Consider the following 258,948-nt stretch of genomic DNA (forward strand, 5'->3'; position numbering starts at 1 on the left):
TCACCCGCTCCAGGGGTTGGGCCAGAGAAGGGCGAGGGCAGAAACAAAAGCGCTCTACGGGTCTATCGGCGGGCTGGACGCAGACATGGAGAGCACGGCTGTTCCGCTCTGTCTCTTGCGCTGCATTGCGATGCGGCCGAAGGGGAAGAGAGAATGGAGATGATGCGCGAAAACAAGGTTGAACAAGAGGCGGGCGAACTGGCCGGGTCCGTAGGCCGGAGACCGAGCTCGCCGCATCAGGCCACTGGAGCTGGAGCCTTGCGGGAATGGAAGCCTGAAACGTGCTGAGGCACCCAGAGATATAGGGCGGAGTCAGGGCGCTGTGGGTGCTGTAGACAGGGCGCTGGTCCCCTGAAGGCACTGCACAGGGCAATTGGGCTTGGTGCTCGGACACTGCAGGTGCCCTGAGGATGTCGATCCCGGGGCTGGTTGATGTAATCGTGCGTCGGCTCTTTGTCAGCACATGCCCGCCATGATCGGATGCGCCTGACCGGAGCAGCGTGGGAGTGGCGCCAAGATCGGACGGAATCTGTTTAGATAATCAACGATTCATCGAGAACTTGATCACATCAAATGGCTACTGAATTATTTCTCCAGCCTCATTCAAGAATTGTGTCAGCAACTGCCTACAGTACCATATAATATCAACACGGAAGCCTCGCCTGTCCAACTGAGCCACGCTGACGCTGATGCCGGCTGTGGCATCTCTCCTCTTCCAATGCGCAAACCGCTGATGCGAATCCCCTACACTGACATCCTCCCGTCGCCCAGAATCATCCCGGCCTCGGCCCATTCCCTCCAAGGCGCCCTCGCCGCCCTGCACAACTTCTTCGCCGCCCCGCCGCCCAACTCGCTGCCCTCCTCGACCGTCGTCCTCACAGGCGCCGGGCTGTCCGTGGCTTCTGGCCTGGCCGACTACCGCGGGCCCAATGGCACGTACCGCGTCAACAAGACGTACCGCCCCATCTACTACAACGAGTTTGTACAGAATCACGAGGCCCGCAAGAGGTACTGGGCCAGGAGCTTTCTCGGCTGGACAAGCCTCCTCAAGGCAAAGCCGAATGCTGGCCATTATGCTATTAGAGACTTGGGAGACTTGGGCTTGATCAGCGCCGTCATCACGCAGAATGTCGATTCCTTCCACCCGAGAGCCCATCCCCATATCCCTTCCCTCGAACTCCATGGCTATCTGAGATCAACCTCCTGCACTACCTGCCGCACCGAGTATCCCCGCGACGAGTTTCAGCATCAATTGGCGCGGCTGAACCCTCGCTGGGCGGAGCTTCTCCAGGAGGCGCTGGCATCGGGAGCTCTCGATACTGAAGATCCGGACGAGAAGAAGTTCAGAGGCTTAAAGGTCAACCCGGATGGTGATGTTGACTTTCCTGATGCACCGTATACCACTTTTAGATACCCTCCCTGCCCTCGATGTCTGGCCGATCCGCCGATCAAGGCAGAGGGCTTCAGACACACAGTAAGGGTCGACAGCGACGGGGCATGGATTTTGCCGAGCTCCGCGGGGGTGTTGAAGCCGAATGTTGTCATGTTTGGGGAAAACATTCCCAACCAGGTTCGAACTGCGGCCGAGAATGCCATCGACAGCGCCGGGAGACTTCTCGTCCTGGGCACTTCGCTTGCCACCTATTCGGCGTGGAGGTTGGCCAAGAGAGCCAAGGATAGGGGCATGCCCATTGCCATCGTCAATATGGGTGGCGTCAGAGGAGAAGACCAGTTCTTCGCCGACGTTGATCCTAACCAAGCCGGCGAATTGGCTGTCCGCGTTGAGGTGTCGACTGACGATGTCCTCCCAGCTCTTGTATCTCAGCTTCGCCAGAGGCTAGCATCATCAGGCTCGCTGCCCATCGATGCCCCGCTTGGGAATCACGAGCGGGAAAACTCATCGCTCTTCAAAGATATGCTCTCATAGACATTGTAGATAAAATCAGCGCTGCACCATAAAAACCATTCAGAAGAAATTTCCGAAAGTGGCCGTCTTCGTCTTTACCGGAGCGGGGGATTCCGACTGCGGCTGCTGAGCGCTGAGAGATTGGCTTGTAGCCTTGGGCCGGGGTTCCGTCGGCTTCTGCTTGGGCTGCTTCTCGGAGCTCCGGGATGCTTCGTCGCGCTCAATCGCTTGCAGCACTGGCATCAATGTCAGTCACGGAACTGTCTTGCATCGATATCACCGTTGCCGTGAATCACTCACTTTCTTCCCACTCCGTCTCCTTCTGGGGATCGCCCGTGCCGAGAACCTTTTCGACATCCACGTCCTCTCCATTCTGTATGCGCTGCACCACTTCTCGAAGTTGGGCGAGTCTCAGCGACGACTGCCGCATGTATCGCTCCGTCTGGTTGCGCAGCGCAATCATCTGAATCGACATGGAGCCGATGAAGAGGAACATGACGATGAAGTACGTCGCCGGGTTCCAGTCCTTCTTCGCCTTCGCCTTGACCTTGTTGCGATTCTCCTTGCGCATCGGCTTAGGAATGAGAGACTTCCAGAACGATCCTTCGACGATGGTGTACGGTGCCGTGCTCGAAAATCGCAGCCCGAGTTTCGCATGCGCAAAGCTTTTGGCGGCAAAGCTGCTGGCAGCGATGCTGTTGGTGCCAATGGCAGCCATGGTCTGCCTTCCGGCGTGCAGCAGAAGCCGTTGAGCCGCCATTTCTCGCGCTCTTGTCTGGTGTCTCGTGGGTGTTGGAGTTGATGCTGAAGCTCTCTGAAACATGCACGCTCGCATGTGGTGGGAGGTTTTCTGAAATCCGGCGGATGTATGTACAAAGTACTCCGTGCCTGGTTCGGCTCGCAGCTCCGGAGCGGCGCTTGTCCGATGCCGGTCTGTTGCCCTTGACAACTTCCGATTTTTAGCCGCTCGAGCTTCAACTCGCATCCTTGCTCACCAACACAATCAGGCCCATTGATTGATTACATGCAACAGCACAGCACGAAATAGCCTTCACACTCATTTGTATAAGCAGCTTCGCGCCGGATGGCTCCGCCTCTTTTGGGTTTGGATTTTGGCACATTGGCACGGTATGATTAACACGATCCGGGCGGAGGAGAATAGTGCACATGGCTTCATCACAGGCAAAAGTCGACGCCGTCAAGGCGGCTGTTGCGTCGATATCGAGCTGCACGCCGGCAACAGTCGTAACGCTCAAAGAACTCCTGCTGCCAGAATCCGAATCGCAACCGCCGAGACCAAAGCCCGCCGCCTCACGATCCACAAAGGCTGGAGCCACGACGAAAACTAAGAGCGGTGCCGGAAGAGAAACCTCGAGCTCCCAGAGCGAGACGCTGAGTGCGCGTGAGAGGGCTGCTTTGGCCACCCACATCATCAATGTCACCCTCAAGACGCTGTCCGAGGCCGCGAAGCCTCAGCCTTTGCCTACGCCGTCGAAACAACCATCCGGCGACCTTCGAGAAGCAGCGGGCATGCAGTCGATTCGGAGATCCTCCTCGGCACCGCTGTCCCCCGTGCAGCCTCGAGCGCTCAATCGCCTTGCTGCGTCCTCCAACATCGAAGCGATCAACACGAAGTCACAAGCGCCAGCCCAATCGACGGGATGCCTTGCCACAGTAGAGTGCGCGCGACTTGCATTTTCTGCGCTCCGAAGCATCAAGGGCCCAACGAAGCCCGATGAGGCCGACTTTCAGCTGGAGACGGGCATGTCGGCGTTGGCAGGGAAGCTGCTGGCTTTGGGGATGCACGACCAAGCTCTCAAGGAGCTGAGAGTGCTGAAGCGAAGATTGGATACTACCATCACTGGGAAGCAGTCAAGCAATGCCAGGTCAGGGTCCGAGAGCGCGACGACGACATCGGCAATCGCCGATTTACTCAACCTCCAGGGCTCCATCACAAGACAGAGCCTGGCCACCATCACGGGCTACCAGATGCAGGTTCTGAAGCTGGTCGCCGCGACCAAAAAGCCCTCTCACATCGAAGCCATTCTCCCCTACCTCGCCGATTCGTACGCCTCGTCTCCGTTCAACCTCCTGTCCGCCCTCGCCAAAGACGGAGCCAAGGAAGCCGCAAAGGCGGCGCGCCAGATGGCCTCCTTGTCCCAAATTCTCCTGTCGCTTGCGCCCAGCATTTCTAGCCAGGAAGATGCTGTAGCTACCGAGCCCCGGCTGAGTCCATCTCCCAGAGCTGCTTTCGAACTGCAATCTCTAGCTTTCCGGATCCAGCTCAAATGGTGGAAACTGGCCGGTCATCAGGGCAAGATTGACAACGACGTGCTTTCGCCCTTCTCGCGCTGCATAAGAGCTTACACACGTCGCCAGAGATCAGACGACGGCTCCATCTACGAAAGAGTGTCCGAAGCATACGACGCCATCATGCAGCTTATTCATGCCCACCAATATCGTCCAGCAACATCATTTAACTCGCCTCTGGCATCAATACACCAAACTCTAGGGTCCATAGCCCAGGCTGAGCGCCGATATACCGAAGCCCACCGCTGGTTCCTGGAAGTGAAGAGCTCGCTCACTGCCGGACAGGAGTCATCTGTTCTCAGATGCTCCGTGTCTGCGCGCCTCCTTGCCGTGGCACTGAAGAAGTCCGATCTGGATCAAACGGTCGAGCCTCTGCTCTGCGAAGTCGTTGAAGGCTTAGACGGTAGCCTCAGCGGAACAATTGCAGAGCTGGATGAGCTTCTCGAGAGCCTGTCTCTCGCAAGGCGTTCAGTCGTCGGCCTCCTCATGACGTGCTTGGGGCCGAAAGCAGCCGAAAGCACCGTTCCGAAAGTCCTGATAAGCCACCTCAAGACGTACGTCCTGAAATATCCGCGGTTTGTGCGCCGATGGATAGGACTGCCGCCTGGCAAAGACGCACCGTCGAAGCAGGTCCTTCAGTTTGATCAGCGACGACAACAGGTTGCACAATCCATAGGCCAGACTCTGGATGCTACGCTGATGGTCCTCAAATGCGACATCCAGTCCGATTCCATGGAATGGCAAGCAGTCGATGATGTCCTCCAGCACTGCGTCTCGCTTCTCGAGTGCATGACTGCCTCTACCCTGTCCACCAATAGATTGGACAGTCTCGGCGGCTACTCCGTCAAGCTCTCCAGCCTTTACTTCCTCTATTTTTCTCAGCTTCGAAAGAAATCGGATCGATCCAAAGGCGAGAATAAGCACCTCCTGCAAGCCTTGCATCGCTCGATCGACGTGGTTAAGAACTGCACCGAAGCCGAGAAGGAGAAGGCGCAGCTTTCAACAAAGCTGGAGGTATTTGCTGATATGTGTAAGTCCTCCGGCAGGACCGATGATGCCATACAGGCGTTGCGTGCCATCTGTTCCAACATAGCCGAGAAGGGCGCATTGAGCGATGTTGCTGAAGCGCTCTCTGCTCAGCCTCCAAGCACAGCGTGGGCCATCAACGAGAGGGTATCGCTCATGTCACGCACTCTACGCTCCTTGTCCAGGTTTGACAGCTCATGGAACGAGTGGACGTTTCCCCTGCCAGAGGCTGAGCGTGCCGCAGTCTTGGAGCATCTGATATATCTCAATCTCTCTGGTTCCTCGACGCCTCTCGGGCTTCACGATGCGGGAGTCGCTGCGCTGCTTCGCCTTTACACCCTAGACAAGCATCCACTACGCCGCCTCCGTGTGTTGCTGCATCTCTGCTATCAGAACCTCGGCGAGGAGGAGCAGCTGGCCCAAATCCTTCCTCTGGCTGAGGAGACGTTGGAGTGTGTCGAGACCGGAGACAAGGCGGGAGACGCCGCACTGGTCCGATTTGTGCCCCATCTGAAGGCCTATTGCTTTTCCATATCTGCTCTGATACGTGTAGATGAAACCATGCCTACGCTGCTCAGTCAGGCGATTGACTCCTGGAAGTCCATGGTTGGAGCTTGCCAGACGCAAGACGAGCTGTTGACAATAATCGACGACCCTCAGGGCCTCCTGGACCACCTGCAGTCATTACACCAGCTTGCAGGTCTCAGGGGAGAGGCACGTCTCCAGCTTGCCATTTCGGAGCTTACCATCGCCGTATCCAGGGTCTTTGTTGGATCCACTGACGCCAACGGCGACAGATTGGTTCTCAGCCATAGTCATTTGGCAGCGCAATACGTACATATTGGGCTCTTCCCTCAGGCCCTCAAGACCCTGGAGGAAACTCAAGAGCTTATCAGCCGCTACGATGGCCTGTCGCGACAAGTCCAAGCCGAGTTCTACCTCTCGCAAGCAGAGTATCACACCGGTATTGGCGAGATGGAGACTGCGTAAGTTTTGCCGGATGCCACCTCGAAATACAAAGAACAAGGAGAAGCTAACACATCGCAGGCTCAACTACTTGTCCAAGGCCAGCGAGATCTGCAACGCCCCCTATTCTTCGTGGGCTCAGAGCAAGTCTCAGGCTTCAATGGTCATGTCCATCACCGCATTGCTGCAATCTATTGCTACTCTCCAAGCTGGGCAGCTGCAAGACGCACTATTATACGTCAAAACAAGCGTTCGACTACTCACTCACGATTGGACCAAACTCGAAGCAGCGATGGGGAGCGGCCCAAAGAATGCAGCAGATACGAGCCTGTCAGACTTGAACACTAGCATCACAGACTTGACTACTTCAAGGGGTAAAGCATCCGGCCCTCGGTTCTGGGCTCTGGCCAGCCCACTAATTCGAAGCCTCTTGCACATCTCGTCAGTGTACGCTCATATTGGCATGTTCCAAGAGACGATATACTATGCCGAGTCTGCTTGGAAGATTGCAGAGAGCACTCAATCCTCCCTCTACAAGTCACAAGTGGCCATCTGGACCGGCTCGGTCTACCTCAGGGCCGGGAAGCTGCCCAAAGCGCTGGCCACTTTCAAGGATGCAGAGGAGCAGCTACCACGCGATATCTGTTCCGCCCGCGTGCGGTTTGCTCGTCAACTCGGAGAATTCTATTGGGAGATTGGAGAAGACGAGAAAGCTGCCGGGTACCTGAAGATCGCTGAGGAGACTGCCCGTCTCCTGAGCACGGCCGTGAACGAGTCTGGCTGCAATGGCGATGAGGAACCCCCTGTTGCCTCAACCAGGACGACAAGGTCCACGAGAGCGACAAGGGCAAAAGCAGCTGCTGCCTTTGAGGGCCCAAAGCGCTCGGTCAAGGCGAAAGCTTCTCCTTTAGAAAATACTGTGCAGCTATCCAAGGACATATATTACGCCTCCCTCCACGCCGCCATCATCATGTCACGCACTCTAGGCCTGATTCATCAGAAAGACTGGAAATCGGCTCTGCAAGCGCTGGAACAACTGAAAGATCTTCCCAAACTTGTCAGTGTGCTGTCTCAAGAGCAGGTCCTGACAGCGGTGTCATTGATTGGCCACAGCATGGAGCAGATGACTTCCGATCCCGTCTTTTCTGTCATGCAGGATTCAACCATTTCCTTCCCGGCTGTCTCTGCGATGGTTCTGTCATCTCCCGTAAAGCAGTCGCTACTCAAGCCTGAAAGAGACCTCAGCTCTCCTGCCTTTGCCGATGCGTTGAGACAAGCACAGGAGGTTCTCATCGAAGCTCACGCCTCTGCCCTTTCGAGTGCCGACAGCAGCATGGTTCGTCGCATCTCTACGCTGCTCCAGAGCACCGTCATCTTCCTGTCAGCCACACTGGCTTCGTGCAAGTCTCTTTCTGAGCCAAGCTTGGGCACGATCGCTGTTGACATGGCTCGAAATGTCACCTGGCAGCGAGAGCAGCAGACGCTGGCTGGGCTCAATCACGATGCGGCCCCTATCCGGATTGCGACCTCAGTCCACAGGCCGCCCACGGCTGAGGCAATGGCCGACATGGCCAACTTTCAGGAGAACTACGTCGACTTGATCCCGGAGAAGTGGAGCGTCATCTCTGTTTCCCTGAGCGATAACCGCCATGATCTCTGTATCACTAAATTCCAAGCAGGCCAGGGTCCATTCATCTTACGCTTACCCTTGGAGCGAGCCAACTCTCGAGATGCCGATTCCGAGGTTTTCAACTTTGAACACGGCCGCGAGGAGCTGCTGGAGCTGATCAAGCTGGCCAACGAAAGCAGCCACTCTGCGCGAGATTTTACTGCGAAGGGAGAGCGAGGTGCTTGGTGGGCGGAGCGACAGGCTCTCGACTCTCGACTGAAGAAGCTCTTGGTCACCATCGAGACAACTTGGCTGGGAGGGTTCAAGGGCATATTCTCGCAGCATCGCAAACAGGCAGACCTGCTGGCACGCTTCCAGCGAGATTTCCACCAAATGCTGGACAGGACTCTGCCTTCTCGGAACAAGAGCCGGGGCAAGAAGACGACGATCAAGGCAGAGACGGTCACCTTGGATCCCCGAATCCTCGACCTGTTCATTGGCCTCGGCAACCCGACTGATCCCGACACAGACTTTGACGAGGCGATGAACGACCTGCTTTACTTTGTCGTGGATATCCTACAGTTTCACGGCGAGCGAAATGCTTACGACGAGATTGATTTCGACAGCATGGTTCTGGGGACGTACGATGCTCTGCGCGGATATCACAATGCCGCGGCCGGCTCTTCAGAGAGGGAGGAGGGCACGCACACGGTGCTTGTTCTCGACAAGCTGCTGCATGCGTTCCCTTGGGAGTCGCTGCCCTGCATGGATGGCCTCTCGGTGTCTCGAGTGCCGTCGCTCGCCTGTCTTCGTCAGCTCATTGAGGAGGCTGGTGGAGGAGGTCCGGCCAATGCATCGCAAGGCCACTTCGTGTCGGCAAAGGCTGGCACGTACATCCTCAATCCGTCGTCTGACCTGACCAACACCCAAACCTTCTTCCAGCCGGCTTTCTCAAGCCTTGCCTCGTGGACCGGCATCACCAACAAGGCGCCCAAGGAATCCGAATTCGAGCAAGCGCTGTCCACGGCTGAGATCATGGTGTACTTTGGCCACGGCAGCGGCGCTCAGTATATCCGCGGCAAGACGATCCGCCGCCTGGACAAGTGCAGGCCGGCGACGTTCCTCATGGGCTGCAGCTCCGCGGCCCTCACCGACGCGGGCGAGTTTGAGTGCTATGGTCCCGTGTGGAACTACATGATGGCCGGGTGTCCGGCCGTCGTCGGCACGCTGTGGGACGTGACGGATCGCGACATTGATCGGTTCGCCGGCAGGGCGTTTGAGGAATGGGGGCTCTTTGCCAGGGGCACCTTTGATATCTCATCGTCGTCATTGTCGTCTAGCAAGGGGAAGGACAGGGCTAAGAGCTCTGCCGAGGAGGTGGAACAAGTGATGGGGCTTGATAATGCTCCTGCTTCTTCTTCGTCTTCTGATCATGCTTCGCTCGCCGAGGCGGTAGCGAGGGCTAGAAGTGCGTGTCGCTTCAAGTATCTTAATGGCGCGGCGGTGGTTTTGTACGGAATTCCTGTTTATATTAGAAAGGAGTGAAATGGGCGACTTCTTGGACAATTGTGATGAGGTAACTGGGAGAAATGGCATTGGACAAAGTGTGGGTTTGGGTAAAGGAATGGAATAAGGATACCACATCACCCAAGGGGGGGGGGAATGGGAAAATGGCACATGACTTTCAATGAGAAAGGGAATGAGAATCACGACATGAATGACGACAAGACAGAAATCAACAACGAAGACGTTATAGCGTTTTTTGGAATAGATATATTTGAACATGGAAAGGCGAGAGAGAGAATGACACTGTCGATTGGCTTCTTTGTTCTTAGCACAGCGGTGAGGGAGTCTTGTTTGTTGTCTTTGAGCAGATAGATACACACAAGGAAAGGGGCACGCCGGCTCAATCATCTCTTCCGTCTGCGCAAGGTGGCGCTTCAGCATACCAACACTCGCTCCCTTTTCTTCGTAGATGAACAAAATAATAGGGTTACATCAAATAAAAACATAACAAATGTCCCAAGGCAGGTTTCGCCCGTCGAGTGCCTTTTGCCGTAACGAACCATGTCTTTTCCCCTGGGTATATATGGATAGATGTCCGTTTGATCCAATATCCGTCGTCCTGAAGCGCCATTTTCCATCCAAATGCTCCTTGTTTCCATCCATAGTCCAACATTTCGTGGTCAGTGATACAGACAGCAGTAGCTCCCAGCCGCCTAAAGAAAGGAAAAGCAAACAAAGCATAGCACAAATAGCAAACGCAGGACCACGCCGCAAATGGCGCCTGGGTGTAGTTCCTCTCCCGTAAAGAGGTGACGCGTCCCAGAGGTCTGTTTGAGCTCTTCATGTCTCCAGCCAAAACCTCAGATCGTGAAGCGTCATCGAAAGCGTACATCTGGCTGCTCCAGGCACATAGCTGCTATGCCACAGTGGGAGCATCATCAGTTATACGCCACCTTGGTGGTCGGCCATGAGCATTCCTCCGTCGCTGCCGAATAGGTTTGCAAAAGGATCTACGCTGCCGAATCCCATATCCTGGCCTGCCTCCAGCGAGAGAAACCATCCGGGAGACGCATCTGGGCCAAGGTATGGGTTCAGGCCATTGCTGTCCATCTGATCCTGGGCGTGTGCATGGTCGCTGCTCATGCTGCCAGCCTTCATGCTTTGCTGATTGTGGACTTGAGAAGTAGCCTGCGGGTTGCTCCCAGACATGTTTCCCCAGCCGCCAGATCCGTTCATCACAACGCCTCCAGCACCCATGGAGAATTCGTTGTAGGAGAGCTGCTTTCCCAGCGAATCCATCATGCCGTTGGGCTGCTCCAGGTTCATGGTAAGCAGATCTGTAGAAAAGAAGTTCTGCAAGGGCATGCTTTGGGCATATTGTGCGCCGGTGGCGGGGCTGATGGATGGCATGTTAGGGTATGTTGAGCTTTGAGGCTGCGATACGGTGAGAGGGTTGAAGGCGGATGGATTGGTAGCATGTATTCCCAGCGCGTCCGAAAACCTGGGTGGTTGTCGAGCATGCTGTTGCTGCTGTTGCTGTTGATGTTGCTGCTGCTGCTGTTGCTGGCGTTGCATGGCAAGCCTCATCTGCTCGTGAAGACGCTGCCCGCTCAACGCCGCCGATTGTTGCTCACTAGTCTTCTGCTGCTCCGCGTCGCCCGTGGTCGACACGGCTGGCTTCTTCAAGGGGGCTTTCCGCTTAGACGGCCCGGGTCGTGATCCGTCCTTTTCACTCATAACCGGTCCAACAGCCATGAAGAACTCTTCGATTGACTGCAGCTCTGGCTTCTGTTCCAGAACGCCATCCTCTCCCCGCTCCTTCTTCCTATACATGGCGGGATCCATATAATCCGTGTCCGAGACTCCGTGGGGATAGCGGTTGAACCAGTCGGAATATTGCAATATCGGTGACGACGCGGTGCTGCCATCACTCGGGCCGCCAGCGCGGGCGGCGTCGAGGGCATTGCGAAACTGGATGCGGATATTCTCTACCATCCAGTGGAACATGCCCCAGTACTTCATCATGCTACGCAGAAACTTCACGTTGACGCTAGAATTGGCCTCTGATGTAGCCTTCACCGCCGGGTTTCCGGAGAAGATGCCACTGATGTGAATGGTTGCTGAAGAGAAGGCGCAGTACCCGGCAAAAGGCGTCGCTATACTGCACTGAACCTCTTCCGCATCCCTGATGAGGTCTGATATCTTGTTAGCGGCCGCAAAGGTCTTGGCGTTGGCCTGCGAGACGAAGTCATCGGGCGCCTCCTCATCGACTCGCTCCTTGGAAAAGGAAACTGCAGCTTGGTACAGGAAGATGAAGTTTTGCTGGATGGCCATGTGCAGGTAAAGGAGATACTTCGCGGTGCTCTCTGCTCGGTGGATCTCGAGAGCCTCGCGGGTACACTGCAAGTTTTCGGGAAGACTGCGCAACAGCTCCTCGGTGGCTCTCACCAGCTTCGCATACTCAGAGCTTTCATTCCACATCGGATAAGGATCCTGCTCTCTGCCGCCCTGGTTCAGGTATGTGACGATTCGGCCCCAGATGGAGACGCATCGGATGATGTAGGCAGAGGCCCCCATGTTGTCGCGCGGCGTGTCCAGATGGCCTTGCTTGGTTGGCTCACAAGCCGGGGGGAGGCTGCCGTCGAGATATTCGGTACGCACCGGTATATCGAACTGGAAGTATTTCTCGGCGACGGGTAAGGGTATCTTGATGGACTCTTCTTTGATGAACACGGGCCGGTCTGTCCCAGACGAGTTGAAGCGATCCATGATGAAGCAGGCCCACATGACACGGCGACGGATTTCGCGGTCAATGAAACTTAGCTTGATCTTCTTGTTGCGCGACTGAGGATCATACTCCAGGTCTCTATGCAGATGGAGAGCAAATGCCATTCGAATAGCCTGCCCGCCCAGTGCCCACGCGCGGCCGCCGTGACACGTCCCGAATTCGTGCATTCCCAATATGAGAAGACAAGTCAGTATCGTGATATTCGGCCAGTCGTATCGTTTGGTGCAGATTTCCCTGGCATGAGAAGCCCATTCCTCTCCACGCATGAACTGCTTGGTGGCCGAGTTGAACTTTGGGCTGGAGGTGAAGCGCGCTGCAATGGCACACACAGAGAGGACGAGCACCGGCGGAAGGGTATCGTTCCTAATGGAGCCAATGTTAGCCGTTGTCATAATCGCGTAGTTGAGCGCGAGGGCGGAGGCTCAAGGGGGAGATGCGGCGTGAGCCATTGCCCCCCACAACAACGTGTCGTACTTTAGTTTGCGCATATAGCTTGGTTTATGAAGGAGATGGTAACATTGGCCGTAGACGTTGTCGAAGTAGACCTCGGCAAGATGCTCCTGGACGTCTTTAGGGGGGAGTGCCTCCCTGCCCTCGCGCAGCAGCTCGTTTTCCGCAGCTTCGCGAGATTCTGGCGTGTCGGCCAAATTGTCCTCCGGTAGCTTGGGTCTGGGTGCTTTGGCCCAGGCCTCGAGATCTCGGCCAAAGGCTTCGTCGACGTTGCGCTTCTTGGCGACAGCCTTACCAGACGCCATTGTGCTGGTACCAGGGATGGCGGGCTTGACAACGGCGCGAGGGATGGATGATATTGTATCTTGATCGGCTTTCGGCAATATCTTGATGATGCGCTCCTCCATGCGCTTAAGTCGCTTGTCGAGCATGGCCATGTAGTCGGTACGCGGAGCGGCTTTTCGGGTGGTAACCTTGTAGACGCACGGGATGCGTGATCTCATGCAGTGTTTGCAGGCGGGCTTTTCGCCAGAGCAACGTATCTTCTTGCGCCGACAGGCGATGCAGGCAAGCGGCAAGCGTTTCCGGTCCTTGCCAGCCTTGGTTTTCAGCTCACTCCAGGCCGGAGGTGCCAAGGACGGATCGCTCTTCGTTTTGCCCCCCAGGTCTGTACCGTCACCGCGATTCTGGTTCGAGGTGCCGAAGTCGTCATTTCCGTCATCGGTTATCGAGTTGGAGGCCGGAGTCGTTTTCTCCGCCAGGGAGCCGTTGGCCAGCTCTACGCTCGGCATCTGCTGATCGTGCATCGGTACGAACGACTGCCTCGTGATCCCGCTCATGGCATTCACGGTATGCGGCGACGGGACTGGGCCGATGGCGGCGGGCTGGTGCTGTGAGAATGGGTCCGCCTGGTTGTTATTGATGGCGGGCTGGTCGGGCATGTGGAGGTCGGGGATGGCGGAGAAGGGGAAGTTGAAATCACTGAAGTGAGGGTTAGCACCCATAATGTCGTCGGAGGGCATCTGGCGTTGCCCGCTTTCAGGAGGCTCTTGTCGGGCAAACAGCTGGGGCGCTTGGTCGAAGCTCTGGCGATGCGAGTTGCGGAACTGGCGCTGCATGCCGGCCCGGCCGTCCGACATGCTCGGGAGGTGGCCTACAGACCAAAGAGAACAAGCGATTCTCTCTGATTAGAAATGGAGGCAAGCAGCAGATCGAAGGGCCAATTGCTGGTCATTTCACGGGCCTAATGCTCTGATACAACAACAGTGCCGTATCTGCACACAGGGGGTCAAGAAAGCGCTGTTGCAGCTGTGCGCACACGGCTGGAATGCTGGGCTGCCGGAAGCTTCAAGGCGGATTGACTCTCCAGCAGCCAGAGTCCGAGATGATGGTGTGAGAGTCTGGACCAGGTCGATGCGAGGCGAGGTTTCAACAGGATATCGTGGACAGGAGCGAGTGAGGCGAGGAGAGCAATAGAGGGAGGAGAGGTGAAGATGACGGCGAAAATGGAGATGGTGTGGTATACAAGGTGGGATAAAAAGCTGTGCCCTGTAAGAGAGCAGATGAAAAGGCCAAACAGGAAAAAAAAGACAACCGCTTTCTTACGGCTACCTACTTGTACTAAGTAGGCACTATTTGCTGGGGAAACTCAACAGAGAGAAGGAACTGCTGGCAGATGAAGCCAAGCCGAGCAACGCAAGGTTGGGAAGGTGGGACAAGCAAAGACGGGCAAGAACACGACAGGGCAGGCGGATCTAGGAAGCCACAAGGCGTGGGTCAGCAGGCTCTCCGTACTTGCCGCGTATCGGTAAGGTCGCCTTGTGGTACCGGTACAGACGGGGGTACTCCAAGGTTGGCACCGGTGCTGACGCGACGCCTGGTCCGGCCGGGGGCTGCGTCTGCGTCCGCCAGAACGTGAATGCACGAAGCTGGGCGTGCGCGGTGCCGTTTTCGGACGAACGTTGAAGTTCCATCCTACCAGAAACCCTACCCAGGCCGGCGGTGGTTGCGTACGAGTACAGGTACAGGTACGGCGAGAGGTACGCGACGAGGTACGGCGGGCTCGGTTGTCGGTACTGCGGCGCTCCCTCTTCCGTTTCTGCAGCCATGAGCCTGGCAGGCCTTGGATCAATGGCAGGCCTCGTGGGCGGCCGCAAAGTTCAGTGGCCCCCTCTCATATGTGATGGGCGTGTGTAGGGCGGGAGTATCTCTGCTGTACTGGAGAGGCGGGCTAATGCAGACGGATGGATTCAATTCCCCTTCCCTAGTCCTCAGGCCTCGTTACGCATATGATGTCTTTTACTTGGGCAATCGTGTAATGAAATCCGTCACTTCCACTGCTGCAGTGCTCCTTTCCTGTTATAAGTACTCATTGCTGGGTAGGTAGTGAAGAATCTACAGTGTAAGTCTTCCTACTACTGCCTAGGTAGGTAGGAAGGCAGTGCATGTCCGTACGTTTAATACCGACATTGAAAACGAAGCCTTGTCTCTGGATGACTGAAATATCGATAGCAGCAACGGCCGACCCGTCCTTGGAGAGTTCGGGCTTGGGACCAGATCGGACAGTTAGGACAGAGGGTCTTCGACTCTGGTGGCACACAACCTGAAGCTGTGCGTCTGCAACGGGCTGCTGCTGCAAGGCCCCTGTGAGCACGTACGAACATTTCCTACATGCACATATAGCCAGCATTGCTCCAGGCTGAGACTCGACAAATTACACGTCGGTCTCTATCGACTTCGCAATTGAAAAACGGACAAGTACGATCATTCCAAATTATATATCTCCTGGGTGCTCAACGGCTCCATCAACCAGTTGCTCAGTTCCATGTTCCCTGCCTTTGCCAGCTACCTGGTCTGTACCTCTGCAGTGCAGCGGTTGCAGTGGGCGAAACTGGAGCCTGCAGACGCCACTAACCGCCTAGCGTGCGCCGCTGCAAATACCCCAGGCTGGCGCCTAATTGTGGGGTTTGAAACCGTCGAAACGGAGCTGGGGCCGCTGTCGAAAACGGTTGTCCCGAGCGCATGGACCTCTGTCCGTTGGTGCGCCTTTTTGTCTCAAGAAGCTGGTGGGTGGTGAAGGTGAAGCCATCGCCGTGCATGTGTGTGTGTGGGCGTGTGTTGCTCTGTGTCGGTGTCTGTGTCTTCATGGATGGCTATCTTATATATATAACATCTGCGCACGTACGACTGTCAGGCCGATATGTAGAGACCCGTGCATGCCTCCACGAAGATTAGGACAGTGCGAAGTCTACGATTTGAATCCGGACATATATTCACTCCAGACATTACCTTCCCCCAAGAACAGACAGACATACGTACATGTGGATAGATGGCCAAAGGGAAGATGGGACGGCGTGGGTATCAGAAAGCCGCCTCAAATGGATGCGGGAAAGGCGAGAGGCCCTCACCAAGCCAAAGCCTGTTGTCTCCAAGATTTCACGTTCTCTCCTCCACACCCTCCACTTATGGTCGGTAAACTAACCAGAATTCGCCTCGAAGACTCAATGCAGTGGCCAAGAGTCTCCATGATCGTCTACTTACTCCATGTCTATTGATCTGAGACACCAGGTGCTGAAATTGCGACCATATTGAGAACCTCAGGCCCAACAGCATGCAACATGGCAGACTATATATGCATGTTGCTTTAGATTCCTAACCTCCCAACACAGGGCCGGAGCAGAGACGGCGCGGAAGGGCTGAGCACGCAGTGGCATTGCCTAGATGGCCACGGGCTGCCACTAAAGCATCAAAATAGATAGGTTACTAAGGAAAGGCATCTTTATCTTTTGGTACCTCAGGACAGCACCTAGGTAGTTAGTAACACGTATGAAACTCCAGAAATGGCAAAGGGCGGCCTGCGATAGAGTCGAGGATCGCTCCGGGCACTCCGTCACAAGCAGGATCAAACCCAGTTCCCAACCTCAGGTGCAGGTGTTGAATAGGTACGTCACGTATGTACCTGATACGCGCACATACCTTAAAAAGGCACCATAGATGTCAGGCTCCGTCCTCTGTATCAGGGCAGGACGAGAGTCCGAGTGACAACGTAACGTTGAAGCTGAATATTAGCCATCCATCTCAAGGCCACCTCTATTCGTCCATTCGGCCGTTGAAGATGGTCATCAGGGAGGCCAGCGGTGGCTTCGAAATGTCCTCTAATAGTGGCTTTCTCACTTGGTGCTAATGGGGGGTTCAAATGCCTTACACATGACAGCGCTCCTGCTGCGCACTTCAACGCACGTCTGCCCCCTACAGCAACATATGGCATTTGGCCACTAGCAATGGGCGCCGGATGCTCAGCAACTAATATAGTGGCATCGCCTCATAGCCAATCCCTCCTCACCCATAGCCCAACGCCTGTCAACCGGGGGTGTGGCGGCTGAGTGGCCAGCTCTAGGGAGAACCGAGCCGATGATGACCTCGCTAGACCGGGCACGACCCGGAAGCTACTTGAAGCATACCTACCCAAGGGCACGACGTTCCTGTATAAAAGATCTTGAAGCTGTGACGAGTCCAGCCTGCGATTCTACACTGGACGTCGGTAAATTGTAACCCATGGAAGCAATAAGCCGACAAGGAGTCAAAGCCTTGTCAGCATTGAAAGGTGCGATTCATGTTGATAATGAGGACATGATACCCTGAGGTTTATGCTCAATAATTCCATGTAAGCGCGCCTTGCCTTTTCACTCCTTACAAGGCAGTGGTATCTTGTGCAACTGGTGTACGTTCAGTTACGCCGAGAAAGACGGTCCAAAAACAGTATACGGTAAGCTGGCTTGCATGGAAACACTTGGCTGCCGTTTTCATACAGTGCGGGAGTCTGGGCTTGCCTGATGGATGGACTCCAACAGTATCAAAGCTCCAGGGTTAGCAGATAAGGCTGCCGTTGACTGCCCAGTGCTTCCTTCCCCGGACTCACACCTGAAAGCATACCCACTTGCCGCCTCACACCCTAATACTATACCTGTCTCCAGCATGTGTCATGTAGGTACTTCACTCATAGCCATTCGACGATTCCTCCAGGCAAGGTACTTTCTCTGTACGAAGAAGTACTTTACACGAGTAAGGCACAGAGCGCCTTCCATGTTTCCCAACTGCCATGACGCTCCGAAAGCACCTGCAGTTTACGAGGTGAACCAAAAGGCTAAGTTAGTGAGGAAGGACCTAGCAGGTGCCTACCTACCTCCTCTAAACTTTGTCCTGAGCCTGTCATGTCATAAGTTCTTGGCATCGAGGACGTCTTGCTGACTGCGCACAAACTTCAACCTCCAAGCACAACCCATCGCAGGCGCCCCGGAGCTGCAAGGCGCGACAAGCGACCTCAGAGGTTTCAGTGCCTGCATGCACAGCGCTGCTTGGCACCACAACTAGCATCTGCACCGGCAACGCTTTTCCGCGATGTAGCGGCAGGGCCCCTGTTGGCGAGAGAGCACTAAGGCAAGCCACCTGGCAGGCCGTCCCGTGCTGCTGGACAGGTCTCCCACGCCTTCTGAGGTTAATTTTAAACGCAAGGCCCTCGTCTAGCAAAGAGTCCCTGCACCAAGTTGCAGGGGCGGCAGCACGTATGTACTGCCTGGGTCGAATCCTCGTTGCTGCAATGGATGTCAAGCCAGAGCGGCCAACTGACGACGCAGATCAAGGCATCCACCACGAGCGATCCCCCAGTCGATAAAGAGCGAGATGACCATCAAAATGGGTGCAAAGTATACGATACAAAGTGCTAACAGGCACGGTACTTTATGGAACAGGCTGTGAACAAGACAAGGAACCCCCACCTCCGAAGATCCAAGGACGCGATTCCGACTTACCAGCGGCTGCAACCTGACCCTGCTTGTACCTACATACATATGTACAGACCTTACTCGTACGCAGCAGACATGCCCCAGGTTCAGCCCCTGAGATCGTGACCTGACCTCTGGATTCAAGCACTTTCTCACGCGGCTGGGCAGAGACGGAGCACGAGAACGCCCTCTTTCGCTGCCCTTGCGATTGATATCTGGCGGTTGGGCACGCTCTTCTTGCCCAAATCAGCACAAAGCCAAACAACCAGAGACGACTGGAGGATCCGGGATTCAATTTCCCACGGCCTTGCAATACAAGTACCGGCAACGTTCCGAAAGCCAACACAGACATGTAAGACTGAATGGCCAGCAAACCAACATCACGGTCCAGGGGTGTTGGGTTCAACACAGAACCAGTGTCGAGGCGGGGATAAGGCATCCCCTGTCATACATAACTTACTGGCACCCGACTCTGGGTAGAGCCGAAGCTACTGGCTGCAGCGGTCGAGACTCGGGTCAGATCGCAATGGCGTCCTCCTCCTTGGCTCATACTTTTGTTGATCTACAGTGTTGCATACCTGGTGTTCTTGACCGGGGATTTTGCCAACTTCTCCACTGACAGACGTTCAGAATCACTAACAGAATGAGTGGTGGTAAAGGAGCCAAGCTCCCAGCTCCGCTGACCCTGCGGACATCTGAACAGCGTTCCTCGACATGTGGAGGCTCCCAAGAAGAAAAACAGCGTCTTTAATACTATCCGGTTTGGTAGGGCTTCGTCTGTGGCAGCCAGAGTCTGCAAAGAGGCTGGCTTGCATGGCTGGATCTGCCGCACTCATTCGACTGTCAAAGCACATATCCTTCAAATATTCCTACCCCCGATGAACGGCCACACCTGGCTGATCCCCCCTTTGAACCGCAAGGATGTCTCTTGCGGCAGGCCGTTATCACCGTTACATGTGGAATCCTGCGGGATACGGAACACGGAACATGGGACATCCTGCAGTCGATATCTGGCCTTGCGTCCGACAGCTATGGCTGTCCATGTCATTTTTGCAGTGTTTCATTTCAGCAGCCACCTGGACCATTCTCCGGGAGAATAGCCCAGCTTCTTTTTAGAACCCTACCCGCAAGTAACCGAGCCACGCCGGATCCCGGAGCTTCTGACGCCGACTTACGAAGCCCTTCGTTCGAATTTCAAATCTGGGATGCTGATACCAACGATCAACGGGGCAGCGGTTGAGGTCAGTCAACACCGCTACCAGCCTACCCCGCAGCTTCACTCGCAATCATCTGCAAGGCATCGGCTTTCCGTGTTCCCAAATTGCAATCGAGCATGAGTTGTGGCCATATTCTTTGCTCCTTCCTGTGTATGTGGGAGCCTATGCCCACACAAGGCCACAGCTCTTTACGAACGGACCATACCTAGAGAACAGGCGATAGCCAACGATATCCTCTATGTAGTTGGTTGTCAAAGGATGCGGACAGATATCGTGACCTACTTGGGCATCTTACAGAACAGATCCAGTCTCTTTGGCGTTATCCCACGTGAACGTCCGGCGCTGTTGCTCCCGCAAGTGAGTCCAGCGAACCACAGGACGGGCAAACGCAATCGAACAAAGCCTAGCCCCTCATCCAGGCTGTTCCCCCGCATATGCGTCATCTCTGGTTTGCCCTGGCATGGATATCTCGAGCACGCATCTTGCTCTTGAAGACTGGATTGGCGGACTCTGTTTGACCAAGTCGATGACTGCAGTTCTATCACAGGGGGCAATTCGTATTACGCCGTCAACGATTCCAGCCTGCCTCGCTCCATATCTGCTACCACTATGGGATATAGCTACATTCGCGGACGCCATCATGCAAAAGCCAATGCTACATGCTTCACGGAAGGTTAGTCTTTTGTCCGATTATTCATGGATCGTTCATCATATCTCTGGCTGATACACTGCCTCTCGGGTCCCCGCCTCGATGCTCACATATCACTCTTGTGGCACAAAGCTGCAGTAGGGTTTGACGCTATCCCACTGCTACGCCGACTCGAGCAGACAACTTCCCGCAAGAACCCAAGCAAGTGTCAATGAAAGAATTATGTCTTTGTTCTCCTGCCTAGTCAACTTGTTAGACGTCTATGTTACTGCCAACAAGGGGCTTTGCTATTGAGAGACTACACAGCTCCGCAGCACGTGTATTCAGCGTCCTACGAAATCTCCGAGCTTGTCAACTATTTAGTACATGCTAACCCACTTCCGCTCACCATACCAAGCCAGGCCTATTCCAAGGTCATCATCATCTCACCTACGGTTAGCATGTCTCATCCTGTGCAAATAAAAAAGAGAGATTACAGGCAACCTTGCCTTTTGTCCTTTTAGCCTCGCCTGTGCATTCCGCAGCAGCAAGGGAACGAATTCCGCCATCTATTCGATGCATGCAACCCTTGCCTATGAAGTACAACACCAGGATGTCATAGCTGCTTCTCTTCGGTCATGTCTAACCTGATTTGTGACCATTCGTAGGCAGTATCTGAGTTGACCAGTGCTTCTTCCACCGGTGTATTGACGACATCTCAAACGTGGTCGAACAAAGGATAACGCCCGCCATCCTCGGCTCTGGTGAGCACCGAGACCCTTCTTTTGCTCTCTAGAGCAGTTCCAAAGACCCCATTAGTAGGTGGAACAACTCAACTGAAACGGAGCACCAGAACGGTTACGCTTCTGGATCCAGCTCCGTTATCCACCTTTGCCCGACCGCCCCCGCGAATAACCCTAGCCTATGCAGTCAAGGCAGGGCAAAATGCAGCAGACAGCAAGGCTAACGGCAGCAACTTCACCGACTTGCAAGCGTGGATGGGAATGGAATCCTTACCCTCGCTCAATGTTCGTCCCCTTTGCTTGCGTCCCCCACGGTCTAAAGCGCAAAGGGCTCGTATCACGAGGCACTGCATAGACTTTTAGGCTCTACCACACACAGACTACCTGGCTTTTTGCCGGCCCGGGGTCCAAACGAGGTTGCGTTCCGGGAATCGAGATACAGCTCTTATACGAGGCTCATCTAGTTAGCACAGGGCTAACGTGTTCGTCGTTTTCAACACTTTGTATACCACGCTGGCTATTGACATAGGAAGCACCTATGCCAGGACTGCTACCTATGACCGTTTTCAAGGAATTCCGGTGGCACGCACGCTCTCTGATATCTAGGAGTCAGTATCAGTCGCTTTGGCGCGCATCAACGAATGGAATAAAGAAGAGAAGCAGTCGGGCTGGAGGCTTGGGGTCCAACCTCGGAGAAGTTCCGATATCCCGCAGCTAAGATTGCCAGGTATGCATTGCATGCTTCCTACAAGTACGGGTTTGTAACCAGCTTCGACTTGCACGCCGAATTCTTGTTCAGGCCGTTTTGCATGTGCCGAATGTTGACGCCTTTTCCATGGATTGTCCGGGCACAATGATAAAGAAACGAACTACAAAGGACGGCGTTGGCCACAGACGAAACGGTAGGGCAAACAGGGATTTTCTTTTACCCTTGGCTGTTGATTGTACCCGCTGCTGTATCTTCCCTAGAGAGTGATCTAGTAATGCTGCATCAGCCCTGTCACTCAGGAAGGATTCGCATACATGCAGTATGTAAGCGCAAGATGCTACCTGTCATTGCTGCGTGTACCCGGTGTGAGGAGCAGTCAGTACGAAATCGTACATGCCTGCATTACATTACAAGCCAGGCTCTCCAACCGCACGGATTACGGAAAGGAAAAGGGAAGAAGCAAAAGGAATAATACCATTCCGGACCCCAAACGTCCAGGCGAATGATGGCTCATCCCAAACCACGCCCTCCCTCTACCTCGCTCTCTATCGCCCTCCCCCTTTCTGCTGTTTGTCTATCAGGAGAGTTTCTCCGCGCCAATGAGGACATGGCGAGAACTTTTTGGTTCCTATGTTGTCCATATTGGGTGGTAGATGTAGGTAATTCAGAGCAGGTCATATTACTAGTATTACGAAGTGCCTTATGAGGAAGTGGAAAGAGTGTAAAGGAGGGAAATGGCAAACACAGGAATAGAGACGGAAGCAAAACAGGCAATTCACTTCTATACTTATCTGCCAAAATGGAGATGGTCGCCAGAATGACCCATCATTGTATCGACATCCTCCTGAGTCCTTGAACTGATAATACCGTTCGGAGAAACATGAACCCAACCAAAGAAGACAAGATGAAAAAAGCAGTACCTAAGCATCCAGGGCTCAGGAGAATTGCAACCGAAATACCGGACAATTAACATACCTTGCCTTGCCTCTTCCTTCAAGCAAGGGTCCCCCCCAATGTCAATTCCAAGGACAAGGACAAGGACAAAAGAGAAGCCTTGAAGGCAAAAAGCAACGCGGATTCGTGCCTATTGTGGCAAAACCCCAGTAAGCAGCTAAAGCATAAAACCCAAGGTGAAAAAAAAGTTCCCTCAGCAGAGCTTTGCCCCCCCTCTGGTCAGACTGCCAGCATCCCAGCCCCAGAGTTATCACCTACTCTACTGGGTACGCAGAGCATAGAAGCATTACTATTACGCCGAAAGGATCAGTTACCTACATACAACCTACAACGTACAAACCCAGCCAAAAACCAGCCTCACCCGAAAGCGGAAACACACACATACGCAAAGGGGAATAAGCACTCCGTACAGTAACTACCTTACGAGATAGGCAGATCGACGAAGAGGACCACCTGGGAAGCAAAAAAAGGAACACCATCGCCCATTGGCTTCCTATACGAGCGTCAACTGGCGCTGGCGATGGGACGGGCCGTTCGATTAACAGATGAGTACTCGTAGTTTCCACTACCTAGGTACATGTAGGTCAGGGCAAGGTTTATAGGCATGTGAAAAGAAGAAGAGAGAACCCTTGCGCAACTGATAGAGCAGTTGTCCAATCGGCGTTCCCTGCTGGTCGCTCCGCCAAGTTGCTGCGAATTGCTTCTCCAGGATCAGCGCTAGGATGAAGTTGAGGTAAATGATAGGTAGACTTCTGACAAGGCCCCTCTCGTATTTCTGTCTCCCCCACGGACGACAACTCGGCGAAAAGACGACAATGCGCAAGGCAAAGCAGTCGGTCAACATCGTCCATTGGGCAGTCCCTGCATGAGATCGCCGTTCCCAAGAGCCCAGCATGTTGCCTGGCTTGCATGAGTTAAAACTATCAACCAAGATGCTTAACCAAGCGTCAGGGGTATAACAAGTTGAAGAGTCTCGCTCCAGGCCTGCTCAACTATGTCTCCATAGAATCATGACCTCGGCCCACAGGAATATGTACATCAGCCAAAGAAACAAGTGCCGCCCATATCTATGATTTCGCTATACCGAATGAACGCTAACAATGTTTGCTCAAAAGCTCCACGACAAAACGTGGAGTTGCCTCCAGGTACGAAGTGTGTGGGGGGCCACCATGCTGTTCAGACTTGGCCGAAAACTGTAATGCCATCCTTGACGGACTGTGTTCTCTGGACTTCAACCTCCTCGAGCTCGTATCGGGCATCCTTCGCAAGAATGCGGTCTCTGTGCCAAGGGCCCAGGAACATACCTTGTGGATCGGCAGCGTCTCTGATTTGTCTGAACTTGTCGAGGTCATCGCCGTACATGTGTTCAATTTCCGGACGAAAGGTTTCAAAGTTCTTGGCCCAATGCGGCTTGCCGCCCATATCCTTCATCAGCCATTCAAAGGCTTGATAGTAACGTTCCCGGCAGGGTGGATCGCGCAAGTAAGGGCGATACAGAGTCGCATTGAGGTACAATGTCGGGCCATCCTTGACAGTTGGGTCAAGGAGAGGTCGGGCGTTTGAAGTCAGAGTTGTGTCGCTGACACGCACCTCAACTGGCGCGTGGACATAGAGCCCCTCGGCGGAAAAGGGGATGCTGTGCGGTACATAGTCCGGGTCGCTAGGAGAGAGTTGGTTGAGCCATGAGCTCAGTCTGCGGAGTGCCTCGGGCCCCTTGTGCAGGGGAATAGCCCACTCGTTGACAAACTGGGAGTAGAGGCAATTCATCAACAGCGCTTTGCGGCTTGGCTGGACAGCACTCGTGGTGGAGCCGTTGGCAAACCCATACTGCATGCCGAAGACAAACCACTCGACCCAGGGCAGGATGCGAGGGAAAGACTGCGCAAGGTAGAGAAGGTTGTGATAGACGTAGTAGCCGAGGGCCCCATCATAGTAGCTCACGGGAGGCTCGCGGTGCTCCTCGGTTGTCTGATCAGCCTGCCAGACCACCGCTCGCCGTGTATAAGGGAACCACCAGACCCGGACAAACTCGCTCTGGGTCCACAAGTCCTTGGACCATGAGTCGAAGACTTTCAGGTCTGTATCGATGGTCTGCTTCCACCGAAGATCAAAGGCTGGGACAGCCTGGAAGGTGATCTCTGAGATGATGCCCAGTGAGCCAAGCGAGAGCAGCGCGGCTTGGAAAAGGTCAGAGTTTTGGTCTCTGGAGCAGTCCTGGGTGGTGCCATTGGCGAGGGTGATTTTGAGAGACAGAACATCCTCAGACATGAGGCCGTGGCGGACGCTGCTGCCATGCGTTCCTGTAGAGATGGCGCCGGCAATGGATTGCTGGTTGATGCTGCCCAGGTTTGGCATGGCCCAGCCGTGGCGCTCAAGTTCCTCACACAGCGTGTACAGGCGGATGCCGCTCTGCATCACCACGACGCCGGTCTTGGGGTCGAGGGAGAGGATCTTGTTGTACTTGTCCAGGTTGACCAGCCAGCTCGAGGTGAGGGCGATGTTGGAAGGCGAGTGGCCACATCCCACCGTCACGACTCGCTTGCGATATCTGTGTGCAAGATTGACCACATGTTCGATTTCGGGCAGCGACTGGGGCTGCACGTAGACATCTGCGATGCAAGAAAAGGTGCGCGCCCAGGTGCGGTGCGTATGCTTGGAGACGGAGCGGAAGGGAATGTCCTGGGTCGCCTGGTTGCCATCGCTTTCTGGTGCGAGAGGCGCGAGAGGCTGCATGTTTGCGAGCTTCGCAGGATATTGATGGCTTCTCGTTTTCGTTCCCTGTTGTTTCTCCCTTATTCCCTCAGCTCATCCATTGACTTCGGGTAAGGTACGAAGGACGGGAGGAGATTGAGAGACGGCGACTCCGATAACCGCTGTCAGGATTCCAAAGACAGATTGATAATAATAGAGCAGTAGCTTGATAGGGTTGATCACGCAATTTGTTTGCTCCTATGGAAAATGCTGGTTCAACGACAGCACTTGTTTGGTGCGACCAAAATTTCGGTTTGTCAAGAGGAGGGGGATGTAAATGAGGAGATAATTGCGTGAGAGAAAATGAGGAGAGCCATGATTCATTTCACAGTTGGCCAGAGAAAGAGCCGTTTCGCAGTCGTGGTTTCCATGATTGCAACGATAATCAATGATTTTTACAGCTTTTGAGTTAGACCGAGTTTGGATTTGTCACAGTAATCAATCGCCAGCCCTGGGAAGGAAGGACTGAGAGCTGTTTGGCCACCCACCGGATAAGGGTCTAGACTTTAGATCTGCGAAAAATCTCTCTGGACCCTGCATCGGAGCTACTCAAACCTCCGAGCTCAGCCATTCCTGCGCTAATAATCTGACGTGTCTCGATGAACAACACCGAGAGAAAGCGCGGTGGCCATCTATTTGCCAGCAACCATGTGAGGCTTCAGAGAGAGGTTGATGAGGTTTTGTATCACTTGAGCTCCTCATTTGCCTGTGATGCATCACAGACGTTTGTCGTCGCTTCGCCAGCCTTCGGTGAAACAGCATCCCCAAGCCACATGGAGACAACGACACGTGAAAAAGGGTCCAAAGCCGTTCCTGGCCGCAATTGGCAAAGCTGTCTGAGTCGTTCGATTCTCAACCCAAGCTAGAAGCGCTTCTCTAACCCTCTCTCTTCTCTCCAATGATTTGCGTAATATCTAGAAACCCGGTGGTCCTGGATGCTATCTTGTTCTCAGAAGACAACGATAATTGCCTTCAACCCTGACCCAAGAAGCTGGTATCATCGCTCCATCCTTCTCAGATCAAACGGCTGCAACCGCTTCAAGCCTGCACTCCCTCGACACCATCCATCATTGGTGCCCGCAGGAAAGACGTCTGATGCACAAAAGCAACTGCCATCAGTAATTTCTCCAAACTCCTGCAGCAAGAACTCTCGAACCACCACAAGTGTGGGAACACGTGGGTTCACCAAAATGCCATTGGCGTGGCGCCGGATTTTTTTTCCACCTCTGGAGCGCCATGGCATGTCCTCGGACCGCTCCCGAATTCCCACCATGATGTGCTATTGATTTGCGCTCGCTTATGTACCATGTTGCTTTTTGTCGCTTGATACGCCCCGCTTCTAGAGGGCGTTTGTAGATCAGTTCGTGTGACAGCAAGGTTTGAGGGTCATGTACGGAGTAACCCACTTCAAGTCTTGGGGGATCCGACGAGAGGTTGGGACTTTGCTCTTAGTGATGACTTTATAGACGTGTATTGACTCGTGCATCTCCAACAGCTCTTACGAGCCTCATCCCCAATGCCCGCTTGGCTAAGCGGTATAGCGTGTCACTAGTAACTACTTGACATGACAAGGTGATCAGTTCGACTCTGATAGTGGGCATCTTTTTTTGCTCTCGTTGCGTATCATTTTGCCAGTCGTTTGAAATGGTTGTGAATGATAGAAGAGGTGTTGGAGCGTGCAGATAGATTGAATTCGCGGGCCCAGGTTTGCTATACTGAAAGTGCTGTATTTCTATGTACCCCAAACGCTAAATCTAATAAGGCAAAAGGAGAAGAGAAAGCTCTATCGTTGCTGTTGCCAGGTTGTTGTTCTGCCCATCTTGTGTCACATCTTCACATTCGCCATAAACTCCTGATTATTCGCAAACACGTGGTAAGCAAGATCCCCCCTACACCATCTTAATACCTTCATTTTCAACTTCCTGCTCCTAGAGCTCCACGACAAGAGGATCCTCTCCTCGCAGAACCCTCCAGTTATTGGCAGCAGCCACCACATCTGGACACCCTTGAAGCAGGAAGCCCCATTTTGTGATGAACTTCTCCGTAAACTCCCAGCCGGTGATCTCCCATGGATCCGACCATGAGAGGATGCCGGTTTCGGCAGCGCACGGGGGTGTGTAAGTCCTTAGGGTATACTCTTGCTCTGGAGTCAGTCCCAGTGGTCTTTCACCGACTTCCTTGCCATCTTCCGACCCGCTGCTCGACGATGACGTTGATTCGTCGTCGTACACACAACCGATGGCTTCGAAGATGTCCCCAATCAGATCTGCCAGCAGGTCTTCTTCATCAACGTTAAACTCCTCTATTGCCAAAATGAGGTTGTCCCGCAGCTGAGGTGACGGAAGGAGGTCGATCCAGCCGGGGTGGGGAACTACCTGCTGCAGCTCCGTGGGAGTAAACGACGGAGGGATAGCAGGAGTGCCATCGAGGTTCTGAGGCGCCAGGGCCAGGTCGCTAAGCGCAAAGACGCGGCGGCTGTCACACATGCTAGCCGCTATAGGCGTGATGCTACATAGGATGAAGTAGTTTGTGATGACAGCCCGGGAGACGTTGAGGACGATGACGTAGAGCAGCTTGTGGTCGGGGGTGAGAGGGAAGTAGACTTGATCGGAAGGGTACACGTGCTTCTGCCGCTGGCATCCAGTAGTAGGAGCAGACGCCGGTGCGCCTGGATGTGGTAGTACGGCCGTTGACTTTGATTCGTGCTCCTGAACGAGGTTCAACCTCTGCCGACGGCCTAGATTGAGAGCGACCGGTTAGTGAGTTCGGTTATATCGTGTACAAGAATAACCAAGAAGAAGAACAATCATATAAAAGAGGGACCGGGGACGGGGTATTTCCTACGAGCAGCCCTCTGGTTGATCCTGTTTTGTCTCTTCCTTCTCTCCTTGGCATCCTTCAGCCCTGACCAGTCGTCTTTTTCATCAAGCTTCTGTTGGATCACTCCTGATTCAGCTCTTCTGCCAACCTTGTCGAGAGCCAAGATGATCCACCGAGGTTCATGTTGACAAACAAACTCACCTCGTCCCGCAAGGGCACTAGACGGAATCTCTGAAAAGTTGCCATCGTTTCACAGCTGCAATTTGTAACAATATGTACAAGAGTACGAGAAGTATCCAATGTAATTCCTCTGTTCACAAGGAAAACCCAGCGCCAAGGAGGATTTCGATAGATAGGAGGAGGGATGAATCTGGAGGTGGACGGTCATCAGTTTGTCTTTGAATGTCTCCTGCTGACTGGGCGTGACCGAATTGGGAAAGCCGGTGGGGCGGCGAGAGACCGGCGCTAATGCAGCCTGATGACTGCGCTTTCGCCTCTTTGGGCTTAGACTGGGGGATATTCTTGGGTGTGTCTTGCTTCAGACGAGGGTGAAACGGGCTGTGGGTGGACCAGAGCTGCTGACGAAGATTCCCCTTTCTGGGGAATGGAGACTGACAGGGAAAGACATTTATATATCATGATGAACTCTGTCATTATGTCCTGCCAGCTTGAGATGCAGATGTTTGACAGCACAGTTTGGTCGGTTGGAGTGTACATAAAGATACTAGGTCTCGACAGAGGATGAAGACTGGCGATGGAGACTGACACATATCTTTGAGGTCCATTTCGAGCAGACAGAGAGAGCAAGCACACAGGTCAATAGTTGTTCGAGAGCATCATTGAAACGAAGCCTTGCAGATCGAACAACAAGCGAGCTTTCATCAATCGACATCGTCTTGCTCCAGACTGGAAACCACGATTAAGTATTGTTGCTTCCGGGGGACATGAAGGGTTCCGGTAGCGCCCTGGCAGGATGCTCCAAACTGCCTGGAAGCACTGAACAATGAGGAGAGCTTTGGAGAATTGGCCGACACATACTGCATTTTCCAAACTTATTGTCATTTACGCAGTTTGAGAGCTTGCAATGCTTGCCGTCTCGCCTAACGGCGAACCAGACATCGTGGTGAATTGCTCGTGCCCGTGAGCGTGTAAGTCGGATCGGGCACGGGGATCGACTCGGCAGCCCAGCGCAGCGGGCTTGCTCTTATCCAGGCGACGATTTGCATGACGGCGGAAGGAGGCTCTCGGACGCTCGCTGTTGCAAGCGGACTAGGTCCAGAAAGCCATGGGTTTTGGTACCACAAGAACAAAATTGCAGAGTAAGAAAGAGCCCCAATATATGTGAACGTAACTTTTCCCTACGCGGGAATGCTGTTGAGAATTCTTGGCTAATATGGGACTATATTCACAGGCCAAGGGAGAGAAGCTTCAGGCAAAGATCTGGAACGAGATGATGGAAAGTTGGGCGCCACAGGGCGTTGAGGTGAACTCAAATTACTGAGGGTTCCAGTCAGACACGTGGTGAGACTCGGAATACGCACTCAATCTCCGCTCTAATAATCATGGACTTGTAATACGCAGGATGAAAGCAAACGTCATTGCTATATTTACGATCAACTCTCCAAACGTCTCATCGGTTGGTTCATTGTCTCCCTAAGCTAATCGTGTAGCGAATGTAACCCATCTGCGTGCAGATAAAGTATCGGTAGACACTTTCTCCTCCTCCAAATACTCCGCCTGAAGAACGCCCGGTAGGGACCATCACGGGATACCAGACCCGGTTGTTTTCATTTGCTGTTGGCGTACTGTCATGTGTAGCCCTTTGCCTGTGGTCATGGGGGAAGTAGCTGCGTTCGACCGTCAGTATACCGAAACCCATCTTCTCCAGCAATTCCAGCAGAAAGTCGGGGTGCGTATCCTCAAGACGCTCCGACACAATGGTTGCATAGCCTCTCCGGAAAGTCTCCATATCGATGCCCTCGCGAATCAGTAGCTTCTTGAACAGCGGGATGTACGGACTCATGTCGGCGGCCCCGGCCATTTTCAGTAGGCACACCATCAGCGGCGTGTGTCCCTTGAAGCCCCGTTGATCGGTTTCAATGCCATCCCATGTGAGCATCAGCTCTGCGATATCCGGCCTTCCTTTTGAGATGATCTTGTGGAGGGCAGTCTCTCCCCAGTGATTTTGTTGGTTGAGGTTGAGGCGCGGCGACTGGAGGAAGAGCTTGACCGTGTCCACGTCCCTGTGGATAGTCGCCTCCATGAGCGGAGTGTCACCTCCTGCTCCTCTGTAGTTTGGATCAGCACTATATTGAAGAATGAGTATTTTGATGACCTCCTTGTTGTTTCTCTTCGCGGCAAGATGCAGAGGAGTGTCGCCGTTCTCATAAAATTCTGGATCTGCACCATTCTCGAGCAAAAGCGCCGCCATGTCCGCGCCCCGACATCTCTCGATCGCCAACAGCAGCAACTTGTCTAGGTACCTGTCTTCTTCATTGATGTAGCTTGTCATACCGCCCACGAGCAGCATCGGTCTGGCAATTCCGAGATAGTTCTTACCTACGGCCCAGGAGAACCATTTCGTCCATAGAGGGCGCGTTGCGTACTTGATCACGGTGTCCTTGATGGGAGACTTCTTGGCGTTTTCTGCGGCTTCTTCAAGGACAAGCTTTACGATCTCTGTGTCGTTGGACATGATGGCGAGGTTCAGGATGGACATGCTGTCGAATCTGACGTTGTGTTCGATGAGAATGTCTCGGAGTCGCCGTCGTTGCTCTGTGTATGCTTCATTAGTGCTCCTCCTGGGTTCCACGACGAAACGAAAGTAGACGAGATCTGTAGGGAGATAATCTATGATGGACATGATGATCTCAGCCGGATACGGGGCGAGGATGTCGATGGGAAGCATTGGAGCTGAAGTGAGAGGGAAGGACATGTGCTTCAGAGTTTTGCCGGCTGGAATATGTTTGAGTGATTGAGATTGAGCTGCTTCGAGATACATGAGCTACACCACGGAGGTAGTTTGGGTCTACCTTATATGAAGTATGAAGTATGTACGGCTTGTCTCTGACCCATTGCTGGTTGAACCTCTTTGAACATGAAGACATGCTCGAACAGCTTCATACAGCAATTTCACCGAATGTTTTAGTCACAACTAAGTAATGAACATTTGATGGGTTCATGCGGATTGAATGGGAGTTGAAAGCAGCCAAGTTTTGAGGGTAGTCGAGATGTTCATTTTCAAGTCGGACCATCTTGTGTGCAACTCTCCTCTATGAAGGTTGAAGTCAGTACCTTAAATGTATATGTTTGTGCGGACTTGAACAATGGATAGGTACAGGCACCCAAGGCACTTTTCAACATGAGAGCAACGGCCTGGATTTGCCCTTTACGAAGGCATAAGAAAATCGATGTTATACTATGCTCTGGGTACATTACGTTGACTGCGCTGAATCAAAGGCTTCCCGTAGGGTAGGAGTGTCGAGTTAGACTTCAACTGGACACACAAAACTTGTCCATATTGAGGCAATGGTGTATTCGGACTATCGCCGTTGATGCCCCCTCCCCCCGGGACGAATGTATTCGTCATCGTTCCGTGGCAACTCTCGAGCCTTCCATCACCAGGGTGTAATCAATCAAACGCTGGAATTGGAGAGCCAACAGCCTGATCACAGACACATGCATGAGTCGATGCATGAAGCCGTGAAAGGAAGCTGATATCGCGCATCCCAACCCTCGCGAACCACGGCACATGACTAAGCACACCCACTGCCGCAGTCCCGCTAGTTCGTTTAGAGTGGAAAACGTCATTTCGAGTCTTCTGTGTCACGACCTTATGTGAACTTGGCTCCAGCCCAGCCAGCCTTTAGCGCTCCAGGCTCTCTCCTAGTGGTGTTAGCGACAGCCTGCAGCACCTGAAGCGCTGGAGTCGACGGGAGCTTGCGAACTCAGCCACCCCTGCAGCATCATCTCTCAAATGCCACTTGCTCTCCCCACTCCAATCTCCACGCTGCCTTGCTCCTAGACTTTGCTCCTTCAATTCGCGTGCAGTCCTTTGCTGGAGACGCACTCTTTGCAGTTACACGATTCGATACCGAGCCCCTTTTCTCGCCGCTGTTCTTAGGTGCTGGAATAGTGCTTCTGCGCTGGCGGCTGGGGGCTGCCTTCAGCCTGCAACTCGCAACTCGAACCGAACCACGAACACGAACCCACGAAGCGAAACACGAGCGGGACAATTGCATGTAGCCCAGCATGTCGGACGTGGGCGAGAGGTACGTCGGCCATCCTCGGATTTCGAGGCGTTGCCTCGTCTGGTTGTCTGCAACAACTTTGATGTTTCCACCGTCCTCACCCCCGCGCCGTCTTTCTTTGTTCAGTCTGGTCTGGGGGCTGCGCTGCGCTGTCCACAACTGATTGATAAGATTTGATGCGGGTGAGCTGGCTAACTCGCGATGTGGCTACAGCAACCACCACAAGCGGTCCAAGTCCGCCGCCGCGCTGTCGCTGCTGCGCCGAAAAGACACTCGCGAAGACGAATCAGGATCGGAAGACGGCCGACTCTCGGCCACGGGCAGCCATGCATCTCCCCCGAAAGCCGCGACATCAGCTGCCCGCAGCCACAGCTCGCGACTGTCGACGCCGTCGGCCGTCCTGAGCAGGACACCCTCCAATAACCAGGCCGCCGCAAGCGCAAAATCCTCCTCCCCTACGTCGGACGTCAAGACCGGCAGCCTCGAGCAGTCGGTTCGTAAATTCAGGGTTGTCGAGGCCCTGAGAAGCGGGGACACGGCGTCCATCTCAAAGGCCATCCGAGAGACAGCCGACGGCGTCCCACGTGCGAGCATCTCGTCGCTTGGCGGGGCCAGCACCGGCGCGCTGGAAGACACCACCATACTTCACCTGGCCATGCAATGTGCCGAGTTCCCCGTCATTGAGTATGTTCTTTCCGACGGCCTCGGCAGCCTCGACGTCAACTCTCGGGACAAGGATGGCAACACCCCGCTGCACATTGCCGCCATGCACGGCCGGACGCAGGCAGTCAAGCTGCTGCTGGAGCAAAAGGACATCAACGATGCCATCGCAAACAACCAAGGGAAGCTACCCATCGACCTGGCGCGAACTCCCGAAATCTTCCAGCTGCTTCAGCTCTCGCGCTCCCTCTTCACCGACGCCAAAGTGCAGCAGATCCAGGACCTCATTGCCAAAAACGACTATGATACCCTTGCCCAGGTGCTGGAGGAGCAGCGGCTCAAGACAATGCTGGACATTAACAGCACCGAGTTCGTATGCGACCCGGCTATTGCCCAGGCCGGAGGCACGCTTCTCCACGAGGCGGCGAAGAAGAAGAACATCCAGCTCATCCAGGTACTGTTGCTCCACGGCGCCGATCCCTTCCGTCGCGATCGCAAAGGCAAACTGCCCCAGTCCATAACCAACGACGACAACGTCAAGGCCATCCTGAAGAAATCGCCGGCCGCTGTGGCAGCACAGAGAGGCATCCAAGAGAAGGCAGTCCTAGGACACGCGGCCTCGCAAAGCGTTGTGGGAGGGCCTATTGATCCATTGGCCGGCCGTGAGGCTCGCGAGATGAAGGGCTACTTGAAGAAGTGGACCAACTATCGCAAGGGCTACCAATTGCGCTGGTTCGTACTCGAGGATGGCGTGCTCAGCTATTATAAGCACCAGGATGACGCCGGTTCAGCATGTCGCGGCGCCATCAACATGAAGATCGCCCAGCTGCACATGAGCCCGGATGAGAAGACCAAGTTCGAGATCATCGGCAAGTCGTCCGTCAAGTATACGCTCAAGGCAAACCACGAGGTCGAAGCCAAGCGATGGTTCTGGGCTCTCAACAACTCTATCCAGTGGACCAAAGATCAAGCCAGGGAGGAAGAGCGCCAAGCGGCTCGCAACGCGGAACTTCTTCGAATCGCCAAAGCCGATCAGAGCGGAGCGCTCTCTGTTCAGGAATCCCACAGCGAGAACACGAGCATGACGGATCTGAGGCGGGTCAGTACGCAGTTACAGGCGCGCCCCATGCTATCCGTCAAAAAGTCAGACATGACCGCAACGAGTATAGGCAGCATAGAAGAGGACGATTTTGTGGATACTTATACAGAGGCCGAGGCTATACACAACCACGAACACGCCGCTGGCCCTGGGACAATAGCTGGTGACGGAGACGACGAAGACGACTATGGCGAGGAGACGAGTGGCCGTGAGGAGCCCCAGGCGACAAAGGACGCACTCAACATTACGGCGCAATCGGCGAAACTGCAACTCGAAACCATGGCAAGCGTTCATTCGGCTCTCATGGCAGAGCTCTCCCGTAGTCCTGCTACAACGTTGTCGGATACAAAGGTGGCACAGGCACTCTCCACATACGACGCTGCCATCCGAAGCCTGACGGGGCTTGTTGGCGACCTGCTCCGGATCTCCAAAGACCGTGATGCATTTTGGCAGTACCGGCTTGATCGAGAGTCGAACATGCGACGGATGTGGGAGGAAAGCATGGCACAGGTGGCTCGTGAGCAGGAAATCCTCGAGGCCCGCGTTGGTGAATCAGAGATGAAGCGCAAGCTGGCAAAGAAGGCGCTGCGCGAGGTCATGGAAGGTGGCGGGTTACCGTCTGCCAGCGTCACTCCGACGATGGAGAGGGTTCAGGAAGAGGTCGAGGAGGCCGCTGCCATTGTCAAGGCAACGAGCCGTTCGCTGGCTCGGAAGCAGACGGCCCTCGCGCAGATCGAGTTGTCTGACAGCGAGTCTGGCGTGGAAGACGAGTTCTTTGATGCCATAGACTCCGGCGACGTCGAGGTGACAGAGCTCCCCCCCAGCGACACCAAGCAGGAGAAGAAGGACGTGGTCATCTCGGGCATCGACATCAGCAGCTCCTTCAAGGGATATGAGAACGGAATTCGCCACAAGCTGAAGATGGAGAACGATGATCGGCCAAAGATTTCTCTCTGGGTAGGTTGCAAAACCTTCTCTCGTCTGACAAGCGTGCGGGTGAGCTAACAACGAGCAACAGGGCATTCTCAAGTCGATGATTGGCAAAGACATGACGAGGATGACGCTGCCTGTGTCATTCAACGAGCCGACGTCTCTGCTGTACCGTTGCGGCGAGGACATGGAATACGCGGACCTTCTTGACCTCGCAGCCGAACGGTCAGACTCGATCGAAAGACTCATGTACGTGGCGGCATTCGCTGCCAGCGAGTACGCGTCCACCATTGGCCGCGTGGCCAAGCCGTTCAACCCGCTGCTCGGCGAAACGTTCGAGTACGTTCGCCCGGACAAGAACTACCGCTTCTTCATTGAGCAAGTCAGCCACCACCCGCCCATTGGCGCCGCGTGGGCCGAGTCGCCAAACTGGACGTACTGGGGCGAATCGCATGTCAAGTCCAAGTTCTACGGCAAGTCGTTTGATATCAATCCCCTTGGCACGTGGTTCCTCAGGCTCCGACCCACCGCTGGTGGCAAGGAGGACCTGTACACATGGAAGAAGGTGACATCCTCGGTCATTGGCATCATCACTGGTAACCCCACGGTGGACAACTACGGCCCCATGGAGATCAAGAACTGGACCACGGGAGAAGTGGCCCACGTTGAGTTCAAGGCCCGGGGCTGGAAGGCTTCGAGTGCGTATCAGATCGTCGGCAAGATTGTGGATGCCTCGGGCCAGGTGCGGGTCAGCCTCGGCGGACGGTGGAACTCGAGACTCTATGCCCGTCTGACGCCCGGCTACGAGGCTGCCGTTGACGAGCCCTCGACGAAGAACAAGGACGTTGTTCACCGAGGCAGCATCGCGGACCCCAACCGAGCGTATCTCATCTGGCAAGCCAACGAGAGACCAGCGGGCATCCCCTTTAACCTGACGCCGTTTGTGCTGACGTTCAACCACATCGACGACAACTTGAGGGCGTGGATTGCACCCACTGATTCACGTCTGCGGCCGGACCAGCGGGCCATGGAGGAGGGCGAATACGACTTTGCGGCCACAGAGAAGAACCGGCTGGAGGAGGCCCAGCGAGCCCGTCGGCGAGCTCGCGAGAGTGCCGGGGAAGAGTTTGTCCCCGCGTGGTTTACCAAGGCGAGGTGCGAAATCACGGGCGAGGAGTACTGGAAGTTCAACGGCAAGTACTGGCAGCAGCGAGAAAAGGCCGGACCCGATGGCGATTACGCGGCGGCATGGGAAGGGCTGGAGCCTATATTCGATGACGTTCCCCAATAGATGATGTGGTTGGCAAATGAGTCCTTGGCCAAAGATGGAGGGGCCAGAAAAGGAAGAGGACAAAATGTAATTGTATGTGTTTTGCACTAGATCTGAGTTGATTGAGCTGGGTGTATTGCTGGTGTGTTGTTTGATACTCACGGAGAGATGAAGACGAAGAGGAAGATGAATGATGCGGATATTTAGCTCGTATGTGATTTTAGTACTACATTAAAACAGATTCTCTTTCGTTCATTCTTTTCATTCCGCCTTAAATGTCCTTTTTCTGTGAATGCCTGTCATGTAATTGCCGGGAGTTTTCAAGATGGACGAACAGGCAGTAGAGCGGGCCAGTTGCTGACTGTGACGTCGCTTTCACATGCGTGTACTGCAATTTGAGGGTTCAACAAACATGTCGGGCCTTTCTTCGCCAAATCAATTCTGAATCGAATACTTCTTCATCTTGGCATAAACAGTAGAGGCTTTTAGGTATCAACCGTAATCTACGTGTTTGGGCCCCTTTTATTGGCGTGGAGCAACATGCGGGCCGCCGAAGCAAATAATGGAGGCAAGCCTCGGCAATTCAGAGTGCTGATTGTGGACGATACAGTGGTGCCCTATCGCGATCAGGCCAGGAACAGAACAAACTACCAAAGTTGGTACACGGTTCAGCATAAGCGGTAAGCTTTCAGTGAAGATGGCCATCTTAGTGGCTTGGATCAGCCGTATTACCTATGACATGGAGTAGTTTCGAATCTCAATTCTTCCCGTGCAATTACATTGAAATGGATCGTGTTCTTTTCTGTCTTTGCTGTGGTCTGTATGTGAGCTGAAATGGGGACGGACGATTTAGCTTCGGCAGGGCTGAGCCGAGGCATTTCTGAGCCTTTTCCCTTTTGCCTTACGTCAAGTGAGACCCCTGATTCGGTGTGCTTGACTCGATGATCGTACTGGGACGCTGGATTTCCTTTTCCATTGCTTTTTCGATTGATTCTTTGGTTTCTTTGATTTTGCAAAGCTGTTTCTGAAAGTCGGCAAAAGTGATTGTGGGATGAATCTCAATCGGCTCTGAGAGTATCAACAGCGTCCAGTCAGAAGAACAAAAGAGTGGAGGCCAGGGAAAATGAGCGGCAGTGACAAAGACTCCAAGCTGGAGGGCACTGAAAAGGTGCTGGACAAGCGGACAACGCTGCTCAGGCCCCCGGCGCCTGATCCGAACAAGGCGCCCATTGAGCACACGGTCGAGGTGACGCCGCTGGCGGTGCTGGGCGAGGTAAGCAAACAAACCCAAATGATGTTCTACGTTTGAAGCCCGTCACAGCTTGTGAAGAATCCCGGCTAAGATGGGGCATCTACCCGCAGGACATCTTCACCAACACGCGCCCGCTATGGCTCCCCCAGGGCGCGCGCGGCGTCTACGGAGGCGCCGTCATCGCGCAGAGCCTGGCGGCGGCGCAGATGACGGTGCGCGACGACTTCCTGGTGCACTCGTGCCACTGCTACTTCCTGCTGGCGGGCTCGGCGACGATCCCCATCATGTACCACGTCGAGCGGGTGCGCGACGGCCGGTCCTTTGCGACGCGGACGGTGCAGGCGCGGCAGAGGGGCAAGTGCATCTTCACGACGACGGTCAGCTTCGTGCGCGAGGGCAGCGGCGGGGCGAGGCAGATCCGGCACGCGGCGGCGCTGCCCGAGGGCGTGGAGATGCCGGACGCGGCAGGGAGTGATGGTGGCCAAGGAGGGGATCCGTTCCTGAGCCGGCGGATCGAGATGCTGCGGGTGCGGGATCCGGACGCGAGGCCGGACCAGATGAGGGTGCGGCAGTGGCACCGCTGCAAGGGCAAGATCTCGGCGTCGGGGGGCCACCAGGCGCACCTCAACGCGCTGGCGTACATCTCGGACAAGTACTTTGTCGGGACGGTGGCGCGGATTCACCGGCTGTGGCGGCTGGGCATGACGCCGGAGCAGGTGGCGGCGCTGCCCGAGGCGGAGCTGAAGCGGGTGCGCGCGTTCCTCGAGTTCGAGGGCATGGGCGGCCGGCTGGAGGACTGGGTCGACCGGCCGCGGATGGGCATGATGGTCAGCCTCGACCACAGCATCTACTTCCACGAGCCGAAGCGGGTGCGGGCGGACGAGTGGATGTTTTCGGAGATGGAGAGCCCCTGGAGCGGCGACGGGAGGGGGGTGGTGATGCAGAGGATCTATGCGCAGGACGGGACGCTGCTGGCGAGTTGTATGCAGGAGGTGAGTTTTTGTTTTCATCCCCTTTTTATGCTCGTTTGATGAGCGTGCATGATTGACTGACGAGGTGAATCTAGGGCGTGGTGAGACTGCAGCAGGACGAGACGGAAAGGGGGGCCAAGCTGTGAACGGAGGAGATACACAAGGTACTATGTTGCTTACCTTGGACATGGCGTTTAGTATTGCTACATGGAGACGGACACGCGAGTTTGACTGCTATGGATTTATCTTTGAATGACGGATGCAACACCTAGTCGCTGTTTAGATTCACAAGTTACTGTTCGTTGTCACAGTTCCCCTTTGAGTTCTAGAGCAAAGACTACGATTTGAATACGATGCTTGAACTCGTTGTCTTGCGCAAGTTAAACACTTTTGATCCTATCTAAGGTACTCTCTCTACTCGCCTGCTTCATTCAATGGCCTATTATCTTTATACTATGCATGTTAACCAAGATGTAACAGCTGCTGTGATTATCGTGAACAAGACGTACTACATACTACAAACTACTGCCCATCTCAGCCTCAACTTGCCGAAAGCCGGCATATGACAAGTCTCCATCTCCTCCTTCCTACTGGACGCCAACAAGGCAGAATCTCAGCCGCAGCCACGGTTCCTTCTGCACAACGAACGCTAGCGGAGCCAAGCAGCTCTTCCACCTGTTCAAAAATAGCAACTGAAGAAGAGGGAGGGGATGCTTGTGCCTCCATCGTCATCATGTGAAAGAACCAGCCTCAATCATGCTCAAGAGGGAGTGACATGAAGAGGTATTAAAGTCCCATCTTGAAGGATGTCTAAGGCAAGGCCTGTTGAAAGTACCTTCCTGTAGGTAGCTACTAGAACTGCATGTAAGACGCAGCAGATTCCACAGCTTCGTGCTGCTGGAAGCTGGGAAGGTACGGAATGCCGCATTCCGGACACCGACACGTTAGGTCAGGGCAAGAGCAGTCGCAACACCACATTCAACTGTTCCTTCATTCCTTCATTTCATTTTCTCTCGTTTCTTCATCACCAACACCAACAAGCTCGAATCACTACGCACTGACTCACTCACCGTCGACGGCATGGAAATGGCAGAAAGGGAAAACTGTTCCTGGCTTGGCTTGCTTGGCCCGGGGCCGTGGCGCAGCGAAGCATGCCCCTAAGCCAAGAACCGCCAGGCGCCATCGCGTCCATTGGCTCTTTTGCAAATTGCCCCTACAAAAGTCGGCCGCCTCTAGATCGACGGGTGGCGCTTCAGCTCCAGGAGGATTCGAAAGCGCCCCCCAGGATTGGGAGCCATGCGACGCTGCTCCATCGGTCGAGCCATGAGCCAAGCCGCGGCCAACATGCTCCATCACCCCGACAGCAGCAGTCCAGCAGCCGAATTCCATCGAACGCTCTGTCAGGCTGCCCAACGTGCATCCTACAGATCTACGGCAGACATTAGTTGCGCCTGGCGGCCCGCCAACCCTCAAGGGCGAAGCATGGACGCAAAGCTACCGCGCTTCTGATGCCTCTGATGCCTGGCCCGATCCCACAACAAGGGGCCTGTGTCCATGTCTCGCCCATTGACGCTCTATTGTTCCTCTCGCAGCATATTGGATCAAATAGACTCTTGGGGCCGCCTTTCGTGTGTCACCCCGAGTGGACGGACACGCAGGACAGGGTTGCTGGCTGCTGGGTCGCCAAGCATGGCTTCCCAACCCCGAGTCGTCTTAGCCGCATGCAGTGGCAGGGATGAGGCGACGAACAGCGAGATGATGGTCGTTCAGCTCTTTCAGGCAGTCGCCGCAGCGTTCTAAATCTATGCTTAAATGCTTGAGCAGCCCCGATCCATTTCCGTGTCGGCTCGTGTCTGACCGCGACTTGAGCCTCCTTCACCAAGGCAGCTGATGACGGCGTGTTAGTCTGCTCTTTGCCTGCTCAGAGATACCCCCCTCGGTCATCACCACAACGTTGGGGCTCGTCTTTTCCTGTCTTACTTCAGTTGCATGCACAATGCGCTCCGTTCAGTACATCTCCCTGGCGGGCGCCTTTGCCGCCGCCACGGTTTCTGCAGGCGTTGTCACTGTCCCCTTTGAGAAGCGAAATCTCAGCCCTGATGTTACTCCATCACTGCTGCGTCGCGATGGCAGCGTGAGCCTTGACGCCATCAACAACCTCACTGGAGGCGGCTACTATGCCCAGTTCAGCGTTGGCACGCCGCCCCAGAAGCTGAGTTTCCTTCTCGACACCGGCAGCAGTGATACCTGGGTCAACTCAGTCACTGCGGACCTCTGCACAGACGAAATCACCCAGCAGGAGGTTGGAGAATACTGTTTCAAACAGTGTAGGTCGCATCTCCTCATCGTTTGCGTTGCTTGCAGTCCCACAGCTAACCCATTGTGCCATTGTAGTCAACCCAAGGAGGAGTAGTACTTATAAGTCGAGCACTGAAGTCTTCGACATCACCTACCTTGATGGCCGCAGGATACGGGGCAACTACTTCAAAGATACTGTTACTATCAACAACGCGAACATCACGGGCCAGCAGCTTGGCCTAGCCTTGCAGTCGGTCCGCGGCACAGGCATCCTCGGCTTGGGATTCCGGGACAACGAAGCCTCCGACACCAAGTATCCCACCGTCGTTGAGAACTTGGTATCCCAGAAGGTCATTCCATTCCCGGCATTCAGCCTCTACCTCAACGACCTGCAGACCAGCCAGGGCGTCCTTCTCTTTGGTGGTGTCGATACCGACAAGTTCCACGGCGGCATCGCTACTCTGCCCCTTCAGTCGCTGCCGCCATCCATTGCCACGACCCAGGATATTGTCATGTACGCCATCAATCTGGATGGCTTCTCGGCGTCCGATGTCGATACCCCCGACGTCAGCGCCAAAGCCGTTCTCGACTCGGGCTCAACAATCACTCTTCTCCCAGATGCTGTCGTACAGGAAATCTTTGACAAGTACGACGTCCTCAGCATCCAGGGACTTGCCGTTCCCTTTGTTGATTGCGCCAAAGCAAACACCAAAGATGCTTCCTTTAACTTTGAGTTCCGGGGCAAGACGATCAAGGTGCCCATTGACGAAATGGTTCTGAACAACCTCGCCGCGGCTTCAGACCAACTCATGTCGGATCCCACTTTGAGCAAGTACTTCGGCGATTGGAGCGGAGTGTGCACTTTCGGCATCAGCTCGACCAAGACCTTCGGCATCAATTCCGACGAGTTCGTCTTGCTGGGAGACACCTTCTTGCGGTCCGCTTATGTCGTCTACGACCTGCAGAACAAGCAGATTGGCATCGCCCAGGCGACCCTCAACTCGACCAGCAGCTCCATTGTCGAGTTCAAGGCGGGCGCCAAGACAATTCCCGGCCCTGCTTCCACGGGCGACGACTCCGACGACTCTGATGATTCGGATGATTCAAGTGATTCAGGTAATTCAGCCCACCCCGGCGACTCTGGAGATTCTGGCAATTCTGACACTCATCTAGATTCCGCCGGTGTTGCTATCCATCCCACTGTTTCTATTGCTCTGGCAGGCACCTTGTTTATGGCTGTTTCCATGATGATGAGTGCGCTATAGAGGGACATTTCTTCATGATGATGTTGGTTCAATTTATGAGGTGGCTAGCTGTATTTGACGAACTGGCGAGGCAATGTTTGCGTTGACAATTGACGGCGACTAATGAATATGAGACATAATGTTGAGTGACAAATTTACCTTAAGAAAACATGCTGCAGCGACGATGCGGCTTCTTTGTACTTTTGGGTTTACATGCATGGGAACACACACGAGGTCTATAAGTTTTCACATAGACGAACAAATCTTACTGGCACAAGCAAAAAGGAATAAACGAAGCATAACAAACTGCACTTTCATCCATTGACGTTGATTCTCGAGGTATCCTCAGATGTTAGACAGAGCCTTGATGTAAATGTGTTCTTTGTGTGTTGTATTAAGATCCCTCTCAAACGCCGCGATGCATACCGCAGAAAAAGACAATCCATCCAAACTCCAGAATCCCCCCCGTAACCGCAATGATATTCACACCTCCTTCGGCTCCTCGCCCCCATCCCCGTCATTGTCCTTGTCCTCCCCGTTCTGCTGACCGTCCTTCTTCTCGCCGCCAAATTCGCTAAAGAAGCGCTCCCTCGCCCGCTCGTTGACGGCATCGACATAGTCCTTGCGGTTGTTGACCGTCCTGCTCTCGCCTATCGCCTGCGCGTTGCCCATGTTGGCGCCCTCAGCGCCCAGCCCCACGCCCTGCCGATACACGTGCGTGACGATGCTCTCGGTGCGCCCCTCGGCATTCGCGCCCAGGCCGCTGCCAGACGTCCAGCCCATCTTGGCGAGCATGCCCGCGCCCTTTGACCGCGCCGGGGCTTTCTCTGGCGCTGATGAGGCTTTGCCCTGATCCTTCGGAGGTCCTGGGGCGGATTTATCTGCGACAACGGGGAGTGGCTTCTTTGGCTGGTTCCACTGCTCGCGGCGTTCCTTGGCCCTGTCGCGATATTGGGGTGCCGTGGCATGGGAGGCATCGTCGCCTGCTTCGGTTTGTGTCGGTAGGGGGATGCCTCTTTTGCTTAGCCTCTCGAGCGCGCTCTTGACCGACTGCTCATCTTGCAGCTTCTCCGCATGAAGCTGCGAGCTTCCATGACGACTTAGCTCATCAAGAGACTTGAACTTGCGCATGCAGAGAAGACATTGGAGCTTTTCTCGGTCCGCGTATGGAGTGATTGGCTTTTCGTCTTTGGCCTGCACGTCAGGCTTGGCTGCAGGCATCTTGTCGCCGTTTTGCTTCTCTGGAGGAGGAAGAGGCGGCGGTGCGGAAGAAGGTGCGGGAGGTGCTGGCTGTGCTGGTTGAGCTGGGGGTGATGCTGAGTTTGCTTGAGCGCCTGGGGCATACGCGGATGCCCCTTTAAAGGCAAATTTGATCGGGGCTTCTTTCGGGTCCTTGACTGGCAGCTGCTTAGCAGCCGTCGTGCCAGACTCATTCGTATGAATCTCTTCGTGCTTCTTCTGCCACAATGCCATGTGGCCAGCCATTGCAGGGACCGCCTTTTTGGCAGTAGCACCCAAGGGATCATCTGCCTTTCTCTTCTTGGGTTTCTTGTTGTTACCGCCCTGGTCGCCTCCCTTTTGCTCTCCGGCTGCGCTGGCACTTCCTGGAGGCTCAGATGCCAAAATCTTCTGGCTTGGATAGGCTCGCAAATCGCGGTATCGGACGCGGAGAGTCGGATTAAATAGTGGGCTGAAGGAGAACCTCTCCATCTCGGGCGTGATCTCGCGCTCCTCCGGTACAAAGACCCCCAGGTGGATGTGAGACACGATAACGGGAGCGGCGGCAACGCTGAAAGATGGCAGCAGCTTGATTTTGGCCATGGCATCCACGGCATCCTGCAGAGTCCAAAACTCAGCAAAGCCGTATTTGACCGACTCATCCGTGACGGAATCGCGCATCAGAAATACGCGATGGAGAGACCCCGGACGTGCGCCAGTCCGGGCAGCTCGATCGGCTGGGGCGGTCGACTGAAGCTTCGAGCCTGGCGCCAGCTTCTGGCTGGCTGGATCCGGCTTCGCAAGCTCCAAGCGCTTCATATCCGCAGCAAACATTTCCTCGGTGACGTAGGCCATGAGAGGATACACTACCAAGATCTGGGTAGGCGCATCGGCGGCGTCAGCAGCGGGATTCAAGCTGACTCGCATCGCAGAGGCTACAAGTAAGAGTTAGTTTATCAGCCGTGGAGAGGTAGGGTAAAGGAATGCCTTGAGCGTACATAAAGGCGACGAGCCACAGCGTTTGCACTTTGTGCGAGAAGAGTAATTTTCAAAGCCGCACTGCGCGTTCGTCAGTTGTCATCCCTCCTCCCTCAGGTGGTATCAAGGAGGACTTACAGGCAGGCATACCCATTGGCCGCCGGCGCGCGTATCTCCATCCGCTCTGCGATGGGCAAAGTGAATGTAGGCACTGCACTTGCCATCTGGGACCTCGTCAGTCGTGTGAGGCAGTGTGAAGAGGACCTTTGGGAAATGTTCGTTGACGAAAGCAGTTGCATGATCAACGTCCTCGAACTGAATGAACGCTCGGCGTTTGCCTTTGCCAAGTGTCAGTAGGAAGCTGATGCGTACAGGGCAATGCCATCTCAGAGAACACAGACCTTTGGCGTACGTCAACCGGACATCGACGACAGAGTAGTCGTCGGATATGCAATCGCGGATAATGCTCTCCCGCAGCTGAATGTATAGCTCACGTCAGAAACACAGTCCTCCCCTATACGTTCTTTTCTCTCAATCCACCACTTCCGGCAATACGGACCTCGACTCCGTCTACCCTGACGGGCAGTCCTTCGAATATCACAGTATCACTAGGCAGCCCAGCGTCTCCTAATCGGCCGCCGCCCTCTCGCGGGGGGCTTCGGGAACGACTCCTGCTGTAATAATCCGGGGGCGGTGATCGCGACGGGTATCTCCTATCGCGATACGAGGAGGAGGACGCATAGTCGTTGTCTCTGGCCTGGTGTTCATGGCGTCCACGGTGATAGTCATCGTTATACATTCTGCCTTGGTTGTCACGACTCCAGTCCCGAGGGCTCAGATTCGGCCGCGGGCGCGCGTCATGAGCATCTCGGTAGTCCGGCGCTCGATCGGCGCCAAAGGGGGGAGACGGGCGAGGCGGCCGGGGGCGATGGTGACTGTCGCGCCGGTCCCACGCGTTGGCGTACATGCCGTCGTCCCTGGAAGGAGACTGTGAATAGCCTCGTTGTCCCGTGGGCAAGTTAGCCGTCAAGCTCACTTCAGCAGCTCAAAAAGGTCCTGGAGCTGGAGCGGAGAGAACTGGGCCTCTCTCAGTCTCCCATGCATGCGCGGGCCGTGTCTTTACCCTGCCGCGATTGTTGGTAGTCGTCGTGGTGGAAGTCTCTCGGTCGGTGGCGGATGGAGTCACGACCTCGGCCCCGGTCTGGGGATCGTGCGTGATGGTCGTCGCGCATAACGACAGACGCCAGTCAGGCGCGATCTGTAGAGTCTATTGAGAGAGAGGAAAGACGAGGAAAAGAGGGTTGGCGATGGCTTCGTCAACATGCAAGGCGAGGACAAAGAAATTGGTGGGATGCTGCAACATTTAAAGAGAAGCTCCACCACCAATGAATGAATTCCTGGCAGAGAATAAAGTTAGCAGCTGGAAGAAGCTGGTGGCTGACTCAGCCAGCTGTGATGAGGGGGCTTATACGGATACGGATGTACACAGAACCCGGCGCAAAAGGCTGCCGCGGAACAAGTACCTCTTTGACGCCGCTCCAGATCATTGTAGACAACGAGATGATTGATCCTCCTCCTCTTCTTCATGTCATATACTTTCGATAAAGCCCAGTATTGTTCAGTTTTCCTTCTTCTTGACTGATAGTTTCTTCATATATTCAGTCAATATTTATTATCATCCATCTGATCTTGTAACAGCCAATCTTCGTCTGAATAATTGCATCATCTCTTCATTGGGCATCTCACTCCCCATCTACAGCTCTCCAAAGCAAACAGCCATGACAGACACACAAGATGACGATACAAACGCCATCTGGCACCTCTCCGAACAAGGCTGCTACGCCGCCCTCACACACGACCATCTCGACATCCAACAAGCCATAGACCGAGTCCGCAGCCCCGCAGCCGGCGCCATTGTCTTGTTTGCAGGTCTGAGTTCCCCCCTCCCCCAACTTGCAACTCCTCAGATGATATCCCATCATCATCTTCTCTAAATCGAAACTGAGCTAACAAAATGGCACAGGAACAACAAGAGACAACTTCGCCGGAAAGCCCGTCAAGGAACTCCAATATACGTCCTACAACAAGCTCGCCCTCCGCACCATGCTCTCCATCTGCAAGGACGTCCAAGCCAAGCACGGCCTCAAGGGCATCTCCATGATCCACCGCCTCGGCACGGTGCCCATCGGCGAGGAGAGCATCCTCATCGCCGTCTCGGCGCCGCACAGGCAGGCCGCGTGGAGGGCCGGCGAGGAGGCCCTCGAGGCGTGCAAGTCGCGCGTCGAGGTGTGGAAGAGGGAGGAGTTTGAGGGCGAGGAGGGCGTCTGGAGGGCGAATCGGGATGGGGCCGTCGGGCAAAAGGTGCATTCATGAGAGTTTTGATGATGATTTTGCTGTCAATGCTGCTGCTGTCATCTAAATCAAAAACAGGCCAAGTTATGATTCCATTCCGCCATCTTTGTTAAAACAACCCCCAGAAACACCCCCCCTTTCCCGCAAACCAAGTAAAACCGCGCACGAAAAGTTGGTATCTCGATTCTGTCTCTCTCACTGCTCGTATAACGGCAAGGGTTCTGTGAGAAACTCAAACGGACACCGAGGCGGACAGTCGGAATCGCGCTCCCACAGCATGACTATAGTTCTCCAAATCAGTATGCCGAATATGGTACAAGGTGAAGATGAAGAGAAAAGACTGACCAATATGTGAGCTGTAAATCTCCGCAAACGTCTGACTCGTCCCCAGCCCCGACGGCGCCATGCACTCCGTCAGCGCCGAAGGATAAACAACGATGCCATACTCAAAGTGCAAGATCTTCCAGAACTCGACCGGCAATCTAAGTACTCCCAAGTCAGCAAATCTCTCTCTTTCTCATCATCTCCAAAAGCGGTTGACACATACTTGAACTGCCCCGACTTGATGCATCCATGCACAAACACGCACACCGTCTCCAGCAGCACCAGGCCCCTCCGGACCGCATCCCCGAGCTGCTCCTCGTCCCAGCCGTGGACCCTGCGCAGCCGCTCCTCCGAGCACCGCGTCGCAATCGCCCATCCCTTTTCCATCTTCTTGATCGTCATGTCGTCTGCGTCGCACATGATAATGATGATGGTGGTGCTTTCTAGTTTTTTCCTTTTTTTTTTCTCTCTCGCTTTTCCGTTTCGCAGAGAGCGAATGTGTGTACAGAACTGGTGTGCCGATGTTAGGTAGGTAGGATATATGAAGATGAGGGATCTGTGTTCTGCTGCTGCAACGGCCTTTCTAGATTATGTTTCTAAAGGGAGAAAAGATGTTGAGGCGCACAAAGAGTCAACTCAAGGAATTGAAGAAGGACAAAAGGGTTCTGTAAAGGAAAATTTGATGTTTGTCTGTAGGTTACCTGGTAGGTTCTGTTCTGCGTTTTATACAGGATCGTCAGTTTAGAGGTGCACCAGCGAACCATCAAGGTGCGTGGAAGGGTACAGTCAAGTCCGTTTGGCACCGCGCCGAAACTCTTTCCGCATGCCATCAAGGTTCTGGAGGCAGCTTAGAAATAGAGCACATCATCTTTTCAGAAGGGATAGTTTTGCCTTGGTTTGTTCAGGAACTGGGGGGGAATTCTGTGGCTTTGTTTTGGCTTCATGGGTTTCTTTGATGCCCGTATAAGTGAACGTGTACATTGGGGAGCATTGTCCATTCTCTGTCAAGACAGGTACCAAACTTATCTTGCCTTGCACACAATCAAGCCATAGGTAGGTACGCAAACACATCAGCCGTCAAACTACCCAAATCAACATCACCTTATCGAATGAAAATAGCCTCATCATCTACATAGCCACTCGAACCGCAGATCCCCAGATTACTAGTCATCAACCAAATCTGTTTGCCCGCCAACAGCCTAGAGCGGCTTCGTGCACCTACGTACTTAGTACCTGCTTACCTCTGTCTCCGCCCCAGATATGATCTGACTGGTCCATGCTCTGATTCACTTGTTTATCGTGGAGGACCAGGTGATATGCATGAAAATTGTTGCTTGACGCTGCTAAAGTCAGGATATAACGAAAATATGTGCATGCTGCTATATACGTGGTATCTCGGGGCCCTTACAGCCATTTCGTAAACTTGAACAAATATACATCAAATCGTGATCCTCCTCCACCCTCACCGTCATCATCATTACAGTCTCTACAAGTACACGCACTCACTCACTCACACGCATAACATGCCCCTCTCTAGAGGGCATAGTTTTCTGCGTGCAAAAAGATCTCCTCCAGCTCGTCGTCGCCCCAAATCTCCGCCTGCAGCTTCGCCACCGTGTTGGCCACGCCCACTCTCATGCTCGGGGGGCCGCAGACGAACACGGCTGTCCTTCGGCCCAGGATGCCTCTGCCCTCGGGCCCGCCCGTGGCCCATTCCTTGAGCATGTGTCCAAGATGGGGCCGGCCGTACGTGACCGTCCAACCGTCTTCGATCTGGTGCGGCACGGGGAACGCAGATCGCATCAGGTTCTTCTGGAACTCGGTGGGAGTCTGGGGGAATCCAAAGTCGAATCCTGCCTGCTGCTGCTGGCCAAAGCCGCTAGTTGCCGTTGCTCCAGCAGGAACGCCAGAGTTGTACAGATGGGCAAGTTCGGGAACCATGATGGGGACAGGCTCTTGCTCCTGTGGTGACACATCTGCCTCCTTCTTATCCTCGGGATAGCCATTCTCGTTGAGATTGCCCAAGCCATCGTCCGACGTGGTTGCCGTCATCGTCGACTCGCGAGATGGGAAACGAGGCGGAGGTGGTGGGTATTGGTGAGGTTGCAAGTACTTTTGTTGTGGAAGGGCTGTGATGCGGTCCTCGTTCTCGGCGCGAAGCTCGCGCTCTCGGTCCGGGTCACCCTGCGCCTCGGCATGGATGAGGGCCGAGTTGCGCTTCGAGGCAATGCCTGCCACGAAGCCATCCAGTTTATCGTGAAACTTGTGACTCAGGGCTCGCGCGCTGTTCCCGTTGATGGGGGCCGTCATCTGCTGCCCTGGCCGGTTCCGCACCGCTGAAGTCACAAAGAACCTGCAGCGGACGCTCTCTGGAGGTGCTGATTCGCGACAGATGCGCAGCTCTTCTTTGAACCAATCCATGTCCTCAATCTTCTTCATTGCCCAAACGACGACGACCTTTCTGGTGATGGCCTTTCCATCACGCATTCGCTTGACCAGGTTGAGGAGCTGAGATATCAGTGACGTGATGCCACTTCCGCCGGCAATGAGGATGCACGTGTCGAAGGCGGCCAGATCGCGCCTCATGCCGCCGTATGGCCCATCCAGAAAGGCGCGGTATGTGTGGAACGGGCCCTTCTCAATGGCAGTGTCCAGGACCTTGCGCGTAAAGCCGCCGTAGGCCTTGAAAAGGAGAATGCAATCCCGATAGTTCTCTCCGTATTCGGATGGAAAGTCTTCGCTGCATAGAGATGAAATGGTGAACGGGTGGTTATCGAATAATGAGATGCCAGGAATTCGGAGATAGACGTATTGGCCAGGCTTCCATCGCATCTGCGTGGGAATGGTGACTTTGATGGCATTCTCAGCCATTAAGGTGATGGCCGCCTCGTCGCCAACCATAAAAGATAGTCGCCCAGGCCATGCCCAGTTCAGCTTAAAAACTCGCAGAATATTGCAGACTACCCAGATGGCCACGGTGACGTAGAGGTAGTCCCAGGTAAGGAGTTTGTTGTTCGTGTGCCAGAACAGCATGCCAACGTAGATGATACCGACCGGGACGTGGAAGATGACGAACAGCTCGTAGGCAACCCTTCGGATCCACGGCAGCGAGGCCACACAAAGCCAGATCAACGGAACAATGCAAGCGATTCCCGTGCCGTAGATTATGCCCCTTGAGGAGGGAAAAGTCGAGGCCCATACCGACATGCCATTATCATCCCAGACGGGTTGTACGTAAAAGGGGATCATGTGAACCAGCGATAGGAATAGACAAAGGTAGCTGAGCCATCGGTGGAAGACATTCAGTCGCTCCGGCCCAATGCCGAGCAGCATGGTCAGGATATTCGTCTTCATGCTCGTCGCGACAATCCAGGGCGTCAACGCCACAGAGAGCATGCCGGCCCGGATCGCGACGGGAGGCGCTCCAAAGCGAATGCTCTCCCAGTAGAGCGGTTGTTGGAGGAAGGTATATATGGTGACAAAGGCAAGGGCCACAAAAGTCGTGGCCAGAACCGCAAGTGAGGAGAAGGTAAATCGATGCTTGCCAATGACAATATCGGGAACAGATCGATAGAAGAGCCATCGAAACAGGGCTAATGTGTCGTTGACGAAGCCGATGGACGAGAAGTGTGCTTTCGGACGGAACTTTTCGCCCATGGGATCGCCGTCGGGGAAGAACTCCTGGGCCGTCCCGGTGCGAATGGCCGCCTGGACGAAGTTGGCGTCGACATTGTACGTGTCCCGATAGTGCGTCTCGACTTGTTGTTTGTAGATGGCTTGCCGAATCTTGTCCTGCCAGAAATGCCAGATGCGAACCAAGATGACACAGCCCGAGAGTGCTGCTGCGAAATAGGTCCAACCGAGAGCGTATTTGCCGGCCTTGGACCACGGGTCAACTGTATTCGCCTGGACAAGGCCCGGCGGGCTTGTAGGAGTCAAGGGAATCAGCAACCGCTTGACGACGTCGGAAACGCTTCGCGTGGCTTGGGTGGTGAGCTCCTCCTGCATACTGGGCGCCATGATGACCAGTCGAAATCGAGTGCAGCTGCTTCAGCCGCGCCTGAGCAAACGGTGTGGACGAGGCACGAAGCACAACGAGCGAGAGTACGGGGTACGGGCGTGGTACTGCGTAGCACCCCCAAAACTTGCGTACTGTAGGACGTAGGTAATGGAATAAGCCTGCGGTTTCAACCTGGGCCAAGGATAGCGAATGGATGCTTCTATCGCATTGCAGCCAAAGCGCTTACAGCCCGCCGATCAGGAGGACCTGCTGCTATGAAGTGAGTGCCAATGAAGCAGCAGCGCGCTCCGGGATCATAACGAGCAGTACCAGACTTCTCGATAGAATCACGGCCACTGATAATAAACGAAGGAGCCGGGCAGTGGGATGGCGAAGCTTGATCAACGACTGATGAGCGGTGGGGGGGCGAAATGCGGCGGCCCGTGAGGATATAAAGCACAGACAGACATGACCCTGTGCAAGCATGTACAGCTTCGTTTGACTCCCTGCAGTCGGTACGGAGCGAGTGACACAGGGATGTTTAAGCCGGTGGATCACACCCACGATGGACCAGGGACGGCTGCGAGAGCCTGGGTGACAAGCGCGGGATACCCGTACACTGTCGATACGAACGACCATCGGGCGTTGGCGACATGCCAAAGTGCCATGCGGGCGGGGCGTTGGAATCGTGGTCGCGACGATTCTTTGACCTGATCCAGAACAGCCGTCCGGCCAACGTCGACAAAGACGGGATCGGGTTCGTGTGAATCCAACGGTTGATGGGGAGCACCAGGAACCCCAGCGGCTGGCCAGGTCGCGAGATTGGCCGCTTGAGAGCCGGGGGTTGCACATCCGGGGAATTGCGCACGCCGAGGGACGAATTGGCGCGGCGCTGTGTGACAGGCGACGTGATGAACCGGCGGCATGCAGGTCAACTTGCCGCAATCCAGCCTTGGCGTGCCTCCAACCAGGGAATGGCGATAGTATCTCGAGATTGCTAGCGGGCGGGGCGGGCTGCTTTCTCGCTCGGCAGACGGTTGATGGACGAGAGAGCAAGGGTTTTTTCCCTCTTTTGCCTGCATGAGCTTGAGCAGCGGCGGAAGCTAGCGAGAGACTCGATTCATGTCCCTCGTCCATCGGCATGCAGAACAATTCAAGGCAAGCAGCCGGTGATCCGGTCAGTGGCCGGTACTCGTAGCCAGAAGCCGGTTGGTGGTCTCCAGCGGTCTCCAGCTTTTGCTGACATGGGCTCCATAGGTGGCAGCAACGGCGTCGTCCAGGTGAAGTAGTAATAGATCCCGAGAAACCAGAAGCGACATCTCCGCTGCTGGTCAGAACGCCAGAGCGATCCCCGCCGCATGGACGACGTTCCACGGCTGCAAACACCTTGAGGGTCGGTCGTGAGCTCTAGTGCAGACTCTGCAGATGGTGGCAAGCTCTGGTTTCTGCATTGGGCCACTCAAGAGCTGCAGCAGCTCCCGATCGAGGGCCGTCCGGGCAAGTGAGAATCGGCGGTTGGGGGCTGTTGGTGACGAATCTAGTCCATCTAGTGCACCTTATGCGCTCTGCACTGTGATTCGACGGGCGGCACTGGGGGCTTTGAGTGCCTTGGACGTGGGCGGCAAAAGAAGGCGTGTGATTCGCGGGTTGGCTCGACGGTTGGAGCAAATGAGGGACGGGGGAAGAGCTCGCCAAGGTGCTGATACTAATCTCACGACGAGGAGCACTGAATAAGGCAATCATTGAGGGATCAGCTCTGATGGTTGTCGATGGTGGCGTCTGGTCGCTTCTGCTGCTGCTTCCCCTTGCTTGCGGCTTGTGGCCCGGAATTCGGGCCAGCTTTTGGCGAATGCTTCCCCTGGCAGCCTTGTCCACACGGCTATGCTCCGTACATGGCAAAATCATCAGAATCATCAGATCCGGTCTCCTTGCATCTGCAATCCGTAGAGACTCCGCCAACTAGCCATGGCGGCGTTGCAGGCATGACGCTTGTGGTGATAATCGGTCGCCAGACTATGAGTCCGAATGGCCTTTACCAGGACTGCTCTGCCGATTGAAGATGATTCGTATCTGGAGAGACGCGTCAATCTGATAATCATCAGACCACTAACTCCATACAGCATGAAGTAATCGGCAACGACGGCATCGATTCCTGTCCCTGTCTTTTTCATCTCTCACGTTTTCGAGGCCTCCCCTTGGTAACAGATGGAATCTCGTCACTCAGCCTTGCGACCCGCCCACGCTCCATTGGCCGTACATTAGTACAACTTCTCCACCCGCAAGGCTGAGGAGTCAAGTTTTCTTTCCCAACTCTTGTTTGAGCACGGCGGCACAAAGAAGCACCCCCGATAACGTTCGATGAATCTGATGCACTTGGCTCAACCTGCACCCCATTGTTCTACTTTTGCAGTCTCTCTTTAATAATACTCACCATTCGACGCCGAATACTCCCGACAAATCGCCATAATGGCAGCTGAAGCGGGCCTGTCTCGCTCTACCTTTGCCAAGCTCTCTCCTCATCCGTATCTCCTCGCAAACCTCGAACCCTCCAGCGACTCTGCCGCACCGACGCGAAGCAATGGCCGAGCCCCATTCGAAGTTCGGAAGCCGACGGTGAACCTGTCGAGTCTATCACATGCCCACGGAAGCGCTCTGGTGCGAACAGGAGACACCACCGTCATCTGCGGCATCCGGGGCGAAACAATCCTGACAGAGCACATCCCCAACTACCGCGCATCCAACACACAGACAGAGCTATCCGACTATGACCTCTTGGTTCCGAACATTGAACTGGCCACCGGATCTGCGCCACAATTCTTGCCCGGCGGTCCGCCCACAACGCTCGCCCAAACACTGAGCACCAGGATCTACTCTCTTCTACACAGCTCCAAGCTGCTGCGCGCCGAGGACCTGCGGATATGGCATAAACGACCGGCCGAAGCTCCGATCCCAGGTGACGAAGAGGAGGGTAATACGGAGGGGACCGAAGGGGAGGAGTACGTGGCAGCCTACTGGGTGCTCTACATCGACATCTTCTTCATCTCCTTTGACGGCAACCCGTTTGATGCGGCTTGGGCTGCTACCGTGGCCGCTCTGCGCGACACCAAGCTGCCTCGGGCTCGCTACGACCCCGACCGAGAGATGATCTTGTGCTCTAGGAAAGACCCCAGGCCTCTCACGGTGGGAAGCATACCGATCGCCTGCACGGCGGTCATCTTCACAGGCAAGGAGACGAAGGACCAGGCTCCGGATGGCAAGTTCTGGCTGCTGGCTGACCCAGATACCCTCGAGGAGTCATTATGCAACGAGACGGTCACGATTGTGGTGGACTGCGCAAGCGGTTCAAGGAGAATACTGTCCATCTCGAAGCACGGAGGCACGGCCATGACGGCGAAGCTACTCGGGTCCAAGGACTTTCTCGACTGGGCGAGTAAGCGGTGGGAGGATTTTGCATCAGCAATTACTGGCAATCGGCTTTGAATCTAGTTGTATCATAATACCACGATTGTTTCAAGTTTAGGAGACATGATCATGGCATCAAGTCCAAAAAACCTCATGGATCAAAGCAGGCATGTGTCAACCATTCGAACCACCCTTTCAGACTTTATTCTAGGGCAGTAGATACCGGCAGACGACTCTCTCTACCGCTCAAGTCGAAGAAACCCGCGATGCCACATACATAAAGTACACAAGACATAACGTGAGAAATTCGACAAGCGGTTACTATGTTAAAGAGAGAAGGGGAAAAAAGAGAGGAGAAAAAAAAGCTCGGAAAATTGAGAAGCTCACACAATTTAGAGCACGCACAGGCCACCCGACTTAGCTAATCCACCTCCCCACCTCGCTTGAGCCTTGCCAACAGCCTTCAAGCCCTCTAAAAAAACAAACCTGCTATTTTTTCTTCATCTCGTCTCGTCTCTCTCTCTCTCTCCTCTTCTCTTCTCCCTCCCATCATCTCCCCTCAAGCAGAACCAATGGAATCCCTCTCAGACACAAAGTGGGATGTAGTGATCAGCGGCACGGGGCTCCAGCAATCCCTTCTCGCCCTGTAAGCTTCGGATTCCATTCGGCCTGGCCTGGCCCGCCCTTCTGCCTGTGCCTTCTTGTTTCTTCAATCTGCCTGCAAAAAAAAAAAAGACTGACTGACCAGCCCTCGGTGTGTCGTGAAAAAAGTGCCCTGTCGCGATCTGGCAAGAACATCCTCCACGTCGATTCCAACGAGTACTATGGCGAGGCTGAGGCTGTCCTGAGCCTGCAAGAGGTTGACGAGTGGGCGGCGAGGCGGCAATCCGGCGACGGGGATGGCGTTTTTGCAGCCGCAAAGGTGACTCGCTCCGACGACGCCGAAAGCTTGTCGTCGTCGAGAGGATACAGCCTCGCCCTGGCTCCTCAGCTGATCCACACGCGCTCGGAGCTGCTCTCCAAGCTGGTGTCGTCCAAAGCCTTCCGGCAGCTCGAGTTCCTCGCCGTCGGCTCGTTCTACATCTTCCAGCCCTCCTCATCCACAGACCCGGGTTCAGCCCCCAGCCTCCACCGCATACCGTCCACCCGGGAAGACGTCTTTGCCAACACGACGATTTCCGTCAAGGCGAAGCGGGGGCTCATGAAGTTCCTCAAGTTCGTGCTGGACTACACTTCGGAGCCGCAGACGGACGTGTGGAAGCCGCACGCAGGCGACTCGCTGGCGAGTTTCCTTGCGGCCGAGTTCAAGCTCGACGCCGACTTGCAGGCATACATCATCACCCTGACCCTCAGTCTCGACGGCAAGATCACAACGGAAGCTGGCCTGGCCGCCATCCACCGCCATGTCACGTCCATGGGCGTCTTTGGCCCCGGGTTCGCGGCGGTGTACCCCAAATGGGGCGGCCTCTCTGAGATTGCCCAAGTGGGCTGCCGCGCCGGTGCCGTCGGCGGCGCTGTCTACATGCTCGGCGTTGGCGTCAAGGACGTCCAGAAAGCCTCCTCCGCGGCCGAAATGCCCGAGGCCCTGGACATTGTCCTGTCCAACGACATGCCCATCAAGTCAAAGACCCTGGTCAAAGGGCTGGGCCAGCCGGCGCGCGAAAGCCGCCGTCTGAGCAGGCTCACGGCCATTGTCAACTCAGACCTGCCCTCGCTCTTTGAGGCCGTGTCCGAGGGTCCGACACCAGCCGTTGCCGTGGTCGCGATTCCCGCTGGGACGCGCTTTGGCGAGGATGGCGCATTGACAGAGTATCCCATCTACGCCATGGCTCATTCGAGTGACACAGGCGAATGCCCCCGTGGACAATGTAAGTTTCATCTGATTTCTATTTTTTCCCCCACTCCTTCCTGTCATTATTCTGTGTTATGATGATAAAACGAAAAACGAATACTTATCTACATTGGCTGAATCCCATTGACGATAACTTCCTCTGACAACCTGATAACACACACACATTTTCATTGGCACTTGTTATTCTCTTGCACACTTTTTACAGGCGATAGTTTGCTAACGCTTGTTTCCTGGTCACAGGCGTACTATACCTAAGCACTCTCGCAAGCCCAAATGCTCAAGCCCATCTTGAACAGGCGCTCTCGTCTCTGCTGGCATCGCTGGCAGTGCAAGGCCAGGCTTCTTCTCCCAAGCCGCTCTACCAACTGTATTATGAACAATCCGGCTATGATACCCCATCTGTAGACATTGATGAGCAGTCTGCCGTGTTTTCTCTGCTACCTCTGGACCTTGCCTTCAACGACTCTGTACTAGATCCCGTGCGGAAAGCTTGGGAACTGGTCATGCCCGATGTGACGGATGAGGAGGCTGCAGAGTACATGGTATTCACAGACCGGGAAGGCGCCGATGCAGAAGATGAGTTTGATAATTGAATAGATAAAGAACGCATCAACTGAACGATTATATGTCCCTGAACGGCCCTATGCTCTGTGATGGCTATCTGAGTGACTGGCTGCTTCTAGATCCTCCTTGAAACCCTGCTTGAGACCATACCAATCCACCGTGAAAATGTTCGCGTCTCGAACCGTGAAAGTAAATTGCAGTAGACGTCCGCATCTTTATCCGTATCCCCTTTTCGTCCACAAATCTTTGGTGAAAATCCTTCCGACCACCAAAGCCGCATCATTAGAAAGATGAAAACAAAGAAATAACTGAGATATCAGGAAAATCAAGTCCAGCCTCGGCTGTTTGGAATAAGCTGCCGGTTTTTCAATGATCCATTCCCATGCCAAGATAGATGCCAGTTGTCCCAAACGCCGTGTGCCAAATGAAAGGCATCCCCTGAAAAATCAAAACGTATCAAATCCCCTATTCGCGTGGTCGCGTGCCCTCTAAGGCGTTCAAACCCCAAACTCCTGAACCGTTGCTGCCTCAAAGGCCCCCAAATCAAGCAAGCTCATCATCAGACTCCGCGTACACGCCCTCACTGACGGGCTTGATTCCAATTCGAAGTGTTCCAAATGGTTGCATGGCTGCCGCTCCATCTTGGCGAACCGAAATGATATTCTTTGTCGCCAAGGACAGGACATGAAGAAACGCCTGAGCGGCAATGGCCTTGGTATGGGTGCTGGGATCGGCCAGCTCCTCAAAGTCGATCCAGCGGCGGTTTCGCGGATCTCGACTGTGAGTGACTCCAGTCTTTTCAGCCTGCTCTGTCACGTAACCCAGAAAGTTCTGACTGGTTACGTCGAGGCCCTGCGCTGACACCTGAGTGTTGTTGACTTGATCAAAATCAAGAGGACCAACGGGTCCACCCATCTGGAAAGACGAGTCTTGAGAACCAAAGTCGTCCATTCCAAGAAGCGGCTCGGCAGGGTCGCTATGGCGGTCAATTCCACCCAGCGCGCTTCCACGATTGAAGAGAGGGCTTGGAGCAACCTTTGACTTCTGTGCGCTTCCTCGGACAGATGAACCAGGGACAGCAGAGCCAGGTCGACTCCATGGCATCACCGAAGAAGAGTGACGATCTTCCATTGGCGGTGCCGCCTCCATTCCAATCTCAGGAACTGAGTTATCATCAAACATGATGTGTGCATCATCGTCAGTATTGTGATTTTCGCCTCGTCCAAGCTCCACATCCTCAGTCGTTCGTGGCCTTGTGTTTCGATCGCCGCCTTCTTGTTCGCCCTCGAATGCTTCGTCTGATTTGCGGCGTCGACCTCGCTTTGTGGGCTCAGTCTGCTCAAACTCGTCTGGTTCCTGTCCTTGAAGACGAGCCTTCAACGAGATGCCAGCAAACTCGGTGGCCAGAGGGTGAGCCAAGCCGGCTTTCTGGTGGTATGCTCCGACATGAGCAACGCCATACTCATAGAGGAGTGCCATTGCATTCTTTTTTGCCTGGGCGGGAGTAGTCGTTGTTCTCTGTTGCTTGAGATTCAAGGCGGAATGATTTCCACTGTTCCTGCTCCAATTCCTCATCTCCGAATTTGAAATGGCGATTTGCGTGTCCAGCATAGTATGAAGGCCAGGCCGACGGGATCGTGCCATCCTGGCGGATGCTTGGGCAGCTTCTCCTTCTGCTGTCTCGGCTACCTGCTGCTGGGCCTCGATAGGTTGATTTCCTTCAACGGACTGGATCGCTTCCACCATTTGCTGTGCGTCGTCACCAAAGTCCAACAGGTTCTCTTCTTCCCCCACGATGATTCCTCGGTTCTCTTTCGGTACTCGTTGAAGTCCAAGGCCAACCACAGGGCTTGCTGCGACGGGAAGAGGAGGTAGCTCCTGCTCCGCGTCCAAAAGGCCAATGAGATTGCCTTCTCCGTCGAAGTCGAGACCGAATCCTGCGATGCACGGGAATTCATCCTCGCCAAAGGGCTGGAATTCACCCATGTCGTCAGGGAGGTGAATTGACTTGCCAAACAGAGGGCTGAGGTTGCCAAAGTCTGAGGGAATGCGGCCACTTGCAGCAGACTGCGATGAAGGCGGCAACTGGAGGTTGATCAGTGCAGGAGGGTAGCGCGGCGAGGAGCTGCCTTGGCTCGCAGTGCCGAGCGGTGTCATCTGGGAAAATTTGCTCGCCGAGCCCTGGCTTGGATACAGCACCAGGTCCTTGTCCCATCGCAGCAAGTCAAAGTTTGGCAGTGCAGCCAAGGGGTCGAAGCCAGGATCGTCCTCCAGCATGATGTTCTGGCGCCTTGATCAAATACGTTAGCCTTGGACTCTTGTCATGAGCATGCCTTTTCCGTCTTACTTTGTCTTTCCAGCTCGTGGATCGGTCTCGCTGGTCTGGATGATGCGAAAGAAAGTCACCATATCAGACTGAGTCTTTTCCGCGTCGGTGAGGACATAGGCGCACTGGTGAGCGAACACGCGGGAGACTCCGTAGAGCAGGTTCCCCTGGAGGCGGAGGGCGAGGGGGGCTCCCGGGTCCAAGATCTTTTCGCACGCCTTGGGAACATTGACCTCTTGGATCGCCTTCTTGGTCAGCCTCTTTTGGTTCCCTTTACCAACAGTGGCAACCAGCCTGGATAGTGATGGTGGTCAGTGGAACGCCAGTTCTGCAGTTGAGCGGTTGAGTGCTTACCATATGGTAGCGACTCCATATTGGGTGTTGTTGAGGACTATATGGATTGTTAGAGACGTTCCATGACCGTATTAAATTTTGAAGCTATCAAAGCTTACTCTCATGACTGTAGAACATGGTGAAATAGGGGGGGCCGAGCCGCCACGAAACTCAAAGAGAAGCAACTCGGAAGAGGAGCCGGAAGGAGGCACTCCCTGAGAGTAACTGTAACCACACGCAATGAAACGATGACGGTGATGAAGATGATGATAGTAATGATGAAGACAACGATGCATGTGCTTGAAGCCTCTCTGGGCTCGATCGCCGACCTCCTGGTGGAACGAATGTGTGGTAATGAGGGGACCCTTGAAGCTGTAGAAAACAAATTGAAACGAGGGAATGTAGAAAGAAGTAGAAAGAACGACGCGAGACACTTGAAACGCGTCAAGCGCATGACGTGACGAGATTCAGCTCGCGGAAGAAGGAACAACTGCGTCCGCTTTCCTGTCAACTGCCAGCTGCCCGGCAGTTGTCATCACCGCCTTTGGGAGAAAAGCGTCTGATGCCAGAGGGCAGTTCATGTTTGAAATAATGCATGAAGAGAACTCCAATGAACCTGATTCTAGTTTGTCTATGAGTGGAAAACGTAACTCATCCCCTTTCAGTATAGAGAAGAGGCCAGTGATTACCATGTATATACATTCTTCATTAGTAGGTATAGACGACCAGGATTATTCCTTGACCCAGGCAACAGGAGAAAAGAGCACGGAAGAAATCAAATAGCATAACAAAAGGGAATCATGCAAGAATCAAAAGAAGAAGAAGAAAGACCGATATAAAAACGGGGGAGGAAGAAGAGAAAAAGGAAAAAAACTCCAAGAATGTGACAAGTCAGCACCAAAACGCCCGCGAAATCACCCCTGATTCAACCTCAACACCCCCCTGATCCACCGCAAAAACACCCTCAGCCTCGCCTCGCTCTTCACGCCAGGCAGCATCCCCGGCTCCAGCGCGCTCCGCCACCCAACCATATACGAGTCCCAGTGGCACATAATCTTCCCCCACGGGTCCGGGAACATGTTGTCCCTCATCGACCGCCGGATCTCGTACCACCGCGCCGGATCCCACAGCGAGGCGGACCAAATGTCCAGCATGCCCTGCGTGATGCCCATGATGTCGTACGCAACGGGCATCGTCGGGTCGATGCTCGCGTGCAGCCACCGCGGGCTCTCGAACTGGCGCCATATTCGATAGCCCCCTCTGTCTCTGGATCCCCAAAAGGGCCTGTACCTCTCAAACTCTCGCGGCTTCCGCGCCCAGCTGCTCCTCTCCCCCCGCGAGAGGATCATGCCAAAGCCGTGGGCTTTGTGCTTGCTGGCCTCCTTCTTCATCGCGAGCACAGAAGTACGCAGCACCTTGTCGTCTCCCGCGCTCCCACATATGCACCGGTGCAGGCGATCCAGCCCCTGAACAAGGACATACGGCATCACCCGCTCGCTTACATAGCAGTCATCTTCTGTGGGAAAAGGGAAGATATGAGTCGACATATGGACTGGGACAGGTATAGAGTGCAACAACTCACCTAAATCATGCAGCGCCCTTCGAACCCACGCCTGCAGGGAAATAAGCTGATACAGCTCCCACGGCGCCATGAACCGGAGCACGAGCATCAGCTGCAGGACCTTGAGCTTCTCCAAGCTATCAGTAAGCCTGACGGTGTCAATCTCGCCCTGCGGCGTCCGCTCCACGTCCAGATACAGCTTCTTGCAGAAGATGCTCAGGATGTGGAAGAGGTACAGCGCGTGTCCTACCCTCCTCCTCTCGGCCACCGTCGCCGGCCGGCGCCGAAGCGAGTCCTGCATGGGGTAGAAGTGGAGGCTCTCTCCCACGAGGCAGTCCTCCAGAAAGACGTCGGTCAGCTCCGAGATCTTGCTCCACAGATGAGACATCCTGTCCGCATCCCGCAGCGTGATCCGGGTGGCCGTGTCTCTGGGGTGAAAGGACGACGGCTCGGGAAGCGTCTCCTGCAGCGCCGCGGCGTCGTCCCGGACCTGGCGCAGCCGGTTCACATGGCCGCGGATGCTGTCCACGGTGAGCTCGGGAAAGGCTGGCAGCATGACGGGCACCTTCTCGACGTGGCATGTGACGAGGGCGTGGACGAAGAGGTCCTCGCCCAGTTCGTTTTCCAGGACGGTGTGAAGCACGACTCCTCTTCTGTGAGTGGTGAAGATGCTGTGTATCCTCTTGTTCACACGGACGAGGGACTTTAACGATTCTACATCGGGCAGCTTTTCCATGATGCTCAGGACAATCTCTGGAAAGAGATCGTTGAAAGTCGTCGTTGCCATGGTTTGGGCCGCTCGAGTAAACGCAGGGATGTTGATTGGGCACGCGTGTAAGCGAATCTCTATTTTGGCGGGATGCAACGCAGAATGGGATTCTTGATGGTATCCTTTGATAATAAATGAAGAAGTAAACGCTGTCTATACTGACATGTAACGTAGTAAAGAAAAATACAGTGAATGAAAGGACAAGAATAAGAAACCGAGGGAGCAGTTAGACGTGAGTACATATATGTATGCATGTTGGGAGCACATCCCGTCCAAGAGATAAAAAGATGCCACCCCCGACCAACAACGCCCGCGAAGTTCCGCCAAAGGGGGCTGCCCAGCTGAGTTTGTTTGGCGCAAGGGACGAGAGGAGGAGGAGGAGGAGGGGTGCAGACGTCATCCCTTGGGTTGTGACAGGCCCCCCGCATTCAACAAACAGATAGGCTATCGCGATGATGATGCATGATATAAAACAGCTACTACTGAATGGAGGAAGCTGTACGGACATTGGATGGATAAGTATCTCCAGGGCGTGATGGCTTCATCGGCTCGTCGCGGGCGTTTTTTACATGCTTACACGCATGTACCAGGTAGGGATGAACGAAAAACCAACAAGGGAGGTAGCTGACAGATAACAAACCTGGGGAGCAACTAAATTAAAGTCATCCGGAGAGCATACAGATACAGATGGACAGGCATGGGGCAAATGATGGAGACGGAGACGGAAGTGCGCAAGACGTCTGGTTCCAATCAAACATGGATGATGCCCTGCATACACCGCACAGCAACCCCGAGCTGTGTCACTTGACACCAGACCATATTATGTACATACAAAACCAAAACGACGGAAACTGATAAGAAACCCTCGAATGATAAAACCTCTCGCCTGAAAGGCCCGAGAGTGCAAACCAGTATCCCGGAAGGGAACTGCAGTGCCTTCTTTGTACCTAAGTGGTCAGATAAGGTATCTGCTCTTCCAGTTGGGAATAGCTCCCCCTCCAAGCCATGTCCGACCACGGCAACGCCAGGCCCTGGATTCCTCCGAAAAGTCAATCCGCTGCTGACCAACAAACGCCTCCTAACAATCTCCCAAGAATGAAACATGCATTCGGGATATCCTAGAGTTGTCTTGTCGAACCAACAACTTCCTGGCTTGTAATGCAACGATATGGTAGAAAGCAGTTACTACCTTATACCAAGTTATATATACAGGGTAGCATTAGGCATTTCAAGGCGGCACCTACAAGGCAGGTCGCGTTGTTCGGGCATATAGATTAACCCCTCACTCACATCCTCTCTCTCTCTCGCTCTCAGCTTGTTTGCAGGGCTCGACCGGCTGTACATACATACAATACTCTTCCTGTCGGCGTATTTCTTTATCTGCTGCGAATCACAGACCTCGAAAGACGAACGGCTTCATAAAAGTCACAGTTTCATGTAAACAAGCACTAACCGAGTTCCTGCGGAGCCTTGTAGGCATGCCAGCATAGGTAGCTGGGTCGTGTGTCCCGCTGGTAACCGACTTCAAGGTGTCGTAGATGGCAACGACACACAACTCGCTCAACAGTCCAGCCGAGAAGCCACACAAGCAATGAGACCAATCAACCTCCATGACCTGTTATAAAGGGGGGATCAACCAACTTCCATTTGCACTTTGTGACGCTACTATCTAACGATGGCCTGAACGCTCAGCACCACCGTACATGGAACCCAGATCACTTGATCTTCTAGTTCTAAACTTCCGTCATGCCCCGGCTTTGAGAGACCTTCTTCTTCTCTTTCTCTTCTTCCCCCATCCCTGCTCTTCCCGCCAAAACCAAGGCGAGTCAAGCTGCTAAAAAGCAAATAGTCCTCCACAAGGCTCCAAAGAGGTTCCTTGTTATTCCTCCCGCCAACTACCGAGCCGGTCATTGCCCCTTGCAAGAACCAAATCACAAAAGAGCCATTCCTAAATGCAAAGCCCATTCACTCGAAGGGGCATCCAAACAAAGAACGCACGAGGACTTGTTAACACCAACACAGAAACTGAACCGACTAGGGCTTAACCTTCTGCTATTGCTGCTTGGGGGATGAACAAAACCTAGAAAGAAAAAGACATAACGGGAAAACAAAAACCGATGAATAGCCGGCCTCCTTAGTACTCCCTATTCCTTTCTACATGACTTTTTGGTTAGCCGCCGCCGTTCATTCCGATACGTGCGGGGCATACATGACTTCTCTATTCCATCGTGATGACTTGCGGGGGGGCAAACAAAAACAAAAGACGATTAAAATGGGATGGAAGGGGCACGAGGGGGATTTCAAGTATGAAAACTGTAACCACTCGAAGAAAGAAAAGGGGGATATTGTGTAGTGTGAGAAAATGTCTTCGTGGAATGGGGTATTGGATTACTGCAGTGTCATAGGGTCTATATACACATGAAGTGGTCATGGAGATCGTGTTGTTCTGCTGTGTCGTGATGAACTTGGGGGGGAGGGGTAAGGGGTTATGCGCGTGCCTTAACATGCGGTGGGGGATAACGGTGACCTCGACTCGATGGACGGCTGCTGCGATGCCGTAACTCTCTTATTCTCGGGCGAGGCTGATGGTCTGAGACGGACCTTCACAGTCAAAAACAAGTCTGCCTCTTCATGACTGAGAAATGACGCCCTGTGAGCCGCCCAGCTGGCGCTTGACCTGCTCGCGAGCCCAGCGAGCCGTCTCGATGGTGCGTGGTTGGAAGTCCCGGTTGGTCTTTGTCTCCTTGATCATGGCCGTCAACCAGCTCTGTCGGAAGGCATCGACAAGCTCGCCGTTGGGGTAAGCATCGGCCAGGTCACTAGGAAAGAAAAAATTAGCATGCTTGTTCACGTATATCAAGCGTGAAGGTAATCCTTACCCGATGACTCCCATAGCTGCCCGCATGAGCGACTCGCTGCGGTTGGCATCGCTGGCAATGAGGTTGAGCAGCTGGAAAATAGCGGGAACATATTGCTGGAGGACTTGGGCTGTAGAGAATCGGTCAGCGCTACAAGCAAGGCAAGGCGAGGCGGAAGTCAAAAGTCAAATAACATACTCTTTCCGCTGGACTTCATGGCACCGATAATGCCACCCCACGCGTCCATAATCCCTTCTCGCAGAGAGATGACATAATAAAACATCTCGTCGGGGCCGTCAGGGGTTGCAGTGACAGTGGATGCTTGCTCCAGAACCTGGGCAACGACGGACAGGTAGGTCTCAAAGTGACCCCCAATGGCGCCGGCAATGTCTCCAAAGCACTGCAGGATAGCAGGCTTGAACTGGTTGGCAAGGGTCGTACTCTGTGCGCGATTCAAAGTCAGCCACGTTAGTATCAAGATGCGTTGTAAGCAAGGAAGGGACTCACCCTGAGGTTGTTGAGGAGATAGTTCATAAAGTTGTCGCAGTAGGGCTGGCTGCGCTCGCCCATGGATCGCGTGATGTCGCTGACGAGGCCAATGGCCATCGAGCAGAGACTGGGCTCTTCCTGGTTGCCAAGCGCGTTATACAGGAATGGAACGAAAGCCTCCATGTACTTGATGAAGTCTTCTTCCATGGTAGTTGAAAGAGCGCTGATGGTGGCGAAGACGGCCTCGGGGACGCTCGACTTTCCTCCGATGGTGCTGAGGATCTGGAGGAGGACCTGCATGATGCGGTCGCCCTGAGGGGCAATCTCCTTGTCGAGGCGCGAGATGATGGCCTGGAGAACGGCGCAGAGGCTATTTTGCATTTCTTCCAGCGTCAGCTTGTCCTCGACGCTGACGACCTGGGTCTGCAGAGGGATGGTCTCCTCCAGACGCTTGATGATGACATCAGACAGCGATGCGACCGCCGGGAGGCTCTCGGAAGCAGAGTTCTGAACAAATACGTTGAGAACCTCGTAGGCAGCGGTGCGCACAGACGTTTCTGTATCCTGGCGTCCGGTGGCGGTCACATCCAGCAGGGAGCTGACGGCCTGGTTGAAGTGGGGGGTGATGGGGTTGGTCGGGGCACCGAAGTCGCCGGCGAAGCGCTCGGCGAGGTTCATCAGGGCCCAGCAGCAGGAAGGCGCCATCTTGGCGTTGCTGATGAGGCCCTTGAAGAGCGACGCAATCAGCGTGGGAAGATGCTGCTGGGGATCAATGGCCTCTGAGCACGCCTCGGTGACGCGGCCCAGCGCATAGGCGGTGGAATCCCGGACCTGGAGGGACGAGTCGTCCATCATGGTGATGAGGACGGGGAGGGCCTGCTTGACGATGGGCTCCAGAACCTTCTCGTCCGGGCCCTCCATAATGGCGCCGAAGGCGGAGACGGCGGCGTCTCGGTTGTGCCAGTCATCCGACCTCAGGTTGGCCTCGACAAAGGACAGAACGGGCGCAATGATGGTGGAGTTGACGGCCTGGGAGTAGAGCTGCAGGCACTGGTAGGCGGCCCGGGACAGGTTGTACTCGTCGTCGGTGGCATCCTCGTCCTGCTTGGTCAGGAGCGTCAGCAGGACGGGGACGACCTCGTTGGCGGCAACGCGGGCAAAGTTGTAGAAGGAGCGCATCTGGTCTGAGCTCTCGACCTGCGAGTTGTCGTCCTCGATGGAAATCTCCTCTTCGCAGACGGTGCTCCAGAACTCGACGGCCAGCTTGGCCACGTCCTCGTCCTCGGATTTCATCCCGAGAATGGTCAGGCCGAAGAGGGCCTTCTCCATGTAGAAGCGCATGTTCTCGTAGTAGAGGGCCATGATGCGGTTCAGGCAGCCAAAGGCGCCCTGCTGGATGCGCGAGTCGTCGGCCTGGGTGGCCTCGCAGACGACCTGCATGATGTAGTTGCGCTCGCCCTCATGCTTGAAGTTGTTGGCAACAAACTCGAGGGAGTCGCCCAGCGCGGTGATGGCGGCGAGCCGGACCTCGGCGTTGGTCTCCTCCTTTCGGGCGCCCTGCACGACGGCCGTCAGGATGGCGTTGGAGTGGGACACGAGAGCCAGCCGCAGCTCCGAGTCCTGGCTTTCGCAGATGTAGCCAATGGTGGTGAGCGAGGCCTGCTTCTGGTGATCGGCGCCCTCGCTGACGTTCTTGACGAGGAAGGACAGCAGATCCGGCCACTGGTTGCGGGGCAGCTCGATGGCGGCGATGGAGGAGATGACTTGGGCGGCAGCAGTGCCGGCCTGGGTGTTGCTCGATGACAAGGTCTGCAGCGTCAGCTGCTTGACCCGGTTCTTTGTCTCGTCGTCCGTCCCCTGGAGCCATTTTGTCTGGAGCTCCTGTTGCCGAGCGAAGTCCCTGGCTGTGAAGGCGTTCTTGAGGGCAATACCGGCGGCAGCTCGGATGGAGCCATCCGCTTGCTCATTTGCGAGCTCTTGAACGAGTGTAGCGAGATACAGCGGCTATGCGAGAAGAAGATGGAAACTATTGTTAGTGTCTGCGATGGGAATCTTTCCTTCGGCGGTGACTTCAAGGGAGGTTGTGGCTGAGGACGTACGAAGTTACTCTCCGCTGCCTGAGTGAGTTGCTGTTCGGCGGCGTTTCGCAGGTTCGCATCTGTGTGTTTTCGCCCTTTGGTTAGCTAACGATGCTCCAGAGGTGAAGCTCTCTCTCGGTCGCCCTCCTCATGCCGCCTCATGGGTTGTCTTTGTTGTGGGCTGGGAGGTGAATTCCCGAGCAAACAACGTGCCCCTCTGAGGGGCGTCGGAAGAGGGCTTCTGCGGCATCGACTTTTTTTCCTTCCTTTCCGTCTCCCGTACTAACCTGGCGAAAGCGAGTTGGCGAGCACCGTATTAATCTCTGAGCTCGACATGATGGCGGTCTTTAAAGCGTCCTGTCATGCGTCGTCCGCAGGTCGTCGCTGATGCTGGTGGGAGAAACGCCCTGTTGTGCTGAGCGGCCACACGTGTTGGACCAAAGGGGGGAAAGAAGGGCGTTGACGCGGGGGAGGTTCCCAAGGCGGAGTCGGAGAGAGAGAAGAAAAAAAGAGAAAAAATAATAGAAAGAAAAAAGAAAAGCGGTAGCCTCGTGGGATACACGTAGCTGAGTTTTGCGCGACAAGGCAGAAACAAGGGAAAAAAAGGGCGGTCTATTGTTTTGGGCTTTTTCTGGTGATGTAGTTTTTTTTCCACAATCTTGGCCGAACCGTGAGGATCCCAACAGCTGCCTGGCTGTATTGTATTACGGTCAGAAGCAGACGCAGAAATGGGAAGAAGAGAGCGAATAGGGTCGAGGGATCGCACAGAGGGTCTGCCTCCAAATAGAAAAAGTGTCGGCAAGGGGGGGTCGGTTTCTGTGGGATGACGGGGGGCCCGAGTTGCTACCGCCACTTGCTTGCAGCTGCAGCGCCTGCGTGCCTTGTTTGGGCGCTACTCTAGAGGGGTTAGGTGCTAAAGAGCGTGCCGGGCTGTGGGAATGGCGGCGAGTGACGCAAGCTCAGGGCAGAGAAAGATGGAGAGCGAAACAAGATGGGAAATGGTTGAGATGCCAGTCACGATGGTCGAGAGGCTGTGGGCGTGCCGACGAGTATTGTTTGTTTGGTCTGAAACAGAGGCAAATACAGAAGAGAGTTTAGTAGGTTGACAGAGAGAAGACGGAGAGAGAGAGAGAGAGAGGTATGCTGTGATGGTGAAAATGTCAAGAATGCAACAAAGAATAGAGTTTCGTGCTGTCAATCGCCAGTTTCGTCCCTCCGCAGCCGAGCTGGGCGGCGTGCAGCGCACGTCAGTGAGCAGCACCGCTAGCGAGGGACACTACAGTGAGCAGGTGGCGGCGCTTGGGCGGTGCTTCCGGGGGGCCGCTCAGGGCAGTCCCAGGCGAGCTTCCAGGGAGCGATCAACGATGACCCGGGCGCTGATCGACTGGGCTCGAGAGCGCTGTAACCAACAGCAGCACTGGACGTCTGGCCAGCAGCAGCAAGCGCCAAAAGCTGAGGCGAAGGGCAGGGCGCGAGCCGGGAGGGATGCTTTCCCCCGGCAGACGACCCCCGACGGACGAATCAGCGCCAGCCGTGGCGGGCTTGCAGCGGGGGCCAAGGAGGGGATTCGCTGGAGCCTCATTGGGCCAGCCGGCAAAACCTCGTTTAACGCAGAGCTGAGTTGCGGCAGAAAAAAAGAGCGACCAGTGGAGCACGTTGAAGGGACAGAATTTGGTAGAAGCAAAAAATACCAAGGTGAAGCGGGGCAATGTCTGCCAAGGAAAAAAAGGCCGTGAGCACATGCATTTGATCTGATGTTTATCTGACTTGATCTTGCGCTGTTGATTGACGCGGATCTTCTGGTATCAGGTACGAGATCTAGTAATGGTATTTTTAGAGAGACAGGATGGGTGAAGATAAGGAAGTAGTAGTTTTCCACGTCATTTGCATGTTGCAGTGGGCTTGCCGTGGACATTTGCCCGGGCTGTGGTAATACAGCGTCTGGCGGTCCTGTACTCCCGCTGTCATGTGATGACGATGACGCCTCATCAGTGCTGCGTCTTGAGCCTCACTGACAGCAGGGCAGCACTATAGAAGACTCGTCTAGTGAATCATTTCATATTATCTACAGGTATGCCACTCGAGTAGATTCAGGTCTGCATCGATACCGTGCCTCCTCTTCGCCTTGATTATATCAAACGAACCCGTGCCTCGTCTCAAAGACAGCAGCGCTACTCCGTAAAACCACCATAGAAAGAACGTACATTCTTCACACGCCACATCCACCAACTCACACAGTGTCCGCAGGGCTGCCTATTCACCCAAACCGCGACATTCTTTCCAACAGCTTCTATTATTCCCCGCCCAAACAGTCTCTGTCGCAGTGCTCCGTAAATCGAAAACAAACTCCACAGCTTCCGTAGCAACACCGAAGCTGCGAGACATGCATCACATTACATGTAAGCATGCGTGTGCGACTTTCTGCACGGTGGAACGAAAATGATAAGAGAGGAAGTGCTTAGAACGCAGTGATGCGCAAAGAGAAATGAACCCATCAGGGCTGTAATGACGGGCTAACATTTATCGAGGTTTTCTTCGACTAATATGCTCACGAGAGAGGCACAAGACAAGCTTTGATTGCGGCACGATGAAAAATAAAGATGGCAGATATGAAAGCGCTCAAAATGTGGTGATGTGAGAATATAAACCTATCAGGGCTTCAATAATTCGTTGGAAACCTTTTGAATTTGCATCATTTGACATGATAATATAGAGCCGATGAGATTGAGGATGTATTTCTTTCTTCCTCGCAGTCAAAAGCTCGTCCTTGTCTCTCTCGCGTGCGCCCTACGTACCTTTTGTATCGAGACCGTGAAGCCAGCAGGTCTATGGGCGAGATCTATCAAAAGTGCACACCTGCAAATACTTGCTTCTGCTTATAAGAGAATAAGAATAAGCAATTTCAAGTGAATTCCTTCTAATCTTCCATAGTACGAGTTGTTGGAAGCGGGTATAGTCAAATGCAAAAGGTACCTTAAATGAGCAACTTCAAGGCACCCTGCCAAAGTTCCCTCAATCAAGCACAAGGCGAGGTTATGAAATAAGCTCATCGCCTTCAACCCACAACACAGCCGATAAAGAGTATGTAAGATTGTTTATTTGCCTTTTTCGTTATTCATTACATATATGAAAAATAAAAAAAACAGAAAAAAACAAAAGTTAAGGGTAGAGAAGAAGTGAAGAAAAAATCGATCAAAACTCCCAATCATCATCAAGCAGTCATGGATCATAAGACATGAGAAAAGCAGATACAGATCATAAGCCATCCAACTTCTCACTCACGCTCAATCTCCCCCCGAGAAAAGAACAAGGAAAACAAAAAAGTATCCAACCAAATCAGTTTATATCATATCCATGCACATCTTCTCCCGCCTCCTTTTGAGCCAGTTACTCATCCAACGGGCACTGGACGTCAGGCTTCAACGATAGCGAGTGGGAGGGGCGCGGTCGCGCTCACGGTCGTAGATAATCTCCGTCTCTCGGATACGCTCGCCGCGGTCGTCCCGCCGAGGAGCCGCGCGCCTGTCGTAGCTCCGTCGGTCATCTTCGTAGTAGTCACGCTCGCGGTCGAATTCGAAGCGGATGCTCTCGCGCGCTCGCTGTCGCTTAGATCGTCGAATGTCATCAGAGAGCTCAGTCAACTGAAGAACATCATCCTGTAACTCTTGTGTCAGCAGGCTGCATTCAGGAGAGAGAGACGCAGCTAAAAGGGAAACTTACATATTTCAAATAGTCCATAATGTAGAAGAACATGTCCGTCTCCTCGTACTCATAGCCAAGCTCCTCAATGGCCTCGCGGATAACCAGGTCCTTGGTAATCTCGGTCCACATCTCCTTGGGCTGGGCGGGACCGGGAGAACGGCCGATCCTGCGGTCGATTTCAATCTCGCGGTCACGGTCGAGGACGGAGACGCTGACACGCTCGCCCCTGACGGGAGGCGGCGAGGGCGCGCGGTTGGACATGTCGTCTCGGTCCCTCTCCCTCTCCGGAATGAACTTGGTCCTCCGCACGCCGCTGTACTTGGAGAAGCTGGTTTCGGTGGTTGCGCCGCCAATGCCGTCCATGCGTATCCGCTCAGTGCCCGGAGGCACGTCGACAATGGTCCAGGCCTTGGTGGCGCCGCCCCAGGCCTCGCCCATGCGGCCGCGGGAGTCGACCTTGGACGTGATGTACTCAGCCTCGTCGTCCTCGACGGGGCGGGGAGCGGCAGAGTGAGCCCTCCGGCGGTTCTTGGTCTCAATCTTGAGGTCACGGCGGATGACAATGTCATCGTCGTAGAATCGGCTGGAGCGCCTCTCGCGGCTCTTGGAGCGAGTGCGGCTGGCGGATCGGTGGAAGTCGACCTCGACCTCGGTGCGGCCCTTGGACAGCTGAATGTCAATGTCCGTCTCCCGGATATCGCGCTCCCGCTCCCGCTGGCGGGGCCGTGGCGCGGGAGGCGGGGATGGCGGCCTGGCCTGGATCATTCCTAAGAGGCGTTTTGTTAGTATCAAATTCTATTGGACGACAACAACAACATTATCTTTATCTTCAACCAAGCACTCACCATGGTCAATGTCTGTGTAGTGAGTAATGACCTCGCGCTCAATCACGGGCCCGCGGATGACGGGCGGCGCAGGAGGGGGTGAGGGCGACGGCGACGGCACCCGCTCACGCTCACGCTCGCGCTCGACGATGCGGATGTGCTCCGAGGTGTCCGAGGGCTCGACATAGCGCACGGCGCGGGGCGAGGGCGACCTGCGGCGGGCGACGGACGGGCTGCGGATCTTCTCGACGATGCGGGTGCGCTCGCGCTCGTGCTCGGGCTCTGAGGGCGAGACGCTCTGGGCCCGGCGGACGATGCGCTCCTCGCGGAAGCGGATCGGGCTGGGCTCGCGCGGAGGGCGGTCGTAGGGGTCGGCATCACGCTGACGCAGCACCATGGGCCCGGCCTCGGGCCTCCGCGACGACCTCAGGAAGTCGGGCAGATCGCCATCTCGCTCGCGGATGCGCACGTCAAACTCCTCGAAGTCGCCGCGGCGGGAGCGCGGGGTGGGAGGCGCGGGGCTGCGGGTGACGGTGCGTGTGCGGATGGTGTCGTCAAACTCGACGGCGGACCGGCGATAGTCTTGGTCCCGGTAGGCCATGCTGCGTTGCGTCTGGTGTCTGTGACGATTCCGGGCTCGCAGCTGCACACAAACAAAAGTCGCTCAGGCTGAGGCTATTCCCGTGTACGAGTACCTCTACTACTTGTGTGTACAAAGTGTGGTGTCTGGGCAGCAAACAAAAGAGGCGGCTTGCTCTGCTCGGAGTCAGTACTTGTATCAGCGGGAGGAGTCGACGAGCGGGGTCCAAGCAAAGGTGGGAACGTCATGCGGCTGAGACAAAATGGCCTGCCTTGTGACGTTTTCCCTCGTCTCTCTCGTGTGCTTTTTCTGCTTTGGCGAGAGATCCCGGCAAGGTCGACAGGGAAGGGCAGGCAGAGAGCCAAACTCACAGTTTCAACAAAGGAAGCGCCGTACAGGGCAGAAAAGCAACCGGTCAGAGGGCGCACAAAGGGGCTACTACAGATGCAAGCAGAAAAAGCTCTGGGGAGGACAAAGCGAGATGTTGGAGGTTGAAAGAAGAGAAGTCGATCGAAGTGCCTGGTTTTGAGCAGTTCCGAGCCCAGCAAAAAGGCGGGCGCCAACGGCTGCGAGGGGGGCAGTGATGACTTTTTTAGAGGCAGCAAGGCAGTATCAGCTGGCGACAGGGGGCTGGCCAACGTCATCCCCGGGCAGCAGACAGGACGGGCCAAGGGCCAGAAACTGGCTCAGGCGATCAAAAAGTTGCTGCTGCTGGAACCTGACCTGGCCGGATGTCTTGTGTGTCATGTATTGGAGGCCCGAAAACGAGCCAGGGGGGGCGCTCCGAGAGGCGCCACTAGAAGGGATCAATCATGCATCGCATCTGCCGACTCGAGGGGAAAGAGAAGGCTCTCGTGCTGCGTCTCTCGTTTTCTCTTGATTTCCGTCTCTTCTTGTTGAACATGTCGAAACACTGCTAGATACTTCTTCCCGTCTATATTCATCCTTCTTCCTCCTCCCCCCTCCTTCTGTCTCCCGGCGTTGACGCTTCTTGGTGTTTCGGAGCCTGAGCGGGGGTCCTGCATGGGAGTTGCTTGCCTGCCTGCCTGCTTGCTTGCTTGCTTGCTGGGAAGTTGGCGACCTGTCTGATGTGCTTTGTTACAAAGCCCGGCCTGGGGGAGCAGCTGCATGCATTTGCGATGCATCCGGATGGAGCACACGGGAGGCAGTCATTGTGAGGTTTGACGCGAGGGCAGTCAAAGAAGGGAGGTGGTGGTGCTGGAGGCTTGCTGCAGTACTGGACATTACATTACAGCGCTGATAGCGATGATGACGCTGTTTGGGCCTGTGCGCTCTGCTACATGTATTGCCCACGAACACCGGGCTGGTTGGAAATGTCTGACTCTACCTTGCCTGACCTTGCCTTGACAGTTGGGCACCTACAATGTGAAACAACCGAAAATACCATGAAAAAGAAAGTCCCATCAACTCAAGTAAACGGTCGAGTCCCAAGTCCACGGCATCACGACAATCAGGAACACCAAGCCAGTGGCTGCTACGCCTCCATCTTAGCAGCGGCTCGGTCCATGGGCCCCTCCCTGTGCTAGCAAAGAACCACCCAACCAACCACCCCGCCAGCCCAAAAGGCGCAGCAGCATCAACCATCCATGACTCTTCTTCTCTCTCTCTCTCCGTCTCTTTTCTGCTTATGCTTGAGCAAGCTTCCCCTCCATCAAACCCACATCAACCCATCACTCACTCAAAACAAACAAAAGCCCCCGGCTGCTTCTCCCTGCCCTACTACTAGTTCTAGTCCCTGCTTCCCCATCTATAGAGGGGCTGTGAAAGGACCACCACCAACCTCTCCAATTCCAGCCCAATCTCAACCTGCTGCTGCTACTACCTACTACTACCACTTACGATACGATACCTTGGTAAATACCTAGTACTACTACTAGTCGGAAAAGTCGTATTTCGCGCCTGACGCAATGATGCATGCGAGCTTAGGGCCAAGCCAGCCATTCAACTGCACCGCTCCATCATGCGCGGTTTTCCCCTGCCCGCTTGGTTCGCTTTCCTTCTCTCTCCCTCTCTCCCTCTATCCTGTCTCTGTCTCTGTCTCTGTCTCTCTCTCTCTCTATCTGTCTGACTCTTTAACGATAAAACAATGATGGCATACCAACTTTTTTTCCCCCATCAACTGGAAGGGTCCCCTGCAGTGGTTAGGCATACTTCCGCCCCCCCACAGGTTCAGTTGGTACAGTAACCTTTAGGCTCGGCTCTTCCATGGCCTTCTCGAAGAACATCCTTCAAAGGGAAATCAAAGCAAGCAATTTAACTCAAAAGAAAAGCCAAGATTTGTAACAAGAGAGACACACATACATAGACCGAAACTCTATACTCGATGCGGTAAACCACAAAAAATGTATGTAATTTCTCGTACTTCCGTACATACATACATACCTAAAGACTAGCATGTGGTCCCCTCAAAAAGCGTTCGCAGACAAGTGTGACCCATCCGGTGACTTGCGCCGCAAACGACATCTCGGGAGTGCACCTTGATGAGAGCCTGACTGATCCATTCTGTAATTACTACTCAAATCATTCAAACCATGGCGAAACAGAGCAATAATACATCAACACAAAAGCAGTACGCAATACCGAAAGAGAAGAAAGTGGAAGCCCAAAAAGCATGGCGTCACTGATACACCGGCCCCCCAAGTAGTGCTGTGAACTACTGCATGTACTTTGCACTCCGACTGAATACACTTACCGTCACATGCCGTCACCAAGCCCTGGCCATCGTGACCCCCCTCCTACTAACCGAACAAGCTGTGTACTACTACATACTACTTGTACTCGTAGTACTACTACTATCATGGGTCTGATGGAAGTGGTGTGTCCCGTATTGTCTGTGTGTGTGTGTGAGTCTGCATGTGTGGTGTGGTGTTGTCGTCAAACAACCATGAGATCCTGTGGTGTGTGTCTCGAGACTCGATTCACGGTTTCCTTGCACACACGCGAGATATATTAAGGAATAACCATAAAATTCCTTGGAATCGTATCTATTATATAGAACCCCAGGGGATCTATAAGAACAACCTCCTACTAGAAGCATCCATCATCATTCCATCCCCCTAGGCAGATGACATCTCTCTCTCTCTCTCTCTCTCTATGCAGCTCGTTTAGTTGGCTCCCTCGATCATATGTAAAAGAGACATCGACACTAAAAACTGCAGCTTACATGCACAACAGCTTCGCCTCCTTTGCTAGCATCACCCATGGGATGAAAAAGATGCAAGGAACCAGACCTTCTCATGCCTCGACTGCAGGCCACAGCGGCAGTTGCCAGGCCCCGGTATCTCCCATTTGCTCACATATCTCCTAGTCGTCTTCACAGAGTCCACATCGCCGGCAGCACCAAGGTAGTTGGGCATCCAGACGGGGAGGCAGTTCCCCTTCTGTTCTGCCCCCATAGGGCCGAAGCTTCTTGTAACCATGCTTTATTCTTTGGGTTCTCCCAATTATTGCTTGTTTTCTGTAACACTACTGTACCCTGTTGAACAGCTCTCCCATGTGATTTTTGATACTCTTTTGTGTTCATCCAGCCCAAATAAGAAAATACAGGTTATTCATAAAGCAGCCACCTAGTCCGCCCCCCAGTAGAGCCCGCGCTTGGTATCCTTGGCAATGAGTCCCGTCAGGCTCTTCTCCGGCTTGGGATACGCTGGTCTCCCGCCCAGAATGTTCACCACCTCTTGCATGTCCAGCCAGTGCGCCACCTTGGGTCTTCGGTTGGGCCAGTCTGTGTGCTTCTCCTCCAGCTCCTCGACCGGCGAGAAGACGACCTCGGAGCCCTGGATTCCGATGACGCTCGTGCTGTAGGGGTCCTTCTTCACCCGGTTGTGCGCGTTGCGGCCAAAGCCCTCCAGGTGCTGCATACACTTAATGGCCAGCCGAACAGCACGGCAGCGGTCCATGGGTGAGGGGACGCCTCCTTGCTGCACGTGTCCGGGAATGCTCTCGCGGCTCTCGAACCGGTCGTGCGCCTCCTCGCGGATGATGCTGGCAATGAGCTTCGCGTCGTAGACCTTGCTGGCCTTTTCGTTGACGAGAATCAGGCGGCCCGCGCGGGACTGGCCCTTGTCGTGGTGGAAGACTTCCTTGAGGTGCTTGACGTCGGCATTGAGCATCTCGAGGCTGATGCCCTCCTCGGGGATGTAGACGGCAGAGGCTCCGACGCTGAGGCCGGCGAGCGTCGCCACGTAGCCCGAGCGTCCACCCTGCGTCTCGATGACAAAGACGCGGCGTCGGGTGGCCGAGGCGGACTGCTTGATCTTGTCGCAGTAGTTGACCAGCTCGTTGAGGCAAGTGTCCGATCCCAGAGAGTACTCGGTGCCCGGCACGTTGTTGGAAATCGTGGCCGGCAAGAGGCAGAGGGGGATGCAGAGTGACGGATACTCATCCCTGGCCTTGCGCAGCTGACAGACGGCGTGGAAGGCCTCGAAGCCGCCAACGATGAAGAGGGCGTCAAACTCGTACTGCTCCACGAGGTTGGCAATAAGCTCCATGCCGGACTCTGAGGGGAGCTCGCGGTTGGTGCCGATTTCCGAGCCGCCTTTGCTGGCCCAGCCGTCGACCTCGAGCCAGTCAAACGGCCGCACGGCTCCGAGGGGCGAGTCGCCATGGTGGCGGGCGAATCCGGCGAAGCCGTTGTGGATGGCAATGGGCTCGTGCCCACGGGAGAGGCAGTATGCAACAGCTGCGCGCACAGCGGCGTTCATACCTCCAGCAGGGGCGCCGACGTTGATGAAGCCAATCTTCATTCGCTACGCAAGAGTCAGTCAATGACGGTCGCCGCACAAGGACGTAAATGCAATACTCACGCTCTTCTCCGGCAACTTGTTATCATCTACGAGCACATTCGTGGTTGTCAGATAGGACTTGTACTGGTCCGAGAATTCGGTGTCTCGCAGGCTCATGGCCCTGTCAAAATCTTTGGCCTCGACAGCGACGGCCACCTCCTTGGTCTCCTTGACGGCCTGCATCAGCGGCTTTCGCACAATCTTGTTCTCGTTGATGGCGATGACGCAGGTCTCGGTCTCGGGGGTGGCTTCCAGCACGGCCTTGACGGCTTCGACGCCCTGCAGCGTGCCGAGCATGCGGTCGTAGGCCACTGCTGTGCCTCCTCGCTGAACGTGGCCCAAAGTGGTGATTCGGGTGTCGAGGTTGAGCCCGCCTTCGCTCTTGTCGGCCAGGAGGTCTTTGATCTCCTCGGGTGTGATCTTGGTGCCGTCTTTATCGCGGGCACCCTCTGCGACGATGACAATGGTCTTTCTCTTTCCCATTTTGCGGTGCTATACAAAGCGAACACGGTCAGCTCTGCGGGCCCCCATCCTATGGTATATATGTGTAGATAGTGTAATTGAGTTGAGGATATGCCGTCACTCACCCGTTGAACCACAAGCTTCATATCCTCTCTCCAGTCTTGATCTCTGGGCCGTTCAGGAATAAAGACAAAGTCGGCTCCGGTGGCAACGCCCGCCAGAAGCGCCAGCCAGCCACAGTGTCGTCCCATGACCTCGATGACAAAGGCACGGGAGTGTGAAGAGGCCGTGGCCTCAATGTAGTCGACCATTTCGCAGATACGCGAGAGGGCAGAATAGCAGCCGATGGTGGCATCGGTACCGGACAAGTCGTTGTCAATGGACCCGACCAGGCCGACAATGTTCAGATGCCTGTACGGCGCGACTTGCTCCGGCGTCAGCTCCTTGTTGTCCACAAGCTCCTCGATCAAGGACGGCCATTCGGCCCGGAACTTGTCGGCGCCCGTCAGAGAACCGTCTCCTCCGCAGATGATGAGGGCGTCGATGCCGTTGAGCACCATGTTCTTGGCCGCCGTCAGCCGGCCCGGTCGTTCGTAAAAGGCCATGCATCGCGCCGTTCCGATGAGCGTGCCGCCCTCGGACAGGAAGCTTCGGACGTCGTCCCAGGCCATCTGCCGGATGAAGTCGCCGCCCTGCACAAGCCCCTCGTATCCCTCGTAGATGCAGTAGGCATCGCAGCCCATGTGGATGGACATGCGCACGACAGCGCGCACGACGGCGTTCATGCCGGGGGAGTCGCCTCCCGACGTCATGACGGCAATCTTCTTCTTGGTCGCTGCCATCGTGGGCGACAAGTCCGAGGCGAAGGCTGTGGTGGTGTATCCGAGTCCGCGGAAGAGCGCGCGCCAGATGCGTCGAAAGAAGCGGCGGAAGGTGAGGAGGATGTCAATGGGCCCTGGAAAGAATTCTAGGTAATGCTGAAGAGGCATCTAAAGGGGCCCGTCGCCCGTGAGCTCTGGGATGAGCAGGATGAGGAAATGGCAAGCAAATTGATGATGGTTGTAGTTCGAGTTCGAGCAAGGTTTAGTTAGAGTGGCATGAGGGGAATTGACGAGACGAAGAAGCTCTTATCGGCCCTTAGTTGCAACGTTATCAGATGGCGGGGCTTGCGGTTTTCTTTTTTTTTCTTCAGCGCTCTACTCTGCTACTCGCTTTCTCCTCTCAGCCACCGTCTCGTCTCTACTGTATGTAGTAGCAGCAGGGCTTGTTGGTGGTTCAAGAGACTGAAAGAGGGCAAAAGTCCTGGTGATCGGGAGAGCAGGGGGGATTGGTGCTGCAGGATCCGAAGCTGAGCGTCGCTTGTTCTTGGGATTTATTAACCAGCACCCCAAATCCGTTATCCAGCACCCCAGAAAATTGGTGAGAGGTACCTTTAAGTACAACCGCCCAAATCAAGTTCTAACACTTCCTCAGAGGAAAACCAGAGCTATAAGTTATTGTTTTTTATTCTTAGCTCTCTCAGTCTTAAACAAATCCATATGCCTCCCTTTTTCAATCTGGTTTAGTCTGCTTTCCGAGGTTTTGGAGTTTTTCTCTTTAAACTTGAAGTACCGGTACTTGTTGTGAAAGCGCTGAGTCAGCACACTTCTCGGTACTTTGCAGTTGTGTAGCTTCGCCACCATGTGCGAAGTACCTTGGTGTGCTGGATAACGGATTTGGGGTGCTGGTTAATAAATCCCTTGTTCTTCGATTGGGTACGAGTTACACGCATCTCAATCGTCATTCGTCATTGCACATATGACCCCTCCTACGTAATGCCCTACTACCTACTACCTACTATAACTGCTGTGTCACAGCGATTCAGCACAGCTCTGATCACCTCACGCCACGCCTGCAGGGGCGCAATATAGACGACACCCCGGCGGTCTATCATTGACTACAAACACGACGTAATGGCAATGAGGGAATTTGCAAATCCATGGCCATCGAGATGCGCTTCAATTCCAATGACAGGCCGCTTATTACATCGTTCCCACGGCACGGAGCTCCGGCGCTCGGCGGCTACTGCGCTACTGTAGGGGCCCCCCTGTAAGGCGTCGGGGCAGAGGCGAAGAGGGTCTCAGCTTTTCGGAGGTTTGCGAGCACGACCTTGACGACGGAGTTACCGTGCAGCCAACGCCCACGCTGATCATTGTTTATATCAGCGTGATTGGTGCTACCACTGGTACTCGCAACGGTGCTGTGGGCTTTGACAGGCTCCAGTATGCATCCAGTGGCAAGCATTACTGTCTGACCGCCAACGTCACGGTGTAAGCCGCAAGGCTACGATCGGTTGTACCTGCCCACCCACAGACCAGGCCAAGGTACATGGCTGGGCTCTCACAGTTGATAAAGTGCATGGCCAATCAGCAATAGCCTGCAGCATTCAACAACGGCTTGAACGCCCCCACCTGCATCTTTCTCCCAACCACACTCTCAGCCTCGTCAAGCTACAGCTCCAGACCTTCACAAAAGACGTCACAGCTTTCGAGAGCTGCCGTCGTTGGTTTCGCAGGGTATCTGATGAGGCCGCTGTCGAGATTGTGACTTAATCATCGGAAAGGCCCCGTCATGTCTTCAGCAGACGGCCCCCCACCGCTCTCGCTGCGGCCGTTCCCCGTCGCCGACCAGAAGCCCAAGAACCTCGCCGAGTTCATCGCCCGAGTCAACGCCCAGCCCGGCGGCTTCCGCGCCGTGACAGAAGCCAAGCTACGCGAGGACCTGAAGGGCAGCGAGTCTTCCGATGGCGCGGCCGATCAAGATGAGGACATGTCCGACGCCGGGCCGGAGAACGAGGTCGCGGAGAAGGACCCCAACGTTGCGCGCATGGAAGTCTTGAAGAACATTGAGTAAGAAAGGGCGATGCCTCAGAGATGGTCCCAAGAGATGGGGTGCTGACGCGTGATTCTTGCAGCATAGCCGGTAACACCGCCTTGTTGACGCTCGACTCCATGTCCCTTCTCCTCTCGAAGCAGAATCCGACGCAGGCGGGCATGACCTTGTCCCAGCAGCTACGCGACATGGTCGGTATCGGCACTCTCGGCGCCGACCGGCTGCACGACTCCAACGTCACGCCAGCCAAGACGAAAGATCAAGAGGCCGTGGCCATGGGATGGACCATTATGGAGATCAACAAGACGAGGGACTCCGCGGAAGAGGCCGCTGCATTCTTGGACAAGGAAATCGCGGCAGAGAGCAAATACTGGGAAGACATCGTCTCGGTCAAGAAAGCCGGCTGGTCCGTATGCAAGGTCCCGCAGGAGAGGCACACTTTGGGTGTGAGGTTTGGCTTCTCAGAGGGTATGTTCCGGGTTTCTACTTTTTCACTGGCACGAATTTTGCTGCAGCAAGCTAATCATGTCGATAGCCGCTCCCGAATTCAAGAACAATGGCTTGGCGCCGATGAGACGCGGCGACAATGGCTCGACAGATCTCGACTTTGGTCGATTGGGCGGCGTGTCAGAAGCCCTGGTCGTCACATACGAAAGAGACGGCAAAGTGATTGGGCGATCTACCACGCGATCGGCCTCTGAAGACAGCTCACTAGAGTCTCGCATTCTCGAAGCGCGCAACACCATCTTCTCACAAGAGCTCTGGCACGAGCTCACCAAAGAATCGCGGTCACTGGCCGCCTACGACGTCAAGCCCGAAGGCAGAAAGCTGACATGCCAAGCCGACGACAAGACGAAAATCACACTCGAGCTCCTCCCCTTGGAATCATGTCCCTCCCACGACCAAGATCTGCCCGAGAATGGCCTCGCGGAAAAGACATCCATGGTCTTGCACATCCTCCTCAGTTACGCCCATCGATACAACGAGCTCATGAGGATACGGCCCGTGCCCCCGCACATCTCCCGCGCCGCTCGCCAGCAGTCCTACGCTCTCCTGCGCCCCGTCCTGGCACGCACAATGTACCTAAAGAACGTGGAGGAGTCCACGCTGTACGTCGGCCTGCTGGTCAAGACGCTTCAAAAAGCCGGCATCCCTTCTTCCGTCGTCCTCCGCACCGCGCAAGCAACAGCGTCCGACCCCGGATCGCGCGGACCGAACCAGCTCTCCGCATCGCAGACTCTCGTCCGCAATCTCTTGCAAACGCAAGACTTCACCCTCGAGGTCACAATCGTGCCCGACGTATCGTTCGTCATCCGCGCGCGCGCGTATAGCTTCCCCATCACGGCAACGTACTACTACATCCTCCTCCCTCCCTCGTCGCCTCTCCTCGCCTTGTGCCCCCCCTGGACAGAAGGCTACCCCAGCGTCCGGGCACTGGGCGACTACCTGCGGACCGCCATTGTCCGTGTCCTCACAAGCCACTTCTACTCTACCCTCGCTTCAGCCGCCGCCTCCTCCTCCAACAACAAAGCCCCAGCAGCCGTTCAGGACAACAGCAGAAACACAGACAGCACAGCCACGCAAGACTTTGACAAGAGCAACAACGTCAAGTTCACACTCTCCCTCGACCACGAGGGAGACGACGACACCGAGAACAACAACAACAGCAACAACAACAACAACCTAGTCCTCTCCTTGGTCATGACCGAAGAACAAACCGGCGACCCCATCACCTGGACGTGGTCCCTCGCCGAAGGAGGAAAGAACAGCGAAACGCGTTCGGCGGCGGACGTCGTGCGGTCTCTTCCCGGGATGCAAGCGGCGCTCAATTAGGACAACGAGCACCTTTTTCCCGCCATGCAAGAGCTAGAAAATGACCTCGCGCGATGGGAGAGGGGGAATGGTGGGTTTGTCGATGGCGGCCGCGGGCTGAGGAGGTGGCTCGATGACCTGAGGGAGATGGTGGAGGAGGCAGAGGAGAGAAGGGATGAGGATGACGCGGAGAGGCGGAGGGGGAGTCAGAGTCAGACGCTGTCTCCGGGGTTGTGAGGGCTATTCGGGCGGAAAATCACGGAGGCTGAAACTGAGAGTTCTTTTGAGTTTGTGCTGCAATTTTTTGGGAGTACGGTGTATAAGGCCACTCGGAGTTTTCCCTTGAACGATTTGGGACGGTAACAGATCACTCAAAAATACTATATCAAGATGATGATTTCGTCAAGTCATTGCTCTTTACGAGAAATCTTCTCCCACGAGTCGAGGGTTACTATTCGCCTTCCCAAGTCCAAAATCATAAAGCTCGATTTGACTCGCTTCTCTACCTATGAGGTACGCTGTATTTCATCAATAAGATGAGAAGATTTATATCCCGATCCGCTTCCATAATATGTCCCCTGTGTCTATCAGTGAAAGCAAGGTATGAAAATCACTCGAATGATCTCGCTGTACATACAGCATGTCCATCCCGGTAGAGCGGAAAGCTCCCAAAAACTCCAAAAATCAAGACAGGCAGACATAGAGGAGGACACGAGGAAAGGGAAAGCAGAGATAATCCTACGAAAAAAACAGAACGTAACGGAAGAGACAAAGGAAAGGCATAGAAATAAGCAAACAAGCCTCGACAGACATCCTCTTTCTCGGTACTCAGCGACCAGTAAAGAGGAACTTGAGGTCGTTTACACCCAACCTGCCAATCTTCATGCTCTCGGTCTCGTCCAGCGCCGACTCCACCATAGCCTTCTTCCGATCCTGAAGCTCGACAATTCGGTCCTCAACCGTCTCCTTGGTCAGGATCCGATACACCATAACCTCCTTCATCTGGCCAATGCGGTACGCACGATCAACGGCCTGCATCTCAATGTATGGGTTCCAGAACGGATCCATGATGACGACGCGAGATGCCGCAGTGAGGTTGAGTCCCGCATTGCCCGCTCGCAAAGACACCAGCATGACCTTGACATCCTTCTTATCGCGAAAGTCCGCGGCTGCTTGGAACCTGTGCTCAGCAGACATGCTTCCGTCGTACCGCCTCATCTTTCCCGGATACTGGTCATGCCACATGGCCACTTCGAGCAGATCCAGCAGGAGAGTCCACTGAGAGAACACTATCGTCTTTTCTCCAGTCTTGTATATCTCCTGGAGGAGCTTCATGCACTCCGAAACCTTGGCAGCAGGTAGCCACGTCTTTCGCAAGTAGCCCATGTATTTTTTATATGCGGCTTGACTCTTGGATGCATCGTGTCGAAGGGCCCTGAGCATGGAGGGCTTGATTTCAGTCATCTTCTTCTTGCCCTTCTTCTTCTTCCTTCTCTCTCTCTTTTCCATCCTCTCGCTTTTCACTCCTTCTTGCTGTGGGTCAGATTCGACATCGTCCCGAACGATAAAGTCTCTTAAATCGCCATAGCTGTCTACTTCGTCATCGTCAACATCCTCGGAGGAGTCATCATCGTCGTCGTCACCAGAGCTCTCGCTTTCGTCTTCTTCGTCCTTCACAGGTCCCTTGACACGCTCCGGCATGTGCACCTGCTGAAACGTCTCATAACTGAAGCATTTCTTGGGATCGAACGAGCCACGGCACACGGGGCACTTAGCCGTTGCGGCGCCCTCGACACCTTGCTGAAGATTTGCCGCCGCTGCACTGTCCACCAGTCGCGTCAAGCATTGCTGGCAGGTGTCGTGGCCACAGGGAATGAAGAACGTGGGTGATTGGACGGCATCATAGCATATAGGGCATTCGAAAGCGTCGGCCGCCCTGATTCTGACAACTATGGCCGCATCCAGCTTCTTGACCAGGTCGAGCAGCTCTTCGCTGGTAACGTTGGGCGGGGTATCTTCGACGTCGAGATTGAGATGAGGGTGGCAGCATGCCTGACGGAGGCGTAGCAAAAGAACCAGAATGCTGGAGTAGTTTTTGCCGACACTGCCCTCGCGTAGATACTTGTTGAACGTGACCCTGGAGGCTTTCTCAAGTTGATCGTAGTAGTCACGTTCGTCTTGGGAGAGGTCGGCGTAGATGACGTGTTCTGTCTTGGCAGGCAGCACCAGAATAGGCTTCCCATCCAGTTGAGAGTCCTTTTTCCGACGAAGCATGATTGCTTTGAGGAGAGCGCGGAACCTGTGCATGGCGACACCGTCCGTCGCACTATTTTTGTTAAAGAGTGGACTAAAATCCCTCCTAAAGTTATCCCAGATGCAGTACGGCTTTATGCGAAGGAAATGAACCAAGGAAAAGATTTCCAGGACACCATTCATCATGGGGGTTCCGGAGAGGCACCACCTATGCACGGCGTTCAGTCGATGACACGCTTTGGCAGTCTTGGTGTTGCGGTTTTTGATGCACTGCGCCTCGTCGAGAATGACGCGGTAGAACTTGGACTTTCTCGGGTTCAGGAGCGGAAACTTTGTTGCGATGCCTTTGTCGTTGAAGTCGATGTTACGACCTGCATTGCTCTCCAAGAAAGCGTCCAGGCGTTTCATCTCTTGGGCGAGGGTGCCATAAGTGGTCAGCACAACGTCGTGCTGGAGCATGTGATCGATCGTGGCTTTCGTGTTGTGGTATACAAAGACGGACAATTTGTGAGAGAGTTTGGTCTTCTTATGAATTTCCTCTTCCCACTGTCGAATCAAGGCCACCGGGCCGACAATCAGGTTTGTCTACGGCAGGATAATTAGCACAAGAAGCAGCAAGGGCAGCGATACGTGCGAGGTACGCTGGTCACAACTCACCTTGGGGCGCGATTTGGCCGGTCTTGACAGTATCAGAGCCAATGTTGATATAGTCTTGCCAAGACCCATATCATCGGCCAATATGCCACCCTTGTTGGTCCCCTCTTCCATCTGTTTCATCCACGACAGCGCGAGGGCCTGATGGGGATAGAGGGCATTCTTGAGGCCTTCAGGGGTACCGTCTCGTTTGTCCTCTGGAATATCCATGTCTGGGCGGATATTCTTCAGCAGGTCATCCAGCTCCTGTTCCGTCACTCTGGGGTCGTGGAAGGAGTTGTTGATGAAGTCCATGAGGTGGCTAGGAAGCGAATTGCCGTCCCCGTCAACACCGTTGACGTAATCAAAGGAGCTGGTCCTGTTGATGATGTCGGACAATGGCGTCAAGGTCTCCCAGCGTGGATCGCTCGCCGCTATGGGCATACCCAACCTCCAGGGCTCTCCAGGGAAAGCTCCAGGCATTGGCAGATTTCCACTCGGCAGCTGATAAAAATTTGAGTTGGGGTATGATTGGTCCACCCCGCGCTGTGAAGGCCCGGCAGATGCGCCATACGCCGGCCCTCGAGCCACCAGGTTAGGCAGAGGCGCCTCAAGCTCGTCATCCGAGATGTCGACAACGTCTTGAGGTGGGTTGAGCCGTTGCGTGGCCATCATCCTAGAAAAGGCCGACGGTTGCTCTAGACCCGAGCCCCTGGAGGGACCGGAAGCGTTCTGGGTCGAAGGCTGCGAGACTGCGGCAGTAGCCTTTTCTCGCTCTGCCTTTTTCTTCCTCTCCCGTTCTAACCTCAGCTGTTCCACAATCTTGGACGAGTCGTAATCAACATCCGCTCTGTCTCCCATGTTAGCTTCCATACCCAGATCACAGGGGCAATCCGGCATCAATGCAGTTGCACCTCTCATGGCGAGCATCTAACATACCCAGTGAGGTCAATGATTTCAACCTGCTCGTCTGACGAAGGAGACCAAGCAGGATCTTGGGAGCCACTGAAGGGCTGTGGAGCCGTCCGTCGATATTGAGTCGAGCCCGCGCCAGCATGCAAATCAGTGGCCTCAAAGTCTCGCTTTCGACTTCTGACCGTCAGCGAGGGGCTCTCTCCAGTTTCGGAGGCCAGGGGCCTTCTCGGCGTCTCCATGACGGCTGACGGAAGACGCGATCTCGAGGGTCCTGCAGAAACCGGCGTTTTCGCTCGGCTTTGGTCTGGTTGTTCTGACAAAAGGGATCGTTAGCCAGAGAATGGTCCGATCATGCTTGAAAGGAAACTGATGCCGAGTATGAAGGAGGAGGATTTGGCAACTCGAGAAGCGTCCGAGGCAAGGTGAATAAGTAGCAGAAGAAAGGGGTGCCTTATACGTTGCACAAGAGAGCTGGCAACAGAGCCAAGGGGCGTTCCTGATGGACCAACCAAGTCCGAGTGACGGCGGCTTTGCTGGCACAGGGATACAGGAGGCTCTGCGGCAAGAGGAGGGGGGGAATCGAGTATTACTCGTCAATAGAATCAGGCTATTCACGGGGCGTGAATGCAGCGTGAGACGAGAAACGAACGCAGTGCAAGGGAGGGGAGTGTGAAATAGGAGAAGAGGTGCATCAGGCCCAAAGGTCGGATGAAAAGGGAGACGCTGGCACCGTGAATCTGGCGGTTCTCCGGGCCTGTTTTCTTCGTGAACCGTGCTGTGAGCTGTAATGCAAGGAGAACAAAGGAAAATTGGGCGAGGCCGAAGTGAAGTAGTAGAGAGGAAAGAACCAAGGTGAAACGGATACCTGAGGGTTCAGGTTGAAAGAAGGCTCAGATAACGATAACCGCCTTCCGGCGATATACTGCCAAGTACTGTGTAGTAACTGGTGAGGAACCGCACGCACTCACTTTGGGGTGACGCTGAAGCCTGCGAGGCCGCGCGTTGGGCTTGCGCTCTGCTATTACTTGGGCCGCCTAATGAGAATCGCATCGAATCAGAATCAGCACGGCCTTTCCAATCAGAAAAAAAAAAGGACTCAGTTATACGAAAGGCGGCTGAGTCGAGGCATCGTGACATCAAAGTGAGGCTGACACATGCGTGGAAGTGTGCCTCTACTCCATACAATGTACTGACTGACTGGGCATAGATAGGTACTTAAGGGGGGGGATTAGAGGCTGGTTCGTACCCTCATCGCCGGATGAACTCCTAGGCAAGGCTTTCAAGGCCCTCTTAAGCCTCGAAATCTCCTTCCTTGCATCCTCACGCTGCTCCTCCGCATCGTCAAAGGTTTCGCCCTGCAGCGACGCGAGGATGACCTCCTGGATCATCAGCTCCTCTCGCAGCGCCTCGCGATTCATGGCCATGGTAAGATGTGCGCTGTGTCTTTGTCCAATTTGCCGCTTTTCTCCTTTTCGGTGAGAAATGAACTGAGGAATTTAGGCAGACAGCGGCCTCGTCGACTCCATAAGTTTTGGAAGGGTTTGGCCAATGATGATATACACGCCCTTCACACGTTGTTTATGTGTTTGTGTTACCGAAGATGGAGGACCGTTGCTTTCCGTGATATAAGCGTGGGGAGGGAAGGTGAGAAGGAAAGGATATGGTCAGTCGTCCGCGGTAGAAGTAAGAATGAAGTGGCCTTGGAGAAAATTACATCAGACGACAGTTGAGATAATAGACCGCAATGCGATTTGATAGAAGGAAATTCTGAAGTTGAATGGAAGAGGCGAACATTCACTGCAAACTTCGCGTCGCGTTACTAATGCCTGGTTTCGCCCGGTATAGTGGGGCCAGTGAAGTGTAAGGTACGGTTGACTATAGCGACTTCTGTCTCAATTCGCTTATTTTCAACCTTTACCGATACAGATACACTGCCGTGCTCCCAGTTGAATATCGACAACCTCTATTCCTTGACTTAGTCTTTGTACGACCAGATACTTATCACTCTACTCGAGGATTGAATAAACTCAAGGGTACAATCGGAGCCTCGTATTCAGAAAGCAAAGTGGCTAACAATTATTTGAGGGATATGATGTAACCCAAGGCTGATAAAACACACATCCATACGCCGATCTCGGTGTGAGCTCGGTCGTCATTTAATATCACAAGCCGTACAAGCGAGCAGATAAACAGAAGCAGCCACAAGCCGCAATGAAAAGTCTATTTGTCCAAGGCAAGAAAGGCCATTGCTGTGATATTAATCAAGCCGAATTAAAAAAAAGAATGATGCCCAGAGATTTGCCCCCAAACGCCTCTGCCAATGTGTGTGTATGTGTGTGTATCAACAGCGAAAGTGATAACAGCAAAGGGGAAGGGGAAAAAAAAAAAGAAAATGCTACGATGACGCTCAAGACGAACCATTCGTAATTTTATGCCAGACTTTGTCGAGCTCGTTCGTCGCCCAGTCCCATATACCAGTCACCGTGTCCTTCAACGAGCCAGAGGAGTCGTCGCCCTCGGCGCTGTCATGTGTCGGTGTCGCTGCTACCGCACTTGAAGTAGTGTGCGGCTTTGATGGAGATGACGATGTAGTCGATGTAGTAGATGGCGTTTTTGATAAGGAAGTGGAAGTGGAAGTGGAAGTGGTGGTTGGCTTTGGGGGAACCGACGGACGGGGAATGGTCTGCGTCTTCACAGACTGCGAAGGAGTCAGAGTGACTGAATAAGACGTCACCGGATCTTCAGGTATTTTAGGCTCTTCTTCATCGTCATGCGTCCCAACGGTCTTCAACGGCAGCCGCAGCGTTCCGTTGTTCGGCTTGGGCCTCACACCCAGAGAGTCACACAACAAGTTGTAGACCTCGATGTTTTCTGCCAACAATATTAGCCATGCTCGAAAGTACTTATTCAAGGAGAGATCACTTACGGAAGACATCGACCTGGCTATTCGCAGGATGCGGAAACGCAGGTCCCCTCGCGATGAAGATGGCCCTCATCAGCGGATGCTCATGGTCATACCCATGCAGCCCGCGGGGATGATACACAAGGCCATTCGCCTTTCCATCCTCAGCATCGAACTGGTCCTTGGTGACAATCGCCCACCCCGTCTTGGGCACGATCCACAGCGGCGCAATGCGGTCGTTGTTTGTAAAGTGATAGCGCTCCGGCATGTTGACGTCGCGGAGGTAGACGTCAAAGTTGGGGTTGGACTTGGCCTTTTCCACCAGCCCTTCGTACATGCCCTGTAGGTCGTCGGGGGTCTTTGGTCGAAGCCCGTATAGCGGCCAGCCGTCAATGTGCTCAATCTTGGACGTGTCGACGAGGTCTTCTAGCTGCAGCAGGCGAGTCGTGTCCGTGGTGGCCATGCCATGGTCCGACACGACAATGACGTTGACAATGTGCGTCAGGTTCCGCGCGTCGAGCCCCTTGAAGATCTTGTCCATCATAGCATCCACCTCTTGGATAGTAGATCGGATCTCCGTGCTGTTGGGCCCGTACTTGTGGCCGTCGCTGTCCACGTTGGGCACGTAGGCAGCAATGAGCTGGGGTCGCATGCCCTTGGTTCCTGCTGCAGACCCGCTCTCCCGGCCGGGCAGGTCCAGCCATCCAAGGATCCTCGAGACCTTGTTGTCGAGCGCCTCATTGCCATTGAACTTGTCCACGTATTCGGGCTCCAGGTGCAGGATATGTGCTTCGCTGCCCGGCCACATGTGAATCGCACTCGGCACGCCCTGCTTCTCGGCCGTCACCCAGAACGGCTCCCCACCCCACCACTTGGGGTCCAAGCTCCGCGCGGGATCCGTGTAGTGGAACTCGGCCTCGAGCTCCGGATCCCAAAACGTGTTGCCCACGATGCCGTGAGCCTCGGGGTACAGGCCGGTGGCCAGCGTGTAGTGGTTCGGAAAGGTGACCGAGGGAAACGACGGATGCATCCACTTGGGCGAGACGCCCTCCCTGACAAAGGCATTGAGGCGTGGGGTAAGTCCGCGCTGCAGGAAATCGGCCCGGAAGCCGTCGAGGCTGATGATGATGGTCGTCGGCGCAAACAGGGCGGTGCCGTTGCTCGTCAGATGCACCTTGGAGCCCGACGACGACGACGACGACCTGCGGGCCTTGGACAGCTTCCAGGCGGCCAGCACGAGGATGGCGAAGCCAATGAAGATGAGCGAGTGGATGAACAGCCACCGCCGCCAGCTCCGCCCGCGCTGGCTCTTTGCGTGCGCAAGCGCGTTGAGCGCCCGGCGGTCGTACTCGTCGCTCTCGCTACTCTCGCCCGTCGAGCTGCCCTCCTTCATGCCGCCCTCCTCCATCTCGTACATCAGCCCGCCGTCCTCGCCGTGCTGCGCCTCCTCCAGCAGCCTCTCGCGCTTCGTGTCTCGCCTCGCCCGCCTCTTCTGCCGCTGCTGCTGCCGCCGCCCGTCCGCCGACGCCGACGACCCCTTCTCGGACCCCCCCGCCACGTTCTCGTTGGAGCTGCCGGCCGTCGACATGCTGCCCAGGCTCGGCTTGCGCGCCAGACCCCGGAAGGGATTCGGCAGCGGCAGGGCCAGCGCAGAGCCGCGCCGCACCAGCTCCTGCTTGCGGCGCGAGTTCGTCACCAGCTGGTCCAGCTCCTCTTCCTCCATCAGCACGATGCGGTCGTGCGCCCGCAGCTCGCGGCTGTTCCTCGCCCGCTGCTGCAGCGCATCGTCCTCGCTGTCGGTGTCCTGGTCTCGGCTGTTGATCGAGGAGGCGTCGTCGTCGTATGCGGTCGGGAGCAGCAGCGACGAGTTGTCGCGGTCTGCCTTTGCAGCGCTGCCGTCCGGCGGATTGGGCGCCATGTTGCTGCGGCCTCGGAGAAGCCCCTGAGGGTGCGATGGAGTGACGCTCTGCGGGAGGTTGCACTTTCGGGTTGTAATTCGATGTTGGAGAATGGAGACCTTACGAGGGTCTGGAATATCCACTGACCCACTAGCCAATTTATGTAGGGTCGACGGGGTCAGTGCAGTGCCAGTGAGGCTAATGCGTTTAAGGCCGATCGACCTCGAAGTCTGTCATCCAGTAAGGATTACGACTGCGAATGTCTCCTTTAAACTCCCTATAAAGCACGCAGTCTCTTGATGTGTCTGTAGGTATGCTTTATTCTGACCCTTTGCAGCCTAAGGTACTGTAACATAATTTCAAGATACAGTGTATGAGAGGCACAGCTTACGCAGAATCTCATTCCATTAATGCGTCATCACGCACAAACTCTTTCTCGACAGCGTCACGCATTAGTACCGTAGCGGGATGATATTGATATACTACTCTTCATGTTCATAGCACTAATTTCTTACGAGGCTCCTCTCATCATGAAACTGTTCGTATATTCTAAACCCTCTTTTCCTCCCCGTCCTATATGTACGTCACATCGTAGAGTTCAGATACCGTATGTCTGCCGTTGCACACGGATTCGTAATACATCCATCTGACATGTTGAAACCAAGCCCATTTGTGCCTTTTTTGCAAAATGATATCCCTCGTAAACCCAACTCCCAAGTTCGCCGCCCAAACAGAAAATTAGAAGGAGGGGCAGAAAGCAGAGTCACCAAACGGTGCCCAGAAAGAAGAAGAGGAAGAAAACGCCGTCCTGCTGCTGCCAACGTGTGTAAAGCTCGATCTCGGAGTCTCCTATCGCTGCTGCTGGTCTTCAGCAGACGCCCCCGCAGATGACGACTCTGCCACGACAAGACTGTTCCTCACAGACGGGTTATGTGGCCAACCGATGGGCATGTTGGACTGCCGTCGTTGACTCGCTGTACTATGCCGAAGCGAGTCGGCGGCCACCGGTGCCCCTTCATTGGCTGCGTGATTCAAGGTGCTGTCTCGGGGACTGTCATTGCTTCCCGAGTCTCCGCTGTTGGCGACAGCTTTTTCATTGATGCTGACCCCCTTCTCCTTGTCGGCCCTTCTTCGACCAGCCGCGGCGGCCGCCGCTATGCCTCCCCCAGCAACAAGCGTTCCAAGGGCCGCTGAAGCAGTAGAGTGGAATCCCTTGAACTGAGCTACTGGCCCCTTGGGCGAGGTCTCGTCCATGAAGATGAAAAACATGGCGCCAACCACGCTGGCAATAACGAGCATCGTGAGGACGGCGGCCCCAAACCTGTCGCCTCCGTTAATGGGTCCGTAGCTGGGTCCTTTCGGCTGGTTCCGGCCAATGTCATCACCGCCGCCGCCAGGATCTCCTACGCTGGTGCCTCCGTTGTCTGCAGTCACGGGCGCGCTGCTATTCTGGATAAGGTTGGACATTGTGATTTCCAGGGCTGCCATCTGCTGGCCGACTCCTGTCGATCCATCATATTTGCCATCGTACCAGATGAGGCCACACATGCGTTTGTTATCGCCGCCCTGACACTGCTTCGCTGCGGCAATCGACGAGGCCCGGAGGTATGGACTTATGGTGTCATAAGTGTGAGGGGCCCATTTGATCATCATGGTAAGCCAGCGGGTCAGGTAAGCCTTGAACGAGTGCTCATCAACGTTGCACGTGTTGACCGATTCGCAGGCAACTTCCGACATGATGTTGTTCTTTGGCCCAGTGAAGAAGACTTTGCTGCCTTCGAGGAGGTTGTCCAAGCGGTCCTTCCAGGTCTGCGACTCGGTCAAGTTGTACATGGCGGCGGCTCCGAGAATCATGCCTCCGGCGTTGTAAGTGAATTGGTAGGGGGTGAGAACGGTACAGTTGGTCTCGATTCCGGCGCCGTCGTAGACATACCAGTTCGTCGTGTTGATGAGTTTCGTGGCAACCATCCAGTCCCACGTCTTCTCGGCCCAGTCAGAGTAACTCGTGTTGCCGGTATACAGGGCCAACCTTGCGCCCAGAGCAAAGAAGCACGCTTGAGAAATTGAGTTCTATCAACAGTTAGCCAGACGGCATGGTTCGGTCATCACCTTGCACCTTGAAGCGCAACCCGACCTACCTTGTAGTCATAGCCATTGTTCCACGTAAAGATCTGCCAGCGAAGGCCGCCTCCGCAGTGCTCCGTGTCCCAGCGAGCGGCTTGGGTGTTGAAGACAGCTTGGGCGAGGCCCAGCCACTGTGGCTGATCAGGGGGCGGATCGGGGAACTTGTATTCGGCGGCTGACATGACGGAGAGGCCCCAGAAGCCTTGGTCGTCGTTTCCCTCGGTTCGGGTTTGGTTCCTTGGCATGTAGTCGTTGGTCTCGCCGACCTGGAAGAGGAGGGCCTGCTTGGTCAGGTTGTTGTAGGTGTCATCCCCGGTGTAATACCAGTAGTCGATAAGCGTCCCCATCATGGCACCAGCCTCCCACCCTGGAGATGCACATGTCAGTGATGAGAAGAGGAGCAGCGATTGCTGCAGCATATGAGAAAGATATACCCACAGTAGTATGGATCGGGAAGAAGGCCAGGCGTCTGGCCCGGTTCGTTGCCGTGATAAAACGACACCAGGTCCTCCGCCATTTGTTTTGATATCGACTTGACAGAATCTATAGGTCCCCAATTAGCGGCCGCACCAATGCTGGATGGGAACATGAAGCAGCAGTCTATTCGTACCAGGCGAGTCTGGATCCAAGTTATAAGCCGCCGTGAGCTGGCTGGTCGCTAGCAACAGCCCAATGGCCAGACGACCAAGCGGCGATTGGCGTAATAACCGTTCCATGTTGGCAAACGAAGTCTCCAGCGACAACGGCCCCAGAGAGTCAATTCAATCAGCGAGGGGGGATCCCATGAGACGGCGGTTGCGCGCAAGTTGTTTCGGCAATCGAGGCTCTATCGTGACCAGGATGGAATGCAGCCCGCTACAGCTTCAGAGCCATCTATACCGTCGGTTGTCGACTTGGCAGGTTGGACAACCGGCAACGGCGACAGAAATGGGCGGCAGCACCACGAGGGACGGCAAGCGAGTGAATGAATGGGAGCGAGAGACAGAGGGAGGGGATATTGAAAGGGAAGAAAGAGAGGAAAACAAGAGACAGGCGGCCCAGCTGTGGAGAAGGGAAGGACGAGGTGAGCGGTGGATATACTTGCACACCTTTCGTATGTACATACTGCCTGCCCGCCCGGATATCCCTCCTTGTCCTACCTTACCTTAACCTTACCCAGCAGTAGAAAATACGGGCCAGCAGATCGCTTCTGGGGAGCTGGAATCGGCTCCGGAAGCGCTTGCATCTGTACATGCTCACTCGTCACAGCCGGCCTGCGACCGAGAAGGCGGAATTGACGCTCGCCTGACGTACGTGTGCTCGTCTGTTGTGCGAGCATCGGGCAAACAACAAGCTCTACTACTGAACGTGGGCAAGGAGCACGCACTCGCAGTAGCTCCGGAGTACCCGGCCATGGAGGACTGCTTGCGTCGATACCTGGGAGCTACCTTCAGCTGGGAGGAGGCCATGAGCGACTCTGCCAAAAACCTGGAGCTGGAAGTCTGGAGAGCTGGAACTGGAGCTGGACTGGAGCCGGGAATGGAGCTGCTGGAGCGCCACGCAAAACCTTGCCTTGGTAGCACCACTTTTGCTGCATCGAACTATCACAGAGCGTCCTGGTCTGGTCCTAGCTCGCAGTAGCCGCTCGGGTGCTGGGCCAGAACGGGAACCTGGCAGGGTCCAAATACGAGGAGCGAGGCTGCAAGCGGGCCACCGAATCTTTGAAAGCAGCAATGACATCGCGCCCCGCCAGCGATCAGGATCGACTTTTTGTTGTCTATTTGTCTACCTTGCTCCAATCGCCGGGAAAAGGGAGCAAGCAGACGTGAAGGGGTGAGGTTGCGTTCGCAGGGAAACGACAGGCGGCTGAAGCAGCAGACTCTCGTATCGTCCCTCGCTAACGGCATGCTGAAGCAGAGTCGCTGCGGAAGATGCCGCTCGCTACCTTACGGGAGCATCCCAAAGGGCCGCTGCGGCCGCTGGAAGCTTTTGCCGCATCGTCAAGGTGCTGACGTCTGACTGGAGTAGAGCGACTATCGAGAGCTAGCCGACTGACTCGGGCAGAACCAAAACCTTCTATTCCTTCCTCCCTTCTGTCTAATACTGACGGAATCGTGGCTGGCCCCTGGGCGGTGGTTGGGCCGTTGTGGTGCTCCCCTTCAGCCCGACAGGGCAGCCACACCACTGAGCACACAAACATACGAGAGCAAGTAAGCCTGTGTTGGTGAGGGGGACAAGACCACGCAAAGATCCTAGTCAGGCGGGAAAGAGGCGGGGAGAGCTGGGGATACCGCGGATGAGTGGACAAAGCAACAAAGCCATCAGCGCTCGTTCCATGTCTCTCTTGTTGCATCACGAGACATCAAAGACAGAGTCAGTCTGGACAGAGCTGAAGGATTGGCGCATACGATGGATGCATCATCAGGGTTAGGTAAGGCAGTTGAGCGAGTGCTCGTCATACATTCAAATGATGGGCAGCGCAGTAGGCGATCGCTTATCGGCATCTGATGTTCGATAGGGCGGGTCAGACGTCATTCTGTCAATCAGTGTCCAGCTCGACATGAGTCTTGTGCATGATCTGCATGCGAGCGCGACGACCGTCTTGACGCACGAATTTGCATCGTCACAGTGAAGCTCGACAAGACAGATCGTGAATATCCGTTGACTTTCCCTCCTTTCGCGGTCACGCTGGCGGCGGGCCGCTTCCAACCATTTTCGACCAAGAAAAGAGGTCAGCAGTTGCGCTGTTGTCTTGGCATGCAAAAGAGCAATACCGGTAGTTAGTTGGACCAGGGCCGAGGAGGCTGAGCACGTCTGCTAAATGGAATACGATGTCGTCTTCGTACAGGACTGCTGCTTGCCGATGGACCTACAATAATAGTAGGTGTTCAACTCTTTCGAGTCAGCACAAGTGTGGCTTGCCCTGGGCCTATGTATGAGTACAGGTAGTAAAATGCAATGCACCAAGGTGAACCCATTCAGAGTCCACTAACAGCAGAGTCTCCAGCAATTATGCTTAAAAAATGCTTTGGACGGAGAATGACTGGCTGCTGCTGCTCCGTACACCATGACAATCCAAGCCCTCGGTCAACATTCAAGGCACTTGAACAATGAATGACCACCATGGATACTCACCGAGCATAATGGCTTCTCGCATCGCCTATGAAAGCTGCAGTCTCGCATCCCAACATCAATTCGAGGCGGCTTCGTAATGCACTGTACGGAGCTGAGCGCACACCGTCCGTCTTGATTGGGCGCGGCCGGCTGCTACAATCAGCCCGTTGTTCCCGAACAGGTATTGAAGAGAGAGCTGGCAAGAATCCAGGCACAGAAGCTATTGCGAGACCAGCCGCTTGCCCTGCCGCCGGAATGAGTCAATCCACGCTTTCGTCAAGTTGGGATGAAACCAGCCTGCGACAGTGGTCGCGGGGCCAAACTGTGCAACCGAGCATGTCCAAGGCTGGGCAAGTCAGGGACGAAGCACGTCCTGAGGCCTTGACAGACTCTGGTTTGTACCACCGGAATCGACAACAACTGGAAGTCACCATATCTGCGGGTGATTTTTCTCGATATTTCTTCTGTGTTCTGTGCATCTTCCGCCTCTCTTTGGCCCAGCACCATCACTCGACTTATGCCGCTAGCCGCCGAGCCAGTTTCTGACCGTGATAGCAATCACGTGTGCCAGTGAGCAGAGCGCCAGAGCCACATTCTCGGACGAGGCAGTGTGGCGGGGCAAAGTAGCGAGACTGAGGGCGAAAAGTACTTTTGCGTACCTCGTTCCCTGTCTGCCAGGTCTGCATGAATAGAACCTGATTAGAAGAGACCTGTGAAGAACTTCATGCATACCCGCCATGTACACCCGCCGGCACCTGTTTACGCGAGGCTGGGGGTCCCTCCAAGGTTCCGTCGACTCCGCGCTGTCGTCAGCCGGGGGGCCAACGCCTGCAACAGGCTCTGCCGCTGCTCCCTTTAGCTGCCAGTGGTTGGCACTTGTACAGTGCTTTTGTAGGCGAAGGGGCTTATTCTGTCTGCGGACCAAACGTAAACTTGTCTTCCTCACATTTCCCTGCCGCCATTACGCATCACCGTCCTCTTCACTCCAACGCCCCTCCAGAACCAGCAACACCAGCGCTGCCGCTGTCGCTCGCCTACGCTCTACCCTTCCGATCGCTTTATCGCCCACATTTTCCACTGCCCGACGGCCATCTACTCTCTCGACTGAACGTTGTATTCTTCTCAAAATGGCCGACGCTCCGTATGATCCCTACGTTCCCAAGGCCGGCGCCGACCAGTCCGGCGGCGTGTCGCGCACCCAGGCGCTTCAAGGCGTAAGTTTTCCGCCAAGATTCCAGGACTTGTTTCGATTTGGATGGGATTCCTCTCGAGTTTGCGAGCGGTGATGATGCGGAATGGGACATGCTTCCGCAGGGAGCAGCATTGCGCTCGTCGCTCAGCCTCACCGCTGAGTTGAGCGATAATCGATGCGTGGACTGCGTTTTGGGTTGATGGGGCTCTTCACCGAGAAAGAAAGGAGAGAACGAGAAAGAAACGAGTAGAACAAGATCCAAAGCTAACCTCGTCTTCTCCCATCAGGAAATCGACGCAACGGTTCAAGTGATGCGAAACAACATTCAAAACGTGGCTCAGCGTGGTGACCGCCTGGACGTCCTGCAAGATAAGACCGATAACCTGGCGGAATCCGCACAGGGTTTCCGCCGCGGTGCCAACAGAGTGCGAAAGCAGATGTGGTGGAAGGACATGAAGATGCGAGTCTGCATCGTCGTCGGAATCATCCTGCTCCTGGTTGTCATTATCGTTCCATCAGGTGAGTGAACCGCTGCGATTTGAGAATTTACCCGGCGGAAGCTGACGAAGAAATGACAGTCGTTGCCACCCGCTAATACTCACTTTCCTTGTTTGTTTGCCCATGATTTACGAGGTCCTTTGACGAGTACCAAACCGGCTGCTCTAGACGGCCAGCCGCGAGCCGGGTCTCGTTTCCAGCCGAAAGATTACGAATTGCTATTGGATGAGGGTTCTGTGCCATGAGGAGTTTGCTCAGACTTCGGACTATTTTAACGGGAGATGTAGCCTTGGGATGCTCACGGGCTGGTTTATGTATATGATTTGCAGGCTAGGCGTTTCCTCCGACCAATTGAGATAATGTGCGCTCTCTACCGGTCCTAAAAGAACGAATTATTTTTACAAGGCTACGGTTCCGGTTCCCTGCAGCTCAGGGTCAGGAACCTGCAGAACGCGTTGTGATGAGCTTTGCCTGAACGCAGTGACATGCACCGGCGCTGGAGATGCCTTTGATGTTGCTGAATGCCGACCAGCATCAACCAGACATGCATGATATCTGCAACAGGCTTGACAGATTCACAATCTTCTCTTATTATCAGATCTCTCAGCCGAACCAAGACATGCATCAGCTCCGAGTATTATTGCTCACGCTCTGCTATAATCCAGCCAACATGCTCATCTTATCTGATGGGGCGACATTCACCGCCTGCCCGCCAATTGGTGAGCGGTTTCGGGGCGACATTTTTTTCTGCCCCTCCCCCACAACGGCCCAGCGCAATACGAAAGCCGGTGACTCTTTTTTTCCTTATCTGATCTACCTAATATAAGGTCCCCTGCCCGTCCTCGTCTTCGCCGGTCTCCTCCCCTCGGCCATTGTTTCCTTCTTTTTCTTGCTCTCTCTCCCAAGCCTCGCCGGGCCAATTGGACCAGACAATCTCGCGAACCATGCTTTCTGCCACCTCTGCAGCCTTGCGGGCCGGAGCTCGACGAGGTGCGCCCAGGACCGCTGCGGCCGCGGCTGGCGCATCTGCTCCGAACGTCGTCCGAGGCCCGAGCCCGAGCCTGGGTCTGGGCCTGGGCCTGGGTGCGGCCGGCCGCCGGGGCCTGGCGTCCCTGCCGACGAGGGATCGGACGCGCGAGATTGTCGCCCAGACGGTCAGCAGCATCGGCAGCAAGCGCGAGGGCCAGCAGTACCTCAAGCTCTTCACCTCGGTCGAGTCCCAGAAGTTCGCCGTCATCAAGGTCGGCGGCGCCATCCTGACCGAGTACATTGACGAGCTGTGCCGCAGCCTGCTGTTCCTCTACGAGCTGGGGCTGTACCCCGTCATCGTCCACGGCGCCGGCCCGCAGCTGAACCGCCTGCTGGAGGAGGCCGGCGTCGAGCCCCAGTTCGAGGAGGGCATCCGCGTCACCGACGCCAAGACGCTCGGCGTGGCCCGCAAGCTCTTCCTCGAGGAGAACCTGAGGCTGGTGGACAGGCTGGACTCGCTGGGCGTTGCCACCAGGTCCATCAGCGGCGTCTTCATGGCCGACTACCTGGACAAGGAGAAGTGGCAGTACGTCGGCAAGATTACAAAGGTCAACAAGGAGGCGATTGAAAAGTCGATTGAGGCGGGCTACATTCCCGTCCTGACCTCCATGGCCGAGTCCGAGGATGGCCGACTGCTCAACGTCAACGCCGACGTTGCTGCCGCCGAGCTCGCCCGCGCGCTGGAGCCCCTCAAGGTTGTGTATCTGTCCGAAAAGGGCGGCTTGTTCGACGGCGAGGGAGAGAAGATTTCGCACATCAACCTGGACGAGGAGTTTGACCACCTCATGTCGCAGCCCTGGTGCCGATACGGCACGCGACTCAAGATCAAGGAGATCAAGGAGCTTCTCGACACCCTGCCGAGGACTTCCAGCGTGGCCATCATCCACCCCAGCGATCTGCAAAAGGAACTGTTCACAGACTCTGGCGCCGGCACATTGATCCGACGCGGTGACAAGATCCAAAAGGTCTCCTCCGTGGCCGACTTTGAGGACTTGGATAAGATCAAGGAAGCCCTGATTCGCGACCGCGAGGGACTGGATGCCGAAGCAACTGTTGACCGGTTCATCGACTTTTTGCGAGAGAACCCCTTCACTGCCTACTACGACGACGCGCTCCAGTGCGTCGCCATTGTGATCCCCGCTGGCAAGGACCGGCCGATGGCCACCCTTGCGACCCTGGCCATCACCAAGTCCGGCTGGCTGACCAACGTGGCGGAGAACGTCTTCGCGGCCATCAAGAAGGACCACCCGAGCCTTGTCTGGACCGTGAGCGAGAACGACGAGAACCTGACGTGGTTCTTTGAAAAGGCCGACGGCAGCTTCAACCGCAACGGAAGCGTGCTGTTCTACTACGGCTGTGATTTGCGATCTGACGCCCTGGCTCCGGTCTACGACGACTTTGTCTCTCACGGACGCGCCATGCTGGGCGATTCCAACCTCGAGGCCCGGCTTCGCCGCGCGGCCCAGGCTGCCAGCCAGGCGCTGAGGGACTCTCAGGGCCGAGTTTGAATGTAATGGGAAAAAAGAGAGTTGCAATGTTCCTTATTGGAGTTTAACGGAATCTTTGGGGTATGTGTTGTATTATATTAAAGTTCAGGGGGGTGGTTGGGCCGGAAAGATGGCGGGCAGGATTACTTCCAGTGTCTGAATATGGGCGACTTTTTCTTCTGATCCTTGGAAGGGGCCAAAGACCATCTTGGAGATACATACAAGTGATATGTCTGCTTTTGATGTCTTGTCGCTACCCAACCCCAGAGGAGGCATATCATTAAAGGGTGTGTGCTGCTTGGCTCAAGCATGACTTGTCATAATGAGGGGAAAACAGAGACAAGTCATCGTGTGAAGCTTATGCTGGTGGTTGTTCGTCTGTCAATACATGGCGAGTCGGAATACAGTCTGAGCAGAGTTCATCAGAGTGATTATGTCTTGGGCTTTCAGATATTGTGTGTGTCGGGAACCGTCTTCCGGAGCCGATCAATGCCCTCAGCATTCTCCAAAGAGAATGCATGTTAAATGGACGTCAAGCTTCTTTACGCAGATCCATGTATGTATATCCTGAAATGGCGGGAGATGCGCAAAGCAATATGATGCCCTTTTGCGATTTCAAACAACTCATGCGAGAGATTTCCACCTCGCTCGTTTGTTTCAATCCTCTCTTTTAAAAGATAGCTTCACACTTACTCCAAGACGAAATACGAAAGTTTTCCCATCCAGAAAGGAACGGGCATGCATGATGGAGGTTTCGAGACAAGTTTTCGGTCATAAAAGGCGGGGCAGCCGAGGCTTGTCGAGCTTCCCATGCTTTTTTTCAATGCCGAGATGTGATTTGCCTGTATTGTTGGGAGGCATCTAATCAAGTTTGTTGTTGTTGGTTGAGTTATCAAACATGTGAAAGCTTGGGAGTGGCAGCTGCATGCATGCATCAATGCCTTGGGGGCTGATGGCGTTCAGTATCTTATGTGTACTTTGCAGCTTCTTGAGGAGGAGGGTGATTATAGTGAGTTGAGCAACAGAGGATGCTGGCCATTATGGGCGTCGAAATTGATTGATTGATGCTTCACTTGTTGTTCCTTCGTGACGGCGTTGAAAGCGGGCCTTTGCCTCTTTGCTGCGAACAAACTTACAACTACAGAACAAAACCAAAGATCGTATCTCACTGCCTTACTGACTGTTCCGCCCAACTCCACAACTTCATGTTACATCCTCGTTCCCCATGCTACTGCAACGTAAGAGATGGCAAGTATTTAGTATGAGTGAACCATGGGAAAGAATCCCTTGAAACGGCCGAGTGAACCATTGCGCCAACTTTCAAATGTGCTCTGTCTGCCCCCCTTTCGAAGGGAGACAAAAACTCTGAAGTGGTTACAGGTTGGGACAGAAGAACCGTGGTGATGCGGCCGCGAACTTGGGCTGCTTGTAAGCTTTCAAACAAGAAACCTGACCTGCTCAGACAATGATACTCGATGGCTTTGTCCAATTGCGGCTTGGTTGGGGAGGGTTGCAGCCATGCGAACAAAGTGACGAAAGGAGAAGTTGGTTCACGCATTAGCGGAGAGACAATGTACTACATACCTACACACCAACTTATATGTAGATCCTGGCAACAAACCTCCTCTTCATCTCCCTTGCTATGCGCGTTCTACCCTCATTCATGTCATGACCACGGTCGTGCTAGTTGGTGATTCTAATCGCATATGAACCAGTAGATAGAAGCATCATCCGAACCATGTCCGTCCTCGTCGGCGAGCTCGCAGCGCTGCTCGGCTGCGCCCTCACGGCCACTTACACGCTCTGGTCCGCCCTCGAGCGCATCGCCCTCGTCGCCACGAACCAGCACCTCCTCCCGCCCGCGTATTCTCGCCACGCCTCCCTCGGCCTCGCCCTCCTACTGCTGCCCGTCCTCCTCGTCCTCCGCAAGAGGCACCACTACCTCCACGGCACGCGCGTCCACAGCGGCTGCCAGCCCGCCGCCGTCTATCCTCACCTCGACCCCGTCCTCGGCCTCGACTTCTTGCGCATCTCCGTCAAGGCCCTCAAGGAGTACCGCCTGCTCGCCCTCTGGGACGACGTCCTCACCGCCCGCAACGGCACCTTCTGGTACAACGCCCTCGGCAGTTGGATGCTCATCACCTCGGAGCCGGACAACGTCAAGGCCCTGCTGTCGACGCGCTTCGACGACTGGCCGATGAAGTCGCTGCGCCAGCGGGTCAGCGTCCTGGCGCTCGGCCCGCACAGCATCTTCGCCGTCAACGGCGCCGAGTGGCATCGCGCGCGGGCGCTGATCCGCCCCAGCTTCGTGCGCAACCAGATCGCCGACCTCGAGTGTACCGACAGGCACGTCGACAACTTCCTGGCGAGGCTGCCGCGGGACGGAGCCCGGTTTGACGTCGACAGGCTGCTGTATCACTTTACCATGGACGTGTCCACCGATTTCATGTGAGCTTGAACCCTACCATCCTGTATACATATAATATATATGTCTCTCTGTGTGTGTGTGTGTAAATATATATATATATATATATGTCAGTTTACTGATGATGAGCTCAAAAAAGGTTCGGATACTCAACCTCCCTCCTCACCTCCCCCACAAAGGAAGCCCTCGACTTCATGACGGCCTTCGACTACCTCCTCACGACGTCCACCAACCGCGCCCGCCTCGGCTGGCTCGCCCTCCTGCGCCCGGACCGGCGCTTCGACGAGTACGTCCAGACGACGCAGCGCTTCGTCGACCGCCACGTCGCCCAGGCGCTCGCCCAGGAAAAGGAAAAGGAGAGGCCGTACGTCTTTTTTAACGAAATCATCAAGTCGGGCGCCTCGCACCGCCAGGTCAGGGACCAGCTGTTCTCGCTCATCCTGGGCGGGCGCGACACCAGCGCCAGCACCATGGCGTCGCTGTTCTGGGTCCTGGCGAGGAGGCCCGACGTGTGGAGCAGGCTGAGGCGGGAGGTTGCCCTGCTGGAGGGCCGCAAGCCGACGTGGGAGGAGCTGAAGAATCTCAAGTATCTCAACATGGTCCTGAAAGAGAGTGAGCATTACCCCCTCCCCCCCCCCCCTTATTTCAACCTGAACAAAAACGGCTCACGAAACGTTTTCCAGCCCTCCGCCTGTACGCCCCCGTGGCGAGCAACATGCGCACCGCCGAACGAGACACCATCCTCCCCAAGGGCGGCGGCCCCGACGGCCAGAGCCCGCTCTTCGTCCCCAGGGGCACCGACTGCCGCTACTCGACCTACAGCCTGCACCGCCGCAAGGACGTCTGGGGCCCGGACGCCGACGAGTTTCGGCCCGAGCGGTGGGAGACGCATAGACCGGGGTGAGTTCCTCTACTTTCCATTAATCTGAAGTTGCAGTATTGTGATTTGTCTGTGGTAGAGAGAGTTTCATGTTGTTGACTGAGGTTGGTGTGATTTATAGGTGGGAGTACATCCCCTTCAGCGGCGGTCCACGGATCTGCATCGGCCAGCAGTTTGCCCTGACGCAGATGCTCTACCTCGTCGCGAGGGTGCTGCAGACGTTTCGCCATGTGCGGCCCGGCGACGACGAGCCGCTGAGGCATCAGGTTGGGTCGACCATCTCCATGGTGGGCGGGTGCTGGATCCATCTGACTCCCGTAGCAGCGGAGTAAGAAGTGAAAAGAAAAGAAAGGGCAAAACGCCATCGTCAGACTTTGGGAACTAACTCAAGGAATGTGAGTAACATGTCCGGTCCTGCGGGATGACATGATAACTATTACCCTATGCTCACATAAGGTAGACCTGATTCCATTCCATGCCGCTCATGATTCGCCATTTACATAATATGTGATATTCATGTTCCATATGATACCTACTAGTTCTATATCTCTATATAGATGGTACCCCTGCATTAAAGAAGCAAACTGGCATCACACGATAGAATGGAAAGAAAACATATGCCGTCAATCATCGCCGAATCAGTTCCAGACACCTCATATGTGCCTTGCACATTGCTTCAAACTCGTACAAACATAGTACATCCAATAACGGATGCAAACAATCACTCCTCCGCCAGCCCCCTGAAACGAAGCACAGCAGTCATCTCAGGGGTTCGTTCCATCACCAAATGGCGGCCTGGTCCGCATCAAATCGGGAAAGCTCCTTGCCCGCATCCTCCAGATCCTTCTTCGCCTTCATCCGCATGTAAAAGATGGGGCAGTCCTTGCTGCTGCAAATCACCTCGCAGTGCATGCTGCCCTGGCATCGCTGGCACTGCGTCCACAGCCGCCCGAACCGCACCTCCAGGTCCGACACCCGGTCCAGCGTCTTGTTGTACAGCTCGCCCACGCGAGGCGCGCAGTCGCTGCACACCGCGCCCGCGCTCTCGTGCGAGCCCGTCAGCGGCTTCTTGCATCCCATGCACGTCTGCGTCTTCTTGGCAAACTTCATCAGCCCTCCCACCGTCGGCGCCGCCACCGAGATTGTCCGCGTGTGGTCTCCCGTCAGCAGCGACTTTGCCTTTGTCTCGCCCAGGATCGGCTCAAAGATTCGCCCCAGCGGCTTCGCCAGCTGGTTGTCCAGGTAGTACTTGGTGTCGATCGGCACATTGTTCTCCAGCACGTAGATTGGGTCCTCTGACTTTTCAAAGTTCTTGGCTCCCGCCGCTCCTCTCACCATGACATATGCCACTCGGTCACCGAGGCCAGGTGCCGAGCCGGCGTCGCGCTTCTTCATCCTCTGCGCAAGCTCAACGTGGGCTTGCTTGGCGGCGTAGTCCTCCTTGGTGAGGGCCTTTGTGATGACCAGTTTTGACATGTCAATCTTGTTCTGTAACAGGTCTGCAATGGTACTCTTGACATAGCTGTTGTCGATGACGGGCATCTGTTAGCTACATGCCCTATTTGCAGGTCGAGTCTATCTCGAGAACCGTAAGGGGGTATCACTTACTCTTGCGCCCCTTGGACGTCCCTGTCGATGAGAATCATTCGCAGGACCTTTTCAATCACAGTCTGTGCCAGCAGGCAGTTGTCACGTCGCACTGTCTCTAGACCCTTGGTGTCCATCTTGTCGTACTTGTCCGTCTTGGTCCAGTATAGCCCAGCATACCGCTTCTTGTTGATGAGGAGATACGGAAAGTAGACCTTTTCGAACTCAAGCTTGATGGGTTTCAAGAACTTGGCCGACACAAACTTGGAGGCTTCCTCGCCCAGCTTCATCGCCTCGGCGAGATCCTTGGTTCCAAACTTGACCATGACGGAATCTGTATCGCCGTAGATGACCTGGGCATCGTGCGTGTAGCCGTTTGCAATGTTGTACCTCTCCTCCACCTCCCGCTTCGTCTTCTCAATCATCTGACGGCCGAAACTGGTCGTGCTACTGGCGATGGCGAGACACGGCAGTTTTCCAGTCGTTGCACCCGTCAGGCCGTAGACACTGTTGGCGCTGACTTTCAGCGCCAGCTGCCTACCGTTCAGCACGGCCTTCTTGAAGGGGTCCGTCTCTTGCGCCAGCTCTCGCTTCGCCTGTTTTCTGGCTGACAGCAGTTCTTCTAAAATCTGAGCGAGCAGCCCCTTGCGCTTCGTGGCCGTGACAAACATATCTCCATTGGGGGTGACAATGTAGTCCTCGTCCTTCTTGAGCTTGAATCTCTCCACATCTCCAGGTCTTAGCAACGTCGTGTAGCAAAGATTGTGTGCTTGAATGATACTCGGATACAGGGAGGCAAAATCGAGGGTTGCAATGGGCACGTCGTAGTATCCTCGCGTCGGCTCAATGACCGTGGCACCCTCATACTGGTCCTCTGTACCCTGGGGGGCAATGTTGGGGATGACCAGCTTCTGTTCCAGCGCTTTTCGGAAAAGCTGGCTCACAAACTTGATCTGTTGTCCACGGGAAAGCAAAAAGTTGAAGGGTACGCCCGTGACTCTGGCCATTTCCGTGTAGTTTTCCAGACACGACAGCTTGTCCATTAGTCGCTGGGGGAGGTAGGCATCCTTCAAGCAGTAGAGCGCCAGACGTCGCCGCGATTCGGGGGTTCCGTTGAACAGCTCTGTGATCATGGTATGGTGCACGTCTTCCTTCTGCTCCCCCAAGAACTGGGAGCATACAGAGTTGAGCGTGTAACTTCGCAGGTGATGATCGCGCTGGACCAGCTGCAGCATGTCGAGCTGCAATCTGCCGTTGGTATTCGTGGCTTTGGTGTCTCGGTTACCAATCTGTTTACTTGAAAAGTTGGTTTCCTTGACTCTGGAGGGCTTGCTGGGGATGCGAGACCAGTACTCGAAGCCTTGCACCTTGAGGTGCTTTGCGCGATCCAGGAGGTAGGGGAAATCGAAATTGGCAATGTTGTATCCGATGATGATGTCTGGATCGACTCGGATAAGGAACTGCTGCCACTCGTGGAGCATCTGCTCCTCCTTTTCAAAGTCCAGAATCTGCGTAGCGACAATGGGGCTGGTGGTGTCGAGGCAAAATACGTTTCGGATAAAGGGCTTCTTCTCTCCGTACTTGGTAACCACGTTTGCGATCTGGATGACAGGGTCCACGTTGGCCTCGGGAAAGATTCCCTTGCGTCCGGCGCACTCGATATCGAAAGAGAGGATACGCAGAGGCGCCATCTTGGCCCATTCCCCCTCTGGCTTGTGGGCGATGAGATCCATGTAATTGACTTCGGCTTCGATCTGGCAGTTGGACTGCTTGCTATGTTCGGGGATCATCTGGTAGGTACCGGCAGGGGCTTCGACCCACGACATGCCTTGGATCTAGAGCAGCACATCTTTTAGCATATAGCAACACCACTTCATATGCAAGCCTATCAAGCCCTTACCTTGCAATCCACCATAAACCGCAGCACGTACTGAATGTTGTCGTACGTCCTCAGCCCGCCATCCAAAGCTCCCCACATGCCCTTCCAGTTCGCAAGGCCCTTTTCTATCGTCGATCGCACCGTGTTGATAAATTTGGGGTCGGTAACGGTTATTTTGAGGTACGGGCTTTGTACATTGCCCTGGTAGTGGTAGATGTCCTCCCTCATGGTCAAGCTGACCGAGTGAATCGCGGGCTGGTACTGGGCGACCTGTGTCTCGAGATACGCCTTGTAGAGGTCGCAGTCCTTTGGCTGGAAGGCCAGAGGCGCAGCCACGTAGAGGTAGTGCTTGAAGTCGGTGACATGCAGCATGACCGAGTACCCCTCGTCCGTGACGCCAAACAGCTTGACGGCCACCTTGCCGCCATTGAGCGTGCCCTCCTCGGCCTCGATGGACTGGAAGCAGATGCTGTCCCGTCCCGGCACAAACTGCGTCACCGGCGGCCGATCCCAGGCCTGGTCCTTTTCTGTGTTGTTCTGCTTGCGCTCCGAGATGTCCTGGCTGAGCTTCTCGAGAATCTCGGACTCGAAGACGCTCTTGGTCTGGCTGGCGCCCAGCTTGGCGCCGGGACCCTTCTGCGAGCTGATGAAGCGCGGGATCGGCACGGGCTCGGCCATGTCCGTCTTGCGCTTCTTGCTGGACTGCGGCGACGAGGGGATGTTCTGGCGGGTGCGGGACTCGCCCAGCACCCGCTTCTGGGGGACGACGGTGGCTGCCATGCTTCTCCTTGCGCTGCGTTTCTTCTAAGACGAGCGAAACGAACAAGACCGGGGCCAGCTGCTGCTTGTCATGGGACAGATCCAGCGCAGGTTTTGGGTAAAATCGTGGGTCGCAGAGAGAAGAGAAAGACGAGGCGCGCGGGAGGTTGTTCGATCACAGCCGCTGGACACGATTATTTCCAGCAATACGATACGCGCCTCTCAAGCGTGACGTGACAGGGACCCGCCGGTGGTTTAATGGGCTCGCACGTGAGTTGGCGTTTAATGTTCAAATAAGTACGGAGGTACTTTGGGCGGGGAGTGGGGGGGGGCTTCAATGTTCCTCCTCCGGGATGAACCGTCACTACGGGCTCAGCAACAAGCGCTTCAGCAGCAAGACGCCACCACCAGAAGCTCCGACTTACAGTTCATTTACTGGGTAGTGAAGAATCTCAATACTATTACCGCCGGCTAGTCAGGGGCAAGTCAACAGACAGCAGCGAACTTTGGACTATTCAGATACAGAACCATGAGGGGCAGACAACGTATGTCACTACAACTGTCAACCATCATGCTCAAGTAAATCAATTGCTTCCCCAATAATGGCTATTTCTTCCAAATTGCCTCACGGTAGGATATCCTAAACCAATCATCAGTCAAATCTCTTCTCGTATCATGGACGATTGTCATAAGGTAAAGAGCCCAGGGGTCTTCTATCAGAGATGTATTCTTGTTGCTCAACACATGTCCTCATGGGATCATTCAGCTAAGCCATGCATTGAAGAACATTCATCATGGAAACGGGCTGACCTAGGGTTTCATGCCTCTTGTGGTCTTACCTTTTTTACTGTCGAGCTTGTCCATGTCCCGCCCCTGGATCCAGTGAAGCTGTCGTTAGATCATGCTTCGCTCTGCTCCTGGGCAGGCCCATAGTTCTGTCATCGACAGCCACTCAGAGAGGAAGAAGGGCAGAAAGGAAAGGGGAGATGGAAGAAAAACAAATGGCAAAAGACATTTAGCCGTGAACGAAGTACGAGTACTTATAGAACAGGCAACGCCAATGCAACACATCCTCGTTCTTCTTAGGTAACTGGTCGCGTGACTTGCCGTCTGGGCAAAACAACTTGAGCTTGTTCTCACGGCTATTACTCTACGCAAAGGGCAAGGAAAAGGAAAAGCACGCCAAGAGGAGACGAAATCAAGTCACCATGCAGTCACATTGAACTCTTCCAAAGAAACTTGCAAGTCAAACAAGAACCCAACAAAACCTCCTCCCTTGTTCCATGCCCATGCAGTAGGTCTCGCCGAGATGCAGACAATCGAATCCCAGAAGAAAGAGCAGCCTTCTATATACAAACTGTAAGATAGTCATGCTTTAAGCCGGTATGCCATCCTCTGCCGTCACCTCTGCCTTGTGTTTAACCGTAACCTCCCCTCAACCTTGAACGCCAGCGCTGTATAATGTAGAAAATCTCTCTCAGCCACTTGTGGCTTGTGTCTTGCGTCTTTTGCAGGCTTCGCGAGATTCAGACGCCTTTTTTGTTATTCTTTCGCTTCTTTTCTATGACTCTACTGCTCCTTGATGGTTCCAAGATCGCACCATCCATTGACAGGCTGATTCCTGTCAGTCTCTCCTCAGGAAAAGGCATGCGAGGAGATGGGGAAGGACAACTTACCAGACAACTGAGATACTTGCACCAGCTGCAAGTGTTGCCAACCTTGTAAAAGTTGTTGATCAAAACAACAAAGACGACGATGATGAGCACGAGAGCAGCTGCTCGAACAAGCCACCAGGCCCACCATAGAGGTTTCCGTCCCTTGAAGAAGCCAACCGGGCTTTTATAAAAGGGAACCCCAGCCTCCGGGGCACCAGGCACCGCCGAGTATAACGGATCCTCGCCGATTCTCCTTCGCAGCGAGTTGGGAGAGTGGAGCACGCAGATGCCCAGGATGAGGCCCATCAAGAACCCGCCAATGTGTGAGAAGTTGTCGAGTCCAGGCAGCAGCCCGAGAACAAAGGAAATGACCATGTCGATGACGATGAAGAGCAGATCCTTGACGGGGCTTCGTCGGTCTTTCCACGAGTATAGCAAATCAAGCAGGGTCAGAGCAATGATGCCAAACAGAGAGCCTGACGCTCCTGTGGACGCAATACCGGGGGCGGCATAGTTTCCTCCCATGACGAAGCCGAATATGCCAGCACTCATATAGACCAAGAAGAATCGAATCGACCCAATCGCAATTTCCATCTCTTTGCCAATGGTGAGCTGCATGAGCAGGTTGAAGCCAATGTGGATCAGCCCGGCGTGCATGAAAATGGGGATGATGAAGCGGAACCATTGATTCGGAATGGGCGACTGGTTGGCGTTGCCGTCAAACTTGGGATTGGGAACGTCGCCGCCGAAGCCACACAGCTCCGAAAGAGGGCAAAATTGCGTGTTCTTGGTCGCATTTGGGCACAGGAACAGCACGGGGATCGTGGAGCCTTGGATTTCCTTGATGTTGTGCATGCAAGGCACGTAGCGGGCGCCCATGTTGATGAGGACCTGTGTTGACGGACCAATCATGGGGTTGAACTGCGGCTTGATCATGATGGGAGAGCCCGTCAATACACCTGTTGAACGTCACGGTTAGAACCATCAGTCGAAGCTGCAAAAGCGAAGCGATTGGCCGTGCGCGCTCTTACCGTTCCGCACAATCTCGGCGATGAAGACGGCGACTTGCGCCACCGAAAAGATGTAGACCAGCCATGGAATGCGCTTCTTGTTGGCGCCGAGCATGCCCAGCTCGCCTATGCGCACCTTGCCTCTCTTGTCCCGCCTGCGGCTCGACTGCCCGGCCGGCGCGTCGTAGATGTGATCAGTGACCTCGGGAGACTTGCTCGTGTGGTCCTGCAGCGGGATATTCTCCGTCCTCGACCCGTAGTAGCCCGTATCTTGGTGGTAGAAGCCCTGCTGGGAGATGTCGCTGCTGCTCGCGCCGCCCGGCCCTGGATTCGCGTTCGTTGGGTATGCGGGATCGTCGAACACGGTATCAAACGGCGACGCACCTGTTGTGGGCTGCTGCTGCTGGTGGTGGTTCGCGGGAGCGCCATACGGGTTCCCGTACTGAGCTTCTGCATAGGCCGGGTTGTAGGCCTGCGCGAGTTCTGATTCTGACGAGGGCGCGTGCGTGGTGTCATAGTAGGGGGCCGTCTGGTGGCTCGGAGGTTGCTGGTTGCCGCCGTAGTAGTAGCCGTTGGCAGCCATGGCGAGAGGAGCTGTCCAGCGGGCTCTGGGGCCACGCGGAGAAGCAAAAGGGACGGGTTGGAGGGAAAGCGAAAGAAGAGGAGGACAGAATCAGGTGAGTGTATCGTATGTGTGTCCCAGAGTCCGATGTCGATCTGTAATCTGTTGTTTGTTGCAAGGTAATGTCGTCTTCAAGCTACCCGTGCTGAGGTGTAGCAGTTGGAAGAAGCGAGCGAGATTCAGTACATGTAGGTGGTATGTGTAGGAGTCTGAGGCTGTAGGAGCAGGAGAAAAGCGGCTGCGGATAGTGGCCTGCTTTGTTTGATGTTTGCCAGCCCCGGACGATTACGTAGTGGGTACGAAGCACCAAGTATCTGCACAGCTGAGGGCGATGGACTGGCATCCAGCCGGCAGCGTGATTCGTATCGAATTACTGGAGAGAGACCGAGTCTGCGGAGCTCAGACGCAGCACATCTGATCCCCTGTCGGGCCTGTGCGCCTCAACCGCGGGCAGTCGGTTGGCGGATCAGGCTCTAAAATTGCCACTGAACGGCGCACTGGTCCAGGCCTGCCGGTGTTTCAGGCTTCGAGGCGCTGCGGAGGGCGTTTCAACTGGATCGTGGGCTGGCTGGAGAAGAGCTGCCAAGTCAAAGAGTACGAAACGAATAGTCAATGAGGCACCAAGAACCGGACAACTGGACAAGGTATACACAAGCCAGCGGATGATGCACCTCTTCTTGCTGCAATAAATGAACCAACAGCTGTCAATGTTGGCATGCACAGCACCGCTGACGTTGGTGGGCCAGGGGTGCCGGGCTGTGCTGGGCCTGGCCGTCGATCAGCCAGGCAAAGAGACTGGTCGACTGGATTGCGGTGGCGCTTTGCTATTTTGGAGCCCGTCCGTTGGCCCTGACTTTTGGCTGACTAGATTCTGTCCGTCTACTACTGTAATAATGAACGGCCGAAGCGCATGTAAGTAAGCCTTGAGGTTGAGCCTCAGTTTCTCTCTCCGTGTCTTGAAGCGTACCTACCTACTGTACAGACGCTCTGGCGCCATGCTGCTCATTCCGTCATGTCTCACCAAGCGCGTACATACAAAACAAACCATCGGTGACACCAGCTCCGTCGTGCTAGAAATGCAGGTTGGCAAAAGCCTTGAATCGTGCGAGGCCGATCAGGACACTTTCCGTGCCTCCAGCGTGACGAATCGGTGGCTCAGACGACGTGAGATACGAGCTCTCGCAGCTAATGATTTGGCGGGGACGCCACAGTGCAAAGGCGCGGCGGCTGTTAAATTTAGCAATTTGATCAGCGAACGAACAGCGCATCCAGGATGTGTCGATTAAGCTTCAATGGCCTGCTTGTCTGTCGACACCATCTCCTGCCGCAGCTTTTATACCGAGTTGGAACGTCAATGTAGTTGTACTTCAAGGAGTTGAGGCAGCCTAGCAGCCTCTCGTACTCTGCGTAGATTGCACTTGTATGACGAAAAGAGCCGCCATTAGCATCAGATGTTCATACATTTCCCATCCATATATCGTACATACAGACATGCCACCACTATTGGTACAAAGAAGTCGTAGTTGACCAGATGGGGCCTCGATCAACATCATCAATCAGACATCATGAATGTACTCTCATCTCACTATTTCTTCTTCTCCCCCTGCGGCGAATCATCCAAAGATGAGTCGTCCTTCTTCCCCCTCCAGCTACCACTCATGACTTCGGCAACCTGCTCGAAAATGATATCGCTCATGCCCTTGCCCTCCTCAAACGCCTTCTTGTGCTCTTGAGCCCTCCTCTCCTTCCAGTCCTCCCCCTCGCCGCCCATCCAGACGTCCTTGAGCACGCCGCCTTTGCCCTGTTCCTTCTGGCTCTGGCTCTGGCTCTGTCTCTGCGCGGCCTCCCTCTCCCTCTGCTCCCTCAGCAGCTGCTGCGTCCTCTTTGCGCCCTCCGGCAGCCCCGTGTCGAATATTGAGCCCACGCGGCTGCCGAAGCGTGCGTAGATGGACTGCCCCGTGTACTCGTAGGCGAGCTGGTTGGTGCAGAGGGAAAAGGTCCCCATCAGCACGAGCAGCCGGATGTCGGCCTTTCTGGGAGGGAGCAGCATGGCTAGGGGGGAGATGATTGCTCCGGCGAGCGCTGACTTGTGTATGAACTCATTGCGAGGCGGCAGCGGCGGCTTCTCGGGCTGTTGCTGTTGCGACATGATGTTGCAGTTGTGCTGCGGTCTGTTTGTGACGGCGAGATGGCGATCGATGCCGAGTAGTATATCGATCGAGCGGTTGCGTCGTAAAGCACCACCAATGCGTCCTATAGCAAGATTTTGCCGGTTCCAAAGGCGCAGCACAGGCTCGTCGCTATTGTAGTCGTCGTTGGGTTCAGTTTGGTTGTCTTTCAGAGAGCAAACCCGAAGTCGCATGCTGAAATCATGGCAACTTTTTTGCGGGTCCAGTGGCTGGATGGAGCCAATCAGACAACTTCCCTTGGCCGCCATCTCGACCTTCTGAGATCATCCTTTCATACCTGTTGGAAAGGTAGAAACATTGACATGTGATGAATGGAGGAACTTGCAACTGAATGGATATATCCTTCTGATATTGAGGAATCAGTTTATAACTTGCATTGCGATCTAGGCAGTATCATCCAAGATGTGCTGCCTTTGGCCTCTGTAGACCAAGCCAGCCGCAGTCGCCCGCCATCCTCACATGTGCTACCCTACATCGCGGAAACGGCGGTTAACGAACTGCCAATCCTTCCATCCACGACACATCGTCCCTCCTGAGACTCCCATTCCTCGCTTCTATCCGTGACTACAGCACTGGCTACTCTTGGCGGTACCTCATCATGGCTGACTTGGTTGGAAAATGCTGGCAAAGGGAAACAGCCAAGTGGCATGCTTATATTCCTCTTATTCAGGTACATGTGCCTTTCCCGGCTTCACAGGTATCTTCAAGCAGCAGCACACACACGCAACTCGGAAGCATGCATTGCTGCGGTCATGCGACAGCGACACGTGGGTCCCATCAGTATCTTGTGGGATCATGGCTGTGTTGAGAAAGATCGGATTGACCAAACAAGAGGGTGCAAGGAAAGGCCGCCAAGCTTGACAAGTCCATCATGGAGGGCAGCGTGCGTCTGAATAGGGCGGACTTTTTGGAACTAGATTGCTTTTACGTGTGAGTCGACTTTGCAATGCGGTTAGACTGTCAACTAGGTGGTGGTCGAATTGGTTGGTAGCTATATGAACCATGTCCGTTTGAGCATCGTATGCCATCGTGTGATGGAACGGACATGTACGACTAGGACCTCAAAGGTCTCGTTCACGCATTCAAATACTCCCGAGTAAAGCTACAAGATGTACTCGTGCCCCATGAGCACCGCAACGTGTGATGCCCCAGAACGGATAACTACTATCGAGATGCCGGTTCGAACAGCATCCTATTACGTGTAGTTGAGTCTCTTTGTCTCATCCTCTGACAAACCGCCTCCAGCCCGCAGCGGCGGGACGCTGCCAAACGGCCATTTAGCCGCCTGTCGGGCAGGTATCCGGCTGGTTGCTGCGACATGAGAACGCAACAGGATGGAGCCGGGGTGAGCTGTCAAAGAAACCGGATCAAGACCTGGCTATGTGGATTGCCGTCCTCTGCCCACTTGCAGCTGCAGTCAACATGAATGAAGCGTCGTGCGTCGCCTCTCCACCGCCCCGGCGGGATCCTGGTTCTCCGACTTACGAGTATGTACTGACACTCTCGGGCCTAAAGACAGAGGAGCAACATGAAGACGGAGGCATATGTACGAGGAACCTGATGGCTGCACTACAAAAGCCCCGGCTGCTCAGGAGAGCTTAGTTGATCTTCAACAGCCTGAGCCACCTTGTTAGTAGTAGTAACCCTCCTGGAAGCAGTGGTTAGCTATCTACATGTAGTATCTCCTCAGGAACCTTTTGTCTGCAGCATCACGCCGCCGATTCGATGCCCACCCTGTATTACCTGGTACTACCACCTAGTAGACACTGCATGTCCAAGGAACCTGCATGCGGTGTGTTACCGGTATCCCTACCTTGCCTCAGTATTTCCACCAATATTCCCACACACCCAACCGCAGCAGCCCTGTCCGGCTTGCCTGGAGGGCTGTAGGGGGACCTGCATGACGGCGGCGGCATGTGCGTGCATTTACCAGGCAGTACACGATTCCATTCATCGCTGCCCATGCCGTCAGCGACTCGAGCCGTCTGTCTGCATCTCTTTCTGTCTGGATCAACTCGGTGAGGAGGGATTGAAGCTCAGGTACAAGTACAATTGACCTGCCACTGACATGTACTCCCGCCGACTTGCACGATGTCCAATCGAAACCAAGGGACCTCGTGATATTCAATGGCAGCCCTGCCTCTTTTTTGAACTCTTATATGTCGTCTTTCCCACTCTCGTCTCCTCTGATCCCCCCTCCGGTCTCCCGCAGCAATTGAGGGCCAACCATCCGTCTCACTCTGCGTCGTACCAGCCAGCCCCGGTACATGTAAGCACCAGACATACCAGACATCACCCTCACCTGCCGGCGTGCAAAGCAGCAACTCCCGCCTCCATCATCAACCTCGTGTGCCGAGCGGCAGCATCCAATCGATCAAGGTACCTGTACCCTGAATCGCCCTGAATCGCTGCTGCATGCCCTCGCATCTTGTGTCACAATAGCGGCAAGCCGTTGTCTCGCTTCGACTCCACTCGAGCTTCGCTCCAAGGGAATCCTGGAACTGCTCCCCAGTCAGTAGCTCGCCGTCAATTGACCTATCCAGGTACTAGTAGCAGGAGGTCGATAAGAGCAGATCGTACCCCCGCCATATCACTCAACTGACTCGGTCTCGGTCTCGGTCTGGATACTCGCGAGCTTCCGGTCGATACTTACCTTGGTTTCTGTTCTCTGCCGTGTACTCCTTGCTTCCCGTGTCTTCTGTGCCTCCGGTTTCACAGGGCTCAGCACCGGCTTCTACCGCCTTTATGACGCTTCCCCAGCCATAGATAGAAATCATCAAGCGGCTTCACTCCCTCCCCAAAGGTCCTCTCGATCCTTGCCCCATGGCTGCTCCCGGTCCCAGGCCGGCGATTATGGCCTCCGTCGAGGACTCGTATCAAACCCCAGCCGCAACTCCCACCGGATCGCCCGATCCTGACGGCATGGAGCCGCTGCCGCCTCCGACTTCGACGGCTCCGGCGATTGGCGGCGATGATGGCGGCCAGGCGGCCAGGCCGGCTAAGCGCGGGCGACGAAGCAACCCCAAGGTCAAGACGGGATGCTTGAACTGCAAGTGAGGACAAACTTGGAATGCCTTGAACAGCATCATCATGACGGCCCTTGTTCCTCATTCCCCTTTGCTCTTCTTCTCTCCCCTCCTGTTCTCCCTCCCATATTACGTATACTGTACACAAAACACACCCACCTCGGACAATCTGCTAACAGCTCCGTGTCATTAGACAACGGCGCATCAAGTGCGATGAAAAGCGTCCCTCTTGTTCGCAGTGCATCCGCAGCAAGAAAGAGTGCAGCGGCTATCCGGCGCCCAATCGCGGACTCAGGACTGCCGTCGATGTCCGCATTGCCCCAAAGCCCCTGGCTCCCTCATCGACTGGGCTCGCGCAACTGCAGCCTTCGCCAAGCAGCATTGCGAGCGCTTCCACGTCCACCACCGCCAGCCTCTTGCTCACGGGCCATACGATCCTGCTGCCGCCTCGGCGTGCCAACCGTCGCAAGCGGCAGCCCAAGCTTGCCGCCTCCAATGCCGCCGTGCCCCTGCCGTTTGTGTACGAGCCGTCTCACAACTTGGCCTTGATGCACACCGAGAGTCTGTACTTCGACCTGTTCCGGGTCCAGACGGCTTCCGAGCTGTCCGGGTACTTTGACTCGACCTTTTGGACGCAGCGGGTGTTGCAGGAGTGCCACTTCGAACCGGCCATTCGTCACGCCGTCGTCGCTCTCGGCGCTCTGTACAAGACTCTCGAGCAGTCTTGCGAACCCGACTTGCCGCCGCTCGCCGGTGCCATGAGCCGCCTGGACTCGGTCATGTGCCACTGGCAGGTGGCCATCAGAAAGTACTCGGAAGCCTGCAAGGCCATGATGGATCTCAGCGGCGACAAGCTGGCGACCAACAAGACCCGCCTGATGGCCAGCGTCCTGCTGGCCTGCTTTGACTCCTTCATCGGCGATCATCGCCAGGCCATTGTCCAGATCCAGACGGGATTGCGGCTCCTGGCTCGGATCCAATATGATCGGACGCAAGCCCCGTCTTCCAACGAACGAGTGGAGGAGGATCTGCTCGTCATATTCACGCGGTTAGCAATCCAGGCCAAATCCTACGACATGGCCTTCCATTTCCCCCATCCATACGTGATCCATCTGGGCCCCCAGAGCCTACATGACCCATCTTCTCCCCTCTCAGACTCCGGCTCGCCCCAGCCGTCCAGCCCCATCCCCTATCAGTTCTCATCCCTACGGGAAGCTCGCCTGGCGTCAGATCAGCTATGCGAAATGCTGCTGCGCTTCATCGAACACCTGCAGCGCGCCAAGAAAGAGCCTTCGTACACCTTACCCCCATCCTGGAGACAGCTCGGCGCCACGTTCCAGAGCCAAATCGACTCGTGGTCGCAGGCCTTTGAGCCCATCTTCCAGTCAAGGCTCACACAGCCCAACATGAGCCTCCTCGAAAAGTCGGGCATCGCCGCGCTCAAGATGTTCATGGTGAACACCAACGTCATCTTCCTGACCATCTTCTGCGACGCCGAGGTCCAGTTCGACGCCTTCCTCTCCCACTTCAAGGCCATTGTCAGCCTAGGCTGGGAAGTCGTCGGCGACGACGAGAAGCGAGCGGCCACCGAGCGATGCCCCGATCCGCAGAGGTGCAGACAGCAGCACGGGCTGCTCCCCGGGGCCGGGCCGAGGGCGGCGGCGGCGGCAGGCTCGTCGTCGTTGTTCCCAACCCACAACATCAAGCCCAGCTTCTCCGCAGACCTCGGCATCGTGCCGCCGCTCTTCGTCGTGGCCACCAAGTGTCGCGAGCCGACGGTCCGGCGAGAGGCCATCCAGCTGCTGAGGAGCAGCGCCCGGCGCGAGGGCATGTGGGACAGCGAGTTGGCGGCCAACATTGCCCAATGGGTCATGGAGATTGAAGAGTCGGACAGCCCCTTTCCGGAGATGCAGCAGCAACAGCAGCAGGCGCACGGTGGTGGTGCTGGCGCCTCAGCACAGGCCGTTGTTTTGCCCAGCCGGGCCATCCCGGAGGAGAAGAGAGTCATGGTGCAGTCGGTGGACTTTGACCTGCGAGCGAGATTCGCCAAGCTCACGGTGGGATCGCGAGATTTGCGCCAGGGGATGCTGGACCGACGACACAAGGCGACGCGAATCACTTGGTGAAAAGGGCAAACTTATACATCTTTTCTCTTCTTTTTTTTTTTTTTTTTTTTCTTGAGGGATGGTCATGGGTATCGTCAATTGAGAGCTGATATGCAGGACAGTACAATATGAATATATAATGACTCGTACTCCGTATAACAGAAATGGAACGAAACTAAAAGGAAGAAACAATTTTTTTTTGTTTCAACAAACTGTTTTACACCATGCCTTTTTTTTTTTATCTCAGCGAACTTTCTCGTTACGCTTTTTTTTCCATGGTTTCTTTCGTCTTGTCCTTGTGCTTTGGATCTTTGTTCGGTTTAGATCATGGGAGCATTTCTGGTTCGAGTTATCTACATGTATCTTTGGGATTTGCATGCATACGAAGCGTAGTGTGGTTCAGGGGAGTGGTGATTATCTACGAATTATGAGGACCACGAGACCACCCTTTTCACTGTCCGTCATGTTTACTCATTCTTCTCTAGACTTCTGCAGGGGATCCCCAGAAAACAATAAAGATGTGAGCCTCACGCGCGAAGTGGTCAAAAAGCATGCTTTACCACAGAACACAAAACTAAATCAAGCAATATGAATCCCCCCTTTTATGGAAGATTGCTAGGTTCATCCATCTATCGAAGATGACACCATGTATACTTCCCGTTCCCGTTTACTCCTTGATATACAATGCCGTTTCAATATCCCGCCTTTGAATAAATCTTCATTATTTCGCTTCCTTCGTCAAATGGGCCATATCCCAAGCCTCTTGCTGTATGGTGTATACATAGACAATAACTGGCAGGAATCCGTTAGATGGGAGGCAATTCCTCCCTGCATATCGGGCACTGCAGCCGAAACTTCATCCAGCTCTCCAAACAAGGCGTGTGGAAAATGTGCCTGCACGGCGTCACCATGTACGTCCTCCTGGCAAACACCCCCGTCACGCTCGTGTCTTCCTCCCCGGCCTTCACAAAGGGCACCTCGAGCACCTCGCGGCAGATGGCGCAGTCAATGGCCCGCGTGCTGCTGCCGCCTCCGGTAGGAGGCCGAACTTTGTCCTTGTCCTCGCTGCTGCTGCTGCGTCTGCGATCCCGAGCCGGACTGTCTTCGACCCCCAGCCCGATGGGCAGTCCTCCAGCCTCGATATTGTCTTCCCGCAGGACGGGATGATAGTCCCACGCGTCAGGCATCCAGCCTTTGGGAATCCCAAACCTCGGCCCGACGGCATCCTGCGCAGCAAGCACGAAGATCTGCAGCCAGACCCAGAGACCGAGCATGGCAAAGGCCCGCGGCTCGGTCCGCGTCAGGAGGAAGTTGTCCGGCTTGAGCCAAAAGTAGGCCAGCGGGAGCAGGCGGAGGGCGGATTGGCCGATGACAAACTGCCACTTGAGAGCCCGGCGGCAGTTGCGCATGATGTTGCGGTGTATCTGCGGGATCCACATGGACAGGTAGACAAAGGCGCAGATGTTGAGGAACCAGGAGCGCACCGTCATGTACCACGCTATGGACGAGCCGCCGATGAACATGACGAGGGCGCCGAGGAGCAGAAATCGGCCCATAAGCGATTGGAACGTCGGCGTCGACGGCGGAGCCAGTCTCGCAGCGGCTGGTGCTGTGATGGCTACACCAGGCACGGCTGAAGCGCCATCCATGATGTTGGCGGTGGCATCCAGATTGGCAACGGCCGGGTCGCCAAAGCCACGCCCTGCTGTGACCGGTCCGGGCAGTATCGGTCCCGTGGTTGTTACGGCTGCCGGTGCTGTGCCAGTGCCGTCAGGAGTGAGCGGTGCTGTAGAGGCCGTACTGGTGGCGGAGCCGCTGTTTGCACCGTCTGCGCCCTGGGCCCCGTCTCGGCGAGCGCGAGGAGCTGGTGTTTGGACTTCGTAAATCTTGGCCAGTAGACTGCCCCCTATGGTCATTGACATAAAGGACGCGAAAGTGAGGGTTAGGGTTGGCAAAAAGGTATAATGAGCCGTGGCAACCCAGGACGCGGCCGCGGTGAACGTCATGCCATCGGCAATAAGCATCATGCTGATGGTCCAGAAGCTGGCTCTGGCCAAGGTCGACGGGGTGTACGTCTCCCTGATCTGGCCCTTAAGCAAGACGACCTGGCCAAACACCAGCACCGCATATGCCAGCAGCCAATGGTTGATGCTGCTGATTTGGACCTCGGTCTTCACACCGACAAGGTGATCTGCTTCGCTCGCAGGAAAGTCTGGCGGCCCCTCTGTCTCCATGAAGATGTTGCAGTCTGGCGAGTAAAGCACCGCTGACATTTGGAGTTTGGGGATATGCTTGATGGGCGCTCCGAGGGGTGATTCCAGCTCCGACTCGATAGCTTGCAGCATATCTGCCACGTCCTCGCCCTCGGAAGCGGCGGGCCCGAGACCCAGGCTCTGTCTGCTGGGAGGATGGATCTGGACATACATGATGTACTCGCAAGACGGAGAGGGGCTCCGGGTGTGGAGAGGGTTGTCAAAGTTGGACTTCCAAGGTATGCTCTGGTCGGAGTAGATGCTCTTCTCCTTTGCAGCTACCGTCTGCTCGAGAGACTGGTTCAGAAGCCGCTGGCTGGACTGGAAATAGTCCGGCCCGGGGGTCAGGTGCGGGAGCCCAAATATGCCGTCAAACTTCTCGCTCGTCGTTGTCATGAGGACGACTCCCTGTCGTGGCCAGTGAGCCCCGAAAAGAACCATTTCCCAGCTCAGCCCCGTCCCCTCCGTGTCTTCCACCGTCACCACAGCCTTGACATTGCGGACCAAGCCCCCAGAAAGAGGGGCATCCGTCTTGGGGAGCTGATCATATGCAGCCACCGTCTCGTTCCCCGTCAGCCGCACTTGGATCCTGCCTGTGCCGCCGGTCACGTTACGACCCCATTCGGTCTTGTCCCCAAACCAGTGCATAGACGGCACGCTCTGGCTGAGATTGTAGCTGTCGTATGTCCTCGGCTGCGACTCCTGGCGGCGCACCCACTGCCCAAGCAGAACCCCGGAGGCGTTGGCCCAGACCGGCGCCCCTTCGCCCACATCCCAGAGCTGCTCGCCGCCAACCGCCGGCATGGCATGGTGACTGAGCCGCAGACCACGTTCGCGGAACCGGCCCAGATCCTGCCAGGAAAACTTGTCCTCCTCCCGAAATCCCGTCAAGTTGAGATATCTCGGGCTCGCATGGTCGCCGTTATCGGCGTCGTTGCCAACCGTTCCCGAAGGCGCAAAGTCCCCCCAGCGAGTCGTGTTCAGCACATCGAGACATGCGCGGTAGTGCGAGAGCCGCGAGACGACGAGGTCCGATAGCGCAACCGACTGTGTCTGGTAGTCGTTGCTCGGCAGCAGCCACCAGAGGACGAAGATGATGAATAGGACCTTGTAGGCGGGGAGCTCCGGCAGTGGCATGCTGGGGCCGCGGGATCGGGCTATGCCGCTATCATGATACTCGTCGCGGAGGCGCGGTCGGTTGACGGAGGACAAGGGAGGGTACTCGAGGCGGCAGTGATGCTGGGGAAAATCGAGGTTCCGCGAGGATATAGTCTGGAGGGGTTGAAAAGATCAAAATGCTGGATATATCGGCCACTCGGTACCAAGTAGATGCGATCGATGTCGTCAACGCTCAGGAGTGCAGGTGACGAAGGTCCATGTCTGGCCCAGTTGAGATGAAACACCCTACCCGTTAGAGCGCTAGCTTGGGGGCGGGGCAGCGAACATTCAATTGAGCTTACAGGGGACACCTGCACTGCCCTGCAGCGCCGCGATGCCGCTACGGGGTCGCTGAAAGCCGCCTGGCGCTGTCACAGCGCCCCCCGTTCTCCCGGTTCCAGAGCCAGCAGGACTGCTGGCCAGTAAAACCCAGCAATAGCGTCTGTCCCCCCCCCCCACCCCGCTCAATTCCCGCCATTTGGATGTCCCTGGACGGCTTTTCCTTGCAAGCAAACAGACGGGAGCTCGAGCCTCTCATTCCTTGCCGTGGCTTCGTCTCGGGGACAAAACCTTGAACTTGTCTCTCCCCCCCTTTTTACCTGTACTCTGAGCAAGACTCCAGCTGAAACAAGCCGACACAAGACGCATCACATATACGAGTATATAACCGGCATCAACTGTCCGCAGCATCCCAAGGGAGCGGAGTACGCAGCTCACACCTCGAGTGACTGACTGACTCACTTCACTGCGCAATCAAAGGACCAACACCAAATCCCTTTGCAATCGTCGTCTCGCCTCTCTTTCAGCATGGCATCAAACCGCGACTCCATCGCCTCAAACCCAGCTCCTGTACGTCTACCTTTTCTGTTGCCCATTTTCATTTTACACGGCACCATGGCTTGGACGACAGTTTCCCTCGCTGCATCAAACCTCCGGTACCGCCTGGGTGTCAGCGACTATACCAGAGCCACAACCATTCTCCATCACATCGACTGACCACCCGTGGACTGGTCATGTCAACTACCACGGATATCTTTCGTGATCCAAGAATCCCGTAATAACTTGGCTAATCGAGTCCTGTCAGGCCAACGAGGACAGCAGCGCCGATGTCACCGCGGCCGTCGAAGAGCTCTTGAACTCCCTCTCCAACAAATTTGCCGGCGTCTCATCTGAGATATTCGCCAAGAGTAAGTAGCCACGCGAGCCACCTCACAGCAAAGGATACCACATGCTGACAGAATGGGCGCAAGTGGACGAAATGTCTCGTAGGCTCGACAATCTCGAGGCCGCACTGGTAGAAAGTAAAAACAAGGAAGCAGGCTCCGCGCCCAAATCTTCATGATAGAGAGACAACATGTCTTAGATTGAGGCTCGAGCCGGTCGTCTAGGGAGTTGGAACTTGTTGAATCGTCACGGAGTTTTTGTTCTGTTTTTTCCTTTTCTGGAGGATATCTTTTGGGCTTTCTCGTCGTATAGTTGTTCTGATAACTCTAAACCCAGGGTTCATACAGTTCATGATGCTTTTTATCGCTTGATAGGAGACAAGTTCTTCCCTTTCCTCCTCTCTCACACTTTGTTTCTTTCTTTGTCCAGTCTCTTATACGTCTCTTTCATGCCAAACAGTTTCAAGCGGCTCGCATTTTCACAGCTCACGGCTCACATCTCACAGCTCGTCCTTCTCGTCCTTGTCCTCCTTGGGGGTAAACTTGCGCAGGACATTGACTTTAATCTGGATCTCATCCCGCTTAGCAGGGGCAAGGCCACCCTTGGCCAAGATGCCCTGCAGTCTCGCAAGCTCCTTGTTGACGAACTTCTCATTCTTGCTCAGCTTGTCGAAGACGCGGACGTAGTACTCGGCGAACTTGGTCTCCGCAGCATCCGTAAGCAGATCAACAGCCTCCTTGATCTCAGCAGCAGCCTCGGTCAAGCCGGTGCCAGTGAGGAACTTGGCCACAATAGTGTCCAGGGGTGCCACGGTGCCAGCGATGTCGTTCAGCTCGCCGCCCTCGGTGCGGAAGGTGCCGGCCTTCTCGTTGATGAACTTGACAAAGTCGCTCTCCTGGCGGCCGCCCTGGTAGTCAACCTGCTTCTTGGTGCCAGCGGGGAAGAAGTAGATGGTGGGATAGCTGGTGACTCCATACTCTTGGGCTACAGCTTTGCTGTCAGCGCCCTCGGCATCGACCTTGGCAATCACAACGTTCTCATCACCCGCGAAATCATTGGCAACCTTTTCCCATGTGGGAGCGAGGTTCTTGCAGTCTAGTAGAGGAGTAAATATGCAAGAGTCATCACTTGGTCGGGGGGTCAGGGCTTCACTTACGGCCACACCAAGGAGCAGTGAACGCTACCAGCACGTTCTTGTCGCCTCCAACAGTGTCGTGGAAGCTCTTGTTGTTCAGCATCACAACGCTGCTGGGCAGCTCGCCCTTCTTCTTGGGCTTGACACCGGTCTTCTCAGTGATGAACTTGGTCAGGCTGTCCAGATCACGGCCCGACTTGTACTCCTGCGGCTCCTTGCTCTTGCCATCGAAGAACTTGAGCGTGGGGAAGCCCTGGATGCCGAATCGCTTTCCGAGATCACGCTCCGAGTCGGCGTCGACCTTTGCGATCTGAACCTTGTCCTTGGCGTGCTCAAACACCTGGGCCAGCTCCTCGTAGACGGGAGCAAGGTTCTTGCAGTGGCCGCACCACGGAGCGAAGAACTCGACGAGCGTGGGCTTTCCATCGAAGACGAGCTTGTCAAAGTTGGACGGAATCAGGTCGATAACGGCCGACTTGGCAGCCACCGAGCTGGCCAGGACGGCGAGCACGAGGCTCTTGATCAAAACCATGACGTATTGGGATAAGGGCAAGATTTCAATATGGAGTTGGTGATGTCGCTCGATTGCGGTTAGGTATCAACTGGAAGTGGGAACAAAACCAGACAGAGCTCGACAGCTACTGATAACGAGCAGCTCAGTCAGATATACCAAGAAAAGTCACCACTTCTGAAAACAATGACGGCAAAAGTCCCCTGAAATGGTGCTTTGAAATCAAGGGCAGAAAGAGGACAGCTTGCGCCAAAGTTGATTTAAAGGAAGGGCGGTTGGCTCAGGCACAGGCGGGGGAGCTCGGCACGTTAGTGGCGTTCCTCACCGAGGGAAGTCGCCCCCCCCACCAGAGCTTTCCCTCACTGTTCTTTATCTACGCGCCATTCCTCTTCTAGGCAAGTGCTTCACGTGAAGATAAGCGCATCACAGCATCTTTCACGTGATGCGCCTAAGTCGCCCAGACCCCGATTTGGAGTCTTTTTTGGTGGCCCGCTTCGCCGGGGCTGACAACCCTCCAATCGGTTGTTCGATAGGCCATAGCAAAATTCACACAAAATTTCCGCCCACTTGTGCCCTCGCGAAATCAACCTTCCTGCAACACCACAACCGCAATCATGTCCCACGAAAGCGTCTGGAACTCGCGCCCGCGAAACTACGGCAAGGGCTCTCGCCAATGGTATGGACGCCTGATGCTGCCCTGATTTTTCCACTTTTCACCAGGATCTGGGGGAGGTCTCCAGGAGGAATGACCTTCAAGCGAATGTCGATCTGAAAGAGAGGGAGGAGGGAAAGGAGGAGGACATTGGGAACGAGCCGCGATACGTTGCATCGAGTACGAACGCTAACTGGATTTTTCTTCAATATAGCCGCGTCTGCAAGCACAAGGCTGGTCTGATCCGCAAGTACGACCTCGACCTGTGCCGTCAATGCTTCCGTGAGAAGGCCAAGGACATTGGTTTCCACAAGGTGAGCATCCCGAAACAAATCCCGATGCGATCTGAGAGAAGGCAAAAGAGGAGGGAAACCCCAAGATCAGAGTCAAGGGACACAGGAGGACGGAACGCAGGGGACGATGCCGAGAAACACCAGCTAACATGTCTCGTTCTTCTAGTACCGATAAAGGAGTCGTATCGGGGGGAGCTTCCGCGGAGGGACAAAGGGATTTTTGACGGATGCGAGCTGCGTTTTTCCGATGGCCACACACAAAAAAGCACTCGGAGGGCGGCCGCCTGGAACCGGAGTTTTAATGGATGGCTTGGTTTTGAGGAAAGATCGTGCGTCTGACGAACATCCTCCGAGGAATAGACGAATACCATTGCATTCGAAAAATAATATCTGCGTCCTGCTGTGTGTTCAGGTGTCGTCGGTGTGCTGGTGTCTCGTTTTTGCATTGTCTTTCAATGCTAGCAGATGATGAGATGATATCTATGAATTTCATGGACCAAAAAGTTTATTTTCCTGCCTTTATTGCTGTTGCACCTTTCGCAGTCTGTGGCTGAAAGTGACAGTACGTTTTGAGCTTTCATCAAGCATGACGGCATCAGGCGGTCTCTGGAGTGATTTGCCCACGGCATTGGATCCTTTGCAGCCCTTTTCAACCTCTCCCCAAAGCGTTGCCCGAAAGAGAGCATTGTCTTGCTGTAGCTGTCACAGGTCAAACCGAGCGGACTATAAGGAGATTTTTCTTGTTTTTTGCAGTTCTATTCCTGCTTCCTGCTCTCGTCTAACGTACAATATATATCAAGACATTAAGGAAGAAGCAAAGCGGAGATTTCATGCACCCACTCACTTCGTCCTACAACTTATACACGAGCTCAAATGTGGCTCAAACGCCAGAACCTGCAGCCCAGACTCTTTAAATGTACATTTCGTTGATGATTCTGGCCCAGTTAACCGTCCGATACTTTTTTAATCTTTTCCATTCCAACAACTCCGCGCTGTTCCAGGGTTGTTTTGGTCGTAAAATTTACTGAATGATGCGGGTGACCAGACCAGTGGCCACGGTCCTGCCGCCCTCACGGATGTTGAATCGCTGACCAGTCTCGATGGCGTTGGGGTTGGTCAGGGTGACGACCATCTCAACGTTGTCACCGGGCATGACCATCTTGCCAGAGGCGTCGGGAGTGCCCTCGGGGAAGGTCAGGTCGACAGACTCGTCAGAGGTTCGCAGGTAGAGCTGAGGTCGGTAGTGCTCGTGGAATCCAGTGTGGCGACCACCCTCCTCCTTGGTGAGGACGTAGAGGGAGGCGAGGAACTGCTTGTGTGACTTGACGGTGCCAGGCTTGCAGACGACCATACCACGGCGGACGTCCTCACGGCGGATACCACGGATGAGGAGACCAGAGTTGTCACCGGCCTGGGACTGCTCGCAGGACTTCTTGAAGGTCTCGATGTCGGTGACCTTGGTCTTGATGGGCTCGACACCCTTGCCGACAAGCTCGACTTCCTCATCACGCTTGAGGACACCGCGCTCGACACGTCCGGAAACAACGGTACCACGGCCAGAGATGGAGAAGACGTCCTCAACGGACATGAGGAAGGGCTTGTCGAGGTCACGCTCGGGGGTGGGGATCCACTCGTCGACGGCCTTGAGCAGCTCGTCGATCTTCTGCTCGCCAATCTCGGGCTTCTGGTTCTGGAGAGCCATCAGGGCGGAACCCATGATGACAGGGGTCTCGTCTCCCTCGAAGCCGTAGGTGTTGAGAAGCTCTCGCATCTCCATCTCGACGAGCTCAAGCATCTCGGGGTCGTCAATGGCATCGACCTTGTTGACAAAGACGACAATCTTCTGGACACCGACCTGACGGGCGAGCAGCAAGTGCTCACGGGTCTGGGGCATCTGACCATCGGAGGCAGCGACGACGATGATGGCACCGTCCATGTTGGCAGCACCAGTAATCATGTTCTTGATGTAATCGGCGTGGCCAGGGCAGTCGACGTGGGAGTAGTGGCGGTTCTCGGTTGAGTACTCGATGTGGGCGGTAGAAATGGTGATACCTCGCTTTCGCTCCTCGGGGGCCTTGTCAATGGCGCCATACTCAAGGAAGTTGGCCAGGCCCTTCTCGGCCTGCCTCTTGGTGATGGCAGCAGAGAGAGTGGTCTAGAAAAAGGTCAATATCATCTCGTCTGGGAGGGACTATCCGGCTTCGTTAAAAGGCTGCGAGGATGCGATTTACCTTTCCGTGATCGACGTGACCAATGGTACCTATAGCAGAGCCTGTGTCAGCACCAAGCCTCTCGCTGTAGTCCCGAGCCAAAGGGCGCCTTACCGATGTTGACGTGCGGCTTGGTTCGCTCGAAGACGGCGTATGTGCGAGCGATGTTGAGAGCACCAGCAGCGCTTCGGTTGTTCTTGAACGCAGCCTGCAGCGGGTTGATGCTGCCGCCCTTGAGCCCATGGCGGGCCGTCCGCAGGAACGGAGCAATGGATCTGAATGCCGTCGACATGATGTACCGCTGCTCTGAAATGCACAATGCCAGATCAAAAGGCGACACGAAGGAAGAAAAAAATATTGACGGTGGGGGAGGGGAAAAATGCACAGCGCCACATCAGGCGTTTCTGGGGTGCCAAATGCAGGACGAAATTTTTGTAGTAGCTCAACCAGCATCGAGATCTTTTGCGCGATGCTGATTGGACAGCAGCCTGTCGATAAAGTACGGGAAGCATCACGTGACAGGGGACTCTTCCTGGGGAGGATGCCTTTGAACGAATGATCCAAGTAGGCGCTATCTAGGTACGTATGTGCGAGAATTGATAAAGAATACAATACAATGGTATTCAAATTCATCTTATGCGTCACCTGTTGAAGCCCAGATTTCATCCACGATTCGGTATATGAACAGCTTCACAAGTTGCGTCTCTCCTCTGAAGCCCATCCTCCCAAAATGGCGCTCAACCGGCCAATCGGGCCCGCCAGGCGCCAACCGGCAGCCTCGGAGAATTAGTCCGGGCACGCCGTCCTCAACCAGGAAATGCCGTCTTCCGTGTCCAACAAAAACTTCCGCCTTTTGGGGGATATTTAACCTTTTGACCTCTCAACAACTCCCACCGCCAAAAGCTCATTCTCTCTCTTCATTCTGCAATCCTTCTAGCATCTTAAGTTCTTGTACATCCCCTAAGGGATTTCCTCATCCGCCAATTCATACCAATACATCCAGCTGCTCGACAGGCGGGGAAAGACAAATCTCAGCTCAGCTGCCGCAGCACAGGCTCAACCACACCTCCTTTGCACTCCTTTGTGAGAGTCACGCGCGGTTGATACAATGGACTCCCCATCACAACCCCAATACCAGGAGGACGGCAGTGGCCAGATCTCACTCAACTCATTCGGCTCCATCGTGGCCCAATTGTCTCAGTACGGGCAGAATGCGTCCAACAACCTCCAAAAGAGCTTCACCGACATGTCAATACACTCATGGCTGCGGCTCGTCATGATCGTCTGCACATACTTGCTGATACGGCCACACGTCATCAAGTACTCCACCAAATTCGCCGTCAAGAAGCTGGAAGAGCAGGAGGCAAAGGAAAAGGCGGACGCCCAGGAGGCGGTTGCCAAGATGTCGCCCAACGACCTTCGTGGCCTGAACAACTCAGCAGAATTCGACATTGATGCTGATGAAGGTGCTGATGGAACCAGCGCGGACTGGGGCTCCAAGGCGCGAGTCAGGCAGAGGAAGGTGATCAGAAAGCTCCTGGAAGCCGAGGAGAAGCGACGACTCGAGGAGGAAGAGTCTGACGAGGACATCCGGGATCTCTTGCAGTAAGCATTGCGCACGATCAGACTCGATGGGGCAGCAAAACGAGGTCGACGGTTGCTGGCCTGGCTTGTGCGTTTCCCGGCTGGTGGGCGGTTTTCTTCACGCACGTCGTGCTGCCCGGGCGTCTTGATGGAATAGTGTTAAAAGGGGCGAGCTGGTTGAATGTGGCCAAGGTGGCCTTATCTGCAAGACTTACAAAACATCTCTACCTAATTCACGCGCTACGATCTCATGAGGTGGTGCAATAATAAAGACGTATCTGATAGACTGAATCAGTATGCATACTTTGTACCCATTTTCGAAAGGAATCGTAGCTGTCATGAATTCTTGACCAAAGTGTTGATAGTAGTGTCTTGTTCCTATAGGCAATACCGAGGTTCGCCGAGTTCGGTAGGCCTGATTCGCCGCTACAGCGACAAGGTATGTAAGACGCAGTTGCAACGCTACATGTACAATATGGAGACTCCAGCCTCGACTGGCAGAAGTGCGCCTCCAAAAGAGCCTCACGAAAATGCCCCACCGCAGCACGTAGAGGAGAGCATGTGAGATGCACGCCAGCTGTATGCAGGCATGTAACTGGCGCGGCCTCGCCGTGATAGAGCAACTTGCTCTGCGATGACATGTCCTTCGACAAACAGGCTCAATCAACAGAACGGCCACAAGACTCGAATGCAGGTATCGAACGAGAGAAGCAGACGGTGCCGGTCATACATACACTTGATGTCGTAGCCTAAATCTACCCTGAACGTCACTTTACAAGGGCACAGGCGACTCGAACCTCAAGCGGGGAAGCACGACAGATGGGATAGGCCACCTGAACGTCGCGAGAATGCATCACCACTCGAGCTCTTCTAATGTACGAAGGGGCTAAAGAAGGGTGATCCAGTGGCGTGTTGTGTACCTGTAGCTGGCTTGGCACATGAGGATGTGGATGGGCGGCCCGCGGGCTTGAGGACGAGGAAACTTGGGCGATGCTGGCCCAGGTCTCAGTCTCACTGCTGTTAGCTGTAATACATACACACTCACAGCTGGTGAGGGGACCGACTACATGTACTACTAAACCTATCATCACCACTCATTCGGCTACATCTTGAGTTGTGTTTGACAATGCGTCGGATAAGGGAAATGCCCAGCCCTCCTCATCCAGAGACACTCAGTCACTCTCACGAGGCCCCATTACACAGCCTTGCAAGATCCACGCACTCATAGAAGCAGAAGCATCGACGTCAACGGCCATTTAGGCACCTCATCGCCGTTGCATAGGGCAAGGGTTGGGCATGAGTGGCAACAAGGGGCCAATCAGTCCTGGTCGGGCAGTCGAGTCCAACCATATTACAGCCACCACAGGCACAACTCCAGGGAAACAGGCGGCTGGTTATAGCACTCGGGGCCCCTCACAGCGGGCCGCCCAACTGCTAGAACGAAGACCCACCACGATGTCATTTGATGCCTCGGATCGTCTTAAAGCAGAGCATGGAACCTGGACCGCTGACGTCTGGGGGCTTTTCTGCCAAAAAAAAACATCCTGACCTTGTCCTTCACCATAAGCATCACTGTTTACTCTCCAGAGGCCGTTCCAGTGGCTTGTTGCGAGATCAACCGGCGGGCCTCTGCTATACCATTGAATCCTATACAGCCTACCAGGTATCGTCAAGCTCGACCACGGGTCCCTGCAGTTTGGCCTCTGGCCGTCCCATTAGCGGCGCGTCGCATTGACGCCCTGCTCCGGCATCCAAACAGAACCTGCGACAGTCCTCTTCGCGGGACAAGATCCAGAATTGATCGTCGAGCGACGGGGCAACATGAGCAATTCTCTCGATATACAGAACATGCTCCAGACGGGGTACTTCACCACGTCAAGGGCGAAGCATGGCTACTCGTGAGTACTGGGCTGACTCTGACTGCTGCCTGCGACCTCGTTTGGAACAAGATAATGACCGCGTTCATCCACACAGAGCATCGACCGGTTCTGCAATGAGCTCCATGCGCTCCTCCGAGTCCCCTGAGCCGCCGGTGTCTCGTCTCGCTCCTCGATACTACGACGACATCCCTTATCGACGCCGCTCATTCCTGCCCTCACCAACTGTCGAAGATGAAGTTGACTCGCTCGCAAAGGAGTTCCGTGGCCGCGTCGAGCTTGTTGCGGAGGAGGAGCCTCAGTCAAGGGGGGAAGTCGACCAGCAGCCGCTCATGCTAGAGGTCCACGAGTACAACCTCGAGCGGCGCTTCGTCATTGTACCGGGATCCTCCAAGTCGAGCACCTCAGAGAGCGGGGCTGAAGATGGCGCATCCAGAGAGAAGCTTCGCCAAGAGAAGGAAAAGAAGAAAGAGAAGAGGAAGGCGTCTGCGTCCACGTCGCCAGAAGCATATACCCGGACGAGCAACGAACCCGAAACGGTGGATCCCAATCGCCTGAATGGCACGGCACCAAAGCTGGAGAAACGAGGAAGCAGGCAAGAGTTGCCCAAGTTGGAGACGGACGTCAACGAGAAGAGGGTGCCGAGCCACCATCGGAGCAAATCTGCTGCTAGTGCGCCGCGCCCCGAGGAGTTTACTCAGGCGTATCGCAAATATGGCGAAGAATATCTTTCGCCGCAGGTCACCAAGCATGGGCCGAATGGCCGGGACAAGACTTACTATCATCCTCCCACCCAGAGCAGCGTCAGCCTGGGAGGGGCGGATGAGCAGAGGCGGGATGACGACAAGTATCATAGACGAAGCGCGACGGTCTCAATGGAAGGGCGACCAAACTCAAGCTTCGAACCGTTTCGGAAGTCTACGTCAAACGACCGCGTCAACGGGCCGCGGCCTCTGGACGGCACTCGACCTGCGCGAGATGACTTTAGAGAGGGGTCCTATTCGGCATATAGACCATCCCCCGTCGAGGGGTTGAGAGCTCCCTCTCCGTCCAAGTTCAAAGACCAGAATTCCCCGCGAGATGAAACTTTCGGTGCGTCTTACCGACGAGAACCTGTCATCGTCGACGACGACCCGGCGTCTGTTGCCTCGTCACGCAGAGGTGATGGCAAGAGTCAGCATTCCCGCTCTCCCTCCAGAGTCCCTACCATGCCGACCATGCCCGTCGAGCCGCCAGAGGACTGGGTTCCGAACCGCCGGCTTTCCACGACCTTTCCGATCAGCCGCGACAAAGCCTCACAGGGCAACCGAAGCCCCCCGGCGCTTAACCTTCCCTATCCAGACGACGATGATGCAATTGTTGCTTGGCCAGAGACTGAAGGGGACGCTGTGAGACAATCCCAAGCGACTAGCGCGTCATCCATCTTGATGCCCGCTATACCTCAAGTCGACGATGAGCTGATGGCGCCAGATGTCAGGTCTGTTAGATCACCAACTCCCAAGGATTCATCGGCGACGACGAAACCCTGGCAGCCGCCCCCGTTCGACCCAAGCAAATCTGGAGTGCGTCCAGACCTGACGGTTGGATCATACCGACGCTACTCTGAGACCAAAGGTCATGACAGGCAATCAGATCTACCAGATATTCCAGAATGCAAGCGCACGGAGCCGGTAGCTGGGAAGATGGACTGGCTCACGCTCCCCAGGACGGACTTCAATATCTGCCCGGACTGCTACGGTGCTGTCTTTGCAGATACACAGTTCCGAACTCACTTCCACCCAGTGTTACGGCCAACAGGCAGCCCGATCGCATGCGACTTCGGCTCATCCCCATGGTATAGGATTGCCTGGCTTCTCACGCTGAAGCACAGAGTGCCTGATCTGCAGTTGTTTCACTCTCTTGCAAACGTCATGCACGAGTCTCGCAACTATCCATGCCCCGTTGACCGAAAGGTAACGCGAGTCTGGTATACGGTTAAAGACCCCTACACCAGGCGGCCAATACCTGAGTTTGCGGTGTGCTACCAGTGCGCGAAGACGGTGGAAACGCTGTTTCCGAACCTGACCGGCGTTTTCATTCCCCTCGATCCTCGAGGTGAGCCCACCCGTAACGTTTGCTCTCTGCATTTCACACCCCAGAGAAAGCAATTTGTACTCTTCTTCGACGCTTTTGAAACTACGTCGGACAAGGGCTACGTGACCAACCGAAAGCCAGACATCGGCGATCTCTCCATGATGCTTACGCGATTGAGCACCCTTGATGAGTGCCGCGAAGACCGCCGCGTTAGCGATGGATACTGGTATGTCATGGAGTATCTGCCGGAGTTCACCGTTTGTGGGGAGTGCTACGAAGATGTGGTTCGACCTCTGCGCATGGAAGACAATGTCATAGCGCAAAACTTCTACCCGAAGCCCACAAAGCTTCCCATTGCGACATGCCAGCTCTACTCTCCTAGAATGAGAGAAGTCTTCAGGAGAGCCTGCAGGAACAAGGATCCCGAGTATTTGGAGGCAAAGGTTCGAGAGAGATTGAAGGTCGAAAAGGACATACACGCCAAGTTTGTCGACCTGGTAAGGGATAAACGAAGTGCACGGACGGATGAACAGATTGACAAGCTGAGCAGAGAATGGAAGAGATGGGAATGAAAGTGGACGGACAAAGATATCCCCCCTTGGTGCTCTTTCTATTCCAAGTTGCTTTTTTGGATATAAAATGCGCCCACCATGCATAGCGAGATTCATTATCTTACGCCGTGTATAGAGTGGCAACCAAGCATGCCATAGTAACGACGTGATATGATGACGATAGGTTATGATAATAATTGGAATCATGACGCTTTCGACTTACACGCATTCTCTCTTCGGACGAACAAATTGAAGGTTGTGACGACATCGCCGCTCGACAGGGCTTCCCTAGACTAAGTCCTAATAAGGAATAGTTCTAAATCACCCTTGGTTTTGCAATTCGAGACGGTCACGTGAAGCACAAATCAACTCGCTAAGGTACGTACCCCACCGCTTAGGGTCTCCGCCCACCAAATCCGTGGGAAGGAAAATTCAGTGAAATTTATCGCGGGTCCAGAAACTTTCCACCTCCCCATCGCCAATTTCGACGCCCTGCCCGACGACCACGGTACGTTGCGCCCTGGATAAAGAATCACGGCCTCTTCATCCTCTCGAGAGCAGTTGCTAACTCTTCATCCTTTCCACCATCAGGTCCCAGTCCTCCTTTCACAATGGCTTCGCGACCTACCGTCTCCATCATCGGCAAAGATGGTGCTCCCTCTGGAGCTACCCACACGATTCCCGCCGTCTTCGCCAGCCCTATCCGACCGGATATCGTGAAGCAGGTGCACACTGGCATGGCCAAGAACAAGCGCCAGCCTTATGCCGTCAGCGAGAAGGCTGGTCACCAGACCTCTGCCGAGTCTTGGGGAACTGGTGAGTTTCATGCATGATGGTCGTGGGAGGATTGGGAGTTGGCAATTTGCTATGGGAAGGTCGGGTGAAGCCGTGAAGATTTTTTTCCTCTTCTGGCACATCTCTCGCCGGACCGTGTTGAACTGCTCCTCTCAACACCACAGGGACACGATTCGCATTGAATCATTGCTGACTCGATTGTCCGTCTAGGTCGTGCTGTTGCCCGTATCCCCCGTGTCTCTGGTTCCGGTACCCACCGTGCTGGTCAGGCCGCCTTTGGTAACATGTGCCGATCTGGTCGCATGTTCGCCCCTACCAAGATCTGGCGCAAGTGGCACGTCAAGGTCAACCAGGGCCAGAAGTCAGTCACTTTCCTCTTCACACGAATTATTGGTTTTGGTTGGAGGGGGCCATGAGATAACTAACATTGGACCAAAATTCTAGGCGATATGCTACCTGCTCCGCCCTGGCTGCCTCTGCCTCCGCCCCTCTTCTGCTCGCCCGCGGTCACCAGGTCATGACCATCCCCGAGGTTCCCCTGGTTGTCGACTCTGCTCTCGTTGAGGGCAGCTCTGTCGCCCGCACCTCTGCCGCCCTCGCCCTCCTCAAGGCTGTCGGCGCCGGTGCCGACCTCGAGAAGGTCAAGGGCTCCAAGAAGCTCCGTGCCGGCAAGGGCAAGCTCCGTGGCCGCCGCCACCGCCAGCGCCGTGGTCCCCTGGTTGTCTACAACCCCGAGGTCGATGGCAAGGAGCTCGTCAAGGGCTTCCGCAACATCCCCGGTGTCGAGACCTCTCCCGTCTCTGCCCTCAACCTTCTCCAGCTCGCCCCTGGTGGTCACCTCGGCCGCTTCGTCATCTGGACCTCCGCCGCCTTCAAGGCCCTTGACGAGATCTACGGCAGCACCACCGTCCCCTCTGCCCACAAGAAGGACTTCCTCTTGCCTTCCAACGTTGTTTCCCAGGCCGACCTTACTCGTCTGATCAACAGCAGCGAAATCCAGAGCTCCCTCAACGCTCCCAAGGGCGACGCCGTGACCCGACGATCCGCCGTCCAGAAGAAGAACCCCCTGCGCAACAAGCAGGTTCTTCTGCGCCTGAACCCCTACGCGAAGGTCTTCGCTCAGGAGTCTCAGAAGAAGCAGGAGGCTTAAATTCTCTGACTTTCTGGGTGTGCAGCAAGTCAAAAACTGGGTTTCTTGGAGGAGGGTTTATATCATGGTTTCATATCGAGGCGTAACGGCTTCTGGAAGGTTGAGCTCTTTGAAATGAAAAGAACGAAAAGAGATTTGACTATTAACAGCGTGTGTCTTATAAGCAAAATGTGATTTCTACGAATCATCCTTTTGATGATTCTTTGCCAACTCTTTCCCTCCTCCAATTAGCCCGTGCTTGCTGTAACAGTACCGTCACAATGCATGATTGACAATGGGCGTTTTCTCCTCAGATATGTATCCTGTGACTCAATAGAAATCTATGCCACATCACCTTTGTAGTCTATGCAAAATCCCTGTCCCTTCTACTACTACGCCTCTCATGCAGCCAATGTCTCCTTGTCAGGCTCATAGTGGAAGCCAAGCTCGTCCAGCGTCTTGGCTCTGCATCCGTCGTCCTCAAACTTGATCTTGGCCTCAAAGCAGATGGAGCGTTCCCAAAAGAGCTCGCCATCCCATCGAGGCGGCTCCTTGCCGACACGCTTCGCCGTCTTCACCCAGTCATACAGCTCGTTTATATGCTTTCCGTCATCTCCCACCGCCGGATACACGTGCAAGGCCTCGCCTTGCCTCTTTTCCAACTCTCTACTCCAACGCCACATTTCATCGTCCGAGGGCAGCTCCAGATCGTTGGCCCATACGGCCGAGAAAAGCGCAGCTTGCGATTCCGCCAAATGCCACGGAACGGACTTCATGTTGAGCGCAGGGAAGACGAGCGTCGGGTGCTCGATGAGAAACAGGTGCTGATACAATCCGTGAACGCCGCGCCCAGAGGTGATGATCTTGTGGTTGAGCTCCTGGAGGAAAGGATAGCCAAACAGGAACCCTGTGCAGAAAACGATGTGGTCTATATCCCTCTCTACGCTTCCGTCTATGAAGCAAACGCCTTGCTGGTCCGGCAGAAAGTCGACTATCTCGGGGACCTCTTCGCATCCGATGTGGGAGAGTTTGTCGGGGGACGTTGCGTGTCTTACGGAAAGGAGCGTCTTGCCGGCGACTTGGTTGATTTGATATGCGACGTCAAGGCCGGAGGGTCCATTGCCGACGACGACGACTTTCTTGTCCCTGAAGCCGTCGTTTCTCCGGTACTGCTTTGAATGAGTGATGATGGAGGGGTGTGCTTTATTGAACTCTTGTATGTTTGCGATGGCCGGTATGTAAGGCACTGAATAATGCCCGTTTGCAACGACAACGGCATCATACGTCTCGCGGACGACCTCGTCGTCGTTCAGCGTCGACTTTGCTTCCACATGCCACTGATCCCTGCCATCCCGGGTCTCCAACTGTACCCGCGTCACCTCGTGGCAGAACTTGACGAGATGCCTCAGATCCTCAGCATACCGGACCAGATACTCCTGTATCTCCTCCCTCCTAGGGAACGCCCACGCATCGCTGGGAAACTCTCTGTCGTGGAACCTCATCAGCGACCCCGGGATGTTCGCATGCAGCCTCTCATACATGGGCGAAGGAAACACCGGAGCGTCCGCCCCGTCAGGCCATATCGCCGGCTCGGGGCCCCAGAAGGGATCCTGCTGCGGCACGGGCACCTCCTTGGGCGCGAGGCCGCTGTAGAGCCAGACGCCGCCGACCTCGCGCTGCTGCTCGAAGACGGTGATGGAGTCGACGGCGCCTTGGGCTCTGAGGTACCTGGCCGCGGCCAAGCCCGCCGGGCCCGCGCCGATGATGGCGACTTTCCTGACGCGGAAGCGCTGCTGCTGCTGCTGCTGCTGAGCTGGCACGGCTGCAGCGCTAGGCGTCGGGCGAGACCAGACGGAGCCCATTGGTGATGCGATTGGTTGCGACCCCTTGGGATGACGCAGGAGAAGGGCGGCCGGATATGCGTGTAATATAACGGCGCAGAGTATTGGATATGCCTACCCTACCCTAAGGCGCTACAGCACACAAGTGGCGATGCTGCTGAAGGATCGAGGGGGGGTGAGGTGATGCCCAAGGAAGCAGTGAATCAATCAGAGGGCATCTCTACGGGCTTTATACTCTAGACAGCATCAGGTCGTGAATACATGTACTGATAAGTCGCATGAGAACATGCCGAGCTCGGATGATGTCAGTAAACAACGGCCCAATGAATTGTCTTATTAGACTGAGTCGGGCGGCTAATCAAGGTGAGAATGTCTGTTTGGTGCTTCGAGTACTACCTACCTAGGTAGATACTAACTTGGTCGGTACCGATATGGCCTGTTTGGGCTCCAGTCACCTGCTTAGGTACATGTATGTAAGCGGCAAGCTGCACACCGCCTTCTACTTCCGGCTCTTCAGGCGTTTTCCTTCTAGAGCTTCAGAGGCTCCAGCAGGCTCAATCAAGCTCGCTCCAGCACCTCCACCCCTGCAACCCGTTGGATTTGTTGTCGCTGAGAGATTGGGCGAGCTGCAGCAGCCAAGGACGACCAGCGCAGTGACTTAAGGCGACGGAGAAAAAAAAAGTGACCTGCATATCATCGCGACCTGAGCTCAATCAACCATCGCCAACACATCAGAGGGGGGTACAAGCAGCAAGGAGCATCTACTTGTACTCCTTTTGGGCCGCATCTGAATCTTGCTCTTGTTTGCCTCGTCTTCTTCTTCTACCTACCTTACTTAACATGAATTTCTCTTATTCGCGGCAGAGCCCCTCCACTTCTGCTGTACACTGCTAGGTTGATGAACCGCGTGAAAGCGCCACCGTGAATGCCGTCAGCAATGGCATCGGACGAGATCCCTCCCAACCTGCTGCGCACCGCCGAAGCGACGCCCATCGCCAAGCTCAGCCCGGCCATAGCGGACGCGGCCGCGGTCGTGGTCGAGGGCGTCGTCACCGTGACCTGGCCGTACAGCACCGTCCGCAAGTCCGTCGCCTTCATCCTCGCCGAGCGCGACCCCCTGCACCGACGCGACAAGGGCCAGCTGCGAGTCGAGTTCGATGGCGCTGCCGGCAAGGCGCTTGCGGGCTCGGGCCTGGGAGGCGGCGACGAGGTGCGCCTGAGCTTGGACGGCGCCCGGTGGGAGGAGACCGAGGCATCGGTGCGGCGGCCAGGCATCCTGGAGTGGCAGCTGAGGTTCTCCAACCGCCTGCTGCTTAAGGTGCGGCGGGCGGACACCCACGAGGTCGACACTGTTGAGGTTGATGCCGCCGACGACGAGGGAGGTCATGAATCGCCAGAGCAGCTTCGGGAACCGAGTCCGACGCCGTCGATAGAGCTCGAGCACGACCTTTTTGCGACTCCCCTGCGGCAGACGCCGCTTTCTACGATACCGCAGAAGCGATTTGCATACGAGACGCTGGGAGCTGGGGAGTATGCCTCTCCGGCCTTCATCAAGCGGGCAAGGGTATCATACGGCTCGCTTTTCGAAGGTGGCTTTGACATCTTCGACGAAGAGGAGCCCGCCAAGAATAGCAAGAAGAAACGGAAGCCTCGGTTCAGCATGAATCCAAAATCCTGGAGATACACCAGTCGATCGCCTACGCCCGAAGCGGAGCAGGAGGAATCGGCCGAAGAGGACGAAGCTGAACCCAAGGCCCATGATGTCGAGGCGCCTGTAGCAGAAGAACACACGGCCAAGGAGGCTGAGACCGCTCACGAGCCACCAGTTTCCCAGCCGCAGCCGGTGATGGTGGACCAGGGATGCCAAACTAGAGAGTTGAGCTCCAGTCCCATCAGAGGTGTTCAAGTCATTGCCGAATCTAAATCAACCGGAATACTACTGCAGCCCACGCCGACTCACTCATGGAAACACGCGGATATAGATGACGTGCTGCAAGAGCCATCGCCCATCTCTTTCGACTTTGCAGCTTCTCACGATGTACACCCTCTGATGCACGAACCAGAGCCCCTGGGCCAACCTGGGACACATATGCCACACACCGGTTTCAATATGCCTATGGATCTAGACCCCAGCCTACAGCCACACGAAGCAGATGGGCAGCATCCCCATCGTGATGAGCCCACATACGATCTCGCGGCGACTGAAGCCCCTCCGCCTCCACTGCAGCAGCCTGGGGCTCACGATGCCCAATTGCACGGCTTGGCTTGGGCTGCCGAGGCGTTGGCGCCGGAGTATTCTGTGGTGCCACAACACAATGCACATGACTTCCCCCAGGGAAGCTTTGATCGATCATCTTATACACTGCGAGCTAGCCCCTCCGATGAAACGCACACGATTGTCTCATCCGTTCATCACGCTGTGGGAATGCACAACTATGTCCGGGCGGATGAAGCGCAAAGGGTGGCATCTTCCTCATTGGAGCAAGAGAACAGTGTGAAACCCAGCAACAGCTACCCCGAACGGTACGAAGACGATGCCGAGACCGCCACTGTGACTGCTACCCTTGGCAGAGAAAGTCGGTCGAGCCCTCCGCGCGAAGAGTCCAGCACGGACGAATCTGAGGAGGATGAAGACGAAGCCGCTCCTCATCGTTACTATGACTGGAACACTGGGCGGTGGCGGGAAGGATACCCCGAAGAAGAGGATGACGATCGACACTATGCTGCATACGACGCTGAAGAAGATGAAGAGGGAGAAGATGATGATGAAGAGGAGGGCGAGGACGACGATGAAGGCGACGACGACGGTCATTCGATCGCATCTGACGCCGAGTCCGGTTCTGAAGGGGAATCGGAGGAGGATGAGTCGGAGCCCCAAGGCTATCACCAAACCATGCAGCCGGTGCCACCGTCTCACAGACCATATCTTCAAGCCCCGAAGCCGGCTCCCGCCCCTCCAAGGGAGCCGATCTTTATCAGCCTTTTGTCGGACGATGAAGACGAGGCTGACAATGCGCCCGCGACTGCGCAGCCCACGCAGCCTACGCAGCCTACGCAGCCTAAGAAAGAGCCTAGCGAGGAACGCGTGCTTTACGACCACGATGATGTTCGTGAACAGCCAAGGGAAGAAGAAGACGAAGAAGACGAAATCCTTGACGAGCCTGTTGGAGAGGACTCCGACCAATACATCGACGAAGACGTTGAGGAAGACAGCGATGACAATATGGATGACAGTGGAGACGAAAGCATGGACGACAACCTAGAAGACGCCGGGGAGGAGCCTGGTGTGGAGGAAGTAACTGAGACCAAGATGGTGGCAACCGACACATCCTCCCGGAGATCCAGCCGAATAAGTCAGCTAGACGGCGCCGACGAGTACATTGCACCCCAACACGGAGAACTGGCTACGAACGAAATGCCTCCACCTGAAATGGACCATCCGAATTTGATCCTGTCTCCCAGAAAGCATCAGCAACATCCTGATGTGGCTGAAAATATTGCCCAGGTCCAGGATGAAGTGCCAAGGGCCCGTTCTCCATCAGAAAGTAGGGATCGAAGGCAAGACGAATCTGTGGGTGTCCATGCCCTCGACAATGAAGAAACTCCAAACGCTGTGATGCGCGATACCTCGACACATCGATCGCCGGAGCCTCTCTTCATCAAAACAACATCTATCGTAATAGAGGAGAGGGATGAGTTATTGGCTTCTGAGCAAAAGTCAGTGCAAGAGCAAGAGCAGCCTGCGGAGTCACTCGAGGCTGAGGATTCGACGCCGGCTGTGGAGCCCTCTATTCACGCACCGGATGAGCCTACAGAAATAACTGATGCGGTCGAGACTCTAGCACAGCAGCTCACCGACAACGACGACATGGTTATGGACGATGTCACCTCGAAGACTCCCGAAATCCAGCGGTCTGCCGTGGGGGTGGAGGTGGAGGTAGAGGTTATTGCGATTGAGCAAGATGTCGAGATGGAGGATGATGTGCAAAACCAGCTTAGAGAGGAGGCCGAGGCTGTTCCGAAAGAGGAGAACACTCAAGCAGCTACAGAAGTGGCCTCGAAAGCCACCGAGGAACCTAGAGAGGCTGCACCGTCATCACCTCTGGACACTCAGAGAGAGCCATCTCACACGGTGCCTGTGGCCATTTCAACCTCAGAGGAGCAGGAAATCGCAGAGCAGCTACCTACTCCACTGGAAACACAGCAAGAAGATGTCAAGGAGGATCACGGTGCCGCTGACAAAGCCCGCCGGGAGGTACCGCCGAATGAGAAGGAGACGGAACAGAGTATCGACGAAGATGCCGAAGAGGAGTACGAGGATGCGGACGAAGGCGCCCACGAAGGAGCGGACAAAGGTTTTGAGGATGCGAGGGAAGGAGAAGATGACGATGACGACCTTGCCATCGAGCAACAACTCATTTCCGACTTCCAGCATTATGCCAGCCCCCTGAAGGCGCGCGATGCTGAAGGCGCTGGCCAGGCACCGTTGCAAGTACCCGAAACAATCGCGGAAATTGAAGAGAGCCCACAAAGTCCACAAATCCAACAGCAGGACACTCAACAAGATAGCCCGCAGAGCCAACACAGCCACCACGGCCATCATCACACGGAGCACTGCTCACACGACCACAGTCCTCGGAGGGCAGGAACAGAGATGTCGATAACATTGCAATCTCTTCGGAGCCACTGTCGTGCTAAGAGAATGTCCAGTGGCAGCGTCGATAGTTTGTCCACCGACCCCAGCGTCTTGCTGGCGAAGGGCTCCCCTACCATGGCACATCGTCAGTGTCTTCTTGGGGAGGGTGACTCGCTCCCTCAGCGATCGCCACGGTCGCCTCGGACGTCGCCTCGGAACAAGGCTGAGAGCTCGGATCCCAGCGTTGCGCTTGCTAGATCCTCGCCCCGCGGGTCTGTATCGCCAAAGGAAGCTGAGGCGACGCCCTCGCTGCGCGCAAGACGCGGTGCCAGGGGCTCCGATGCGAGCATTATACTGGCACAGTCCTTTTCGACTCCCCCGGAACGCAGCCCCGCCAGCCCAACCAGATCGTTCAGAGCTGGTCCACGCAAGTCTGAGAAGCCGGATTTGAGTGTTCAACTCGCGACAGCCAGCTTCAGCAGGGACGCTCAACAACCACCGCAGCATCAAGAGGACCACGCAGCGAATGAGGATGTGCTGGATGGAACTCACGACGGCTCAGCAAGTGTTCGTCGTGATGCTACACCAGAGCAAACGGTGGCAGGAGGGCACAACCTGAGGTCACCCAGAAAACCCGCCGCCTCATCCTCCTTCAAGGCGCCCTCGGTTGCCAGCTCCTTTGCTGAAGACGGGAACGTGGCGACCCTGAAGCTGCAGCTGCTGAAGGTCCTTAGAACGAAACTTCCCGACTGCCTGCCGCTCAAATCCCTGCGCACCTCGTTGACCAAGACGGCCGATATATTAGCCGTAGCAACGCTCACTCCGCGGCAACCCTACCGCCCGAAACACGGGCCCCGAGACTACATGCTGGAGCTCCATCTGACCGACCCCTCAGTGGCGCCCACGAGCGTCAACGTCGCGCACATCTTCCGGCCGCATCAGGCGTCCCTGCCGACGGTCCAGGCGGGCGACGTCGTGCTGCTGCGTCGCGTCCAGGTGGTGTCGATGCAGGGCAGGGGATTCGGCGTCAGGGCAGGAGAAGCCTCGGCATGGGCCGTCTTTGAGAAGGGCGACGAGGAGATGCTGCCGCAGATCAAGGGCCCGCCTGTCGAGGTGTCGGACGAGGAGATTGAGTACGTGCAGGGGCTGAGGAGGTGGTGGGGTCTTCAGGATGAGAAGGCGTTGGCGAAGATTGAAAAGGCCAATCAGAAGATGCTGCAGGCTGTCAAGGATGACGCGAAGTGAAGGGCCGACGATATCGGACCATGGCAAGGGAGTGATTGGAGAAGAATCTGATGTTGAGGAGGTCATAATGGAAGGCGTGCGTCGGAGCTGATCTTAGTCTCCCATTTTTGTGTGTGACAGAGCTCTTCTGGAGCGGTTATCGTCAGATATGGGAAAAGGGGGGAGGGGGAAGGATGGGTTACGACTTGACGAACTATACCACATGTAAGACTACTGAGTACGGATACCATCTATTATACGGGATGCGGAGGGGTTTACTACTGCTACTGCTACTACTGCTACTACTACTACTAGCTACCGGCCCTTGGGTTATGGCGGGGAAAGCGCGGACAGGCAGGTAGGAAGATACTGCAAGCATAGGATTTAGAGCTCTACGGTACCAAACCGAAACATTGCTTTCTTTTGTTCCCCTTACTGTTTACGTTTCCGTAATCTAGTTAACCTCGTACAGAGAGCATATCGTGGTTGCTGCCATGTCCAGGAGAGACAAGGGGCCGATTTGCAATTAGCATGACTACATAATGGCCTTCCTCACGACGAGCCCTAAAAGCTCCTGCTCATCGCCGCAGCCCCTTCAAGGACAAAGTAATATGCTGTCCCAGCAAGGAATAGCTCACCAGCAGACATGATCTGATCTCGAGGATAAGTGGGTTACAGATCTAAAGATTCGATGGGTACGGGAGTTTGCGGGGTTCTCGTTCGAAGTTAAAGGGCTCTCCCTATGGACGAAAAAGAAGGCTTGCTGCGGGCCGGAGGAGGAAAGCCAGCATCCTGAACGAAGTGGTTGCCGAGGCGAAAGATAAGATGGATTGGTATGTATGTCAGAGATCATGGTTGAGGTACTTACTTGTCAGTGGGCTTGTGCGGGATAGCCAGCCATTTTGCCCTCGGATTTGGCTTGTGATTTGGGGATGTTGCTGAGTGATATTGCTTGTGGTTTGAAGATTCGGCCTGTGATTCTGCTTGTGATTCTGCTTGTGATATTGAGGGGAAGTATCTTTGCCGAGATGGTCCATCCTACCTAGCCTCGAGATCTCATATATTGGTATCCAATATGAGAACAAGTACGTGTACAACATATCCCGGAGGGAGGGAGGTCTGGGGCCGATGCCGGCATGGCTTGAGCCATTGACGAGCAAGTCGAATGCAAGACACTGCAAGCGGAGTAGCAAATAGTCTTGGAGACGAATGGCTTTGCTGCGGAATGTCGTCCATGAAACGTAAGACGGGATGAGAGCTGACTGTTCCATCTGTTGGGCTCGACGCTATTGTTAGTCGATTGTGGGGGACGAGTTCATGGCCAGCCGAAGACTCCCGGTAGTGGTTTGCTAGTCGAAGCTAATGCGGACGAGGCTGTTGGCCGTGGCTGGAGGCTTGCTGCCGTAGTCTGGGTCTGATGTAAACAGAAAAAAGTCAATTGAGCCCTTGGACGCAGCTTCAGTGCTTGAGTTTCGTGTTCCGTTCATGGCTTCGTCCATTGTGCTGCAGGGAAATCGTAAAGGAGAAGATGCACAGCCTCTTTGCGAGAGACGATGGGGTGCGCAGGATAATTTGCAGCAGCAGGCACATGATCCTACCGGCCGCCGTTTGGTCCACCGTAGGCCTTCCGCTTACACTCACATGGCCAAGATGCCTCCCGGGGGATGCATGTAGACGGACGTGCCAAGTACAGGTACATGAATGAGAAAAGGGTCCATCGCCCGAACACACATTGCAACCTAACGGGCTCGATATCAAGTCTGTGAGGGTCGAAATAGAAAGGCAAGAAAAAGAAACGGAGGCCATAGCGGGGCCGTGCGAGTCTGTCATGTAAAATAACGAAGCAGGCTCAATAAACAAGTTTCAACACACGGGTGCCTGGACGGAGCTGGAGGGTTGGAATTACCTAAGACTCCATCGGCGGTGCCATTTTTCATATCGGCTGTCCCGTCCCACCGGGCCTTTGGTATGTATAACCCCAAAAGGTGAGATACCGGAGGAGCTGTGGTGGCTGTAAGTGGTTGTTTTCAAGGAGCCCCGCGTTGTGTTGCACGTCGAGAGGATGAGTGTAAGGATGTTAGTACTTTGTAAGACCACGATGCAGTATATGGGCTTCGCTTCAGGCAAATGTAGAAATCCCTGGCCAATAATTGTATGCATATCCGCGTTCGCACATCAACTGCCTAACGTCTTTTGATGATAAAAAGACGAGAAGTAGCTTTACACGGCACACTAGACAGCTGCCGGGCGTTAATGGTCGTATTAGTTGCAGCAAATGCGAACAATCGATGGACCGCCGGCCCCGATTGCAGGCTCCATCAATGGCTCCGGCAAGCCCCATCAATGGCATGCAGGGACCCCTGGCTTGGTGGGCGGAGGATTTCGGAAGAGGTCGGGGCGTGGAAGCGCGTGCAGCAAAGGTGATGCTTCATGTGTGTCAACTGCAGAGGTCAGGAGTATCAGCTGAAGCACCAGGAAGAGTATCTGATACAGACGCGCAGAGCAGTTGGCCCCTGGTCGTGGTAAGGTAGCACTGCCGGGATGAGTGAGGCTGGTGGATGGCAGGTAATCTGAAAAGCTCGTCATCCCTCAAATCACTAGCCTAACAAGAGCTGTGCAGCTGAGCATCATGTGAAGGTGCCGTCCGCGGCAGCTCGAGCCGCCGCTTTGACGCAGAAAGGAGAGCTGCACGGAGTTCAAACGATTCTGTATGTGGTACTTTGTAGATGCCGGCCAAACGAAACAACACGCGCCAGATGGTCCGTAAGCACACGGCGCTCATGATGGCCTCAGCAGGCCTCGAGCCTCTCTTTCAAAAGCGACCGGCCCGGTTCCGGATGCAGCCCGGTCAAGCCCTCGATTCGCGATTTCCGAGCCCAACAAGAAGCGATGGATGCAAGGCAGGTTGGGCAGAAAGACGGGACGCGGAAATGAGCCCTTGCTGCTCCTTTTGAACCCCTGTTCGGATTAGGTTCTGCTTGTGTTGTTTGCCTTTGCTTTGTCTGCTGAACTGAAGGTAATCGAGAAGAAAGTGGTGGAGATGCAGAAAAAGTGTGTACAGGTACAGCCGCCGTATTACTCGTGAAGTGGAAGAAAAAGGACGCCGAGAAGAAGAGGATGGGTGGGGCTTCTGCGGCAACGTTGCTGATTGGTCAGCCCTGACCTAGTCGTGTGGAAGGTGCCGCCACGAGGCACCTGTTCTTGCCGTTTTTCTGTGCAGGAAGGAACAAGTGCCGTGACCTGCACCTTGACTTGTAAGTTGTGCGCTGAAAACGGCAGCAGCTCCTGCCCGATGCCTTATCTCTGCTATCACGCTCGTGGTCTGTTCTTGCTTCTGTATCTCTTCACTTTGATTTCAAATCTCTCCACGACATTCGAATCAGTCCATTATCCCTTATTTCCAGCGCAAAGCACCTGAGCAGACCAGCCGACACCACAGAAAAGAAGAAGACAGTCAGGCAAGCAGGCTAGCGATCGTGTCTCTCCACCCCTGCGGATCCCGGAGACCTGGCGCCGGCTAATGCAGCTTGGGGAAAGAAACGCTCCAGTTGGCGCATCCCCTGCCACAGACCGGAGCGACACGGAGCCTGACGAACGAACTGAGGTTTGGCAAGGTTGGACGGGTCCATGCGCGCAAGAGTCCCTCCGGCGAACGGATTGGCCAGACAGAGACCGTCCAGCTTATTCGCAATGCGCATCGCACACACACGTTTGAAGATGCTAGCAGACACTACCTAACATACAACGAGACCCCGTACCACGCGGAGTTACCTTACCTACCTTAGGGCTTTGTGCAAGCTTCGAACAACAGGATCCCGACCCAGGAACGGGGTAGAGGCCGGTATCTATCCCTCCAGGATCGCCCAACAACAACGCCATCCGACTCTAGTCGTTTAGAAATATAATACAAATACTCGTCCAAACCCTCTGGAAACTTGTTTGCGCCCTTGATCGAATCGATCATTCTGTCCAGCCATCCCATCTCTTCGCCTATACAGCCAGCCTCCTTTGGCTTCGATCCTTCATCTCCCTCGCCCGCTCTGCCGCTACCGGTTGCGACTCTCCGTCATATTTACTTCGTGTATTGCTAGGACCTGCGCGGAAGGACTAGCACGAGACGCCCTCATTCTTAGTCTCCCCCCTGCGAACAAGCCTCACCGGTAAGTACGGAGCGCGCTCAGCACCTTTTCTTTGGCCTAATTTCTGTTCTCGTTCCTCTGGCTCTTGGTTTGCTGTCCCTTTGATTTGCCTTGTCGGTGCTTTTCTTATTCCGCACCTCGTGCAGCTCCAGCGTCGTCCGTGCCCGGCCCGCTGTGCGCAAATGTACCGGTACCTCATCAAAATCCTCTCTTACCAGGTATTACTGCACCATTGTCTGCACGTTTCACCTTTTCTTCTGTCTGCCAATCTTTGGGCTCTCTTTCTTTGCATCTTTCCTTTGCCCCCTGGCTGCAGGCCCCTTCCCCCTTTTGCTTCTGCTTCACACTTGTTTTCCCCTTCCACGGCCGTTTTGTCGTCTCGTGATGCCCACGCAGAGATTGGCCTCCACTGCCCTCTGAAACGATTCCGAGTCTGCCCTGACCCCAAAGCACTTCAGCTTCACGTCCCCTTCCACCCCCCTTAGCTCTACCTAGTCCTGTCATGGGTCACCAGTCGTTAGTTTTGGCATCACGTCTTGCGAGCAGTCCTCGTGGAGGGCTGGGGTTGTTATTGAGAAACCGCAACCCCATGCTCCGCAGGGGCCTGACGTCCATAGCTGCCGCTGCTATTAAACCATTGGCATCCGCGCCTACATCTGCCTCTGTCTCTGCTTTGAAACCAGTGTCTTCTTCTATTACACCACATACAAGCAGTGACTCGGGTAGTCATCCTGCACCGTCCTCTTCTTGCCCTTCCTCAGCTTCGTTGCTGAACAATATCCTAGCTCTGCGTCCCCCACCAATGGCGTCGAGTGCCCGCAGTGCCGACAGCTCAGATATCCCTACCCCACGATCAACTTCACCTTCGCCGTCCCTAGCTTCGGCCCGGTCATCCCACCGATCCTCGCGCACCTCCGCGTCTCGCATTTCCATTTCCAGTCGTAGGCTGACCGATTTTAACCCGATGTCTTCAGTCGACGTCTTAGCCATTGAGGAGGCCATGAAGTTGGCGTCCCTTGATCAGCACCGAGGCTACGCTCAAGACCACTATTCCGAGGTTAAGCAAGACCGCGAGACCGCGCCAATGGAAGAATCCGAGGCATCCGGCCATCATGTTATTCGAGAGCCATTGTGGAATAAAGGTACGGTTAATCGCACTGCGCCCTGTACTACTTTTGGCTACTCTTCTCTGTACTCCTTTTGGTTACTCTTACCTTGAGTACCTTACCCTTACCCATATACTACCTTTTACAACCTTTACTCTAGCTCCTGCTCCAGCTCCTCCTTTATCCCTCTTTACCCCACCGCAAGCATTCGCTAACTTACCGTTTCCATCATGAAAGGCCTCTCATTTACTCCCGAGCAGCGTATTGCAAAGAACCTCACTGGTCTCCTGCCCCACGCCATGGAGAGCCTCGAGACTCAGTGTGCCAGGGCCATGAAGATGATCCAGAGCCGCCAGACAAACGTAGACAAGTACCTATATCTGTCCACCGTTAAGGGGCAGAACGTGGATCTCTTCTACCGCCTGCTCATGGACAACATCCGCGAGTTGATGCCCCTTGTCTACACCCCCACCATCGGTGACGTCTGTCTGCAATACTCCACCCTCTACACCCGACCCGAAGCCCTGTACATCTCGATCAAGCAGCGAAAGTCCATCCGGACCATGCTTCGCAACTGGCCCGGCCCCGAGCCCGAGATCTGCGTCGTCACCGATGGATCTCGAATCTTGGGACTGGGCGACCTTGGCGTCAATGGTGTTGGCATTTCGGTAAGTTCAACACTGCTCGTTCCGTGTAAGTCATCGTGAGTTCGTCGACTGACGCTGCCGCAGATCGGCAAACTGGCCCTGTATACAGCAGCCGCCGGCATTCACCCCGCCAAGACTCTGCCCATCGTCTTGGATACGGGCACCAACAATGAGAGCAACCTCCGCGATCCCTTCTACCTTGGCCTGCGCCAGAAGCGAGTCCCCATCGATGTTCAGCAGGACTTCATGGACGAGTTCATGGATGCCGTCAAGGATGTATATCCCAATATGGTCGTCCAATTTGAGGACTTTGACAGTGAAAAGGCCTTCAACTATCTGGACCGATACAGGCACAATTACAGAGCCTTCAATGACGATATCCAGGGTACCGGTGCCGTCGTTCTTGCTGGGTGAGTAGATCGCGTGGTGTCGAAATGCAGTTCGTCTTCGTCGGTATCGTTTTGCTAACGTTCGGTGTAGATATATCAACGCCGTCAACCTTTCGGGTGTCCCCTTGGCAGAGCAGCGACTCGTCTTCATGGGCGCTGGCTCGGCGGGCGTGGGCGTCGCCAAGCAGCTCGTCGAGTATTATACCCGAAGAGGTTTGTCGGAGAAGGAGGCGCGTGACAAGTTCTACCTGGTCGACACCAAGGGTCTGGTCACGATGGATCGCGGTGACAGGCTTGCCGAGCACAAGAAGTATTTTGCTCGGACTGACAACGCCGGCCACCAATTCCGTACCCTAGAAGAAGTCATTGAGTATGTCAAGCCCAGCGCTCTTGTCGGTCTCGCTGCCACCTTTGGTATCTTCACCGAGTCAATCATCCGAGCTCTCAAGGCCTCTGTGGATGCTGGCGGTCTAGGACGCCGACCCATCCTCTTCCCTCTCAGCAATCCTCTCACCAAGGCCGAGTGTACTTTTGAGCAAGCCGTGCAGTGGACCGACGGGTCCGTCGTCTTTGCCTCGGGTTCTCCCTTCTCCTCTTTCACGCTCAAGATAGGCGGTGAGGCGGGCGATATCACCTATCACCCCAACCAGGGAAACAATGTGTACGTCTTCCCTGGTCTGGGTCTGGGTGCCATTCTCGCCAAGGCAACCCGCATCACCGATGAGATGGTGTACACCTCTGCTGCGGCGCTTGCTGGCTCTCTCAATGCCGAGGAAGTCCACATGGGCTTGATCTACCCCAAGATCGACCGAGTGCGCGATGCTAGCATCACGGTCGCCCGTGAGGTGATGAAGGCGGCGCGTCGTGACGGCGTATCCGAGCTTCCGGAGTCCCTCTGGGTTGAGTGGGAAGAGTGGGGAGACGTTGCTTTGACAAACTACATCAAGCGACGTGTATACAATCCCACTTCCTTCGAGGCCAGCGCCCGGCTGTAAATGCACTTGACGTGAAGGAGCCAAAGAGAGGGATGAGAGAAGCCTGTCGACAGGGACGGCAAGGCTAGTATTAATGCCCAGGGAAGTGACGCTTGCCACAATTGCGATGGGAGAAGATTGCGTATATGTATATGCAGGACGGCGTTTAGGGTTCAAAACTTGGGGGTTTGCCGCTTGGCTTTGGCTGGAGGGCCTCTTCGGTTATTCATAGCTTCTTGTATAGTCTTGGATAGATCTTATCCATCTCGTTTCTTCTTTCAAACTGTTTGTGCAATAGAGATGATGCACAGAGATGAATCGCCTCCTGAGTCGAGCCCTCGGGTGATTTTGGATGCTTTGGCCACATCACTCAAGTATGGTCATGAACCGTTCCTCGTGGTAATGCCTCTGATTTGGCTGACAGGCCGCACAAGAGACCAACATGCTAAGACTGATGGGGTGGGTAACTTGTGCCAGAAACTCGTTGCGCGTGTGATCCCTGGTGTTTCAATGGCTGAAGATTCGCCAACCGTAGGTAGCTGTATGAGTGCCCAGTCAACCAGCTCCCCCTCAATCGCACACTCGGTCGTGCGGATATATGCAGCAAGCAAAGACGCATGAGACGTGATATGCCATGAAACAAGTCAACATCAAGGGATGAAATGGCGTTGCTGTGTAGAAGGAGGGGAAATAAGCACTCGAAGCTCGAACTGTCTGCATCGATGCATGGCGAGCTGTACATGTGAAGTTATAAAACTCGGAAGGCCGGTTAACGCCACCGAGGAAGCTCGGAAGGCCGAGTCTCGATCGCGGCGACCGAACGGAGAACAGGCTCGGTTCATCTTTAACCCTCTCTTGCCTCTGTTCCAACGATTTGACCCTTTATGTCATTAGGTAGACACTGGGAATTCCTTTTTCCGTGCCGCGAGCGATTGTACGAGTACTCGTATTTTTGTGTGTCCGCGGGCCCGCGCCCCCGAGGCCCCGACGGTGCCGAGTCACAACTCCCGGGCACAGCGAAGCCACAAATTGGGCAAAGCAGCCCAAGCTGTATCCATCCTGCGCATTCGTCGTCCTCATCATTACCTCCTCTGAGGAAACAGTATCATAGAGGAGCTGGAATTGCGCCTCTCTGCACTGGGAAGGCTGTGAATTTCGTCTTTGCAACAGATAGGAAAAGGGTAATCATTGCGGACGGCCTCCCGAAGCAGCGGAGGATCCACCCTCCGCGGTTTGTCCCGCCATGGCCCACACATCGCCGATGCGCTCGCCCAACATGTGCGAGGAGGGACGCGGCGGCCAAAGAAGGGTCAGGAGGGCATCAGAAATTAGGTCAGATAGGATGTGGGTAAATACGTCTCTGCTTCATCTGTCTTGCAACAGGATATGATGAGTCGGATATTTCCGCAACGTTTCCAGCACGGCTTGCAGCAATCTGACACTATCGACAGCATTCGCACAACGAGGCGCCGCTTTCGGTGCGCCTGCCAGCGTATCGTATCGGGAACAGGGTAACAGGGCAAGGCTCTCCTGCGTCTCGATGAAGAATTAATTGCCGACGGTGACGGGCTAGCATCAAGACGATTGGCACCGTGCTTGCCGGTGGATATTGCGCCTTCGTTATTCCCGTTGGCGTAGGGAGCACGCAGTGCTACAAGCGCAGTTGGTTAATTAATATAGCTCGGGCAGGCGGGGCTTGTCTTGTGTCGACAAGATGCAGAAGACCCAACTTTTTGCTCAAGCCAAGAGTCATAACCGTTGCCTTTGGCGAATGACATGCTGCCTGGCGGTGAACGCCGTCAACTCCGTTCATCTGGCTGGCTTGCTGAATGCTTTAAAAGCGGACCGGCGTTCCTCGTGCCATCTCTCGTGAGAGGATGGAACAGAAGTGGCTGTAGGACTAACTTGCAAAGGTCACTAGTAGTGATATTAAACCTGGAAGCCACGAGACGGAGACGGCTTGGCAAAGCAGGCTGATGAAGGGTACTGTGAACCATCGTATTCCTCTTGATGGCATTGCCAGCATACGCAGATATGTTCGTAGACTCCTCCTTGGCATCTGCATGGGTGACAAGCCAAGCCGCAGTGCACTTGCAGGCGAGCATCGTGTCAAGGGGCTGACCTTGTCGTTGCAGAACTTGATGAAGAAACTGAGAAAAGGAGGCTAGCCATCGTCGATCCTGCGCAAGTGCTCCATAGCCCAGGGAGGGAAAATGGCGGCTCCACATGAACCATAGAAGACGCTTAGTTTTGGAAAGAATACCGACGTGCTTTGCATCGGATTGATATTTTCACGCACCTCGGGTAGCGGTAGGGCGAGATTGCAAGAGAAAGAAAATGATGAAGAGCGGGAGTTGTGGAAGATCATCACCAGCTGGAGAGGAATGATTCGGGAATGTTACCTAATACAACCTAGGTGGGAAGGAGCAATGGGCGTCAAGCGCATCACAACTGCTGGTTTCAAGGTTGGTGTTGACGTAGGGTGGACTTCGAGATACCGCTGAGCTATCACAAAACCTTCCTGACCAGCAACGTTCCTCGCAATATGCTGGTAGCGAGGAAGTATCGCTTCAAACTGCAGGTACCTCCGGGTACTTTGAGCGCCTGCCGTGTCAAAATACTGAACTCGGTTCTGTGACATCAGCCGCCATTTCACTACGCACCAGTGCTCAAATGCCTGAACCTCAACGTATCGATCTTCATGGGCTTGTTCAGCGATAGCCTGATATATTGCGAAAGAAACGGTCCTCATACTTCCAAGCCATCGCTATGCCGATCTACCGATCTCCTAATACAAACAGCATCCTCCATCCGGAAACCCACTCCGAGCTCCCGGCATCCATACAAGCCGATCGGACGAGCACGAGGATGAAGCCGTCGCCAGTAACCCTTTGTCTGCTCCACCCGAAGGGGTCTCGCTGCTGCTTGCGCCGCTCAGAAGATCGCCCAGTCAACGTCTTTGCAAAAAGCATTACGAGCGGCAGTTACCGAAATCGACACTTCGGGATTTGCCTCTATGTATGTTTTGGCATTGGCATGACGGGGCGGCGCTTCCTGGCATGGGCATGACAGGGCAGAGCGCCGCCCAGTGTTCGCGCCTAATCATCACCAGCGGGTTGGAGTATCTGCTAGGTATCCTGCGGTAAGACAAGCGCTTGGCGGTACGAAACGAAAACTTCGGCAGTTCTGATTCTGCAGCCCGGGATGACCTGGAACGACGCACACAACAACAGGGCGGTTGCAGCTTGCAAGGCGTCATCGTTGCTTGCTATGCTAGAAGGCAGCTTGGGTCAATTCCATTGCAGCTCATCACTTTCTTGATTTCCTCAAATGCAAAAGACTGCGTCTAGACCTGCTGGCAACTCGCGGTGGTTTGCGAGAGCTAGGGCTGGACCCAAGCTGGGCTGGAGGTCGACGATGGCCCTAGTCCGCTTGCCCTGGGAAGTCGAGTCACCTGGTACGTTGATGTGCCCATACAGGGTGTAAGTAAGTGTCTTGCACCAAGCCAAGGGGTTGAAATGTAGTCCATCGTCAGCAATGTCTCTAATCGGTTTCCTTGGCGATTGAAACTAGATACGCTATTACGTGTTGATCTCCAAATACAGACTTCGTCACCCACACGTCTAGAGATCTCCAAAGTCAAAGTCGCGAACATCGCCACCCTCGCCCCGGAAGCGTGCCTTTATCCCATCACCTGTCACATGTGCTCAGTCATAAACAAAGTCTCCAATCGAGGAGACCGACGGTCCCAATCTTGCATGCCGCACTGGCTCACAAATCCATCTATCCGGCGCACAGCCAGCCAACGAATCCTCTCTGCCAGCCATCAATCCCAGCAAGCCCAGCTTGTCAGCGCCCGGAGTCCCGTGGCGTCGCCCCGGCCTCGAGCATCCTCCACTCTTAGTTGTTTCGCACCCGGTGCTCCACCGCTGGCGGTCACCGTGGCATTTAGTCACTATTCTTCTTGTCTCCCTTTCTCGGGAGCTGAAGACGGTCTTGTCATCAAGGTCCTCAGCTGGGCTTGTACTCGTATTCATCGCTTTATTGTCGAATACAGGAGGATATATAGGAGCATACACGCGCACGTATACGAACACGTACAATCAAAGATACTCATCTCTCGCCCAGGAACCGAAGGAAGCCAGGTTTCTGACAGCTTGCCCTGCGTAAAACGGGCTCAGAAGCCACCTCGACGCATCCGGGACCCAGCGCGTGCACACAAAAAGGACAAGGGCAGGGCAGAACGAAGGACGAAGGCCGGACCGTGAGAATCCACACGCCCCTCCTAGCCATGCCCCGTTTCCGATAATCCACCCCCGGATTTTTCACAATTCGACTCTTTCCTTTTCTTCTTTCTTTTTCATGATCCTTTTCTACCCCACGCTGTCTGTGTCTTTGTCTGTGCCGGTGGCCTAAGAACTCTGCTTGTTCAATGATTGATCTCGCTTCACGACCTCGACCGAACGACATTGCACCCAGCATAGCCGTGCGTCTTCGTTAGCCTCACAGTTTCCCCCTTTGACCGAGTCATACACACCAGTGGAAGCTGTGGCCGCGCCAGAACCAGCTTTCTAATCTTCGCCTTGTTGTTTGCATCATCGCCGTCTCAGCAACTTGATACGACTGCCCTCGCCACCACCAAAGCCGGCACATGGGATTCACACGTGTGAACGAACCACCACCTTCTGGATACCAGCTCGCATCTATCTGCCCGGAACGAATGCACATTGTCCTTCAACTTGACAGCCTCTGAGCTCGCCAAAAGCCTTTGAGAATTGCAAAGGGGCTTTCTTGCGGACGTGTGCCCGCCGATACAGTTCGACTTCACCCACTGCTTGGGATTTTTCCAAAGCGGTTTCACTCATCTACTTTCCCCGGGTCATACGTCATCCGTTATCCTCAATTCTCGTCAAAATCAGCAAATACAGCCGGCCACAATGTCTTCTGAAGCTGCGCTAGAGCTTGCGAATGCCGCCTCACCCTCAGATTCGGCGTCACCAGAACCAACGGACCATGCGGTCACTGCCGATAGCCGATCCGACGACAAGCCCAAGAAGCGAGCAGCTCCCAATGACGGTTCCGAGCAACCGCACAAGGTCACCAAGAGGCGAGCCGCTCGCGCCTGCGTGTCATGTCGCGCACGCAAGGTTCGCTGCGATGTGGTTGAAGGGGCGCCTTGCGGAAACTGTCGCTGGGACAATGTTGAGGTACGCGCCGCAAAGTTTTCAACGAGCCTCAACGGCCCTGTTCGTCGACATAGAAGTATAGCTGACCTTATTTCCCTCTTATAGTGCATTGTCCAGGAAAGCCGCCGGAGAAAGTGAGTAGCCCAGTCCTTTGTTGTCTCCCATTCTCCTCCCTTGTAGAGCATGCGGTCTCTACACGGCCGTTCCAACCCATTCCTTCAACTCCATTGGCAACAGATCTCTGTCATGATGCCTGAATGCCAAGGCGCCTCGGGATCCTGACAGACCATCCACATGTTTTCCCCAGTGACGGCAGGGCCGATCTGAGGGAGAGCCGACAAGGGCCTCAGAGCTGCCAATGAATGACTGGACTTGTACCACGGAACACCCATGAGCCAATCCACTGACGCGCAATCTCTTCTAGAAAGAATCTTGTCACGCCCAGCATCGTGGGGCAAGGCCAATCAACCGAGGCTCAATTGCTCAGCAAAGCACCCCAGACTAACCCCATCGCCATCAACAGCGCCGATTTGCGACGCACCAGCGGTGGCTCCTCGATTCTCACGCCCGCCAGCCTCGACCCTTCAAGCGGTCTGCTCCCCAATGCTGGCGTTGACGGCCATGTGCCTCACATGATCTGTAAGCGATGCCATTTGAGCTTTCTTTCTTTTGTGTTAGCAATTTTTTCCCGAGGGATCCAGCCAACCACGGAGTTGTTCCCTTTTCCCTCTGTCCCTTTCCCCGACTCTGAGAGCCTCTCCAACTTCTCCGCACCCATCCAACCCCTTCCCCTTGACCCACCCACCGGACTGGGCGAAAGCCTCCGTGCCGCCCATCCAACATCGTCACCAGACCCCTACATTGGAGCTGTCGAGAGCCCTCCTTCACATGCAAAATCGAGTGATTAGCATGTGCAACGAGGCTGAAACCGAAGCTCAACCTCCTTGCAAGCAAGAAAGCGTGCTGACCACTCAACCACTCCGGCGCGCTAGATCAACGATCTGCATATCGCAATGAGCCTGTTCTCCTCAGCAAAGCCCAGCTGTCAGAAGCAAACCGGTCCTCTTGGGCGAGTACGGCTGGTGGCTCTTCCTTCGCCTCGGATGCCGTTGCCCAGCTGCCTCCGTTTGTGCGCGCCTTGCCCAGTAAGATCCCGGCAGAAGACGTTCGCTATCTGCACGCAAAGGGTGCATTGAGCATCCCTTGCCTCTCGCTGCAGAATGCTCTCCTGCGTGCTTACATCGAGTTTGTTCATCCCTACATGCCGTTGATGGACCTTGTGCCCTTTCTCAACATCATCAATCGCTACGATGCCGCCGAGGGTCAGATCAGCCTTTTCCTCTACCATGCTGTCATGTTCTCAGCCACTGCTTTTGTCGATATGAGACATTTGCGAGAAGCTGGCTATGCCACCCGCAAGGCTGCCAGGAAAGCATTTTTCCTCAAGACGAGGGTAAGGCAACTACGTATTGCGTTCCGGCTTACACATTCACACCCCTCCCCCGTACCTTTTGGGAAATAAGATCCATATTCACATGCCAAACAGCTACTCTACGACTTCGACTACGAATCAGACCGCCTGGTTCTCGTCCAGGGGCTTCTGTTGATGACGTACTGGTACGAAACCCCTGATGACCAGAAAGACACTTGGCACTGGATGGGTGTGGCCATCTCTTTGGCTCACACCATTGGGCTGCATCGCAACCCCGAGGTGACGAGCATGGCTGTGCCGACTCAGAAGCTGTGGAAGCGCATCTGGTGGTCCTGTTTCATGCGCGACCGCCTCATCGCTCTGGGCATGAGGCGGCCGACGAGGATCAAGGATGAGGATTTCGACGTGCCGATGCTGGTGGAGAACGACTTTGAGTTGGGGGTGCTGCCAGACCACATCGCCATCATCCCTCCCGAATGCACCTTGATGCGCGATGTAGAGATGCAGCGGGAGCTTGCCGTCATGTGCATCGCCAAGGCGAAGCTGTGCATCTGCATTAGCCACATGCTCAAGGCCCAGTATTCCGTTCTCATCCGCGACAACATGAAGCCCGAGAACACGACGAACAGCACCATGATGCTGTTCCCCAACAAGAAGCTTGACAACCTCGACAACATCAAGGTTGTCGATGCAGAGCTTCAAGAATGGGCGGCAACACTTCCTGCATGCTGCCAGTACCGCATGCTAGTTCCTGCAGACGTCAAGAATGGCAGGTCGACCATTGCTGTGCAGCGAATGCTGCTCCACATGGTATATCACACGACCATCTCCGCCCTGCATCGTCCTCAGTTCCTACCATCGTCTCCGATGCAGGCGCCGACTGCCTCTCGCCAAGTGCAGGAGATGTCACGCCTCAAGGTCAAGGACGCGGCGACGCACATTACGGACATGGCTACGGAACTGCACCACCTCCGCTTAGAGAGGTACTTGCCTACGACGGGTGTGACGGTGATATTGCCCGCCATGATCATCCACTTGCTGGAGATGAAGAACCCATTGCCCGATGCTCGTGCGCGAGCAACAAGAGGCTTCCGTCAGTGCATGCGTGTCATGGAGAAGCTGCGCGAGATATATGCTGCTGCTGATTATGCCACCGGTTTCTTGGATGCTGCTCTCAGGAAGGCGGCCATTAACATCAATGCTTCCGTTGAGCCATCAACGTTGGCAATGATGAAGGAGGTTCCACCGGAATTTGGCACTCACACGCCGCCACCTGAAAATGCCCCCTACATGACCGCCTCTGAGACGCTCTTCAACCAGAAGCCCAAGGAGGCTCAGAAGGTGATGGGGCCTCCGGGGACAATCAACGCTTCCTCGCAGGTATCCGCCGCGGTCAATTCTCCGCCGCATACCGACTTTGACCCGTCGAACCTCACTCCGAGCGTGAGCGGCGGATCAGACGAGGCTCATGTCGAACTGGACAATATCATGGACGTTGATTTCATGCAGGGCCACGACGAGTTCGACTGGAACGCAGTCGCTGGTACGGATTTCGACGTGGATCAATGGCTGCAGTTCCCTCCCGAGGGAGTTACCAGCACCGACGAGACGCTGATGGCTTCTGCCTTTACCGGCGCTCCCGAGGCTGCGGATGCGTTTGGATGGGTTTTCAACACAACTGTCGATGGAACTATACCGGTGCAACCAGAAACCTCTACTTGAGCTTGCAGTGAGTCAAGTATGGGGGGCTGCTGTTGCAACAAGGAACCAACTTATAGACTGGGGAAAGGCGTTCAACGGATGGGGGCGTTTTGGATTTGCTGTGGCGGCTTGTTGCTACGAAGATGTAAAAAAGGAGAGGCCTCAGCACTTGGACTTTTGGACAATTGCAGGCCGATGTTTGAGATGTTTGGGATTTACGTGTTTCCGCATTCGTTTTAGTATTTCGCTTTGTCCGTCACTCTTGGCCTGAAGATTTCCCCACAGGGCATGACTATCAGCCCTTGTCTGTTGTTGTCGTTTACAATGAGATAATGATAATGATAAAGGGGAGCTGTTTCAAACTTGTCTGAAGATCCCGGCAGCGGGTCACGTAATGCATGATGAGAAGTCGGTGTGCTGCTGCTTGTGAGCAGGCTTGCAAAAGCCAAACCCCAATTGACAAATATCTTTCGGCATGAATGGCAAGATATAATCATGTCATTAGTGATAGATGGTCAAATGCATGAACAAGAAGGGCACCTAAGAGATGGATATCTGTAAGTTGTATAGGGATATCTCACGGCATTGATGAGTGAAGATGAATTCAGCTATGTATGTCTGCCCTGTGGAGAGAGACGGGATTCGGCCTCGGCCGGGCATGGTGAACATGGGGGCCTCGGCAGATTTGACGCGCTTGGGCACGTGCCTGTACTTGTACGAAACAACGGTAAGGTACGAAACAATTGGATGAAGTTTTCTGGGTCATGGGAACTATCCGTGCGCGGTAGCATCAGCACGAGTATCAAAGCCCAGATTCAATGTTAGTATGTCCTTGTTCTGAAGGAGCGGCTTTGGAGCCTAGGAAATGCGACATCTTCAAGGCATCGTGCTCAGGTATCAAGTAAGAGGCGACCGTATCAAGCACCTCTACGTGTCCATTCCGGAAACAAGCGGACTGATCGCCGAGAAAAGCCCACCGTCCCCCGTGTCTCTCTCTTTTTTTCCTGCCTTGGGCTTTGGTCAGGTTTTGGGGCTGGACACGGCAGGACAGGACAGGGCCTGCGGGCTGTCGTGCATGCGCGGTTGGCGTGTCATGCCCAGGGCCAATCGATGCGTGACATAGAGAGAAAGCCGACTGTGCTATTGGAATAAGGTAAGGTAAGGTAAGGTAGCCGTGCCGTGCCTTGGCTGACGCTTGTACTCGTTTGGTATTGAGCACATGGTTGTCAAGGTAAGGTAGTAGTAGTATGAGTTCAAATGTGCTGACGCGGGGGGAATGACTGATGGTGTTGGGCGCGACTGTGGCGGAATTCTTGCATGTGAGAGAGGCGGAGATACAGACAGATCCTTCCAATGTCGTGGGCCTGCACGGATGGGCGCTGTGGACGGGGAGGGAGATGATATGGGATCTATCGAATGAATGCGTCATGCATGCGTTGGGGTTTTTTGCTCTCTTGTCCCCCTTCTCCATCTTGATTCGTTCGAGGAACATGCAACATGTTAAGCAGGGAGACTCTTTGGGTCTTGTGGGCACCTTTTTTTACGTACTTTATACATACATGAACTTTCATGTAAGACTTGCCAACGAACGAGAGAGAGAGAGAAGCGCAAGGGAGAGATGAAGAGACAAATCACACGCAGCGACGAAGAAACTGGTCAGACCGAGCGAGAGAAGTCTCTCGGTGCATTTCCTGGCCTGGGGGACCGACCCCCGGGCAAGAGGGGAGCCACGGAACCACGGAAGTGGAAGCGGAATCTGGCTACTAGCATTTTTGTGCCCTTGCCTTGTCTCTCTGTGTCTGTTTTTCTTTTTTTCTTTTTTTTTTTTTGTTTCTTCTCTGCTCGTTTGTCTTATCGGGGAGTCATTTTGTTGGATTCTGGGGTCAGGGTCTGGAGGTCTATTTAAAGAGACAGCATGCTGGTACGTACTAGTAGTATCAGTAGTAGTACTTCATATTCGCATCACATGGTGCATGAACGGTATTAGAATTGCAAAAAGATAGATATGCGGGAATGACATTGAGACATATTTCAAAGAGAGGGATAAGATGAATCAAAAAGCTGAGGTGTGTCTCTCATCAGTTGGCCTGGTTGGCATGGCAGAACCGGATGGATGGGAGGGAGTGGAGACGTGTGACGAAACCACGAACAATGAGCGGAAGAGAGGGAGAGGGAAAAAAAACCTTTTCACCCTCGATTTGTCCAGGGTGGATTGAAACTCGTCAAGGCTGAAGATATGTATGTATGTACTCCGTACCTCGTCCCAGGTCCCTGGTTCACTGCAGTTGTTTGGTTTCCTGTTTGCGCCGCCTTGTAATACATGTACTGTATGTACGACCGTCTGTGCTGTCTGTACGAGTACGCAAGGGCCCCGTAGAAAGTCAATATTGACATTGGATTGCCCAGCACTCCGGTCGTTGCGTCGAGACGCGTCCCTGGTACCGCGACGGAAACCCGCAAATACGAACACGCACGGGTACTGGTACCTGCGCTCGCACTTGGCGCTTGCACCACGGGCTCATGGCTGTATTTCCGTGCTGGGCAATACGCCTTCTCGGTACCTGACGCTAATAAGATTGCCTCTTGTCAAAGCGGGAGGCAGCAAATGAGCGCCGCCATGGGACGAGGCGCTAATGGCCCTAGCGAGGCCGCCGGGGTGTCTTGGTTCAGCGGGCGACGGGGCGTTGGCACAGCACCTACGAGGTACCCGTCCGAGGATTACAGGCACCAGACCAGCAACGACCATCAATCCCACAGCGCCCACAGCGTGCCGACAGGGCGCTGCACGGCATTCAGCACCGCGTTCCGCTGCCCTGTACACCTTGGCACTGACACACTGCACGTCGATGGCGTCAAGACGCGCTGCCCCGGGAAATTCATGCGTATCGGTACCTGGACGAGGCCGCAGAAGGGGATCGAGAGTTTGATGAGGGAGCCACTGTATCAAGCAGAAAAGGCCGTTGTTGCTGGGCTGTGGCAGGGCAGGGCAGGGCCGAGCAAGGTACAGTCACCTCAGTGATATCTGCCCAGGTCTCCGCTGCTCGGGGTTGCTGCTGGCGCCGTCGCGGCGCGCCTTGTCCAGACCAGTGCAGTGTCGAGGCTGGCTGGCGCCTGGATTCACGCTCGTTCAATTCTCTGCTCATTTCCTTGGGTCGTGTTCTGTTTCCCTCTGTCAACTAACCCTTCGCCTGCATCACTGTCGCCATTGTCTGTCTTGCGCATCTCTCCGTCACTCGCTTTGTTTTGCTCCCGATTTTGCTGTGACTTTGCTGCTTTTGCGTCCAATCGCCGTTGACGAGGCCAGCCGCTCTCTGAACAATCAAGCCCCTTGATTCCAACAGTCTTTTCCGGCCTCTGTCTCACGCTCACTCTCTCTCACCTCTCACTCGTTTTTTTTTTTTTGGTCCTCTTTCGCGCGCGCGATTGGTACCTAGCCCGTCGCTCTCGTCCAATACCACACCTTGTCCAGGTAACCCTTTTGCTTCGCGACTGTCGCTCTCGATCGCCTCTTGTCTCGACGGGACATACCTTGATACCACGCCTGACTTGCATAACCATCGTCGATTCGAACACATACATACATACCTACGGACCCCAACAAAAGACCCCTACGAGGTCCGGCGGATACCCAACGCACGCGCGCCACATTGCGTACATACGGCCGGAGAGCCTGGATCGGATCCCACGCATTAACGCAGCACGCATTACAGACTCCACGCTGTTCGCCAGCTGCTTATTCGCCGCCCGCTTATCCGGAGGCCTTGCCAGCGCAGCAGCAGCACTGAGGTGGCACCATTCAGCTTGTGCCCAACCGCCGAGCCGAAACGAAACCGCTTGTGACTTGCCTTGCCTCCATACCGTTTCCTGCTCCGATCTGGCTTGGGACGCCTGCAGCTGCGAGAGTCTTTGTCTGCGCTGGTCTCCTGTGTCTGACGCCCCCCCGTCATTCCATTTTTTTCCTGCGACAAACGCCGCCGCCGAGCTACACCAGGGGAAGGGCGGCGAGAAGCCATTGGATTGATTCCCCAGCGTGGAGACTTTTCCTTGCCGGTGCAACGCCAGCCTTATTTGCATCTGTCTGCTCGCTTCCTTCTGTCGCTTTTTGTTTTCCCCGTCGCGCTTGTCTCTGTATCTATAATTGTACGGAGTCGCAAGCAAAGACCCGGGCAGTGTAAAAGAGGCCGCTGCCTCCTTGCGCTTGCCTGTATCTAGCATTCTGTTTTTTTTGACGGCTTATAGCTTGATCGCATGGCTGGCTTGTTATAGCCGCAGAACCGCCACCCATCACCGCCGTTCTCCGTCGACTATGGGCATCACCAACGAGAACCGAATCATCGCTGTCCTCATCCCGCCCGGTCCATGACAAAGACTTGAAAACTGCCAGAGACGGAAAATAGAAACAAACAACACACTTTTTTCGAGCGACAAGGCAGATGATGCCTCGGCGGCATCACTGTTACACCTAGTTGCACGCGCTAACGACTACTACAAAACCGCGACGACCGCGAATAAGCAATCATGAACGAAACGCCAGTTCTCGTCAAGCAGAAGCGGCTGTCGACGCCCACGCCGGGCCAGCTGCTGGCCGCTCGGCAGCGCCCTGCCGACGACTTCTTTGCTCACCTGGAGCCCTCCAAGGTTGTCGAGGCATTGACACCGCCCGATGGCGTTCTAAGGGGTTGCCTCGCAGAAGCTTCCGCGCTCGAGCGGGACTTCGCGATGCGAACGGCCATGGCATCCCAGAAGATCTGGCAATGGCTCAACGAGCTGAACCAGTGGAATTGGCCAAAACAAGCGGGGTCGGGGGGGTTCCTCGAGCCGAGCAACACGCAAAGGAAGCTCTTTGCTCAGCCCCCGACCCCTGAAGAGGAGGCCGGCAGGAAGCATTACATGGGAAGCCTCCTTGCCGAAGAGGTGGACAGATACGAAGCAAGAATAAACCAAATCAACAGAGAGATGGACGAGCTGGATCTCGAGGAGATCAAAGGTCACGTCATGAACGACCACATCCTGCCGCTGTCCCGACCGGGTACCCCCATCAACATGGACCCCAGTCGCTCGATGCTATCAGCCTTATCGGGCTACCACAAAATGGAGGACATTTCCGTCCTCATCACCGCCATTGTCGTGCAGACCCTCCCCAACCTAGCCAGGCTGTCCCGGCTGCTGCAGCTGTGGCACATGCGCATCACCGTCCTTCGGCACGTCAATCCCTTTCTCCAAGCCATCCAAGAGGTCGAAGCGCTTCTTGGAGAGAACTGGGAGGCCATTTCCCAGTCCCACTGGGAGATGGAGCGCCCCAGCAGGAAGGCCATCGTCTTGCCCCCGCGCACCCTGACCTCCAAGGACTTTGACGCTAGAAGACAGTCGCTTGCGCTCAAGGTTGCCGATCCCGGCCGCACTCTGGACTACATGCTCGACTGCTTGGAGGGCGCCCCGGACACCCTCCCGGATGAGTGGCTCACTCGCATGGAGGATGTAGAGCAGGGCTATGGCGAATGGGTCTCCGCTTGTGAGCGCAAGCTGGCCGAGGCCAAGTTGGCAAAGACCAAGCCCAAGACTCTCCATCTTAGGAAGCCGTCGTCGCTCTCACCGTCTCCCACGAGGGCCCATGCCGAGAGCAAACTCTCGCCGCCCTTGTTGCTGGTGCCTGGCACTAGCGAATCGGACCACGGAGCGTACCTAGACCCCATTGCGGAAGATGAACTGTCCTCGTCTGAAGAAAATCTCACGCCTGAGTCTGGCATGCTGGACGACCGCATGTCCGCTATCAGCGAGGAAGATGACGAACTCGGGCTGCCACCTGTACGGAACGGCCGCAGGCGCGGCAGCGTTGGCTCCCCAACGTCTACCACACTCCACCATTCCCCCAGCTACACGGACGACGTGTCGAGTGATGCCCCTGAGGTGTCTGCATCCCCCGCCGCTGCCAAGAGCCGCCTCCGCGAGGCGTCTTACCCCGATGGCGACAGCCCACCAAGCTCGCCTCCAGAGGTAGCCCGACGTGCCGGGGAGGCTTCCATGGGCCTTCTCGACAGCCCCATGGTGGCAGCGACGCCCGAGGACGACGAGTCATTCTTACAATCGACATTTGAGGATTCCTTCCTGGATGACTTTGAGGACTCGTACGCTCCCGATATCCCCGGTCCACCTTCCCGCCGGGAAAGCGCTGGTGAACAGCAGCTACGGCTGCAGATCAGCCAGATTATTGAATCCATACCAGCCAAAATCAGGCTCACCAACGGAACATCGGGTATCAACCTGAACCCGCCAGATCTCCAGCTCCCCCGCTTGAGATCGAAGCCGTCCAGGGAGCCCATGAAGCGGAGCACGTCGGGCATGTCCACCCGAACTGCTACGCCTTCGTTCACCCTGTCCCCCGTCAAGCAGAGGACGCGCTCCAAGGGCCACTATCCGATCCGGGTCTATCATCTCTCTAGGTCAGACAATGAGGCCCCCATCAAGCTGTTCATACGCTGTGTTGGAGAAAACGGAGAGCGAGTCATGGTCCGCGTTGGTGGTGGTTGGGCCGACTTGTCCGAGTACCTGAAGGAGTACGCCAGCCATCATGGCCGCCGCTCCAACGGCAAAGATAAGGTCAAGGTAGAGGTCCGCGATATTCCTCGCGCATCTAATCCGCCAACCAATGCTGCCAGCCCTCCGAGCCGGCCACCTTCCGCTGCCGAAGACCGCCCTTCTGCGAGCCCCCTGGGCGCGCGCAAGCCTCGCAGGAGCAGCGTCAACAGCTCCCTGCGCCCCAAGACCCCAGTAACGCCAGGTCAGGCGGCTGCAGGCACGCCTCCATCTGAAGGCTCGGCCATTTCGAGGCCCAACTCGCGGCTGAGCTGGGTAGAGGACGAGGGTTCCTTCTTGGGCCTAGCAGGGCCGAAGGCCAAACAGAAAGACTTGAGTGAGGAGAGCAAGGCTTGGGTTGAAAGCGTCAAAGAAAAGGTACGCATGGCCAGTGGCCCGGATAGGAAGTCAAATGACAAGAAGTTTGGCGAGATTGGAAAAGCCGGGGGCACGAAGCGCGTGTTCAGGAGAGGTTGATCTTGCTCCCCCCTTTTGGGGCCTTTCTTTTGTTTTCTTCTTTGAACATATTTCTGGGGACACGGTGCATGTGTCATACACGGACAGGCGAGACATCAGTTTCTCTACATCTTGGGACGGGAGTTGATATGACGGAGACGAGAAGCTGTCATTTTGTTATTCGCATGTTTGGAACATCATGCACGGAGTTTTGTTTGGGTGGGCATAGCATGTCATGAACGTCTACACGAGGTGTCATTGCTGGAGCGAGTCATAGCCATTGTCGGAGGATACCCATATACCTAGCGGTTTAACATGTGAACAATTTGTGGAATACATATCAACTATCAGATACTACATCTTGCACGCTGCGGTTATGTCTACGAAGGTGTCTATAAGCGAGTTTGAATGGATATCGCGGTGTGTGATGCTATTCACGTTGTGCAGGTCCTTCCAGCAGCGCTTCCCGGACGTACGTAGGTACATGTACTCAACAGCGCCAAGTACAGCAGAACTATAGATGGAGGGTTGGACAAACAACACAATCAATCAAAACACACAGCACATTTGAAGCTCAATTTCATAGATGGCAGCATTCATTTACATATTCAAGTTCATCGCAAATCCAGTTGTTTTAGGTTCGGGGGACCTCTTTTCAGGTACGCGCACAAGCGCATTACATCATCCGGACCCCTGAGTCCGCCGGGGGTCGCTAGTAAGTTGGCTTATCGATAATCGGCCGAAAAAAAAAGTTGCCAGAGGACTCTTGAAAAAATCGAGGCAGTCCCGCCGCGCCTACAAAATCGCAGCCAGACCTCATATCCATCCACCCGTTGAGATTGCTTACACCTTTTCCCCAACCAGAACAGCAATTCTCAATCCGCAATCATGGGTCAAGGTCGCCGCATGAAGAGAAAGCAGGGCATGCCCGAAGCCCTGTCCGAGGAACACTTTGCCAACCTCAAGCGGAAAGCAGGCCTGCCCGTGGAGCCGCCGGTCGAGAAGGCGTCGCTGAGCAACAAGAAGCGCAAGACGGCCAAGGGCGCCGCGGCGGCCAAGAAGCCGGAGCCCGCGCCCAAGAAGGCGAGCGCCAAGAGCAATGGGAAGCCGAAGAAGAAGCAGCAGCCGGAGCCGGAGGAGGACGGTTCCGAGGACGAGGAGATGGGTGACGAGTTCGATCTAGACCAGCTGGAGGACAATGCGTCTTCTGACGAGGAGGCCTCTTCCGGGGACAAGAAGAAGAAGAGCATCTGGTCAGATGATGAGGATGAGGATGACGATGCGGAAGAGGACGACTCGGTGTTTGACTCGGACGACCAGGAGGAAGGCAAGAAGGGCAAATTCGTCTTCTCCGACGACGAGGATGAGTCCGACGCCGAAGAGAAGCTGACGGCCGCCAACATTGTTGGCCTGTCGCGGAAACTGGACGAGAAGCTGGCCAAGGACAAGGCCATCACCGAAGCCGAGCTGCAAGAGTCTGCGATGCAGACCAACATTGACGGGCCCAAGATCTTTGGCGAAGGCCTTGACGAGGACGAGGAGGAGGACGACCTGGCGAAGAAGAGCCAGGCCCTGCTCGCGCCGGATCTGCAGCTGCTGCGACAGAGGATAACGGATAACATACGGGTGCTGGATGATTTTGCCAACTTGGCCGAGGAGGGGAGGTCGAGGGCGGAGTATACTGCTCAGCTGCTCAAGGATATCTGCGGTGTAAGTTCGCTTGCTGTTCCCTCTATTCTCTTTCCCTGTCACGGTCAAGTCTTTTTTGTATGAGGTTTGTGCGCTAACGCGACCTTTCTCGATTTGCAGTACTACGGCTACAGCCCTTACCTGGCCGAGAAGCTCTTCAACCTGTTCACCCCCCGAGAGGCCTTTGCCTTCTTCGAAGCCAACGAGATGCCGCGTCCCGTCGTCATCCGAACAAATACCCTGCGAACGCACCGAAGAGACCTCGCCCAGGCGCTCATCAACCGCGGCGTCACGCTCGAGCCCGTGGGCAAATGGAGCAAGGTCGGCTTGCAGATTTTCGAGACCAACGTGCCCCTGGGTGCTACGCCCGAGTATCTTGCCGGCCACTACATCATTCAGGCTGCTGCCTCTTTCTTGCCTGTTATGGCGCTTTCACCGCAACCGTGAGTTCTTTCTGGCTTGTGTCGGCCGTTGAGTAATTGAGTGCGGAGAGCTGACGATTGTTTGTTCTAGGAATGAGCGAGTTCTCGATGTATGTGCTTGACCACCTTGCAGAGTATCGTTGCTTTTCTTAACGACGGATTCCGGCCTGTGAGACAGCACTAACATGTTGAGTAGATGGCCTCTGCCCCCGGCGGAAAGACAACCTATTGCTCAGCCATGATGAACGTAAGCCTCGACACCCCGAGCTAACCCTCATAAGCATTTTCAGTCAAGAATAGCGCCGCTCACATGTCTTTAGAACACCGGTGTCGTCTTCGCCAACGATCCCAACAAGGAGCGTGCCAAGGGTCTGATTGGTAACGTTGCTCGTCTGGGCGTTCGCAACGTCATCGTCTGCAGCTACGACGGTCGCGAGTTTCCCCGAGTCATGGGAGGTTTCGACAGGTGAGCAGCCTTGATGGTCTTGAGAAACCAATGATTAAAAGAGGTCGGAGGCTAACTGGTCGCGAACAGAGTCCTTCTTGATGCCCCCTGCTCCGGAACGGGCGTCATCTCAAAGGACCCCAGCGTCAAGACGAACAAGGACGAGAAGGACTTTATTTCACTGCCGCACATGCAGAAGCAGCTGTTACTATCAGCCATTGACTCGGTCAATCATGCCAGCGAGACTGGTGGTTTCCTTGTCTACTCAACATGTAGCGTCACGACCGAGGAGAAGTAAGCAAGCATTCTCAATTCCCATTCCCCCCCTCATTTCATACCCCTGAAAAGGAAGAGAAAAATAATCTCTAACCTGTCCTTTTTGTCAAAAAAACAGCGAGGCCGTTGTCAACTACGCCCTGTCCCGCCGCCCCAACGTAAAGCTCGTCGACACCGGCATCCCCTTCGGCAAGGAGGGATTCACCAGCTTCATGGGCAAGAAGTTCCACCCCAGCCTCAAGCTCACCCGCCGGTTCTACCCGCACGCGCACAACATTGACGGCTTCTACGTCGCAAAATTCCAGAAGATTGGGCCGACCCCGCCCAACGCCATTGGCGCCGCCGGCAAGAAGTCTGGCGGTGCGGCCGCCGCTGGCGCGGATACCGAGGTCGAGGTCGTCGACAGGACGCCCATCGCTACGGAGGATGATGACACCGAGGCCGAGGAGAAGAAGGCGGGTAAGAAGGGGAAGAGCAGCAATGGCAGCACTTCTTCTTCTTCTGGAAAGGGCGATTTCAGCGCTTTCGATGAGGAGGAGGATGTCAAGTATATCGAGAAGGCGAAGAAGAATGCCATGCGGAGGAGAGGCCTGGATCCGAGGTCTTTGAAGAAGCCCAAGGGTCAGGAGAAGAAGTCCAAGGCTGAGGAGAAGAAGTGAAGAGAAAGATAAAAGAGAGAAAGAGATACGAAGGAGAGCGCGATTTATATACTGTTAATAGCATCGTATAAGAGTGATGTCTTTGGGAGACAGATAAGGGGAGGGGGAAGGAGGGGAATCTGTTGGGTTTGGCTGGTATTTTATTTGATTTTCTGTTTCTCATGGGATGAGCATTTGTGGTTTACGGTCACATTGTGGGTTATCAAAAAAAAGATTCGATTTCATAACGGCCTTTCGATCCCAGTTTGCATTTCAACGAGACTCTTTGTAAGATACAACGTGCCAGACGATGACAAGACAATGAGTCTTTTACCGACTTCATTCATTTCTCAATTCCCATAAAAAGAAATAACAAAAGTTAGAACCATCTAGTCATCCATAACATTCGCCGCCGGCCCCCTCCTCGTCTTCCTCCCCATGCCCTTCGGCGCCCCCTTTTTGAAATGCTTCTTGCCGGACCCAATCTGCACGTCCTTGGGATCCAGCCCGTTCTCCAGGGCAATCGCCGCCCGGGCCTTGCGCCCGCTGAGCATCTTGGTGCCGCCGGCGGTGCTGCCGCTGCTGCTGCCCTGCTCGCTGTACTTGTAGTTGAACGGCATGCTGACGTGGCCGCGGACGTTCTTGGGCGTGAAGAAGCTCTTGTCCAGCTTCTGGGACTTGGGGCCCTGCGGGAGGGAAACGAACTCGGAGGCGACGCTCTCGTCGTCGGCGCCGCCGAGGGAAAGGGCCTCTGTGGCGGCTACCAGAGCGGCGCGGCGGCGCTCGGGGAGGTGGGCTTCGTCGTAGAGCTCTGAGTTGAAGGCCTTTTCGTCTTCGATGCCGGGGGGAGGATGGACGAAGAGGAGCTTTCCGTTGACGTAGTCCTTGAGGATGTACCTCGACGCTCGCGCCTCGTCCGGCTGGCCCAGTCCCTGCGTCTGGAAGCCTCTGGCGGTGGCATACGCACGAAGCAGCTCCTCGGCGGTCGGAACGCCGGTGCCTCCCTCCTCGACGGGCCTCGTGTTGATCTTGATGCCGTAGATGGCTTCCAGGAACGGCTGCGGGATCCTCTTGGCGACCAGGCCCACGGGTCCCGAGTGCTCGCGCATCTGGTCAATGGGCAGCACGCCCTGGGTGACGAGGTCGGCCTTGGTGGTGGCGAAGTTGGGGAAGACGAGACCGGGGCAATCACACAGGATGACGCGGTCGCTGAGGTGGATGGTCTGGAAGTGCTTCGTCTTTCCGGGCGTTGAGGAGACGGAGACCTTCTTGGCTCCGATGAGGGCGTTGATGGTGGAGGATTTACCGACGTTGGGGTAGCCGACCAAGCCGACTTGGAGTTTGTGGTCTGAGTCTGTGCCCGTGGGTTAGCATGAATGGAAAAAAGGTCTTGTTTGAGGAGGTTGAGAGTGGCTTACCTCTGTCGGTAGGGGCATATCTTAGGAAAATCTCCTCCAGCTCTTCGACTGTGAGAATCTGGGTGTCCTCGTCATCTACCGGCGCTTTGCCCTTTGAGCTTTCTCCCTGCTCTACCTCGGCTGCCTCGCCCGCCTCGACTTCACTCCCATCCTCTGCCTCCTTTTGAGGAGCTTTCTGAGCCTGTTTCGATGAAGAAGACGGCTCCTCGTCTGACTCGCTATCCGCATTCTCCCTGGCTTCAATCATCTCCTTCGCAAGTTGTGCGGAGAAGAACTTGTACGCAATGCCTGCCTCCCTCAGATGCTTTGCCCACGCCTTGCGCTGCTTGGGCGTCATCATATCGGCCTTGTTGATCAGAAGCAGATTCTCCTTCTTGGGATCAACCGCCTTGACGTATGATTCTAAATCCTCGGATCGGAACAGCAGCGGGTTTCTCGCGTCCACAATCTGCACAATGAGGTCCGATCTCTCAATGACTCTCCACAGCTGTCTCCAAACTTCAATGTTTCGCTCAAACGGCGTCATCAGCAGGTCGTTGTTCTCCTGCAGCTCTGCCAGCCCCCTTCGCCACGAAACGAGAGCCTCTCGCTCTCGCCTGTCGAGCTCCTCCCGAGTCGTCGAGGCATCCCACTGCGGCCTTCGCGGGACCGTCAGCCGGTTCTTGTGTTGTCGGTGCTTGCCCAGGACGGCTCGCTCTTCGGTGGCGGACAGCAGGTAGGGATTCCGCTGGTCGGTGTGGATGATCTTGACGTTGTTCATCTTCTCGGCCGTGAAGTCGGTGCCGGCCAGCTCGGCAGTGGCCAGGAACTCGTCCAGCGCGCCCTGCTCCGTGACGGAGCGCATCTTGACCCAGGCGGCATCCTTCTTCTCGTTGACCAGGTACTGCTCGCCCGTCGTGTGGTTCGTTCGCATCAAGGCCGACGTCTTCTTGTGGTCAGAGCCTCTGCCCTTGCCGAAGCGGTCGTTCATCAGCGTGTTGCCCAGCCCCTCATTCTTCTTTGACTTTGCCAACACCATCTTGGCGGCTTTTTCGATGACTCCTCGGTATGCGATTCTTCAAACAATTTCAAAATATATAGTCTGTATGCCCTCGATCGCAGAGAGGACAAGGCTGAATATTGTGTTTGTGGAAGGTCGACCGCATGTCCAGGTTTGCGGGCTGAATAATACATGCAGCGATGGAGGGGCAAATTTTTTGGATAGTCATGCGGAAAAGTTTCTCGCACTGTAATTAGATGCACAGTCACACAGCCCCATACAGTGCTATCGGGCGCCGGACTGTACCGGCGCTACCAAGAAATTTCTTGGGAAGTCTTGCGGTAGGTCAACGAGCCCGCTTCTTGTCCATGCTCAACTGATTCAACGCAAATCGCAAAATCGCCAAGATGCCCAAGGGAAAGTGGATGTACGTTGATCCCGTTGCTCTGCTCTGTGTGTTCTTGTGTGCTGCTTGAGCACGGCTGACTCCCTGCGATACATGTAGTGATAAGAAGACGGCGCAGCACTTCACGCTCGTCCACCGTCCGCAGAATGATCCGCTCATCCACGACGAGAATGCGCCGTCCATGGTGCTGAACCCGGTCCAGACAAAAGCCGGTTCAAAAGTGAAGCATTTGGATGACCTGGCATCCGAGCTGGGATCAGATGCGGAACACATCCGCGCCAACGAGGGCGAAGCCGCAAACTATGGCGTCTACTTCGACGACACCGAGTACGACTACATGCAGCACTTGAGAGACCTCAACTCGGGCGGCGGAGATGTCGTGTTTGTCGAATCCACCGCGACGCAGAACAAGGGCAAGGGCAAGCAGAAGCAGTCGTTGGAGGATGCTCTGCGACAGATGGACCTCGAGCACAAGTCGGGCGATCTTTTGGACGAGGAGATGCTGCCATCCAAGAATCTCACCCGGCTGACCTACCAGGCTCAGCAGGATGTGCCCGATGCCATCGCCGGATTCAACCCCGACATGGACCCTCGACTGCGAGAGGTTCTAGAAGCCTTGGAAGACGACGCTTATGTTGACGATGATGAAGACATCTTCCAGCAGCTGTCCAAGGACGGAGAAGAGCTTGAGGATTACGATTTCGAGAATATGGGATTCGATGACGACGAGGACGATGGATGGGAATCCGATGCTACAGCAAAGCCCACCAAGGAATACAAGGAGCAAGTACCCGATCTTGTCAAGGTTCAGCCAGAAGAAGGACCTTCAGAAGACTGGATGGAGGACTTTAAGAAATTCAAGAAGGACCAGAAAGGACAGCGTGAACCAACAGCTCCGTCACGTTCGGGAGTCGAGTCCATGTGGACAACGACCACCAACGGAGGCAGGACGAAGAAGCGCAAGGGCGCGCTGACGAATGCCTCGGCGTACTCCATGACATCCTCATCGCTGGTACGGACAGAGCAGCTTTCATTGCTGGACGAGAGGTTCGAGAGGCTGGAGGCTCGCTACAACGAAGACTTTGACGATGTGGGATCCGTATCCGAGGTGTCAACGGCCTCGAGCGTCCAGGGACCGATTCGGGGAGACTTTGATGGTATCCTGGATGATTTCCTTGGCTCTTACACAAAGCCTGGAAAGCGCACGTCAAAGAAGTCAAAGGCGCAGACAGGCTTGGAGCAGCTTGACGAAATCCGGCGAGAACTGGGGCCTCCACGCATTCGAGGCCGTGTCAAATCATGAATATGGCATGATGGGAATGGGAAAAGACGGGGCGGCGTAACGCGCAGGCAAAAAGTGAATCAAGGGCTAGCGATTTCCATTTAACGATCATATTCCTCCTCTTCTATTCTCTTTTTGTAAGTTTTTCAAGTGAGGCGCCTCTGCATTCTGGTATAGACTGGGTGAAGACGCAGATAGAGAGATAATGTCCACTTCTCCTTCTCGCCTGCTGTCAGTTGACTGCTCTTGATTTCTTCACTATTAGTTTATTCTTCTTTTACTTGAACCATCTTGAAGCTCGATTTATTATTTTCCTTTCCACCTCATGTTTTGAAGCCGTCGTCTTGGTCCCTCGGTGAGCAGTCCAAAAGTCGCGAGTTCGCTGCAGGTCGGCATCACGTGACGCCCAATTCTCCGGACCGCGAAGCTCAATCAAGGTACGGCCAAGCTTCTGGCATCGCGCCTCAACAGGAAGATCCTGCGACAGACACGGCCATCTCCAGCAAAACTCCCGTCAAAGTCTCGCCCCAGCGCCTCCGTCCTCCATGCGCAAAATCGTCACGTAGATGCATGCGACGTCCGTTGCATCATCGAGCCAAATGTTTTCCCCGTTCAGCCAGAAGACGCAGGGCTCGTCGCAGGCGTTCAATCCTTTTGCTCCTCGACCGGCCGGCGAAGGAGCTTCATCATTTGGTTCCGGTGGTGCAGGCGGCTCCGACTCGCAGAAGAAGAGTAAGCGCAAGAATGGCTTCGCCAGCGGCAGCGACAGCGAGAGGAAGCCCAAGGCCGGCAATCCGTTCCTGGCCAAGGATGGGAATGGGAGCTTGAGCGACAGCGGGAGGCAGGGGAAGAAGCGAGGTGGAGACGGGGAGAAGAAGAAGCTGTCAGAGGTCAAGAGGACGCAGAAGAAGGAACGCGGCGGTGCAAAGGGGCTGCAGGTGCAGAGAACCGTGCAGGCTGCCACGAGTGCCGAAGAAGACAGCACGTCACGCCCCAGCTCGTCTTCGAGCGTGAGCTCCGTCGACGAAATCCCCGCCACTTCGATGATACGCGCCACCGATCCGTACACGAAGAAGGTATACGACCAGCTGCGGAAGGATGGCATCAGTCCACCAGCCTGGCCGTCCCAGCCAGGAGATCCGAAGAGCAAGGCAGAGATGGCCAAGTTCAGGGAAAAGTACGAGGACTATCGACAAAAGGTGCGCGCCTCGCTCACGAAAGCGGCTCTGATCGACGATCCGAACGAACGAAAGTCGCTCCAGAACGCCATCACCTTCCAAGGTATCTGCGAGGATATGTGCTCCGAGTACGAAAAGATTACACGAATCACCGAGCTGGATGTTCCCCAACCGGAGAGGGATTCACGGACAGGGGTTGCAAAGACGAGTCGAATGGTCAAGAAGCTGGCACGCTCGGCTGCCGGACAGGAGGCTCCTCTCCCAATGGACGTCCGCTCTACGGCTGCCTTGCGACGAACGTTGGACTACCTGATCGACGACCTGCTTCGTAACGACGACAACTTGCCGATTCTTCACGGTTTCTTGTGGGACCGAACGCGAGCTATCCGCCGAGACTTTACCTTCTTCTCATCCCCTACGACCGAGGATCTGAAGACGCAGGCATATGTGCTGGAGAACATTGCGAGGTTCCACGTCACGGCACTGCATCTTCTGTCACAACCAGGAAAAGCTGGCGAGGATTTTGTGGAACAGCAGGAACTCGAGCAACTTGGAAAGGCTCTACTCTCTCTCCGAGATTTGTATGACGACTGCAACGCTCAGGGGATTGCGTGCGAAAACGAGGCTGAATTCCGCGCATACTATGTGCTCTTCCACGCCCACGATTCAAATACGGTTGAGATGCTGCAACGACAATGGAAACCGCATTTCTGGAGGGACTCGGACGACATTAGGACTGCCGTATCGCTTGTCGAAGCCTTGCAGAACACCAACGACTTTCATCCCCCATTGAAGCCGGCTCCCTCCCTGGCGGCAGCCAACGCCTTCCACTCATACTTCCGGATTGTCGAGGACCCCAGCGTCTCATACACGATGGCATGTTTTGCGGAATGTCACTTCCCACAGATTCGGCGGTCGATTCTGCGGGCTGTGAGGAGAGCATTGGCCCGGCCCAAGGACACGACAAACGATGTGACAGCCGCTGCTTTGAACAAGTTTCTCCGGTTCGACACCACGCAAGAGGCGATCGATTTCGCGAAGCTACACGGTATCGAGTCCGTTCCAGACGCGCAGGCTCCCATGGACGTCGACCGACAACTCATGGTCCTGAATAACAAGGGGCCCCTTTTGCACCCGCGACTTCACCATCAGTTCTCACAAACTCTGGTGGAAAAGAAGCGGCAAAGCCGGCCATTGCCGGATGTGATTCACAAAACTGTCTATGAGAACCCAACAAATTCTTTACCGAGTGCCCCCTCATTGAAAAACGAAGGATCTCTCTTCGTCGGAGGTTCAGGGCCAGGAACTCCAGCCGAATCTCCTTTGATGAGCTCCCAAAAACCAGCGCCTTTGCCTGCGTTCGGCCAGCCTTTAAGCGGCTTTGGAAGCAACCTTGCTGGGACGCCTAAAGGTAGAGATCTCTTCCCTTACCAGAGACACCATCGCCAGCCATTTCTCGCCTTCTTGGTCTTTCCAGTCCACTGACTCCGTTCTAGCACCAGAGCAAACAACCAGCGTCTTCGGAGCCCCTGAGGCACCAAAATCAACCACACCATTTGCGAACCCTTTTGCTTCCGCCTCGACACCCACGGCGACAGCTTGGGGCAGCGCTCCCACTTTCGGTTCTACAACGCCTGCTTACCCTTCGAACAATCTACCGGCCGCGGCCAACCCTTTCGCATCTGCCACCACGTCAAGCAGTACCTCTGAGAAACCCCCTACTCAGCCAACACTCTTAGGGGGAGGTACCGCTAGCAATCCTTTCGCAACGGCAGCGCCAGCGCCTTCTACGACATTTCAGGGCTTTCAGGGCTTTCAGAGCAAAGCACCCTCTCAGCCGCAAGTACAGTTACCTGAAAAACAAGGCAGCTTCCCGCCATCCTCCTCGCCTACGACTGTGAACGGAATTGCACCCTCGCTGAAGATTACCTTTGGCAATGCTGGAGAGAACAAGCCAGCCGCAGCAGGGCCATTTGGTGGCATACAAACCTCTCAACCAACCGTATTCCCTCCAGCTGCGAATACGGCCCAAGGGGGGACCAGCCAGCCTAAATTCAGCTTCCTTGCCTCTCCATCACCGGCTTCTGCTCCAGCAAGCACAAGCAAACCGACTAACTCTACAGCTGTACCGGCAATTCCCGCTTTCCCAGGTTCAACGGTATCCTCTGGTCCAGGCGCAAAACCATCGGAAACTGCGCAAGGTCAGGTCCAATTTAATCTGAACGATAAGCCATCGCCACTTCAACAGCCTGGTGGAAGCTTCACCTTCTCTTCGCCAAGCTCACTCGGAAACCAAGCACCCAAGGATGGCCCGTCGACCGCGCCATCACCAACACCATTTTCTGGCTCCCCCTTGAGTTCAGAGAAGAAAAGTATCCTGGAGCCACCCGTCAAGTCTTCACCCTTCTCTGGCTCTTTGCAGCCTTCCCCAACCAGTTCTACCGAGTTGAATCTCCCGAATTCCGATCGCTCAAAGGAGGTGAATGGTGGCACCACCCCTACCACATTGCCTCCCCCTTCGGCCGCATCTGCCTTCTCCGTCCCGGGTCCAGCCACTGCTAAGCCGCCTGCTCCTGCCCCTGCTCCACAACCTGCGAGCCCTCCGCGTGATCCGCTTGGCGAATTCACAAAGTGGTTCGTCAATGGAGATAGTGGGTTGATGAGGGAATTCGAGGTATTCATGGTAGAAAGCATTGTCCGCGAAACTTACGACAAGTTCCAAAAGGATGAGGCAGAGAGGAAGGCCAGAGAGAAAGAGGAACGAGACAATGCGGAAGCTAAGAGATTCCGAGTTTACAATCTTTCCCTGAAATACTTTTACCGATGGAAGAAAAATGCTCGAGAGAAGCGGCTACGGCATCTTCGTCGAAGCGGACGCGACCAATTTCGCGCGTTTCGCGAAGCTCAGCGAGCAGCACAGATCAGGGAGGAGCAGGAAAATGCTCAACGGATTGCGAGGCAACAGGCGGAACTGGCTGCTCTCAATCGACCTGATGAGCTGGCAAGCATCATGAGGAAGAACCAACGGAATAAGAGGAAAGCGGCGGAAGACGCACTGCTTGCATCCGGTGTCTTGTCCGGCGTTTCCAATGAACGGAGGGCCGTGTCAGCCATCTTTCGCAACGATTACCGACTATCTTCTCCCACGCCGTCGTCGATCAATGGGAGCCAGGGGGTCAGGTCTCGTTCTGGGTCGGTCGCCAGCACCGAGGGTGGCTCAAAAACGCGAGCGTTGCGCGAACGACTCATGGGAGAGAAGCCTGGTCGATTTCCTCGCTCTCTACCTTCTGTGTCGGCAGACAGCTCACCGCCGGAGAAGGCGCGCGTCAGCAAAGTATCGGAGCGCTGGCGGTTGAAAGCCATGGGCATCGTGCAGATGCCGGACGGGACTGCTCTTCCGGAATCCATGGTGGATGAGATCAAACGCGGCCTTAGGAGGGACACGAGCCATAGGAGGGACACGAGTCTCAGGAGAGACGCATCCCTTCGACGGGCATCAATCACCTCGGCAGCGTCAGCGCGGCCCCAAAGCCCGCTCGCCTTCATCAAAGCATCTAGGAACGACCCCTTCGCCGACAGTCCGCTCACTATCAACAATAAGCGCAAGCGGTCTTTCGGAGACGAAGGCGAAAGCGGTGAGACGGCCAAGGAGAGAGGAAGAGGAGTCGAGGATGATACGGACAACATGGACTCACACAAGCGCGTCATGAGCGACGCAGACCTCTTGATACAAGAGCTCAGGGCGATGAGGCAGGAGATGGAGGAGGGCACGACGTGGTTCAAGTCACAAAATGGAAAGCTACAGAGCGATATACTGAGCAGGGGAGGGACTCCTCTTTTGGACGAAAGCAGCATCATATGAGAAGGGGCATTCGGCGTTGGGAAGGGCAAAGGTTGGGGGGGGAAGGGAAAGGGAATTGATATTCTTTCTTTGTCCTCCCCTATCTGTTTAGCTTTGTTCTTTTTTTTTTGTTTTTCTCCTATTTGAGGATACAGGCTCACACAATTGTCGAGAGAGGAGGAATTCAATTGCATGGTAATAAAGGCTTCTCATATTCTGCTCCCACTGTTACCTGATGCGTTGCCCGTTTTCACAAAGTTTGTTTGAAGATTTAGTCTTTGCTTCCGCTTTTTTTTTTTCGGTTTCTGTTATGGTATTTTTGCTTCTTATTACATCCCGTACGAAAGGGGGGTTCAAAGGAGAGAATGACAGAAATATTTTTGATGGGAGGAATTCGGATCAATACCCCCCTTTTGGATTCGAAGCGTCGGACTGAAGGCTAGCAATGCGTTCAACTTGTTGCAAGTATCATCCTTGAGCCAGAACTCATACGATCATCCATTTCTTTCCTTTTTTTTTTTTTTTTTTCTTTTTTTTTTTTTCCGAGGCGCAGGCCATGATTTAATATGCTTCCTTTCGAGGTTCCTTTCAGGCGGTAGTTGGGGCCCATGAGCAAGCGTGCTTTATTAGTTGATATCTGGGAGGTTCCTTTTCTGTTTCTTGTATTGATCAGACTAGGATAATTATAATGACATGATACGCAAAGACTTGTTGATTGTTTTCAACTCTTGTTATTTACATGCCCGAAGTTATGTGTTGAATTGAAGCTATCATAAATCATTCAGTGGCTCATACATTACCCCAGCTACACACCCTCATACACAGCCCGCTGCCCTCATACAGACATGGTCAACACATCGTATCGTACACACCAGCAAGGCAAGCAAATCCCAAACACATATAATCGTTGCAACGTGAAACCACAATAAGCTACCTCACTGCACGCGTAGGCGGCGGTGGAAAAGACGTAATGAGAATGTCGCTTTGGACTGGGCTCCCCACGCTTGTCCTACTCTTTTTCTTGCTAATCAGCCCAAGGGCATTTGTTATTCCACCATTCTCCTCTTCCCACTTCCTCTCAGGCCGTTGGGGTTTTGGCGTCGGTGACCAGCTGCTGGACGGGCTCAGGTGGGGAGAAGGCGTATATCCAGGGGGCTGGTGCCCAAGAAGGGGCGCGTTGGAGCGAGTTGAAACAGCAGACGCCGGCGTTGCAAAGTCGTCGGGAGAGGAAGCCCGGGGCGATATATATGCCTGAGACGGCGGCGACAGAGTAGTTATAACGCTGGGCCTGATCACTGGGCCCTGCTGTCTATTGATGCTGACGGTCAACGAGCTTTGGCTGTTCCAGGGATATTGATCCGCGGCGTATGGACTGGCTCCAAGACCAGTGGTAACCATGACATGCGCATGCTTTTCGCCATGCGAGACGACGTCGGTCTGAACATCTTCAGGGAACCGTGGAGTGACGGGCGTCACTCTGGTCTGGCAGCGGAAAGAATAGCCAGACGTGCGATTCTGCTGTCTCGCGCGATTCCTGCGCTTGCGGACGCACACAAAGATGAAACCTGCGACTAGCGCAAGTACGACAGCAGCACCAACGACGATGCCCACGATTCTCGAGCTCGAGATTTTGGGGCTGTCAGAGTTGGCAGGGGATGATGGGTCAAGGACTTGAATGGTGTCATTGCCAAAGATGGTATTGTTGAGGATTAGGATGGAGCCTGGGGCGGGCTTTGACCTGCATGCTCCTTGAAGCGTGAGGAGGACTAGTCGAGAGAATTAGCAACACAGAAGAATCTGGGAGGCGTAGGCGTGTAATACACGTACAGTTGGAAAGATAATTGTGGTTTCCATCAGCTCCCACACATCCCAGACATCCCTGGACATCGTCACTCGTGATGGCGCCTCCGCTGGCGTCGCAGTAGTCATATGGTGTCGAGTTGGTTGGGCTCTTGATGCCGAATTCGAGAGCAGAGGCTAGATTCCCGCATCCCTCGGACGTCGTGCAAGGGCCGGAGTCAATGCCGGTGTTGTTGGGGTAGCCAAACATGCAGTAGCTGGAAGAATACCGCAGGTTATCTTTGCTCTTGTTAGCTACAGCCTCTAATGGCGTTCGCAGCCACAAAGGACTTACAAAGGAACCATTCCTGGTCACTCTCGCTATCGTGGGTGTAAGTGCTGTTCTGCAAGCATGTGAAGCAGCTCTGCAGCTTTTGTCCCTTTGATGTGCCGTCCAAGTTCTGGTCGGTGCAGACAATGTCTTTCCATTGGTCATCGAAGAACTTTGGATCTGATTGCGATGAGTCGGAGGTGGTGCAAACGCTTGTGCATGGTGAGTTTGGAGAGACTCTGAAGGCGTGCGCCAATGATAAAGTCGTGATGAGTAAGGGGAATATCCCACGACCGACAGGCATGTGCACCATCTTCTCTAACAGATGATCTCGGTTGGTTGATGTGAGAAGAGTTGGTAGGAATTAGATCCCAATGAAGGCGGACAGCTGGATGCGTGTTATGAAAGAGCGACTGCTGTCAATCAAAGGCGTAATCGAATATAGAAAGACAATGCCAAAGGAATGTCCCAATACTTCGGAGAGATTTTCGCTGTCGCAGCGTCTCTCATCCGTATATGCAAAGGCAGTACGGCCTATCAGTAAGCAGTTTCCAGACCACAAAAGGACTGCAACACGGCAAAGAATAATCCAAGCAAAGAGCAATGCAACAGAGAGGTATATTCAGAAAAGAGAGAGAGAGAGAGAGACAAAGAACGACTGAGAATTGCCGAGTCAAGCCAAGACGCAGAAGCAGCAGAAGCCGCCCATAATATCCTGGTCCCTCATGTCCATTGACGCGTGAATCATGGCTTGAATAAGCTTGTTGATCCCCAAGGCGCCGGTGACGAGACTATCGTGACGGGCAGCAGGACACGGCGGCAAAAACCATGTGTTCTTGACTTCTGTTCCTGCATCGACACGGCAGACGATGGATTTGCTTGCCGCCCGTCCTGGACCACACCCCTCGCTTAAGGGCTCAGCTTCCCCCCGTCGGTGATATCACGCACCCGCAGTTCTCTCTGTATGTATGTCTGTCAGTCTCTGTTTCCTCTTTTCAAGGCGCTTGCTTGCATCTTCAGCAACCCCATCGACTTGACATGGGGGCTTGAAGTCCTGCCTTGCTTTGTCCTTTGCCTCGGCCGACAACCTCTCATCACACCGTCTTCAACAACCGGCATCCCTGACCCATCGCATCGCGCCCCATCGCATCGCATCGCATCGACAATCTCCACGTGAGGGAGGGCGGCACATCACACAAAGACCAATCAGGATTCACCATAATCACAGACAGGAACAAGGCACCAAGCAGACGGCGGAAACTAGGAAGAAACCAGCCAAAGGCGTCGTCGATTGCGGTCCAATGAGGAGCGACGGAACCGCCTGCAGCAGAAAATGCAACGAACTATTAGATGGAGAGCAGAGCGAGCGCCCAGCCAATGGATGCAATTGGCGAGAGGAGGTAATATTGCAAAGGAGAGGTGTGATGGATGACGGCAGAAGAGAGTCGGCGCTTAAATTCCTGTTCTCTGGCTCCACGTGAGTTTGTGCCCAATGCCGCCTTCCCGTTCAGGACGCAGGTTGAAGGCGCTGGAGATGAGTTGACAAGTACCTACTTCACTTCATCTCAACAGCTGCTTCACATGCAAAATGACCAAGAAATCATAGAATGAGTATGTACGAATTGATACCTAAACGCCAATTGCCCAATGTCCCCGGTCTGGGTAAACTAGAAAGAAAAGAAAAGAAAAAAGGTGCAAGACTACCAACTTCCATATCGACAGCAGACTCCCACGCCGGGAAGCTTCACATTCAAACAGATTCCTCATCAGTCTGCATCTTGATTCTTCCACACACTCTGCTTTTCTCCCCTTTGCTCCTTTTCTTTTAATCGCTGTCCTCGTCGTCGCCCTTGCCTCCCTTCTTGGCTGCCTTGGCCGCCTTCTTCTCCGCCTTCCGTCGTTTCCGCTCGGCCTTCTCCTCGGCCGTCTCGCCCTCGTGCTTCTTTCGCTTCTTCTTGTCCTCATCGCCGGCGGGGGCCTCTGCGGCGTCGTCCATCTTGGCGTCAGCCTGCTCGCTCTTGGAGGGCAGGACAGGGATCGAGGTTGTGGTGGCGGGAGCAGCAGCGGCAGCGGCAGCGGCGGCGTCAGACGCGCTGAAGTCCTTGTACTCCGAGGTCCACTTGGCGGGAGTGGCATCGTTGGGTCGGCCGAACTTGTCCAGCTTGCCGTCGGCCTTGAGCTTCTTCTTCTCCTGGGCGACGGGTCCGAGACCCCATCGTCGGGGGTACAGGTCACGCTCCATGATGCAGCGCTTGACCTTGGCCACGACTCCGTGGTCGCACGTAGACATCTCAACCGTAGACATCTGGGCAATGCCAATGGCGATAGCCTCACCCTTGGTGGTCATCAGGACAACCTCCTCGTGGTGCTCAATGCCAGACTCTGTAGGGAAAACTTCAGTCAGCGACACAACCTTACACATATGATCAAGCCTGTGATGGATGGGAAAAACATACCATAGCGCAAGAGACCGGGAAGCATAAGCTTGGCACCGTAGCAGACGGCGTTGACAGCGCTGTCCTTGACAACAAGACGCTTGTAGCCCAGGAGCAGAGTCTCCAGCGGCGCAATCACGCGGCGCAGGTACGACTCGTCCCGAGTGTTGTCCATCATCCACTGAGCATCCAGCACATCGTGCAGAGTGACGAGGTGCTTGGTCTCGTCCATGGCACCGGATCGCACACGTCGGAGCTCCTGCATGTGGGCACCGACACCCAGCAGCAGACCCAGGTGCACGCACAGGGTTCGAATGTAGGTACCAGCCTCGCAGCTCACCCAGAAGACACCCAGGTGACGGTCATTGTCAAACTCAATCAGCTTGCTCTCGTGGATGGTTCGGATACGGAGCTGTCGCTTGACGGCAGAGATCAGGGGCGGGCGCTGGAACAGGGCACCGGTGAGGGTCTCGAGGGCGCGGGCGAACTGGGCCTGGCCGCCAGGCAGCTTGTCGTGCAGGCGGATGATGGCCACGTACTCCTTTCCGGCGCCCTGCTGGGACTTGACCAGTCGAGTCGCTCGGTCGATGCAGACAATCAGGCAGCCCGTGACCTTGGGGTCGAGGGTACCGCTGTGACCAGTCTTCTCAACACTGTACCAATTCTCATTGTTAGTTCCACCATTGTCAGGGCGAGGTCAAGTGATTGGGGAATCCCAATCGGCGACAAGGATACACAGGTCGGCACGAACCGAAGAATCCGCTTAACCCAGGACACAACCTCGTGACTAGAAGGGTTCGAGGGCTTGTCGAGGTTGATGACACCTGAGCTAATGTAGGATTTGATATCGCGCTTCAGCGGCGCAGATCCGTTGGGGATCGGGGTGAAGTGACCGGTTCGCACAAGAACTAGAGAGACGAAGCAAAAAGAATAGAGGTTAACACAAGGCTCTCTCTCTCGTCATGACTGCGTGTGCCTCTTTTCCCCCATGCGCTCCAACGGCGAGTTCAACCACCGCTCCAACGCCCCCAATTGAGAGTCGCAATCCAAGCCACAAGCGCAAAAAAAAACACGAGATCAGGCTCTTCCACTCACGATTGTCATAGTTCTTGAGCAGCAGCGGCCACTTGCTGGTGTCCACAGGAGGAGTCACCGCCTGGGGCTTGATGGTGTACTCCTCCTGCTGCTCCTTCTTGTTCACGACTACCGACATCTTTTCGCAGTCGATTCTCGAACGAATCAATCAGTGAATGCGAATATCCGAGAATCGAGGACGAAAGAAGAAAGAATCTGCAACGTCTGGCGGGTTCAGCTGAGGGAGACGATGCTGGCGCGCGCTTCGTTGCTAGTCGTGATGGTGTTTTTTCCTTCTTCGAGTTCTTCTACGAACATTGAGCTTCCAGTTTTTTTTTTTTTTTTTCCTTCGCTCTGTGGGGCAGAAACTTTGCAGTCCCCGAAATTGTGGCGCCAATTAGTCGCTAGGCCGGATATGGGCAAGCGTATATGCAAAGCCACAGACACACGGTAGACACCAGCCACAGTCAAAGCACAATCGATTGCTTAGTCAGCGAATGGGTCGGCTGGCTCAGAGGCATCTTGACGAGAACGAGCAATGAAACCCACCTCAATGTCATTGCTGCTGGTTTATCCGGCATGATGATTAGATTCTGATTGTTCTGATTGAATATCGCGATGATTGCGTGTTTCAGTTCACTACTTTATTCCGAGAAACAGGCGTCGTCAAGGCGCAATTGGGTATTACCAGCATCGAATCCAAATTCCATCCCAGCCCGTGATCCCCCCCCCGTCACGACACCAGCAGAGAGGTAGATGCTCAAATCACTCCAAAACACCAGCGCACAAAGAAAACAGGGAGTACACATCAAGATTCGTCAGACCCCAACAGAAAAGGACATATCCATGAGTCGTGTGGCCATTAGCTGGCACACGGGCTCCCTCCAGTTCTCGCCCTCCCCCTTCACATCGCATTCCCATTCACGTCGTATTGCCTCGGCGGGCTATCAGAGTTTCTTCCGTACCCGGGATGGCTCAGGATCGGAGCCTCGACGTGCACGGGTTGCTTGTTGGCCACGATTCCGCTCCCGGCACTGTCGACGTATTGCATTTCGTATGACTCCTCCTTCATCTTGCCTTTATCTTCCGGCGACGCTGGCCATCGCTCGTGGTTTGCATTACTAGCGTTAACGTCGATGGCCGAACCGAGTGCGAGCCCAATCTCGCGAGGAGACCGAGGAGAGCCCAGCGCGGGTTCCGGCCACGGCATGTGGTTGACGTCCGTGGCACTGATGGGACTGTTGAACTGGGAGGAGTAGGGGGAGAAGTATCGAGGAAACGTCTTCTCCGTGTTGCCGGTGACGGGAGAGTCGTCCCAGGTCCGCAGAGGGCGCTGGCTCAGCGGCGTCTCACTAGAGTCATGCTGAATACCGCCGGGCATGGATGGCCAGCCACCCGGGTTGGACTTCATCTGCGGCATGTTGGTCTGCAGCTTCTTGAGGAAGGCCTTTCTCCGCCTTCTGCCCCTGCAGACGATGGCCACACCAGCGAGGATGAGCAACAGAATGAATCCGGCCACGGCAATGCCGACTTTTCCGCCGAGGCCCAGCGGGCCGTGATCGAACCAGGCGGGATCTACCCGCGCCGTTGGTGTAGGCTCAGTGATGTTGACGACGTCGCTCGAAAATATGTTGCCCTCGAGTCCGAGGGTCACGCCGCTGCTTGGCTTTTGTTCGCATCCAGCTTGAAGAACAGTGATGACTGTACACACAATGTTAGCAAGAGAACTCCATCGAGTGTAAAGGGTCAGTGGACAGCATACAGTTCGCCAGATAGTTGTTGGTGACCTGGAGGCATTCGATGCATCCGTGAAAGTCTAAGCTGTCGCTCGTGGGCCATAGATCGCAGTATCCGTAGTCGTCATACTCGACGGACAGGTTCTGGTATGCAATAGCGCTGGTGAAGGCGCCACAAGCTTTGCTAAAGGGGGAACATGTTGGCCATGAACCGCGACACCGAACGAAGAAGGCTTCCTTCACTTACCTCGTCACGCATGGATTGTTGACAAAGTCATTATGCTGCGGCTCGTTGAAGACGCAGTACGACACAGCATACCGAAGGTTATCTGAGTGACAAGTATCAGCAGCAGTCTCTCAGAGGTGAAAGTGAGCAACGGGCAAATGAGACGGAGAGGGATCAATATACATACACAAGGCCGCCATGTTGTCGGAGTAGTTGCTCTTGGTCGCATACCCGCTGTCCAGCTCACACTCAACGCAGCCTTGAAACACGGTCCCAGCTCCATTATCATAGCCGCCCGTGTACTGGCCCGGCGTGCACACCAGGTCGCCGGCAGACGTCGAGTCCAGGACGTTGCCGCAGTTGGTCGAGCACGGCGAATCGGGCGCGACGAGGATGGCCTCTGCAGCGGGCAGGATCGCGCCGGCGGCTGCGAAGCTCGTCAGGAGGCGCAACATGGCTTTTTTTTTTCCGGTGAGGTGGCTTTGTCGCTGGGAGGCCGGTTTGAATGTTCAAGTAATAGCGAGCGTGTTGGAGGCGAAGCAGCTTCGGAGACACACAGTTCCAGCCTGTGTGCTATGGCATGCCACGGCCTGACAATGGCAGTTCCTCGCGAAGGTTCGAAGCTGTTCACGATGACAAACGAGAGACGGGCGGCATGCTCTTGTGGGGGTGGAGAGGGCCAGTCGAGGATGTTATAATGGAACCGGGAAGCCGTGCTATTACATGCAGCGTCGAGAACGGGCTCGGGCCGGTGAAGCCAGAGAAGAAGGGGGTTGGAGGACCGAGGCCAAGACGAAGACGGTGGCTGTTGGTCGGCAGATGTGATGAAGACGCAGACTCGCATCTCAGGCGTTCGTCCGCCGCATGTCAAAGAGAGCAGAGGTAGTATTACTGCAGGTAGTGTTAGTAGCAGCATCTCTCCAGGCCAACCCTCATGCATCACCTACTCTCTTCTCCACCCCCCAGTCCAGCTCCATTCCCAGAACGAGACAAGCGACAAAGAGAACAAGGCAGACCAAATCCCCTCGCCCAGTTCCCTCTTCCGGGACTCGCACCATCCGAACGGGGACCATCAAACCCTTCACCTGCCCCAATCTCACCACGGCACGGCATACATGGTCCTGGTCTTGGCCAACTAAAAGACGGGAGACGGAGTTGAACTTCCCCTCCCCTGGCGTGGCGTCAAGCCTCTTCTGCAGGGATCCCGGCTCGCCCATTTCACACTGCCATCACCGCTCGCTGCCTGTCGAGAGCCTCCGATTGGACGGGCGATGCTGCGGCCTGGGCGCTTAATTCGACGCTGTGGATGGATGGCTGACGGGTTCGAGGGCAGATGAACCGGACACGGAGGCAGAGGGAGAGAGAAAGCCGCGATCTACGTTGGATTTGCTTTTGGCTCATGTAGTCCAATCCCATCCGTTTTCTTCTCTACTTGATGAGACTGGTGTCCGTTTACGAACCATTCGAAACCGTCGATAGCGCCGCGCAGGTATTGATGCTAGTAAAGTATTGTGTGATTCCCTCTCCGTTCATCACACATGGTCCAAGTCCTGCAGCAGGGAAGCCTCACTGCGACCCTCCCGTCCACGTCTCCATCTGTCTTCCCTGCGCGGGGGGGCCCAGATTCTCCGCCTCTCTGCATCAGCCTTGGACCAACATGCATCTGCGTTCAGTGAACACTTCGTATTGTATTGATTCGGCTTCACTACCAGCTTCGCGGTATAACAATCATGTGCTTCGTACGGTTACAAATGCCGGCTCATAGTACGTGAATACCACAACAGAATGTGGCCACCCGTACGAGGAGTACTTGTATAACAGCGTTACAACGCAAGGACTCGAGTCACCATCACCAACGCTCGGCAGCGCGCATCATACCTTAGTCTATGTATCCCTTGTACGCTGCGACAGGCGGCACCTCACCTCACGCTTCATCAACGAACATTTACCGCCCCCAAGCGCCGTTTTTACGCACATCCCATCACACGCGAACACCCCTTTCTATCGATGTTAGTTGAAAGGCCTTTTTCCATCTCCAAGGCGAAAGAGGAGAGAAAGCGTCGGAAATGCATGCTTACTTCGAGTAGCCGCGCCATTTGAACATCGCATAGAAGCGCCGGAGTGTGTGAATGAATCTGCATATCTGGTGATTCATCAAAGCATACACCAACTGGATATTGAAACCGACATCGACCTGGACATGGGTACACACCTACAAATCTCGGCAAGGCGCCTTACATGAAAGTAGGTACTTGGTGCTAGAGCTGCATGCCAGCAGCGTGCAGACGGATGGAGGATTTCCCTTTTCGCTTATGCACAGCTAACCTGCAAGGGACGGCATTCGTGCCGTGGCTGTAAGGGGATTTTGAGTACATGGCGGACGAAATTACGGCCTCAGACTTTGATACTCGTATGTCACCCGGGGATCAGTATCTTTGATGGCGATGGTTTCCAACCTCGTGCTTGCAATATGTTGATGTATTCAATTTGTTTGTCCATTGTGCTTCGTATATCATATAGCAGTACATAAAGCTCCGTCTATGTGCAAAAACCCTCGCTAAAGAACAACCAAGGAAAAACAGTCATGATGCTAAATCCCACACTGGTTGGCATATTTTCTACCAGATCGAGCTTACACGCCGCCTCACGATATGTTCCGGAGCCTTTTCCACACACTTGAGCAGAGAAAACGTCTTCTCTAGGCCATCGGGCAGCTCTAGATCCGGAACTAGCAGCATAGCCGTCGGAGTCTTCATGCCCGAACTAGCATTTGTGACAGGCTTCTCTTCTCTCTTCGTCTCATTGCCGGGGCGAGTCTGTTCAGGCTTCGATGAGTGCGTGCGGTGGGGTGGTCGACCGTGATTGTCCCTCTGGCGCTCATTCTGCGACGTGTTGCGCCTGGTGGATGGCCTCCTCGTGGTTTCTCCCTCCTTCACATGCTGCGAATGACTCCCCGATCGCCCTCTGGCCCTAGAGTGGTTTTGATGCCGAGTCCCAGACGGAGGACGACTGCCATGCACGGGACAGCTGGCCGAAGGATACTCTTCAATGAGAGTAAACTGTGACAGGTCAACCGGTTCTCGTTGAGACATTTGCGTCCCCCGGGAGCCGCGCCGCGCATCTTTCAGATGTTTGTGCGAAGAGCGCCGTCTGCCTCTTCCAGTTTCCTCTGAAGCTACATGGGGGGATGCCGTGTGAGATTGCATGAGGTAGGCCGGTAAGACAGCACTGCTGGAATAGCTCCTGGCCACGTCGTCGATCGGGTTTTGGCTATACTTCCTTCGAAGTTGATTCTGAGACGATTGCCGTGATAGCGGTCCGCCGTAGTCACTTCCTTGCCGACTATTCCAATCGGACGATTGTCGCTGGCTGTGAGTCCTGTACTTGGACCTATATTTCTCATCCAGTCTGGTGCCGACTCCCGCTTCCGCAGTCTGGGATCGTTCTTGGGCCGTAATGTGTGATAATTCAGGGGCATCAATCATTGAGACAGAAAGCTGGCGAACTCGGCCTGGCTGGTTGTTCCATACTGATACATCAGATCGAAGACTAAACCGCTTGTCGTTTTCCACCATATCAGGGTAGAAAGGCACATATTCCTCCAGGTCTTTCTGTAAGCCTCGGTGCTCTTCTGGGGGTGCTGTCGTGGAGTGATTGGCAAATTTGAAGGTGTCCATATGAGAAACTGGAGACTCTGCTTCGAGGTATCGCCGGAGCATATATTGATCAGGCGGGATGTCAAGTTGCAAGGATTTAATGTCCAACTTGGGGCTCGGCTCTCTCGCCGCATGGGTAAACTTGTGCTCGGTTGGTTTGTTACCCAGAGGTCTCCTAGGACACTCAAGAGACTCGGGGTCATTCTGCCCGCCGATAATATGTGAGGAATCCGCGTGCCACGGTTGTGAGTCGTGTATGTCGTCTTTGTATGGTTCACGAGAATGGTCGACGGATCGCTTGTAGGAATAGTCAGGGCTATCCGAGAACTGGTTTCCGGTCTCATTCTGCGGATATGGGTCGTTGCCGGAACTTGCTTCAGACTCGGGGGGTAGGACTTCATTTCCAGATCGAATCTTGGGCTGAAGCGGCGAATAGGCCAGTTTGGCATATGGCTCGGAGTCAGTATCAACCACCAGAAGACCCGTCTCGCCGCGACCCATGATGCCGTACACCCAGATTTCGCCAGACTTTATGCCAACCACGGTACTAGTGCCGGCATAAGTTGCCTCGCCCTCGGTGCCACAGCGGTTCGCAAAGACGACGATGACTTCTTGATTCGAGTCTGCCCGGATCAGTGGCTCGAGGCGCGAGACCCAGTACAGCAATGTCATGCTGTCGGGTTCCAGAGGAGTGCTGGTAAACTCTTGTGGGTTCTCATTCGTAAGCCAGGCCATGGATACTATGACAAGGCGAGCACCGCTGTCTAGGACGTGTTGCCCGAATTCGAACTTGTTCCAAGGAGCCTCAAACTTGTAAGGGCTTCAAGTACGCATTTGCCAGGTCAGCTCCGATGATTGCAAGAGACAAGGAGTGCCATCGTCCTTCTGTGTATACTCACTTCAAATCCATGCAGATCCCCATGGCCGTCTGACCCAAGCCGGGAAGCCGACCTCCGAAGAAGCCATGAGAGCCCTCCAGCGCCCAAGTCTCGTCGGTGTAGTACAAATGAGTCTTGCGGTAATTGGCAACCGTCTCGCCGTCACCGTTGACGGCAATAGCCGAGTTGTAGTACTCGGGGTCCGTGGGCCAGTTGAGCGTCGGATCTACCTTTTCGGGGTATCCCACGACGACAGTGCAGTCGTGCTTGAGGGCCGTGTTCCGAGCCCAGAGCGAGCTGATGCCTGTGCTGGCTTCCTCGAGATAGGGAGAAATGTGACCTAGGGACTTGAAGTTGTAGCCTGAGGGCAAATCGCGGGTTAGAAGACGAAGCCACGACGCACGTCAACAAGCAGGATGTGCAAGCCTCACCGGTAAAGGCCAGCTCCGGGAGCACCAAGAGATCCAGGTCCAGGTCGTCGGATTCCGCCTCGCTGAGAACCGCGTCCGCCTTGTTGAGGTTGTTTTCCACATCGGCAACCTGTGGCGCAAACTGAAGGCACGCGATCCGCATCTTTCAGGCCTCTGCGGTTTCGCCTCTCCAGAGCTTCAAGTCTCGGGTTCAGAGACTCTACGACTTTTGCTGCGGGCAGGCCCAGAGTCCAGCGCCGACGGGCAGAGCCCGGCTTTGTGGCAGGCGCACCGCTTTCGTTGTCCTTTGTTCAAGCCCCGGACGCGCAACAGCAGACAGACAAACCGGCGATGTTGCAGCCAACGCTCGAGAGATGCTGGACCCAACAGCAAGTCGACTGACTGTTTTGGGCGTAGGACAGCAGGTTCCTCGGGACATCTGGAATGGAGCCCGAGGGTTTGGGTGAAGGCGATTACACCGGTCGAGTTGAGGGGGAGGGTGGGGTAGCCGGGACTTGACATGAAACCGTCTGGCCTCAGGGGAGCGACTAGATCCTCCATAAGACATCATCAGGCGATACCTAGTATTGGCACAGTACGGAGGTGTGCCTGTGTTATGCTCATGGCTGCAGAGGAGACATGTCAAGCCAATGCCCTGGACAAGCAGAGTAAAGGGGTTTCAAGGCCGCCTGACTGCTTCCAGCCGCATAATGCTATCAAGTCGATGCTTAACAGTTGTCTTTCTACGGTGAGGGCACATGTTGAGCGTTAAAAGGCCGTTTTACAAGTTGTTGTCAGGTACATGTAGGTAATCAAGAGTTTACAAGTACAACTTCCTTATGCCGAGTGCTCATATTCAATAGCTCGTTTCTTTCAAGGAAACCCGCGTGTCGTTTGATTCCGTCCATAGTCCTGCAAGGGGTCAGTCCTCCTGCAGCTTCAGAGGCTGATCTGATTGGACATTGCGCTATTCCCACAGCGCAGTCCACCAACGGCGTCTCTCGGTTTGCCGCCCTCTGTCGCATGAGCAGGGGCTGGCGAAGGATGCTTTTGCTCGGTTTCTTGTCTAAGATCCTTTCACGAAGCACAAGAGCATCAAAGAAGCAACCCATGGATACGGAGGAGAATATGAAGAAGATTTGAACATTGCACGCGCTCGGTGAGCATCGCCTAGGAGTCCAGGCTATGGATGGCACCTGCTGCTAAGTGAGTGTGTGAATGTGTATTTGCACAGACGCCATGATCAGTTGCAAGCGCCAGAGATATTACAGCTTTTACTAGAAATCTTGCTTTTGCTTACATGTACATATGCGCTGATGCTGTCACCGCGTTACACCTGATACCGGCTGCCGCGACAAGAGGTCGCACAAACAAGATTGTCAGTTGAAGAAAGCATGTGAGATGTGGGATGCAGAATTGACGTCACTTGGGCAGGACGCTGACAGGTCCGACCTTGAATCTTGCTCAAAGATGTCCTTCTTGGATGACGAAACCTTCGATATCCCAACTCCAACGTCCAGCTTCTGTTTCTGCGAGTTTCTTAAGCATGAATGTACAAATTTCTGAGACTAAACAATGCCAATACAGTGGAAGGCAGATAGAGAGGGCGAGATGACTAAAAGCGCCGGTTTATATGTACAACTTCATGTTGACAGCTGGGCTAATGTTGAAGGGCTGGAATTTGAAGGCACTGGGGGCCATCTAGCAAACAATTACAGGCACCGACACAGCGCTACACTGGACGCTACAGCCTCTGGGTTAGCGCTCTCGCAGGCTGGGTAGGTGCCTGTATTTCTCAGCCATCATTAGCAGCGAGCACCAGCAGTAAATCCCTCCAGAATACCCACCCAGATAATCCCGGCTCTATCAACACATCCCACCTTCGTTATCGTCGCAACCTCTTACACCATTATCGTCGCTTTTTTTTTCTCCTCCCCCCCGTCCATTTGTCATTCACAGCCGCCGACGCCGACATCGCGACTCTCCGAACCCCGATCCGGGCTTCCTCTTCCTTCCCTGCCTTTCCGCGACCTCATCCGCCCTCCGTACGGGCCTCAACCCCGTGTCGCATACCGAGCATCGTCGTCCTTGTCGCACACATCGCAGAATCATGGTCGCCTCGGCGTCGAGCTTCGGGACTCTCCCGCGGCCAAACGGCACGCCGCCTCCTCCCGAACCCATACAGTCGCCGCCTGGGTACACATTCCCGCGCCAGAACCTGAAGCGCCGCTTGACACAGCCCGGCAAGGTGCCTCTGGTCCTCGTCGCCTGCGGCAGCTTCTCGCCCGTGACGACGCTGCGTAAGTGGGGGCACGTGAATGCCGCAATGGCCTCTCTCTGACGCTGACGACGCTGTAGACTTGCGAATGTTTGAATTGGCGGAAAAGTACGTAAAGCAGAGCGATCCCGGCTTCGAAATCGTCGGCAACTACATGTCGCCCTGCTCCGATGCGTATCAGAAGGCATCATTAGCGCCGGCCCACCACCGGATCCAAAGTATGTTGAATATGTTGGCATCGCAAGAGAGAGAGAGGCAATTCCTTGCTCACGGTTTACCATAGTGTGCAGCCTGGCTGTCGATACAGACTCCAAGGCCACCATCACAATCGACCCGTGGGAGACGGTGCGCCTTGATGACTCAGGCAAGCCCCTCTACAGCCCAACGGTCGACGTCCTGCGTCATTTCGATCACGAGATAAACAATGTACTGGGAGGCATTGAAACTGTGGATGGCACGTTTACGCCGGCACGGATCATGCTGTTGATCGGCGCCGACCTCGCCGCTACAATGGCAGACCCCAAGATCTGGGATCCTGCCGACATTGATGTATTACTGGGGCATTACGGAGCTTTTGTCGTTGAAAGGTAATGTTCAACGAGTCTGCAGCGCAGCGAGAGCCGGATACGTGACAATGCTAATGCTTGCATCACCAGGCCCGCTCAGTGCAACATTGAGGATGCGATAAGGCCCCTCGAGAAATACAAGCATAACATCTGGGTGGTTCCGACGATTCTCAACGAAGTATCGGTAAGAGATTCCGTCACCTCTTCCCATCATCTTATGTACTCATCCAATGTGGCAGTCAACACGTGTCCGTGCGCAAATACAAAACGGAGAAAGGGTCGAGGATATTCCCGACTCAGTCTACAAATACATCAAACTGCATCGCCTATACCAGAAAGAACCCACGGCCAATGGCCGCCCCATCGAGCTCACGAATGGGAACTGAGAGACAGAATCACGACATAGACTGCATTATGTTTACAGCGTTACATTCCGATACCACCGCCATCACACATCAACCTCATTACGAGGGGCCCAGCTGCCCAAGGGCCTCGAGGCTCTCCATGGTTGTATAGAGTATGTTCGACTCTACCCGACTCACTTACACGATGTTGACATGGTATAGGTAAAGAGGGCACACCCTATAGAAGCTTGTATAGCGTTCCGTCTTGTCTTCTCTGTTGGGGCTGGGGCACTTTACTGGATTTTTTTTGGATAGTGTTGGTTATTATACGCTACAAGCGGAGGATTGTTGGGTAATACAGGATATGATATCCGGATCACAGGCTGTTTGCCTGTGTTGACTTTTGCGAATGTTATTTACCAGCGGGAAGACAAGGGAGCAGGAGGTTCTCGGGCTCGACAGAAGTTTGCGAAAACAGCTACGCATCGCATGACTTGAATGGAAGCGTTGACGACTGGCCTTTGGCCCAACCTCAGCGTCCTTCGATACAGGGACGACTGTTCTTTGCCAAAGTGGTCGGAATCCCCGAAAATCTGGAGAGATTCTGGATTGAGATTCGTGCACTGTTTCACTCCGGCTTGCTCCCGCATGCGAGATACCCGCCGTCGCCTCTGAAGTAGTACTACCTCGGCAGTCCCATGATGCTCGACACCAATCTGACTACTACCCTAGCGCAGCGGACCAAAGATCCGACCAGAAACACAGTTCATGCAAAGGGCTTTCAACGGCCACGGCAATAGCGCCATCGCGGCTATCGGATGCCTTCCAAGCGCGGGAATGACAAGTGACGAGCAAAAGAGGGACGATTGCATGGATACCCTCTGGACGAAGAAGCCCATGTCGGCAAATCTTGGCCCCCATATGATGTTAAACGAAGTACGACGTGCAGTAGCACAAAGCAAGGTATTTGATAATAAAACGCTCACTCTGATGGGATGGAGAAAAACAAGCAAGGATCTCGAACAACCACATAGATGTAGCTTTGCACTTGCACTTCTCCCCTCTCTCCCTCGCCTCGGTTGATTCATTCTGCACTGCACACACAGAAAGGAAGACAAGGTTTCACACGTACGAGTATCATTATCCCATGACTTTGTTTTCCCGCGAGTGGAGAGGCCATGGGAGTTCGCGGAATCAAAGCAATGGCTGTTTGAGCCAATCACGACAAGTTGCGCGTCTGTCAGTCAGTGCTGGGGCAGGCGTGGTGGTACATACAAGTGAGAGAAGAGACGAGGGAAGGTTGCATTCGAGAGAGACGAACTGGTGAGAGTGAGGGCGTGGGCTCTTTTCTACCTGGGGCTATGTATGTATGGACAAGGATCAATATCGGCTCGGATGTTGTGCGACTGCATTCAACCGCCGTTACACACGATCACGACGATATCCACTGCTTGTGAAGCCCATATACAATATATGATGATATTATATGATGATATTCTACGTCTTAACAGATACAGGACAAAAGATCCCCTCGTCAGGTAGATCCAGTTCGTCTGCTCTCGTCTCTGAAGATAGTACCTTGTCAATCCTGTACTCGTACATACATACACAACTCGCACTCCGTCCCATGCCGTAGGGTTGCATCCTCGCGGATCCCCAACAGGGCTCATCGTCCATCGGCCTCGTCCACCCGCCCAATCCCCGTCTCTAACCCGGGGCCCTGCGTATCCATCTGCCATCTCCGCGGCGCGCCTTTTGCGCTTCTTTTGTTTTCCCGCGCTTCCATCTCCATCCTGATTGGATCACCGCCTTGTGGCGTCTATCTACACGAAGCTCGGCTTATACGTACATACGGACGAAAGCCCCCCATCTGACTCTTTTGTGTCTTTTCTCTGCGACTTTGCGTTGGTCGCCGAGTTGCATTCTTCATCAATCCATTGCAACGAGCATGGCTTAGTGGCTTCCTCTCGTGCCGTGTCTGTTCCCACTCGCACCAAAGTGAGGAGTTTGTAAGAAAAAGAGAACAAGAGAATCCTGCCTGAAGCCCATGTCCGCCCATCGATTCCTTCCTCTGTTAGCCTGCCGCATCTTGTTCCCTCGTCTGACTGATGATGGCGAGGATCAAGGGCCATGGTTCGTATGTATAGGCTAAAAAAGAATGGGAATCCTTTCTCAGGTCGGCTCGTCAGCGAATCGCATCGCCAGACCACCACCACCACCACCACCGCCAGAGCATTACGTGCATACAGACAATTCCTGCCCTAGCCGAGAATCTTTGACGCTTCCCACTCTTTTTTGACAAGGGTACATAGACCTGACATGTGTATATTGCCTTAACTGCTACCACACACCCCTCCAATATCGCGAGAGAGTTTGGATCAGATGCATGTGTCTGTCACCACCATGAGGGTAGCATCCACTCAAACCAACTTCGCCACTTTTTTCGTGTGCCGTTCAAAGTCCTACGGCCCCTTGCCCGGGGGATCCATTCCGACATGCACGAACTATCTGTATGTACGGAACACGTACAAGTACGAGGACGTTTATTAGTACATACTGCTAGAACCAACATACCGTCGTCGTGATGTCCCAATGGGGGTTACCGTGTAAATACACCTTCCATGGATATTACAGTCCTCTCGCAAGTGGCGTTGTTCCCATGTGTCGTATAACTATTCCCGCCGGCCACGTTCTCGTTGAACATGTTCGTCCACCCCCATCGCCTGTCTTGCCGAGATAGGGTTGATCAGCTCAAACTACATCGATCCTTTTCTGTCTGTATCATCATCACGCAAAAGGCGGGTGAGTTGATACTCGGCAGCGGATTCGATATTCAGCCCTACAAGTGAGCAGGCAATCTCGGCAATCAACTCCTTCAAACAAACCCCATACAAGCTCGCCCTTATAGTATCAGCTTCTTAAAAGGATTCATATGAAACGACACTCCAACATGATCTCCTCAATACACCTCTCCCTCCTCATCCTCCTCGCCGACACAAAGGCCACCCAAGCCCTCACAATCACCCCAAGAGACTCATCCTCCTCCCAAACCCTCCCCCTATCCGTCATCATCGGCATCAGCATCGCCGTCATCGCCATCTTCGCCCTCGCGACAACCCTATTCGTCATCTACTTCGCCCGCCAGGCCCCCTCCTCCCCGTTCCTGCACCAGCAGCGCCGCTACTACAGGCACGAGTTCGTCGTCTCCCCCAAGGACCTCGTCGAGCCATGGAGCTACGTCGTCAACAACAACAGCGCCAACCGCTCTCCTCTCCACGGCGGCGGCGTCGTCGTTGGCGGCGGCGGCGGCGTCGTCGTTGGCGGCGGCGGCGGCGTCGTCGTTGAAGTCGATGGCAAGGGCGCGACGACGACGGCGGCGGCGAAACCCCCTGCCCGCTTCAGCATCATCCAACTCACCCACGATCCCCGATCCGCCGTCCACGGCCCCGACAACGCCATGCCCGCTCACCACGCCTACGATCCCAACACCGTCTCAAGATCCCCGAACCATCTTCAAGGCGGCAGCAGCAGCAGCACGTCAGCAGGCCCTCTGTCACCGCCACAGCCGGCCCACAGACTCAGGCCAAGCACGCCGGACTCATTCATCATCCAGTCCTACAAATCCGTCGTCGAAGACGCCGCCCGCCAGTCCTCCTCCAACAACCGCCAATCTCTCCCTTCACCTGCAGCAGCAGCAACACTCCCGTCTCCTCCAGAACCCTCGCCCTCTTTACCAACAGGGGGGACAACAAGAAGAGCCTCCTCTCTCTGGAGCTCCAGGCTCTCCTCTCTGTCTCTCCCCAAAATCCAGCTCCCCAGGAGAAACAGGCCCCCTCGCCTGAATCTTCTCGCACTGCAGCCTCTCGCCATGGGAAAAGGAACTGCTGCTGACGGCGAGATGCACATCACTCCTCCGCTGCTCAACGACCCGAGATTCGTCGACAGGCCGCTTGGCGCGGGGGTTGTCGTCATCGAACGAAATCCTCTGCCCTCTCCCGACGACGCTGAAAAGTACGCGGCTTACACGGAAGTTCCTCTGCCCAGCGGGAAGAGCGAATTGTACGGGATGTAAGGGGGGGCAATATGTCTTCTCCCTCTTCCTTCTAGAAACACTTACCTCTACACTCACACGCTCTTTTTTTTCTTCCTTTCCTTTGTTCGTTTCATAACAATTCATATGGGTGGCTAAGCGATGTAACATTCTTGGATACTTGTTCAAGGGAGTGGTTTGGTGGCTTTTGTCTTTTATACGGCGTTGGATTCGTGCGAGGTTATTCAGCCATGGGACATGGCCGTCAATCTTTTATACCCCGGAGACATCAAGGCGTTGTTGGTTTCAGTCAATGTATTTAATGTTATAACATCATGTTAATTGTTTATTCTCAAGCTCCAGTGGCCATGACATGGCGTCTGTACAACCCGTAGCAATGAATATTCGTACATGTGTATCGTCACAACATCACCACAGCATGGTTGATAAGTCTTCATTGATGAAAAGACAGCTGTTCCGCATGCCTTGTATTATCACTACTTGCATCAGCCCAGACGGTGGCCAGGTCCTCTAGTCCGCCACGAGTCTGGTAATGGTCCGCGAGAAGCACCGCTGCTTCGAGCAGAGGCTGTATCGGGCATCCTCGCTCCAACTGCTGGCCGTGGCGGTCCTGGGGCAACCCCATTCACAAGCCTGGTGATGAACGCAGGAGTCTCGAGCCAGTTCCGGCCGCCACCAATCTCGGGCCAGATCTTGGTCAAGAACAGATAGAGGTGCGCCGCAGCCAGCCCGTGAAGCTGCAACAACACTATGCCAATTCCTCCAGGGAAGAAAAGGTTGATGGCCATCATGGCAAAGGGCACAAGCTGAGACGGGATGTTGATGAACATGTAGTTCGTCTGCTGGCCTCGCTGCTCCTGGGTTACGGTATACGCCATGGCGAGAATGAGCGCCTGCGTAAGCATTGGAAACTGGAAGCCGGACAGGTGACTGAGTATCTGAAGCCAGAGTCAGCCTCAAATCACGAGCGATGGCGGGGCAACACGGGAGAGGGAACATGCACAAGGGAGATGATTAGGGAAGAAATGTAGGGAGCATATAAAAACCACTCGCGTGAATAGAGCAAACCACACGAGCCATCCATTACGACATCCCACCATGCCTACACCGCAAGCCGGTCCTTTTTGCGAATGAGTGGACCGACTCGAAGTGCAGGGGTAATCTCCCTCAATTCCAGGAACCGTGATAGCAGTAGAGGCATCGCACTATCCGGGCAGATATTTTGAGGGGTTTTCATCGGGGTACACGGGAGAGCACATGGGAGAGTGAGGCAAAAGACCTACCAGGATTGTTCCGCATATGAACGTCAGGTACCAGACAAGATCTTCTCGTCTAGACAGTCGCGGATGACCCTTTTCCAGTTGACTCATGTACATGTACATGTGGAAAGTGTCGAACAGGATACCCAAGTTTGGGAACGTAATGAAGAAGCACGTTACGAGGCGCCATAGCTGCGGAGGAACCCGCAGAATGCGGCCAGCGTCATAAGCGAAGAAGCTCCCATCAAGGACTCCCATGTACACAGCGACAGACAGGCCAAACGTAGCAGTCGCGACAGTTCTGTGAAGGAAGAGTCAGCTCAGACTTCCCGGTAAACTCACACTCGGTAAAAACGTTGAGGGAGAGTCATCCTTACCTAGCAATTGGTGGCGCTCGCCAGTACGCATCCATAGAAAGCTCTGCCATTGTGGGCAACTTTGCTCAAGGCGAGAGCGGAAATCCTCAGGCTTGCGGACGTAAGGAGGAGAGAAGATGCAGAGACACACCCAGAGCGCTTAAAATAAATCATGAACTGCAAAGTGAACAGCAAAGCAAAGACGCGGCAGCACCAGGCAACAACGGGAGCCTAATCATTGCTGGGTTTGCCCTGGTCAAGCTTCTTCCTTTTTTTGTTTGTTGCTGCTGTGGAACAGAAAAGAACATTGTGTCCAAAAGTTTCTGCGTCGGCTTTTGTCATCCGAGCTTTGGCTTGTATTGTTTAGATGCATATGCCGCTTATTAGGGCGCGTACCTGCAGCTTGTACCCACAACCAAGGGCATTTTTCAAGGCGGCTTGTCGTTCGCGTGCTGCAAAATTCAATTGGTGCCAGTCTCACGTGAGGAGAATGGGCAAAAGACTTGCCCTGCAGCTGTAATCGTACTCCTTGTGGTGAAGTTGTTTGGGTTGTCTGATAGTCATATCGACCAGGAGTATCCAGGAATATACTTGAAGAATTCAATGACTGAATCATCAAGAGGTACAAAAGCAACCTGTTCCTGCGAGAGAATTGCGGGAGAGTTCGAGTACTAGTACCTGTAGCCGCATGCTTCTACCGTACTTCGTAGAGCATTTTGTATTATTCGACAGCCTCCACCACACAAGAAAACGGAAAGCTCGAAATACCACAGTTCAAGTTGCAAAGAGCTCACAATAAACATCAAAGAGCAGATAAAATGTACTTTCTATGTGTCATAGCCCTGAAGATGAGGAACTCAAGACTCAATTCTCGTACGAGGCGGATGGCTCTTGTGGAGAAAACAGCTACCCTGAAGCTCTCTTGTTTTTTCCCTGTACGTTATGACGTACAATATAGTACATAGAGCTCGGAGCATCGGCATTCCTAGATCTCACGCTGTCGATTTCGATGCGAACCTGGCATTCTCTCGAGGCAAATCTGCATATCCGTAACACTCGTGGATAATAGAGACTGGGTTCCCCCATCTTCAAACCCCGACCGCAAACTCCCTCCTTGACTTGAGCTTCGAGCACCAAAGCATTACCCATCCAATTTTCTTGTCCTCACACAAGTCTCAGTCTCCTCCTCAGCGCCAAAAAGATGCCCACCCAAGTCTCCCCTCACGACCCCCTAAAGAGCGACGAAGCCAATGACGCCGGATGGGAAGCCGGCAAAGGAGGCCTCATCGGAGCCGCCAAATGGGGCGTTGGAGCGGCAATCCTGGGCGGCGCGGCGTATTTCTGGTCGCCAGTCTACCGCAAGACCACCATCCAATTCAAGGTGTAGGGAACAAACACCAGTTTGACGGGTAGACGCATTGGGCTCACATAATCAACAGTTATGTCCAGATGTCAGCAATGGTCCTCGGAGGCATGATCTCGGCAGACCAGCGCCTGAGGCAATATGAAGCCCAGGTAAGAGCTCAACGAAGGTGGCTCAAGGAGAAGGCCAAGTGGGATAGATACGAGCAGGAGGTTGCACAGAACAACGGTAAATGAAGAATGACCTCAGTCAAGGCTATAAGCTTGATCATGTACATAGCATCATCCGATGATACCCAAATGCATCACACTGTAAATCATCTCCCTCTGCCAACGCCCAAGAAGCCGAAATATCCCCACGAGAAAAAGACGAAATCGCTAACTGCATTCCCTTGACCATGGCATCCCCTTCTGTGCTATTTTGACTGCGGCTTAAATCTCTTCGGGTCCATGTTGAGCTTACATAGACGAGCCACGCATCCAGACAGCTGAAGTAATGTCTGAACGCCCTCCAGAATCTTCATATGTGTGAAGCCAATCTCCTTGATGAATTCCAGCTTCGAGTGCTCGCTAAGCGTCGGCATCGTCTTGGTGACCTTGAACATCGTACTGATAATATCGTGGCTCGAGTATCCCAGATCCCACAGCTCCCGGAGCGTATCCAAGGCTGAGTCGACGTTGCCCTCGTAACAAGCCTTCAGCATGGCCTGCACCTTGATCGGGTGCGGTGAGTCGACCACCTTGAAGACGTTGTCGCCTGAGACGAAGCCGAAACCGGCCCATGTTGACTGCAGGTTGTTGATGGCCTGTCGCATATCTCCCTCTGCACTGAACACCAAGGCGGCCAAGCCATCGTCGCTGTATTCCACCTTCTCTGCCTCGATTATCTGCAGTAGCCGCTTCACGACTTGGTCCTCCGTCAGCTTGGCGTATCGAAGGATTGCGCATCGTGACTGCAGCGGCTCGATGATCTTGTTGGACTGGTTGCAAGCAAAGGCGAATCGAGTCGTATTGGAGTAGATTTCCATGGTTCTCCGCAGAGCCTGCTGGGCACCGGAGGTCATGCTGTCGGCTTCGTCGAGAATGACGAGCTTGTGCCTACCGGGAGGCAGGGTAACTTTCTTCTGCGCAAAGCCCTTGATGCGGTTACGAACAACGTCAATACCTATGTGACAAAACGTTAGTGCCGACCACTGGCTAATTGTGCGTCGAGATGACAAGAAACGAGACCGACGTACCGCGTTCGTCACTGGCATTGAGCTCCAAGACGGCCTCCTTGTACGATTCCCCCAGCAACTGGCGGGCAAGGCAGAGGACACTGGTCGTCTTTCCAATGCCGGGCATGCCTGATATGATGACATGGGGCATATTGCCCTCCTTGGCTATGATCTTTAAGCGCTCAATCGTCTCTGTGTTGCCGACGACATCGTCCAGGAACACCGGGCGATACTTTTCCACCCTGAACACATATCCCGTCAATACTAGATTCAGTTCGGATTGACACTCCTGCTTCAACATACCACGGTAGCTCATAATTCGGTGATCCATTGGAGGAAGCCGCAAGCGCTGCCTTTGACGTGGCGTTTGAGGACTCGCCCTTTTCCTCTGGCTTTGCGGCAGGCATTTTGGCTGTAGTGGTGAGATATAGAAATCACTTTACGCGATCCGGAAGACGCGTCGAGACGGTTTAGAAGCTCTGCAACTGGATTTTAGTGGGAACCTGAACCGCGGGAGCTGCCTTACAGCGGTACGAAGATACGAAGGTACATGCACCGAGCAGACAAGAACCTTGAACAGAAGTGGCCCGTGCGCAGCCGCCGCCATCCGCAAGTTCTTATCGATAGCATATCATTCCAGCATTTTTTTTGGACGCTGATCGCCATCGGCTTCCAACGACGGACTGCTCTTGGAAGGACCAAACCATCCGCAACCAACCTCGCCTCAAGTCATCTCTCACTCCCACAGTACCCCTTTCACCGAGATCCTACGAGACTTCGAATCACCGGAAACCGCACGCCAATTGTTATCCATTCGTCGGCCGCTCTAATAACGCCATCATGGGTGTCGCGAAGAAGACGAGAAAGTTTGGACAGGTCAGTCCTCTACTACCAAGCAACTCGATTCACTTCTTACTCTTATACTGACCCTTTGAGCCAGGTCAAACGAGTCATGGGACTGAAGGACACCCGACTCAAGGAGAACCGACTGAAGGAGGAGCTCAAGCAGAAAGAACAGGCTGCCAAGAGGACAGTAGGAGGCGAAGTCGTCAAAGAGGTTGCCCAGATGCCGAGCGGCATGTATTTCGCTCACAACACGAACATCAGCCCGCCATACAACGTTCTCGGTAAGTGCACATACCCGCGGTTGCTACCCCCCCGGGCCTCTGAGATTCAATGCTAACGGTGCGTCTGATCGTTGGTAGTCGACACAAACTTCCTAAGTCATACCGTCCAGCGGAAACTGTCCTTACTCGAATCCATGATGGACTGCCTCTACGCAAAGTGCAACCCCATCATCACCTCCTGCGTCATGGCCGAGCTCGAGAAACTGGGGACCAAGTACAGACTGGCGCTGAAGATTGCCCGCGACGAGAGGTGGCAGCGGATACAGTGCGACCACAAGGGCACATATGCAGACGACTGCATCGTGGACCGGGTCACCAAAGACAGGATATACATCGTGGGCACCAACGACAAGGCGCTGAAGCAGAGGCTACGCAAGATTCCTGGCGTTCCCATCATGAGCGTGGCAAGGGGCAAATATGTAATAGAGAGGCTGCCGGGAGCGCTGCCTTCATGACGAATTTAGGGGTTAAAGCATTGTATTGTCTTACATTTTCTATTTTTCCTTCATCTCTTCTTCAACTTCTGTTGATCCTTACCTCTCGGTCCCATTGGTTGCGCAACTCGCAACTTGGAGTTTAGCGAAGTCCGAGAAATCTTACTGCTTATATAATACCGGCCATGGAACGTTATACTCGGCCTTTGTCGTCACAAGCTCGTAGCTCAACTTTCAGCCCCTCGAATCGAACTGCGATTCTGTTAAATAGGCTTCGTCGCTGTCAGCCGTTTGTCCTCTTTGGTGTGCTGCTAAGTTGTGTTAAGCATATATCGGGCACCCGTTGTGGCGCGTAAGCTTCTCAGAACAAGAAAGCGGCTCTCATGCTGTTCAGCCCTGTCACCGCAAACTAACATCCGCCAACAAGTCTTGCAAGAACTACAGTTACCAGAAACTCACAGACAAGGAACGCTGAGGAAAGCTCGAGCATTCCCCAAAATGGACATGGACGTAACCTCCGGAAACTCCGGCTCTCTCACAAAGAAGCGCACCCGCATTCTCCTCTCATGCGCGCCCTGTCGCAACTCGAAGCTCAAGTGTGACCGCGAACAGCCATGCGGGCAGTGCGCAAAAAAGGGTCGCCTGGACCTGTGCGTCTATGCGCCCAAGCCGGAGAAGAAGAGGCCGGCGGCCAAGGGCATGGCGGCCCGGCTCAAGAGGCTCGAGGGCATGGTGCGAGGCATGATGGACGAAGAGGGCAACTTCAAGCGGCAGCCCCAGGCGGCGGGCGAGAGCACGGCGCCGCAGTTGAAGGGGCAGGTTATCCACGGAGAGAATGCGACGACGTATGTTGGGGCGACTCATTGCTTGGCGATGCTTGAGGATGTAAGTTGATGAGGAGTTGAGAGATGCCATGGAAAAGAAACGGAGAGACGATGAAGCTAACGGGTGGTGCAGATCGAAGACATCAAGGCCTACTTTGATGACCCCGGAGACTCGGATGACGACGCCCTGCCGGGGGATGAGCTGGACGGGCCGGAATTGCTTCTCTATTCGAGAGGGGCTCCGAGTAATCGAGAAGAGCTTCTTGCCCAGCTGCCCGAAAGGAATGTTGCGGACCGGCTCGTCACGCGGTATTTCTCATCCAGGAGCCCATCTCAACGTCAGTACAGCCATCCAACTCCTATTGACCAACGAGCTCACACGGATTATTATCCATCGAATGCTGTTGAAGCTGACTTACGAATCGCAGACATCCTTCACCGTCCGACATTCACAAAAGCAGTAAGTCAATGAGGAAATCTCGGCCAGCATGAGCCAACTGTACCCTTCTCTAATATCAGTTTTGCTCAAGTATGTGCAATTCTGGCAAAACCCAAGTGCAGTTTCCCTCCACTGGATAGCCGTCCTCTTCATGGTCCTCTCCCTCGGAGTCTTCTTCAACAACTTCTCCGCCCCCGACGAGGTCGAAAGCGACTCCCCGATATCCGTCAAGGACAGAATCAGACAATACCGCTCATGCGCCGGCTGGGCCTTGATATGGGGCAAGTACTCCCAGCCAACCGCCATCACGATCCCCGCCTTCATCCTCTACGTCGAAGCCGACTTCATCCTCAACCGCGCGGCCCAGATGAACTGCTACATCCTGTCGGGCGTCTGCCTGCGGCTGATGCTCAAGATGGGCTATCACCGGGATCCCTCCCATCTGGCGAGCATCTCGCCGTATGAAGGGGAGATGCGGCGCAGGCAGTGGAACATGGCTGCCCAGATCGACCTCCTCGTTTCCTTCCACATGGGGCTCCCGAGCATGGTGACCGGCATCGAATCGGACACGGAACTGCCCCGGAACCTGGAAGACGACGACTTTGACGAAAACTGCAAGGAGCTCCCGCCACCGCGGCCCGACACCGTCTACACGTTCATGACCTACGCCATCCACAAGTCCAGGCTCCTCCGCGTCTTCAGACAAATCGCCCAGCAGGCGCACGCCCTGACACCACCAAGCTACAGCGACGTCCTCAACCTCGACAACCTCCTCACCGAAACCTGGAACAGCGTCCCCTCGTTCATGCACGTGAAGCCACTCGAAGAGTGCGTCGGCGAGGAGCCCCATCAGATCATCCAGCGATACGGACTCGCGTCCCTCTACCACAAGAGCCGCTGCGTCCTCCACCGCCGCTATCTGGCGGAAGCCGTACCGAAGCCCGAGCACGATTACTCCCGGAACCAGTGTCTGGATGCCGCTACGGCGCTGCTGGACTTTCAATACGCTTCTTGGGTGGGATGTCAGCCTGGCAATGTCCTCGGCCGCTCGGGCTGGTTCATGAGTTCCCTCGCCGTGCACGACTTCATGCTGGCTGCCATGATCTTGTATCTCATCGTTCAGAACGACAACTATCTGGAAGATGGCACCGGTTTCGGCACGGCGGGCAGACAACGAGAAGCACCAACCAAGGAACAGCTGATCGGCATGATCCAAAGGTCACACTACATCAGCTGTCGAGTCTTCAACAGATTGACAGACCTGAGGAAGACGGCAGATACCTTGGCCGTCATGCTGGCCAAACTCGGTAGACCCGTGGAACGGAACTCACCCGCCTCATCAAGCACACCGTACCCACCATCCGGAAGGGAGTCGACCAGCAGATCAACGTCTAGTCAGGCAGTATCCCAAGAGGCCGTTGGGTACGCGTCTGATTATCCCACAAGCAGACTCGAAGGTTTGTTTGCATACTCCCAGTCCAGTAAGGCTGCAGATTGCTAAGAGAACTATAGGCTCAGGCTCAAGCTCCCGCCAGACACCATTCTCTCAGGGCCAAGCAGTCACCACCGCAGCTGGTGTGGGAACCATACCCGGCCACAGCAGTACCACTGCACCGGTGACAAACAGCATCAACCAGTTTGACATGTCCTGGATGCTATCCGTGGATAACGTAGACTGGGTAAGCCCTCCACCCCTTGATCATTCACCATCTTCGGCTGAATCAATGGATGACGCTGCTGGACACAGCTAATCAGTGAGAATAGAGACACTTGGATGCTTCTATCGGGCAGAACACGATGGATGGTGGCTCGGGTAACAGTGCGCCTCAGTCATGGATAGAGAGACTGCCGCTGGACGATGTGGACATGATGACGGCTGATATTTGGAATTTGCCTCCTGGGGCTGGTCCTGGTCCTCAATGAGCTTAAGCATCGCAAGTCAAACGAAAACATGGCAGAGACCCGTGAGCCGCTTTGTGCAGTGAAACAAGACGCCCGCTCTCAAAGTTGGCCACCTCTACTCCTAACGAAGGGACATCCATGATTGTCAAGCCTACGAGGCAAAATAGTAGTACTCCTGATGAAGACGAAACCTGACGTCCTGTTACGCCAAGTCCAGTCAGGTTAGTGTCCACCGCAGTAAACCAGTGAGTAGTTGTACAACGTTCGTCGCAACGTCTTCCTCCGTCTCCCCTCCCATACCTCGATGCAATATATCTTTTCTTGCCAAAAAGGGATCCGCGACGGGAGGATGCAATTACTTGACACACACGCAGGCAAATGTGCAGTTCACTGTGGCGGTTTCCCCACAAGCTGGACATCCGTCTTGATAACACAAGTCAGGAAATGTCACCTGGGGTGCTACGCCAACAATAGTCGGAGGGCGTCTTTTCAAATAACCGTTGATAGCACCGTACCATCGGATAAAGAGGGGAGAGCCGATGGATGCAGTGGCTGGGTTCGTCAGATCCAGCATTAGTTCAAGCCCAGCTTGCTTTGAATTTCGTCTGCTTGTAGGAGAAGGAACAGGCGTCTGCAGCAGATAATAGAAAGGCCCTGCGAACTATGCGCCGGTTCGTGTCCTTTCAAGCACTTTGGCACTCGGCTCGTCGCAGGGGGTGCGATGGTCGTCCAAAAGTGCTATATGTTGGCTCGGGAATCAAATACCAGCATAGGGTGGCAACGGTCGTCATCTCAGATGGAGGATTGACACTGCTGCACTCCATAGACAAGTTTCACCGCGGTAGGGACCGAACCGCAACAAGGAGTTGAAGCGCACGCGAGCTAATGCATAAGATAGGCCGAGTCGCGGCAACATACCCCTCCTCATAGTGTACAGAGTACGAAGTAGTACTTCATTGTAGCACTCGGTACATGATGTATCCTCGTCTGCGGTGCTCGCTAGAGATTGTCGGATCGACAATCTTGCTTGTGTCTTTGTTGAGCTGGGAAGGGGCTGAAGCTTACCGTGTTCTGTACCCCCTAAGACTTGTTTGCTGTCTCTGTGAAGACGGCGCCAAAGAAGCTCACGAGGACAGCAAAATGAGCTAGACAATAAATGGGGGCATTCGTATTTGCAATTGCCTGCAGGAGAGGCGGGGGAAGAGACGAACAAGCTTGTAGCACTCCGTAGACGTTGTAGCATAGCTCGAGATCTGGAGGTTGAGCGTCGGCTAGAAGAGCGGTTCGTGGGTACTGTCTTAGACCATATGAAATCACAACCCTGTCACTAGTGATCCCCCATCCGCTTATAGGCGCAATTAGATCAAGCACTAAGGAAGAGAAAAGAAACGAAAGAGAGAAAAGATCAAGAGAGATGATAGGCAGTGGCGGGAAGCAGGTTGGCATCAGCATGGAGAAGCCGCATCGACGGCGTACCGCGGCCTGTCGGAACGCCGCAATATCTCAACGAGGCGCCGCAGCCACTCACAGGCCATGTAAAATAGCGAATGACACGTCAAGAAGTAAACGGAAAGGCGAAGTAACCGCAGGCGATTGGCCGTGCAAATAGCTGCGCACACACGCAGGCGACCAATACGGGCTATACGCAGCCAAAGCTTCATCAACAAGGCAAGGGCAGCTCATGGCCGTCACATTTATGGAGCTGCCTGTACTTGAAGCACCTTGAGGGCACAGTTAGAACGGAAGGGAGCCGAGGAAACCCTTGACCAGCAGGGAGGAACGAGAAAAAATCAAAGAAAAAAAAAAAAAAAAATCATCACAGGTCTGATGACCCGAGCTCCAGATCGATCGATGACGGTCCAGGCCGGACAAGGAGCGAGAAAAATTTCGAGAGATGGACCAACGGCAACCAGGCGATTCTGAAGCAACTGAGGATATGAGCAATGGAATGAGGTTAACGAAATCATCTGACTGGAGAGCCGGGGCAAAAATTTACCTAATCCTAACTCTCCTTGCCGCCTGGGTATTTTGCGTGTACTAGTATCCGCCGCCCTTGGCCCTGGGGTCGACCTCCGACTTGAACCTCGCTGAACCTGGAACGTGGAAACGTGGGCAGCGGTAACGAGAGCTAATGCAAATAGGCCGAGCGCCGGAAAGGCGGGAGAGCGCAGCCCAGCGGTCGTAGTGGTATTGCTTAGGTGTCGAGGTGCCGGTATGAAAAATATGGAGTTGCACGGTGGATGGAAGCTGTAGGAAGCCGGGAGGATTTTTCTCTTCTCCTTCTTTCTAGGTTGTTTGCTTCTTTCCTTTCCCGGGTTCTGCTTATTCATGGCGCCTGCAGCCTGAGTCGATTGCCAGAAGATCCTTCCCCGTTCCTTCCTAGAGCCAATGGCCCGATCCTATGCTTCTAGAGATGCTGTAGATAAGGATAAGGCAGATAGCCGCGTCGAGTTGTTATCTCGCACACCTCAACCGCAAAAGGACCAAACGGGCACATGCCTCACGCCTTCTCGCCCAAAGTACTTGTACAAACTCGCTGGTCCGATGCCGCAATCCACCGCCGGTATTGTCTCAGCATTACTATCCGGGCCTCGTCTTGCAGTGCAGAGAACGACATGTAAGCTGCCGCAATTTACTAGGCAGCACGCACCGTACCGCATCCAGAGCCGCTGCACGGAGTACCGGGCCCATGTGCCACAGCCTCTGCTCCGAATCTCTGAGGAGCGCGTGACAGGTTCCGGGTCAGCACGTCCGGGTACGTGTAGCCCTGGCGCTGTCACCGTGCTCCATATCCCTTTTACTCCAGCAGAGGCGCAGGGCATGCAACTGCTTTACTATGCAGGGAGTGATATACGGAGTAAGAATACGGATAGGGGCTATGGACTATTATCTCCATAGTACGTAGCGGGCACACGTTGCTGAGGAGCGCAGTCTCATTAGTGATGCGGCAAGTTCCCCGAGTTTTGATGGAGAACCTCGCGGTCATGCACTTCAAGTCATGCCCCAGTCCCGTACGAAGTAGACCCCTTTGACCCCCAAGCTATTTAATTCCCTGCAGAAAAAGGCAGAAGTGCAGGCACCGGCAAGTTCAGTGGAACTCGGGGAGACCCGTTGGCCGTCCTTTTGTTGGTGTTCTTTGGAAGCTCGTCGTCGGCTGACCTTTTGTCGCCCGTCTTTCATGCCGCAAGTCACAGTGCACGATATTGACCTGAATAACACCGAATGACAGCATGGGAAACCGTCTATAGCTCTACGCACACTGTAGCATGCATCTTGTGCTCCCTTTCTGCCTCTATTAGCGCTGCCGATGCCATTGGTGGCAGTTGCCCGACTATCTAATGGCATGTAGTAATACAGATAAACGGCGTGTCCTTGAGCAAGCCCTTTGCCAGCGCCCTTGCGCCTCATCCGCGGAGTTGCATGGAGCCAAGGCGCAAAACAAGAAAATCCTAGAGGCGATTTCATTTAGCGACACCGCCCGATTGGCTGGCCCCAGACAATCTTCAGGCAAGAGGTGAGAAAACACAACATCATCTCGTTCATCAACTGGACATGCATCGTGCATGGGATTCTCGACTGACCTGATGCGAACGGCACAGCATGAACGTCTCTTGCCAGAAGCGAAGAATCAAGCCGTGGCTAGCCTCGTTCCGGTCGTGTCGTTCCACACGTGTACGAGTACCTTTATGGATCGACTTTTCACTGTACGGTAAAGAATTTGGAGCAAATCAGGCCGTTGCGAGCTGCATCAACGCCTCTGAGTGGTCGAAAGTCTGTACAGGTACGAGCATGTTACGTAGCACTTTGCTTGGCCCGGATCTAATCAGATGTTGCCCGTTTGTGCACGGTACTCCATACAGGGGCCCATGATGACGGAGATCGGGGCTAGCCAACTCAAAATAAAGACGGGTACCTCTACCAGACGGTACTTCGTTCCTAGCGGTCTCACTCCGTGCCTGTTGATAGCGGCTCGAGAGGGTCTGCGAACTTTTTTCTCCCCTTCCCGCCTTTCCTTTGTCCCACTGCCCTTCTTCCATCTTCGAACCCTTTTTGCTTCTTGCCGTCGTTAGCCATGGCAGATGCTCTGGGGGTTTAGGGCTCGACTCCTCCTCCCCCCGTTTTTCCCAACCGCGAAGTGACTAGCGGCAGTGGTACCGTATCGAGTACCTTGCAGTAGAAGATGGCCCCGTGAGGCTCTCGTTAAGGTACTTGCCCGCAGACGGAGGTGGTACCAGCGCGCCGCACAAAAGTTCTGGTACCTGGTACGGCTGCTGCGAGTTGCTTCTCGCGGGGTCCAGAGCGGTACCTGTACTTGTTCCTGTGGCAGGTGGACTGCCGCCGGCTCCGACCTTCGCTCCTGCTGCTCTGGGCGAGGCAAGGGGTGCCGTCATTTTGCATCGCGGTTGACTTCAGTCGCTCGGAACTCACAAGTACCTTCCACTGTCTGTAGAAAAGATTCTATTACCTGTATAGGCGTAAGAATCCGAAGTGCTATTAGTAGTATTACGTCCTGATATATCAACTTTTGCCGCCATCGACGCAATTCCATCCCTCTCGCGTTCATTTACCTGTCCGTCTTTGTTCGCCCTACCCCAACATCATGTCTCAGCCGTCGTCGCCTTATCTGTACCGAATCAGTGCCTGGTGATGCCAAAGTGACCAGACAGGGTACATGGAATTTGCCTGATTACAGTGCTGCGTACCTTACGTCGCACCTCCAGATTCGAATCCTCCCCTCCATCTCGAGATCCGACATCCCAACAGCCAAAAGCACCCCCCTCCTCATCCCTTATCGCCCGGCCACCCATCCGCAGAACTCGCGCTTCCTATTAGCCCGCCATCCATCTGACTGGTTTCAGCGCGTGGCCGTCATTTCATTTCAAGTAAGAAATTGCCATACATTCTTAAAGAGCCTTGGCGTGGCGAGCCCAGCGTCAACTAACCCCAATCTTTTCCCTTCCTCGAACAGAGCTAGTCGGCCAATTCGCGCGAGCTAAATCGACCGCAAGCCGCTGTTCTTATCGGGGTAAAAAAAAAAAGTAGAGAGCCCCTCCATGATTCGAAGACGCATCCCGTCTCGCTTCGTTGCAGTTTCCAACGAGTAGGATCGTGGATTCTGCCTTTTACACTGCTTCGAGCACGGCATCACCTGCGCAGCAACAGCGTCTCGAACCCCCTTTGTCTCGCCATACTATCATAGCCTCGCCCACTGGCAATCCCGGTTACCGTCATCGGCCCCTGCGACCAATCGCAACTCGCATTTCCGCCTCTTCTTACTCATTCGCCCACCGCTCTCGAAGCATCCGCAGCTTGTCCCCCGGACTTGCTGCTGTGTTACCGGCCCAGACTCGACAAGTTTGACACCGAGACTCGCCAAGCTGCCCTCCTGGGAGTCGCACATTGGACCAGAGACATCAATCTATCACCAGTTCAAGACACTTTGCTGTACGCCGCTTCCTGCCGCCGGCATTGACCCTGCTATTACATATAGTACCTCTTCCTCGTCTTCACCTTCTTCTTCTACTATTCCCTTCTACTCCCTCCACCACGATTGGCACTGCTACCACCATCATCACCGCCACCGACCTACCTACCACACGTCTTACAAGTATTACCGCCCTCGGTGCTTGTCCTCCCACGCTCGTCCGTCCAGACAGCCCACGGCCCACGGCCCACGCCCGACGATCCACTGTCATACTTCGCTTTTACGTACAGGCTATCCGCTCCGGTCTATGAGCTGAGAGACAAGCCCTACTGACCTCTGCATCCCCCACCATCAAAACCGCAACCTGGGAGACTGCCTCTGTTCTACAGGCAGGCTGGCGCGTCCGGATAACGGTGGCCTCGCCTGTCGAATAAATACTACACTGCTTGCGTCGGAGCAATCATATCGCTGCGTCGGCGATCAATTCCACTCGGCTTCGGCTTGACTACCTGCGACAGCGAACGGAGCCATGCCGGCACAAATCAACGGATCCGTAACGGGCGCCCTACCCATCCATATCGCGACCGACCAAGCAAACGGCTTCCATAAGCAGCATAAGCACTCGCGATCCTCTTATTCAGAATCTTCCCCTCTGGCAAATTCGAGGAACAATTCTTTGACCTTTCGCCCTACCAAGCGGTTCATGTCTGCCCCGAAGACGATCGCCGTTATAAACGCCAGTGGCCGCCAAGCTGCGTCTCTGATTCGCGTGGCGACTGCTGTCGGCTACCATGTTCGCGCACAGCTCAGGAACCTCGAAGGAGTCGTCGCCACGGAGGTGTCCACCAATCCCAACGTCACCGTCTTCGTCGGCGAACTCTATACAAGACACCAGCCTACCAAGGAGAACAAGGATGTAACCCAGAATGGCCCAATGCCGGGTGTGGGCGTCAACCATGAGCTGATTGAAAACCTGTTCCGCGGCGCACAGCTTGCTTTTATCAATACCACATTTTACGGCGACGAACTGCAGATTGGCAAGGCCCTGGCCGATGCAGCCAAGCGGGCCAATATCCAACACTACATCTACTCGTCCATGCCCGACCACTCAGCATACAACCCCGAGTGGCCGTCGTTGCCTCTGTGGGCGGCCAAGCACAAAGTCGAGGAGTATGTGAGAGAACTGGGACTGCCCGCCACCTTTGTCTACACCGGAATCTACAACAACAACTTCACTTCGCTACTATACCCCTTATTCTGCATGGAGCTGCAACCGGACGGTTCTTTCACTTGGCAGGCGCCCTTCCACGAAGATGTCAAGCTCCCCTGGTTGGATGCCGAACACGACGTTGGGCCTGCTGTTATTCAGCTTTTCAAAGACGGCGTCTCCAAGTGGGCAGGAGAGCGTATCGCCTTGGCATACGAATACCTCACTCCGATTGAAGCTTGCCAGCTGTTTGCTCGCGGAGTCGGCCGCCCCGTGCGCTACATAAGAGGGCCCATTGAGATCAAAGTTCGCATACCCACAGGCTATCGAGAACAGCTGGAAGCTCTGGAGAAGCTCTTTGATTATACCGAAAAGGACCCTTCGAAGCAGCCTCCGTACTTCGGCGACCCAAAGCTGGAAGCCAGCTGCCCCCGGGAAGCGCTGGAGCTGTGGGAGGGCCCTCGCGGATTAGAAGAATACGCAAGAGAAATGTTCCCGCTGGAAGAAGAAGCAAACGGCCTCACGTGGATGTTTGAGGAAGAGGATGACCAAGAAGCCCGGATCCAGGCCACGACAACCTCTGTGGAGAATTTGAGAATCCAGGATGATGTTGATGACGACTCATCCGACGATGATGAGGACGAGGGGCTTGTCATGCGCGGCCTGAAGCGAGCCGAGGAGAGTTGGCTCGCATGAAGAAGAGGACTGAGACCGAGGTACATTTCCACCCTCTGACAGCTTCCTCAGTAGGCGTCATTGGATGGATTGTGATTTGCTACTTGCGGACCTTGACATTTGTACCGACATGAATCTGGAGCTACGGAATGAGTCGAATGGTGTTGGAGCACGGTTTCATTACCTTTCCACTTTTTACACGATCTACCCCCCCTCGTGGTCCTTTCCTCTTCTTATATCCAATCTATATCAATCTGAAAAGAACAAGGCGTAGGGTTTGTCTTCTGATTTCATGGGTATCATTCATGACCGGCGCCAATTTACGCGGCTCAGAGAACAGGAAAAGATGGAGAGCCAAAAAACAAAACAAAGAGAAAAAAAATGGCTTGGGCAACGAGACAAGGGAGTTCTATCATGGGTCACCGATTTCCTCCTCTTAGCACAACTGCACATTGGCGTGGCGTTGGTGGCAGGGCGGAGATAAAAAAAAATTATGAAAGAATCTGACGAGGGCGCTCCTCTGGGACTTGGTGGATAAAGGGGTTCTTGTTTTCAGCGTACCATTCCTTCGTCTCTGCAAGCAGTACATAGTTATACGAGCTTGCTACATGCACTGACTCCGAGTTGCCACTACCTTATACGTGTTGTTCCATTCTGTGGTGAATGATGGGTTTCGACAGCATCTTTTGCGGGCAACTCATGGCACCAGAAATAGGGGCAAACCACACGCGACAGTCATAAGACGACATATCACGCTAGACTGTCTCTTCTGGCTGGCTGACTGGGTGCCACAGGGCAGACTTTGGTTAACGCAAAGAGACAAAGTCCCTTTTATCGCTATGGTGACCTTATGTACAACCCTCACTCGCACATCCGTACAACTTGTACGCGTCCTCTGGAGGCCAAACTGCCTCTAGAATATGTCTCGACCCAATATTTCCCCTGATGCTTCTATTACCGACATCACATGTATTTCAAGAAGGATTGTCCACCTTCCTCCTCTTCCTCAGCAGCATTCTATCGCCAGAACCCCTGGACTATGAACTAGGAAGAAAAAAAGGAAAAAGCCGCCCCCCCTTTTCAAAGCCTCCCCCATCACAGCTTCCCCTTGAGCAAGTTGCCCACCATCTGCCTGCCCGTGATGTGCGTCGTCTTCCACAGCGTCGGGAAGTCGAGGGTGCTGGACAGGCCGTCGGCGAAGCCGAAGAAGAGCATGGGCGGGATCCAGCCGCGGGCGTACTCGAGCGCGAAGCAGGCCTCGGGCATCTTGTACTGCTTGGCGTCGCCGCGGCGCAGGTGGTGCACGGAGCCGGCCGGGTAGACCTCGGGCTCGTACTCGCCGGGGACGTAGGCGAGCTGCGTGCCGGAGAGGATGTGGAAGTAGTCGTCGGCGGTGTGGCGGCCGGTGTGGCCTTCTGTGCCGATGGCGGTGCCTGGGGGGGGGGGCGCCGTGAACGAGATCTCGGGTGTTAGTCAAGGGAGGGCTTTCATGAGTTTGGTATAGATGTGGAGGTGAAAGCTAAAAACGCACCGAAGATGATGAGATACTCCGTCACGCTGGCATGGATAATGTACATGGCGCCCATTGCGCCGCCGGCATTGTTAAACACCCAGTCCTCCTCGAGGTTGACGTACCCGGGCACCTTGTCGTTGAGCTCGTCGACGACGAAGCGCACGATGCCGCGCGTGTCGTTGCCGTGCGCCGCGATGCCCCGCCGCGCGAGGTCGTGCAGGTGGTCCGTCTCGAAGACGTAGAAGCGCTCCAGGTCCCGGTCCAGGACGTAGACGACGGAGGCCAGGAGCGCCGTGAGCAGGGCCAGGACGCCGAGGAGGCGGGATATGCTGCCCGCCGGCGGCGGGGAGGGTTCCGTTCGGGGCATGGCTTGGTTTTACTTTTTGGCCGGGAAGAAAAGAAAGATACGGTATTATAGGTTTGGACAAGAGTCAAGAAATGAAGCAAAAAGAGATCAAGGAGATGATGACTCTTGAATGTTGATCTAGTTCGGGCACCTTGGGCAGAGTAGGTAATGGCCAAATGACGAGTGCAAGGACAAGCCCAACGCTAAACACACACAAATCAAAGCCGCCAAAACAAGCCCCAATTACACAATTGGTCCGAGAAGCAAACAAAGATTGACTTCTGCCAATTGCTTCGTTTTATACAACTGGGATCCTTCTTCGGGGTGTTATCATTCGGCGACCCGAGGTCTGCGGCAGCCTATTCTGCCACACCTCACCGCTCGGCCCGGATGACGGCGATCCGGATGAGGCCGTCGAATGTCTTTGGTGGAGAGGGTTGAGGGTTCATTTGAAAGACGGTTCGTATTCGTACTCGTGCTTGAAGTCCAAGTGTCAGCCCTTTGGCCTTGGATGGCCAAACGAACATGATGGTGGCTTGTTTATGCTGTACGTAGCAGTTCACGCAGAATCTCAAAGCAGCTTGTATCCTCTAAAAAAACCGCATTAAATTAACAAAAACTCATACATACGGAGCGCCAGTGCGGGCTCTCGGTCAAACGCCTCGACGCCGGAGAAATCTAGCTCTCCCTGATCCATACAAGTTCCTCTGTGTACAAGTTTCCTCGTCGTGTAGCAAAAAATCATTCCCAGCGTTGTCGTTCCCTCTTCACTATCGGCTCAGGGGTTCCTCTCCCCCCACGTGACAATCGAGCACCAGTCCCCGACTACTCAACCTCCGAGTCAACCATGACCTCGGTCTTGTCGGGGTCATCAGCGTCTTCGTCGCCTAGAGCCGCTTGATCGGCCTCCTCCATATCCACATCATCCATCATGGCAACATCGCCGCCGCCGTCCTTGTCCTCCTTGGACGTGTTACCGTTGACCCTGACATCGGAAGCTTCGTCCGCGAGGCCTTCTGGTGCATCCACTGCCATCTCGCTCTCGGTGTTTTCGTTGGCCGTGGGCGGCTTGGGCTTCTTCACCGGAGCAATGACGCCGAGCGTGTCTCTGTGCTCTCGCCAACGAGCCAGGCGTCGAACGGAACGTCGGATGGCGGCGGCGTACGAGCTCACTTCTTCGCCGTAATCGTCCTTGTCCGTGGCCAGGAGGCAGAGGCCGCCGACGCCCCTCTCTCTGAAGACGTTGCCCTTCTCGACGGGCAGGTTACGTGGAGCGTTGTTTTCGTCGTCACTGTCCTCGAAAGGATCAACCTGAGCCTGCAAACGCCTGTACGTTCTGACAATGGCGCCCTCTTGACGCCTAATCTTTCTGCTCTTGTGATGGTGCTTCCGGAGGCCGCGGTCCAGGATGTATTCCACCCTTTGGCTTCGATTTCGCTCAACCGCAAGCTGGTGAGCCGTCGGTGGACGAGGCTTTCTGGCGACGACGCCCGTTTCGGCTCCTTGCCGAGCCGGCGAGGAACCCTCGAAAATCTGGTACTTGAGAGGCGCTGCTCTGCGTCCGTTCATGACGGCAATCGTTCGAGCCAGCGCTCGTGGAGGCGGCGTGGATCGCGTACTCTCCATGTCGGACTCGTGCTTGCTCGGCCGGATTCGAGGCAGGATCGCCGGGCCTTCCTCTCCGATCGACGGCCGGACCTTGGTACGCTTCTCCCGCTCAGTCATATATTGATGGTCCATCTCCAAGATAGTAGCCCTTATCTTCTGCTTTTCGTGGCCAAACTCGATTTCGACTTCGGGGTCAACGTTCTCTTGAGCCTCCTGTTCCGGGGTCATTTCCTCAAGCTCCGGGACGCCTTGATTGGCGACATCGAGGCCGTAGTCGACGCCCGGGCCGAACGGATTCTCCTCGCATCCCTCCTCCGTGAAGTCAGATTCGAGATAGAACCACATGAGCCACAGGAAGGCCCTTGCTCGCGACGCGCTGGTGTACTGCGTCTTCATGATGACATCGTGAAACTCGCGATGGAGTGGAAAGTGCAGCTCCGCGACCTTTTGTGCCGAATTGCACATGACAAAGATGAGGTTGACGGGATTTGTGCGAGGAATGTCCCGGTTTTTAATCTTGTCGAGAGAATTCGGCTCATCCCTGTCTTCAGCGCCACCCTTGAGGATGGACTTGAGACGTGGAGCATCCTGCAGCTGCTTGTAGGCGTGAGGATCTTGCTGCGCTTGGAGAGAAGGAATGGCGTGGTATGTCCGCAGCTGGGCTCGCATTTCGGGGAAGACTATTTTCGTAGCGTTAGTTTCAATTCGAATCGCTCATGACATGATCGCTTCAACAAATAAAGGAATAGACATATGCTCACAATTGAGGGTCGTGTTCATGCGGCCCATGTTGACCAGCAGACAGACCATTGCCATGCCTTTGGCGGCTTCTCGGTCATTCATCAGCTTGTCCCTCAGCACCTTGCTCGTCTTGGAACTGCGAGCCATGGTGTCGATGTACAAGTCGGCGAAGCACTGCTTCTCCAGCTCCGGGTCGTACGAGTTGGTGAAGACCTTTTGTTCGTTGTCGAAGACTGCCCTGAGAAAGTCGTACTGGATATCCTTGCGCCAAAGAGGCTCTCCATCCTCCTTCTTCAGGTGCCTGATCTTGCCAATCTGGGGCTGCGCGTCCTTGTCCTTGTCCTTGTCCTTTCCCTTTCCCTTGCTCCGGGAGGGCTTCTCCGCAGTCTCGGTGGTGGTGGCGACGATTGTGTCTTCATCCTCAGCGTCGGCGGCGCGCGAGACGGAGGGCTTGCTCTCTGCTTGAGCAGGAGAACTCGGGTTCTCTGCGTCCGACGCGGCGTCCGCCGAGCTGGGCGAGGCAGCCATGGTGCGAGGGAGTCGTGGGAGGGGAGGCTGAAGGCAGCGCTTGTTTGAAGAGGAAAGATGAAAGTTGTCTCGTCGTTCGTCGTGGGTGGGCGATGGCCTCAACGGCGCATGATTTTCTGGTCTCTGGCGCCAGGGAGGAGCAGAAGTGTGGCTACCGAGCAGTCGAGGCCGATGCAAATGCCGATGACGATGGCGATGCCAGTTGGCGATGCTGACGACGAGGTTGTGGCCAGGCGGGTGAAAGGAAAGCGTGAGGCTGATGCGGGAGAAAGAAAGTGTGGAAAGGAAAGGGAATTGATGACGACGAAGGAAATGGGGACAGGAAATGACTGGTGCACGAAGTGCCAATAATCCGCGGGCACAGCAGAGAAAAGAAAAGCTGAGGTCAAGCACGAGGCGCACGTTCGCCAAGTAACGCGCGCCTTGCTAGTTTGGAAGGCTACCTTAGCAGCACAGCAGCAAAAAGCCACCGCAACCTCGTCCGCCCTGCGATGATTCAATGCGTCGCCCTGCCAAAACCCCAAAGCCCTTCAGCGAGCGGCGCGCTGTGTGACGCCGCTAGAGCAATCCCGATGGGCCTTGACCTGCCGTGACTGCAGCAGGCCAGCCACTGAAAGGCCCCTGTAAGCTGCGGGCCCGTGCGCCAACTCTGCACCAGGCCTCACCCAATCCAATTCAACCTCTGCCACTCGCTCGACTTATCTTATCAACCCCTGCTCTTTTTGATCTCGCCCAGTTGCTCTGCGCTCACGACGTTGCCATGCAAACATAAACAACCACGGGGCATCACAACCTCGACGGCCGTCCTGGCCACTGTTTCCGCTCCTGTTACTAAACCGGCGAATCTGCGCGACTCTCGCTCTTGTTCTCTAGCAGCTTCTCAAGGCCTCGGTACGTCCAGACACGTCTTCCTCCCAGCCTTCTCATAAATTTCACCTTGTCTGCTGCCCTGGATTGCGCCTAGCCTGCCTGTACCTTACATACAAAGGTGTAATCGATCGACCCAGCTTACAACGCCGCATCAGGAAATTGACAAGACACAATCCGGCCTGTTTCACCGCCAGCGTGTGTATCCGCGCTTCGTCTCTCCCCACCCTCATCGTCCGGGCTCGCAATTCCTCAGCAATCATGTCGAGTCTGGTCAGGGCGACCACGCCCGTCAAGCAAACCGCGCCGGCGACGGCGACTGAGAGCCCCGGCACCTGGCGCCACCCTCGACTCGACGAAATCACAAGACGGCGCGATGCCACAAACTTCTCCGAAAAGAACGTGCGGCGGATCGCCTACAACATAGTCGCCTTGCTGGCCATGTGGTCGCTTCAGCTGCTGGCCAGGCTCCAGGTGGACGCGCAAATGTGAGAAAGACACCAGGATACGAACGGCGAGCGCTGTGGCGTGGCTCCCACGCGAATACAAGTGTTTCTCTAACACTGAACGAAACGAATGTATAGGTTTCCCAAGTCCGTCCGACTATATCTCGGCTGGGCATGGTTCGCCGCCCAGCTCATCCCATTCATCCAGATCGGCATGGCCTGCCTGCCACTTATCCGGCCCAAAGACGAGCTCGCCGATATCCCGTTGACGGCTACCCAGCGCAAACTGCTGGGCCTCAACCCGTCCGTCGTGCCGCCCACCCCCGACGTCAACATCAGCACCCCGCCGCGATACTCGCGAACTCCATCCATTGCAGGCTCTGTGGGAAGCAGGGCTAGCTATCCCAACTCTCCGTTGGAGGGACGAGGCGACCCCGTGTCCAACGCTCTTTCTCAGAGCTTTAGCGGCTCGGTCTCGCAGTTCTCGCCCATGGGAAGCCCATTCCTCCAAAGCGTTAACGGCGTGAGCAATAGGAGGTCATCCTTTGGGACGTCAGGCTCCTTTGGCGCGTCCACCATTGGCTCCTTCGGCGCAAGCACTTCGTCAAACATGTTGCCCGACCCTGCCTCACCAAGCCCTTCAGCAGGCAAGAGGACAAGCATTGGGCTCAACAATAAGTGGCTGTACGAGAAGGGCAGGAGGTCTTCTGGCAGCACTTGGGTCCATTGATATGGGAGGGGAAATCAGGGCATGTGGGAAACTTCTAGACCGGTATTTTTTTCAAGAGAAACCTACTGCGTAACCCAAGGGCTATGATATATCAAGCCAAAGGATGAGTGCTGGTCCTCTCTTTCTTGGGTTGGCATGTGAAAGGTAGAAGGTGTATAAAGGCGTGTCTTTATGATAACGTACGTAGCACTATGGTAGTAAGCCATTGATTTCTGGGTATGTGACTATCCTTGCTATTGTGTTCTCAACAAGAGGAGATGCGTCTTGCTTGATCCAGGACCGGATCGATCATTGCAGAGTGTACACATCTAGTATCTCTTGTTCCTAAAGACGCAAGCACAGACCCATACACTCCTTCTGCCAAAGATCAAGATTGTGACAAAAGACCCTTCAGATGAGCAGACGACCCAAAAAGATAAAAAAGAGCTTTACATGGAAAAGGGCAAAAAGAGATGCGCGAACCGGGACTCGAACCCGGGTCGCATGCTTGGGAAGCATGCATGCTAACCGCTACACTATTCGCGCTGATGATGTAATAGCTTTGATTAGAGCTTTGTACTCAAGACTTATATGGGATGCAAAGTTGGAGCTACAGATCGCAGCATCATCCATACCCAAAGCTGCTAGGTTGCTCTCCCACCTTTGACCCCTCCATCGTCTTCTCCATCACATCACCACAGAGCAAGGTAGCTCCCAGACACTCACTCCCCTTCTCCTAGAGCTACAACTCAAACCTTTCGGCTACATCAAAGGCCCTCCTCCATAAGAACCAGCTCCCAAACGAAACATACCATTACTTCCTGCCCCCAGTCGAACAGAGCTGCTGCTCCCCGCCCCCCCCGCCGCCAACAATGGCCAACAAAGTCGAACGCATCGTCGCCCGGCTGCAGGAAAAGATCGCCGAGGGCGACTACTACGAAGCGCAGCAGCAGACGCGCGTCGCCGCCTCCCGCTATATCAAGGCCAAGAACTGGCCCGCCGCCATCGACGTCCTCTACAGCGTCGCGCAGTCGCTGCTCAAGGCCGCGCAGGGCGGCAGCGGCGGCGACCTCTGCGTCATGATGGTCGACGTCTACAAGCAGGCCGAGCTCCGGCCCGACGCCACCAGCAAGGGCCGGCTGCTGACGTGCCTGCGGCTGTTTGACCCCGCGGAGCCCACGAGGAAGAAGTTTATCGCCGAGAGCATGGGGTGAGTGGTACCTGGTTGCTTTGTGCTATTGTGTTTTATGAAGTTGTGATATATGCTCGTTCTTTGGGCGCGGTTCTCTTGGGTTACGCCATGGAGGAAGGGCGTGATGGGCTGACTCGTGGGGTTGATGTAGATGGTCTTCCAAGTTTGGCGAATACCCTGCCGGCGACCCCGAGCTGCACCACGTCGCCGGATCACTATACGCAGAGGAGCACGAGACGTACGAGGCGGAACGACACCTGATATTGGGAACCAAGGACTCTCCAGAAGTGCTGCTCAACATGGAGTACGCCTGGTACAGAGAAGGAGACGCCCACCTGGCACCGCACTTTGCGGCGCGAGCCATCCTCCCCTACCTCCTCGTCGGCAACGTCCGCGCCGCCAACACCTGCTACCGACTCTTCATCAGCGCCCTGACAACCGACAACCCGTCCCTCGGCGTGCAGGACGTCTCCAGCGCCACCTGCGACGCCCGCATCTTCCCCAGCCTGCCGCTGCTCAACTTCCTGGGCCTGCTGCTCCTGGCCATCCAGCGGGGAGCGCCCGAGGTCTACAAGGGCCTGGTGTCCAAGTACGCGACGCAGATCGACGAGGCCGAGGCGTGGGCGGAGCCTCTGGAGATGATTGGCGAGATGTACTTTGGCATACAGAAGCCGCGACAGAGCAACCCCCTGCTGGACATGATGAGCGGGCTGTTTGGCGGAGGAGGCGCCGCGCCGGCGCCGCAGACACGGCGGCCGGGGCTGCGAGGAGCGGAAGCTCCCGCTGCTGAAGGATTAGACTAGTAGGCTTGCTGCGGTATCGTCATCAACATCATCCCTCTTTATCCTTTTCTCCAAATTCCCCTCTTCTTCTCATACCATTCATCGATCGGTAGCGACGAAATAGAACTCAGTCCTGTATCATAGACACAACGGCGTAGGCGGGTGGGTTGTAAAAGGGAGAAAAGAGGGTGAGCAAGTGAAGCACTGAATCGTCGTCATTCATGCTAGGCGCGGCTGTTCTTCCGCCTCAAACATCCAGTTGTCCTCGGCCAAGGCGCTGACCTTGTTCCTATTGCTCTCGCGCACAGCCTCGAGCAGGGCTAGGAGATGGAGCCCAAGTTAGCCAAAAAAACCGTCAGCTTCTAAGGGTATAGGAGGATAACATTGACCTTTCATACTAACCTTCTGGTTGATGGGCCATGGAGCTGTGGCTTATTCGATACAGTCGGATGGCCTCTGCCAAGCGCTGCTTCTCTCCTAGACGCATCAAAGAAAAGATCGTACAAGTTAGCCATTATCTTCACCAAATTCGCTAATGCAAGTCATATAAACTCGACCGCAAAACTCATGTAGCGTAAAAGAAGATCCTCACTCTCATTCTCCTCCTGCATCTCCAACGCCTGCAACTCATCCTCATCATCCACCACCAGCGCCGGCGGATTGCACACTTCAGCATCCCCGTTCTTGTCGCGCACCACCAGTTCCGACGACGACGGCGATGACGTGTCGCGCCTCTGCTGTTGCTGCTGCTGCATGTCGACGTCCATGCGCATGTTCTCTGGGTCGTGGGCCGAAGCCGGTGTTGTTGTTGTTGTTGCTGGTGTTACTGCGGCGTTGGACCGGTTTCTGAAATGGCTCCGGAAGAGGCTCGTCTTGGTGCCGTTGTTATTCGCGGCGGTGCTGCTGCTGGTGCCGGTGCTTGCGGTGGCGAGGCCGGAGCTTCGTGTTGTGCGGGAGGAGCCGTTGGGGGCACTCATGGCTTTTGAATTTGATAAGTGATGTTTGCTGTGAATTTGGAAGATGCAAGGGGTGGAAAGTTGTGTTACTGTTTGATGCCGGTTACAGATATGATGCGGTTGTGGTGATGTGTCGAGTAAATATTGACCAGAGAGAATGTGATGTGCCAGTGGTAAGATGCAGTATCGACTGTAAATGCACCGATCATTACTGATTTGTTTTGTTGTTTGGGTATAAGGAGGAAGATGGGATGAGATGTTGTTGGATGTGGAACTGAAAAAGTACTGGAGACGGGGCTGCTGTGGTGGGCTGGCGCTAACAGTGACAGCTCCCTGCGACTGCGGGTTTATACAGCTCGAATGAGCCTCACTCAGGTTGTCTTTCGACGAGCACAGCACGCGACGATTTCGCTTCCCGGGGTTTGATGCAGCATACATATATATCGATAATGGTTTCGTTACAGAAGAAAATGGAAGTGTCAGCAACATCGGCTTCTGTCGCACTAGAGACGCATGGCCAAAGTTCAATTCATACATCAGCTGATCGTTGCGACTCGTCCAAGAAACAGAGGCTTGAATCATCACCAACTGACGTGCTTTGATAGGAGAAAAGAAAACGTGCAAGCATTTGCGCGCGTGTGCTAAAGGACAAAACATCAAGTCAGAGAAAAGCCAGACCGTCCCCAAGAGTCCCAAGTTACGCCCGTGATCCAAAGACATACGCCGACACTCGCTCCCCTCTTTTGCGCGCAGTACAAGGTTCAGTCAGTTACAGTGAGAGGTTGTAGGAGTACTCATCCTCCATGTTCTGGCTAATCCACAGGACGACAGAGCTGGAAACACGGTAGCGGGTTAGCTATCACAACTCTCCCATGCATGGGTGGATAAGAATATGGTGGGACAGTGTCAACATACCTGCAGCCTACCAGGGCGTTGCTGACGAGGTTCTCAATTCCCATACTCAGGGCCGGCATGCCGACGCCAGGAACGACAAACTTGAGCACAAAGACGGTGACACCTCCGGCCATGCCGCCAGCGAGGGCCGCGAATCCCAGGAACAAGACGACGCGCGCCTTCCATGCGACACCAGATCCGCTATAGCTGAAAGAGTCGGCGCTAAGGCGCTGCTTCTCGACCGAGTTGATGATGAGCATGCCGAGGCTGGAGAAGATGAGCGGCAGCCAGTCGACGAATTTGACGTGGACGTTGGATCCGTTCTTGGCCGACTTGGACCAGACGGCGGAGTCGAGCATGACATAGAAGGCGAGGGAGAACTTGCGAAAAGGAGCGCATACGTCAGCCGGGGGTTATTATAATCGAGAGGGGCACGGGAAAATGTCAAGATGGCGGTAGATGTGGAGGCGAACTCACCAGAGCTCCGGCACCGTAGACGCCAGCGTTCCGGGCCCAGATGCTGTTGAGCCACTCGGGCTTCCTGAACTTCCAGAGGCGCTCCTCCTCCATGATTGTCGGTCGAGACGCGGCGAGGGTCGAGGGTCGTAGAGTATAGATGAAGTGCTCGGAGGGGAAGCGCAAGAATAAGAAGAGCCGGCCGAGAGGTGTAGTTTGGCGTTAGTAGGCTGAGGGTCGAAGGTTGAAGGGTTGGAGAGGTCTTTTGGTTCGGTCGGCTTGGTGATGACGCTCTGCGGAGCGCTTGGATCTGGCGGTAGCGCAGAGGCTAGACTAGAGGCTGAGCCAACGTCAGAGTCACGTGCGCCGGCCTGGATATGAGACGGAGCATGAGGCCGTTGAAGACGGTGATATTCAGCATATCGAACGGGCCTCAACTATAAGAAATTCTTTTGTCTTGCTAAAGAAAAAAAAAGAAAAAAGCGCTCTATCAGTATATACCTAGTTTACCTTTCAGAATACTTGAAAAGTTTGTCGCTCATTGAGATTTGGATGACTCTCCAAGACTCTAAGAAGCTTCCTTCTTGGTCAGTGTGGAGATGCAATACGAGGCTTTCGTACAGAGACGGGACGTTATGGACTGGGACAAGTGCAGCAGGTGCGTTTTGTATGCGCAACACAAGGCGGATCTCAGAGCAATTCGGCGACAGGCTGTATATAGCATTGCTGCCAATCTATTGAGTCGAGTGAAGGTTGTACTTTAACAGGTACTTTTAGTAGGCAGTACCTAAGGTATATACTTCAGATTCAACTCCTGACAAGCACAGTTCAAAAACATTAAACGCACCGTCCAACACCCGCTAATCCCTCAATACGAGCTCCCCTTCAGCGCCGCCCTCAGCCTATCCCGCCCTGTAACCTCCCCCCATTGGCGCTGACATTCCAACCTACGCCCGTACAGTGCGCCATATGTGCTGACTGACTTGCCCTCCCAGCCGCCTAACAAGCTTTCCAGCGACTGTTGGCCGGGCTGCTGGCCTAAAAGGAGTTTCAAAACACCAAAACGGGCGCAGCCTCTGCATCTCCCCCCGTCTTTCTCACATTCATCTCCGCTCCAGCAACTCCTCGCCATCTCTGGGGCCCCGCGTTCGCTTGCACGCATCGCATTGATCGCGCTTGATTTTTCTTTCATGCAATAAGTCATTCGTTCGCCTGCGACACCCGTTCCGACGGTCAATGCTGGTTTCGCTCAGCTCGTGAAATTCGTCCGCTTTCGTCTTCGTTTCGGTCTTGAGCAAAAAGCGACGCTTACTTCCGACACCAACGACCTTCTCTTCCACACTCGTTTCGATTCCGCTTCATCGCATCGCAGCGCTCAGCTCGACACCCTGCTATTGCGCCCTCGTTCGACGACCTAGGATACGAAACCACACATCGATCCTGCTTGACCTCGGCAGCCAACCATGCGGGCCTCCAACTTCCTCTCGACGCTGGCAGCAGTCGCTGTCCTGGCCTCTCCCGTCCTGGCCCAGAACAATAACAACATCAGGGCTGCTGCCCCTTCGAAAACAACATCAAACAGCGCCGCCTCCACGGACGACGACTCAGGCCCGACCGGCCTCCCGAGCCTGACCCGCGGCGGCTCCGTCCCGACATATCCTCCCCCGACCGTGCCGCCGACCAAGAACGCGCCCTTCATGCAGCACTCCAACGCCCCCGACGGCACCGTCTTCATCGCCGTGGGCGCCATCCTCGGCGCCTTTGGCCTCGGCGTCCTGGCCTGGCGCATCATCGTCAGCTTCCTGCTCCACCGGTCCGTCCGCCGCGCCGCCCTCGCCCAGCACGAGGCCAACAGCAAGACGGGCTTCCCGGCTCCTCCCGCGCCCTTCTACAAGTACTCCGACCAGGCCTCTCCGGCGCCTCCTCCCGCTGGCAGCGGCCGCGGCGTCCGCCGCACCAACCGAAACACCATGACGCCCTCCGCCGCCCCCAGCCAGTCCAACCTGTTCTTCTCGCCCACCGCCGCCGGCTCCAACAACGTCCCCGGCGGCCGCGGCTCGACCTTTTTGCCGTCCGGCTTCTACGCCGCCGGAAACTCGTCGCCCGGCGGCGGCGGCCAGCAGGGCCCTTCCATCAGCCTGACGAACCTGCGGCCGGACTCGATGGGCTACCCCAACGGCTCGAGGGGCTCGCTCATGGGGCCCTCGCCCCCGGACTCTCCGCACTTTTCGCCGCGGAGGGACATGAGCAGCAGCTCCGTCAACCTCAACAACGCCCGCCAGCCGGGCCAGCGGGCTCCCAGCGCTTACCTCGAAGACTTGCTCGCTGACGAGCCCGGAAGCCTTCCCCCGCCCCAGATGCCGCCTAGCACTGGTCCGAGGGGCGGTGATAGTCCTCGGCGGCGATATTAAATCTGGATTTTCTTCTGAAGAAATGTTTCTTTTGATATCTTCTCTCTGGTGGCGTGTATTTTGTTCCCTTTTGCTATTGCTATCAATTTCACGCACGCGATTAGGGTGGTTCTTCCAAAGATTTAGGGGGGTTTTTATGGCGTCAAATGATGAGCAGTGTATGAATTTTTAACTATTACTTTACTTCATTTCTACCGCCTTGTTCACTCGGCTATCAGCCTTTAAAGAAACTTGCATGTCCAAGTTGACGTACAAGGGGAGGCTGCAAGATCTCCTCTACAGTAATCGTACGGGTTGGCATTGCGTGGCTATGTGACCCCTTCTGTAATAATATTTGCTCTGGGGGAAGTAATGGCCCTTCGAGAATACCTTATAGTTTGATAACGCGTCGTCTTCTGAGGTTGTAATAGCGAGTTGTAAGGGCTTCAATCTTGGTATTCACGCCTTTTGGAGCTACTAGTCTGAAAGATGGTAACTGGCATGCCCGTGAAGGGTTTAGATATCGAAATTGTATTCGATGAGGTCTATCTTCTGCCTCCCAACCATGCATGCAGAGGCAGTACTATCACTGTTCCCAACCTTTGCCCTTTCCCCCCGTCTATTAGGTATAGGTATGAATAAAACACAATAAACTCGTAAAACCATATGATTCATTGTAGGCTTGAACTTTTTGTAGGATTGCTTCAAACGAGCCACCCCTCATTTTGACGATAATGATCAATCATCATATCCAAAGAGGGGAGGCATCATTCAAAACAAGAAATGGGGGAGAAAAAAAGGGGGGGTATATATCATCAGAAGATTCTTTTTGCTCATGAGCTGGTAGCAGCGGCAGCATCCAGCTGGTCCAGCTCCAGCTTCGCACTCGCGATATCCTCCACGCGAATGCCGCTCCTGTCGCACATGCCCCGGAAGATGCCGTCCTCCTTCTTCCACAGCTCCAGGGGGGTGTCCAGCTCGGCGATGCGGCCGGCGTCCATGACGCAGATGCGGTCGTAGCCGATGATGGTGCGGAGACGATGGGCAATGCAGAGCAGGGTCTTGCCCTTGAAGCCGGTGGCCATGGTCCGCTGGATCTTGTCGTCCGTCTCCATGTCGACGCTGGACGTGGCCTCGTCACAGACGATGATTCGAGAGCCACGCACGAGGGCGCGAGCAAGAGCCATGAGCTGACGCTGGCCGAGGGAAAAGTTGAGTCCGTCTTCTTCAACGGTGCTGTCGAGATGAATGCGCGAGGGATCCGTCTTGCGGTCTTCCATGTTGGCGTCTGCAGGCACGAGATCGGCCTGTCGAAGAGCTGACCAGAGCTCCAAATCCGTGTGCTCGTTGAAGGGATCGAGATTGCTGCGAACAGTACCCTGGAAGAGCGTTGGGTCTTGAGGAATAATAGCGAGACGGGACCGTAGGTCAAACAAGCCGATGGTGGCAATGTTGACGCCGTCAATAGTGATGGAACCTCCCGAGATCTCGACGAGACGGAACAGAGTGCTCATGATGGAGCTCTTTCCAGCACCAGTGCGACCGACAATACCAATGCGCTCTCCGCCCCTGATGTGGATGGACAGGCCCTTGAGCACAAGCGGCAGATTCTCTCGGTAGCGCATCTCGACGTTGTCAAAGATAATCTCTCCCTTTTCGGGCCAAGTCGGGCGAACATCAATAGTGTGGAGGGGAGCCTCCTCTTCGAGCTCGTTGCCATAGTATCGGAGACGTTCGACCGCGTTCATGCCGTTCTCGACTTCGGCCAACTGGCGGATAGAGAACTGCAGCATCTGCACGATGGACAGAATGTAACTGAGGACCAGACCGCCGATGGAAGGGTTGACGCTGAATCGTGAAGTGACAACAAGGATACCGACGGTGAACACGAGGAGGTTACCAATCAGATCCAGCCGAAGAGAGAGCCATCGCTGATTGGAAAAGGTGAGAAAGTAAGCGCCATTCATCTCGTCAATCGCGTCGCGAAGATCCTTGATGAATCGGGACTTGAGCCCGTAAGCACGGATCGAAGCCACACCCGTAAGACCCTCGCCAAACTTGGCAAAGACGGTAGATCGGAGGACCGACTCGAACCGCTTGACCTCTCGGGCCGACGCGCGATAGTACGACGCGGCGCCGATGAACAGGAAGTACAGAGGCACAAGGGCAATGGCGAAGTAGTGGAAGTAGGCAATGATGAGGGCAAACACGGCAGTGCACATGCAGAGCGTGAAGAAGTACATCCGAATGGCGTCCGTCAGGTTGTTGTCCATGACGTCGACATCACGGGAGAAGCGGTTGGTGATGCGGCCCAGCGGCGTCGTGTCGAAGAAGGACATGGGCGCACGCAAGACTCGGAACATTGCTTCGCGGAGCATCACCTTACTGGAGGTCGTTCCCAGAATAGACAGCATGACGGAGAAGAGGAACATGAGTATGGCCTGGAGAGCACCGAGTCCGGCGTAGATGCCGATGTACTGGCCCGTCGACAGTCCAAACTTGTCCGAGGTCCAGTACGAGAGCCACAAGCTGGTCATGATGTTGGCACCTTGCGAACAAATAAGGATGAAGATGACCAGCGGGGCGTTCAACAGAGTACCGGAGGCGCGGACATATGCGCCATACACGGACCAAGGCACGCTGGAGTTGGCCTTTTCTTCCTGCTGCATGAGAGCCGCGCCCTTCTTGTTCTTCTTGTTCTTGCGAGCCTCGGCGGTCTCACTCAGCGTCAGCTGCTTGAGCTTGTCGTCGTCTTCCTCTTCGTCCTCCTCCTTCTTTTCAACAGCAGTCGTCTCCATCAGGTCCTGGAAGCCCTTGTGATCCCGCATCAGATTCTCGAATGTGTCGATGGCTTGAATCTTGCCGCCATCCATCCAGACAATCCTGTCACAACGAGAAAGAACCCAGAGCTGGTGAGTAGCGAGGATGCGGCACTTGTCCTTGAGGAGGCCCAAGATGGCATTGTCGAAGATGTGGCGACCAACATGAGCGTCGACGGCACTGAGAGGATCATCCATGAGAACAATGTCGGCGTTAAAGTAGATGGCTCGTGCAATATTGAGACGCTGCTTCTGACCACCGGAGATTGTGATACCGCGTTCACCGATTTCAGTCAGATCGCCATTAGGGAGCATGTCAAGATCAGGTTGAAGGGCACAACTGTCAAGATGTTCGGTTAGTTTTCATATTTGACAGCGAAAGGGGGGATGGGAGGGGTCGCAAACTCACGCTCGAATAACTTCCTTATACCAGTCCTGGTCCATATCTTTGCCAAAGATGATGTTGTTCTGCAATGAAGTGTTCTGAATCCATGCATACTGAGGGCAGAAAGCTCTGGATGCGCCAAAGATGACTTCACCACTTGTCTTGCGCATGTCGCCGGCCAGGGCAGCAAGCAAAGAACTCTTGCCACTACCGACAGTGCCAATGACAGCAATCAGCTCGTTCCGACCAGCCTCCAGATTCAGATCATGCAGCTTGAAGGGTTCTCGCTCCTCCACAAGAGTACTGGAGTCATCACCAGATGTAGATGGGGCAGTCTCCTTTGGAGCCTCGGGCTTCTTGGCACCCTTTTTGGCCTTGGCATCAGGCTTGTCGGCCTCCTTGGTAGGGGTTCTCTCCCAAGTAAAGGAGGCATGTTTGAGTTCAATGGCATGCTCTGCCTCAGGATCAAAGACAACGTCCTCTTCTTGTTCTTCTTCAAGCAGGAATTGCTCGACCCGCTGTAGAGAGGACCAGGCGTCAATCACCTGACCAAGAACAAGGGGCAGCAGGTTGAGAGGGATTCGAAGACCATTGAACAGAGCCAGCGAAGAGAAGATCTCGGCTGGTGCCAGGCCGTGGTTGGTCAGGGAGTAAGTGATGAAAGCCAGCATCGACGCAAAGATGGGCATGGACATGCTGACAGCATTGATCGCATTGCGGATGGCGAGCAGGACCTGGATGGAGTAGATTTCCTTGGAGCGAATCTCGGCCAGACGGTCGATGAATGCCTTCTCCCAGCCAAAGTACTTGACGAATCGGACAGACTGTAGAATCTCCTGGGTGAGCGACACTCTCTGGTCGGTAATCTTGTTAATGGCCTTTCTTCGGCGAAGCAGGGATTGGATAGCTCTGGTAATGAGCGGAACACCGATGACGAGCAGTCCAAAGCCGGCCAGGGCGCTGTACGTCAGGTTGATTAAGAGCAGGACCAGTGTGATGATGCAAGCGACAGGAGAAGTCCAGGTCATGTGTAGGAGGGCCGAGGCTTGATCAACGCGGTAGGTGTCGACGCTCATCAAGTTCGTGATGCGTCCATTGCCCCAGCCCAAGCCATCTTGTCCCGGGGCCCCCTTGCCTCCCTTCTTCTTGTCCTTCTCGCTGTCCTTGCCCTTGCCCTTGCCCTTGCCATCCTCCTCTTGTTCGTTCGCCTCGGGCGTCGTAGCCTCCTTGACGCCGCCAGCCTTGGCACGACCTGATATCACCATTGACTTCTCGTAGATCATGCTGATTAGGACGGCACGGCTCTGGCCTCCCATCATCATGCCTCGGTAGATGAAGTGGCTGATGCACACGCTCTGCACGATCTGCATAAGGGTAACGCCAATCGCCAAACCGAGACCACGTCCGATGTGAGGAGCAGGAGAGTGGCTGATACGAGCCACGTAGGCATCGGTTGCAAACTGGATGAGGTAACGAAGGATAAACGGAGAGAGAACCTGCATGATCGTTGCGATGAGAGAGCAGACACCACCGAGCCAGAATTCGAATTTGAAGCTTTCGTGCAAGGCGCCAAGCAGAGGTCGCTTTGAGCCATTCTTAACCCGTCTCTGGAAGGCCTCCCTCACCCTGAGGGTCATAGGCTCTGCTGCTCTGTCCGGGTTGACGAGCCAGATGTCCTGTTTGTCCAGCTGGCGCTTATATCCCGTCTGTGGAACATGTTCTGGTTAGCTCTCACAGTCCCGCAGCTTACATCGATCCGATCAGGGTCACAATCTCACCGTCATGAGAGGGTTCATCCAGTAAAAGGTGAGTTTGCTGAAGAAACCGGCCTGGTACTCACGGGAGACTATACGCTCCTTGGGAATCTCGGGTATGCCACCCCAGCGCATGGGGTTGAGCCGCTTGTACCAGCGCAGCTTGGGTTGTTGCACCGCCGCTGTGGTAGCTACACTGGCATCAGTCGCATGGCTTTTGGTTGCTCCCAGCGCCTCCTTGGGTGAGTCATCGTCCTGGTCGGACCTGGGATCGACTCTTTCGATCCCATCGTCGTCCTTCTCGCTCACGTGGGCGGCCTTTTCATTTTCGTATTCATCGTTGGCCTCTTCGGACGCGGATTGAATGCTGATCGCACTGCTCTCTGGAACAGCTATCGCCGCCTGTGTCTCTTTCTCGGCCCCGGGGTCTGCCATAACTATGGGAGACCTCGGCGTGATGCCCCAGGTCGCGGCCGCTTACACTAGAGGCAGAAGATGATGATGTCTCGCCCAGCAGAGCGGGTGGCGCCACGGGGATCTTCTAGTCGACTGTGGAGTCTGCCAGGGAAAGAGTCTTGGCTCTGAGGTTTCCGGTTAAACAAGATACAGCGTCGAAGCACTCTCAGGTGTACTGCCCGGAGATGTGCGGCCGTTGCTCAAAGAGAAGCAACAAAGAGATAAACGGATCAGATTCCACACAACAGAGGCAACAGACCCGACAGAGGCAATCTGATCTGAGCTGGCGGGCAAAGAGTCAACGCAACCGGGGCAGCAAACGGTTATAAAGGAGCGGAGCGATAGCTCGCCATCCATGCATGTCCAGTGGATATTGACGAGCAACCAGCCCGTATTTCGTACGGCGAATTCTTAGTTCCCGTTTGTAAAACTACAGAGACAGGGTTTAGGCAATGCATGGGAGCAAGGACACAAAACCCGTTTCTGGATCCCGCTCCACATGGCTTCCAGCATCAAGTGCGCCGAGATCAAAAGAGCAAGGGGGGCGACATCCAACAACTGGGCTAAACAAGCAGGTCGGCGTTCTGAAATCCGGTGCCTGCGTAGGCCAACTTGACCAATTGACTTCTACTGGAACTGGTGGTGGTGGTGGTGGTGGGTGGCGCACACCTGCTAGAGGAGAAGCAGCAGAGTTGCCAGTCGGCGAATCGCAAAAGACCAGTTTGCAAAAGGGCGCCCGACTGGTATGGTTCCAATTGGCTGCGTTGAGGACCAAGGCAGCCATGATGAATCATGTCGTATCAGTCGACGACGTTCCGCAAACGAACACCATCAGTCCTGGGCCCCATGTTGGGTAGAATATTTTGGTAAATCCCGAAGCTGAGATCCCATGCTGAGCCGTAAGGCAAGATCGAATCGTAAACGACTCCATCACGCATCCTGCAGTATGTATCAACGGTGGCAACCCGTCAATAGGGGTTCGATGCCGATGTTCCGTACGCACTTCTTCACCGTCTTGTGAGGCCGGGCGAATCCTTCGGAAATGGACCAGAATGTGCAGATGCTGCCGGCATTCGACGCAAGTCGCACGACAGTGGTGGACGTCAGAGAAAGCTGGCTAGCGGTGCCGACGCGGTGCCGTAAGTCCAGGAGGCTGGCCCGGAGATAATAGCTTTCGGGGCACTTTTGCAGCCTTTGCAGCCTCTGCATGCCGCTATGCCCCAAAAGATGCTGTTCTCATGGGCACGACAATGACGGGATCCGCGACTCAGATCGGACTCCGTACCCGTAGGCGTCCACCTTAGCGCGCCGGGGCTGTCCCCAAGCGTCGATGGCTGAACGCCAACTGGCCTTCAGTTTGTAAGCAGCGAGACGCATCCAGAGGAACGGGAACGGGGTTCGCCAACTCCGGCCGTTGCGTCGACAGATCAGATGCCTTTGTAATGGGGAGATTCCAGGCAGCGCTTCGTTCGCACTCGCTAATATTACCCAGCCAAGCACTGGCAGGAGCTGTGAACTGGATGTTTGCTCGACAAATCGGGCTGCTGCCGCGCGCGGATGGATGGGTCAGAAATTCCCGTGAGTCAGCCGGAATATGCCTGTACGGCTCCCTGCAAGCTGTCAGACATACGCGCTCAGATGGAGCATCATGGGTTCTGAGATGCTTCACCGAGTTCTTCTGTGTGGTTGCGTGTAACTCGTGTGGACTGCTCGTACTCGTATATTGATGGCTGAAGCACTTCGTACCTGTACTCGAGGACTGATAGTTGTACTCTGCACAGTGCCAGACGAGTCCCAGGATACACAGAACAAGGGCTCCGTCTCGCAAGACGCAGATTCGTCTCCGTTTGCTTCGCAAGTTCTTGCTCCGCTTGCCGCCCTGCCAGCCCACCTCGGGCCCGAGAGCGGATGAAGTGCGGATGACGCTGTCCGGCGCTGAAGCTCTTGGTGGGCACCCGAGCACACGTGACTCTTATCACGATAAGCCTTTTCCTTGGTGCTGTCGATGGGTGATTTTTTGTATGAAGCTCTTTCGTCCTCTGTGTACCTCATCTGATGCTCGCTCTGACCTCGATGGCGACCGACAGCATTCCTTCTCTCGCCATTCCCGGCACAGTCCTGGGCCCTACCAGCAGATACGCCCCTGGCCCGGGCACGCACATCTTTGGAGGCAACGTTGTGTCCTCGCTGCTGGGCAACGTCTCCGTCACAGCTCCGGCCAAGGCTCCGGGCCCGGTCAAGCGATTGAACAAGATCACGGCTCCCACTGCCGAAGAACTGTCGACCATTTCTGTAGTCAGACGCGGGCGCAAACGAGAGGTCCTGCCAGATGTCGGCAACATCGTCTTGGCGCGCGTGGTGCGTCTCATGCCGAAGCAGGCCATCGTAGTCATCCAGCAGGTCGGCAGCACGGTTCTCCAGACAGAGTGGCAGGGCGTGATACGGGTGCAGGACGTGAGGGCAACGGAGCAAGACAAGGTCAAGATTCACGAGTCATTCAAGCCTGGCGATATTGTTCGGGCTCAGGTGGTAAGCTTACCCTGTCCCTATCTGGACTACTGACAGAGAGGCAGTATCTGCAGAGACTAACACAACTCAATCAGATTTCCTTGGGCGACCAAGCCAACTACTATCTCTCAACGGCAGCAAACGAGCTCGGCGTCATCATGGCCACCAGTGATGCTGGCAATGATATGGTTCCCATCAGCTGGAAAGAATTCAGGGATCCCGAGACGGGGGTTAGCGAGCCGCGAAAAGTGGCCAAGCCAAGCTGAAGTTCCTGCTGCCTACGAGATATTGAAGCTCAAATCGTCCACCCTTGCATCCACCAACGCTTCTGGAGCTGCAAGATTGCAAGAGCAACACAGGTCGGCGTGGTCATTTCACACGCGCACGCATCTAAGTATATACTCATTCTCACGCACACACTGGTAACTTGTGCCGAACTCGGGCAAGGGACGGGGATGGCTCAGTCACGAGGCAAAGTAACATCAAGTACGCCGACGGGTCACTGCTTGGAACTCAGATGCCCGTATACCGCAACGGACCGCAATCAAACGGAGCGATGGACGACGACGGCAAACCAAGGCGACGGAGCATGTGTTGTTGGAACTCCGTATAATAGCCGAACCAGGTCGATATACTACTATTATAGCTGTTAGCGCGCCGTTTGTGACGCTCTACAACGGGACGGCCTACTGTACGAAGGTGGAGGGAGGGAGAGGCTTGTGCCTGACTAGAGCCTGAGATAGCAGCTTGTGCCTGGATATTGCCGCATCTATCCGCTGCTGCGGGTTTGGAGCTTTTTAGAGGAGCCTGAAGATATACTCGTTTGTATAGACACTTGACTCTCAACTTGTTCATATCGATCACTTGTAACAATAATAGTCGCGAGCACGTCTTACCCATTCTCCTGCATTCTTCATACGACATTCGTGTCTAAATATAGCACCAATCCCCCGTGAGGCTTGTCCAATGTCAGATGGCCATTTGGATCCAGCTCCTCGGGCAGCCACACAGACCATCTCAGCCCAGCTCGATCATTTAACCTGATCGAAATAAAACACTGCCCAGCCCTGAAGAAGCGGACCAAGCCGCTGTCACTGCCCCCTGTTCCTGTTTGCACAGGCCCTCTCTTCCAGGGCATCCGTACCGGGCACTTTTCTCCCTTGAAGGTCCCCTGTTAAGGCAAACTCCACCTACACGCGACATTCCTCAGCGCCGCCCCGCCACCTTTTTTGCCCTTTCTTCGACTTCTTGGCTGGAGATATCAATCAGTGTTGTCATAAGCTGTCATACCAGCAGCTTTGCTTGGGGTGTTCTTGATGGGCGCGAGTCCCGCCTCTTCAACCTCATTATTTACGCACTTGAACCGGGAGCCCTGAACCATCAACCAGGTTCGTCCATCGGCTTTCCTGGAGCCTGGCTGGAATTCCTGACCATCGTCAGCAGCTCACAGTCGCAAAAAACAGCCATGTCGTCCACAATGGTCGTCACGGCCGCCTCCAAGACGACATCCCTCTTCGTCGACCCCAGCCCGTCATGCTGCCCCAGCTGCGGCTTCGTCATCCCCCCGCCGCAGAACGAGCCGCCGTCGACGCAGCTCCTCGACGCCCAGGCCCGCATCGCCGAGCTCGAGTCCCAGGTCTTCCAGCTCAACCAAAAGGCCCAGGCCGCCGTCGACCGCTGGACAGAGTACGAGGCCGAGCTGGCCAAGCTACGCGCCAAGCTCGCCTCGTCGCCCCCGTCAGGCTCGTCGACGCCCGAGCCCGCCCACAGCCAGAGCCCCTCCCGCTCGTCCTTCTTCCAGGCCGGCGCGACACGCATCTCCGCCCTCATGTACTCGCGCCGATCCCAGCCCGCCAGCCCGCCGCCGTCGGCATCATCCAAGCCCATGCCTAAACCCCCCGTGACGCCGCCGCCGCCGCCGGCGGCAACGGCGACGACGATGAGGACCCCCGGCCGCACGGCGGAGGACCTGCTCGAGGCCCTCAACAAAGAACAGACGCTGCGGAGGGCGGCAGAGGGCCGGCTCAACGCGACGAACAGAGAGGTCGAGGAGCTGAGCGTCACGCTCTTTGAGCAGGCCAACGAGATGGTGGCCACGGAGCGCCGCGCCCGCGCCGTCCTCGAGCAGCGGATATCCGAGCTGGAGAAGCGGGACGCGGAGAAGAAGAGGAGGCTGGACAAGCTGGAGCTGGCCATGAACCGCATCGAAAAGGTCAAGGTGCTGCTGCAGGAGGGGTACGACGCGGCGGCTCTGTCGCTGGCGTCTGAGAAGATCTGAATGAAGTTTTATGAAATGGGAAACTGGCGAGGACGGAAATGCTATACAGGGACTAATTGGTTTGGTTATTGAATTTCAAGGGGGGTTTGGCTACGGGGATATCTATACATTGGAACTGGAAGCGCAGGAATCTTTCATTTTTGGCTTCTATTTGGTCCCTCTACTCCTCTACTTAACTTTCCTTTGTTTGGCGAACAGGCTCAGGTGCAGGAAATGGGTTGGATGGAATTTGTCCTGGCCTGGTTTTTGGCCTCTTTTCTTTTGAGATCATTGGCGTCTTTGGTTTTCCGCAGACTGCGAGAAGGGGGAGTCCGGAGCATGAATAGCCAAGAGCTTTGTTGGTCAGGGAAATACAGCCCGATTGAGAAACTGTCATCTTCATTGAAGTACGGCAAGAGACTACACTTGTCCATAACATCTGATTTGCGCTTCTAAATGAACATCATTGTCCCCAGGACGTAGTCTGTATGCCATCATGGGTCTACCTGCTACCTAGGTAGTATGTGTGTCCTTGCCCTCGTAAGCCTCAAGGACTCTGCGTCATGGTATCGCAACGCCACCATCTTTCCTCTCCCCTCCTATCCGCAGAAAAAGGTTTGGAAAAAAAAAAGTGCTGTAGTAGATTGCCCAAATATAGTATATATAATTCTTAATTTTTAATCATCAAAGCCGTTCCAAGACTTTTCGTCGTCAGACTTGGTCGGCGTCTTGGTACCGTTTGTCTGTCGCGATGGCTTCTCTCCGTTGCCCTTTGCCTGGATCTTGCGTGCCGGAGACGTTGCTCGATCTACAGACGGTGACCTTGATCGTTTCTCTGATCGAGTAGCGGCAACGGGCGATGCAACTGGGCTGGTGCTCTTCTTCTCTTGCCTCTTCTGCGCTTCGGCTTTCTCGGTAGCTTGGTTCGTCGCCTTGAAAGCTGCCTTGGGGCCAGGCCAGTTTCCTTCGGGCTCTCCATTCCAACGTGCGAGCATGTCGGCGACCTTGGGACCCCAGACTTCTTCTCCCTTGGCCAAGTCATCGTATTCGAGACAGTTTGTCCCGCCGATGGTAAAGTCGCTCTGGCGAACACGGGCAAGCTCTGCCATGAGGCCCGCAGATCCCAGCTTGGTGCCAAGATCGTGGCAGAAGCTTCGGACGTAGAAGCCCGACGTCACCTTGAGCCGAATCCTGGCGGCAGGGGGCCCTTCGTCGCTCCACGGCGGAGGGGTGCTTTCGTCGGGTGTCGGAGGGACGAGGTTCTTGCCCTTGCTGGAGTAGACGGGCTGGGGCAGCTGGCCGAGAGCGCCGGACATCATGGCGGAGTGCTTGGACGGACGCTGTTTCTTGCGCGGGGCATCCTTGATGAGCTCGTCTTGCCGTTCTTCAAACCTGCGCTTGAAGGTCTCGTGCGCGGCGACCGCCTGGTCGTCTTGCTCCTTTTCTTCGGGCGTGAGCTTCCGCCCAGTCTCCTGCTGCTTCTTCACCCTCCAGACCTGCTCGGCAAGGTTGCGCTCGGCCGCCTCGGCCTCCTCTGTCGGCCAGCGATGATTGTGTGTCTTGGGCTCGTACCACTCCAGGAGCTCAACCTCCAACACCTCCACCTCTCTTCCCTCAATCTCCCTAGGGATAGGCTTCCCCTCGCGCGCGTATTCGTAGAGCGGCTTGCCATTCATCTTGAGCGCCGAGTACAAGGGCGGAATCTGGATCTGCTTTCCCTTGAATCCCTCCAGCTCCTTCTCCACCATCTCTCGAGTGATGTGGTCATATGGTCGCTTAGACAAGACACGGCCGACTCGGTCGTAGGTGTCGGTGCTTGCGCCGAAGAGGACAATGGTTTCGTACGTCTTGGTGCAGTCGAGGAACTGGGGCAGCAGCTTCGTGGCCGAACCGACGCCCAGGATCAACACGCCGGTGGCCAAAGGGTCCAGCGTGCCTCCGTGGCCGATCTTGACTTGTGATGCCTTCTTCTCGGCCTTGCGTCGCATGAACTGGCCACCTGATTCCTTAAGCCGGCGGGCTATTTCTGCTTCGATCATAGGCTTGAAGAGGGCGGAGGGGTTGAAGGCTTGTTGGCATTCTCGCACAACCTGGGCTGAGCTGAGGCCGCAAGGCTTGTTGATGGCTAAGGCAGCACGCATTATACGTTAGCAGCTCTTCACCACCGGCAGTCGCATTGAAAGGATGCCCGGAGGCTGGGCGTCGGGATAGGAAACAAGACCTACCAAAGACACCATCCCGGACGACGTCCGAAGCCATTGTCGCAAGTGCTTTTCCAATCCGTCGCATACGAGACCTGGGGTGGGTGAGGAAGTGAAAGACGAAGCGGTTTTGGAGAGGAGAGAAGGAGAAAAGAGAGGAAATGAAAATGAGAAAAGAAGGGAAGATGATGGATATGGGAGGGAAGCTGCAAATTGGTATGCAGTTCTCACCACGATCTCACTTTCACCTCCGACCATGAACCCGCGAGCGACGGGAAGAAAAAAAAAATTGACCTAGCGCAAAGATAAGAGATTGCGGCGGCGGAAGTACTCCTACATGATCACTTCCAGATTAGCGTTACAGTACATGAGATGCACAATTAAAGAAATGGTCTACCAAGTACAGAAGCCCCTCTCAAGTGCATTGAGGGTACAGGATACGGCGCGTTCTCCGCAGTCGACGGAACGACCGCTGACTTTGAATTCAGCTGCCTGTTTTTACATTTCCAGCCGAGAGATGCACACTTGGGTTTTGTTTCGAGTGAAAACAATCTCAAAATATGAGTTCAAGATCTGCTATTGTATTCCACAACAACGATGAGGTATCTGAGTAGCTGTGTTATTACAAATACTTCGTAAGACCTTCTCGTGTAAAGTGGTAGCCGTTGGTCCATCTTGGTGCAGTGGGGAAATGCCACAGCGCTGTGCTACAGCGGTTGAGCCGGTCTTTCAGGGCCCCTCCGCTGCTCATCCGCGCAGAAGCAGCCGCTGACCCCTCCGAGCCTCATCCGCGCCGCCCGTCAATCGCGAACCGACCGCTATGACGCCCATTAACGCGCTCCCTGATCGTGTCAATCCACGGGCTGCTTTTCGTGCTGCTGCAGGTGCTTTTCCAACTTCCGCATCTGCCATCCAACTGCGCCGACACGTCCAACAAACGCCCGGACCGACTCTTCAGATTCCTCTCACTCTTCAAGATTTCTCAAGATCAGAATCTGTTCTCCTCTTGAACCCAATCATCTGTTCGGCTGGCAATTCCTCTATTCGATTCCAAAGCTGCCATACAACCACCAACACCACCGAACCACCATCGCCGTCGAAGCTCTCAATCTCCCGCCGTCGCTCGTGTCCCAAATCCACATCTTTCTCCTAGTCCGGCACCTCCTTCCAAAGCTGCCTGGCCTCCTATGGGCTTCAATCCCTTCTGCGATCCATCATGAGCGGGCGCAGGCGAAGGGCCTCGACCTCGAGCGTCGAGACCGTCGACGGCGACAGGATTCGTTGGCTGCAGGAAACGTCGGTTGTCAGGTCACAGCCCAAGGATGTCTCCAAGGACCTCTATCCATGCTTTGAGCTGCGCGATGCGACTGTGTATGATATGAACGGCGAGTCGCTCGAGAACGCACTCAACGTCGTGGTGCGCGGCCCGTACATCGTGAGAGGCCATCTCATCATAGATGACCCCTCTCAGAAGTCACACCGTGAGTTGTCGCTTTCCGGGTCCACCAAGTAACCGTTCTGACAACTGCAGTCATCATGAAGGTACGGACATCTACGCCCATAGAGATTCGCCATTGCATCTCCTATTCGATCGGAGAAGACGACACGCGCCCTGTCGTATGGGTCCTGGGCCGAGGCGGTTGGTACGAGATCAACCCGTCGGAAGCATATCGATCCATCTTCAACAAGATGTGCGAGGCCACAACCATGTATTACAGCCTGGTGGATATATACACCTCCGACAAGTTCAGCAGAACGCCCGTGAGAGCCAACGCGAATTCTCTCGGGGCTCTACGGGAGGATTTTCTGCAGGTGAGCAGGACTCTCTTACACCGTTCAAAGCTCTCTCTACTGACAGGCAGCCTCCAGTATGCCATGAAAGTGGGCGACGGCGCAACGTTCAACGAGGTTGTGCAGCGGTGCGCTGAGCATGCCATCTTCTTCGTCTGCCAGTTCGGACAGGAGTCTCTCGACCTTATAGACTGGAAGCAAACCCCGTTCCATAGATGGTTTACGGCCCAGCATGCCGTAAGTGACTTCTGGTAGATCAGTGACTGCGGCGGCAGCTAACAGATGTAGGATGTGGTCCGGAAAACGGAGATGGCACTCAAAAACCCACGAAAACCAGTCAGTCCCGCGCGAGACATGGCGAGCCCGGCGCCAAGTTACAGGCTCTCAACCCGCAATACCAGGAGTCTCAGCACCGAGATTGATGCAGATGTGGTCCAGCTCTCGAAACGACCAAAGCCAAGCCCACAAACAGACGTGGCGAGCCCTGCCGCTGCTGCACAGAGACCAGCCATACCTACTCTTTCGGCCGAAGCTACAATGAGCCCTGCCGCAAATGACGAATCTCCCTTTGCCTCCGTTTTCAACGCAATAGAGAGTCTCTACGAAGAAAGGCGCGACAAGAAGAAAGGCATCACTCGCACAAATGCTGCCAACACCCTCTATTTCCACTACAAATTTCCCAACTATAAAGACGGCTCTCCTGGAAGCCATCGGGTTCCCGCCGAAGAGGTCTTGCACTACTATGCCGCCGCTTTGCTGCAGGCACTTGATAGGGAGAAGTACCAGCCACATGATCTCTACACTTACCTGGGGGAGCTGGCAGCAACACCGTTTGCGCCACGGGCCCTTAAGCCATCAGACTTCCCATACAAATTAGAGCCGCGCAAGACGATCGTGCGTGCGTCTAAGAAGGCATTATTAGGGTCCGGCGGCCCAGAATCATCACCGCGTGATGATGGCGCAGCAGGCTCCAGCGATCCGCCCCGATATGCTGGCAAGACGGTGATACGGCCTGGCCGGCAACCGGGTAAAACATCAGCACTGCGAATCTCTGCCTATAAGAAGCGGCCTTATGCTGAATTTGGTGACGAGAGTGAGCCGGACTCCGAGGCCTCTGGTGCGAAGCGGTCGCACCACTTTCCGGAGAGGGATGAGGAAGAAGAGGAGGAAGACATCTCGATGCTGGACTCGGCCGATGCAAGCGCGTCCAGGGATGCCGGTCTGGTCGTTCAGCCGCCATCGGAGGATGCAGAGCCGATCCAGATTGTGATACGCGCTGAGAAAATACCGTCCACCATCCCCCGCGGCCCTGATGATACCTGGAGCTGTGACCAGGATGGGTGCGACTACATTGTGCGAGGCGGGGATGCGCAAGCCTGTCAAGTCCGGATCCAGAGGCACTTTGAAGAACACGACGAACAGAGCAAGAGGCTCAACCTGGCGGTCACGGAGAGCACCCGCGGACACATGCCTATCAAGTACGCATACTTCCCACCCTTTCTGATTCTCGCTGAGATGCCCCCGGTGAATGAAACAACCAAGATGACCAGTCCTCCTCCTCCCGCTCGCACCTCCTACCCAAGCCCAGAACCAGACGATATACCACGTGGTTTACCAAATGGTCTCCCAGACGATCCTCCTCCTGATGCACCAGACGACGTACCAGATCTAAGTAGATCTGCCACGGCTTCATTCCGACAACTCGTCGCCCAGTTCCGCCGTCGTCCCCAGCCCGTGTCTGATAGAATACCCAGTCTAACACTTTTGCAGTCATCTTCTCGAGAAGCTCAAGCGAATGGGCGAAAAGGCGCCGCAGGACCAGCCGTCCCCGATCCAAGGGGGAGCGCTCCCGCCGGCGATCAAGAGGAAACTGATAGTATGACGCTGCGGCTCGACGACGACAGCGACGATGACGACGACTGCATCTTGGTTTCCAGTTCGAGGCGGTAAACTCGCACGATATAGCCGAGTTTGACCTGATGCTTCCTTGCCGTTTACGCTTTCTCGACGTCGTCGACTTCTTCGACTATTTTATCCTTCTTTTAAGCCAATCTTTTTTTTTTTTTTCTTTATTGCATGTGGATGGCAAAGAACGCCCTCCTGACGGTTTGGTTCACGGTCATAAGGGGACACCATTGGGAATAACTTGGTTCAAGGCAATGAGAAAAAGCACCAACGGAGTAAACGGTTTTGAGATGTCGCCAATGACGACTCTTGCGGTTTTTTTTTTGCGTGTACAATACTGTTGAATTACATGCTTTGCTAGCTCTTTGGATGGACAAAACAATGGAAGAATCTAAGGAACAATCAGAGACAGGGAATCTCAATCACCAACTATCACCCATCAAGTGAAAATCCTTCTTGAAATCTTTGTTTTTCTACACCTTGCGAGTAATATCGCCCTTATATCCCCCCCTTTAGATTTAGAGCCAGAAAAGAAGAAGGAAAATAGCAAACAAAGAACTGATCCGGCCCCTTTTTGTCTCTTTTGAGACTTTACTCTTCCCGAAACTTTCTTCTTCTTTTCCCTCCACTCCCTTGCCACATAATATTTATTCCTACAGTATATCGTCGTACTCCTCGATCCAGGCTCTCTAGACTGCATCAACTCCGTTCGACGACGAACCGGGCTTCTCCTTGGCGGCCTCGATGACAAACGCCTCCTCAATCGCCCCCAGCCGCTTAAACACCCGCAGCCACCGCTGGCCCCAGTTCCGGATCAGGGCCTCGGGCTCGCTCGAGCCGTCGCCCATCTCCATCAGCTCGTCCTTGTTGCCGCCGGCCCAGCTCACCAGCAGGTCATTGAGCAGGGCGAAGAGGTCCTGCATGGCCTTGACCTCGCTCTTGCGCGCCTCCTCATCCGCGTCGGGCGAGGTGAGGAGCTGGCGGACTCGGACGGTGACCTTGATCACGGTGTTCAAGACGAGCTCGAAGATGTGAGGCTGCGCAAGAGCTTCGCCCGCGTTGGCAGCATCGGGGTGAGGACCGGCCGTCAAAGCCCAGCGAACGACCGATGAAGGCGTGAGGATGGAATAATTGAGCAGCTTCTCGACGATCGACAGGGCGACGCCCGGGTGTGCGTGCCAGTAAGCCATGACGGCTGCCAAAACCTGATTTTGCGCTGCCGGGGATGAGTTGGCAGCCTCGAGAAGACGTCCCTTGGTGCGGTCGATGCAGGCCAGGACGTGGCTCAGCGACTTGGATCCAACCCAGCAAACGGCCGTCATGAAGACATCTGTGCTTGCAACAACGGGGTCGAGTGCTCGATCGGCGGCTTCAGCCTGGATCTTGTCAATGATGGGCTGGAATTCTTCATCGGGCGCCTTCTTCCTGAGCAAGGCGGCAATCTCTTGGCCTTCGCTGGCAAATGGCGTATCTGGATGAGACAAGCAAGGTTAGTGATGTGTTTTGGCGTGGATATACATACTACTACTTCAGAGGAATGGCTGAGACTTACCAGGGTTGTTGAACTTGAAATCGGGAACATCCTTTTCCTTCTCCGGGCCGATCAAGGGCTGGTATGGCTCGGGAAGAGTCTTTTGAATCCGCTGAGCGAAACTGAGTCGCACCTCTTTATCCAACGCGCCTCTAAGAAACCACTTTGCAGGATGAAGATCGGAGAGGCTGCAGTCCTCGCTCCACTCAGCCCACTTCCACGTGAAGCCGAAATTGCTCAGATGGTGGGAGAACCAGTCGACGAATCTGAAGCTCAGCTGGAGGTCCATCCGGGGCGAGTTGTTGTACAGATGGCGGATGGCTCTGCCCAGGCTAGGCGCAATGGCGGCCGGAGCCAGCTTGCAAGCTTCCGTCAGAACGGAGTGGTAGTACACCAACTTGTGCTCGGGCGAGGGCAGCTGGAAGAGCTGTGAAAAGACGATGTCGACGGCTACATCTTCAGGCTTCCAGGTAGATCTTCCAGGAGCCGCATTGCGCAGCTCGTCAAACGGAGTGGCCCGCTTGACAAAGGTGTCGTCTGCAAAATAGCAGTCCAAATCAATCAAGTATCTCGCCGTGGCGTTTCTGTTGAAGTGCAGGCTGTTGATGGTGTCAGTAAGGCCGTCCCTAATGAGAGAAGACGCCACATTATCCGTCGGAGGCACAGATTCAACGTCCTGGTCGGCGTAGACGGAGAAGTAGACCTCAGGAAACAGCGGTCGGGGGCCAGCAACCACTGTGGATGGTATGGAAATCGCGGGCAGAGCGTGCTTCGGTGCGCTGGCAAGCTTGTCCTGAGACTCAATCTCCTCCAGAGGCATGTTCCAGGGCCGAGGGATGCAGGCCAGCTCCCAATCTTTCGCGGCTTCGGCCTGCAGCTGCTTTTGCAGAAGCATGCACAAGCTCTGGGACGGGGATGCGTTTTCGCCCGAGGGGTCAGGGCCGAAGGGGTCGACCAAGGCCTGAAGCGCGTGGGGTTCGGAAGCAATGATGTCGGTCTTGTCCATGAGTTCTGCCGCCTTCTGCTGGAACTGGCCGGGGGCCGCAGCCATGATGTAGGGAATCGTGAGCAGGATGATCTTGACTATTTCTGTGCCGATGGTCTACATCGTAAAGAATGTTAGAAACAAAGACAAGAGGCGAAGGATATCCAAGGCGAAGAGAAGACACCTACATCCTCAGAGCTTGCCGTCTGCAAATCAGCAGCGCGGCTAAACAGCTCCTCGAGCAAAGGAAACACTCCATCATCCTGCAGACACGCCTGCAGACACGCCAGAAACTTGAGGTACAGCTTCACCTCCCTCCACTCGCCCTTGGCAATCTTGCTCTCCGTCTCCTTGGCAAGAGCCTCGAGGACGGCATCGACAATCTCGGGCTTGAGGGTGTTGGCCACCAGCACAACAGCCGCCACGAAGGGCGTCTTGAGCGGCTGCTCGATGGCCAGCTGCATCGACAGGCCGACAAACATATTGCGTAGGTTCTCGTCGTCATAGTTGTCTGCGACCAGGCGGGCTATCGACTGCACTTCCTCGGACCATCGACGCAGGGGGGAGTCGGCGATGCCAACCAGCTGCCGTCGAAGCCGCACCGGCACGGGCACCGAGTCCGTCCGCCTGCGCTGCTGCCGGCGGTCGTAGTGGTCGTCGTCATCTGTAGAGAGAGAATCGATGAGCAACGGTCGCATGAGCCTGTGCACTTGCGTGCGACGGGGCGTCTGGGGGCTGATGGGACAATAGACAAACCTCTGTATCTCCTCTTGCGGCTGTTGCTGCCCTGCTGCCGTCTATCGTAATCAGCCATGACTGCAAGCTACGCGGCTCTGGATCGAAGTGGTTGTGAGGCGGGCAATTGGTGACGGCAAGGCGAGTCGAAGTGCTGCGAATAGCTCGGAAACTTGGTGCTGCAAGGCAACGCGCGCGACGGCTTCAAAAAAGCGTTGGTTGAGCCAGCTCAAGTCAATTGAAATCATTCCCTGCGCCGCAGTGGAGCCGCGACGTGCAGCCGCCCACCGCCCTAGTGCCTGTTAGTTGCCTCAGGCTGCAACTTCTGTTTGCTCTGAGCAGCTTCTCTCACATGCGCGGTCTCGAGCGAGCCGCTCATAAGAATGAGAATGAGAGTAGAGCTTCAAGGTAGCACTACATGTTCACTACAAAACAATGTGCCTCTACATGTGCACTCGTAACCTCTTCGTGAGCTCAGTACAGCCAATCTCGTGAGGCTTAGCGCTCTATGGATTAGGCTCGCTGCAGCAGTTCGTGCTCCGTACATTATCTTCCTCTTCCCATGCCATGCCCTCAGCCGTCGTAATACATACAATCGATGCACCATCACCATCTTCTTCATCGTGAAATGCAGGATCCGGCGAGGCGCGTAACAAGTGCCGCTCTTAAGGAGCCTCTAACCGTGATTCTTCTAGTAGCTCGCCCAACGTCCAAGATACAATACATTCAGTCCTTTACCCATTTTTGTCCCCTTGATCGTAACCACACCCCAAGATTGGGTCCGCTGAGGCTTCTCCCTGGGTGCTCTCATTGCCATGGCAGTAGTAAGAAGTCCGACTCCCATTCCTTTTTTTCATCTGTTTAAACGATGCCTGTCCTATTGTCCCGCTAAAGCTCATTTTCCCCATCCATTGTCCGCGACGTCCGGGCTTTTGCTGCAGGGGCTCTATATCCCACGATCCAAGATATCAAATCTGGTCCAGCAATTTCATCGTTTCCTTCCCCCCTCCCAGATTCCCTTCTCCCCCCCTGTGCGCCGATGCGTTGAAGGCGACAAAGGAGACACTCATGTTGAGACACAAGGTCGACACCCGATACCATAGACCTAATCATCCCCTCCAGGTCCATAAGCGTGCAGCCTCAGGACACGACAACAGGAAAAAGAAAATAAAAAAGAATCAACAGCCAGCTCCGTCATGCATCGAAACGTGGTCTAAAAAAGCGATCTCCCGCGATGCGCATCAATGCAGCCTCCCTCGTGTTGGCGGGTGGCCCAGGTTCCCGCCTGGCAAACCAGGTTTTGGGGGGATCAAAAAACGCCTCCTGTCCTTCCTTTGCCAATCTTGAGACAATGTCCGAAGCTCTCCTCTCCACAGCACCTCGTCACAAACCCATCTCACCCCTCCCAAGTGCTGAGCATGCGGGCTCCCACACGGCAAGCTTTTGAGAACAACATCTCGTCCGCCCTTCCCCAGTCGCCGCCCAAGACTTGTAGCGAGCCATTACCCTCGGCACCAACCCAAGCTCTACACTGCGGAGGAAGAGAACAGGGCTGTATTTCAAGAGACAACAAGTGCTTCCAAGAGTCCAGCAGAAGCCTGCCGACTCCATTCGGCCGACAGGTGGCTCAGTCGAGTTTCGCCAGCATGTCTTGCTTCGACATCGGCGTAAGGTTGTCAATGTCAAGTCCTCGGGCCGCAAGAACGGGCCTCATGTGCGGAGGTACGAGCTGGTGGTTCAGGTGCGGAGCGATGGAGAGTTCTGGGAACACGTCAGTGAAACGATCCAACAAGGCGACAATATTCATGCACGAAGCCTACCGTGGAGAGTAAAGTCGAAAAGATCGGGCAAGTCTCGCAGCTGGCCAGTTCCATGTCGCGAATCGGGCAACTTGGTGGCCGGGTCCCGAAGCTCGTCGAAGAAAGGATGCACCATGGCGTCGACGGCTGCCTGACGCTCGGTCGGGGTATACTCGAGGAGGCGGGAAATGAGATCGATGGCATTAGCATCAGCCTTCCGGAATACCTTATTGAACGGGTGAGGCTTGATCTGCGGGAACTTGTGCTCCATATAGTTGGGGTTCATGGTGCGAATCTGCTCTCTGGTGGGCGTGCCGAGCACCTTGATAATCTCCACCAGCTGGTCAATGCCCGACTCGCCGGGGAACAAGGGCTGACCGAGCATCAACTCGGCCATGACGCACCCCGTGGACCAAACATCTACACAGTCCAATGTTAGCGGATTCACAGGCCCTTATGGGATGATGACGACGTACCAATCTTGGTGGTATAGTTGGTAGCACCAAAGATGAGCTCGGGGGCACGGTAGTATCGGGAGCAGATATACGAGACATTGGGCTCGTTCTCGACAAGGATCTTGGCACTGCCGAAGTCGCACAGCTTCAGAACGCCGCTGTTGGGATCAAGCAGGAGGTTTTGGGGCTTGATGTCTCTGTGGCAGATGCCCTGCGAATGGATGTATGCGAGGGCTCGGAAGAGCTGGTAGATGTAGAGCTTGACTTCCAGAGTAGGCATGGTCGTCTTCATCTTGTTGAAGAAGCGGGAGGCCCGATAGACGGTCTCGGGAACAAACTCTTGAACCAGATTGAGATAGACCTCATCCTTCTTTAAGATTTGTCAGCGGGAGTGCAGCCTAAGGGTGCCAGAGTTTACACATACGCGTTCGCCGTTCGAGTAGTAGAAAGCCTTCAGCTGAACGATGTTGGGATGTCGGACAATCCGCATGATTTGGAGCTCGCGGTTCTATAAGGGGGTCGGTTAGCCGACAGCAACTCTGTGATGACGGGAGCGGAGGAAGCTCGTACCTTGAATCGCTTGTCCTGGAGAACTCGCTTGATGGCAGCATCCTCGCCAGATGGCGAAAGCTTGGTCTGAAAAACGACACCAAATGAACCGTTTCCAACAATCTTGCATTGCGTGTACTGCAAGTCTCTGGTTTCTCCCGTGATACCATCCTGAACTTTCTCGCGGATCACCTCTGCAGACGGCATCAGTCATTAGTCTCAGGCACCGACGAACAACCAGATCGTGCAATAACTCACCTCCCATCCGCAAACTGTTAAAGGCATTCGGTCGGTGGGTTGACATTTTGGGCCAAGTATTCTCGGGCTAGGGCGCCAATGCTATCGGAGATCGAATTTGAAACACCCAAGCGGCAGGCAGGTGAGGGGCAACGAAGAACGAGGCTTGGCGAGGGCCGTGGTGGGCAACAAGAAAGGGAAAGCGAGAAAACGGTGCAACGCGACGAGTCGCGAGGGCTTATGTCGCTGGAAGAGACTGTCGATGCTTGGCCGACCGGGCAGCCTTTTTGCTCGACGAGATTTGCTGTTGCGGCGATGACACGCGGCTGGTTGACTTCCGTTGCAGGTCCAGCTGAGGATGAGTCTGCAGAGGAGCTGTCAAGCACGCACCGAGATTAGCGACATGAGACTCTCGCCCAGGCTCTCCGACAAGTAGCGGAAATCAAGGATCTCGACGGGGTAGGATTTGGAGAATGCAGCGGCAATGGAAACCGAGTGCAGGTGAACAAGTCATGAATTGTGGTGACACGCTCGCTGCCAGGGCGAAATGGAAAGTGCGGGGAGGGAAAGAGACTGGGGCTGAGAAGCTGGAGGGGGAAAAGGCAACCAACTAAGGCGGACGCGCTGGGCAAAAAACTTGGTAGCTCTGCTAATGATGAAATGGCCCAGCCGGCGCGAAAAAGGCTGTGGCCTAGGAAATCAGGTTGGAAATCCAGGGACTACTCGGTGGGTTGGGGGACTTGAGGTGCGCCAGGCTGGAAGACGGCGGAAATTGCTAGGAGAGTGAAGGGGTGGGAGAGAAGAAGGGGTTAGAAAAGGAAGAAGAAAAAGGGAAAAGATGCCCCTCCAGAAAGAAACTTGAAAGCAGCTGCTAAGCGTGTAGAGGTACTCCGTACGTGCAATCAGGAGGTGACGGGCGGCAGCGGGAGTAGAGAAAATTCCATAGGTCCAGATGGCTAGCAGAAGCTGGTGTAGTGGCACGAGAAAGCTGGGCAGCCAGAGGAAGCGGCGGGTCTGTAGAGGGCGGGGTGCTTAATGTGGCGGGCTCGTGACATGCAACAAGCGACAACTCGAAGCAGCAAGGCAGGAGACGACGGGCCACGCAGAACAGCAGGGGAAAGGGCGCTGGGAGAGGCGACGGGGGTTGGCGAGCGATTGACGAGAGCAGGACGAGGCCTCGGATTGCACGCCGCGCGAGGCGAAGCAGAGCGGGCAGAGGGGAGGGAAGAGCAGCGGGCTGCGAGGCGGCAGGAAGGGAGGCTGGTGAGAGACGGGAGTTGAGGGCTTTGGCCAGCGCCGCACGCCGTGGCGCGAACCCGGGATCAAGACTAGACAAAGGAAAGTTTGGACCTACCAGATACGGGCTCACGGCCAGAACGATGCGGATTGAGTCGTCGTCGTAGCGCCAGCAAAACCCAGCTGTGCTGCTCTGCGAAGGTGCGTCCGAAGTAGCGTTTGGCGGCTCAGGAGCAGGACCAAGCACAAAGAAACGGGAGGCTTTTTGGTGGATGATGTACGTCAGGACCGGCACGGAGGGCTGGTGGAGCACGGCGCGACGCTGACGGCACCAAGTTCCTTTTGGCTTTGGTTGCACAGGCTCACGAGGAGACAAGACGGCTAAGCAGCGGCTCCGGGAGGCGTGAGGTAGACAAGGGAAACGCGATGGCGAATTGGCGAGCAACCGACAAAGTCCAACACTCGTGAGATCTGAAGGTCGATTACGAGATGAATGTTGGGAGAGATGCTTTTCGTTGGCGACGGCAGTACTAGGAGTGACTCGGCTCTCTGTGGCTGTCGCGTTGCAGGGCTATTAGACTCGGCGGCGATGCGGGGCACCCTGCTTCTGGCTGCTCTCAGGGTCAAGTGGCAGCACAGGTTCTTGAAGTCGTGGTCTATCATCAGCCGATTGGGTTCTTTGGTTAGAGCATGCAGAGCGAGGGCCGGGCAAGGTCGCAGACAGAGAATCTGCATGGACTGCACTAGGGGGGAGGACAGAGGGTAAGGTATGCCCAGAATAGCGATGGTCAACGTACACTTTAATATCCTCTGGTCTGCTCGGTGTACAAGAAGTAAAAGAAGGGAAGATTCAAGGTGAGGTAGAAAAGTCGAAGAGGGGAGGGCGAGGCGCAGTAATAAAAGTCTCCAGCAGAAGGGTGCAGACGCAGACGCAGACGGGGGAGGCTACGAGTACTACAGGTACCTGCCAAGTCCCAGGCCACCTGACCAACGCAGCACGCACAGAAGAGGCCAGAGGCAGGACAGGACGGAGCAGGCGTGCCTGTGGCCCAGCGCCAGCGGCAGGGACAACTTGCATATAACTGCCTACAGGGCAACGATGCCGGAGTGCCTTAGCTGGACGCCGTCACGATGCGTGCACTGCCGAGGGCATTCGCGGTTTTGCTTTCCGTCGTCGTGGTCAATGGGTCGATTCGATGGGCCGGACGATGGCGAGAAACTACTCCAGCATGTACCGTCTGTACCTGTGCCTGTGGTGCGAGCTTGCAGTGGTGCAGGTGAGGTAATCTGCGAGCTGCTGCTGCGGGAGGGGAGCCTAAGCCCAGTGCAGCAGGGCCGTGGCGGGTGACCTCTGCATACGAAGTACGGAGTACAGAGAAATTTGGTGGATACAGCAGCGAGGATAGGCACAGGCGGCAGGGACGCGCTTATCGTGGAAGCACTGGACCAGACCCCAGGTACCAGAATGTACAGTACTGCCACAGAACGAGTGCCGCTGGAGGACTCGCTTGCACCCGGTACTAAGGCACAGCAGAAGAGAGGCCCTGGACGCCCGAGCCAATCAGTGCCCGATGCCCTCCCCCTCTCTCTTTGTCTTGTCTCTGCTTTCTCTGTTGCATGTGTGTGCGTGTGCTCCTACATGCCTTTATTGCAATGACTCGAGGAGAAGATGCTGCTGCTGGCTGAAAACGTGGTACCTCCTCCGCCGATGCTACGAGTACCCGTACCTTACCTCACCTTTCCGCAGCGACCAGCCAGCCTCTAAAAGAGATCCAGCAGACCCGCACTGTTAGGCTGTAGGTGCTCATGTGCTCATTTTTGAGACGGGCACCTGGCGCTAAAACTCGGCAAGCGGAAGTCAAAGACTGGCCGTGCAGAGAACCATGCAGGCCGTAGGGCCCTTTTAGGACTAGCGGCCCCTACCTGCAGTGGTACCTGTAGAGGCCTGTACCTTTGACCGTTGAGGCAACCTAACCTGAGGGATCGAGGCCATTGGTAATTTGAAGTAGCCTGGCCCAGATCACGGAAACCAGAGCCACAGCAATTTGGGAGACGCTCTGGAGCAAATGTGGGATGACGAGAGCCGAGCTGCTAGACAGTCGGGCCAGCATAAGCCGCCCTGCCCATCACAGGCCGCCTGATACAGAGCTCGTGGAGTCTCGTCGTCTGTAGGTATTAATAGACCAACTCATCATCGACAAGAGGGAGACAGGCCGCAAGGCGATTTCCCCCCTATTTTCCCCCCATCTCGACCCAGGTGAAGAACGTCTCCTCGTCTATCCCAGGGCAAATTGCAGTTCAAACCTGATGTGTCCTACGCAGCCATTGAAGGCAGTGTTCCCCATCAGGTACCGCTACCCGAAGTACGAAGCTCATGCATCACGCTCAACCATTGGGTTTGGGTACCTTGGAGAACAACTTGAAAGTGCTGCTGGGCCGTTGAGGTGGCAAGAAGCTGTGGCCTGATGTGCCGGTAGCACCATCCTCTATTGCTGCTGAGCTACCGCAGATTTTCGCTTTGGGCGCCGCAGGAAGGTTCAAGCTTCTTACCGTATCGTACCTTCCAGCAAACAGCAGCAGACAAGACGTGGCCTTTGATCGAGGTCACTTGACGGTGGGAAACGGCAGAAAGGGGCTTCCATTTCTGCATCACTCATCATCGTCGTCGTCGTCGTCACCAGTCAGGCACACGATGCTGATGCTGCAAGAATCCACCAGCCGTTCGTCACGGTCAGTCAATTGCTGCGAATGGCGGATACTAACCCTCGGACACCCCCAAGACCCCTCACCACTTGACCTGTGGCCGCCACCACCAACCACCATACACACCCTCCCTTTTTCGCCTCGACATCGCTTTCGCCTCGATTTCTTACACCAGACGCCACCGCTCGCTCGTTCTCCCTCCGGCTGCTGGTGACGAGTGAGGCTCTCGTTGGGCAGCCGTGCCGACTCGACTCAAGCATCTGTCACGATACCGTACGAAGCAGGTGGTTCGTCAATGCTTGCTTCATCAACCTGGACAGGCCCCGAAAACCCATGAGACCCTGCTCGCTAACTAGCTCCGGCCAGCGGCGAGATTCACGCACCCATGGGCCAAATCAATCTCTGCGATCTGCGGCCGAATGCACGGGACAAACGAAGAATTTGATTTGATATATACATATTTCGCTCATACTTTACCAACTCCCATCCGGCTCGCATGTATATTAGTGTATGCATCAGGATTCTCGCAATATGTATGCTTCCAGGGTGTATGATGCTTCCAATCAGGTCGCTCGTGATATCATCCAGGTCACGCCAGAGGTGGCAGTGTCTCTGAATCCCTCATCTACCGGTTAATATGTGCCCATTTGGCTCAATTGCTCATCGCCGTCGTCTGTGGTTCTTCTCCGGTGCTTTACCGCCTTGCCAGGTGCAATCTCTCGAAGCGTGCCCCTGTCGAAATCGACGATTGCGCATCGTCTTCCGCCAAAAATAGGAACTTTGGACGATGACCTCACTCGGCAACCTCACACTCTGGTAAGCTGCAGATACACACACACACACACCATCGCACTCAAACTTTTGCCACTGTCAGGCAGGGTCGCTCTCCGCCAGGTCCCTGAAACAAGACAACCGGTGCAATCAGGATCCTCCAAACAGCTACTACCGCCGTGCATTATCAGCAGCCAGGCAAGTCAGCCCGGATGCAAGACAAGCAGACTTGCTTCCTGGGCTTCTCACAGGCAGAGATTCGGAAGTTTGCAGGTGCCTCGTTCTTGTACTCGCACCAGGTACAAGTCTTACATGCTCTTTAGCAAAGCAGATATGTTGTGGCAACGCCAACGTCTTACACGCTATCCTAGGCGCATACGCCGCTGCTACTACATATGGAAATGTAGCAGCGCGCAGCAGCGCATGCACAAGCAAGGATGTGACTCGTCTGTTTTTTCCTCTGAACTCTCATCACTGCTCTTTGACCACGCCATTACCGAACGCCAAGTTTCAGCAAGGGGCCGAAAGGAACGCGCCGCAGCGGGATGCTGGGGAGGTTGTTTGATCGTTTGGCCATGTCTCGAACAGGGCAGGCACATTCTCCTTGGCAGCCGCCGTCAATGAATTGTATCTCCAAAGCTGGCATTGTCGCCCATCTGAAAGAGCTGAGGGTCAGGTCTTCAGCCTGCAAAACAGGAGGCCAAAGGATTTCGAGACGGGGAACAATGGCAGACTTTGGTGTTGTCGTATGTTCGGGTGGTAGCAGAAGACGACGAGGTGTTCGCCGTCATACATCTGTCACCAAACCCAATGCAGGTTTCTGTGTCCAGAGCCTTGTTGGACGATTCACGCGCTTTTTTCTTGTTAGCGGCAGCAGGGCGCCGCCATGATTGGGATGATCCCGGCAGCGGGCATCCTGGCATTCAGCTTCAAATCCGAGACGAGGCTCGCATGCCGCCAAAAGGCCGCACGTCCAAGGCTCGCCATTCTTCGAAACCGGTTGTCGACGATTCGCCAGGGCGTGCCCACGGTGGGGAGCAGCGACAGTTCGTCCGAATTGCCATATGAGAGAAAGAGCATCTTGTTGCTCGGGTCTCCAGTCTTTTGTGGCCTCTAGCTTCCTTGTCTATGAAACGAAAGGGTTTTTGTGTGCTTTGCTAGAATGCTAGCCTGCTCGCATTCCATCCATTCCCCTCACCAAGATGCAGCATCCGGCCCCTCCTCGCCCCTCCCCCTTCCCAAGTCCTGCCATTGGGAGGTCGATCAGTGTGATGTTGTCTCCAACGGCTTGCTGCCGGCACCACTAAAGACAATAACCAGATCCAACTATGGAGAGGCCTGCTGGGCCTGGGATTCGCTCTCCGGAAGCTCTTCTCCAGTTTTTGCTTTTCGTCTGTTCTGGCGACGGGGCTCGTTAGCTCCAGCCTCTACGGGGTATTCTGTGGGCTCGACTCTTCTCGAGCTTGGGTAAGGAGCTGGGGATGCTCCGTTTGTCAAAGGCACAGGGTCTCACAGTGTGCGGTCCGATATGTGAGAGCCCTGAGAGATTAAATGACGCCTCCCGAGATCCCCCCCTTGCGTGCGTCAAAGGCCGACCACCAATTGCCATGACGGGCTACGGAAAAGCGTATAGGCGTCGTCTCTGCATGTGCTGATGCGGCGAAAAGGACCCACGCAGCATCCATGGATTGCTTGAACACCAACGGTCAAGGGTTGAAGGCCCCCCCCTGCTCCGAGCTGGGTCCTTTTCGTCTTGGTCACATTGGGGCTCAACGTCATGCTGGAAGTCATCTGGGCGAGACACACAGCCGGCGAAAACTAGCAGCGGCTAGTCCGCCGTCTGGCTCCGTCCCAGCGCGGCCGCCGGATGCTTCGAGGACCATCAAATTGCTGCATTGGCCGTCTCTGAGACAGCGGCAGCCCCTTTTGTCAGCCGGGTCCAGCCCAGCCTGGCCCAGCCTGGCCCAGCTCACCAGCTGCTGCTGTCTCTTCTGTAAGGGGTCTGTTTTCTCTGCGTCAAAAGCAAATGAAGTTGTCAGAGGCCACAGGCTGGCCACTTGGGCCTCTCTCGTTCGACCTGCGTCGTCTTCCCTCTCCTGTCGCAAGGTCTCATGACCCAGATCATGCAACGCTAAGGCGCTGAGGTTTGCTTCTCCCATGGCGACGATATCCATCGACGCGCATGACGAGACAGGAGTACAGATGTATGCTTGTGGAGTCGCCGCCGGCTATCTGCTTTATCCTATTCCTACAGGCTCCCCGGTATGTAATGGGCTTTGTCATGAGAGCACAAGCAGGAGCAGAAGCATGACCCGTCTCAATCGGGCTATCCAGTGCCCTCCCTACAGCTCGAGGACGCGACAGCCAATGGCCGTCGTCAATTGGCCGAGCTGCAACGTGGCGCCCTGTCCCGTTGGCTCCGAGCTTGTCCTGTAGAATGAGCACGGCGGATGTAGCACCGGCTGGGCCATGGGATGATGATGCTTTTACATTGTTACTGTTGCACAGGCGCCAGACCAGTTTCGGAGAGCTGTGCATTCCGCTGTCTTAGACGAAGGGACGATGCGACTTGTGTCATCTATCAGGGCCAGCATTGGAGGCAGCAGATGTCTTGGCCATCGAGACTGAGGTAATCAAGCGTGACCTTGTCTACTGCTTGATCCCGGATCGACACATTTTTTTTTGGTCTATGGACGACGATCCATGGCCTATGCTGATTATCGAAGAATCTCCTGGAGCGGTTACAGTGCAGATTTTATGATGAGCACTGCAAGCCTCACCGGGATAGGCAATGCCAGAACAGGCATTTCGGCCTTGTCAACGAAAATGCAAGGCTGTCGAGGAGAGTCTACGGCTACGCCATGAGTATGGAAACTTGGTGTGGTGTACACTGCTACCCAGCGTACCTAAGGGATGTGTGACCTAGGTCGATGTCGTGAGCACGAAGACACTCTTCTTCATACTTGCTTGGAAAAGGAGTGGTTCGGTAGAACGATTCTTCATGTATAAAGGTGTTAAACGTGCAGCCACCATCTCCATATACTCTTAAGGTTGGTGTCTTTCTGGCGTACGAGGGAACTTTGGGTCATAGCACCGCATAAGCTCGAGATGCCGGTTGGCCAAGTCGATCTCTGGATCAATACGATTCGGATGTCGACCACCAAAACTTTGTCAGGACACAGCTCTTGAGTCAATGGGGGCGATACCCCATGCCTATGGGAATGGCTGAACGGATGGAGGAGGAACTGGAGGGAGCGGCTTATAGAAGATTGTAGTTGGGTTGTATCAATCTATCGACACCTTGCTCTGGGTTGTAATATCAGCAGCGGTTCAACGGTTCTGTTCAGTTTGGAGGTAGACGTGCGGACTGAGTTCTTGCGTCGACCATTCCATTGGTGATTCGACAGTTGTCATAGAGTGACATTGAGCTCTTTCAGCACCTCTTGGCGTGTGTTGGTTCATGACACTGCTCGAGATGGCACCGTGGTCATCTGGAATCGTCGGCGACTGACCAGGAAAGCCACTCATCCAAGAGAAAAGAATTAAACATCATAGTCATGTCAGGAACCTATTACCTCCTGCTAGGTATCTGACTCTTCTTCTTCTTCATCCACCTGTTGCACCACATGAGGATCAAAGGCTCAAAACCCCCTGCTCATCCACCCTTCCTTGAGCTCTAGACGGCGTTTATTGGAGAACATTGCTGGATCTTCTGGACAAGGGAAAAGGGGG

General features: G+C 54.9%; 77 protein-coding genes and 2 non-coding genes across 79 annotated transcripts; 39 read left to right on the forward strand and 40 right to left on the reverse strand.

The window, feature by feature from the left end:
- Window positions 1–668: 668 nt before the first annotated feature.
- Window positions 669–1,841, forward strand: BBK36DRAFT_1134754 (DHS-like NAD/FAD-binding domain-containing protein; the record flags this gene model as incomplete). Its single annotated transcript, XM_024892410.1, has 1 exon — window positions 669–1,841. A coding segment is annotated over exon 1 (1,123 nt), but the record flags the coding sequence as incomplete, so codon positions are not given.
- A 125-nt stretch (window positions 1,842–1,966) lies between these two features.
- Window positions 1,967–2,477, reverse strand: BBK36DRAFT_1115282 (hypothetical protein; the record flags this gene model as incomplete). Its single annotated transcript, XM_024890115.1, has 2 exons — window positions 1,967–2,142; window positions 2,207–2,477. 2 exons carry the CDS (start codon window positions 2,475–2,477, stop codon window positions 1,967–1,969), a joined length of 447 nt encoding a protein of 148 aa, XP_024751217.1.
- Window positions 2,478–2,622: 145 nt separating this feature from the next.
- BBK36DRAFT_156394 (hypothetical protein) lies at window positions 2,623–9,362 on the forward strand (the record flags this gene model as incomplete). Its single annotated transcript, XM_024897649.1, has 3 exons — window positions 2,623–2,637; window positions 3,089–6,228; window positions 6,314–9,362. 3 exons carry the CDS (start codon window positions 2,623–2,625, stop codon window positions 9,360–9,362), a joined length of 6,204 nt encoding a protein of 2,067 aa, XP_024751218.1.
- A 903-nt stretch (window positions 9,363–10,265) lies between these two features.
- Window positions 10,266–13,352, reverse strand: BBK36DRAFT_1114054 (hypothetical protein; the record flags this gene model as incomplete). Its single annotated transcript, XM_024889980.1, has 3 exons — window positions 10,266–10,961; window positions 10,995–12,474; window positions 12,586–13,352. 3 exons carry the CDS (start codon window positions 13,350–13,352, stop codon window positions 10,266–10,268), a joined length of 2,943 nt encoding a protein of 980 aa, XP_024751219.1.
- A 963-nt stretch (window positions 13,353–14,315) lies between these two features.
- On the reverse strand, window positions 14,316–14,669 carry BBK36DRAFT_1157581 (hypothetical protein; the record flags this gene model as incomplete). Its single annotated transcript, XM_024894022.1, has 1 exon — window positions 14,316–14,669. The coding sequence occupies one exon, from the start codon at window positions 14,667–14,669 to the stop codon at window positions 14,316–14,318; it is 354 nt and encodes a 117-aa protein (XP_024751220.1).
- Window positions 14,670–23,768: 9,099 nt separating this feature from the next.
- Window positions 23,769–25,325, reverse strand: BBK36DRAFT_1194198 (L-gulonolactone/D-arabinono-1,4-lactone oxidase; the record flags this gene model as incomplete). Its single annotated transcript, XM_024896843.1, has 1 exon — window positions 23,769–25,325. One exon carries the CDS (start codon window positions 25,323–25,325, stop codon window positions 23,769–23,771), a length of 1,557 nt encoding a protein of 518 aa, XP_024751221.1.
- Window positions 25,326–26,861: 1,536 nt separating this feature from the next.
- On the forward strand, window positions 26,862–26,943 carry BBK36DRAFT_t62. Its single transcript has one exon. It is a non-coding gene; the product is annotated as a tRNA-Thr (tRNA).
- A 328-nt stretch (window positions 26,944–27,271) lies between these two features.
- BBK36DRAFT_1167201 (hypothetical protein) lies at window positions 27,272–28,551 on the reverse strand (the record flags this gene model as incomplete). The annotated part of the gene is made up of 3 exons (XM_024895017.1): window positions 27,272–28,080; window positions 28,365–28,394; window positions 28,491–28,551. 3 exons carry the CDS (start codon window positions 28,549–28,551, stop codon window positions 27,272–27,274), a joined length of 900 nt encoding a protein of 299 aa, XP_024751222.1.
- Window positions 28,552–29,924: 1,373 nt separating this feature from the next.
- On the reverse strand, window positions 29,925–30,882 carry BBK36DRAFT_1167202 (ankyrin; the record flags this gene model as incomplete). Its single annotated transcript, XM_024895018.1, has 3 exons — window positions 29,925–30,010; window positions 30,090–30,420; window positions 30,499–30,882. The coding sequence occupies 3 exons, from the start codon at window positions 30,880–30,882 to the stop codon at window positions 29,925–29,927; spliced, it is 801 nt and encodes a 266-aa protein (XP_024751223.1).
- Window positions 30,883–32,414: 1,532 nt separating this feature from the next.
- Window positions 32,415–36,393, forward strand: BBK36DRAFT_18322 (oxysterol-binding protein; the record flags this gene model as incomplete). The annotated part of the gene is made up of 3 exons (XM_024897854.1): window positions 32,415–32,434; window positions 32,627–35,129; window positions 35,191–36,393. The coding sequence occupies 3 exons, from the start codon at window positions 32,415–32,417 to the stop codon at window positions 36,391–36,393; spliced, it is 3,726 nt and encodes a 1,241-aa protein (XP_024751224.1).
- A 1,102-nt stretch (window positions 36,394–37,495) lies between these two features.
- BBK36DRAFT_1114091 (Thioesterase/thiol ester dehydrase-isomerase) lies at window positions 37,496–38,741 on the forward strand (the record flags this gene model as incomplete). The annotated part of the gene is made up of 3 exons (XM_024889986.1): window positions 37,496–37,645; window positions 37,735–38,616; window positions 38,691–38,741. The coding sequence occupies 3 exons, from the start codon at window positions 37,496–37,498 to the stop codon at window positions 38,739–38,741; spliced, it is 1,083 nt and encodes a 360-aa protein (XP_024751225.1).
- Window positions 38,742–40,591: 1,850 nt separating this feature from the next.
- On the forward strand, window positions 40,592–42,158 carry BBK36DRAFT_1114366 (acid protease; the record flags this gene model as incomplete). Its single annotated transcript, XM_024890021.1, has 3 exons — window positions 40,592–40,922; window positions 40,990–42,000; window positions 42,067–42,158. The coding sequence occupies 3 exons, from the start codon at window positions 40,592–40,594 to the stop codon at window positions 42,156–42,158; spliced, it is 1,434 nt and encodes a 477-aa protein (XP_024751226.1).
- A 462-nt stretch (window positions 42,159–42,620) lies between these two features.
- BBK36DRAFT_49751 (hypothetical protein) lies at window positions 42,621–45,132 on the reverse strand (the record flags this gene model as incomplete). Its single annotated transcript, XM_024898161.1, has 5 exons — window positions 42,621–44,290; window positions 44,354–44,414; window positions 44,472–44,671; window positions 44,735–44,810; window positions 44,893–45,132. The coding sequence occupies 5 exons, from the start codon at window positions 45,130–45,132 to the stop codon at window positions 42,621–42,623; spliced, it is 2,247 nt and encodes a 748-aa protein (XP_024751227.1).
- A 979-nt stretch (window positions 45,133–46,111) lies between these two features.
- Window positions 46,112–46,706, forward strand: BBK36DRAFT_1167207 (Molybdopterin biosynthesis MoaE; the record flags this gene model as incomplete). The annotated part of the gene is made up of 2 exons (XM_024895019.1): window positions 46,112–46,262; window positions 46,357–46,706. The coding sequence occupies 2 exons, from the start codon at window positions 46,112–46,114 to the stop codon at window positions 46,704–46,706; spliced, it is 501 nt and encodes a 166-aa protein (XP_024751228.1).
- Window positions 46,707–46,880: 174 nt separating this feature from the next.
- BBK36DRAFT_1114565 (hypothetical protein) lies at window positions 46,881–47,411 on the reverse strand (the record flags this gene model as incomplete). Its single annotated transcript, XM_024890045.1, has 3 exons — window positions 46,881–46,966; window positions 47,031–47,167; window positions 47,248–47,411. 3 exons carry the CDS (start codon window positions 47,409–47,411, stop codon window positions 46,881–46,883), a joined length of 387 nt encoding a protein of 128 aa, XP_024751229.1.
- A 1,131-nt stretch (window positions 47,412–48,542) lies between these two features.
- On the reverse strand, window positions 48,543–51,029 carry BBK36DRAFT_1194226 (hypothetical protein; the record flags this gene model as incomplete). Its single annotated transcript, XM_024896844.1, has 1 exon — window positions 48,543–51,029. The coding sequence occupies one exon, from the start codon at window positions 51,027–51,029 to the stop codon at window positions 48,543–48,545; it is 2,487 nt and encodes an 828-aa protein (XP_024751230.1).
- A 2,446-nt stretch (window positions 51,030–53,475) lies between these two features.
- Window positions 53,476–54,527, forward strand: BBK36DRAFT_1194228 (ribosomal protein S5 domain 2-like protein; the record flags this gene model as incomplete). The annotated part of the gene is made up of 1 exon (XM_024896845.1): window positions 53,476–54,527. The coding sequence occupies one exon, from the start codon at window positions 53,476–53,478 to the stop codon at window positions 54,487–54,489; it is 1,014 nt and encodes a 337-aa protein (XP_024751231.1). The 3' UTR covers window positions 54,490–54,527.
- Window positions 54,528–54,983: 456 nt separating this feature from the next.
- BBK36DRAFT_1114484 (hypothetical protein) lies at window positions 54,984–56,856 on the forward strand (the record flags this gene model as incomplete). Its single annotated transcript, XM_024890033.1, has 3 exons — window positions 54,984–55,057; window positions 55,183–56,279; window positions 56,504–56,856. The coding sequence occupies 3 exons, from the start codon at window positions 54,984–54,986 to the stop codon at window positions 56,854–56,856; spliced, it is 1,524 nt and encodes a 507-aa protein (XP_024751232.1).
- A 508-nt stretch (window positions 56,857–57,364) lies between these two features.
- BBK36DRAFT_1194238 (hypothetical protein) lies at window positions 57,365–59,624 on the reverse strand (the record flags this gene model as incomplete). The annotated part of the gene is made up of 5 exons (XM_024896846.1): window positions 57,365–58,522; window positions 58,649–59,117; window positions 59,175–59,447; window positions 59,508–59,544; window positions 59,606–59,624. The coding sequence occupies 5 exons, from the start codon at window positions 59,622–59,624 to the stop codon at window positions 57,371–57,373; spliced, it is 1,950 nt and encodes a 649-aa protein (XP_024751233.1). The 3' UTR covers window positions 57,365–57,370.
- Window positions 59,625–60,400: 776 nt separating this feature from the next.
- Window positions 60,401–61,834, reverse strand: BBK36DRAFT_2735 (hypothetical protein; the record flags this gene model as incomplete). Its single annotated transcript, XM_024898003.1, has 2 exons — window positions 60,401–61,002; window positions 61,069–61,834. The coding sequence occupies 2 exons, from the start codon at window positions 61,832–61,834 to the stop codon at window positions 60,401–60,403; spliced, it is 1,368 nt and encodes a 455-aa protein (XP_024751234.1).
- Window positions 61,835–64,445: 2,611 nt separating this feature from the next.
- BBK36DRAFT_1194244 (ARM repeat-containing protein) lies at window positions 64,446–67,577 on the reverse strand (the record flags this gene model as incomplete). The annotated part of the gene is made up of 6 exons (XM_024896847.1): window positions 64,446–64,635; window positions 64,696–64,804; window positions 64,873–65,116; window positions 65,182–67,167; window positions 67,263–67,321; window positions 67,529–67,577. 6 exons carry the CDS (start codon window positions 67,575–67,577, stop codon window positions 64,446–64,448), a joined length of 2,637 nt encoding a protein of 878 aa, XP_024751235.1.
- A 3,083-nt stretch (window positions 67,578–70,660) lies between these two features.
- On the reverse strand, window positions 70,661–72,368 carry BBK36DRAFT_18334 (hypothetical protein; the record flags this gene model as incomplete). Its single annotated transcript, XM_024897855.1, has 3 exons — window positions 70,661–70,897; window positions 70,962–71,399; window positions 71,961–72,368. The coding sequence occupies 3 exons, from the start codon at window positions 72,366–72,368 to the stop codon at window positions 70,661–70,663; spliced, it is 1,083 nt and encodes a 360-aa protein (XP_024751236.1).
- A 3,210-nt stretch (window positions 72,369–75,578) lies between these two features.
- BBK36DRAFT_1134760 (6-phosphofructokinase-like protein) lies at window positions 75,579–78,886 on the reverse strand. The gene is given in 6 exon segments (XM_024892411.1): window positions 75,579–75,881; window positions 75,920–77,116; window positions 77,174–77,644; window positions 77,740–78,665; window positions 78,702–78,829; window positions 78,845–78,886. 3 exon segments carry the CDS (start codon window positions 78,601–78,603, stop codon window positions 75,935–75,937), a joined length of 2,517 nt encoding a protein of 838 aa, XP_024751237.1. The 5' UTR covers window positions 78,604–78,665; window positions 78,702–78,829; window positions 78,845–78,886; the 3' UTR covers window positions 75,579–75,881; window positions 75,920–75,934.
- A 1,338-nt stretch (window positions 78,887–80,224) lies between these two features.
- BBK36DRAFT_1089647 (hypothetical protein) lies at window positions 80,225–81,973 on the forward strand (the record flags this gene model as incomplete). The annotated part of the gene is made up of 3 exons (XM_024889005.1): window positions 80,225–80,502; window positions 80,568–80,953; window positions 81,021–81,973. Coding segments are annotated over 3 exons (1,617 nt in total), but the record flags the coding sequence as incomplete, so codon positions are not given.
- Window positions 81,974–83,125: 1,152 nt separating this feature from the next.
- BBK36DRAFT_1115107 (hypothetical protein) lies at window positions 83,126–85,414 on the reverse strand (the record flags this gene model as incomplete). Its single annotated transcript, XM_024890095.1, has 3 exons — window positions 83,126–83,764; window positions 83,987–85,135; window positions 85,208–85,414. The coding sequence occupies 3 exons, from the start codon at window positions 85,412–85,414 to the stop codon at window positions 83,126–83,128; spliced, it is 1,995 nt and encodes a 664-aa protein (XP_024751239.1).
- A 3,091-nt stretch (window positions 85,415–88,505) lies between these two features.
- BBK36DRAFT_1194255 (Phosphodiest-domain-containing protein) lies at window positions 88,506–90,918 on the reverse strand (the record flags this gene model as incomplete). The annotated part of the gene is made up of 3 exons (XM_024896848.1): window positions 88,506–88,969; window positions 89,025–90,487; window positions 90,527–90,918. The coding sequence occupies 3 exons, from the start codon at window positions 90,916–90,918 to the stop codon at window positions 88,506–88,508; spliced, it is 2,319 nt and encodes a 772-aa protein (XP_024751240.1).
- A 1,073-nt stretch (window positions 90,919–91,991) lies between these two features.
- BBK36DRAFT_1167218 (glycoside hydrolase family 76 protein) lies at window positions 91,992–93,738 on the reverse strand (the record flags this gene model as incomplete). Its single annotated transcript, XM_024895020.1, has 5 exons — window positions 91,992–92,052; window positions 92,118–92,968; window positions 93,037–93,389; window positions 93,461–93,565; window positions 93,633–93,738. 5 exons carry the CDS (start codon window positions 93,736–93,738, stop codon window positions 91,992–91,994), a joined length of 1,476 nt encoding a protein of 491 aa, XP_024751241.1.
- Window positions 93,739–93,897: 159 nt separating this feature from the next.
- Window positions 93,898–94,766, forward strand: BBK36DRAFT_1194271 (hypothetical protein). The gene is made up of 2 exons (XM_024896849.1): window positions 93,898–94,085; window positions 94,182–94,766. The coding sequence occupies exons 1-2, from the start codon at window positions 93,950–93,952 to the stop codon at window positions 94,640–94,642; spliced, it is 597 nt and encodes a 198-aa protein (XP_024751242.1). The 5' UTR covers window positions 93,898–93,949; the 3' UTR covers window positions 94,643–94,766.
- Window positions 94,767–97,242: 2,476 nt separating this feature from the next.
- On the forward strand, window positions 97,243–97,834 carry BBK36DRAFT_1115115 (synaptobrevin; the record flags this gene model as incomplete). Its single annotated transcript, XM_024890101.1, has 2 exons — window positions 97,243–97,329; window positions 97,595–97,834. The coding sequence occupies 2 exons, from the start codon at window positions 97,243–97,245 to the stop codon at window positions 97,832–97,834; spliced, it is 327 nt and encodes a 108-aa protein (XP_024751243.1).
- A 752-nt stretch (window positions 97,835–98,586) lies between these two features.
- Window positions 98,587–100,342, forward strand: BBK36DRAFT_1134761 (acetylglutamate kinase; the record flags this gene model as incomplete). Its single annotated transcript, XM_024892412.1, has 1 exon — window positions 98,587–100,342. Exon 1 carries the CDS (start codon window positions 98,750–98,752, stop codon window positions 100,340–100,342), a length of 1,593 nt encoding a protein of 530 aa, XP_024751244.1. The 5' UTR covers window positions 98,587–98,749.
- A 1,717-nt stretch (window positions 100,343–102,059) lies between these two features.
- BBK36DRAFT_1167220 (cytochrome P450) lies at window positions 102,060–103,958 on the forward strand (the record flags this gene model as incomplete). The annotated part of the gene is made up of 4 exons (XM_024895021.1): window positions 102,060–102,769; window positions 102,886–103,358; window positions 103,430–103,646; window positions 103,748–103,958. The coding sequence occupies 4 exons, from the start codon at window positions 102,060–102,062 to the stop codon at window positions 103,956–103,958; spliced, it is 1,611 nt and encodes a 536-aa protein (XP_024751245.1).
- A 448-nt stretch (window positions 103,959–104,406) lies between these two features.
- On the reverse strand, window positions 104,407–108,344 carry BBK36DRAFT_1134762 (hypothetical protein; the record flags this gene model as incomplete). The annotated part of the gene is made up of 6 exons (XM_024892413.1): window positions 108,317–108,344; window positions 108,198–108,282; window positions 108,019–108,134; window positions 107,114–107,959; window positions 105,235–107,048; window positions 104,407–105,148 (listed from the first exon to the last, which is right to left on the reverse strand). The coding sequence occupies exons 4-6, from the start codon at window positions 107,870–107,872 to the stop codon at window positions 104,407–104,409; spliced, it is 3,315 nt and encodes a 1,104-aa protein (XP_024751246.1). The 5' UTR covers window positions 107,873–107,959; window positions 108,019–108,134; window positions 108,198–108,282; window positions 108,317–108,344.
- A 1,076-nt stretch (window positions 108,345–109,420) lies between these two features.
- BBK36DRAFT_1134763 (rhomboid-domain-containing protein) lies at window positions 109,421–111,103 on the reverse strand (the record flags this gene model as incomplete). The annotated part of the gene is made up of 3 exons (XM_024892414.1): window positions 110,538–111,103; window positions 109,528–110,465; window positions 109,421–109,465 (listed from the first exon to the last, which is right to left on the reverse strand). The coding sequence occupies exons 1-3, from the start codon at window positions 111,097–111,099 to the stop codon at window positions 109,421–109,423; spliced, it is 1,545 nt and encodes a 514-aa protein (XP_024751247.1). The 5' UTR covers window positions 111,100–111,103.
- A 1,620-nt stretch (window positions 111,104–112,723) lies between these two features.
- On the reverse strand, window positions 112,724–113,275 carry BBK36DRAFT_1085639 (hypothetical protein; the record flags this gene model as incomplete). The annotated part of the gene is made up of 1 exon (XM_024888957.1): window positions 112,724–113,275. A coding segment is annotated over one exon (552 nt), but the record flags the coding sequence as incomplete, so codon positions are not given.
- A 2,974-nt stretch (window positions 113,276–116,249) lies between these two features.
- On the forward strand, window positions 116,250–118,479 carry BBK36DRAFT_1115244 (hypothetical protein; the record flags this gene model as incomplete). Its single annotated transcript, XM_024890111.1, has 2 exons — window positions 116,250–116,380; window positions 116,547–118,479. The coding sequence occupies 2 exons, from the start codon at window positions 116,250–116,252 to the stop codon at window positions 118,477–118,479; spliced, it is 2,064 nt and encodes a 687-aa protein (XP_024751249.1).
- Window positions 118,480–119,264: 785 nt separating this feature from the next.
- On the reverse strand, window positions 119,265–121,847 carry BBK36DRAFT_1115110 (hypothetical protein; the record flags this gene model as incomplete). The annotated part of the gene is made up of 1 exon (XM_024890097.1): window positions 119,265–121,847. The coding sequence occupies one exon, from the start codon at window positions 121,845–121,847 to the stop codon at window positions 119,265–119,267; it is 2,583 nt and encodes an 860-aa protein (XP_024751250.1).
- Window positions 121,848–122,675: 828 nt separating this feature from the next.
- Window positions 122,676–123,210, forward strand: BBK36DRAFT_1167226 (hypothetical protein; the record flags this gene model as incomplete). Its single annotated transcript, XM_024895022.1, has 3 exons — window positions 122,676–122,717; window positions 122,953–123,055; window positions 123,119–123,210. 3 exons carry the CDS (start codon window positions 122,676–122,678, stop codon window positions 123,208–123,210), a joined length of 237 nt encoding a protein of 78 aa, XP_024751251.1.
- A 321-nt stretch (window positions 123,211–123,531) lies between these two features.
- BBK36DRAFT_1139449 (ER-resident thioredoxin protein) lies at window positions 123,532–124,699 on the reverse strand (the record flags this gene model as incomplete). Its single annotated transcript, XM_024893312.1, has 2 exons — window positions 123,532–124,127; window positions 124,189–124,699. The coding sequence occupies 2 exons, from the start codon at window positions 124,697–124,699 to the stop codon at window positions 123,532–123,534; spliced, it is 1,107 nt and encodes a 368-aa protein (XP_024751252.1).
- Window positions 124,700–125,190: 491 nt separating this feature from the next.
- On the forward strand, window positions 125,191–126,125 carry BBK36DRAFT_1134767 (ribosomal protein S14). The gene is given in 4 exon segments (XM_024892415.1): window positions 125,191–125,354; window positions 125,545–125,644; window positions 125,790–126,055; window positions 126,067–126,125. 3 exon segments carry the CDS (start codon window positions 125,293–125,295, stop codon window positions 125,796–125,798), a joined length of 171 nt encoding a protein of 56 aa, XP_024751253.1. The 5' UTR covers window positions 125,191–125,292; the 3' UTR covers window positions 125,799–126,055; window positions 126,067–126,125.
- Window positions 126,126–126,368: 243 nt separating this feature from the next.
- BBK36DRAFT_1134770 (translation elongation factor precursor, mitochondrial) lies at window positions 126,369–128,212 on the reverse strand. The gene is made up of 3 exons (XM_024892416.1): window positions 127,948–128,212; window positions 127,855–127,883; window positions 126,369–127,778 (listed from the first exon to the last, which is right to left on the reverse strand). Exons 1-3 carry the CDS (start codon window positions 128,123–128,125, stop codon window positions 126,645–126,647), a joined length of 1,341 nt encoding a protein of 446 aa, XP_024751254.1. The 5' UTR covers window positions 128,126–128,212; the 3' UTR covers window positions 126,369–126,644.
- A 729-nt stretch (window positions 128,213–128,941) lies between these two features.
- Window positions 128,942–129,442, forward strand: BBK36DRAFT_1114137 (DUF1531-domain-containing protein; the record flags this gene model as incomplete). The annotated part of the gene is made up of 1 exon (XM_024889992.1): window positions 128,942–129,442. One exon carries the CDS (start codon window positions 128,942–128,944, stop codon window positions 129,440–129,442), a length of 501 nt encoding a protein of 166 aa, XP_024751255.1.
- A 1,796-nt stretch (window positions 129,443–131,238) lies between these two features.
- BBK36DRAFT_1194321 (hypothetical protein) lies at window positions 131,239–133,946 on the forward strand (the record flags this gene model as incomplete). The annotated part of the gene is made up of 4 exons (XM_024896850.1): window positions 131,239–131,315; window positions 131,392–132,324; window positions 132,454–132,538; window positions 132,596–133,946. 4 exons carry the CDS (start codon window positions 131,239–131,241, stop codon window positions 133,937–133,939), a joined length of 2,439 nt encoding a protein of 812 aa, XP_024751256.1. The 3' UTR covers window positions 133,940–133,946.
- A 583-nt stretch (window positions 133,947–134,529) lies between these two features.
- Window positions 134,530–135,863, forward strand: BBK36DRAFT_1157615 (hypothetical protein; the record flags this gene model as incomplete). Its single annotated transcript, XM_024894023.1, has 3 exons — window positions 134,530–134,734; window positions 134,924–135,074; window positions 135,158–135,863. 3 exons carry the CDS (start codon window positions 134,530–134,532, stop codon window positions 135,861–135,863), a joined length of 1,062 nt encoding a protein of 353 aa, XP_024751257.1.
- Window positions 135,864–136,243: 380 nt separating this feature from the next.
- Window positions 136,244–137,704, reverse strand: BBK36DRAFT_1114275 (FAD/NAD(P)-binding domain-containing protein; the record flags this gene model as incomplete). The annotated part of the gene is made up of 1 exon (XM_024890008.1): window positions 136,244–137,704. The coding sequence occupies one exon, from the start codon at window positions 137,702–137,704 to the stop codon at window positions 136,244–136,246; it is 1,461 nt and encodes a 486-aa protein (XP_024751258.1).
- A 916-nt stretch (window positions 137,705–138,620) lies between these two features.
- BBK36DRAFT_1114653 (hypothetical protein) lies at window positions 138,621–143,564 on the forward strand (the record flags this gene model as incomplete). The annotated part of the gene is made up of 3 exons (XM_024890054.1): window positions 138,621–141,359; window positions 141,447–142,175; window positions 142,236–143,564. 3 exons carry the CDS (start codon window positions 138,621–138,623, stop codon window positions 143,562–143,564), a joined length of 4,797 nt encoding a protein of 1,598 aa, XP_024751259.1.
- Window positions 143,565–148,682: 5,118 nt separating this feature from the next.
- BBK36DRAFT_1114236 (malate dehydrogenase) lies at window positions 148,683–150,819 on the forward strand (the record flags this gene model as incomplete). Its single annotated transcript, XM_024890003.1, has 4 exons — window positions 148,683–148,824; window positions 149,026–149,456; window positions 149,520–149,845; window positions 149,916–150,819. 4 exons carry the CDS (start codon window positions 148,683–148,685, stop codon window positions 150,817–150,819), a joined length of 1,803 nt encoding a protein of 600 aa, XP_024751260.1.
- A 4,916-nt stretch (window positions 150,820–155,735) lies between these two features.
- On the forward strand, window positions 155,736–159,138 carry BBK36DRAFT_1157619 (hypothetical protein; the record flags this gene model as incomplete). Its single annotated transcript, XM_024894024.1, has 5 exons — window positions 155,736–156,005; window positions 156,090–156,118; window positions 156,409–156,623; window positions 156,977–157,437; window positions 157,531–159,138. The coding sequence occupies 5 exons, from the start codon at window positions 155,736–155,738 to the stop codon at window positions 159,136–159,138; spliced, it is 2,583 nt and encodes an 860-aa protein (XP_024751261.1).
- A 2,027-nt stretch (window positions 159,139–161,165) lies between these two features.
- On the forward strand, window positions 161,166–162,136 carry BBK36DRAFT_1194344 (hypothetical protein; the record flags this gene model as incomplete). The annotated part of the gene is made up of 3 exons (XM_024896851.1): window positions 161,166–161,183; window positions 161,324–161,355; window positions 161,524–162,136. 3 exons carry the CDS (start codon window positions 161,166–161,168, stop codon window positions 162,134–162,136), a joined length of 663 nt encoding a protein of 220 aa, XP_024751262.1.
- Window positions 162,137–163,519: 1,383 nt separating this feature from the next.
- On the forward strand, window positions 163,520–166,167 carry BBK36DRAFT_1194347 (hypothetical protein; the record flags this gene model as incomplete). Its single annotated transcript, XM_024896852.1, has 2 exons — window positions 163,520–164,756; window positions 165,012–166,167. Exons 1-2 carry the CDS (start codon window positions 163,636–163,638, stop codon window positions 166,165–166,167), a joined length of 2,277 nt encoding a protein of 758 aa, XP_024751263.1. The 5' UTR covers window positions 163,520–163,635.
- Window positions 166,168–167,034: 867 nt separating this feature from the next.
- Window positions 167,035–169,637, forward strand: BBK36DRAFT_49971 (NOL1/NOP2/sun family putative RNA met; the record flags this gene model as incomplete). Its single annotated transcript, XM_024898166.1, has 7 exons — window positions 167,035–167,856; window positions 167,956–168,278; window positions 168,349–168,367; window positions 168,454–168,504; window positions 168,578–168,723; window positions 168,793–168,996; window positions 169,097–169,637. 7 exons carry the CDS (start codon window positions 167,035–167,037, stop codon window positions 169,635–169,637), a joined length of 2,106 nt encoding a protein of 701 aa, XP_024751264.1.
- Window positions 169,638–170,005: 368 nt separating this feature from the next.
- Window positions 170,006–172,052, reverse strand: BBK36DRAFT_1114399 (putative ribosome biogenesis GTPase Lsg1; the record flags this gene model as incomplete). The annotated part of the gene is made up of 2 exons (XM_024890024.1): window positions 170,006–170,970; window positions 171,035–172,052. 2 exons carry the CDS (start codon window positions 172,050–172,052, stop codon window positions 170,006–170,008), a joined length of 1,983 nt encoding a protein of 660 aa, XP_024751265.1.
- A 336-nt stretch (window positions 172,053–172,388) lies between these two features.
- BBK36DRAFT_1134776 (Low temperature viability protein) lies at window positions 172,389–173,865 on the forward strand. Its single transcript, XM_024892417.1, has 2 exons — window positions 172,389–172,440; window positions 172,519–173,865. Exons 1-2 carry the CDS (start codon window positions 172,421–172,423, stop codon window positions 173,720–173,722), a joined length of 1,224 nt encoding a protein of 407 aa, XP_024751266.1. The 5' UTR covers window positions 172,389–172,420; the 3' UTR covers window positions 173,723–173,865.
- A 402-nt stretch (window positions 173,866–174,267) lies between these two features.
- On the forward strand, window positions 174,268–178,741 carry BBK36DRAFT_1115131 (hypothetical protein; the record flags this gene model as incomplete). The annotated part of the gene is made up of 5 exons (XM_024890102.1): window positions 174,268–174,622; window positions 174,677–176,290; window positions 176,376–176,722; window positions 177,356–178,392; window positions 178,438–178,741. The coding sequence occupies 5 exons, from the start codon at window positions 174,268–174,270 to the stop codon at window positions 178,739–178,741; spliced, it is 3,657 nt and encodes a 1,218-aa protein (XP_024751267.1).
- A 909-nt stretch (window positions 178,742–179,650) lies between these two features.
- Window positions 179,651–181,143, reverse strand: BBK36DRAFT_1157625 (hypothetical protein; the record flags this gene model as incomplete). Its single annotated transcript, XM_024894025.1, has 3 exons — window positions 179,651–180,486; window positions 180,548–180,799; window positions 180,855–181,143. The coding sequence occupies 3 exons, from the start codon at window positions 181,141–181,143 to the stop codon at window positions 179,651–179,653; spliced, it is 1,377 nt and encodes a 458-aa protein (XP_024751268.1).
- A 1,512-nt stretch (window positions 181,144–182,655) lies between these two features.
- Window positions 182,656–184,478, reverse strand: BBK36DRAFT_1114088 (putative rRNA pseudouridine synthase; the record flags this gene model as incomplete). The annotated part of the gene is made up of 4 exons (XM_024889983.1): window positions 182,656–183,212; window positions 183,287–183,918; window positions 184,017–184,173; window positions 184,361–184,478. The coding sequence occupies 4 exons, from the start codon at window positions 184,476–184,478 to the stop codon at window positions 182,656–182,658; spliced, it is 1,464 nt and encodes a 487-aa protein (XP_024751269.1).
- Window positions 184,479–185,243: 765 nt separating this feature from the next.
- Window positions 185,244–186,756, reverse strand: BBK36DRAFT_1114151 (hypothetical protein; the record flags this gene model as incomplete). The annotated part of the gene is made up of 4 exons (XM_024889995.1): window positions 185,244–186,040; window positions 186,102–186,259; window positions 186,323–186,404; window positions 186,489–186,756. 4 exons carry the CDS (start codon window positions 186,754–186,756, stop codon window positions 185,244–185,246), a joined length of 1,305 nt encoding a protein of 434 aa, XP_024751270.1.
- A 3,609-nt stretch (window positions 186,757–190,365) lies between these two features.
- BBK36DRAFT_1097031 (carbon-nitrogen hydrolase) lies at window positions 190,366–191,408 on the reverse strand (the record flags this gene model as incomplete). Its single annotated transcript, XM_024889099.1, has 3 exons — window positions 190,366–190,777; window positions 190,857–191,196; window positions 191,267–191,408. Coding segments are annotated over 3 exons (894 nt in total), but the record flags the coding sequence as incomplete, so codon positions are not given.
- Window positions 191,409–193,355: 1,947 nt separating this feature from the next.
- BBK36DRAFT_1167245 (Nucleotidylyl transferase) lies at window positions 193,356–194,475 on the forward strand (the record flags this gene model as incomplete). The annotated part of the gene is made up of 5 exons (XM_024895023.1): window positions 193,356–193,545; window positions 193,604–193,741; window positions 193,807–194,110; window positions 194,180–194,273; window positions 194,329–194,475. 5 exons carry the CDS (start codon window positions 193,356–193,358, stop codon window positions 194,473–194,475), a joined length of 873 nt encoding a protein of 290 aa, XP_024751272.1.
- A 2,908-nt stretch (window positions 194,476–197,383) lies between these two features.
- BBK36DRAFT_1114527 (hypothetical protein) lies at window positions 197,384–198,505 on the forward strand (the record flags this gene model as incomplete). The annotated part of the gene is made up of 1 exon (XM_024890040.1): window positions 197,384–198,505. One exon carries the CDS (start codon window positions 197,384–197,386, stop codon window positions 198,503–198,505), a length of 1,122 nt encoding a protein of 373 aa, XP_024751273.1.
- A 464-nt stretch (window positions 198,506–198,969) lies between these two features.
- On the reverse strand, window positions 198,970–200,170 carry BBK36DRAFT_1114152 (hypothetical protein; the record flags this gene model as incomplete). The annotated part of the gene is made up of 3 exons (XM_024889996.1): window positions 198,970–199,422; window positions 199,768–200,044; window positions 200,121–200,170. The coding sequence occupies 3 exons, from the start codon at window positions 200,168–200,170 to the stop codon at window positions 198,970–198,972; spliced, it is 780 nt and encodes a 259-aa protein (XP_024751274.1).
- Window positions 200,171–201,300: 1,130 nt separating this feature from the next.
- On the forward strand, window positions 201,301–201,698 carry BBK36DRAFT_1194385 (hypothetical protein; the record flags this gene model as incomplete). Its single annotated transcript, XM_024896853.1, has 2 exons — window positions 201,301–201,482; window positions 201,539–201,698. 2 exons carry the CDS (start codon window positions 201,301–201,303, stop codon window positions 201,696–201,698), a joined length of 342 nt encoding a protein of 113 aa, XP_024751275.1.
- A 179-nt stretch (window positions 201,699–201,877) lies between these two features.
- On the reverse strand, window positions 201,878–203,085 carry BBK36DRAFT_1157633 (replication factor C subunit 4; the record flags this gene model as incomplete). The annotated part of the gene is made up of 3 exons (XM_024894026.1): window positions 201,878–202,626; window positions 202,700–202,920; window positions 202,982–203,085. The coding sequence occupies 3 exons, from the start codon at window positions 203,083–203,085 to the stop codon at window positions 201,878–201,880; spliced, it is 1,074 nt and encodes a 357-aa protein (XP_024751276.1).
- Window positions 203,086–203,374: 289 nt separating this feature from the next.
- Window positions 203,375–204,284, forward strand: BBK36DRAFT_1134779 (Fcf1-domain-containing protein). The gene is made up of 4 exons (XM_024892418.1): window positions 203,375–203,404; window positions 203,451–203,554; window positions 203,619–203,805; window positions 203,884–204,284. The coding sequence occupies exons 2-4, from the start codon at window positions 203,519–203,521 to the stop codon at window positions 204,258–204,260; spliced, it is 600 nt and encodes a 199-aa protein (XP_024751277.1). The 5' UTR covers window positions 203,375–203,404; window positions 203,451–203,518; the 3' UTR covers window positions 204,261–204,284.
- A 447-nt stretch (window positions 204,285–204,731) lies between these two features.
- Window positions 204,732–206,983, forward strand: BBK36DRAFT_1134780 (hypothetical protein; the record flags this gene model as incomplete). The annotated part of the gene is made up of 4 exons (XM_024892419.1): window positions 204,732–205,124; window positions 205,197–205,401; window positions 205,492–205,523; window positions 205,594–206,983. Coding segments are annotated over exons 1-4 (2,014 nt in total), but the record flags the coding sequence as incomplete, so codon positions are not given.
- A 6,375-nt stretch (window positions 206,984–213,358) lies between these two features.
- Window positions 213,359–214,732, forward strand: BBK36DRAFT_1113999 (NmrA-domain-containing protein; the record flags this gene model as incomplete). The annotated part of the gene is made up of 1 exon (XM_024889973.1): window positions 213,359–214,732. One exon carries the CDS (start codon window positions 213,359–213,361, stop codon window positions 214,730–214,732), a length of 1,374 nt encoding a protein of 457 aa, XP_024751279.1.
- A 1,074-nt stretch (window positions 214,733–215,806) lies between these two features.
- On the reverse strand, window positions 215,807–216,591 carry BBK36DRAFT_1114999 (ERG2 and sigma1 receptor-like protein; the record flags this gene model as incomplete). Its single annotated transcript, XM_024890088.1, has 2 exons — window positions 215,807–216,144; window positions 216,243–216,591. The coding sequence occupies 2 exons, from the start codon at window positions 216,589–216,591 to the stop codon at window positions 215,807–215,809; spliced, it is 687 nt and encodes a 228-aa protein (XP_024751280.1).
- Window positions 216,592–217,395: 804 nt separating this feature from the next.
- BBK36DRAFT_50450 (hypothetical protein) lies at window positions 217,396–219,447 on the reverse strand (the record flags this gene model as incomplete). The annotated part of the gene is made up of 2 exons (XM_024898175.1): window positions 217,396–218,858; window positions 218,940–219,447. The coding sequence occupies 2 exons, from the start codon at window positions 219,445–219,447 to the stop codon at window positions 217,396–217,398; spliced, it is 1,971 nt and encodes a 656-aa protein (XP_024751281.1).
- Window positions 219,448–220,575: 1,128 nt separating this feature from the next.
- On the forward strand, window positions 220,576–221,490 carry BBK36DRAFT_1114153 (hypothetical protein; the record flags this gene model as incomplete). Its single annotated transcript, XM_024889997.1, has 2 exons — window positions 220,576–220,802; window positions 220,899–221,490. The coding sequence occupies 2 exons, from the start codon at window positions 220,576–220,578 to the stop codon at window positions 221,488–221,490; spliced, it is 819 nt and encodes a 272-aa protein (XP_024751282.1).
- Window positions 221,491–221,943: 453 nt separating this feature from the next.
- BBK36DRAFT_t72 lies at window positions 221,944–222,015 on the reverse strand. Its single transcript has one exon. It is a non-coding gene; the product is annotated as a tRNA-Gly (tRNA).
- Window positions 222,016–222,132: 117 nt separating this feature from the next.
- On the forward strand, window positions 222,133–223,929 carry BBK36DRAFT_1134783 (DUF410-domain-containing protein). Its single transcript, XM_024892420.1, has 5 exons — window positions 222,133–222,191; window positions 222,324–222,679; window positions 222,813–223,618; window positions 223,652–223,775; window positions 223,850–223,929. The coding sequence occupies exons 2-3, from the start codon at window positions 222,342–222,344 to the stop codon at window positions 223,462–223,464; spliced, it is 990 nt and encodes a 329-aa protein (XP_024751283.1). The 5' UTR covers window positions 222,133–222,191; window positions 222,324–222,341; the 3' UTR covers window positions 223,465–223,618; window positions 223,652–223,775; window positions 223,850–223,929.
- On the reverse strand, window positions 223,672–224,153 carry BBK36DRAFT_1082591 (hypothetical protein; the record flags this gene model as incomplete). Its single annotated transcript, XM_024888926.1, has 3 exons — window positions 223,672–223,763; window positions 223,846–223,920; window positions 224,036–224,153. Coding segments are annotated over 3 exons (285 nt in total), but the record flags the coding sequence as incomplete, so codon positions are not given.
- A 1,015-nt stretch (window positions 224,154–225,168) lies between these two features.
- On the reverse strand, window positions 225,169–225,863 carry BBK36DRAFT_1167256 (UPF0220-domain-containing protein; the record flags this gene model as incomplete). Its single annotated transcript, XM_024895024.1, has 3 exons — window positions 225,169–225,232; window positions 225,315–225,673; window positions 225,771–225,863. The coding sequence occupies 3 exons, from the start codon at window positions 225,861–225,863 to the stop codon at window positions 225,169–225,171; spliced, it is 516 nt and encodes a 171-aa protein (XP_024751285.1).
- Window positions 225,864–227,677: 1,814 nt separating this feature from the next.
- Window positions 227,678–228,168, forward strand: BBK36DRAFT_1134784 (hypothetical protein). The gene has a single exon (XM_024892421.1). The coding sequence runs from the start codon at window positions 227,720–227,722 to the stop codon at window positions 228,158–228,160; it is 441 nt and encodes a 146-aa protein (XP_024751286.1). The 5' UTR covers window positions 227,678–227,719; the 3' UTR covers window positions 228,161–228,168.
- An 804-nt stretch (window positions 228,169–228,972) lies between these two features.
- BBK36DRAFT_1194419 (P-loop containing nucleoside triphosphate hydrolase protein) lies at window positions 228,973–233,701 on the reverse strand (the record flags this gene model as incomplete). Its single annotated transcript, XM_024896854.1, has 3 exons — window positions 233,122–233,701; window positions 231,368–233,049; window positions 228,973–231,298 (listed from the first exon to the last, which is right to left on the reverse strand). The coding sequence occupies exons 1-3, from the start codon at window positions 233,530–233,532 to the stop codon at window positions 228,973–228,975; spliced, it is 4,419 nt and encodes a 1,472-aa protein (XP_024751287.1). The 5' UTR covers window positions 233,533–233,701.
- A 1,925-nt stretch (window positions 233,702–235,626) lies between these two features.
- Window positions 235,627–238,339, forward strand: BBK36DRAFT_1194429 (hypothetical protein; the record flags this gene model as incomplete). The annotated part of the gene is made up of 3 exons (XM_024896855.1): window positions 235,627–236,082; window positions 236,157–236,309; window positions 237,512–238,339. The coding sequence occupies 3 exons, from the start codon at window positions 235,627–235,629 to the stop codon at window positions 238,337–238,339; spliced, it is 1,437 nt and encodes a 478-aa protein (XP_024751288.1).
- Window positions 238,340–238,995: 656 nt separating this feature from the next.
- BBK36DRAFT_1114669 (pseudouridine synthase) lies at window positions 238,996–240,607 on the reverse strand (the record flags this gene model as incomplete). Its single annotated transcript, XM_024890058.1, has 3 exons — window positions 238,996–239,088; window positions 239,185–240,443; window positions 240,544–240,607. 3 exons carry the CDS (start codon window positions 240,605–240,607, stop codon window positions 238,996–238,998), a joined length of 1,416 nt encoding a protein of 471 aa, XP_024751289.1.
- Window positions 240,608–241,735: 1,128 nt separating this feature from the next.
- Window positions 241,736–244,192, forward strand: BBK36DRAFT_1194437 (hypothetical protein; the record flags this gene model as incomplete). The annotated part of the gene is made up of 4 exons (XM_024896856.1): window positions 241,736–242,000; window positions 242,051–242,331; window positions 242,599–243,788; window positions 244,081–244,192. The coding sequence occupies 4 exons, from the start codon at window positions 241,736–241,738 to the stop codon at window positions 244,190–244,192; spliced, it is 1,848 nt and encodes a 615-aa protein (XP_024751290.1).
- A 712-nt stretch (window positions 244,193–244,904) lies between these two features.
- Window positions 244,905–247,545, reverse strand: BBK36DRAFT_1113987 (hypothetical protein; the record flags this gene model as incomplete). The annotated part of the gene is made up of 4 exons (XM_024889970.1): window positions 244,905–245,686; window positions 245,768–246,848; window positions 246,920–247,395; window positions 247,488–247,545. 4 exons carry the CDS (start codon window positions 247,543–247,545, stop codon window positions 244,905–244,907), a joined length of 2,397 nt encoding a protein of 798 aa, XP_024751291.1.
- Window positions 247,546–249,093: 1,548 nt separating this feature from the next.
- On the reverse strand, window positions 249,094–250,573 carry BBK36DRAFT_1114280 (glycogen synthase kinase 3; the record flags this gene model as incomplete). The annotated part of the gene is made up of 6 exons (XM_024890010.1): window positions 249,094–249,227; window positions 249,287–249,685; window positions 249,742–250,090; window positions 250,145–250,228; window positions 250,291–250,463; window positions 250,528–250,573. The coding sequence occupies 6 exons, from the start codon at window positions 250,571–250,573 to the stop codon at window positions 249,094–249,096; spliced, it is 1,185 nt and encodes a 394-aa protein (XP_024751292.1).
- Window positions 250,574–258,948: the final 8,375 nt, after the last annotated feature.

This window comes from Trichoderma citrinoviride (assembly GCF_003025115.1).
Source record: "Trichoderma citrinoviride strain TUCIM 6016 unplaced genomic scaffold BBK36scaffold_4, whole genome shotgun sequence".
Taxonomy (NCBI): Eukaryota; Fungi; Ascomycota; class Sordariomycetes; order Hypocreales; family Hypocreaceae; genus Trichoderma; species Trichoderma citrinoviride.

Excerpts from the sequence above, each read along its gene's own strand:
- BBK36DRAFT_1134779 (XM_024892418.1), top strand. The coding sequence starts at position 203,519 with ATGGGTGTCGCGAAGAAGACGAGAAAGTTTGGACAG. Across the intron at positions 203,555-203,618 it reads AGACGAGAAAGTTTGGACAG|GTCAAACGAGTCATGGGACT; the intron begins GTCAGTCCTCTA and ends CCTTTGAGCCAG. Across the intron at positions 203,806-203,883 it reads CCCGCCATACAACGTTCTCG|TCGACACAAACTTCCTAAGT; the intron begins GTAAGTGCACAT and ends GATCGTTGGTAG.
- BBK36DRAFT_1134770 (XM_024892416.1), bottom strand. The coding sequence starts at position 128,125 with ATGTCGACGGCATTCAGATCCATTGCTCCGTTCCTGCGGACGGCCCGC. Across the intron at positions 127,884-127,947 it reads CAAGCCGCACGTCAACATCG|GTACCATTGGTCACGTCGAT; the intron begins GTAAGGCGCCCT and ends GCTCTGCTATAG. Across the intron at positions 127,779-127,854 it reads GTCACGTCGATCACGGAAAG|ACCACTCTCTCTGCTGCCAT; the intron begins GTAAATCGCATC and ends ACCTTTTTCTAG.
- BBK36DRAFT_1134783 (XM_024892420.1), top strand. The coding sequence starts at position 222,342 with ATGGCCAACAAAGTCGAACGCATCGTCGCCCGGCTGCAGGAAAAGATC. Across the intron at positions 222,680-222,812 it reads TTTATCGCCGAGAGCATGGG|ATGGTCTTCCAAGTTTGGCG; the intron begins GTGAGTGGTACC and ends GGGTTGATGTAG.
- BBK36DRAFT_1134776 (XM_024892417.1), top strand. The coding sequence starts at position 172,421 with ATGCCCAAGGGAAAGTGGAT. Across the intron at positions 172,441-172,518 it reads ATGCCCAAGGGAAAGTGGAT|TGATAAGAAGACGGCGCAGC; the intron begins GTACGTTGATCC and ends CGATACATGTAG.
- BBK36DRAFT_1134767 (XM_024892415.1), top strand. The coding sequence starts at position 125,293 with ATGTCCCACGAAAGCGTCTGGAACTCGCGCCCGCGAAACTACGGCAAG. Across the intron at positions 125,355-125,544 it reads GGCAAGGGCTCTCGCCAATG|CCGCGTCTGCAAGCACAAGG; the intron begins GTATGGACGCCT and ends TCTTCAATATAG.
- BBK36DRAFT_1134784 (XM_024892421.1), top strand. The coding sequence starts at position 227,720 with ATGACGCCCTCCGCCGCCCCCAGCCAGTCCAACCTGTTCTTCTCGCCC.
- BBK36DRAFT_1134760 (XM_024892411.1), bottom strand. The coding sequence starts at position 78,603 with ATGCCTCTTCAGCATTACCTAGAATTCTTTCCAGGGCCCATTGACATC. Across the intron at positions 77,645-77,739 it reads TGAAGCTTGTGGTTCAACGG|CACCGCAAAATGGGAAAGAG; the intron begins GTGAGTGACGGC and ends CGCTTTGTATAG. Across the intron at positions 77,117-77,173 it reads ACAAGTTGCCGGAGAAGAGC|CGAATGAAGATTGGCTTCAT; the intron begins GTGAGTATTGCA and ends ACTCTTGCGTAG.
- BBK36DRAFT_1194271 (XM_024896849.1), top strand. The coding sequence starts at position 93,950 with ATGGGCGGCAGCACCACGAGGGACGGCAAGCGAGTGAATGAATGGGAG. Across the intron at positions 94,086-94,181 it reads GTGGAGAAGGGAAGGACGAG|CAGTAGAAAATACGGGCCAG; the intron begins GTGAGCGGTGGA and ends AACCTTACCCAG.